At 42.5% G+C, this 288,358-nt stretch overlaps 11 protein-coding genes and 2 long non-coding RNA genes across 17 annotated transcripts; 6 read left to right on the top strand and 7 right to left on the bottom strand.

Moving 5' to 3' along the window:
- The first annotated feature begins 1,417 nt into the window (after positions 1–1,417).
- Positions 1,418–7,099, top strand: clic3 (chloride intracellular channel 3). The gene is made up of 7 exons (XM_056433239.1): positions 1,418–1,482; positions 1,631–1,710; positions 2,645–2,754; positions 5,394–5,519; positions 5,610–5,716; positions 5,829–6,004; positions 6,171–7,099. The coding sequence occupies exons 2-7, from the start codon at positions 1,675–1,677 to the stop codon at positions 6,333–6,335; spliced, it is 720 nt and encodes a 239-aa protein (XP_056289214.1). The 5' UTR covers positions 1,418–1,482; positions 1,631–1,674; the 3' UTR covers positions 6,336–7,099.
- Positions 7,100–7,755: 656 nt separating this feature from the next.
- pnpla7a (patatin-like phospholipase domain containing 7a) lies at positions 7,756–32,918 on the top strand. 3 transcript variants are annotated; one of them, XM_056432518.1, is made up of 36 exons: positions 7,756–7,840; positions 8,468–8,525; positions 8,631–8,705; positions 9,517–9,533; positions 9,706–9,788; positions 10,248–10,348; positions 10,841–10,981; positions 11,073–11,232; positions 11,826–11,906; positions 12,425–12,553; positions 12,717–12,797; positions 13,586–13,715; positions 13,816–13,887; positions 14,034–14,110; positions 14,251–14,406; positions 14,494–14,571; positions 15,223–15,428; positions 16,072–16,203; positions 16,379–16,502; positions 18,556–18,669; positions 18,965–19,031; positions 19,119–19,268; positions 19,822–19,885; positions 20,038–20,206; positions 21,840–22,022; positions 23,313–23,431; positions 23,658–23,814; positions 24,441–24,557; positions 24,694–24,763; positions 25,309–25,425; positions 25,581–25,729; positions 25,881–26,033; positions 26,147–26,266; positions 27,059–27,143; positions 29,758–29,873; positions 30,626–32,918. In XM_056432518.1, exons 3-36 carry the CDS (start codon positions 8,650–8,652, stop codon positions 30,734–30,736), a joined length of 3,885 nt encoding a protein of 1,294 aa, XP_056288493.1. In that variant the 5' UTR covers positions 7,756–7,840; positions 8,468–8,525; positions 8,631–8,649; the 3' UTR covers positions 30,737–32,918. The 3 variants fall into 3 exon arrangements, with proteins under 3 accessions (XP_056288493.1, XP_056288492.1, XP_056288495.1); XM_056432517.1 differs by having other exon boundaries at positions 7,762–7,840; positions 9,446–9,533; XM_056432520.1 differs by lacking the exons at positions 7,756–7,840; positions 8,468–8,525; positions 8,631–8,705; ... (1 more) ...; positions 9,706–9,788; positions 10,248–10,348 and having other exon boundaries at positions 10,932–10,976.
- Positions 32,919–58,270: 25,352 nt separating this feature from the next.
- Positions 58,271–101,634, top strand: nsmfa (NMDA receptor synaptonuclear signaling and neuronal migration factor a). Its single transcript, XM_056433017.1, is given in 15 exon segments — positions 58,271–58,451; positions 74,835–74,896; positions 75,168–76,085; positions 77,553–77,625; positions 81,029–81,097; positions 84,296–84,348; positions 85,878–85,967; positions 88,457–88,587; positions 89,279–89,362; positions 89,523–89,556; positions 94,134–94,204; positions 94,425–94,504; positions 95,652–95,754; positions 97,957–98,032; positions 98,783–101,634. Coding segments are annotated over 15 exon segments (2,013 nt in total). The 5' UTR covers positions 58,271–58,380; the 3' UTR covers positions 98,881–101,634.
- A 10,409-nt stretch (positions 101,635–112,043) lies between these two features.
- On the bottom strand, positions 112,044–119,074 carry LOC130205684 (bone morphogenetic protein 1-like). The gene is made up of 14 exons (XM_056433181.1): positions 119,059–119,074; positions 118,661–118,771; positions 118,424–118,567; positions 118,183–118,300; positions 117,213–117,391; positions 116,989–117,094; positions 115,896–116,020; positions 115,567–115,682; positions 115,127–115,229; positions 114,896–115,012; positions 114,584–114,729; positions 114,184–114,379; positions 113,969–114,094; positions 112,044–112,599 (listed from the first exon to the last, which is right to left on the bottom strand). The coding sequence occupies exons 1-14, from the start codon at positions 119,072–119,074 to the stop codon at positions 112,436–112,438; spliced, it is 1,767 nt and encodes a 588-aa protein (XP_056289156.1). The 3' UTR covers positions 112,044–112,435.
- A 2,825-nt stretch (positions 119,075–121,899) lies between these two features.
- LOC130205557 (calcium/calmodulin-dependent protein kinase kinase 2) lies at positions 121,900–138,103 on the bottom strand. Its single transcript, XM_056433014.1, is given in 18 exon segments — positions 121,900–124,375; positions 125,209–125,288; positions 126,721–126,852; positions 127,071–127,158; positions 127,306–127,379; positions 127,482–127,535; positions 127,757–127,956; positions 128,694–128,782; positions 128,881–128,902; positions 129,087–129,123; positions 129,530–129,603; positions 129,606–129,662; positions 129,783–129,834; positions 130,753–130,806; positions 131,611–131,658; positions 132,829–133,158; positions 133,683–134,022; positions 137,849–138,103. Coding segments are annotated over 17 exon segments (1,737 nt in total). The 5' UTR covers positions 133,956–134,022; positions 137,849–138,103; the 3' UTR covers positions 121,900–124,302.
- Positions 138,104–140,212: 2,109 nt separating this feature from the next.
- snrpd3l (small nuclear ribonucleoprotein D3 polypeptide, like) lies at positions 140,213–141,951 on the bottom strand. Its single transcript, XM_056433016.1, has 4 exons — positions 141,848–141,951; positions 141,109–141,248; positions 140,662–140,854; positions 140,213–140,432 (listed from the first exon to the last, which is right to left on the bottom strand). The coding sequence occupies exons 2-4, from the start codon at positions 141,232–141,234 to the stop codon at positions 140,368–140,370; spliced, it is 384 nt and encodes a 127-aa protein (XP_056288991.1). The 5' UTR covers positions 141,235–141,248; positions 141,848–141,951; the 3' UTR covers positions 140,213–140,367.
- A 2,533-nt stretch (positions 141,952–144,484) lies between these two features.
- On the bottom strand, positions 144,485–152,422 carry adora2ab (adenosine A2a receptor b). The gene is made up of 5 exons (XM_056433015.1): positions 152,233–152,422; positions 149,440–149,989; positions 149,130–149,261; positions 147,394–147,497; positions 144,485–147,077 (listed from the first exon to the last, which is right to left on the bottom strand). The coding sequence occupies exons 2-5, from the start codon at positions 149,637–149,639 to the stop codon at positions 146,095–146,097; spliced, it is 1,419 nt and encodes a 472-aa protein (XP_056288990.1). The 5' UTR covers positions 149,640–149,989; positions 152,233–152,422; the 3' UTR covers positions 144,485–146,094.
- A 2,169-nt stretch (positions 152,423–154,591) lies between these two features.
- bcr (BCR activator of RhoGEF and GTPase) lies at positions 154,592–228,173 on the bottom strand. Of its 2 annotated transcripts, XM_056433012.1 has the most exons (24): positions 227,814–228,173; positions 225,633–227,381; positions 187,169–187,353; positions 182,265–182,369; positions 181,502–181,687; positions 177,069–177,176; positions 175,240–175,300; positions 175,074–175,126; positions 174,485–174,625; positions 167,733–167,854; positions 167,025–167,190; positions 166,826–166,945; positions 166,369–166,444; positions 166,102–166,206; positions 165,472–165,546; positions 164,957–165,054; positions 164,088–164,219; positions 161,066–161,125; positions 160,734–160,843; positions 160,053–160,192; positions 159,646–159,780; positions 159,416–159,521; positions 158,562–158,724; positions 154,592–158,467 (listed from the first exon to the last, which is right to left on the bottom strand). In XM_056433012.1, the coding sequence occupies exons 2-24, from the start codon at positions 227,251–227,253 to the stop codon at positions 158,378–158,380; spliced, it is 4,158 nt and encodes a 1,385-aa protein (XP_056288987.1). In that variant the 5' UTR covers positions 227,254–227,381; positions 227,814–228,173; the 3' UTR covers positions 154,592–158,377. The 2 variants fall into 2 exon arrangements, with proteins under 2 accessions (XP_056288987.1, XP_056288988.1); XM_056433013.1 differs by having other exon boundaries at positions 225,633–228,173.
- On the top strand, positions 201,639–203,254 carry LOC130205562 (uncharacterized). Its single transcript, XR_008833943.1, has 3 exons — positions 201,639–202,015; positions 202,482–202,731; positions 202,872–203,254. It is a non-coding gene; the product is annotated as an uncharacterized LOC130205562 (long non-coding RNA).
- A 677-nt stretch (positions 228,174–228,850) lies between the features above and the next one.
- On the bottom strand, positions 228,851–251,350 carry atp2a2b (ATPase sarcoplasmic/endoplasmic reticulum Ca2+ transporting 2b). Of its 2 annotated transcripts, XR_008833876.1 has the most exons (24): positions 250,781–251,350; positions 250,430–250,447; positions 250,233–250,315; positions 248,641–248,745; positions 246,903–247,041; positions 240,176–240,256; positions 239,377–239,462; positions 238,747–238,902; positions 238,453–238,594; positions 238,047–238,213; positions 236,027–236,115; positions 235,686–235,788; positions 235,421–235,552; positions 235,164–235,283; positions 234,649–234,867; positions 234,386–234,509; positions 234,008–234,219; positions 233,617–233,837; positions 233,294–233,496; positions 232,964–233,049; positions 232,740–232,873; positions 232,278–232,395; positions 230,194–232,152; positions 228,851–229,835 (listed from the first exon to the last, which is right to left on the bottom strand). XR_008833876.1 is itself a non-coding variant. In XM_056432190.1 (23 exons), exons 1-23 carry the CDS (start codon positions 250,896–250,898, stop codon positions 231,880–231,882), a joined length of 3,129 nt encoding a protein of 1,042 aa, XP_056288165.1. In that variant the 5' UTR covers positions 250,899–251,350; the 3' UTR covers positions 228,851–231,879. The 2 variants fall into 2 exon arrangements, 1 of the variants encoding a protein (XP_056288165.1); XM_056432190.1 differs by having other exon boundaries at positions 228,851–232,152.
- A 2,802-nt stretch (positions 251,351–254,152) lies between these two features.
- Positions 254,153–256,559, top strand: pus1 (pseudouridine synthase 1). Its single transcript, XM_056432545.1, has 6 exons — positions 254,153–254,475; positions 254,708–254,985; positions 255,080–255,217; positions 255,361–255,463; positions 255,556–256,262; positions 256,364–256,559. The coding sequence occupies exons 1-6, from the start codon at positions 254,412–254,414 to the stop codon at positions 256,394–256,396; spliced, it is 1,323 nt and encodes a 440-aa protein (XP_056288520.1). The 5' UTR covers positions 254,153–254,411; the 3' UTR covers positions 256,397–256,559.
- Positions 256,560–257,322: 763 nt separating this feature from the next.
- noc4l (nucleolar complex associated 4 homolog) lies at positions 257,323–262,807 on the top strand. The gene is made up of 15 exons (XM_056432213.1): positions 257,323–257,549; positions 257,690–257,810; positions 257,976–258,082; positions 259,088–259,195; positions 259,332–259,481; positions 259,611–259,713; positions 259,839–259,873; positions 259,956–260,006; positions 260,109–260,220; positions 260,370–260,430; positions 260,915–261,025; positions 261,374–261,537; positions 261,719–261,801; positions 261,952–262,065; positions 262,215–262,807. The coding sequence occupies exons 1-15, from the start codon at positions 257,397–257,399 to the stop codon at positions 262,332–262,334; spliced, it is 1,593 nt and encodes a 530-aa protein (XP_056288188.1). The 5' UTR covers positions 257,323–257,396; the 3' UTR covers positions 262,335–262,807.
- A 1,446-nt stretch (positions 262,808–264,253) lies between these two features.
- Positions 264,254–287,209, bottom strand: LOC130205085 (uncharacterized). The gene is made up of 2 exons (XR_008833879.1): positions 287,048–287,209; positions 264,254–264,544 (listed from the first exon to the last, which is right to left on the bottom strand). It is a non-coding gene; the product is annotated as an uncharacterized LOC130205085 (long non-coding RNA).
- Between the last annotated feature and the right edge of the window lie 1,149 nt (positions 287,210–288,358).

Below are 288,358 nucleotides of genomic sequence, written 5' to 3'. Positions count from 1 at the left end.
TTTCTAACATGGCACTTAGAAATAGTAAATTACTTTAATTGACCTTGTACAATACTCTGACTTATGGATTCCACTGCACATAGTCATGCCATCACGCCCTCATGATTTCCTCTCTGGTGCATCCACGCTTATATAATGATATATATGACATGACATAGCTCCACCAATCTGTGTCATTCAATAATATGAGCTTTATCTCACTCCTCTCAACTTGCTACATTTTTGTTTCCCTTTAAATTTGCTTGAGGGCTGTTTTCTTCCTCCTCTCTCCAATCACTGAGACTTCCGTGAAATCTTTTGAATACCTGCGACATGAGAGCATTTTCTGACAGTCATGAATGCGGATCAACGACTGAAAGTAGGCTGCTGGGTGAAGCCAAAACAACACATACAACTAAGAGGAAGACAGGGGACAAGCAAGAGACACCAAACTACAAAAACACAATCGATAACTCTGAGAGAGAAAGACATATATGATATGAAGGCAGGTTTTTTATTTTCTTGTGAAACTTTAGACTTCTGACACAATAGCAAAATGCACTATATGGCCCAAAGTCTTAATATTTGATACAATATATATTTTAGATATAATATCATTTTGTGTTAGGAGTTTGTGGAAGGCGTATTCCTTTTTCAATATGACAATTCCTGCATGCTCAGAGCCAGGTCCATTAAGAGATGTTTATTTTCAGAGTTTGATGTGGAAGAGAAACTGACTGGCTTGCTCAGAGCTCAGACCTCAACCCCATCCAACACCTCTGGGGATGAAGAGTGCCGGCTGCTAGACAGGCTTCAGCGCCGATATCAGTGCCCGGCCGTATTGATGCTTTGAGGCTGAATGTAAGCAAATCCCTAAAGTCAGGCTACACACATCTTGTCAAAGAGGTTTTTGTAGCAGTATTTTAATTTAGTCATATATATTTGTCATGTTTACACATAGTTCTGTCCATATAGGGTGACCAGATTTAATGAAGAACTTAAAGGAAATACAATTAATTGTGTTATACAATCATTGTACATCCACATTTTATTTATACATTATTCTATATGCAGAAAGCCTTAAAGCAATCAATTTATTTGGCTTTATTCTCATTTGTTATTTGGAAAAAACTCAGATATGGCAGTCTCAATGATATGCTAATAATGCACTCACTTATTACAGTAGAGAGAAAGTGACAGAAAGTAAACAGGGGAACACAGAGATAGATAAAGACAAACGTGAGACAGTTAAAGATTGACAGTGGAACATTTCTTTCAGAGAATATGCTGGAAGGCAGACAGGGGAGAGATCCAGATCTACTGGTCTGACTGGAAAGGCCAGAGGGTGTGTGGCCTGCCTCCCACAGCATTATAGGTGTGGTGATAGACAAACAAAAAACAGAAACACACGCATAGAAGAGAGAGAAGAGAGGGAGAGGTGAAATACTGGAATAAAAAGTCATACGGTAAAGATAAAGCAGTGTTCCTGATTCCGTGCTGACTGTGAGTATAGACATGAATAATGCATCTTTCTACTCAAATTAAAACTGGAAAAGAGTGAAATAATGACATTGCTAACTAGTCATAATTACAAAGAAATGTAAAATTCACAGTCACATTTTTTTAATGACTTGTTTTTTCGCATTGACAGGGACTGAAGATAGAAGCTACCAGACAAAACTGAGAGAAATAAAGATGGCAGAGCCCCCCAAGATTGAACTCTTTGTTAAGGTAACAATTACTTAAAATAAATCCTGTGTAAACTCTACAGATGTGGATAAAACAGTTTAAATGCAGTACACCTTTTTTGTTATGTCTATATATTTTGAAGAGCAAACATCCACATTGCAGTTATTTAAACTAATATATAACTACATTGTAGGTTGTTAATCGTAACCCACTGCTCAGATATACATCTACAAAAAGAGGACAAAAAACAAAGAAAAAAAGAGTGTCTGCTTTAATAATGTTTTTCATTAATTGCGTTAAAGCTTAACTTCACTATATCCATCTCTTGTTATTCCTATAAAATATAAGAAAGAAAGAAGGAAATGTACATTTATATATTATTCCAGTGAGGAAATTCTTCTCTGCATTTGACACATTGAGTATTTAAGGAGCAGTGGGCTGCAGTGAAGCGCCCGGGGAGAGACTGGGGGTTCAGTGCCTTGCTCAAGGACACTTCAATATGCAACTATGGGGATTGGACACAGTACCTTGTTGTTACGGGACGACCATTCATCCCCATGAGCTACTGCCGACCAATGAGTAGATATAGTGAGCAGTGGAAACTAAAAAGAGGCCTTTTTAGTTGGAAAACCTGTGTCCTGCAGTTTCAAAATATATTTGCCTCCACGAATGCCTGTGACTCAACAACATTATCAGGCTGTATTCGAAAATGTATGAATACTGATAACTGGTTGTTTAATCTCGGTGTAAAGCGTCATCAACTCACCAGTGGAAATTCCTCAACGGTTGGTTTAAACTGTCGGAGCGGAGCAGGCTCGACAAGAACCTGTGCAGGTATTAATGATGTGGTCAGGTACTTTACAACCCTGATGCTGGATAACAATAAAAAAAAGATCCCTTCTGAAGTTTAAGCGTCACTATTTGCGAGCAATGAAAAGTGCAGGTGTTCATAATGTTATGTCTGTTTGTCTGTCAGGCCAGTGTTGATGCTGAGAGTGTGGGGAACTGCCCGTTCTCCCAGAGACTCTTCATGATTCTTTGGTTGAAAGGGGCCAACTTCACCCTCACCACTGTGGACATGAAGAGGTGGGAACATATCTTTTTTTCCTTCTTTTTTTAGAAGTGAAATTGGTCTTGTTTTTGAGTTTTATTTACAACTCACAATATAATGTGATAAAATACGACAAGAAACAGTCAACTCCCTTTGTAATGTGGTCTGAACAAAAATAAACAAGGGGATATCTTCACTAGTTACATTCATGTCAATTTCAGTGTAATGTATATTTTAGGTGCGTATTGTTTGCAACTACAATATTTCAGAGTAATTCTACATAAACAGTTGATGTGGGGCAAATGACTCACAAGACAAAGACAGGGCAGGGTTTGCAGAGGGAGTGCATCTTGTGTCACAATTAGGGGTACAATGGTAGCACGACAGACTAACATATAAAAAATATTAATACTTTTAGGGAGATTTTCAACTATAGGATGAAATAAACATACTTTGAGAACACCCACTCACACCAAGCAACATAAAAAACACACACAAAAATGCTCCAACCCAAAGAGATCAAACCCAGGATCTACTTTCCATCATCAATTCATTTTAAAATTAGGATTGGTAGTCTGTTTGTTGATATTATCTGAACATGCCAACACCAATCAATAAATAAAATGCTCTCACAAAAAGAAAGAAAGTAAGAAATCCGGTATCTGTATGTGTGGCTGTGACAGATTCATAATAAAGGTCAACTACCTGCTAATCTACGAACGTTTTGTGCGTGCACTCATTGCGTGTCACCGGAATCTTCCTAAATGTATAATTATGATTGTAAACATATGCCTGGTTAGTACTCACAGCTGCTTGACATTTTGAGTTAGTGCTGCTTGATATATAGAAAAAAGATAGAAAGAATATGATGATGTTCTTTTTTTTTTTCTTTATTGCAAAAAAAAAAAAAAAAAACATCATGCATGATTTCATTACAAATCAACTGAAATATTGCAAGCCTTTTATTCTGATTATATATATATATATATTAGTGCTGTGAAAAATAACGCGTTAACTCAGTTAATCCAATTACAGGTTTAACTAGTTTTTTTTATTTAACGCATTTAACGCATGCGCAGAATGAGCTTCCAATCCGTCTGTTGTTGGTCGTCGGGACGAAAAAAAGTCACTTGCAAAATGAGCTTCCAATACACCACTTCAATCTGAACTATGTCCGCTCTCATGCAGACGGTCTGTTCATCGGTAATGATCCTTCCGCAGGTTCACCTCCGGAAACCTTGTTACGACTTTTACTTCCTGTAGATCAGGGTCTCAACACGTCGATCGCGACCTGCCAGTCGATCGCGGCGTAGTGTTGGTAGATCGCATGACATTAAAAGATTGGCCCGCCCCTGACATGTTCTCTATAGCACGTCTTTGTTCTTTTATTAAACTAAACGTCTGTTGTTGATCGTATCTCCACAGCAGCATGTCATTTCTGTCTCTTCGCGTTGCGTTAACACTTATCGATCTCCGTCTGGCGCGCCACAGAGCTCCGTGCGCGCGCATCAGGACCGAGCAAAAAAAAGTCACTTGTCAATCTGTCCACCTTTAGATTGTATCATGGTGGAGTTAATGGTTGACAAACAAGAGAGAAATGCTCTGTTTAACCCTCCTGTTACCTTTACATTTACGAACATATTTTACCCTCGGGGTCAATTTGACCCCAGCAATTAAAACCTCCAGAAAATTATTAGAATTAATATTGCTTCCCAAGTTTAAGTGTGAGGTACTTTATGTTTGTTTGTTGACTACCTAAATAGCCCTTTAAATAAATACAAAAGTTGATATTTCTGATATGTTTGACACAGTGAAAAACAGCCTGGGGTCAAATTGACCCCAAAGAACACCGACATTAAACATTGAATGGGGTCAAATTGACCCGAAAGGTAACAGGAGGGTTAAACATTCTGTTTAGGATGAAGATGTATTAATGTTCCATATGGAAGAAAACTGCTAAATAACTGCTGAGTTGCAGCACCATTGTATAGAAGAATGTATAAATGTATATATCCGTCTTTTGTCATAAATCTCTATGTTCTCACAAAATATACCGAGAATATCGGTAATATGTGATTAATCATGATTAATCCACAAAAACCTGTGATTAATCCGATTAAAAATGTTAATCGTTTCACAGCCCTAATATATATATATATATATATATATATATATATATTTATATTTGTTATCTAGCAAACTAGTTTCTTTCAACTGTAGATTTACTGTTAGACCAACAGTATTGAAAAGGAATACTACTTCCACAACTACTACTACTACTACTACTACTACTACTACTACTACTACTACTACTACTACTACTACTACTACTACTACTACTACTACTACTACTACTACTACTACTACTACTACTACTACTACTACTACTACTACTTCCACAACTACTACTACTACTGCTACTACTTCCACAAGCACAACTACTACTACTACTACTACTACTACTACCAATGATAATCAATAGGAGTTTGAAGTTGAAATGTAATATTACAAATATTACAAATAGAGAGAGTAAGAATGAAACAATACGATCTTATTGGGAAATCTACCTTGAGTTAATTTTATGAAACCCGTAAAAGTGAGCTCATTATTGTGTTGTACTTTTTATCATTTGACCATCTTTGGTGAGCTTAACTTTTTAGCTGTTCTGTTGCAGAACACCTCAAGTGCTGAAGGCTCTGGCTCCAGGCTCTCAGCCTCCGTTCCTCCTCTACAATGATGAAGTCAAAACCGACATTAACAAAATTGAGGAGTTCCTGGAGGAGAATTTAGCCCAACCACAGTGAGTAGACTGTAGGTGGTTTTCTGTCCAGTATTTGTCTTGAGACACATTCATTATTGCACTGACACACATTCTTTCAACCAATGGCAGGTATACAAAGCTGTGCTGTCGCTTCAAAGAGTCCAACAATGCTGGAGAAGACATCTTCAGAAATTTCTCAGGATATATAAAAAATCCTAATCCCGCATTAAATGACAGTAAGGGCATTAGATGGATGACTCACAAATAAATGTACAATCATTTTCTGTTTGATACATAACTACATGATGGAGACCTGAAGGATACGAAAAGCCTTTTACACTGTTTCAGGGCTCGAGAAAAAATTTCTGTCAACTCTGGTGAAGCTGACCATGCAACTCGAGACTCCTCTCCCCGATGAGCTGGAACGGAACCCGAATGTCACTGAGTCTTCGCGCCTCTACCTGGATGGTGACACCTTCACCTTGGCAGACTGCAATTTGCTTCCCAAACTTAATATTGTCAAGGTAGGCCGATTATAATAACTTCCTTTCCATCGTATGGACAGAGATCTACAAAATGTTGTCTCCTGGAAAGAGATTAGTTCTAAGTCATAAGGAGCTGTTCCAGCACTTTAAGTTCTGCTGTTGTCTTTTTAAGAATAATACAATACCAAAACTCGTCGTTCCACAGGTGGTGTGCAAGCAGTACCGCAACTTTGACATCCCTAAAGAGCTGAAAGGTCTGACACGTTACCTGGAGAATGCCTACAAACAAGATGAGTTTCGTTATACATGCCCAAAAGACTCAGAGATCCTCATTGCCTACCAGTCCGTGGCGAAGTACCTGAACAAATAACACATTAAGAGGGAGGGATGAAGCTGCGTGAGTGAGAACAAAGAACAAGAGAGAGAGAGTAATGCAGAGAATAACTGAGACGGTGACAACATGTCTGAAGATTTTACATGTATCTTTTATTTGTGTCAAAATTAGAGTTTGGATAATGAAAAGTGTTGGTAGTGTGTACAACAATTGGCTTTAAACAAAACACATTATTGTTTTCATCAATTGGGTTTTTATTTGCCAACTGTTACTTTAAATTTGCTTACAATTTGTATTTGTATGTATGTACTGTTGCATACTCTGGTTGTACTGATGTATATTTCTTATTTAACGCCAGTAAGAGTACATAATCACTGTAAATCCCAGAGGATGTTTATGTTATGTCTTGTTTTGCATGTATATTTTCTGTCTAAGCAAATCCATGATGTTGATTGCAATTTATTAATGGCATGTTGACATTAAATCAGATGCATATTTAGATTAAATATCAAATTACAAGTGTAAAAAAAAAGGCAGATTTTCCTAAATGTTCTTTGCTCTCTAAGTCTTTTAATGGGATGGTTTTAGGCTAACTAGGAACACTGTTTCTTTTAATGAAAATGAGTTAACAATCATTTTTCACAGTCCGTCCCGTTAATTTGTTTTGTGCGTGTAATAAATTCATATATCTCAGTAGTAACTCAATTATGTTTAACTTTGACATATAATCCAACTGAATGAGGACAGAGTGAAGAGATGTATATTTTTCATGGTATATATTAAAGACTTTTTTAAAGTGCTGTGTTGGTTGTATGAATATGTAGTAAGTTTGCAATGTGAAAAAAAATGTATTCGTAAATGTCAGGAAATATATATGTAACACAGTATGTTGCCTGGAAGCTAATCACATATATTATAATAGTAATACAATTAAAGCTTACAATTAACCTATCGTATACACTCATTAGATTATCATTGAAGCAATTCATTAACATAGAGCAGCCTTTTAATGTTGTAACTGTTCAATGTCGTGTTACTTTGGACTACTTTATATACTGTTATGTAATTTACGATGCATAATTTTTTTTATGCACACGTATAACCAAATTTAAAAAAAGTAACTATTATCAGCTGCTATAGTAAATAATACTATAATTTACCATGTAAATATAGAAGAAAATAAGTATGGTGGGGATACTTCAGCATTGTACTTAAGCACAGTAGTTGAGTAAATGTATTTTACTACTTTACACCATTTTATTTATTAAATCCTTCCTCTTTTAGCTGAAATTGTTTGTTGTGTAACAAACAACACAGCGGTACAGAATCATGTGCTCGGTCCGTTCCTGATTGGACAAGAGCATTCCATGGTATTGAGGCAACAGCAGATATCAGAAACGCTATTGGTCGACGGACACACGTGGGCGGGGCTAAGCAAGTGACTCGCAGAATACAGAAAACTTTGAGCTACCTGCTAACTTTGCTTCATCGTCTGAGGAGATGTTACTGGCTAAACGCAGCATGTCAGAAACACTCGAGAAGTAAGTCTTGTCATTTATGTCCACTAAGAATGTCCTAATGCTTAGATGACGTTGACTTTGGTTATTTAGAATCACTGGCAAGACAGGTTAACCTAAGTCAGCCAGCTGCTAGCTAGTGTTGTTTTGCTAACGTCAGGCTCCAGCTACAATTGAAGCCACAGACTGCAATCAATTGAAATCAACTTCAGCCGCAATGTAGATCGTCCCAGGATCATCGTACTAGCTCATCGTGTAGCTGCTTGATAATGTCATGAAGTCCTATTTAAATGAAGACACGAAGCCAACTGATGTGCAGCTGGTGGAGCATACTGCTATTTCACAAATCCACCTTCCTCTTTCCATAGTTTCCCTTTTTCACTCCCGAACAATTAGTGAGCTTTCCATGAAAGATATCATGCTCACACACACAGCTATTTTATGTTTCGAGCATACCCACATGTCACCGTACGCAGGCGTAATGTAAATGAGCGGTCTTGTCTTTTTGCTTATGAATGCTTCTTGAACGTTTCACGAACTTACTTGCTTTTGTCGTATTTTCTCTGTTGTGCTCATAATGCACCAAACATCAACATCTCTTGTATGTGAACACCTACTTTGCTTTAAACCTCCATCTGATTCTGACTACAGCATGGCCTGCCAAGGGGATCATGAAGGAGAATTATGCAGACTGGCGAGGGCGAGTTTGGTAAGCGACACTGTTTATTTTCTCGACGTACAATAAACAGCTGACATAACAGGGTGGACCTCCTTTGAGCAATACTAAATTGTGCTAATCTTTCTTACGTTGTAGTTGCTGATGAACAGCAAGAATGAAATCAGCGCACGACTGCAACAGTTTGTGGAGGAAAGGATGCAGACCACCATGGTATGAAACGACAGTTCATTGTGACAGCCAGAGCACGGCCCTCCCTGCACACAGTGATGCCAGATTGGCATATTTTTGATTTAATCGGGCAGTACATAACAGTTGTGGGTGGGTTGTGGTCATCTGGATTATTTTTTCCCCCCGATTTTTAATGTTATACATATATTGGCCCCTCCACTCCTCATTTGCATAATTGCGATAATAATTTGTTCCTCTTCACATTATTATTTCATAGCTCAGTCAAATCGGGCAACACTGCATGCATACAGTGTGTGTCCATTTATCATGAGCTGTGTCCCAAGACCAAACAACATTGTGTTGGTTTTCACTATGCAACATAAATGCAAGTTCATCGTGTCCTGTTAATTCCAATTAGTATACAGTAAATCAATACTATACTGATTTGAACTAACAAACGATGACAATGGAAGGTTATTATCAGTTTCACCACAATCCACACTTTTTCCAGCTGTTAGCAGCTCCTGCTGTTTATTTTTTTCATTTCCATTATAGGACTCAATTACTCTGTTTACTGCGTACTTTTAGTCTCTTCTCCATTTTAAATGCACAATCTACTCAAAACCTGCTTTAAATGTGGTATTGAACTGGGGCACAGCTTTGGACTTTGACAGATAATGTCACTAAACCAGCAGATACATAACATCTTATTCGGTGGGAACATGACTACAACCTTTTCATGTGTCTGTACTGTTGTTACAATGCTCTTGTCTGTCTTCTAGCTCACAGGTGTACTGATTGGAGCTGTAGTCGCCATTTCACTGATCGGCATTGTGGTGCTTTTCCTTTACAGGAGATTCAAGCTTGCTCGTGAGTCACCCAAAAGTCACTCATCCTGACCTTCATACTTATTCTAATGCCATAATGCATATTTTTTTTGTCTGGCTCTAAAGAAAAGTCCATGTTTTGTCTTTTTACAGTTTTCTTCCGAATGTGGTCTTGACATGACTATCTGCATTTTGTTTTTTTATTCTGTGTCAAGGTCAAAAACAGTCCGGTGTACCTCATTATCGCTTCAGAAAACGAGATAAAGTGCTCTTCTATGGAAGGAAGATCATGCGAAAGGTGTTCTCTATTTCCATTTGTCTCGCACTCTTACAGACCTTTACAGGGGGGTAGACCCATCTCAGTGTTATAAATTGTGTAAATAGGCTTTTATATGTATTTGGGACATACATTTTGCTTTGCACATTTCAAATGTGTACATTTTCCATGCATGAAACTAAATGTTCTCCTTTGAGTGTTCCTATCTTGTTGCACTACTGCATGAAACCTTCTCCACTGGCAATATAAATGCTAATGCTCCAGTAGCTTATTGTAAGACAGAAAATTACTTTTGCATTTAGCGTAGATATGAATGCAGGTCCTCAATATTGGCTACCTACATTTAACCAAGAACGTTCTTATTTATTTTGTCTCTGTTTATTAGGTCTCCTCTTGTGTCATATCCATATAAATGCATGTTTCTGTCTGCAGGAAAGAAACTGCAAACATGAACATCTTGCATGTGTTTGTCTTTCTAAGGTCCAGACGCTGTCAGAGATTCCTTCTCCCAACTCTGCCTCAGTGATGAAGCAACCGCAGCGCATACGCAAACGAACCAAAGTCCTCAGTATAGCTCGCAAGTATGCTTAATTAATTAATTAATTAATTAATTAATTACATTTGGTGTGTGCGCAATTGAAACCTAATTGCATAACATTGTTGCCCCCCAACTTGTTTCAAACTGTCGAATAATGTTTGATTTGTTAGCGTGTTTGGTTGAGTTGCTAAAGTTGACATGCTTTCTAGCTTGTTTTGCTTGCAAAGGTTTCAGGATTGTGATTCACTCTCGCTCGGAGCAATGGTTTTAAATGTGTTGGGCATTGTTGAGAGAGTTGGATAATGATGAATTGGAAGCTGGGGTCCAAACAATGAATGGGGGTACAACTCTATGCAAGTCAACCAACGGCTAAATACTGGCAAACGTTACTTTTTACTGGGGTAGGGTTAACGCAAACTGGCTTGCATACCAGCGTGATCATGGCTGAAAATGGCCTAATCTTTGAAAATAATCTCTAAATACGACTCTGAACCCTGAATTTGATAAGTATTTTTGTTGTTGTATCGGTCATCAGAATCCTGAGGATCCGCAAAGATCCTCCCACCCTGCAGCCGAAGGAACCTCCGCCCTCCCTGCTGGAGGCTGACCTTACAGAGTTTGATGTGCAGAGCTCAAACATGCCCTCTGAGGTGCTCTATATGCTGAAGAATGTCAGGTTGATGAATTTACAACTTTTCCTCCCGATTTTTACTTTTCCCATTCTCCCATTAGTTTTCATAATGTTTGTGTTCTGCAACTTGTTGTAGAGTCTTGGGCCATTTTCAGAAGCCCCTGTTCCTCGAGCTGTGTCGCCACATGGTGTTTATCGAACTGCAGGAGGGTGAAAGTCTTTTCAGGCCGGGAGACGATGACGACAGCATTTACGTGGTCCAGGACGGACGACTCGAGCTCTGCATCCACGAGAACGTATGTGGATATCATATTAAGTTTTCAGCAGTTTTCTTTCCAGAAAAAAACTGAGTTTTGTTTTGTAGTGTTTCTTGGACACATGCTTATTTATTATACGACATGCGGATGTTTAATCTTTTTTTTTTTTAAATAAAAGAGAAGCCTTAAAATGTTATCTATACAACTCTTGAAAAAAAAACACACACTACTAAAACGAGCACAGGCACCATCGTGTCGCTGATCAACAACACATATAAATTGTTGTCTTAGGTGTGAAGCAAAGGCACACTTTACACTGCGTTAAAAACGGTTACAATGGCCCCCTCAACCTCACAATACTTATGAAAACATATGACCACCAGAGAGCAGTCATGCAACATTTATCTAGATGCAAAGAAAAAGTATTGCTCTCCACACCTTTTTTGTTTGTATTTAAATGTATTTTTGTGCTGCAACTTGCTTCTGTCAATATGTACCATTAAGGAGGAGCATCCCATCCTGTAGTTTAATCTCACTCAACTGTGGGGAGTATCTCACTGAAATCCTGCAGATTTGTTTGACGGGTGCAATATATATGTGGCTTCACAGTTTAAATAAAGACTGTTTTTTAGGATGGTACTGAACCAGTGGTGAAGGACGTGCTTCCAGGAGACAGTGTCCACAGCTTGCTCAGCATTCTGGACGTCATCACTGTGAGCTCCCTTTTTGTTTTCCTGCATCTGCACATACTTTGTTATTTCCTTTGTAATACTCCGTTTTGTTCAACCTTTTAGGGCGGTCTGTTGGTTGTATTTGATTAGTCAACTTCATTAATTTATGTATTTTTTAAATGGGGAAAAAGACACCCATAGTGTGTTCGGTCAGGTTGGATTTAATTAATCGGTTAGTGTTTCATACAAACACTGAAAAAATCAAGACCTTTTGAAGTCTGGAACAACTTGACAAATAAAGAAGTTTGATCACTAATTAAAGAAATTAGTGATCCAAACCTGTATAATACTAAGTTTATTTTAATAATGCTTCAGGTTTTAATGATGCATATACAAGTTTATTGAATGGAGGCCTAAAAGGTGCTTTGTCCAATTAATTATTGCAGACACGGTTCTAATTAGGTGGCCATCAACACTGCACTCAGATCTGTTTATTAGGTTCTAGTGATTACACCTTTTGTCTTTACTTCGTTCTTCCTGTTGTGTTCTTCCTTTTCCAGGGTTATCCAGCCCCATATAAGACTGTATGTGCACGGGCTGCAACTCGTTCAACCATCTTACGTTTACCTGCATCAGCCTTTGAGTCTGTGTTTAAGAAATACCCAGAGACGCTTGTTCGCGTCATTCAGGTAACATATTGTTTCACTACATATTTATACAGTTTATAGCATTTATTTTTCTTTGAGACATGTTCCTATTACTGGAAAACATCACATTGTAATGTAATTACAATCTGCTGTATTAAATGTTCTGCTCTGTTTACCGCTGTGTTTGATTCTGTGTGTGTTACAGATAATCATGGTGCGCCTCCAAAGAGTCACCTTCTTGGCGTTGCATAACTATCTGGGCCTAACAACTGAGCTCTTCAATCCGGTAGGAGGGAAATTAATTAGCTCACATGAATGTGTGTGGCTCGCATTGAATACCTAAACACCAATGTATATGAATGTGTACACAAACAAGCACTGAAATGCACATACACACTCTTTCACACATGCAAGTTAATTTCACACAACGTTAAGCATAGTATCAAAATGTGGTCCTTCATAAATCTCAATGAAAATGAGTAAAAAATATTACAACCCCAGTAAATAGGGAGGCAAGTAAACCTGGCCTGCCTCGCACTTTATGATGATGAACCCTAATAATAAATATATATAATGTATGTATGTATAAATATATATATATATAATTTTTTGGAGGAAATATGTGAAAGGTTTTTCACTTTGCCAATTCCTGATGTTTTAAAAGAAGGTTTTATGTATATTTTAATTAGTGCTGTGAAAAATAACGCGTTAACTCAGTTAATCCAATTTCAGGTTTAACTAGTTAATTTTTAGATCAGGGTCTCAACATGACATTAAAGAGATTGGCCCACCCATCTCCACAGCAGCATGTCATTTCTGTCTCTTTTAAACATTCTGTTTAGGATGAAGATGTATTAATGTTCCAGATGGAAGAAGAATGTATAAATGTATATGATTAAAAATTTTAATCGTTTCACAGCCCTAATTTTAATTAAGTATGAGTATAATGTGTTTATTTCCCTGTGCTTCAAATCCATTATGCATTAAATATTTCATGGTAATTCCAAATGTTACTGTAGTCCCGACTAATTTAAATGTGGACGGTTATTATTTGTTTTGTTGCCTAATTGACAGGAGAGTCGGGCGGTGCCCTTGTCCAACATAAACAGTGTGTTGGGAGATGCGACTTCCTGGAAGACGACTCGTCGTTTGTACTTCCAGGACGAGTTGCCCACTGGGACCCCGGAGAGCTCCACAGAGTCAGGTCAAACAAATAACTTTAAACCTACACTGAACACACATTTAAAAAACAAAACATGCTTTGTGTTGAGACTGATCCTGTGATGTCACTGTACCATAAGCAGACGGTGTAAAGGACAGTCCTTCAAGCAGCTACAGGAAGCTGCGAACCACGTCAATGGCCACCGACTGCGCAGGTTGGTCACTGACGGGGACAGAAGAGGTCACCAAATGGCACATGTCTGCACTGATTTCCTGCAGTCACTGATCTGAAAGGAGACACACACACACACACACACACACACCTAAAATCATAATCCGCCCCCTTTGTCCTGAGTTGCAGGTAATGACCTGAACATGGCTTTTGAACGAGCTCGAGTCACTATAGATGAGGCTCCATCCAGTCCAGTCACTCCCAAAGTAAGACTCTCTTGGCTCCTCTTCACATTGAATCCGTTCGGCTGTGTGGATTTAAAACCATATCCCAGCACCCACTGCAGCTTATGCTGCTGCCGTCTTGTTCATCCTCACGAATCCCTCTCTTTTGTCTGTCTTTGTAGTCCAGTCTGAAGAAGAGTGTGACAATGCAGCACACACCCTCCGAAGTGTTTCACTACACAGACAGTGGGGGGCACTCTGATGCCGTTCACCTCAGTAAGAGTTGCACAATCCTCCAGGCTGCTAAAAAGGACCTGCTGGGAATCATCCAGCTGCAGGTGACTGGCTTATCACAGAAAATAAACAAAAACATACCACTTATTCTGTATATTTCTTTCGTCAAACCTTTTTTGTTTGTGCTGCAGGACCCCAGTCTACTTGAGGGCAGAGTGACCCTCCATCAAGTCAAAGCTGGTTCTGTGGTGGCTCGTCAGGGAGACCAGGTTAGAAGAACAAACACTTAAAAACACTTATATCTTCCTTTCTGCTTTCTGACACGTACGATTCATTTAATTTAAGGGTTTTCCATTCGTATCCCTGCCTCCTTTTTACCAATGGAGGCTGTAAACACATTGTAGTGTGAAACTCGATTTGTGGTCCCATCAACAAAACACTTTATCGTATCGAAGCTTTCTCCTGTTAAACCTAATTTGGCAACATGTTCCACAAATGTTGTAAAACACATTTTAAACTCTCCTATTGGACCGAGGCCTTATCTGAGCCACACGTATATATTAAGTTTGATCTCTTTTCTTTTCAAGCTTCAGACAGTCGGGTCCATTGAGCTGTGATTGGCTTTCTGATGAATTGTAATGTGTGTTGTGTATTGTAAGAATTGGGAAGATTTTTACCAAATGATGTCACTGCATGAAACATTGAATATCTAAGAACATTTTGTTTTAGTGCAATACACAAAGAAATATTTGACTCATCAGTTATATTTTTTTTAAATAAGTCTTTTTCACAACAGTAATAGACTCATGCTCCAAACTCTAATGAACTCCTTAATCGGTGTGTCCCATTGGCACACCTGGATCTTGGCATTCACCTGCAGCATGTCAGACGTGTGCTCTGCTCTCCTCATGGTGCTTTAGGAGGTGAGCATCCAGTTTGTGATCTCTGGCCTCCTCCATGTTTACCAACGGATGATTGACCGCGAAGAAGAGACGCGTCTGTTTGTGACGCACCCTGGAGAGCTCGTCGGTCAACTTGCGGTCCTGACCGGAGAGCCCCTCATCTTCACTGTTCGAGCTCAGCGAGACTGCATCTTCCTTTCCATTTCCAAAACCCACTTCTACGAGTCAGTACAACTGCACACACCCATCTCAACAGAAATGTGTTCTCAAGATGTGAAGTGTTGCATATCAAAGGCAGAGAGCAGTAACTATAGATGGCGAAGTTCGAGTGTATAAGAGATTAATAAATTGTAACATTTTATTCTGATTAATAATAATCAGACCGACTCTAAAACATCAACTTTTGGATAAACTGCAGTATTTTTGGTCTGTCTACAAACTAAATGTGTTCTTTGGTTTCTACTTTAATATAATTTGAATAAAGAGCTACTTTAATAAATACATTAGGAATTAAATACATAAAAACATGTGATATTAAGATGGTTTACAACATATAATAATGTGAAACAAAAAACTGATGTGAACTCATGTGGAATGTTTTAAAACTAACTTTATAAAACTTGCTCTAAAGTTTGACTTCAACCCTGTTTTCCTGAATACATTTTAAATGTTAGTTTTACCCCCAAAAATGACACATTTTTATAGTATAATATTTGAATGGTAATATAAGGCATTAAAAAATCTGATTCTAGACCAGAAATCTAGTTTCTGTGTGTTGGGCTTTGTACTGCAGTGTGAAAAACACACTTGCATGATGTCAAATGTTTACAAAAGCAATGACTGGTCATATTCCCGTGTCCTCCTCAGGATAATGCGCGTGGAGCCCAAGGTTGTGCTGAACGTTGCTCACACGGTGGTGAGGAGGATGTCATCTTTTGTCAGGCAGATAGACTTTGCTCTGGACTGGATGGCTGTGGAAGCGGGCAGGGCGGTCTACAGGTACTCCACTCACAATCATAAAAAAGTCTTCAGAAAACAAAGTCAATGGATTTCGTCTAAAATGTATCGACATCTCCAGCATGAATGTATAAATGTCAACAAACAATTTAAAAAGTGGAGGTTTTGGTTTTACATGCATATTTGCAGTGATTTTTAAGTTGTGTATATTTTCCAGACAAGGAGAGAAGTCGGACAGCACCTTCATCGTGCTGAGCGGTCGACTGCGCTCCGTAATCATGAAGGAAGATGGAAAGAAGGAGCTCATAGGAGAGTACGGACGCGGCGACCTGATTGGAGTGGTAAGGACCACGACGGGGAGGGGGAAGACGGATGGTGGCTCGTAGTTGTTAAACTCTAGTATACTTTAGTATCTTCATAATAATGAATGACTGCATATCAAGTTTTTCTTCAGACACATAGTCGATCAAAAACATGCAGATTTAAATATGCATCAGGAAAACTGTTTGTCATTAACAGTAGTTAATCCCCACATAACATATTCAAGGTCTACTCTAAGGAATATTTAGGGAGACAAAGTGACTAAACACTAGCTGCAAGCCAGCTGGAATTGATTTTAAATGTATCTTTATTATCCATACCATACTGTTAGTTATAGTTTACATACAGGTCTATTCATTCATTCCACATACATTATGAAATTAAACTTCTTGGTGGCTTCAAACACATTTACACTAACAGACAGACGCCACTTCCCACGTAAAAGTTGTGATCTATAAAAACAAACTTGAAGTGAGACTGGTGCGCATCTGTACAGCCATAACGTTGAGCACATTTCAATTGTAAAATATACAAACCATATTAAACTAATATTAGATCAGCGCTGTCTGCTCTACTCAGCGTGGGGAGAGTGGTGAATGACCAGCGCTCCTGGTCAGCTGTATAGCAGCTGATGAGATGAGCTGTAAGATCAAAGGGCTGCAGAACGGCGCGACAATATATATATATATTTCTTTCTTTATTCCAGACTCATGGGTTCATAAAACAACAAACACATATACAACAACAATATATAAAATACAATACAATACGAGGACACCGGTCCAGCCATTGCAGCCAAAAAGTCACTCGGGATTAAAAAACATACAAACACCTGTTCCATTGCTTCCAGAAACAAGACAAATACCTGGTATCACTCAGTGCTGGGTCAGCCAAGGCTTAAATAACTACATTCTCTGAGACACTTAGTCGACATTTAAATTTATACATAAAATTCCTCAAAACAGCATGAAAAGTGGGAACATTCCGGCTCACAAACATCTGACTTGCGCTTGTCCATCTCTGAAGAGATCTTGAGCTTGAGAATAGTTTTTATTACTGCATATATCAACAAGTCGATCTTGGATTGCATAATGTGTTCGTGAATAGAGTTGCTGCAGTGAACACAACTTTATTTAGCAATTTATGGTTTATAGGTCCATGCATTGGATACATGTTTACAGTCTGTGTATAGTATGCTTTAATTATTCAAGCTCACTGGAGTTACCACGGTGACACATTCTGCCTCCTCTTGTCACCTCACCTGGCAAATCATCACCACCTGCACAATCACTCCATATCATCATACCATATGGAAACATATATATATATATATATATGTACCTATCAAACTCTTTAAAAAAATGAAAACCAGGGGAGAGTACTGAGTCTCGATCATTTTGTCTCATTCCTGGAAACATGAATACTGCGGTGACGTGTGATGCAGGCTCATGTCTAATGTCTTAACATTTCCATTGCCCATTTATGGTCGATTGTCGGCGTATATTTCAGGTTGAACCAGCTGCACACATTTACAGATCAATTTAGAATTTATAAGAGGAAGTTGAGCACTGACGGGCGTATGCGGGCCTATTTTTTGCTGTACGTGCATTTATTTCATTAAAATTACGCATACATTTAGTGTTGCTCCTATTTATTGTTTTATAAATGAGGACTGTTTGTGTTTTTCATTTTGATAAACTATGTGAAGCAAAGTCACTTTGTTACACTTCAGCCACTTTCCGATTGGCTGGTTTGGCGACTCTCTGCTTCTAATAATACCTTGATGGAGACTATGGTTACTGTTCCCCGGAGGTGGGAAGCTGTTGCAGCTCCTGTGGCGCAGGGAGTGAGATTGTTCTGAAGGTGGCAAACATTCTGAGCCGTATTTAGCACTGCAGTGCTGACGTCAACTCTGGATGAGATGGAGAGATCTTATTTATAGCTTTTCTTTTTTTTAACTTTGGAGCTCGTGGAACGAACAGTCATGGACTAAAATACAAACTTTAAACTGATTTGAACTTTTTGCCTTCTGACCAAGAAAACAATGTGATGTGTCCTTTTGTTTCTCTGCAGGTGGAGACCCTGACCCATCAGAACAGAGCCACCACAGTGCACGCTGTACGAGACTCTGAGCTGGCCAAGTTGCCAGAAGGAGCTCTCAGCTCCATCAAGAGAAAGTTCCCGCAGGTAAGTGAACCTCAATTGTTAAAATACATTTCAGCTAATGTGACAACACAATTCATTCAGAGCTGATTGCTTTAAAATTGGTTGATTAAACCCAACCTTTGATAATGAGAAGTTGATGACTTCATCGACTGGCCAGTTATGTGGTAAAGGTTTCCCTAACAAACATTTTTTATGTGAAATACTTACTTAATATAAATAAAAATGTTAAACATTGCTAAATACATGGTGAAGAAACTGCAGTTGTCAGTCAGTCTGATGGCTAACATGGAGCTTCTTTATAACATGTTCTTTTCAGGTGGTCACCAGGTTGATCCACTTACTGGGACAGAAGATCCTCCAGCAGGTCAATGGTCCTCTGACAGGTTTGTGCTTCTCCATGTCTTCTTGTGTTAATCTCCACTCACTGATGAAGCAGGGGGGGGGGTTTACCAGTATGTGCTTGTCCCCAGCTCGCAGTTTGGCCCTCCACACTCCTGGCAGTAAGTGGGATGCAGGGAACCAGGCCTCCAACCTTTCCACTGTGACGGTCCTGCCTGTATCCGAAGAAGTACCGCTCACTGCCTTCACCCTGGAGCTGCAGCATGCACTCATAGCTATAGGTAAGAAAATAAATCTATGAGCTCAATAATCCTACTTTGTATGTTTCACTGTCAACAGAGAGATCAGAGCGTAGCGTTGAGGACACTTCAGGTCCTGGATGGTCTTTGTACCACCTGGCCACAATGATCTCTACTGCTGCTGTCTGAGACGCACACAGGTTGTCAGATGCGTCGGGTCCTCTTGTGTTAAAGGTTTACTCCCTGCTACGGTGTAACTGCTCTAAGTATCGCCATGTTTTAGAGGACCCGTTTACTCCATAGGACAGCTGCTGTCCTCTCTGTGTGTGTGCGCTTTGGGTCAAGTGAGATGACCAGGGTCAGTTCATATTGAAGTAAGGAATTAGTTTTTATTACGGGAGCATTTACTGTTAGCTGGGAGTGACCATGAGAGGGCTGACGGTGTGTTACATTCCAAGTGCAGCTCTCTTGCTTGTTTTGTTGTAATATTTAGATTAAAAGCTCTTCATGAATTCGTGCCTCCTGTCTTAGTGTTGGGCCACTTATAGACTGATCACACTTATTGACCATAACCGCTGTGATTTTTCACATAAAGGTCCGACTCTTCTGCTGACCAGTGAGGTTATCAAACAGCAACTCGGAGCTGCGGCATTAGACAGGTATAACTCACTCCTACTTGTTGGCCTATTTCATTTTCTTTCTGACTTTGTCCTTAAATTCAGTTTGAGTATGCTTTATTGGCAAAAAAGGATCTAGCGTGCTGCCAACGAGGCAGCAGTGGCTGTCATTAATGGACTCTTATCCTCTTTAGTGTCCACGAGTATCGTCTGTCCAGCTGGCTGGGCCAACAAGAGGATCTCCATCGCATCGTTCTTTACCAGACGGACTACACACTGACCCCGTGGACACAGCGGTGCATTCGTCAGGCTGACTGCATCATTATTGTGGGACTAGGAGAGCAGGACCCTGTCGTTGGGGAGGTGAGGTGTTCGGGCTGGGTGACGGAAGAATCGGTGGCAACAGTAGCTTTAGGAATGTAGTTTTTGTTTGATGGTTTTATAGTTGCTTCACATTCGTTTGATCATTAGCTTGTTGTGAAAAATGCCCATCACAAGGTTCCGAAGTCCGAGGAGACGTCTTTAGATTGCTTTTTGTGTCTAATCAACAGTCCAAAACTCAAGTTATACATTATTTAATTTTCTTTAACATTGCTTAGAAATACAGTTCCTAACTGTCAAGTAAGATATTGTTGTATCCGTTCTGGACTAGACATGGAAAAGTCACGGAAATCCATTGGTCAACACGTGTATGAACCCTGGTTAAGAAAGAAGTGGTTAAAAGTTTACGTAATTACTTTGATTTTGATAGTAGCAATTACACATTAATTTGCATAATATGAAGAAATACAATCTAATATCCCATCCTATCAAGACAAATCACTATGCTCAATACATTTTCATTACTAGCTGCTTTGGCATAATTCGTAATTATTCATATAGTATAGGCTCTATAGTATATAACAGTTCACCGTAGGAGTGCTTTTTCTATTTAAACATAACACGACTCGGATCATTATCTCCACTCATTGAAAAGTTTTGATTTGTTGGTAAACTGATTGTATGCTTTTTAACTATCATTTAAAAAATATATTATCTCTGAAAACGGTTATTACAGCTACAGGTTTTTTTTGTCCAAAGGGGTTGGAAGCAACTTGTTAGATGTTCAATGAGGGCCGTGTCTTTTGGCTGCATATGTGTAAACACGTGTCCGAACCTTCATGTGTCCAACAGCTCGTTCATTCATAGGTTCATTGTGTCCGTGCATCACATACTGGATATGTCCCTTTTTTTCCTCCTTGTTATGCTACGTTATACGTCTACATTACTCTATTCATCTGACGGCTTTAGCTACTTAAAAAAACCTTTGTGTGGATGGGTGTTGGGAAAGCGAGGTGGGGCGCGGCCATCCAGATAATTAAGGGGAGGTAATTGCCTTCCGCGATAAAAATGGGCGCAGAGAATAGTAAGGAATGTGTCCCCGTTTAACAGGAGATGGTGAGAGAAATGGAAAGATAAATCAATATTTGCTCAGAATGAGTCATGGTGCTGTTTTGAAAAAAATAATCTTTCAGGGCTCACACACACACACACACACACACACACACGGCTTCCTGTCACCTTGCACATACACTAAACCTGTAGCAGTGGGCCTGTTGAAGGAGGAAGAGATCTGACCTTCCTCTGACTATATAGCTTTAGAAAATTGCACTTAGAAAAAATGTGAAGACTTTGATTAAACTTCAAATGATCTCCATTCTGTTCTGCACTTCCTGCTACCCAAAATGAAAGAGTAGCTCTTCACAAAATTGTAAATAAAAATATAAGAGCTTTGTCCCTTCTCAAAACAAAATCTGAAATGTTTCTCAAACCTAAATATGAAAGTACAACTGCATACCTGTACACATGCTGGTATTGTGCCAGTTCAGTCTCTAGAAGTCACGAGGTTTCACTTTATTTCTGGGCTAGCATTAAACATTCTGTTCAGGAGCCACACAGGTGCCTCTCTGAAACAAGAAATGTTGTAAAACATCTGTGCTCTCCGTCTTCCCTTCAGCTGGAGCGTATGTTGGAAGGAAGTGCAGTGCGTGCCCAGAAGCAGCTGGTGCTTCTGCACAGAGAAGACGGGCCCCCCCCCAAAGGAACTGTGGACTGGCTCAACATGCGGAGCTGGATCTCCAGACACCTCCACCTCTCTTGTCCCCGCAGGGTCTTCTCCAAGAGGAGCCTTCCCAAACTGGTAGCGTCTCATTGTTTTTCTTCCATTTCTCATCGGCTGATCAAAACCCATTTTGTTTTCCTTCCTATTTAATCCGAGTTAATTAACAAGGAGTTTCTCTCCGGCACGCTGGGCTGCGCAGTCTGTGGCGTCGGTACGATTCCATGGCAACGGCTCGCTCAGCTTCTCCTCTACGGTGTTCGCCCTCTCTGTCACCGACGCCTTCATCACCCACGTTTATTCAGGTCCCGTGCAGCTTCGTCGGCGCTTTCATAGATCCTCAGTCCGGCGTCCCAGTACACTCGTCTTGGGACAGGGCGTCTGGTACCGGATGGTACCGGATCCCTTTCGCCTTCAATTCCGCGTATGCTTTGCATCTTTCCGTTATGTCGGCCGCGTTACCTTTTTGTCGAAGAACAATCGTTTGACATTCAATTCAATCTTCTGCTGCCACACTTTCTTAAGCATCAGTTCTTTAACATTAAACTGTAGAAAGCTAACTATAATTGATCTCGGAGTTGAGGTCGTAGCCGACTTTGGGATTGGGGCTCTGAGAACTCGCTGAATTTGGAATTCAAAGCCGTCCGGGAGCGTAAGATTTGTTTTTAAACAACTCTGTTACAAATTCAATGACAAATCGCCCTTCCTTATTTTCTGGGACTCCGTAAATACGAAGATTGTTTCTCCTGGAACGGCTCTCCAGATCAACAAGTTTGTTGTGCACGCTCGAGTTTGATTTCACTCCAGTTAGCAGCGTGTCTTTCATCTCCAGGCAAGCTGATTCCAGGTCTGCTGTACGGGGTTTGCTTGAACGTTGACTTTGCATCAACTTTAAACTCATTAAAGTCCTTCTTTTATAGTTTTCTTGACATCTGTTCTAAATTCACCAAGGTCCCGCTCCACATCTGGTTTGAATCCTCTCAGTTCCTCTGACGGTGTGCGAGGCCCTCCAGCAGCACGTCTTGGTGAACTATGGTTGCCTCTTCACCTGCAGCCGATTCTGCGTCTTCCTGATTACCGACTTCGTTAACAACCGGGCTTTCCTGTTTTTTATTCATTTTCTTGTCAGACTTGCACTTCCTTTGCAATCTCCTCTCATATTCAACTTGGGATAATATATGTGCTGCTTTATATTAATAGGAGGTATATTGAATAACCGACTGAGGAGCTCAGCGCCACACGTCCATCGTGTTGTAGCGCTTCCCCAATATTTCCTTTCTTATTTAACATATTTTCTCTGACACATTCAAGCCTCTCAACATTTCCCTCCATCCTCTCTACTTTTGTTACAGTAATTTATCTGTTTTTCAGTTGGAGCTGTATCAACGTGTGTTTGAGAAGCCGGCAGACCGCCACTCAGACTTCTCACGCCTGGCTCGAGTCCTTACAGGCAACACCATTGCTCTCATTCTGGGAGGGGGAGGGGCCAGGTAAGGCCACCCGGCTGACTGTCTTACTAAATAGTTGTTCTAATCTAGGACACAAACTTTTAAATATCAAATATCGCATTTTAAATATGACTCCTCTGGGCTTAATGGATTTTATAATTCACAGTCTCAGAGTGTAATTATAAAGCTTTCTCTCTGCTCGCTGGTTATATGTGTCTTTTTCATCAAATTTCTCTGTCTTTGTTATTTTCTCAACCCTCCTGTTCAGGGGCTGCTCCCAGGTGGGGATAATGCGAGCTCTCTGCGAGGCCGGCATCCCAGTGGACCTGATTGGTGGCACCTCTATCGGTTCCCTGATGGGGGCACTATATGCTGAGGACCGTAGCCACAGCCGCATGAGAATGAGGGCCAAAGAATGGGCGATGGTGACTCAATGCAGCAATGACACTAAACATTTGGGTTGAGGCGGTTCAAATTAGATCCCTCTTATCATCAAAAGACCAATACAAGCCCCGTTTCCATACCTAGGTAGAGATACTATCAGCGTAAATGTTTGGTACATGTAGCTCATGGACAGCACTTTTTTAGTTGTGATATGAAGTTCATCCCCGTTTAACCCTTATCCATGACGCTTGACATGAGACATCTGCTCAGTCTCGAGGTCTGCAGGCGGAAGATTTGGCACGATTCGTCTTCCCACAGTGTTTCCAGCCCCTCCTCCCCGGGCTCTGTCCTTGGTTCTGAGTCATGTCTAGAAGCAGCTGGCTGTGTGGCTGCACCCTTCATATCGAACAAAAATAACTACTGTTGCAATAAAACATGTGTCCTTCGCAAAGTAAGAACAGGATAGTTGGCTCTGAATTTACTCTTTTTACGAAGTATGTGTCCTAAGAAGAACCTTCACATACACTACAGACTAAAACAATGAAAACAAATTTAGAAGATTTTGTTTTGATCAGATTATCCTGCTTTTTGTAATGAAGGAAACGTATTGTTGTGGGGAAAATAGGAGCCATATGACCTTTTTTTATTGTCTCTGTCTGATCTGCAGGAAATGACATCTGTGTTTAAGAAGGTTCTGGATCTGACCTACCCGGTCACCTCCATGTTCTCCGGCGCTGCGTTCAACACCAGCATCAGCAACGTCTTCAAGAGCAAACAGATTGAGGTGAGTTCGCTATAGAAGAGGGCACAGGGATAACAACGAATTACTTTCAGCTGATTTAAGATGGTGTAGGAGAAGAAAATGCATCATGTGAAGTTATTATGTTCATCTATGTGGACGGAACATTCTGTGTATGCAGGACCTCCGGATCCCGTATTTCAATATTACAACTGACATCACTGCCTCTGCCATGAGGGTACACACTGATGGTACGTACAGTGTTCTGTTTTTTTATTTATTTTTGTAATTTGACCCTTTAGGTCAGAAAACACTTCCTTTTTGCTTAACCCTCCTGTTGCCTTAGGGTCAATTTGACCCCATTCAATGTGTAACCCTCCTGTTACCTTTATATTTTCTGACATATTTTACCCTTGGGGTCAATTTGAATTAATATTGTTTTCCAAGTTTAAGTGTGATGTACTTTATGTTTGTTTGTTGACTGCCTAAATAGCCCTTTAAATATATAAAAAAGTTGATATTTCTTATATGTTTGACACAGTGAAAAACAGCCTGGGGTCAAATTGACCCGAAAGAACACCGACATTAAACATTGAATGGGGTCAAATTGACCCTAAAGGTAACAGGAGGGTTAAAGTATCATCTGACCATGGTTTTAGATCATTTCTGTTTGATCTGCCGCTGAGATTTCTGTCCCTGATTAGTGAACTGACCCTTTTAATTATTGTTAGTTCAGGTTTGTTGCTCTCAATGAAACACATGGTTCTAAATGGGCTTCCCGTGTTTGCTGTCTGAGGTTCTCTGTGGCGGTATATTCGTGCCAGCATGTCTCTGTCCGGGTATCTGCCTCCTCTCTGCGACCCAAAAGATGGACACCTGCTGATGGATGGAGGCTACATCAACAACTTGCCCGGTGTGTTACGCTCAGTCCTTTCGGTTGACTTCATTCCTCACTGGGCCGTCTTTCTCTCGGGGCCTTGACCATGTCGTAGTTTAACACTCATGTAGGATCGATTGTTTCTCTCTCGCCTGGCTCACCGTAGTTTCTGTTTCCTCCTCTTCCCCTAGCCGATGTGGCGCGCTCCATGGGGGCCAAAGTGGTGATCGCTATTGATGTGGGCAGCCGGGATGAAACCAACCTCACTAATTACGGCGACTCCCTCTCAGGCTGGTGGCTGCTATGGAAACGGCTCAACCCCTTAGCGGAGAAAGTAAAGGTAATTGGTTGATTTTGAAAATGAAGACGCAGACAACCGACTGTGCAAGATGAGTATTGAAACTAAATATGTCCTTTGAATAACAATGAGGATATGTGTGTTGGTGTTTTCTCGTGGTACTGTATGTTCATCTCTCAACTTGTGGTCTTAGGTGTTAAACATGGCAGAGATTCAGACTCGGCTGGCCTACGTGTGTTGCGTTAGGCAGCTGGAGTCTGTGAAGAGCAGCGACTACTGCGAGTACATCCGACCTCCAATCGACAGATACCGAACCCTGGAGTTCGGCAAGTTTGATGAGATTGCCGTAAGTTTGAGTAACAAATACCGAACAAGTTTACATAAAGTTTTCTGGTGAACCCGTTAATGATTTTGCAGTAGAAAAAGTAATAGTGACATGTGAGCGTGTGTGTAATGTAGGAGGTGGGATACCAGCACGGAAAGACTGTGTTTGACGTGTGGACTCGCAGTGGAGTGGTGGACAAGATGTTGAAAGACCGACACCAGGAGGAGTTCCACAACACCCAGAGAAAGAATAATGTAAGTCTGGAGGGAGGGGAAACGTAAAGGAATGCTGTAGCATATATGACAAGAGAGCCATTAGGCCACTTTAATGCAGAGCAACAGCCGAATATAACGATCAACACAGATTGTCATCGCAATTCTGATTCTTGTCTAATTTGAAGCAGCTGACGGGAGACATTTTCAACTCTAATGTCTTGCACTTGTGGTTTAAACAAATCTATTAAGCGTACAACTACAATGCAATCAAACTGATGAGGTCACGAACACATTACCTCAGTAACTGTTCTGCATTGGTACCCATCTGGGCTAAAACAAAGCAACATTCTCTCTTGACATTGGTCGATATCTGTAATCTCATTTGCAGTCCATACATGTTTATCAGCACCATGGGTGTACTATATTTTCTCATTGTATTCTCAATTCTACATTATATCGTAATTTCTTCTTCTGTCGTCAGCAGGCTCATGTTAGCCCTTGGTCTCCACTGCTGTTCAAGTAATAACATTAAAACGATGCATCCCACTGCTCTTAAAGCACAGAGGAAACGGATGTGTTCCACAGCAATGACAAATAAAGACAAAAGAACCAACTTAACAAGGATGGAGAGAGAGACTAAAACCAAATCAGCGTCCCTTCTGCATGCTGCTTATTATTAAGTTATTAAGCCTGGCAGCTAAAATAGTTAAAGCACAATTAGTTTGTTATCTTTTCCAAGATTATCGAGACCCATTGCATGACTGTTTGTTGGCTAAGTCTATTTGAGTATGACTTTCATTAAAATATGAATGTGTTTCCGTGTCTTTTCAGGTATTGTCATGTCCCAACGCTTCCTTTACGGACCTGGCAGAAATTGTGTCGCGCATCGAGCCCGTCAAACCTGCTCTGGTGGATGGTAAAACTACTCGCACACTTTCACGTTGAGCCACGATCATATGTTTATAGAACGCGTGGGCATAGGGCGACTGTGGCTCAGTGGTGAGCAGGGTCCTTTAATCAGAGGGTCGGTGGTTCGACCCCCGGCTCCGCTAGGCCATGTCGATGTGTCCTTGGGGAAGACACTTAACCCCAAAACTGCTGTGAATGTTAGTTACTGCTGATGCGCATGTAGAACTAAGCTCCTCCCATCACAGGGTAGGACATTTAAATATGTTTACCCCCACTGACTGAAATCCAGGAGCCAAAGAAATTGGGGGCACTTTTTTAAACTTGTTTTTTAACCTTTGTTCAAAAGTAATAAATATACTTATTTAGGCTTACAGTATATGAGCAGTTGTCATAGAAATGGCAATAATAAGACTATTATGCAGAAGTCTACAGATAATAAGACAATCATATTCAATGTTATTCTTATTTCTTTATGGTTATTTATAATTACATTTTTTTAAACCACGATTAACAATTATAACTTATTTCTTTGTTTTTTTATAATTCAAAATAATATTAGATTATTTGTGTGTACCTACCTAGTACAGGCAAGACAGATAGGAAACACAAAACAAAGAACAAACACAAAACATTATAACATTATTAGAGGAAATTATGGGGGCATTGTTTGCCCCTCCCCCCCCTCCCCCCTAGTGACTTCAGGGACATTATATTTCTTGGGGGCAGTGTTTCCCCTTTTCCCTCGTGTATTTCCGACGCTGTCCCATTAGTGTGTATGAATGGGTTAATGATGTCACGTAGTGTTGAAGTGTCTGAAAGGTTGGAAGACTAAAAATAATAAAAATAAATATACACTTTTATTAATCCCCAAGGGGAAATTAGTTCTCTGCATTTAACCCATCCTTAGTTATTAAGGAGCAGTGGGCTGCAGCGAGGCGCCCGGGAAGCAGCTGGGGGTTCAGTGCCTTGCTCAAGGACACTTCGACTTGCAACTAATGGGGAGAGCGGGGATCGAACCCACAACCATGCGGTTGCAGGATGGCCCTCTTACCCCACTGAGCTACAGCCTCCCTAAACTATAAAAGCGCTTTACAAGTTCAGGTCCATTTACTATTTACAGACGTGGAGGAGAAACGTTAATAACGGGCATTCTGCCGCTGTCGTTTGTTTTTCGATGCGTTTCCTCTTCCTGTCGTACTAAAAAGCACCTAAATGAGTTAATGAATACATTTTTATCAATTATGTGTTTGACTCAGGCTGGTCCCACGTGCTGGTCACAAAACCACTATGGGAACAAATCTGTGTGCATTCACACCTCAAACTGTGTGTACGCTAAACCACAGAAATATGCATTCCTTTTGTCACATTTCTGAAGACACATGTGCGGGCGCCTGCTTTTGATTAACGTATCTCACTCACGGTGGAGCTGGGTGCACATGAGCAAGTTTCCACTCCCACGGGTGGCTCTGAATCTAGAAAGACCCGTTAACAACCATTTGCATATAAATGGTTTTGTCGAATTCAGTCGCGCTAAGATAAATGTGGATTTATGTCAAAATCTCATTTTTGGGGCTTTTGATTTATTCTTATTGAACAAAGTCTTTTTTAGCTTGTAAAGGCATGATGACAAGCTTGCAGAGAACCGGTCTACCGTACTCTGATCATGCCCCCCACAGTGGGATTTTGTCTTATTTTAACAAAGTCTTGGCTTTCACAATATTAAACTAATCGGCATAAATTCCGAGGACCTGATCGCATATTTGACCGAATATTAGAGGATGACGATCGTCATTTACACTTTATTTTACAGTGGGGGGTTAACGTTAAACTGTTCCACAACATATGAATTATTCTCAACAAACTATACAGACTTTTTCCGACATACATTTTCTGAGATCCTAAATCATTGCACAAGTTGGACATTTTGTGATGTTCTGTAGCTTTGCTTGAGGACATTGTGTCTTACTGGACCTCATTTTAATTGATAACTTATTATAATATCCTTTGCTACGACTTTCTTAGACAAACCACATGACGACCTCATTTAACATACTGTACTAGGTCTTTCTATTACTTTGTTAAAGTACAATACTTTTTAACATACTATACCTTTACATAATTTTTTTAAATATACAATTACTTTTTGGGGATCTTTTATGGAGTTTTTATTAAATTTTGACATACAATAGTGTACGTTTTTATTACAGGGAACTCAAAGTGGCTTCAAATGGATGTTACGGGTCTTAAAAAGGAAATGCAGTGAACCTCAGGATTCCTTTTACATAGCGTGTTGTAAGATGCTGATGTAAAGTAGGAACTCTGCCAATTTCAAATCAAGCTTTGCAATAAAATAGAAGCAACTTTTACATTAAAGTCTTACTTGGCAACCATCTTTAAGTAATACAGCCACATGTGGTTCTCAGCTCTTGCCATCTCTCCTCTTCTGGATAACCTATCAGCATTCCTTCACTTGTCACACTGTCCTGTTTGACTTCTCACAATATTTCACATTTTTGCTTTTCTGAACTATTCACCTGCACACTCTCTACACCACGTATTCCAACTTATTTACTCACGATGTGCTCCTTTGCTTCCTGTTTTGCACTCCTTCCCTTCATCAGAGGAGTCAGACAACCAAACTGACTATGAAGAGGAGGCGATGGAGAGCGCTCAGTCGGACATGGAGCTATACAATCGCTATGGAGAGCACACTGAAGGGGAGGAGACTGCTGACACGGTGTGAACCACTGCATGCACCGCTTAGGGTGGACAGGACGGGCGTTGGTTTCAATAAGAACTTGCAACATATCCTGAAGTTAATTTGAAGACACTGCACAGCCACCTAATTAAACTAAAGCAACTTATTATTTGAATTAACGTGATTCAATCTTTTTTTTAAAGCACATTCCAGTCCAGACGAGATGCAGGTCTATTGGGATCTCTGAGTTTAACTGCTCAGTCCAGCTGTGTTTATATTCAGATGGTTAGATAGACGATACAGAAGAGAACGGGACCCGATTTAGGCTGAAGATTATGAAACGATAGAGACAAATGTCAGTGGTGGAGTAAAGAGATGATCATTTAGAATTAACTGGAGGTGTCCAGCCCATAACACTAAAGAAGAGGCAAGATAAGGAAAATATATTTGACTTCTACAATTACTCAATATGAACAGTCAGATTTGGTTAGGGTAATTGTTTCCAGAATAGGTAACAAATTCTGTAAAAAAAATTCAAGCAAGGGCCAATGATGCTTTATAAAAATACACAAAACAAAGGGAGCTAATTTCCATTCCCACTATTAAGCCGGTGCATTGGACATCGCTCGTGTATCATGGTAGCTGTGCTATTTCAGAAGTGGCCCATTCAGTGGACTCTTATGGATTTCTCATCATTCAATCGACAATCAAATTAGATTAGATGTAAACTATTATCCAAATGAATTTTGAGCTTTTCTTCACTGATGCATAACTTTACTTCTGATTCTCAGGATGAAGAGCTTGAAGGGAGACGTGCAGGCCACATTACCTCACTCTCCAGCAGCCACCCCCAAACTCCCACCATCTCCGACAGTCCATCAAACCAGGAAGTCCTCCCTTAACAGTCCATTAAGAGAAGAACAGTCTTGTGACCCCCCCGCCCCCCCCAGCTCGTATCGCAGCGTCCCCTCCGCTGTACATCCTATGCATCCATATTCTCGAAGAGCAGCTGCAAGTCTAATCATCTCTCACGTCGACAGTCAAGAGCGCTCTCTGCAACTTTACACCAATCACAACGGTCCAGTTGAAGATGGAAGGTTGGCTATACTATTTCCATGAAATATGTATGTGATGCAGCTGAAAGCTCTGACTTTTGGTTGATAACACTTCGACAGAGGCGGTTCATTTAAATTACAAAATAATTTCTCACTTTTCTGTCCTCTGAACGTGGGGATCATTTTGACACATCCAGAGTTCTGCCACACACAACTAATAAAGATTACAATGACACATTCAGAACATCTACATATGATCAAAGGGACAAGAAAAGAGAAGAACAACATTTATTTGTATTTATTTGTGCTAATTTAAACCCTTTTGAAATTCAGCTAAGAACACAGCGCCTCACAATCTCTAAAACTTGGAACAATAACACCAAAACTCTCCCTGACTATTACTTTCCTGTCGTGGTATCTAAACATGCCAGTGGCCACTCCACAGGTACCGTCTCATTCCGGCCAATACAGCAGATCATAATCTTCCCTTTTTGCTGACATTGTTGGAAATGTGTGAATTAAATAATGCGTTTGTTACTGTGGTCTCAAAGGTGTTGCGCTGGACTACATTATATTGAGGTGCATCGCTCTCAATATGATGTAGTCCAGTTCAACGCCATCACTAAATTATAGAGAGTTGAATCTTTTGAAACTGCCGTGAAGATTATCAGATGCATACATAATATATTTTAAAAAAAGTTAGTAAATGCATATTTTCATATTTAAGCCAATAATGTCTACGAGCTGAGCCCTAGATGATTTTATGCACACGCCCCACCAGCTGCACATTTATTCCAAAAAATGCAACGCAATGCAAAAATACTCTTAAACATTTCTTTGTTATATAACCTTATTTAACATGCCTCTTGTCACTTTACTGATTTTAGAGTTAACTTCTTAACCTCAATCGCACCTCGGGCTGCAACTAACGTTTACTTTCATTATTGATTAGTGTGGTATTGTATTAAGTGATTCATCTTTTGTTCTGTATTATGTAATTTCTTAGAGCCCATGGTGACATTTTTTAATCTTTTTTGTCTAACCAACGGTAAAATACCCAAAGATATTTAGTTTACTCAAAGTAATTCCAGGAAACAAATCCTCACTTATCTCAAACTGGCATTTTGCTTCAACAATTAATTGATAATCAGTTAGTAGTTTTCTGTTTAACTGTTTCAGCCCTAATCACTTTTTTACCCGAGCACTAGCGAGACTGCACAACAAATAATTTCGACGAGGATTACTTTATATTTTTTCTGAAAGAATAATGATCAAAATAAATATTGCGCAACACATTATTTTGAAAAACAAATGTCTGTTGTCTGGTCGATTAACTATGTAATAAGGATTGTTCTGCAATTTGTTGTTACTTAGCGGCCAACGCATGTCAAATACAAATATAGCTGCAACAAGTTGATATCAGCCGGCCAGTTTCTGGGTTAGGCTCTAATCATAAGAAAATCAATGCAAAACTTTTGATGTAATTATCTTCCCCCTTGATCGAGCACCGTGTGAGCCTCACCATGTGAGCTGTGATCTCCGCTAATACCGGTGCTACAAGCCTGCAGCCTTACACGTGTAACCGCAGAGACGCCCAGTGGAACCCAATATGGGGATGCCGAATGGCGCTGGTTCAATGGAGTCTCGAGATGTGGGAGCAAAGCAGGCGTTAGTACTTAACCGATGAGGTCATGGTGTTGGGTCGTACTTTTGGGTGGTTTCCAAAAACCAAGCACAATGAATTGATGTTGTCTGGCAGAACGAATGTTTCACTACTTTTATGAAATGAAGTGCTGATGTAATGTGTGTGTGTGTGTGTGTGTATGCCATAAAGTTAAAGTTTTAAAGCCTTAGATGACACATACAGGGCAGAAAACACGTGTGCCCTCATTTAGCATTAGTTTCCAATAATGAATGTTTACCACTAAGCCTGTACTGTATCACATCAGTCACTTGTCTATACTTGTGTTATTTGATAAATATTGTTTTTGATAATCGATTGTTACTAAATAAACTGTTTGTTGTTGTATTCTGTCCCTTTTCATTTTTATACTTCCTGGCTTTGTACTTTGCTGTAAAAGAGAAACGACTCTTTGAATGATGGACAATAGTCGCACAAGAAAACAAAACACAAACGATAATGCCTCTCAGAGCCCTGAGCGATAAGCAGAGCTAACTGACACGGATCAATATCGTATGTATTCTGAATACAAACGTCTGCATGGTGCTGTTCTCCGATGAGGTCAGGCTTCGGCTTTTACAACAACCTGCATCCTGAATCTTTACCAGCTTTAAACTTTCATAAAGCTCTTTTTATTTCAGAACTAGATTGTCAAAAATAATGTTCCTAAAGAGGACCGGTGGTTTGTGATGTCTCTTCTTAGTAAGAATCTGGGATTACATTTCTTGTGTGGTTACGTCTGTCTAGCTCAAACTAATACGGCCTAATTTAACAAAAGCCTGTAATAAATCCTATCTTCATCCGAGTTATGTCAAAAACTAAAAACTCATTAAAAAGTTGTCGTGTAGGATTTGAGTAAAAGTCATACGTCAGAGGTAAGTATGTCATTAAAAAAAAGGAAAAGTATGTCGGAGGTAGTAAAAAAAGTCAGTGTAAAACAAAAAGTAATGTTATAAAAAAGACGAATGTTCCATAAAGTCATAACAATTCATGATATAGCATGTCATAAAGTCATGATATAAAACGTCATGCAAAAGTAAATGTTACTCATTAAATCTCGTAGACCGTGGAGGATGCAACCAGTAACTGACTTTTAGAATCAGAGATACCGACTGGATTAAAGCAAACAGAGATTATCATGACGAAGAGCTTCACACCTGCAGGCCGGTTTGATGCAGGAGCACAAAATGTATGATTAATCCCAATCTATTGATGTGTCCTATAATGAGCTTTTTCAATCCCCACCCTCCCTGGGGAACTTCGACTTGCAGCAGCTAATTAATGAGCATGCAGGAGGGAATTTAGGTCACACGAAGGGAGGAGAGAAGGAGAAGGGATTAAGTGGCACTCTCCTCGATCAATACATCACGGGGAAGAAAGCAAAGAGACAACACATGGGGTGAACGAGTTCAGGCTCCCGGGATGTTCGAGGCCTTACAAGCGGCACCACGGGACGTTGACCCCACTCTGGACTGAATTACTGCGTCAGGCAGCAGGAGAATTTGGAGAACCATTTTGGAAAAATGAGGCCGGGGAAGAGCGGCAACGAGACGTTCCTGCCCTCAAATAGACCGACTTTGATTAATCGAAGCTCATGTGTAACGGTCCACAGCCACGTACTGAATATCTCTTTCCATACATACAGCGCCGCTCTTCTTCCTCCCTCTCTTCTTTCCCTGCAGACAAACTTCAGGGAATGGGGACAAAAATAAATTAAAACAGGTAAGTGAGTCACACTTTCTGTCGCTGTTGTGAAACAAAAAAAATTACTCTGTGACGTGAATACAAAAATAGTGTCGACATGCAGAAAGGTCCCCATCCCAAAATGTTTATAAGCATTACAGAACCTAACATGAGGTGAAGGTGAGCTGGAGACTCTCCGGCTTGGCAGCATTTTATAAATCTAACAATTAATCACTAATAAAACAATTACTTGCAGTCATCCACCAACCACTCTATAGAGAAAAAGATGATGCATTCTTTATTGATTTCCATCAACTAATTGCAATACATTTGATTTTCAATGCGTCTCACTGCAGCTGGTCGGTTCTCACCGTGCTGACGCATGAACGAGGCTCATATCTATTATTCATGAACGGCCACTGAGGAGCAATTCCACACACACATTAGAGAAAAAATAGCAGCTCATTGTATCGTTTCTCGTATCTTTGGCGGAAACATTATAATTTCCTTGTAGCTTAAAGGAGAATTTGAGGATGATGGCTGTGAGAATATACAGGACTGTCTCAGAAAATTAGAATATTGTGATGAAGTTCTTTATTTTCTGTCATGCAATTCAAAAAACAAAAATGTCATGCATTCTGGATTCATTACAAATCAACTGAAATATTAGCCTTTTATTCTTTTAATATTGCTGATTATGACACAGCTTAAAACTCTAAAATCCTATCTCATAAAATTTTTAATATTTCCTCAGACCAAAAAAAAAAGATTTATAACAGCTGAGTGTTTGTCAAGGCTCAGGAAACCCTTGCAGGTGTTTGAGTTAATTAGACAATTCAAGTGATTTGTTTAATACCCTACTAGTATACTTTTTCATGATATTCTAATATTTAGAGATAGGATATTTGAGTTTTCTTAAGCTGTAAGCCATAATCAGCAATATTAAAAGAATAAAAGGCTTGCAATATTTCAGTTGATTTGTAAAAAGAATGCATGACATTTTTGTTTTTTGAATTGCATGACAGAAAATAAAGAACTTCATCACAATATTCTAATTTTCTGAGACAGTCCTGTATTTTGAGACAGATGCAGTCCCAACAGAATAAAACTGATGTGGATTCAGGGAGGATTCACTTGGGATTGGTGAAAAGGACCTCGATAGATGACAATTTGAGGGAAACCAGTTAATTTCAGTGCTTTGTTGAATGGTGAACAATTTGAATTGCTATTCACTTGAATAAAGTCGCTGCAATGGGAGCATGAGAAGAGCACTAGATACTGAAGGACTTACGCACAAGATTTCCTCTGAATGTTAAAAACTATTTGGGGAATAATTCCTGCTGGGGGTGGTTTCAAATGTGCAGAAAGTATTTTAAAGCGGATCGCGTAATCGCTTTAATTTAAACTTCCTGTTTTTCTTGCCTCTGTCAAAACACTGCAAGTAAAAGTGTAACGAGAGCAAACCAGAGGAGACGGATCCAGAAGTCCAGTCGGCTATAACTAGAACAAAATCATGCTACAGCAATACTGCATGTTCATAAAGCAGATATCAAAGGTCATTTAGATAAACAAAAAGCAGTTTGAAGACCCTGGACTCTGAAACAATCTCCACTTCCCACTGTGTTTGAACACTTTACAGACCGAATGGTTCATCAATCATGAAAATAACCATCACTTGCAAACCTGGTTTCAATAGAACTAAAAATCACACAACATTTTAGGCTTTAGGCAGAAGTTCATCCTAAAAGAATTACAGGAGTAGAATTCTCTGATTTATTTGATAACAATAATTTAGGATAGGAATATATAAGCATTTTTTGCTTCTCTCTATACATTTTCAGTCTTTCTGTTTTGTATATTGTGGCAGCTGTGTCTGATTTGGCCTCGGCTGCTGGTGATTGGCAATCACTCAGCAGCCGAGGCCACCCTTATAAAAGCTCCCACTTGAGAGTGGAGAGGGAGAGGTGAGCAGAGGCACGTGATTTGCGGTCTGCTCGGTGTCGTGTGTGCGGAATAAAACATGTCTTTGAACAACACCTCTTGCTGTCTGGCGGATCCTTGGTGCTGGGGGGGGAAACCCACGGGTGGCGGCCTCAGGCGTGCTACATATATGTTATATATATCAATCAAACTTTTATTACAGACTCAAGGTCCAGATAGTACAAAACATTAAAATATAATAAAATACACAATCACAAGTAAAAAAACAAAGAACTACACGTGCTTTAGAAATAGACAGCTGTACCAGTGTCTCCACAGCTGGTAGCGTGTAGTGCTCTATTTTATGTTTGATAAAAACATAATGATCACATTTTCGGAGTCATCAACCCGGCAGATACATTTGTATATTAGATTTCTTAAAACCGCTATAGAATAATATTGTATTGCAATGATTGACTCAATAAAATACACAACAACAACAACAAGCTTTGTGGCAAAGCAATGACCAGAGCCCCGAGTGAATAAATAAGAGACTCCCACATTACTAACATCAGGGTTTGTTTGTTTTGAGTCAGAGCTGCAAGCGCCAAGAAGAGACAGTAGTCATTTAAAAAAACTCAAAGCATATCTGACACTTGCTCCATCGGCTCTGGGCTCTGGTCCAGTAATTTAAGGTTGTCTGTTATCTCGAGATCTTTCCCTTTTCTGTCTGTTTCAATCCGTCTCGGCGTGACTCAGTTGACGCTGCCGCCGCAGGTCTGCACAAGATGGAGCGATGAGAGAAGAAATGAGATTGCCTGTTGTTCCAGGAACATCAACATGCAGCTGTGGCCTCCCTGCACTCGAGTGACGCACATGTATCAGAATTAAATCGGTGCACGACTGAACTTCTCTCATTTACAGGACAGCACTTAAACATCTTCACGATAAACACTCATTTAGTCGACTCGCTCTGATTACCTGGTTTCCAATGGCAACACGTGGACGTATAGATGGAGCCTCCACGGTGCTGCTGTCTGGAATGGAATCAGCTAATATGCAACCAGGCAAACGGGACGCGAGGGTGGAGGAATAAGATGAAAGCCCTCGCCAAGAAGGAAGGATATACTGTCTGAAGCTAAATTGGAATAAAATCTAAAGTGAACGGAGGTCAAAATCACAATTTTAACACTTCAATTACAGAATTTCCCTAAAACGTATATACATTTTGTTAAGATAACTTCTGTTCTGTCTGATATATTATTCTGGTTTACTTCCTGGATCTTCTACACTCTCCAAAGAAATACAAGAAGATTTTCAGAATGCATTCGTGTAGTTTTTTTTGTTGCTATTTCAGAAGTCTTCTCATTTCCCTCCTCTCTAGAAATGAATTCTTTAAAGTCGTGGGAGGTACGATCTACTATTTTATACCCAAGTCAGTTTAAGTATAATCTCCATATTTATTCTTACAGGAGGGTATTAAGATAAATTCATCAGTTTACCCGTTATGTTTATGCAAATGCCTGTCAACAATTAAGTAGTAAACAATATGCAGCCTACATTTTCACACACAAATATTTATTTATCCATAGTGTCAGGAACAACCTCGACCAGCGCTATCCACAAACAGGTGAAACAAGCCCCATTAACACAAGAAAAGAAAACTATCTATTGAAGTGCAATTAGCAGGATGGATGGACCACTTCTTCTCATAATCCCACTACGAGAGCCCTGATAACAGAAGTACAACAGAAAGGAAGGGAAAAAAGCACATTTGAGTACGTTGCCAGCTAAAACTAGAATGGGCACTCGGTAGAGCGCATACCTTCGCATATCACAAGATTGGGCATTGAATTATGGACATTTTGGCATTATTTGCATGCCAATTGGATACAAATTGACCGTGCTATGGTAAAAAGAAGATGTTGACCTTTCCATGACCTTGACCTTGACCTTTGACCCGATTGATCCCAAAATCTAATCAAATGGTCCCCGGCTAATAACCAATCATCCCACCAAATTTCATGCGATTCAAGAAGATTTGGACCGTTTCATGACCTTTGACCTTGACCTTTGACCCAATCGATCCCAAAATCTAATCAAATGGTCCCCGGATAATAACCAATCATCCCACCAAATTTCATGCGGTTCGGTTTAAAACATTTTGTGTTATGCGAGGAACACGCATACAAATAAATAAATAAATACACGGCGATCAAAACATAACCTTCCGCATTTTCAATGCGAAGGTAATAAAAGCATGACTGACAGCATCTGTGGGTGTGGGTACGAGTCTGAGGAAACCCAGGAACAATATGGCTCCAGATTAGTGTGTGGGAGAGCGCAGTGTAAGACGCTCACAGACACTCGGCATCGGAGGTCGGGATGGAAACAAAGATGGAGTCACAGCTGCTGCTGGTCGATGCAGCATCATATTTGGGCCGAGCTGCTGCCTCTTCCAGCGCTCTGCCAGGCTAATAATATCCTGTGAACGCTGAAGATCGGGAACACGAGGTGAGAGCACCTCGCGGCCCGAGTGCATCACCGCCGTTTGCATCTGTGAGATTTTTCTTAAGATAGAAACAGGCTCACAGGTTTTTATAAATCCTCCCACAGAGTTGATCGAGATTATGGAGAGCAGACTACAATGATATTAATCATTTGCATCCGGCTCCTTTAGGTTCGGTCAGACGTACACTACCGTTCAAAAGTTTGGGATCACCCAGACAATTTCGTGTCTTCCATGAAAAATCACACTTTTATTTATCAAATGAATATAAAATATAGTCAAGACATTGACAAGGTTAGAAATAATGATTAATATTTGAAATATGAATTTTGTTCTACAAACTTCAAGCTCAAAGGAAGGCCAGTTGTATAGCTTATATCACCAGCATAACTGTTTTCAGCTGTGCTAACATAATTGCACAAGGGTTTTCTAATCAGACATTAGTCTTCTAAGGCGATTAGCAAACACAATGTACCATTAGAACACTGGAGTGATAGTTGATGGAAATGGGCCTCTATACACCTATGGAGATATTTCATTAGAAACCAGACGTTTCCACCTAGAATAGTCATTTACCACATTAACAATGTAGAGAGTGTATTTCTGATTAATTTAATGTTATCTTTATTGAAAAAACAATGCTTTTCTTTGAAAAATAAAGTCATTTCTAAGTGATCCCAAACTTTTGAACGGTCGTGTATATTTGAGGTTGTTTTTAAATAAATTATAAACTTTTAGTGTACCGGCAAACAGCTGGAGAGGTTGACATGCAGAGGTTTTCAGAAATCAATCGTCATTTTTTATTTGTATGCTTTTTGTACAGTACATTTCTCGTTTGACAGTTCCTTTAGCTCACTTCTTTTGAGCCGTGGGAAGTTGGATTCTCTCCAAGCTTGCATTGAATCAAAGAAATGCCAGATTTCCAGTCTGAGAAACATGTATTCTCCAATCTAGATCGATGTCGAGTGTCTCAACCACCTGGCGTGCTACCCTTTGAGAATAAACCCTCAGAAACATGGCCCTTGTGTGTGTGTGTGTATGTGTGTGTGTGTGTGTGTGCATGTGTGCGTGTGTGTGTGTGCGAAGGTCTAAGGGAGTGCACGGTCTGTCAGCACTCGGGTCTCCCACAGCTCACCCACTCAGCCTTCTGGAGACGCTCGTTTATCACTTTCGCCTCTCGCCTCTCGCCCGCCTGTCACGTGATCCGGGACTCGATGGTCTGCCAGCAGCAGCCCGCTTACATCCATGTTTCATTTCTGTATGTATTCACTCTGATCACCTTTATTTGTCCCCCCCCTGCTGTCCAAGAACTCATTCATAGGTTCATTCATAGTTTATAATCCTGGACTCCCCCCCCCCCCCCCTCCTTTCCATTCCACTCACTCTTCTCATTGCAGGAACAGTCGGCTTTCCACAGAGCATTTCCTCTCTGACATTTGTTGCCAACTCACAGAGGTCTGAGGCGTTTTGGCACAGCTGCTTTCAGAGGCATTCGGCCACAGTGAGTGTCAGAAGGTGATGAATTCATTTGATCGTAAACATGGGGGATCTCTTGTGGAACAGCACGATGTCTACACTACCATAACAATACTTTGGCTATTTCAAAATGTTTTTTTAATTTTATTGTCCAAAATAGAAATAAAGATGTTTGTGTGTGCATGCGCATACTGTGGCCGGGAGCTCCCATCAATTCTGCTGCATTATTTATTTCTTTTTAATTAGTTTTCATGTTTATCACTAATGGCCTCTGACAGAATCCATTCATTACCGTCTGAAAGGGAAGCGTGGGGATTGGATTATGTGCAGCAGACTTTGAGACGATCAAACCTGCCGGACCAAGTGCCACCGACCTGGAGGAGAGGGAGGAGATGGAGGAGAGGTAGGAGATGGAGTAGATGGAGTAGATGGAGGAGATGGAGGAGAGGGAGGAGATGGAGGAGAGGGAGGAGATGGAGGAGATGGAGGAGAGGGAGGAGATGTAGGAGATGGAGGAGAGGGAGGAGAGGGAGGAGAGGTAGGAGATGGAGTAGATGGAGGAGATGGAGGAGAGGAGGATGGAGGGAGAGGAGGAGAGAGGGAGGAGAGAAGGAGAGGGAGGAGGAGAGGAGAGGGAGGAGAGGGAGGAGAGGGAGGAGAGGAGGAGAGGGAGGAGGAGATGGAGGAGATGGAGGAGAGGGAGGAGATGGAGGAGATGGAGGAGAGGGAGGAGAGGGAGGAGATGGAGGAGAGGGAGGAGATGGAGGAGATGGAGGAGAGGGAGGAGAGGGAGGAGATGGAGGACAGGGAGGACAGGGAGGAGATGGAGGAGATGGAGGAGAGGGAGGAGATGGAGGAGAGGGAGGAGATGGAGGACAGGGAGGAGAGGGAGGAGATGGAGGAGAGGGAGGAGATGGAGGACAGGGAGGAGAGGGAGGAGATGGAGGAGAGGGAGGAGATGGAGTAGAGGGAGGAGAGGGAGGAGATGGAGGAGATGGAGGACAGGGAGGACAGGGAGGAGATGGAGGAGATGGAGGAGATGGAGGAGATGGAGGAGATGGAGGAGAGGGAGGAGATGGAGGAGAGGGAGGAGAGGGAGGAGATGGAGGAGATGGAGGAGATGGAGGAGATGGAGGAGATGGGAGGAGATGGAGGAGAGGGAGGAGATGGAGGAGATGGAGGAGAGGGAGGAGATGGAGGAGATGGAGGAGAGGGAGGAGATGGAGGAGATGGAGGAGAGGGAGGAGATGGAGTAGAGCCGTGATGGAAGCCCAGCTCACCCAGTGCCTCCTCAGGCGCCTCCTCCCCCAGCTCCTGCTGGTCGTCTGATTCCAGCTCCCAGGAGAACGAGACGGATGAAAGCAGCGAGAAGTCGGTGACCGTTGAGCCGACGTGAGACCCGACCCCGTCGGTCATCCCGTCAAGCTGCACATGACGAGCGGACAGCAGGACCGAGCGCAGGACTCCGGTGGGACGGAGGAGCTCGATGGATCATGTTTTCTTTGTTGATTTTATTATTTAAAATGTCGGCCATGTTATCCGCACAGAGAATCGTTGCTGCTGTTTCCCATGATGCACGGCAGCAACGCACGACTGTTGGTGTTTGGTTTGTCGTGTGTTACAAACCGGCTACAACTGGATTTCGTTGTCCGTCCCTGTCTTCAATAATGACAATAAACTATGCATATAATCAACTGATTTGTAGCAGGTTTCATATTTAGAATTTTCACCTTCTTATTTTTGTTTGTTTTTAGCGCGCTAACATTTGCTGATAGGAAGTAAACATAAAGTACAAACAAAGTACTATTTCTGACCTAATGATGCTGCTGCATAAGTTAAGAGAGTTGTCACAACTATTCCTGAGGGGAACACGAGTACAAGTCATAACATTTCACCTCAAATAAAAAAAATATTTACTTCCTGGTGGTGCTAGAAAATAAGTAATGGGATCACCAACGTCTTCAGGGTCCATCAACCATGAATTTACCAAATGTACCAAGCCATCGAGCAGATGAGATGAAAACTGCAAATGGCGCTTGAAGTAAATTCAGGGGACCACAGAAGTCAGTTCGCTTAATACGCTGAAGACATTGACATATTTAAACAATTTCACACCAACCATTAAATGGATTCCCTCCAAATGTTGTACAATCTGGACCAAAGTGGACTAACTACCATCCCCTTGAGCCATTCCACTCCATCATGGCTAAGAACTTTAAAGGGTTTCAGAGTGGTGGTGTTATCTAGAAGTGTCAGAGACCTTCTTTAACCCTCCTGTTACCTTTCGGGTCAATTTGACCCCATTCAATGTTTAACGTCGGTGTTCTTTGGGGTCAATTTGACCCCAGGCTGTTTTTCACTGTGTCAAACATAAGAAATATCAACTTTTTTATATATTTAAAGGGATATTTAGGTAGTCAACAAACAAACATAAAGTACCTCACACTTAAACTTGGGAAACAATATTAATTCTAATAATTTTCTGGAGGTTTTAATTGCTGGGGTCAAATTGACCCCGAGGGTAAAATATGTTAGTATATGTGAAGGTAACAGGAGGGTTAAGCATCTGTTTTTATAAACACTTTCCATCGGTTGAGTTAAATGCTCTTCTGGAATTGACAGTTAAAGCTACAACTCTACGAATGTTTCCAGTTGAAGGCGACAAAAAGTGATTCACACAGGGTCAAGTACATTCATGTTGTATGTGTTTTTCTTCGGGTCTTATCTTTTTGTTCCATCCATATCACACTTCACACACCACAGTCTGTGTGTGTGCCGTCTGCATCCCGGTGGTCAGCTGTTCTTTGTGTCCATCTGTCCGTATCGCCCTCCGGTCGTGGTTGTTGTGCAGGAGGAGAGCCGCAGTACACCGCGGAAACACACGAGAAGAGCGAATCAAGCACAGGTACATTTCTCTGAGTAAACAGAGTCAAACGGGCCTCCCTAATTCATCCGTCAGCCTCTGGGAGGACAGCCAGCCCTGGCCTCAGCCTCCCATTCATCTGCAGCGTAACGGCACTGAAGCCCCATTCACTCCGGGCAAGGCTCACATTTACCCAGTGGACATATTTCCAAGGAACCACTCAGATTAGTTTACCGTCTAATACCTGCTAACGCTGCAGGAACTACAATAGTTTCGCTGGATCTGCAAATAACACATTCATGCTGTTGTAGTCATAAATATTGACAAAATAATACGCCTTTTTTACGCTGTTACCCCGTTATTGTCTTGAGGTGATGCCATTGAACAGCGACCTTTTTAAAAAGATGTTCCTGTCCGTGAACACAAGAACAAGGATTTTAGATTTAGCTGCCAAACAAGTAACCATTTTAATGAGAGAAACAAATTCACATTCCTTTTCACAGCCTCCATGTTTACCTTCGCATTGAAAATGCAGAAGGTTATGTTTTGATCGCCGTGTATTTATTTATTTATTTATTTGTACGCGTGTTATTCGCATAACAAGAAAAGTTTTAAACCGAATAGCATGAAATTTGGTGGGATGATCGGTTATTATCCGGGGACCATTTGATTAGATTTTGGGATCGATCGGGTCAAAGGTCAAGGTCATGGAAAGGTCAAAATCTTCTTTTTACCATAGCACGGTCAATTTGTATCCAATTGGCAACTAATGCCAAAATGTTCATAATTCAATGCCCAATCTTTTGATATGCTAAGGTATGTGCTCTGCCGAGCGCCCATTCTAGTTGTTCAAGTTTTACAGGTTGATATCCCCAAAACTTTCCTCACCAAGGCGGTGGTTTTCGGCGTCTCACTTTCAAATGTCTGATGTCCATTTCAAGACAATTTGACAAACTAATCATGAAAATATGAATTAGTGAAAGCCTTATTTCAAAGTGACGCTTTAAAAAATGGCCAGCAACAAAGCATAATGTGATCTGCTGTCCAGATGAAACATCGACCTGTGCACAGGTTCCCTCTTTCTTCTCATCTATTCCATTTCCCCATCTCTTCTCACTCTACACATCAGCTCTTTAAACAGTCTCTCCTTCACCTCTCAGAGAATCAAACCACTGCTCTACAGCAGACCAGAGAGCGCAGGAATCTATTAAGCCCCATAGTGGAAATATGTCACCTGGGAGTCGATGTTACGAGCGATTTAGTATGGAGGGAAGAGGGTGGATGCAATGGAAGAAGGAGGTGTGCTGCAGTACCAAGGTGAGACAAGGTGGGGATAGACATGGGTGTCACGTACGGAGAAGGCCTTCCCTCTTCCTTTCTCACACACAGAGGGAGAGAGAGAGAGAGGGAAAGAGAGAGAGAGAGGAAATGTCATTAGTCTCAGAGGTGATTCAGGACCAGTAATGAGTTTGGAGGACTGCCCTGTTAGAGTTATATAACCCTGAACAACAACATCGTAAATCCTCCTGCTTACACAGCAGTGGACAGATATACATGGCATGTTCATTCTTTTTCAATTTCATTTGACGAGATGTTTATTGTTTTGCACCGGCTGGTTCATATCATGAAGAGCCACTGAATCAAAGTGTTGATTTGTTCATTTTAAGAACAAATATTTGGAGACAGCATGTTGACTTATATACTGTATGATTAAAAGACTTCTAACACTTCTAAAGTACAATTGAAACTATCAAATGTTGTACATGCCTCGTACATTAGAGGAAACGGTGAGTTAGTGCATTAGTACAGCTGTAGATATGAATTTGTTTCTTCTTTTCATTCAAATATACATTTGAGGTCATAACATGTGACACATTTATGGAGTTTAAAATTGAAATCTAATAGATTAGGCATTTTATTTGATATAAAGATTGTTGTTTTATAATCTGTAATTGATTTATCGAGGTTATTTAATCATAGTCTGGTTGTAATGGGTCTATGAGACACACTCACTCACCCAAAATATACAATATATATTTACTTTTTTAACCTGATTTTTTCTCAATCAGCTTCAAACAGCAGTGATATTCTACATTTATATATATTTTTTAGATTAAGATATTCAGTATTAGTATTTAACACATTATAAGCACATGAGTGTTTGTCTGCCGCGTTGACATTAAATTTAAAACATCAGCGAATGTTTAAAGTGCCGCAGGTTGGCCAGATACTCTCTTCACACACACACACACACACACACACACACACACACACACACACACACACACACACACACACACACACACACACACACACACACACACACACACACAAACACACACACACACACAAGCTCCCCGTGTTTTAATGAGGTGCTTCTGTATATTGGTTATGGCATCTCATTCATTTTGCAGTTTCTGCATCATTCAGTGAGACTGAATGGGTTTCTTTAATATTTTCTATAGAATGATTTGGGGGCATGCTGCGCTGCAGATAAAGCCAGCAGGGAGCAACAATAAGAGCAGATAGTATTCTGTCACATTACATTTCAGAACCATTTACAGAATCAATTGTGTTATATCCTCTCATTCTGAAATATATAAAATGGGACGCTGACTATTTGCAGACCATAGTTTCACATTAATGTTCAGCAGACCCAAATTAAGATGGTAGTAGTATAATAATACTAATAGTGATTATATGATGTACACGTACATATTATACTTGTACTATGTCATTTCTATGATATGGCTATTTCTTTCCTCCTGTTTAGCAACTTAACAATACATGTATCAGTTTGCCAAGCCTTGCATGTTGTATGTATTGATCCAACTCTCCCATTATTCCAGATTAAAGTATTGTGAAAAGTAGTTTCATGTGTAAATATATGCAAAGTGCGATGTGTGAGGAGGAGGTGACTGTCTGACCTTTTCGCTGAAGGGGCTCTTCTCTGCTTCACTGTTTGAAAAAGAGCCTTCCTTTGTTGAGCCGTCTGCGGATGACAGTGATGAGACAATCCTTTGCTCTACAGGCAGCTCTCCCCGTCAGCTGTGTCAACATGCAGAGAGTATCAAGTACTTACGGTGCTACTGAAGCATTTGTATTTGTGCAGCCAATATCAAGGTTTGAGTAAATGACATCTAAACTTTCTCCAAAAACTAATGAAAAATAATAATTAACTTATTATTCCTGAGACAATTGGTGCAAAATGCTTATTCCGACTGGTCTCAGGCGAACAGATTCATTTAAAACATTTATTTGATGAGGACTACATTATTCCAAGTGTCAGATGAGCAGGCCAGAGGAGCAGAGGATGATGACTGACCAGACAAACACCAGAAAGAAGGATGAACACCATGACGGATGTGATGGGGAGCGGACGCAGTGATATTTAAGCGTTGCCATTTCCTGTGTAGTGACATTCCAACGTCAAGCAAACAAATTAATCTTCCACATCATCTACAGGTTCCGATGGCTTATTTATAACACTGCTGTCTGAATGTCAAAGGTGCGTGGGTGGATTACGTGACCGCGGGGATTCCCGTTGACAATTACCATCCAGATACCTTTGTCCAGCAAGGAAGAGAACAGACATGGAGCGATGGCGGATGAGTCACGGGAGGAACCACCCTCTGATGAAGCTCATGTCTTCTGGTGATAAATAATGAGGGCTGCCCTAAGTCTCTGGGGGGGAGGAGGAAGTGCAGGTTCACTCTTTAAAACACAGGCGGACACTGACACCCCTTTTCAGGGGAGAGTTATTCTCTCTCCCTCTTTGTCGAACATTTTATTTTATGAGTCGGTTTCATTTCCCTCTGGCTCTCTTTACCCCTGCTATTAAGTTTGTGTTTCCCATCTGCCCACTTACCATCCTCTATTTTTAAGTATCTCTTCTCTCCTTTCTTTCCAGACATCTTTTGCCAAGACTCTGCCAAATGTTTTTTCTAGGTCACTGTCAACATTAGCATTCACGGGAGTCATTTGAGTGGTTCTCCTTCCAGTTCTGGAGAGTGTCTGGTTTCAGCACCATGGACAGCAATGCAGACTTTTACTTCCACAGGATTTTTATAACCTTATTTATGTAACTTTGGTAAAAAATCCTTGGAGTTCTGAGAACATTTCAATCACTTACTTAATGATGTCACGGCATTGCTAGAAAGTTTTCCACTAAGTCTGAAGTTTCCACATGAAGATGCTTGCACCAGACCTGCACTCCATTTGGATATTACATATAATCCTCAAACTGTAATTCTGACTCAGTGTCACAGTTCAGTTATTACATTCACATGCCCACCCTACTGCACTCGCTCTCTTCTGTATTACCTCGTCAGCACAATCACCCTCACCTGCCCAATCTGCTGCCCTCCCCATATCAGCTAATTCAGTGCACCTGGTAGTCACACCCACCTCGTCAGCTCTATTACTCTCACCTGTCCACTCTGCTGCTCCTACCTATCCCTCTAGTAGATAAGCACAAGGCCCGGCTTCACTCACACTCACTGCCAGATCCATCTCTGCAGACCGTCCAGCAATTACGTACTGGACTCTCCCGTTGCCAACCCTCCCCGTTAGATCTCCCTGCCTTGTCTCTGTCCCGGTACACCGCCATAGCCTTCTTTCCCCGACCACGAGAACTGCCTCAGCTCCCTATGTTCCCTCTGTTTCCTGTCGGCTTTCCGCCGTAAGCAGATCCTTGACTGTTTGTGTTGTGTAAAGTCTACCTGGATTAAAGCGTGTTGAAACGATTCACGGATCCTGTCGTTCTGCATCTGGATCCTTAACACCCCCGCTGTTAAACAGAGTTTGCAAATGTCTTCTCCACTTGTGGCTTTCTTCGGCTTTTTCCTTTCAGAGAACAGATGTGTCATAGGGCTGTGCAGGTGAAATAGGGATCTACTATGAAGAAAAAAAAACAATTTAACTGCAGATTTTGTAAACTATAAAAGAAGACCATCAATCACTGCTTTCATACAGTATGGAGTTTTCAAAGAAACAATGACAGTGATGGAGCTCAAAAGAGGCCACATGATTTGATACTGCAATTGGCAATTTAAAAGTCAGTCAACAAGCTATTTGAAAAAAACTGACAACAGCCAAACAAACTGTCAGCAAAGATGAATCATAAGATACGGTCTGGCTATTATTGTAAGGCTTTTGTTAGTTTAGTGTCCCATACCAAACAATTCCTATCTAAATTAACTCCATACAACCTCTGTCTGATCGTGACTATAAAATAATGTTAACATGACATTGTCATTTTAAATTGAGCAATTTGTTAAAAGCCACATTACCTTAATTCCTAAAGTAATTTATTGAGACAGACTAACAGCTTATTTAAGCGGCTGACCTTGTTCTTTGGTTTATTTGCCACAAGCTCAGTTGGCTCTGAAGAAAAAGTGTAGAAACAGCGAAAACAGAATTACTGCACCAAAAAGGATTTGTGGTTTGGACTTTTCAATCCTTATTTAATGGAGGAGCAATATATCAGAGTTCAATCAAGAATAGCCATCACTGTATTTTAGTATTTACAAGGACAAGTCCTGACAAAAACATTGTTTGGCTTTGGCAAACTGCAGGATGAAAACCAAAGCCACTCTTAACAGATTTAAATAATGTTTTCCCCTTTGTGGATAGATCTAATTGTTTTTTAGAAGCTGCAGTAATGGGACATAATATGTTTTTGATATGTGATATGTTCTGGTAGTTAATTTAAACTGAGACCCGAGTCCTCTCAGCCCCCGATTGTTGTTACCCTCACACCTACAAACACACTGGTTTCTAGTCTATCCTTATGGGGCTCTATACATCACATGACTTTGCATCATTTTAACAACACATTTCAGGCTCTAAACTGAAGTTATTACAGATTAAAGAGTGTTTTGAATGTGAAACAGTGCACCAGTCCTAATGTAAAGTATCACTCACGATTAGCAGGCTGGAGGCAATACTTTCGAAGGATGCAGCACACACAAATGTACTTATTTGTTCTATTTTTGCCTCGTAGTTGAAGTCAATATTTTTCCTTGTGTGGTGTTCATATTTTTTTTATTCAGCTGGTATTTGTGGCGAGGTGGATCTGATGCATTTTTGTTTTTTCAATTTAACACAATCAAACAATTTTATGTTAAAATACTCAACATATGTTAACTTCATCCCAATCACAGGCAACATGAACAGCATATATGGTTAATATTTGCCCTTTACTTTTGTGAGATCACTTTTTTTTAAATTTAATGTGCTTCTCGTGTTTTTTTAAATAAAATGTAATAAACAAGAAAATCTCCTATAATTAAGATAGGAGTGCTGCTCCTCGCCACAGATTCACCCACCCCTGTGTAGTATACTCATGAGTACCACATTATTGCCTTTCTTTGGCACATAGGATACAAAAATATGGAAGAACCGACAGGCCTGTTCTGTGTATCAGCATGGTGGGAGCTCAGACAGTATTTTTTTGTATTGTTCCCTCAGCTTCTTCTTTAGCAGCTCCTGTCCCAGCCTTTACAGGGTAAAATAAATGGTTGCATGTGATTTTGTGTCCACTGAGTCCCTGAGTCATGTCCAGGACAACTCTCATTCCTTGATTTATGAGTGGCTCCTCCAGCAGTCTTCCATTTTAGACTTGTAAATTTCAAGCATATGAGGAAGTGGCTTCACAGGCAGCCCATATCTTTATGAAAGAAGACCATTCAATTTCACAATTTTACATTCATATTTCTTCACTTGCTGGCTGATGCCGAGCGTGTTCTGGTCCGGGGTCTGGCTGCTGACAGGCTGGTCCTGGGTCTCGTCTTTGGAACTAGCTGCTGCTCAATCTCATCCTCTTCTTCAAAGTCACTGTCAGACTCTGAATTTTCATAAATGTGATCCTCACATTTTGAAACCTCTTCCTCATCATCAAAAGCTTATCACAAGGATTAAATATTTGTATAAACTCATTTCTGTACCAAAATGCCAGTATGCAAGAGGCACTGGGGTTGGAAGAAGAGGACATTGGGACATACCTGCAATAAGGTACCTCAAGGGTGCCTGCCCAAAACCAAAAGAAATCAGCAATAAAGAGGTGAACAGATTGATGGACTTTTGATTGCCGGCAATTCCGCTTGGCTCCAACTCGGCAGACCCACAGTCATTTCTGATTATCACGGCACAAGTGCCCGTACTCATAGAAGGCCATTCGACTCTGAGTGCCAGCCAAACCATTCCCTGACCTTTGGGCAACCTCATGTGGTCGTCCAAGTCCTGGTACCTGGCTAACGTCCCTACCGGTCTGTTGTATATCTCCGTAACGTAGGCTTCCGAGATCAGGCATAACGCCCCACCCTCGCAGAGTCTCGTCCAGGCTTGGCTCCCGATCTGTGGATGACAGAGAACTTAAACTCTTGCAACGAGATAAACCATCTCCCTAACTTTGCATTGGTTAATGTTGTATTGGCAATCCACTCCAGGGGAGCATGGCCGGTCACCAGTGAATTGGCGTCCCTAGAGGTAATAACGAAGGCGCTATCCTTGTTCCCTTGTGTTCAGCTTTTGACTGATGTAGATAATTGGGTGCGCCTCACCTTGAACTTCGTGGTAGAGTCCTGCCCCGATGCCCACCTTTGATGCATCTGTTTGAACAATCATCTCCCGGCTGAAGTCTGGGGTCAACAATACTGGCTGTGAACTGAGAGCCCCCTTTAGGCCCTGAAAGGCCTGTTCAGCTTTTTCTGTCCACTTAACCCTGAGTGGCTGGAAGGCTTTGGTTAAGTCTGAGAGGGGTTATTGTTATTATTTAGTGTGTGATGCTTCCTTAATAATTTCAAACTGTGTATGAGATGAAGTCAGAAGATCTTCTGATAGCGGATGAATAACGACTGAATTATATTCTTTTTGGTTAAGCCGCTTTAGATCTCCGACGCCATCGGTGTGAGACAGCCGCTCTCCATCTCCGTGTTTCACCACGGCTCATCGAACAGTGATGAAGACGAGCTGCTGCAAATAGTGCAGAAGAACTTCCACTGACCTCAAACTCCACGCAGAGAGAAAGGTGGAGGCTGATCTGAGCGATTGTGTCACCTTGCGTTTTTGGAAAAGTGTGGCGAGGGACTATTTGGGTTGACTTGAGTTGCTTATTAATATATAAGCAGTGTGTGCACTGTAACATTTAGAGGTGTCCAAACTTGTTTCACTCAGGGCCACATACTGAAAATATACAAAAGTCTGGCCACTAGAAGTGAGGTATATCGTTTCACCTCCATTAAAGTTAACAAAATGAATTAAATTAGGTAGATGATGCTTTTATATATTTTAATATGTTTAAAGAAAAATGTGACGCTGCGCTTTGGACTGAAGGATGCTGGCAGTCAGGAGTCAGTTTGGGGATTGAGATGCGAAGGACATCGCTGCCGGTCCTTTTGGTTCTCAGCCAGCTTTTGTTCAGAGTGAACAATAAATGTTTGCTAACAGACTCATCATTCGTTTTGCGTGATCAGAGGAAACTTGGCCTTTTCCAAGCTCTGGGAGAAGTCTTGTCGGGAGAGAAGCTGAGGCTGAATTTTCAGAGAATCATCACACTGCATTTCTGTCGGTTCTAATTGCAGACTCTTCCACTTCTGCATCCATCTGCCTTTTTAGCAGAAAGATTTACCTCTGGAAAAGCATATTGATTTCAGACAGCGTGGGCAAGAGTGCAACATTGAAGTTGCGTAGTCTCAAAGAGACGGAGCTTCGCACAGAATGCTTTCATGTGGTCGTAAAGTTGTGGTACAAGCTGGTGTTTGCAGCCTCTTGTTCAGTATGTTGAGATGATGAGCAAGATCAACTCGAAATTACAGGTCTGCCAACCATAGGGGGGTCACTCAGTTCATGAAGAGGTCCTTTTCCAGCGCAGCTCAGGATGATGGAGATGGTCCACATCCCCAAGCTGGACTGTCTTGGCACAGAGGGTTTCTCGGTGGATGATACAGTGCATTTTAACACCTTCACCTCCACTCTCTTGCACCTTAGCACACACCATAGAGGCCATTCCTCTGCGCTCGCCGGTCAAAGCTGGAGCCCCACACAGCTTGTCGCATTTACGTCCCATCCTGTCGATTGCATCCGACACGGTTTTAAACACGTCCTTCCCCGTTGTTGTGCCCTTGAGACTCCTCAGATCTAGCAGCTCCTGCGTAGTGCAAAAGTTATCGTCAATTCCCTACAAACAAATGTACAGCTGAGCGGTGTCTGTGCTCTCGTCACACACAACTGAGTACAAATCAAAAGAACAAGCAGCATCTGACACTTGATACTTAGCTGACAAGTCTTGGAGTTTCTGGGCATCTTTCTGCATATTTTCCTCGCACATTGTCCCTGCAACTTTAGTGAGGCACTGTTTTAGGATGTTTCAGTTGGATAAAGGTTTCCCGTGGCTTTGAGTATTTAGCTGCCATTTGCTTAACTTTCTCTTCTTGCTCGGGACCAGTGTAAGATGTGGAGGTCTGATGCTTGGTTTCGTAGTGTCATTGTATATTATAATCTTTTTTTTACAGCAACAGTTTCATTAGAAATCAAACAGACACACTTCCCCTTGACTTCTTAGAAAAAATATTAATTTTCCCTTCATGTCTGCCATATTTGGTCATCTGCGGCAACACCTTTTCTTCGATTTCTTTTGCAAACATTTCCAGTAATATTTTTAGTTGTATAAAACTATGTTGTACTATATTTCTAGGTCAGATCTCCGAACCATCTGCAGTGAAGAGCTATGTCGATTCAATTAAATTATTCCACTTTTCTGTAAATAAATGCTTCAATTTCACATCACATATTTTTCTCAAAAGAAGATTAAAAAGGTTCATTTCCATGACAAAATCGAGACAACACAAATATATCTTGGCTATGTTGAACTTGCTGTAAAGGCCCCTGGAGAACCTACAGGAAAACATGGCTGAGACCCCTTATGATTTAAAGCTGGGGTTCAGAGGAAGGGGCTTACTTGCACATTGTGTTATGCTATAAGCGCCATCTTGGATACAGGTGGTTGTTCCATTGACTACTCCGCGTACATCACAAATCCTTAAAAATATAAATAACTAATTGAAATTGGTTCACTAGTTATTGGAGAGGTTGTCTTCTCATGTTTGATACCTGTGCAATTGATTTTATAAAATGTTTTCACAGAGCCATGATGTTCAAAATAATGGGATTTGAGGTCTTGTATTTTACGCTGTTGTATTTCTCAGTACTATTCATTGACATACGCATGTAGAAATAACACATATTTAGGCTAGAAACAGATCAAACTGCCTTACACCATGTGGTTCTATTATCAACATGGGGATGTTTTCACATTGCTCCTCTGATGCAGCGTCTCAGTCAGGTTACTCATTGGGTTTTTTGATAGACTTCAGATTGAGGGATCATACGTAATCTGAAACACATAGCCATGCAGCCATAGAGCCAGTTAACTACACACACACGCCCACACACACAAACACACACAAAAACACTCAACCCACCTTCTCTCTCCCAGCCCACGGATTTCACTATCCATCATCTGCCCATGAACATCTCTCCTCACTAGCACACATTTCGGTGCCTCGCTTTTTGTCACTTTACTGCTGCCATCCATCTCCTCCAGACCCTCTCTGCCCTGTCAGGTGAATAGGGTCATCACTTACAATTAGATAAGTGGTAGATTTTTGATGCCCCTTCTTTGAAAAGAAAGGGTTATACTTAGTAAATTAACAAACATATGGATGTAGATGTCAACCTTTTCTTCTGTCCATTTTAATATTCGTAAAACTCTTCTTGCCATATTTTTAACCCTCAAGCTGTATTCCCCTTTGCTTTCTTCCAATCGCTGTCTTTCTTCCTCATCTTCAAAACAGCCTGCCTCAAGAGAATATGGTTTACTGCAAAGGTCCCTGATGGTATTATGAACTAGATAAACGTGTTCAACAAACATGCTGTAGGCTAAAGATTGCTGCACAAGTAACCTATTTGCACAAAGGGCCAGTAAAGCTTGTGATTGTTTTTCTTGACATATGAAAGCCATGGAAGTGGTAATGTAGTCGGTCTACTAGCAAGGTCAACGTGTCCATGATTGTCCTTTCTTCTCTCCGATAGCTTACTTGTTATTACTAAAAGAGACGAAGCGTCTACAGCCATGCGAGCAGCTCTGTGAGGCTGTACTGAGGAACAGTGGTGCTGTGAGCTTCATGTTATACTCAGCAAGCTAACATGCACACAATGACAATGCTAACATGCTGCTCTTTAGCAGCTGTAATGTTTATCATCCTAGATTAGCCTATTAGCATGCTATCATGTGCTAATTTGCACTAAACTCAAAGTAAAGCTGAGGCTGTTGGGAATATCAATATTTGATACACTAAGCACGTCATTATTGAAATTTAAAACCAATGATGGATGAAAATGTTTGCGATGACCGAAGTAAAAAATATGCATCATCTCCGAGCCATGAATATCTATAGCTACCAAATGTTGTGGCGATCCACAAGACTGTTGACCTGCTGGCAACGTTGGAGGCCAAGTCAAAGGATCGTTAAAGTCGAGAGGATTCATCGCCTGAGGATCTTGAATATCTCTAGCCTACCAAATCTGACAGTAGTCAAGATATCTCACTCAAACCCAAAACTGTTTAACTTATGATATCACTGGAAGATAAGTCAGAGGATTACGAAAGTCATAGGGGATCATCTTCAGGAGACCATGGATGTCTGTACAAACTTTCATGGCAATCGATCCCATACATTCTGAAATCAGTCCGGACCAGAGGGCTGGACTGACTGCGCTACGTGGCTAAAGCACTGCAATGTAATGATACAAGTGACACCCCACTAATCCAAATAGATAGACTGACCTACATTGTTGGATATTGAAAAATGCTTTCAACCCAACTACGGTTTGTTGTTTCTGTAGATGCTGCCCTTTTTCTCTACTTATGGATGAATTTTAATTTCTATTTTACATTACTAACTCTAGTTTCTCCCCGGAGTCCTTTTGACTTCACGTCTCATGGGGTCATCGGACCTTATGAGACGGCATAGATCCTATCTGCCTGATGGATCATCGAGGTCTGGATCGTGGAATATGCCTACTACCAACTATGCCATGGCCCTGCTGAGACTCCGCCCACTCCTCCTCTCTACCTCCATCTGCCTGATGGATCGTGGAGGTCTCGATCGTGGAATATGCCGACTACCAACTATTCATACACTCTGTCAAATTCATTGATTGTGTTGTTACTGTGTTTTAATTTGTGTATAATGATTCATTCTTTACACATTACATTTATTGCACCTGTCCATCCTGGAGAGGGATCCTCCTCTGTTGCTCTCCTGAAGGTTTCTTCCTTCTTTTTTTCTCCTGTGAAGGGTTGTTTGAGAGTTTTTCCTGATCCGATGTGAGGTTCTGGGACAGGGATGTCTATATGTACAGATTGTAAAGCACTCTGAGACAAATTTCTAATTTGTGAAAATGGGCTATACAAATAAACTGAATTGAATTGAATCGAATTGAATTGAATTGCACAACATCAGGAGAATACGTCCTCTTCTTACTCAGAAAGCGGCACAGGTTCTGGGCCACGCTACCTGCTGAGGCCATCCGACCTCTGCAGCTCATCCAGCCTGCAGCAGCTTGACTGGTCTTCAACCTCCTTTATTTCACCCACACAACTCCGCTCCTCCGCTCCCTTCACTTTATCGGTGGCTGCCCGCATCCACTTCAAAACATTGGTGTGTCCGAACCGTGCAGCGAATGGATCGGGTCCCGTCTACATCCAGGACATGGTCAAACCTCTCACCCCAGCACGGTCACTCCGCTTGGCATCTACCAAGAGGTTATCACTCGACAAAATCCAGACTGTTTGGTGTCCTGGCTCCTCAGTGGTAGAACGAGCTCCCCACTGACATCAGGACAGCAGAAAGTCTCTACGCCTTCAGTCTGAAACTAAAAACACATCTTTTCCAACTATACCTTGAATAAAAAGATTAGCACTACAGTGGCACTTGAATGGCATTTTTGTAGTTTGGCTTTCTTTAATACATGTTACTTTCTTGATTCTAGTTGTTTTGAGTTTATACTCAATGGTTGAATGCACTCATTGCAAGTCACTTTGGATAAAAGCGTCAGCTGAATAACATGTAATGTGTTTGTAATGCGTGTATTATAATGTTTGTTTCATCAGGAAGATGCCAGAAAAACAGCTGTTTTGCACGTATTTTCTCACGAATCGATTAAGTCTCATTTAAAATGTATGTGACAGCAAAATGTGTTTGTGTACAGGTTTGATTTGATCACTGTGATTCAGCAAAACAAAAACAAGACATTTTCTAGCTGCTCTGTGAGACTGCACAGGGTGGGTTTGTGCTAAATGCTAACATAAGCATCTCAACATGCTCACTCTAACCAGGCAGCCACCCAGTAGCACTTTGAAAATTGAACATTTTAAAAATATATGCGTGTTTTCATCCAGTCATTGGATCAACAAGATAAGCAGAGGGTAGGGCTAACTCGTGGGACAATTGTATGATTTCAGAAGAAGAAATAATGTGAAAAAAACTAAATATGGTATTTAAGTTGGTTTCAAATTTCCAAAGTTATCAAAAAGGCAAATACGTTGTTAGAAAATGACAACTTGGTTGTATTGTTCATTAATACGTAAATATTTTCTAAACAAAATCCGTATTTGAGAAAAAAGATCGAGTGCCCCCCTGCAGTTGTAACCGTTAGAGACTGAAATATCGATCTGTTTTGTCAGGGTCAAAGGAGACACTAATTGGGCAGATGTGGATTTATGGCCGCATACGTCTTTCTTGTCATCCCATTCTCACTACGCTATCGTTCCTTTCCACATCCCTTTTCAGCTTACACCACAGTGCTATCCCACCGTGTGATGGCAGACACATCACTGCAGTCCTTTTATAGAATGAAAGAATGAATCTCTTCTTTCATTCATCCTTTTGTCTCTCTCTTTCTCTCTCTCTCGCTCTCCCTCTCTCTCTCTCTCTCGCTGTCATTCCTTTGAATTCTCTTCTTCCCTGTTTGGGATTTCTGCTGTCCATTCGTGCATCCATTCATCCCTCCTTTCAATCATCCCTCTTCTTTTTTTTTGGCTTGCGTGAGGAGCTCCATCATCCCGTACTCTTCATTCATTCATCCCTCCATCTCTCGTGCTCATCTACAGTACATCCACACATAGCTCAGTCTCGTCAAAACTGCCTCGAATTATTGACTGCTTAATGGCCTCCAGCAGCACGCACCAGCCCAGCGGCGCTTTGCTTTATTTATTAATCTGCAATCCTTTTGTCTTGTATGCGTGAGTGCGTATGCTTGCAGGAGGAGCATGTATATATATATATATATATATATATATATATATATACCCATTTAAATTTATATCTTAAAAGATATAAAGCACATTCAGGCTGCTAGTGAAATTACCTGTGGGTTGAAAGATTGACTGATCGGATGTTTAAAGGCTAATCAACTGTCACTCTCTGCAACCCTGTGCATCTATATGATCAGATGTGCTAACTTGCAGCCATTGTTGTACTTTTTTGCCTTTTCTGGCTTGTGACCTCTTAAAAGAAAGCAGAGTGTACTGTGCTGCATGATGGGAGCGTTGTGGATCCCTGATCCAGGAAAGAAGCCTGTGCTTAACTGCACCTCTGCTCTATGCAAGGAGATACCTGCTATGATCTCTCTGTCTCCGGCACTCTTTTGAATCCTGATCACGTTTGCCTGAGAAAATGAAAAACATCACAGTCTAAAGCTATTGTTATCATGCTTTTTGAAGTAATGCTCACAGAGCACTGCAGTGTCTCAACCTCAATCCCTCTGTCTTTTCCTGTGGATGAGAACCATTTCGACGTGAGAGAGGGGGGGGGGGGGGGCAAAATGACCGTTTCCATAAAAGATACGCATAATAATCATAAGGCAGAGGTTCCTTTGCTTGAATGGCACCATGTGTCCCTTGCAGAGTACCTGCAGGCCCCACCCCCCTCCCCTGATGATGATGATGATGATGATGATATCACCACCCCAACCTTCTTGCCATTGCATTTTCAGATCAATGAGAGAGGCAAATAGGATCGTGTATTTTCAGTCACACGCTGACAGTTGTGCAGCTAACCCACGTGCTCATATCCAGAGAGCGAGAGCGCGAGAGAGAGAGAGAGAGCGAGAGGGAGAGAGAGATCTCATTTTCGTGCATCCTTGGCTCTGCAGACGCGTGCGTGACATGCTGTCTGCTCCCGGATTTTCAGTGAGCTTTTTTTGCGGGTTTTATACAGTTTTCATTGGCGCATTCCCTCCGTCCGCCGACTCTTTGGAATGAACCGTTTCCCCGTCGGCGTCGTGTCCATGTCAGCATGGGAGCTGCCGTGTCCAAAAGGAAGAATTTAAGAAACGATGCGATATCCTCTGTGGCGGCAAAAGTTAGGTGAGTATCACGCGGACGCTCTCCGCGTTTCTACCCATTGAACAGCAGCCGGGGGCCGGTGGGGGTGGGGGTGGGTGGGGGGACTCGAGTCGACAGCCTTCAGGCGCGACCCAAGCGAAGTTGCCATGTATGACAGATGAATCGCCACTGCGCTTTCCTGGGTACTGCTAGTCCCAAATTTGTAATGCGCGGCGAGGCTCGTTGAGCCTTTGGCACGTCTGCCGACCGTCCGGTCTGGCCCGGGCGTGCATCTGTGCAGATGTGTGCTTCCATGAGCCTCTATTCCCCCCAAACAGCACCTGTGGTGAGCAACATAAGTCACTAGAGAAGGTTATCCTTTTACTCCACGAGTCTGTGCTTTATTTGGACTAAATGAGCTCAGCCATGCAGCGTCAGAGGAGCGGGTGCTGATGTTGTGGATGAAGCATCATTGTGTAATGAAAGTCATGCAGAGGCAAAGCGAGGGCTGCTGTGACTCACAGCCGACTCACATAATCACATTGTCTGACTTTGGTGGGCTGTACCACCTGAAATATATTAGGTCGTTTGGACCTAGTCAGTCATTTAGTTATGTATGTGTAACATGTCTAATCTTTCAAATGATAAAGGATTTAAACGACTGTCTGGCCGCATCGACCCGAGCGCAGCGCGAAGCGCGCAGGATGCCGGCTTCACCCCGCCATGGCGCGCGCATGATCCAGTCGTGAATTAATAAATCGCCGCAATCGATTCGGTGGTTTCCATTGATCACCGATCACGATCAGTTATTGGACCGGTCACAGAGGGCGGTGCTGATAAGCGGCGTGTTAAATTATTCAGCCTGTAAGGGGGGATAAAGCAGTGAGACCCTTGACTGTTTGAGTCCACGCCGTTAATGCCGTTAACGACTCATTCGTTCACTGCATGGATTTTTATTGTGATGACCAAGTCTGCATCCAGCTGTTGTTAGCACAATGCAGGTAAAGTGATAGCTGCCCTATCTCTATCACGTCTGACTGAGGATGAGCTGAAGCTGCAGTTTGCCGAAAAGCACGTGCACCTGAGTTCATGCGTCCACACCGTGGAGCTGCGGGCGGAGATCAGAACGTGGTGTCACGAATTCCCCACCTTCCTAGTTAAATTCATCCTGCTTACACGTTTAATTAACTCCTGTCATTCCAGATCCTGTCATCCTCACCTGATTGTCCCTCACGCCCTTCTCACCTGCAGCCCATCCCCTCATTAGTCCCTCACTATTTAGCTCCCTCACTTCCACTATACTGTAAGGGTTACAGGTACTGGAACCCAAAAGCACGACAAACACAGGAATGCAGGTGGAGGCAGTTTACTGTATGTTTCAGGCAGGGTCAAAACCAGGTAGTCAGTCCAACAGGGCAACACATCCAAAAAAGGGGCAGGCAAAATCTTGAGTCGGGTTAACAGGCAAACAGGGTCGTAACAGGCAGGTCAGGAATAAACTCTAATAACGCTGGAAGGTTTGGCGGTGACACACAAGACAATCTGGCAGAGGACAAGTGGAAGTGAGGGAGCTAAATAGTGAGGGACTAATGAGGGGATGGGCTGCAGGTGAGAAGGGCGTGAGGACCAGGTGAAGGGAATGAGGGACAATCAGGTGAGGATGACAGGATCTGGAATGACAGGAGAGTTAATTAAACGTGTAAGCAGGATGAATTTAACTAGGAAGGTGGGGAATTCGTGACACGTGGGCTCTATGTGCTCCAGCTGTGGATTTTAAATAATCGATCAATGATTGACCTTGACTTGTGTAACGTCGTCCGACGTCCACAGATGAGGGCTGACGGGCTATTAAGTCATTATCTCCAATGTGAATGTGTCATCCTTAGAGTGCACAGCCCGTATATGATCCTTCTTTGCGTGCATGGCAGTGTGCCAGAGTATATGTGTGTGTGTGTTTTAAAAAAAATGGGCCACCCTGAGATGAGAATGTGATGCTCACACACAATGCCAAGTAACTACGGAGGGTGTCCTGCTGTAGTCTACTGTAAATGTGTGTGTGTGTGTGTAGGGAGTGAGAGAAAGTGAGAGTTAATCTCAAAGCTGAAAGAGTTTTTTCTTCTTCATGTCTCCATTGAAACTTCTGATATACAGTATTCAGGATTATTACTATGCGCACTAACACACTCATGCACTTTTGGGGTTATTCATACTCCCCCTTTCTGTCTGTCTCTCTCTCAAACACACACACACACACACTCATAATTCAGAGTTACATTTCTTCAGAGTTAATGGCAGCATGAGCCTTATTGTCTCGATGGGAAATGCAGCTGAATCACATCCAATATATATCATCCCTTCACGTGCACACAACCTCATTGATGTGAAAGGAAGCATTTACATGTGTTTTCTCTGCATCTCTCCACCTCACACATAAACATATCTATAAGCCAGGCCTGTGCATACACTGCTCTCTCCATTTCACCTATCTACTCGCTCCTGTTCATTCCATCTGAAGGGCAGGTTGGACTCTGAATCTTTAAATCTCTGTTTTAAGTGCTATAGTTTTGTCTGCAGTGGCAGATCAATGGACATATTAAATGCATTCTTTGATAGCAAAGTACATTTATATTAAAAGTAATTTACCATTTATATGACATGTTTAAGCTCATAGCCGAGTTCTGACTCATCAATGTATTATCTGTAGCTGCAGCTGGTGTCCTGTTGGAGATATTAGACTCAGCTCTCAAATCATATTAAAGAACATACTATAATATACAATGACTGCTGTTTGAGTAGCTAGACTCAGGTGCGCACACACAGCCTCAATATTTACTTCTTTAGCTTCTTTTGTCGATCCTGTAGCCAATTTATTCAAGTAGCTTAAAAACAACTTATTTTCTGTTTGTTTTTCTGCCTGGCCAACTTTGGTTTTGCAAATATTGACCTGGCCCAAAGCAAACAATAGACCACATGTGTTCACTCAATCAAGTTTCTTTACTATTCACATATATATATAGTATATATAAGTACATACACACATACATTAACTCAATATTTCTCCTCTGTTGGGGCTACAGGAAAAGTCATGGGATCACCAAAGTCAATAGGAATGATCCTCTGGGGAACACAAATATCTTTACCTATAGCTATAACATAATCATCAAGACATGCCACTAAAAAAATGAAAATCTCAACCTGATGGCCTTTGATCAGGACTTGTCATTTACTGTAACTCCCACGTGAAGCAAATCTCAAGGACTGCATCTTTTCATCTACGTAACATTTAAAAAATCAGACACATCTTGTCTCAAAAAGATGCAGAAAAGCTGGTTCACGTGTTCGTTACTTCTCGACTAGATTACTGCAACTCCTTATTATCAGGCTGCTCTAAAAAGTCTCTTCGGTCCCTCCAGAATGCTGCAGCTCGTGTCCTCACTAAAACCAAGAATATAAATGACATGACTCCTGTATTAGCTGCTCTGCACTTGCTCCCTGGAAAATCAACAATCACATTAGATAGTCTTATAGTTCGGGCTGAATCAGGTTCACCTGGTCCAGGCCCTAGAGATGCTGCGATAGGCTGCTGGGGACGTTTTAGGATACACTGAGCCCCTCTCTCCTCTTATGGATGACTTTTCATCTCTCCATTGCACATTATTAACTCTGCTTCCTCCCCGGAGTCCTTGTGACTTCACGTCTCATAGGGTCCATTGGACCTGGCTGGGTCTGATGCCATGGCCCTGCTGATGCTCCACCCACTTCTCCTCTCTACCTCCATCTGCCTGATGGATCATCGAGGTCTGGATCGTGGTCCATGCCTACTACCAACCATTCATACACTCTGTCATAATCATTGATTGATTGTATTTCTTGGGAGTTTTTCCTGATCCGATGTGACGTCCTGAGACAGGGATGTCGTATGTGTACAGATTGTAAAGCCCTCTGAGACAAATTAATAATTTGTTATATTGGGCTATATAAAATAAACTGAATTGAATTGGTGGCGAAGGTCAGAGTTCAGTGGATGCCCAAAGTCAGTAAGCTTCAACCTCGGGGGAACACTAATGTCTGGAGCACATTTAATGGTAATCAAACATTATAAACCCTTGAGCCATGCTGCCGGTACGATTTGGGGAATTAGTAATTCCTACCGATAGGTGTGCCAGATTAGAAAACTCTCATAAGAGAAATGTTGTAAAGCTCTGACAGATGACCCATTTAGTCATCTAGGTATGAGGCCGTGTCAGCATACGTCCCTCAAGAGTGGATGACAACATTCATATGAATACATACAAACAATACTCACAGGAAACACTAAAGAGACACTAAAGCTTCTGGTCCCAGGTGTCTGTGTCCCTGTCATCATATGCATGTTGTGGATTTCTGGTTATGAAACAGGTCACACTTTCTTTCCCCTCCAGCAGCTCATGAGAAATAGTGAGCGACTGAGAGGGGGAAGGATGAGATTAATTCCAATTTACACACCAGGATTCTGCGACATTGAGTGAAAATGTGAATGCTTTGATCTTAATATTGGCCAGAGAGGAGGGCCGTGCTGTGGTTTGGGTAAAGGGCGTCGGGCACCAGCGTTCACAGAGCGATGGGGGAGGGGGGTGAAAGACGGTATGGAAGATGAAAGGACTGTTTTTTACGACTGGGTGAAAATGAAACATCGTGTCTTAGTTTATTCAGGCCAATCGACAGGTGTGACTGTCATTGTTGCAGACCTGCAGTCACTCGTTCATGAGGGTCGTGAGCTGCTATGTAATTGTTCTTTGAAATGACAGTTATTCAGATTCGCTCAAGCACAACAAAGGGAGGCAGTGTTTCCTCTGAAGTTCTAAGAATCTGGTAATTCTTTGCTAAAATGTTGCTTCATTTTACTTCCTTATTTCCATTCTGTTCATGCATTTAATTATATATTCACACTGTGTATTTCAGATGTTTAGAAGCATCCACATTCAAGCAGTTTTATTACATCCCCTCTTCTGTTCAATCTGACAATGGAAGACTTTTCTATAAATAAATATGTACGAGGCAGATTGTTTTGGTTACAGTGTGAAGAATGATTAGCGCTCCAGCAGTGTGGCGTGATTGTCTGTCTGCTGTCGCGCACAATCGTTCTTCTTCTGATTTATTGTTTGACAAAACAATCTCAGCCCAGGTTGAAAAGGTTCCAAAACCTTCCACTATCCTGAGCACTTTTTCTTTGATTGATTTAATTGTTTAATCGGTCATTGAAAAACTTGTGATATGGTCGAAAGCTTTTCAAAAAAGCAAGTGGATCATGAGTGAAGATTGTTTTGATCAACTTTGAAGCTCAAACTGTACCGTGCACAATATTTCAGTATTTCGACATGTTTCTTCTTCTTTAACCTTTATTTCCTCTTTTTTTTTAACCTTTTCCGAGAATATTATACAAAATATCTCTTGTTAACTTTGTGTAGGCTGTATGCAGTACAGCTAACATATAGATGTTTAAAACCAGCTCTCAGATCAGGTGCTCTGTTACCACATGTCCCATAATGCACCACACTTTCAAGACTGGCAATTAACATTCTCAAGTCCCTTCGGCCCTCAGCACACACAGGGAGCAAGCCTCTCAACAGGGTCTCATCACCTCATGTATTAATGTGTGTGTGTGTGTGTGTGTGTGTGTGTGTGTGTGTGTGTGTGTGTGTGTGTGTGTGTGTGTGTAGTAAACCCAATTCAATTAGACCATCTGAGAGGAGAATTCGATCAAGAAGCATTAAGAGTGAGGAATCTCTTTGCTGGGCAGCCCATTGTTGACAGAGGAGAGACGCCCCGGGGAGACATCAGCTGGGATGATATTCAGACCAGCAGGAGCTCAGCCAGGGGAGTGATGGCCTGTCGCTTGTCCTCCAAAGATATATGGACACAGCTGTAAATGAGTATCGACAGGGAAAAGGAATGAGATTACATATGGGTCAATAGAAGATTTAAATAAATACATAATATTTATATTTAAGAGAGAATTATAATAATACAATAATAAATGTAGCAGCAGCATTCAAATACATGACTCAAAAAGTACCTGTTTGTTAGTTCCTTGATCAGATGAACCTGCGAGTCCACTTTGTGGCCATGGAGATAATGTGTTCGTCAAATTACAGTTGGAATTAAATGATGGTGCAAAAGAGCACTGCATTCTAACCCATTTTCATATAAAATGGTTAATACATATTTCTCCGTTCCAAATGACCCCTCTGATTATCTTATGAAAACTGGGCAATATTTTGCATTTAATTACATTGACTTTACCTTTATTCCACACCTTACATTACACTTACTTTAACTTGTGTCCTCTCGGAAGACAATGTCCCCTGATTCTTTGTAAACGACAGTGTGCCCCATGTGGGCTTCACCTGTCAGAGCAAACAGGAGCATGTTAGATTGATGAGCACGAAAAAGGGAGCCTAAAAAACAGGATGACTTGAGACAAAAAGTCAAAGAAGAGTAGAAAATAACACTAAAAAGTAATGAGTCATGTTTTAGCATCTGCACTAGTGAGCACACAATTGGAGAGACTGGAGATAATATAAGGTATAATGTTCCCATCTGCCAAGTATGTAGTGATGCATATTGTTCTGTCTAGACGACTCAGGTGTATCGTCCTGTTGTGCAGGAGACTTTTATCCAACTGTGAAGTGGTTTTGTGGAGTGTGTTATTGTGTCTGACTCCTTCAGCTTGTAAATGTTAAGTACGTTCTGGATTGTAGACCCAGACAAGGAGGAATAATAAACTCATACGGAATAATTTGTTCGCTCAGTGGGAGCTTCAGATTGCACGTTGCACCCACAGTAGTTTGTATAGCAAAATAAGTTACCCTAAGAGAGGAGCTCTGTTCAAGACGTTGTACCGTTAGCATCCTTGTTGCACGATGTAATCAGAGAGTGTCCTCCCAAGAACAACAGCATGGTGCCAAAAGCGGCAAATGCTTACGTTTAAGTGACAAAGCTATAAAAGCAATGATAAAACAAGAAATATCAATGTTTCACACAAGGAGAGGGATGTTTGTTTCTCTTTTTCTGGAGCTTTACCGTGTATTTATTTTTGTAACTGACAACGAAGGTCCCCTAACCTTTGATAGTTCAATCAGGTAAGACCCATTAAATGAAGAAAGGATGTTTATTGTTAACATGTGATGCGCAATGCTGAAGTCTCAGAGTCTTTGACGCTTGGACTCTACGGGGAGATTTGTAGTTGAGGGCTGACTGCCCTGCTCAGCAACGAGATCGATCCCCCCTGTGGAGTCCAGACCTGTTGGTGGCTGATGAGCTGATGGAATGATGAGTTGAAGCTGATGGATCCTTGAAGACTGGCTGGAGGTGGGGTGGTGGAGGGGTGCATGACGGCAACCTGAATGAACTGAAGGTAGAGAGACGGTCATATTTGAATGAGACAGCATGTTTTTCCAAACTGAACGATGTACTTATTTGACTCCAAACCAGGATCACCCGCCAACCTTGACTAAGTTGTTTGTGTGCCTAAACCACTGTGTTGTCACATGACAGATGGGGCCGTCAACAAGGTGTTTAGTCATTGAAGTTAGGGACCCGTTGGGTCGGTGAGAACTGTTCCCAAAAGCCCTGGTTGTCAAGGACATTGTGACAGCTGAACACATTACATTCACCTGTGGTGTTGTCCGGATATCTAACCTTCACCCATGTGAGACAACAAAGCATACATGGCCAACATTAACAATGTGTTGTTGTTTATTTGCACCACTTTAGAAAATATAATGGCTGATGCATGAAGCACATTACAGAGACCTGTGGTCAACTCCCTGTTATAAAAAATAATACAAGTACAAGACTTGGCAGAGTGTGTGTGTAGAGATTCCCTCTTTGGTTGCCAACTCCCATCTCCCAAAAGCTCATAAACTTGGAACACTAAAACGTGACACTTGTTTTAGTCTCTTCAAGTTAATGTTCATATGATTATGAAGAACATTTCTACTGTACCTTTATGGTTAATAAGTTCACTCTCAAGCAGCATATCTCATAATCAAAATACCCACTTTGATCTGAATCTAGGACCCTGAATTTGAACCCGTGCCATCGTCTTCACGGCTGTTTGACTGCAATATTTAACCAGAAACCGTGGATAAATGGCGATGTTCGCGCTGCACTCCGCACGCGTAACACCGCCTTTGACTCCGGGAATATGGCGGAATACAAAAGAGCCCGCTACGACCTCCGTAAGACCATCGGCTCTGCCAAGCGGGAGTTCAGGAACAAGGTGGAGGAAAAGCTCAAGAGCCATGACGTGAGAGGTGTGTGGAAGGGGCTACAGACAATCACGGACTTCAGAGGGAAAACCAGCGGTGAAGAGAACTCCTCTACCTCCCTCCCAGGCGAGCTAAATAGATTCTTTGCTCGGTTCGACGTGAACGGCAGCCCACAAGGCAGCGCCGCCGAGGAGACCAGCCTGCTGATCATCTCAGAGGCTGACGGCGCAGAGCCTTCAAGCGGGTGGACATCCGGAAGGCGGCAGGTCCCGACTCACATCCCGGGCGCGCCTCAGAGCATGTGCAGACCAGTTGGCAGGAGTCTTCGCAGACATCTTCAACCTCTCCCTGTCCCAGGCTGTTGTTCCTGAGAGCTTCAAGATGTCCACCATTGTGCCTGTCCCCAAACACCCCAAGGTAACCTGCCTGAATGACTGGAGACCCGTAGCCTCACCTCGATTGTCAGTAAATGCTTGAGAGGTTGGTCAAGGACTTCATTTGTTCCATGTTGCCTGCCACGCTGGACCCATGGCAATTTGCATATCGTCAAAACAGATCCACCGACGACGCAATTGCTATGGCACTTCACACCGCCCTTTCCCACCTGGAGGGGAGGAACTGTTGTGTGCGAATGCTGGGGGTGGACTACAGCTCAGCGTTCAACACTACTGTACCCGCCATGCTCGACACCAAGCTCAGAGGGTTCAGGCCTGCACCTACCATGTGCAGCTGGATACTGGACTTCCTGTCGGGGCCGCCAGGTGGTGAGGATGGGCGGTACCACCTCAGAGCCGCTGACCTCAACACGGGAGCCTCAGGGGATGCGGTTGAGCCCTCTCTCTACTCCTGTACACCCACGACTGCACGGCCATGCACAGCCCAACGTCATCATCAAGTTTGCTGACGACACAACAGTGTTGGGGCTGATCACCAACGACTTAGAGACAGCCTATAGGGAGGAGGTTGGATCACTGGTACAGTGGTGCCAGGAGAACAGCCTCGTCCTCAACGCCAAGAAGACCAAGGAGCTGATCGTGGACTACAGGAAGCGGAGAGGAGAGCACACCCCATCTCCATAGACGGAGTTGCAGTAGAGAGGTCAGCAGCTTCAAGTTCCTCGGCGTGCACATCTCCGAGACCTACATGGACCACGCACACCACTCACGTGGTGAAAAGGGCCAACAACGCCTGTATTTCCTTAGGCGACTGAGGAAATTCAACATGGCCCCGCATCCTCAGAACATTCTACACCAGTACCATCGAGAGTGTTCTGACAGGTTGCATCACCGTCTGGTACGGGAACTGCACCGCCCTGGGCGAGGGCACTACAGAGGGTGGCGGTCGGCCAGTACATCGTTGAGGTGAGCTTCCCTCCATCCTGACATATACACCAAGCGGTGCGTGGCCAGGGCCAAACGGATGATGAAAGACAATAACCACCCCGGCCACAAACTGTTCACCCTTCTACCGTCAGGCAGGCGATACCGCAGTATCAAGTGCCACACAAACAGACTGAGGGACAGCTTCTTCAGTCAGGCCATCAGGCTGCTGAACAAGGACTGAGACCCTCATTAACACTACACACCAGAACATATTCTGTGAATATCTATGGCCATGGTGTATATTTTATTACATTGTTTATATATATATATATTGTATATATATATTGTATGTATATACATATATATATATATATAGTCTCAAAAAAGTGTATATTTTATTACATTGTTTTATATATATATATTGCCATGATGTATATTCTATTACATTGTTTTATATATATATTGTTAATACTTTCTTCTTTTTTTTGTGGGGATATTGTATAGTTTATTCTCATTCTTATTCTTTTTTTAGTCTGCTACTGCTGTCGGGTGTTTTGCACATAAGAATTTCACGAACCGATTATACTTGTATAAAAGGGGATGTGACAATGAAAACTTGAAACTTGAAACTTGAAACTTGAAATATGTTATGACATATGTATCCATGGGCCTCTAGAAACCACTTAAGGGGTTAAAATAACCGGCGTTCAGGGTTGAGTTGATTTTCAAAGATGCAGTTGTCCTGAGGAAGGAAATAGACTCGGTTGTCAGTTTCATTTCTTTCTTCCTCATTGTCCTCACTGCTCTCTCCGTCTGCCTCAGCTTCCTCAAGTTTACTCCACCTTTTCATATTTAATATGCCCCCATTTTTCTGTATACTCCTCTTCCTCGCGGCTGTAATCCTGTTTCTCCTCCTGAGAACCTCCCTCCCTCCTCCTCGTTTCTTCCCAAACCCCCTGTCACGTGTCTGAGAGCATGCAGGACGAATCCCATTTCTGCCCGGCCAGGCTCTTCCTATTTTTCTCGGTCTCTAAATTCTCCGCTTTCATTTTTCCCCATGTGCGCCATTTTTTAAATGTTTAATCTCCCCTGCTGCCTCATGCACCTGTGTCCCTGACGTGTGGTGCTTACATATCATATATGGAGTAGGTGCAAAACAGTGATATGAGACAACACAGAGAGGGTTTGTTTAATGGAGGGATTGAGAGGTGCTTTTTTCCGGTCCTTTCCTTATTAAAATTTTTTACCTTTCCCTTTTTTCTATTTTATGGGCCCGGTGTTAAAAAAAAAGAAGGGGAAAAGCAGCTAGAGCCTGGAAACACCCCATTTCACACTTTTCCAACTGCTCCGGACTGGGCGTTTCATTTTTTTCATTCCACCAAAAAAAAAAACTCCCCCCCAGGGGCCACTATCCTTGCTTCCATTTTTTTCCCAATTTTTTGTATGAGGGCTATCAACCCGTGCTGATTCGAATTCAAGGGGGTTTAAAATTGAGAACCGAGTTTTTTTCCCCCTGGGTTATCAAACTTTTTTTTTCTTTTTTCATTTATATTTTTCTTGATAGTTTAAAAAATCGTTAAGTATTCATCATAAAATTTAGCCCCGGGGGTTTCACCAGGGGTAAGTAACGAGTTCCCCTGTATCTTTATTAAAAGAATATTGGGGGCCTGTGGGGTCCCCTTCCTGACTCTACGGTTCCCTTAAAAAAGTTAATAAGGGGGGGGAAATTCAAAACTTCGTTTCCCAATTACGGGATTCAAAAGATTAAAATTTTTAAAAACAAAATTTCCCAAAAGGAAAGCACTTTCTATTCCCCGCAGTAAAATAAATTGGGCGCATAGGGGTTTTAAAGTTAAAGTCGCCCTTCTGGAATTTAAGGGAAAATTAATTCAACCTTTTTTAAAAAAAAAGGAAAAATTTATCGCCGTTTCGTCTTAGGGAAGGCCCTGTTTAGAAGGTCCTTACCCCCCGTGGTCTGTGTTGGAAAGGTTTTTTAATTAAATCCCAGGGAATTTTCGTTCCCCATTCGGGATTTTTTGCTCAGTCCCTCAATTTACCTCGGGGAAAAAAAGGCCCCCCCTAATTCTAAGCATGTTTCAAGGGGTTACCCACTATGGGTTACCCGTTTTTAATGGGGGGGCCCCCTTTTTGGGGAAATAAAAAATTAAATTTAATTTTTTTTTTCCTTTGATTTTTTTTTTTAAATTTTTATCAGGGGGTGTTTTCTTAGGAGTTCATTTTAAATGTAGGTATAAAAAAATGGAATGGTGGGTTTTTGGGTATTCTTAAAAAATAATTAAAAAAGCTTTTTTATTGAAAAACCCCCAGTCTCTTTTTTCCCTCGGTTAAATTTCTTTAAATTTTTTGTAAACCAAAAGTTTTCGTTTTCCTCTGTGGGGTAAAAAAAAAGAATTTTTAAATTTAATCCTTTTTGCCATTTTTTTTTTCTTTTTTGTAAAAGGCCCCCCCGAAGTACCTTTTTTTTAAAAAGGTCAAAATTCATAAGTGTTTTTATTAAATTGGTTTTAAATGTAAAAAAGTTTTTTAAAAGGGTTGCTCGGGTAACTAAAAAAAGATTAGAGCAACGGAGAACTTGTGAAAAGCTACACATTTTTACTCAATTTTTCCCTTCCCCTTCCCCCCCCCCCATTTAATTTCTTGCACAATTGGGGTTTTCTTGCCATTCCTCTTGGTTAGAGACAAAACATTCTTTGAGTGATTCGCTTTCCCTAGTGTCTTTTCCCATTTTCCCCCCTTTACCCAGGAACTTGGGGGCCTGCTTCTTCCGGGGGGGTTCCTTAAAAAGGGGAAATTTTAAAATTTATTTTATTGTGTGGCAAAGGCCCGGGATTTTTTTTCTTATAAAAAAACGCCCATCCTTTTCATCCTCCACTATTTTTTTCCAAACATTTTTTGTCTTAATTTTTTGCTTTTCCACAAAAAACAGTTTAATCCGCCCCAAAACACTGAAAAAACCAAAAACCCCTCTTAGGCCCTGCATGCACCCCTACCTGGTTTCTGGGTTTTAAATCCTTCACCTGCTACTCCTCCGCCTTCACCCATGTGAGACAACAAAGCATACATGGCCAACATTAACAATGTGTTGTTGTTTATTTGCACCACTTTAGAAAATATAATGGCTGATGCATGAAGCACATTACAGAGACCTGTGGTCAACTCCCTGTTATAAAAAATAATACAAGTACAAGACTTGGCAGAGTGTGTGTAGAGATTCCCTCTTTGGTTGCCAACTCCCATCTCCCAAAAGCTCATAAACTTGGAACACTAAAACGTGACACTTGTTTTAGTCTCTTCAAGTTAATGTTCATATGATTATGAAGAACATTTCTACTGTACCTTTATGGTTAATAAGTTCACTCTCAAGCAGCATATCTCATAATCAAAATACCCACTTTGATCTGAATCTAGGACCCTGAATTTGAACCCGTGCCATCGTCTTCACGGCTGTTTGACTGCAATATGTTATGACATATGTATCCATGGGCCTCTAGAAACCACTTAAGGGGTTAAAATAACCGGCGTTCAGGGTTGAGTTGATTTTCAAAGATGCAGTTGTCCTGAGGAAGGAAATAGACTCGGTTGTCAGTTTCATTTCTTTCTTCCTCATTGTCCTCACTGCTCTCTCCGTCTGCCTCAGCTTCCTCAAGTTTACTCCACCTTTTCATATTTAATATGCCCCCATTTTTCTGTATACTCCTCTTCCTCGCGGCTGTAATCCCGTTTCTCCTCCTGAGAACCTCCCCTCCCTCCCTCCCTCGTTTCTCTCCCCAAACCCCCTGTCACGTGTCTGAGAGCATGCAGGACGAATCCCATTTCTGCCCGTCAGGCTCTTCCTATTTTTCTCGGTCTCTAAATTCTCCGCTTTCATTTTTCCCCATGTGCGCCATTTTTTAAATGTTTAATCTCCCCTGCTGCCTCATGCACCTGTGTCCCTGACGTGTGGTGCTTACATATCATATATGGAGTAGGTGCAAAACAGTGATATGAGACAACACAGAGAGGGTTTGTTTAATGGAGGGATTGAGAGGTGCTTTGCTCGGCCCGTTTCCGAGTCCGTTTCCTCTCATGTATAATGCATGATTCGAGTCTCTTGCACCATTGTTTGCTGATTCTCATCAGAGTGCCCGGCCTGTTGAATTATAAAACAGAAGGGCAACATGAACACGTCTCAGAGCCTGAGAGGAACACCTGCTGATTCGAGCGTACACTACATTTATCACAACTGTCCTCAACTGGACTGGTTGCTTGTTACATTTCTGCATTCACACACACACACACACACACACACACACACATACACACACACACGGACGCATACGCGGAAACAAACATCTCATCTCTTGCTTGCCTATTTTTTGCTCTTGAATTTATTGTATGACGGTTGACTCACTCACACAGCCGACTGCTGTATTCACAGACATCTCAAGGCGTGTAAATCTAAGATGACACCTGCATTCTTTGCTTTTCTTCAGGCCGTGTGTTGTTCAGTCAAATCTGTTTTTTACATCTTTAATTCAGTTTATATTGTGTTTACATGGTGCATAGTCATAGAAAAGCTGCTGTTACAGTATTACATCATAATAATGTTAGCCTCGCGGTTGGTTTCTGGGACTGCAGGCAGACTACAGAATGAAGCTGCTATGTGTCCCATCCAGTATCTTTGATGTGATAAAGAATATCTGGTGTTTTGGTTCTTTCTGATGGGGGTCCCACTATCCCTGAGCTCTCACAGAAAGTCTCCACTACAACCTACATCGTGATAATGAAGGCGGCGATAGTGTCAAAACTTACGTTATGCTCTGCAATTACTGATATGTATTCACAAAAGATTAATATTTGGGAAGAACAAGAGTTTCCCCAAATGGACGATATCGACACTTTCTACTTCCTCGTCAGTAACAATAAATAATGTGGCAGCTTTATGATGAGGGTTATTAACTCGAGTAGTAAAGTCATAGTCCCATTCATAGGACATCTTAAGGTCAAACATGTAGCATTACAACCGCGCTGTTAAAAGGTAACAGAGGTAAACATTGTATCTGTCTCAGTTTAAACAAGAAACTCAGTGTGAGAGAGAAGGAACGAGCCGTGTTTGGAGAAGGTCTGTCTTCACTGCACTCCTACTGCGTGTGCCTGCTGTGTTGGACAGGCTTTAATAATTGACAGAGCTCCCAGGAAGCTGGCGTTTACCCACAGATTCACCCGTATTCAGGGGATTATTTTGCTCAGTCACCTCCAACTTTAGCTGCATCGGGAAAGAGGCCACTTCCCTGAATGTGCTAGAGCAGTGATTCTCAACTGGTGGGTCGCGACCCACTAGTGGGTCGTGGACCCGTTTTAAGTGGGTCGCGGGCCTTTGCCTGGGCAAATAAAAATGTGAATATATATATTTTTTCCATCCTTTGATTTTATTTTGAAGGGACTTTTTTATGCAGCGGGGTGTCGTTTCTTATGCCGACTCGTCCCTCTATGTTTCCAGCAGAGTGTGCCAGGCTGGATCAAACCATCCGGACATGGGGGATACTTAGGTGGTTGTTAGGATGATTCAATTAAACATCCTACTGAATATAAAATTCAGCTTTTCCCATTCGAAATTCCTCCAGACTCAGGTCTGTCAGTGTTACACCTCAGGTTGAATTGAGTGCTGCTTAATTTTCTGTAAAGCACAATGTTTTTCAGTATTTACCTACTGATGAGGTAATAACAAGAAAAGTTAATTTTGTATATATGAATCCTTTGGAATTGCACATTTTATTTTATTTCTTTAGAGTTTGTGGAAAAGCTGCTCCTCAAGACAGTGACCTTTTTAGTAAATAGTTTGTCATAGATTCAGTGAGAGTGTTTTCTCAGTTAAAGTTAGGTCATTTAAACTGTAAAACTAGTTTAATAAAAGGTTAAAAGCTCTGAGAAGTAGACTGAAAACATTACGACTCTCATGATCCTTGCAACAGGAGTAACTTGTGAATAGCATACACTATTAGAGTTACTCACATGTTTCTCCTTCCCTCTCCTCCCTCCGCTCATTCCTAATTATCGTCATGTCGGTATTCCTAATGGTGATTATCGTTGCTCATTCCCTCTTGGTTCCAGATTGACATTGAAAGCATATCTTCAGAGTGATTCGTCTTTCTTCGTCTGCCCAGTGTCTCTTTGCTCATTTCCCTCTCCTGTCACACACAGGAACATTAGGAGGTCACTGTCATTCAATTGCGAGACTCGGGATGATTCCATTAAAAGGTGAAACCCTCTATGACATTGAGTTTTAGTTGTAAGTGGCTGAATGGAGGTCTGCTGCGTGTTTATCTTTATTTCTGTGAGTAAAAGAAAGAGCAAAGCCCCGGATGCAGCATTGTGGTCATGAAGCCTACAGCAGCTATTTTCATCTCCAAATCATTTTTCTTCAGTCGTTGACATTGTTTAGCATTTTCCTTGACACAAAAATACAGTTTACATCCGCACATACATCATGCGTGTATGAAGGAAGGACACACACACACACTCTTACGGTCGGCAGCTGCAGTGACACCCGCTGACAAAAACTAAAGGTTGTACTGAAGAAACAAAGTTTTACAATCCTTCACTCTGCAGTATCTCCTCCGACCGTCTCGTACGCCGTTTCTCTATCAGTCGGAGGCTGCCTGCAGTGTGGAGATAAAACAGCTGCATCTTTAATCTGTGGGTGGCACAAGCCCACAAAGAAGGCAATTAGATTCATATTTACAATTATCTTGCCCTTATCTCTTCTCTACCCTTCCATTTCCTCTCCTTTCAACTCACCCCTCCTGTCCACCCATGAATAATGTCTTTATGTGTGTCGTGTGTCCCCACAGAGCAGCGCGAGCATTTGGAGAGTACCTGTCCCACACACACCCTGAAAACCGAAACGGATCAGGTCAGCGTCTTAGACATCCTGCCATTTGTCCATCCCTCTATCCTGCTCTGCCTTTTCCTTTGTGGTCTTTAATACTTCCTCCACCTGCTTCACCTCATCCGCTATAAAAATGCCAGGTTGCGATCATGAGTGTTTGGATCACAACAGTAGCTGGTGACCGAAGAAAGATGATGATATTTTGGCATCCTCAGTTTGTCCTATCTCTCTCTCTCTCTCTCTCTTCTCCCTGCTATCTTTTTCCTCATATTTGTCTATTTTTCCATAATTCTAGCTCATCTTCTGTGTGAAACCTTGGTGGGTCCCGACCCGGAGTCGCCAAGTGACACGATTAGCCCCAACAACAACAACCACCTCCGTCCCTGTTCCAACACCACCAAGGGCTGTGAGGACAAACGGGAGGCCAGCCTGCTGAAACCCCCACTGGGCTTACTCCAGCCTCCGCCCCCTTGTATCACCATCTCGACCAAAGCATCGCGACTGTCCCTCGAGCGTAGCTTCTCAGCGGAGGAAGACCAGCAGAAGTGCGTTGAGTGCACCCTGCAGCCTGCTCGCGTGTACACCATCACCACCCAGCGCGGTATGCTGATGAGCAGCGGCCGGGGCAGCAAGGAGAGCCTCGAACTGGACGTCCTGAAGGAGAAGTCGGGGAGTGGCGGGCTGGGATCCAGAGGTGGCTTGATCCAGCCCTCCACGTCCCCTTCCTCCACCTCATCGTCTCCAACTCAGCACCACCACGCCAGCAGCGGTCGCGGCACCAGCCACCATCACAGAAACCACCACGACACTCACCACGGGAACCACCACCACCACGGCGCCCCGGGCACCAATGCACCCTCCGGTGGTGGAGGAGGGAGCGGAGCAAGCGGAAGCAGCAGCGGCGGCAACCTGCAGCAGTCTTTATCCGTCGCCGGATCCCACTCCCACCATGGAACACACCACCACGGCCACCACCACCACCTGTCTCAACCCCCGCTGCAGACCTCCGTCAGCGCCCACAACATCCGCGGCTGGGGCGAGGGCGGAAAAGGGGAGGCAGAGTGCAGCGGGCTGGCCTGTGAGTCATGCAGCGGCGCCCCCTCGCGAAGCCAAGGCTCCCTGGACCTGGAGAGCGCAAACCGAGAGGCAGGCAAGCAGCACCGGCGCCTAGAGCGGATGTGGAGTGTGGACCGGGTGACTGGGCTGGAGAGAGGTGAGAGGGCGGAGGACACAGAGCGAGGGAGAGGCGCTGAATTCCAAATGAGGGCGGGAGGGGGGTTTAGGGTTTGTTCTTAAGACCCTTTGGCGGGTTCAGTATTGGACCAGAGATGAAATAGCATTTGACTCATTTCAATCACTTGCCTGAATGACTTTTTTTGTTGTTGAAAATGAAAGATCCACTTAAACTTGATTCCCTATGAGTCCAATGTGTTATAGATATATATATATATATATATATATATATATATATATATAATTTATATTGAACCGAATCAATTTCTGGATTTATTGTCATGTTGCTTACTGTTGTTTTATTGAGTCTCATGAAACAAACAAATGAAATATAATGTCTTAAAAAATATTTTAATTTTAAGACATTATTAAAATATATATATATATATATATACAGGACTGTCTCAGAAAATTAGAATATTGTGATAAAGTTCTTTATTTTCTGTAATGCAATTAAAAAAACAAAAATGTCATGCATTCTGGATTCATTACAAATCAACTGAAATATTGCAAGCCTTTTATTCTTTTAATATTGCTGATTATGGCTTACAGCTTAAGAAAACTCAAATATCCTATCTCTAAATATTAGAATATCATGAAAAAGTATACTAGTAGGGTATTAAACAAATCACTTGAATCGTCTAATTAACTCGAAACACCTGGAAACACATTTTCAAATGTTTGATTTTGTTTTGCTGTTATAAATCTTTTTTTTTACTTGGTCTGAGGAAATATTCAAATTTTATGAGATAGGATTTTAGAGTTTTCTTAAGCTGTAAGCCATAATCAGCAATATTAAAAGAATAAAAGGCTTGCAATATTTGTTGATTTGTGATGAATCCAGAATGCATGACATTTTTGTTTTTTTAATTGCATTACAGAAAATAAAGAACTTTATCACAATATTCTAATTTTCTGAGACAGTCCTGTATATATATATAATGTATATTTGTTTCCAAGTAATAAATCTTGGCTTTGTAGAAGTTTAATGACAAATTGAGTGAAAACAAGCACACTTAATATTTAGTGAGCATTTTGTAAGTTGCAGTTAGTTTATAATTGTAAGTTATTTTACCATGTAATATCAGTCTGATGAAACAACCCAGTTTAGCCCGAAGTCTGGATGAATGAAAGTGAAACATCAGTTAAAAGTGAGTTAAATCTATTTCTTCTCAGCTCTGGTGGGGACTGAGGCTTTGATGTTGGTGTGACATGGTGGTCTGTATATCTGACTCTTCGTCTCCCCGTCTCTCTCCTCTGCTGTTTCCTTCTGTGTGTCTCCCTCTCTCCATTTGTGGAGTGGTGGATGTGAAGTGCTGGTGCTGTCGCTGGTTTTGTGCTTCCATATTTCTAATATATTTATTACAATGTTTGCCAATATGACACATAGATTATTCTCTTTTTTCCACTTAACCCTGGAATGATCATGTGTTCTCTCTAATTGCAGATGACACCAACTGGTTCCCAAAGGAAAATATGTTCAGCTTTCAAACTGCCACAACAACCATGCAGGCGTGAGTGTCCAACCTTCACACATACACAAATTACATGTACACAAACGCACATGCATGCACACACAGTGGTGGATGACGACACGCCAGGCTGGTGTGTGAGTTAACGGGCCGTCCTGGTGTGTTTGCACATCTGAGACCATTGACTTCAAACTTTACATTCCCACAAACCATTTTTCTTAAGTGTGCTATAGGATTTTTTATTGATTTCCACCCGTCCAGGTCGCCATTGATTTTCATTTCAGTAAGCTATAAAAACAGCTATCAGAACCTTACAGCTTGCTCAAAGAGGACAATCCATCATATTGAATACTTTGCCAATTCTTCTTTTTTGTTGTGATAAAGTGAAATAATTGATGCGTGGTATCCCAAAAGGCTGGCTGCTAGCATGGATAAAACATTTAGAAACATATTTAAATGGCAGTAATGTAACATTTATGCAGTTTGAAGTTCATGGGCTAAAGCCTGTGAGCATCTGTGTAAGTATGTTAGCAACCTGGTCCAAAGGATCACCTGCAGCTGTGAGAGGTATCTCAACTCACATCACATCAAAACATAGAATCTCCTGCATCTTCCAGCAATGCCTGTCTTTAAAAAAATTAAAAATCCTTTTAAATGCATCCTTTTGCAAGACTTGTTTGAACATATTCAGAATACAAAGGCGGACTCACTCAATATATAAAAATGGTTATTTATGCGCTCCATTAAATTAATTCAGACCAGTATTAATTATGTAGCACTACAAGTTTAGAGTTTATTCATGGTTGTCAATTATGACACACTGTGTGTCTCCGTCTCTCCCAGTTGTCCCTCTCTCTGCTCTTTGGACTCATTGGTCACTGGTGCCTAAAGTGTGTTGTTTTTTCCCCTTCTACTCTCTTCTTGCTTCCTAATTATTCATGGGACTCTCCAACAGGATATCGTGAGTATACTTCCCTGCCTGCTTCCTATTTTTCTTCTGAGCTAGCTTACCTCTTGATCTGAACAGCTGTTCCTTAACTTTGATGACAACCATTTCACTTTTTTATCCTTGGGTAGGGTGATTGAGATTCAGCTGAAAACAAACTGACCAGTACGATAAATAACTACGAATGTTAGAGTCGAGGTCTGTGTGTGTGTGTGTGTGAGTGTGAGAAAGAGAGAGAGAGAGAGAGAGTGAGTGTGTGAGAGAATGTGTGTGTGTGACATTCTGGCTTGGCAAAAACATTTTTTTTACGAATCATCAATCATAATCTGACAGTTATTGATTGTCAGTTAGAAGCCTAGTCAGCAAAAATACAAACAATGCATTTTAATTAAAGTTTGTAAAAAAATATTCAAAAAGGCCCAAAGGGGGGAAATTGCATTCCTGGGCTGTCATACGACAGCAGGGCTAAAGTCTGGTGTAATCCACTGCAGCTGAGATCATTCTACCGAGCTCAAATCGGGAAAATGTCCCTCTGAGCTTTGGCTGACCTAAACCCCGTCAGCTCTCATCCATCCAGCTGTTCGGTCAGTGTGGCCCAGACGACCGGCCCTCCGAAGGACACAGCGATAGGTGCTTTGGTCATTTAAGATCCCTGTGGCAGTCATGTTGAAGTCCTCTAATCCGACTCGACAGCCGTCGCCAATTAACACCGAATCTGTGCTGGCTGACTTCCAGCGTGTGTGGAATCGACTGTGGCAATTGGCTCTGGAGAGATTTGTTAATAACAAGTATTTATAGTGCTAACATGTGATCCCCGGGGCCTTCTGCTAAAACTCTCCCATTGGTTGAAGTTTGAAATGAAGTCAGTTATCATTCAGTTTTCAGCTATGTGTTAATCATGAAGCCATATTAAACCTTGTTATATGTTCAGTGTGACATTTGATGGGTGCAAATTGCAAACACCCGTGAAATATATCCTGATTGTATAGGCAAGCTTTGAGGTAGGTTAAGATAAATGTTAACGGTGATAAGAGGAATGTATTCTGCTTGAATCAGAACAAATCTCGACATTTCATATTGCGCAACCCCTGCTCTACCACATCTCACCGAGCTAAACCCAACTAACTCAAGCTGCTCATATGCGTTGATAAACTCTCTGTATGTAGACCCAGCTTAGCTCACCTCTGGCTGCTAGTTTACAGTAAATGGTAAGGGATTATTATAAATGATGATCAATGATAAAGCAGGTGGATATTCTATATTTTTCTTATTGTCAAAAAACTCCATGAAAAGACCTAAATCAAGTATTATTTGTGTAGCTGAAGGATTTTTTCCTCAGTGCTGTGTACCTTCAAAGGTCTACTGATATATAAGTTCTTAATTGAAGCTATACCGTAGATGTATTACTATATCTGGATACTGGAGTCCAAAATGGTGCCGAGCACAAAAGCTTGTTGTTGCTCACATTAAAATTGTCCCATTATTTCTTGTTTGAGTAAAGTTTTAAATGTTTAAATGAATATATATATATTTGTGACAGAAAATATTGAGCAACGGACGAATGCATAATTAGTTTGGGCATTTTTATGGGATTGGTTGACAGTAAGATTAATTCAGAATATCGCCATCTGTATGAAACCTTTAAAAGAACATAATGTTCTTTTAGGGATTTTAATACTTTCCACAACTTCCATTATGATGATTTTACTACTTTCCACAGAGTCAGTCAATTATGTTGAGCAGGGTTGGAGAATCTCTCTCTCTGTCTCTGCTATGGACGCATGTTAATCAGCTCCACGGGATTACTGGGTCACATCTTTGCTGGTTAGCAATAAGTAAGTCTCTTGAAGACATAATCACACATGGATAGTGAGGCATTTCTCACCAGATTTGTACTTTGACACATAAAGAGGTGTCACTTTCTGCAGGCCAGAATGGCCTCAAAAGTTGACTTCAATGAACGCATGCTTCCTCTACAATTTGGTTGTCGATGTCTTGCTTGTGAATGACATCTCCAAAATTCAAAATAATCCATCAAAATGAATAGGAAGTATGAAGCCAGAACATTGGAGAATGGGCACTATTTCAAGTGGCGTTGCTACTCTAGCCCAATGGCCTGCAGGTGCTAAATTACACCCACTGCACATACTAATGTATAACAGCTATCCATGACTGGTTCTGGGAAGGTATCAAGAATCATCAAATAATTATATCTGAAGTGGAACTACTAAAAAGACACATAGGGTCACACGATCAGTGTCTCTATTGTAAAATGGATTATACCACATGCTGACTGGCACATCTGTAACCGGGATGAATAGAGAATAAGGTTTGAGCTGGTGATGTGGTTCGACTTCCTGGTTTTTATACTCAAAGCTAACTGCTGTCTAGCTACCTCGGCCTCCCCCTAACAGCCAAATAAACCCTGCAGCTAAAAGCCCTGGACTCAGCCCCCCTGCACTGTCCTACCCTCATCCCTTGTAATACTGTGCCACGTCCCGGCAGGACTTTCTGGGGAATTGTGCTGATACAAAAGCGAGAGAGGGAGCGGGATTCGGTGGAAGTCATCCAGAGGTACGACGCTGCACCTACCAGGGTGTGCATTGCTTTTGTGCCGTTTGCACTCGTTTCTGGATCTGCAGTGACTCCGCTGTTGCTTATTTACAGCTGCGTCTAATCTGACAAAGACATAGAGTCCCAACGTGGCATTTGAAGGTGAGGGCTACAGTGCACCAATTTCAAGGCCGGATCTTTACTGCCAGCCACATTAAAAGGGATTTATATTCTCAGACAAAATTTATGAGATCAAAACGGGTACTTACTGAATGAGGGGTTTGAAAAACACTTGGATGAATCCCGTATTGTGGATTGTGCTCAGCCACACCTTGATTAACTGGTTTGCTCGAAACATTTATTTCAGCAGACGTATTCAAACCCCCGCAATACAAGTTGGTATGTTACTTTATCCTTCTGCTGCAAATGTTTCTGTACTAATCTTAAAACAGGGTGCATGTGTATTTCCATAAAAGGAAATAATTGACAGAAATACTGAGTCAGATTCTGTAACAGTTGCCGGAGGAATGGCATCAGTAACAAGTTCAGAAAGTGTCCCTCTCAGGGCCCAGATGCTCTGTCACACGAGGGCAGCTGGTGAATGTGACACCATGCATGCAGTACATCTCAATGTCTTTGACATCTCGGTGTCATCCATCTGTGTCAGAGTGATTTGAAAAAGAGGAAAAAATAGCTGAAGAAAAAGTTTGAGGAACATTTTGCCTCCTTGCACTAAAATCCTCAGGAAAGTGTATCCACCCGAAACCGTCCCGATTATATTATGTTATCACATTAAGGCAATGTCCACCCTAAGGCAGTCAGATGCTTCTGTTTTTATATTTCCACTCTTGCCTATATTATTCTCACTATTTCACCATTAAAACAGATCAAACAGGAAAACCAGATCAAAGAATAAAGAGACGATTACTCGTGAGTCTCTTGACGCATGTAGCCATATGTGTTGCATTCCTGACACTGTGAAAACGGAAAGATTTTGTTCCACATGTGGTGAATAGCTGCTGCCTCAAATTTGGAGCATTTCTGTAATATTAATATTTCCGACTGGGGGGCAAAAGTTGTAAAAGGCAATAAAACCCCAAAGTGGATGAAACACCTTCGACACGTAACCAGTGTTTTTGAATAGATCGGTCCTGAGCTACAAAGCAGAGTAGAAATCATTTCATACAGCAGCAGTTTGCAGGCAGTCCATCTGTCGACACCAGATCCTCCTCCCGACATAGACGACCATTCTAACCATTATGAACAACAGCGATCCACAAAAAAGACGAAAGGAGACATGTCAGCATTGCTCTTAATCACCAGAAAAGTAGATTTTACCCACTACTGCTTGTTTTTTGTCCTTTTCATAATTTTTTTCCTTTTCAGCATCAAAAGAGTTGACCTAGTTATTTTTGATTTTCTGGCGCCTGACTTTACTCAAGTACAACCGTTTAAGTGCTTTTGCTTTACCTGAGTATTTCGATACATTTGAATCTCCACTGTTTATCAAAATTCAAATACTGTACTGTTTACTACCCGACTTTTAGTTCAGAGCATTAGTTACTAGACGAGAATAAAAAGGTTAATCTTAAACCAGCTCACTCTTTTTCTAAAGCTAAGAATGCTCGGATGATTTATTTGTTCAGTATTTAGTTCCTGTCTCTTTTTCGGAATAATGCTATGTTAATATCATGTATTCATGACACAATAATGATGAACCAAATCATTTGAAGATCCAGATTATTACGAACTATATTCAACTAATAAAGCCTGTTGTAGAATACTCTCAGCAGTAAATTAGTTCGTAGTAATTAACATTAGCCCCACCATTCCCTGCTGAACTGTAATGTTCTCGCATTAATGCATCGATAATCAAACTCCAATCATATAATACATATTATTGAGAAATTTTGACATTCTGAGAATGAAGTTGGCTACTTTTACTTAGAAAAGGAACACAAACAATGTGTGAGAGAGAGCAGGCGTGATCATCTTTTCAAAAAGAGATGTAAATGAGTTATGGAGTTATTGAGCATCCCAGAAAGAGCAGAAGAAGAGAGGAGGGCGCACCTGTTGGATTGTCTTGAGTTGGAGGTGGAGGTGGCCATGGTTCTCTCACATCTCCTCTCCTCCTGACTAAAGCTCGTAAACTGTGCTCACACCTCTCCTACGCTGAGGTTTAAGCACAGGACATTCAGGTTATAACTGTGTGTAGTGTGTTAAGATATTATCTAAAGTACAAAGTAAGCAACGATGATGTTGCTCATCTGTAATCTGTTATTTGAAACCATGTTTTTGCATGATGTGTTGATCGTAAAATTCAGTGTTTGATGTTGCCAGTTGTTGTGCTGACATCTTTATGGGGTAAACCAAGGACAACGAATCCACAGTCTATTCTGTTTGTCCTTTTAGGTTGCTTCCATATCTATGTGCTTCTCCACCACCAGATAAAACATGCACCCACACACACACACACAGAGAAAAAACACATGCTGAGATCATTAATCATGAGTCGTTGCTTGCTATATACAGAAACGTTGTGTAGGTGAGACATGGGAGGGAGGCAGAAAGATAAAAGGATGTTTATCTGGGGCTCTTGCATCGAACATCATGCTGGGATCAGGCAGGAAGTCACAGAGAAGACCATGCGAGCCCCATTTCTTTGTTGCCATTAAACCCACCGAATGGATTTCAAGGGGAACATCGAAATGCAAAGCCTTGATGTGGAATTACGTTGTCTTTTTTTTTTGTCGCCAAGATGTTTCATTTTTGCTGGGAGACATGAAAACCGTGCAGACTTTTAGAAGGCTAATGCAAGAAGCAAACGCGTGCAAATTGAAAACAAAAAGATGAGCGACCTCAACGCGTTTGAGGTTTCCAGTCAGCTATAACGCCGTTTTATTCGATCGTTTGACATATGTTGTCGTTGAATGTTGTGACAACAGAAATGAGGGAGCTGTAATTTGTTGTTTGAACCTTTAATCAGCAGAAAACGCAAATATAGCTTGTACATATCTATAAAGAGTTATGGAGTCGACAAGCGGATATTAGCTCTTTTAGTAGAAATAGTAGCTTGACACTAAACTCTTCTATTTGTCTTCTCTTGCTTCGTTATTTCCCCTCCCTCCCTCCCTCCCTCCCTCTGTCCTCCTTCTCTTCTTTACGTTCCTCCCTCCGCCCCCTGTTATCCCACTTCTGCCTCGACTTCTCTACCCACAGGAACTTCCGGAAGCATCTCCGGATGGTGGGCAGCAGGAGGATGAAAGCACAGAGTGAGTCAGACGTGTGTGTGTGGTTCATATGTTTGCTCAAATGGACTGATGTAGTTCACCCCACCATCATCTGTGTTCTTCTTTATGTTTTCTGGTGCGTATTTTGCATGTTTGTGATTCACCAAACGCTGCTGTTTTATTGGGATTCGTATTGCTCTGTTGCATTTATTTGAGGATTATTATGTTCATCAGTGTGTGTGTGTGTGTGTGTTGATGAGCCATCAATATGAGTCTGTGAATGGGTAATGTACGAGTGTGTAGGTGGTCTATTCCTGTGACATCGCTTTAAATGTTCTGAGTTTTCTTGTTTTGTTTGGTTGGTTGTAAGGTTTGGAGACAAAAGACTAAATCATTTTAAAAAGCTGATTGAAGATGAAAAAAAGTTGATTGATAGTGATGGAGTGGCGAGTGTCTGTGTAAGGGTCACTGCAAATCTAAAAGAGAAGTTCTAGATGTGGGTCAGTGTGAGTGGGATTATCTTTTCATGCAACTGGTCTGTAACTTGTTTATTATTGTTGACCTGAAAGACGAACAAAGTAAGCTCAACAATAATCTGAATTAAAACGTTGGTTAAAAATGGGATTTGTGTCAAATTTAGAAGTTGTGTGAGCAGAAGGATGAAAAGATGATAATTGTTAAAGCCTTATGAACGGATTGCAAAACATATGTTTCTAGTCCAGTTCTTAGTGGCGTTTATGTAAAGTGTGAAAAATCAATATTTTGTGATTTAACAGTTTTGGCTGAATAAATATTGCACCAGAGCGGATCGACATATACTGAACCCCCAAATTTTCTTGATGCTGTGACGTCAAAGTTCTCCCACCGTTCGTGCTCTCCCCGCTGTGAGGAACAAGTGTTTATCTTGGAGCCAATTTCTGCAGAACAGATAAATCTCCAACTATAAAAATGTAAACGCTAGTCAAAAATCTTAGAATATGAGGGTTGTCGGATCACAGAATGGGACACGTGGTGTGTTTCATGACACGCTATTTCTAAAAGCAAACCTTGAAAAAGTCCTTTTGATCACAAGTAAAAATCAAATGAATGATTCGGCTAATAAAAGGGCTTTTTTAACAAGTTCATGTCAGCAGCAAAACGAACAGAGAAGCAACAGAATGAGGAACTCTGTTGATGAAGCACGTCAGTGAACAGAGATCACTCTACATAGCAGAGCTCATCCTCTCAAGGCCCAGTACATCTGTGAAACTAGCACAGCCCTTTGGATCCATCGATACTGACGAGAAGCAGCAGGATCTTTGACAATGATTCATATCTGATTGTTAGCTATGTGTTGTTGTTGTTGTTGTTGTTGTTTGGTTTGTTTGACAGTTTGTACATTCAGGCATTTGTTTGTGCAGAGGAGGGACGGCATCGTCTGAACACTGTGTGTGAGCCGCATTCGCCGTTTCATTTTGGTGTTTTGGGTGGCGAGTGGAGGAAAAGACCAACTTGTCGGCTTGTTGGTGTGTGTGTGGGGCGAGGCGGGGGGGGGGGGCGTGTGTGTGATTATCTCTCCCCACCTGCACTAGCATTCGCTGAACGTAGATCGCAGAGTTTCAGCCGTTCCTGGAGTGACCCCACCCCTGTCAAGGCTGACTCTCCTCATGACCCCAGAGACAGTGAGTTAACAGAGTCACGCACGCGCATCTACTGTACACACTCGCACACACACACACACACACACACACACACACACACACACACACACACACACACACTTTCTAACGGTTAAGAAACAAATGGTGCAATTAAGAAAAACATGGAAAGAGGCTTAAACTGTGAGGTAACCGAGTCACATTTACAAATGGTGTACATTTCTGTGTCATTTAAATTAACCCTAGCATGCCCCAAGAGAAGAAGAAAATAAAAACTAATCTGGATATGTTAGACCTCACCTTTTAAATCTACTTAAATTCACTGATATCACCATGACTGACTGATGAAAACATTTCCTTTTAAAGCAGTTCTCTAGTATTTATAATCTAAAAAAGAAGCAGTAAAAACTTGCGAGAGCACATGAACAATCTACTGCGTGTGCCGTTATAAAAAATAACCTGTGTGCCCTCACATCTTGACTGGCAGAATGATTACAGTTTAAATTTGCTTTATGCTCACTCAATGCTTTTGTCATTTCATTATTTCCCTACACAAACGGCTCGTCTGGAGTTGAAAGTCACTTAGCGGCATTTGTGAACTACACAAGCGGTCTGGTAATAAGCCCGTTGATATATACGAGTTACAGGACAGCTGGAATGAAGTCGGATCACCTGTCGTCTGCAACCAAGGTCAGCCAGTCAAAAATAATGCAAAGTGCACAATATAATGAGAAATACTGCCAACCATAGCAGTCTGAAGTACAACTAAGTGCTATAAAAAAAGTGTTATAATTCGCTCAGGAAGACTCCACCATAACTTTACATAGATAATACATGTTTGCTATTATATTAATGCTTTGAATGTTGTATATTGTATATTGCTCCTTTAACTTCTTAATAAATGGCCACCTGGAAGGCAGCCTAATATGACTCACATGTACTTGGAAGTTAAAGCCACTTCTCATCGAGTACGTACACATTGACACATGCCGAAGAGGACTCGTGAGTAAGGTGGCATTTTGTCATCACAGTTTTTCCAGCTTGAGTTCCAGTCGATTAAATAACATGCAAAAAACGAACAAATCTCAAGACATTTGCACTTCAAACACAGCATCACGCGAACAACCCGACTGCCTCTGCTGTTGACTCTGACCCTGTCCATCTGTCTCCCTATGACCGTGGGTCTGTCGTCAACGTTGTGATGCTCTCTCTTTCTGTGAGTATGTCTTCCCAAATGGAGTGTGCGTCTCAGTCCGAGTGTGTCCACTGGTCCCGATGTTAACGCGAGGAACGTGCGTCTCAATGACGGGTTTCAACCCACGCTGTTTGTTGCACGTGCCGTCTATGTTGACGTCTGAGTATCTGTGGTTTTATGTTTCTTCTCCACCTCCATCTTAAGCGTTTCTGTGTTTCAGAGTGCGATGAAAGATAAATGAACTGTTGATGACAGTCTAATGGTGTGGTTGATGCCTCATTCTTCCTCTTTCCTGAGGGAAAGGTATTGTTCTCTGGAGGTGTGACATAAATCGTCCGTCTTGCTCGTCATTTTCTCCTTTTTCACACTCTTTGTTCCCTTTCTCTTTTCAAACTGCTCTTTCACCTTGACTGATACTGGATTGTCAGGCCAATACCAACATGGATACTTGGATTTCATTTTAATATTGTCCTATAATGAGATATCGGTCAATAATTCTTTTTTATTTGCTGTTGGAAATTCTAAAAAATAACCAAATAAGAAACTCAATGACTCCAACACGTATGTAGGAAACATCATTTAGTCCACACATATGCCATAAGCTCACATTGTAATTAAACTACAATACTGGAACATGTAATGTAATGTAGCAGCACTGAAAGCGGTCGAGAATCAGCAACATAACATGATATTCTATTTAAACACTGTGACTTATGGTTTTTAATGTTTTAATCGTTTATAGGGTCAAAGTAAAAACTGCATCACATCCCTTAGATTTAAGAAACACAGCTAACAACCACCGGCCTGTCGTTAGGTCAAAGCACCATGAACAATATTGATCCATCCAATATTGATCCATCTTCTAACATCAAATGAGGTTTCATCAGTTGCACATGTTGAAATACAAATATAATGTGTGATATACATTGTGATTACATGTCAAATAAGCCCAATTGGATGGTACGCTTTACTTTCTTAGAACAGCTGCCCTCTGATCCCCCTTTGAGTTTCTTATCTGCGTGTTAGTTGTTGCCAGAAATGTTGCTGCTGTATTCTCTATCAGTCCGACTTATTTTTCCTCCTCCTGCAAGCTGTCTCTTCTGCTCCCTGTTCCATCTGTCACTTTTCTTGTGTCACCACCATTATTAACAACTCCATCCTTTTCCCTCTCCTCCACACTCACCTCTCTTCACTCTCTCGGACACCTCCCTCCTTCACTCCTAGATTTTCTCTTTCTGTGTCACCTTTCTTGCCTCCCACGAAACACTTCTGCCGACAAGGCTTTTTTTCTCACCGGTGTAATATATTTCTCTTCTAGGTGGAGACATGCAGGCCTCCTGTAGTACCTTGGATGAAGGGGGCCTGGATGATAATATAGACTGGGAGGAGGAGCGGGAGATGGAGAGGCTGGCCTGTGAAGGAGACGACTTTGTACCTCCCAAAATCATGGTATGTGATCAGTTTTGCAAGTCAAATTTTATATTACAATTAAAGTTGGCTGGTTTACAAGATTTTCTTTTTTAATGGTCAAAATTAAATCAGCTGAAGCCAAGATATCCTGACTTTTAATCTTATACAAGTCGACAAAACACTGTATCCTACTTTTCCAACGATACAACTAACAGGCATCTTTCTTTAGATCCTTCCGACCTTTAGATGCAAATTTCTTTAAAACTTTTTTAATGCAGGCTTTTTCTGCTAAAACATGTCCAAATCCCAGTGAAATTGGTGGATTGACCCGTTAAGAACGTAAACTCTGGATTTGTTGCAGCTAAAAATGATCACTGATAAACAACGCACTACAGAAATGATGACTTTAGGATTACACGCTGATGGCAGATTGAGGTTAAAATAGCTTCATGTCTGGAAGGTAAATGTAAATGCAGATACAGTATCATAAATGCACCTCGTGTATTATATACCGTCTCGCTGTGAATATTATATTGAGCTGTACGTTCCCTGCAGGCATGACGGTGTGATAGAGTTACTCTTTTAACCCTCCTGTTACCTTTAGGGTCAACTCTGCCCTTCTCTTCTTTTTCTCTCCACTTTGCTCCACTTTTCTCCCACTCTTTCATTTCCCACACATCCCATTAAATCCATCATTCCTCTCCTTCTACTGCTTCTCCTTCACCTTCAGCTGATCTCTTCTAAAGTCCCAAAGGCAGAGTACGTTCCCACTATAATTCGCAGGGATGACCCCTCCATCATCCCCATCCTCTACGTGAGTCAAACATCAATTGATAGTGTGCAAACAATCCTTCGACATACAAGCATACACATTGTTTCTTTAGAGGATGTTTTAGGATAAAGGGCGATTAAAATGGATATCAAAGTTTTTTTCGATCAATGATTATGTTTGATGTGAACATCTTTTTCCTCAGGACCATGAACACGCTACTTTTGATGATATTTTGGGTGAGTTAATGTTCCTTTTACATCTCTTTTGTAATTATATATTCAATGATTGTAATAAATAAGACCGGTGAATAAAATGTAGAAGAAAAATATTATATTTTAAAATTAAGAACAGATGATAAAATTCTAAAATCTGAAAGTAACCATTGAAAATGACTAACCGTGTCAAACCAATGGACGTTAGTTAACTAATTAATATAAAAAATAGAGCCTTTGATACATTTGTATCCACATTTATATGACCTCTTATCTCACAAATCCTTCACCTTTAGTTGTAAACCTGGACTGTGTCTAAACTTAGACTCATATCGTGTGAATTAAAAGGTCCGAAAAATAAATACAAGCTAAACCGTACAGGCAATTGAATCTCTAAAAAAAAATTTGCTTGGATTTGGCTTAATTATGCATTTCATATAGAACCAGTTAAAATGCTGCAAAATTACTTTTTTGTATTGGTTTCTACATTCTGAAAACGATGATCTGCTCCTCAAAAGAGAAGCGCTTCCTGTAAACAGACCCTGGAGCTCCTCCAGGTGAACTGCATTGAATAAAGCCAGTGAGAGGATTCCCATGAATAATTCATGGAGTTCAAGTTTCCATTTGACTTTTATTGGCCTGTTTTATTTTGCTGCGACACTTCCTGAAGCACACAATGTTAAGTTCAAATCAAACCACATCTAGAGTCTCTACTCTTTATTATTATTATTCAATTCAATTCAATTCAATTCAATTCAATTTATTTGTATAGCCCAATTTCACAAATTACAAATTTGTCTCGGAGTGCTTTACAATCTGTACACATAGACATCCCTGCCCCAAAACCTCACATCGGACCAGGAAAAACTCCCAAATAACCCTTCAGGGGGAAAAAAAGGGAAGAAACCTGCAGGAGAGCAACAGAGGAGGATCCCTCTCCTAGGATGGACAGAACAATAGATGTAATGTGTACAGAAGGACAGATTTAGAGTTAAAATACATTCAATGAATATGACAGAGTGTATGAATAGTTCATAGTAGGCATATTCCACGATGGAGACCTCCACGATCCATCAGGCAGATGGCGGTGGGGAGGAGGAGTGGACGGAGTCTCAACAGTGGGCGGAGTCTCAACAGGACAGTGGCGTAGTCATGAGCAGGAATTCCACGACCCAGACGATCCATCAGGCAGATAGGATCTATGCCGTCTCATAGGGTCCGATGACCCCCTGAGACGTGAAGTCAAAAGGACTCCGGGAGAAAGCAGAGTTAGTAACGTGTGATTGAGAGATGAAAATTCATCCTTAAGGAGAGAAAAAAGAGGAGATAGGTACTCAGTGCATCCTAAACGTCCCCCGGCAGCTATAAGCCTATAGCAGCATATCAAGGGGCTGGACCAGGTGAACCTGATCCAGCCCTAACTATAAGCTCTGTCAAAGAGGAAGGTCTTAAGTCTACTCTTAAACGAGGTGACTGTGTCTGCCTCCCGGACTGAAATTGGAAGCTGGTTCCATAAAAGAGGAGCTTTTTAAGACTCTAGGAACTACAAGTAGTCCCGCATTTAGTGAGCGTAGCTCTCTAGTGGGGCAATATGGTACGACAAGCTCCTTAAGATATGATGGAGCATCACCAATCAAGGCTTTGTAGGTTAAGAGAAGAATTTTAAAAGTGATTCTTGATTTTACTGGGAGCCAGTGCAGAGCAGCTAGTGCAGGAGTGATGTGATCTCTTGTCTTAGTTTTAGTGAGAACACGAGCTGCAGCATTCTGGATCAACTGGAGGGACCTAAGAGATTTATTAGAGCAGCCTGATAATAAGGAGTTGCAGTAATCCAGTCTCGTAGTAACGAACGTATGAATCAATCTTTCTGCATCTTTTTGTGACAAGATGTGCCTGATTTTGAAATATTACGTAGATGAAAGAATGCAGTCCTTGAGATTTGCTTTACGTGGGAGTTAAAGGACAAGTCCCGATCAAAGATAACGCCAAGATTCTTTACAGTGGTGTTGGATGCCAGGGCAATGCCGTCTACAGAATCCACATCACCAGATAATTGATCTCTGAGGTGCTCAGGGCCGATTAAAATTACTTCGGTTTTGTCTGAGTTTAACATCAAGAAGTTGCAGGTCATCCATGTTTTTATGTCTTTAAGACATGCTTGAATTTTACAGAGTTGGTTGCTCTCCTCTGGTTTTATCGATAAATATAGTTGAGTGTCATCTGCATAACAATGAAAGTTTATGGAGTGTTTCCTGATAATATTGCCCAAAGGAAGCATGTATAAGGTAAATAAAATTGGTCCAAGCACAGAACCTTGTGGAACTCCGTGATTAACGTTGGTGGTTATCGAGGCGTCATCGTTTACAAATACAAACTGAGATCGATCTGATAAATAGGATTTAAACCAAATTAGTGCCGTGCCTGAAATGCCAATCGACTGCTCCAGTCTCTGTAACAGGATGTCATGGTCAATGGTGTCGAATGCAGCACTAAGGTCTAACAAGACCAGGACAGAGAGGAGTCCTTTATCTGCTGCCATTAAGAGGTCATTTGTAATTTTCACCAGTGCCGTCTCGGTGCTGTGGTGTTTTCTAAATCCTGATTGAAATTTCTCAAATAAACTATTATGATGTAGAAAGTCGCACAACTGATTTGCGACCACTTTCTCAAGGATCTTGGAGAGGAAGAGGAGGTTAGAGATCGGTCTGTAGTTAGCCAATACCTCTGGATCCAGAGTGGGCTTCTTCAGGAGAGGTTTAATAACAGCCACCTTGAAGGAGTGTGGTACGTGGCCTGTTAGCAGAGACACATTGATAATATCTAATAGAGAGCCGCCAATTAAAGGCAAAACGTCTTTAAGCAGCCTCGTCGGGATGGGGTCCAAGAGACAGGTAGACGTGTTCGAAGTAGAAACCGTTGAAGATAATTGGTCACGGTTGATGGGAGAAAGCCCTCCAAATATACACCAGGGCATACAGCGGTTTCCAAGGCCATTCCACTTGAGGACAGATTGGCACTGGTTATGGGCAAGAGAATATTAATCTTGTCCCTAATAGTTAAAATCTTTTCATTAAAGAAGTTCATAAAGTCATTACCACTAAGGTTTATAGGAATGCTCGGCTCCACAGAGCTGTGACTCTCTGTCAGCCTGGCTACAGTGCTGAAGAGAAACCTGGGGTTGTTTTTATTTTTTTCTATTATTGATGAGTAATAGGCTGCTCTGGCATTACGGAGGGCCTTCTTATATGTTTTAAGACTATCTCGCCAAACTAAGCGGGATTCTTCGAGATTAGTTGAACGCCATATACGTTCAAGCTTTCGTGACGTTTGCTTCAGTTTGCGGGTCTGAGGGTTATACCAGGGAGCAAACCTCCTCTTCCTCACTGTCTTCTTCTTCAGAGGGGCTATCGAGTCCAGTGTCATTCTCAGAGAGCCTGTGGCACTGTCAACAAGATGATCAATCTGGGACGGACTAAAGTTAGACCAGGAGTCCTCTGTTATATTGAGACGTGGTATCGAATCAAATACAGAAGGAATCGCTTCTTTAAATTTAGCTACAGCACTATCAGTTAGACATCTGGTGTAGAAACTTTTGACTAACGGAGTACACTCCGGTAGTATAAATTCAAAAGTTATGAGGTTGTGGTCTGACAGAAGAGGATTCTGTGGGAAGACGTTCAAATGCTCAATGTCAACGCCATAAGTAAGAACAAGATCAAGCGTGTGGCCAAAGCTGTGAGTGGGTTTCTGTACTCTCTGACAGAAGCCAATCGAGTCCAACAAGGAGATGAATGCAGCACTAAGGCAATCATTATCAACATCCACATGGATATTAAAATCTCCAACAATAATAACTTTATCGGTTTTAAGAACCAAACTTGATATAAATTCTGAGAATTCAGATATAAACTCTGAATATGGACCTGGTGGCGGTACAGAATCACAAATCGAATTGGCTGTAGTGTTTTCCAGGTTGGATGTGAAAGACTAAGAACAAGGCTTTCAAATGAGGTGTAGTGTAATTTTGGTTGAGGATTAATTAATAGGCTCGATTCAAAGATGGCTGCTACTCCACCTCCTCGACCGGTGCCTCGAGGAATGTGAGTATTAATATGACTTGGAGGAGTCGATTCATTCAGGCAGACATATTCTTCATGGCTCAGCCAGGTTTCAGTTAGGCAACATAAATCAATGTGATTATCTGATATTAAATCATTTAGTAACACAGCTTTAGATGACAGAGATCGAATATTTAGGAGACCACATTTAATAGACCTATTTTGTTGCACTGCTGAAATAATGGTGTTAACTTGTATAAGGTTATTGTGTACGACTCCTCTTCTGCTTACTTTTGATTTATTTAATTGAAGTGGCCGTGGGACAGACACAGTCTCTACTCTAAAGTCAAGGGTGGGTAACTTCTCGAATGGAAGAGCAGAGAAGGGTTACGCCTGTACTTGAACTCAACCTCCAAAGTATTTATTTGTGTTCACAGTTCACATCTCTCCCTCTCTCCCTCTCTTCCTCTCTCCCTACATTCGATCTCGGTCTCTGAAGTTCACATCAATCACATCTATCGAACCCTTTTCTGTCCCCCACAGAGGAAATAGAGAAGAAGCTCACAGCTTACAGGAGAGGAAGCAAGTTCTGGAGGATGCTCATCTTTTGTCAGGTGAGGAACAAGGAGACAGAATAAAAGTGTATTTCCTGTCAAATTGTACGTTTTATTTGGTATATATGCCGGTTCTGTGTTCATGCACCGTAATAACAACTACCTGAGCTAGAATGTGTTCAGTTCCTTCCTTTGGGATCTAACCCCTGTCAAGATATTAATTAAGGAGAAGCAAATTATCAGTTGTGATAATGTGTTTAATCTTCTATGTGCTTCTTAGGGAGGCCCCGGTCACTTGTATTTTCTGAAGAATAAAGTGGCAACATTTGCTAAGGTGGAAAAGGAGGAGGACATGAGCCAGTAAGTCTCCCATCAGCTCCTAATGTTGAATACTGTGACGACTCACATGGCCCATGTCTTATAAAGCATCAACATGTGGTTACGCTTTACAAGTCATGACAGAGATGACTGAGAACCATCGGCTCGCTGTGGAAATAGAAGTATTTCGTCATTAAGATGCCTTCGCTGCTCTTTCATTCAAGTATTTATTCCACAATGAAGAAAAAAATCCTCTTTCAAACCAAATCTCAACCAAAGGAAACTGGCACATTCCCCAATAAATCTTAATGTGGTTTTAGACCATCAAAGGATTTCAATATTTGAAAACAAATGTGTCGTATACATTTTCTTTATGCTATTTTCACAATATGAAAACTATTTCTGTGAGTGCTCTCCGACTTGATTTAAATCAGAGATGTTCCACTTGAAGGATTCAACACAATGTTTTATTTATGAGCACAATCTACTTTTCAGAGTGATGCATCTCTCCCAAGGGGACCATGTTTGAATAGGTGGTGTTTACTTGTTTCAGAGATATCAAACATAAGTATATTTAAAGAATCTGTTCCTTTCGTGCATAAGAACAGTAGTTCAATCAGCAGAGACGGGTGTTTAGAGTTTAACAATAATTCATTTACAATTGCAAATTGAAATAGTGCAAAGTCTTTTTGGCGGTTGGACTCCATCCTGAATTAGGATTAGCTCTCAGGGTGGAGATGCTGATATCTGCCAAGGCAGATTCCCCCCCTGGTGGTGGTGTAGAAGAAGAGTTGCTGTTAAGCCGATTGGAGGAGCCCGGGGTGGAGGAGCCCTGGGTGGAGGAGGGTCCCATGACGCAAACTGACAGCAGCAGAGAGGAGAACATATTTAAAAGATTGCCAACGACGCTGTGATTGGCTTACAGAACTGCACTGCCTCTAATTGATTGGTTCATTCATTGTGCCCACCCCCAATCAGCTGATGGAATAATCGCTGCAATTAACTAAGAGACTGCTTATGAATGAACCAGCGTGTAAAGAGTGTCATCCTGACTGAACTTTAGCTTGAGCTACTTTAGTGATGAGTAACTGACTCGCACGTATCTTTTTTTCAAGTTACAATTTGTGTTTTTTAATTTCATGGGAACTGATAGATTGATTGTCTAACTGTGGCCTTTGTCTTTGTTCAGGTTCTGGAGGAGGCTGAGTCGCTTCATGAGTAAAGTCAACCCCGAACCCAACCTGATCCACATCATGGGCTGCTACGTCCTGGGCAACCCCAACGGAGAGAAGGTACTCAGACACACACGTACAACTGGAAAGAGCTCATCCAGACCACTCCGGTTCTTTCATAACAAAGTCTCCGTCAAGTTACTTGTTCAAAACTTACATTGATGAGCCACACAAACTGATGGAATAACATCGGACGCCAAAGCTATAGTCTTTTGGTTCCCTGTCTCTTATCATTAGGGGTCACTATCTCGTCCTTCCGGCTCATTTATATGTATCTTCCCACTGTTTCCAAATGTATTCTCACTGCGTCTCATATTCACCGTATGAGCTTCCTGGCCGTCTCAGCTGTCTCTTGTCTCCTATCCTCTCCCTCTGTGTGGTGGTGTAGCTGAAGAGCACACATGCTGCGTGATGCTACACAAGAACATACAATAAGACTCATAACCACACGAGTAAAAATAAAGATCTGAAAAACAGAAACAAGCTGGCAGACACACACACACACACACACACACACACACACAATATAGCCAGCGGTGTTTGTCTGACCTCACTGTTCCACTCATGTCTGCCAAAATGCTTTGTTTATGGATCTCTGCCGGGTTGACTGTCTCTGGCAGGCTGCACATCAGGGATATTTCCAATGCGGCCAAAAGTATGTGGACACGTACTTGTGGAACATTACACACAGGATACTCTAAGAACTTTCACTCGTCTGTAATGTCTTTCCACTAAATGAAGAACCTGTCTGCAGGGGTGTGCAGACGTTTATCCACGGGAGCATTAGTGTGCTCCAAACCATGAAACACAACCCCAGAACAATATGTGTCCACGTACTTGGGTACCCCCCCCCCCCTGATTAAAAAAGTAAAATTATAATGGATTAACTCATGATTAATAAAATCACTCACCAAATATCAAAAGGGGCTTGTGAAGAACAAGAAAAGCTTTTTATATATATATAATGATAGTTCTCTCTAATATTTTATTGTTCTGGGGTTGTTTTTATTGTGTAATATGTATGACTGTTGCTGCTCTTTGATGACTGGAACAACCCAGTTACATAACACTGCAATGTGTAATGAGGAGCCATGCAGGACCAAAAGGAATGTTGCGACACAATATTAGAGATCTGTTCCTTGCCTCGGCTCTCTTTGCACTACAGACGATGTCTCTTCTCTTCTCTACATCTGGCATGTAGCCATCTTCTTTTATCTTTTTCAAAGGACTGCAAACCAAGGATTGAAATCTTCTTTTTCTTCACCACCTCCATTTTAACATCATAAAGTGAAAAACAAAAGCTCACTTGGCCTTTGATTTCACTGACAGAGGCTATCAAGATCCCTCATGACTAAATTCTAGAGAAATCAGTGAGCTTCAATTTTTAATATGCACAGCACCACATCAGTGAGAAACTGCCGAGGAGACGACGGAAAAACCTCAACTCGCTTTAGGCTCAAAGTCTTTAGGACTGCAATGAATTATTATTTTCACTATCGATTGCGACATAGTTTTTTCTTACAACGAATTGAATGATGTTTAGTCTCAAATAAAAAAAGGCAATCACATGTTACCAGCGCCCAAAGTGATGCTGGCCCGATTATCGGCTGCCAACATTTTCACTATTATCAGAACCGTTATTTCATCTTTCTTTTCAAAGACGGAGTGAGATGAAGCGTGGACGAGTGACGAGAGATCATTATCGTGAATAAAAAAGTGATGATACAAAAATGTCATACACCTCCTGATTCACACCGCGTTAGATTAGATTAGATATTCCTTTATTAGTCCCACAGTGGAGATATTTCGGGATCACAGCAGCGGGTGCACATTAGAGCATTAATAAAAGATACAAATAAAACAGAAAAACAATACTAAATACTCATACTAAATATACAGATTTACAGATACATTTGATTGTAATCTCCTTTGTTTTAATTTCCTGAACATGGAACTCTGCTAGTAAAATGACTGGGATTGGGGTCCTACTCCACCTTTTTATAAGATCAGCTGTTTCATGGGAAGGCAGGGAGGTCATATGAAGACGAGCAGGAAAATGAACACCGTTGCAATTATACTCTCACCGCATGTACTGCCCTCCGTGTTACCTGCTGAGGACACATGTCCACATGTCTCTGGCAGCAACGAGCTGGATTCAGTGTCGTTCTCGGGTGTGGTTCCATGTTTGCGTGTCTGAAGACGCCGGCTCCCCTACTGCAGGAGGATGAATTGATGTTTGCTTTCTTATCTCGAACCCAACAGCTGTTCCAGAAACTGAAGAATCTGATGAGGCCTTATTCTGTCGAGTTTGAGTCGCCGCTGGAGCTGTCTGCTCAGGGTGAGTCCGAACAAACTCCCTCAAACATGCAGATCACACGGACGCATCATCACATAGGCCTACGTTACGGTTCAGGCATGCGTTTACACATGTCACATGTTGCATGAAGCTGTTCCCAAATTTTAACATATAATACTTTTTTACTGTGTGTCGCATGCCGTTCTCGATCACCATAACACCACCCTCCACACAGGAGAGAGTACGCACTTTACTCTGCACTCCTCTCGAGCTGCAGGTACAGTACGCTCTACTCCACCCAATAAATGATATTATAAAAGCCGGCTCCTGCAGAGACAACTGGAAACTGTTGTCTTCTAAACCCAGACTTCCTCTCCTTCAGCCCTTCACTTTCATTCAAAGTGTTCTCCTCCTGTTCTCTTTGTGCCCATGAGAGATGTAAACGTCTCCAGCCCTGATGACAGCTAACCACGCTGAACTTGTCTCATAAAAAGCATCCCTATCTTCTAGAAAGGATGTCTCTTTACGCATCATTTTCCACCATATGTCATGTCATTTGCCACCATATTTTGAGGTGTTTCTTATCAATATAGTGAAGAAATGCTCTTGCACATATTAAAGTTGCAAAATATGGCTGTCCTGCAAATATTTATTATACTGTAGCTCTTCCAAAAACATATCTGCTTTTAGTATCTCAAACATGGTTATTTTAAGGGTTAGATAAAAAGTAATGGTATATTTTGCTTCCTTAATACTTGATTAAAGTGTGTCCTCTCTCATTTACCAATCAAGGCAAAGAGGTGATTGAGATGTACTTCGACTTCCGCCTCTACCGGCTTTGGAAGACTCGGCAGCACTCCAAACTCTTGGAATATGAGGAATTCTTGTGACGAAAAAACACGGATAACGGGAGAAGCGGAGCGCTACAATGAAAATAGAACTGATCCGATAAGTGAACATTGTTCCACTATAGTGCTCGACCCACCAACTCAATACTACCAGTCATGCCTGCATTCATCCAGGAGAGGACAGGGAGGGGAGGAAGGAGGATGGCAGGCAGGACAAGGTGGCTGAAGACCAACTCAATGATGCTGTGTGCCTCCGCTCCTCCTCATTTTCAGAGTAAGGATCAAAGACTCACAAAAAGGGCAGAAAAAAAATACACATTAAAGAAAAAAATGAAGAAGAAGCAGAGACAACTGGACCGTCTTCATCTTAGTCACCGACTCCCTTTGCTTCTTGAGTTTGAAAGCAAAAGGAGGATAAAAAAAATTCCAATGTGTAAAAAAATATATAATTTTCATCACACCTCTGTTGCAAAAACACACTTTGAGGCTGCTGTGCTTCACTGAAACTCATTCTGCCATAATGTGGTTCTGTGTTTTCACTGGACCTCTCAGATGCTCCCAGACCCCAGAGACATACATATATATATACATCCATAAATAATATCATATGTCGATGTGTGTGTATATATCACATGAATATATTAGCATAGCTTCTGTCATGCAAATAATACATGAGGATAATAATAATGCATCATTTATTTTTGATGTGCATTGTTGTGCAGTTTCATATGAAAATACTTTGGAATAACTCAGGTTTTAGCCATGAAGTAAATAATCTGTGTGTCTATTCTATCAAGATATTGTAATCTTCATCGCCATCGCTTGGAATGAATGTATTCGCTCTCCAGAAATGTATCTTCGGTTTGAGAAATCCAGCTTCATGTTTTGGTTTTTTTTTAAAAGAAGAGACAAAAGTGCTGATTTTATGTGCGTGTGTGTGTGTGTGTATTCTCCATGTCAAAGAAATTATAATAATCATGCAAATGTGTGTATTTCTCTTTCTGCACCTGCAATGGGAGGGGGGGGGGGGGGTTATCACCTTTACACCCCCATTTTCTCCCTTTCCGTCAAACTCTCAAAGACAGTCTCGCGTGATTACTGATGTCAAGAGGGATGTAACAGCCATCCAAGTGCTCCTGCCACTCCAGTGAAGGAGTTGCCCTATTGATCCCGCCTCCTCTTTTGCAGAAGGTTCAGGCCACTTAGTCTCGGCCTTGTCACTGGCGCCAGCTGCTCTCACTTCCTGCCAAACACTCTTGGCTTCTCTTGATGGCAGCCAAACGAGCTTCCGCCACCGCTCACTTCACTGGGCTGGGATCCAGTCTGAAGGACCGGAGTTCTCCCAATGAAAGCGATCAGCCAGAGGTTTAAGCTGTTAACAGCTGCCCTGCCAGGTGTCAGGTCGTTAAAAGGACAGACATATTTAGACTGCAGTGCCAAACTACAAAGGTCAGCTCAGAGGCCGGTGATGAGTTGTGAGTGAGGAGTCAGTGGGTGACAGCAACCACTGGTCACCAGAAATAGAATGCAGTTTGCTGAATAGAATATCAGATGAACTGTGGCCAGACACAGAGCTGCACACTCACTCACTCACAAAGGGACGCAGACACTGATCACATAATCCTCCTTTAATAATAATTTAATTTGCTTTATGTAATGACAGCTAAAGTGGGAGAGGGACACTCAAAGCGCAAAAAAGTCTTCACAGTTGATTTCTCAGGTAAACCTAAGAAATTAGCTGATCCCACAGTATTGTTTTTGTGTGCTTTTGGAGTGCTGCAATCCCAAAAGTCTTTAAGGTTACATTCTACTTTTTTTAATGCTGAAATTTGAGCCGTAATCTTTTCAAATGTGGCAGCAATCCAAGGAGACATTGCTAAGTCCCGCCATGGCTCACTGCTCGGCCAATCACAGCAGTGTCCCACAATGACAACGGACCCTGAATGTCAGCGAAACATGCGGCCGATTGTGAGTTTAGAACCAGTCAGGTGATGTGTGTCCAGATAGTTTACAGGGAGCACGAGGAAAAACATTTTTAGGTTTTCATAGATTTCAGTGGCCCCAACATTATGCATTTCACACACAAACGTATAAAACACAGACAAGTGTTGATCCTCTCCACCTGTGTATGGTAAATACTTTTCCATTCATCATTATTTGTGAGGATGAGTTAATATTTGGAGCATTATGTGCAGGCTTTTTGTGTTTAAGTCAACCAGTCTCACTGGAAAGCTCTCCATCTCTTTGCGAGCAGAAGTCTGGTTGCCGTTGCCGTTGCCCTCTCTCTGACATTGCAGTGTTGGCCTTCAGTTGGTCTGGCACAGACGAGTACTCTCTCAGCCTGAGTCACGCACGGCTTGTTTTCACTCCAGATTTAAAATCCGGCAGTGTCATATCATAGAGCCATTTTGATTCCAGCAGAAGCATTAAACTGCCAAATTCTCAAAGAAGTTGCACTCAACAGCTGCGACGCTTCGTGGATTATGTGTTTCGGAACTTTACACCCTGGGTTAATTTTCAGATCAGAAACACGGAGACTGGTTTGTGATGTGATGGATTCAATTCATTCGAGAAAGTGTTTTTCTTGTGCCATAGAAAACATCACAACAAATATATCATATCCAGTCTATAAAGAACTTACTGGTAATTAAACCTCCGTTTGAATGGACTGGGCTGAACTGACTGTGTGAAGGGCACGCTGACTCAGGAGTTTGAGAGAGCTTTCTTGTTTTCTTTTTCAGCAGAAAAAAAGAATTACTGGAAATCTAATTAAAGATGCAAATGTGTCTACTCGTCTCTCCCAGTCTGTGTTGTATTATTTGACTTTTCATTTCACTCACTGGGAAACAAACAGAAAAGGAGCACGGCCTCTCAGATCTTTTGTTTTATTAAAAAGTGCGAAAAAAAAGGTCTTAAGCTTAAAGACATGGGAGACATAAATACTGCAAAGAAAAAGAGTGAATCTCATATCAATGAACCACACTTCAGCTATCCATAACAACGCAGATGAAACTCACCGCTCTTTGTTGCATAACTTTGCAACGTTGTGACCCTTCCCCGTTTCAAACATGAAGGAGGTCATTGTGGCCGCAGTCTAATAAAACCAAACAACTGCCCACAAGCGGGCACGTCTCCATTGTTCTGCATCACCACTTGATGTTTTAGTGAACTTCTTACACCTGGAGTAACAGCGACAAAGGGCTCCGGTCCAATTTTAAAATGCATGAATACGGTTCATTTCATGTTCATTTCCCTGTCGACGCCACAGCAGAGCTACACACGAGAATCTCACTGGTTGTACAGCGCGGCTCAACTTCCACTTGAAGTGAACTGCAGTCCGTACAGGGTCAGTGCACAGGTCAGATGAAAAGCTCGGAGACAAGTTAACCAACCTTTACCAAGTGGCTGTCTATGCTGCCTGTACTTGCTGAGCAGATTGAAGAAAGGTGGTAAAGAAGGAGAGTTCATAATGAGGTGAACACACACCTCCATTATGTAAAGAGGGGATTTAACTCACATGTTTATTTATGTCTCTTCAGTGCCAGAAATAATTTGTAAGCAGAGGGAGACAGAAAGAGAGATATGTAAACAAAAACAACACTTCTTTTCTTTTCGTGAAAAAATGCCGATAAGGCCGTCGTGAGACACGGGAAGTAGTGCAGCGCCTTATCTCCTCGCCCCAGAAACGCCTCGATCCCTAATCTCCATCCTCTTGCCTTTCATGCAGTCTGCCTTGTGTACACCGCTTTTCCGACTCCTTCTCTTCGCTCCACTCAAAATTTAAATTAGCATTTGCAAATATCACAGAGTTTGTTTAATATTCAACTGCAGTCCATTCAGAAGAGCCCACAGTCTGCATCGGTTGTCGAGAAGCTTCACAAAGGTCCCCTCCTTGTATGTGGAAGACACAAACATGACATGTTTTCATTCATACAGAGAAGAGCAAGTTGAGTAAAATACATAAGCATGTGTGTAAAGAGACAAGCGGTCAACTTTATGTAAACGCAGACAGCTTATGGAAGTGAGCATCTCACGAAGGAGGAGGACTCAAAGACGCTGTTCTCTGAAGCTGATCTCTGAAGCTGTTCTCTGAAGCTGTTCAGTGTTTCCAGGGCAGAAAGCATCTCTGCATCCCACCTCCTGAGGCTACAGACTGCAGGGTGCATGAAGAGGCAGTGATATTAGGGCGCGTGTTATTAGGTCATACAATTGATATTTGTGTCTGCGTTCCACAGTGGTGGAGGACGTGTTTTTACTTGAGGTAAGTCAACAATACATTCTGGCTTTGAGGCAAGGAGGTTCTGGATTCTTGTGGTCATCAGGTCAAAACATTCCCCTCTTCAAATACATTGGCTTATGACCTGAATACTTACAATACTACTTTAATTCAATTCAGTTTATTTTGTATAACCCAATTTAATTTTATAGTTCAGGCTGGACCAGGTGACCCTGATTCAGCCCGAACTATAAGACTATCAAAGAGGAAAGTCTTCAGTCTACTCTTCAACGAGGTGACTGTGTCTGCCTCCCGGACTGAAGGTGGAAGCTGGTTCCATAAAAGAGGAGCTTGATAACTAAAGGCTCTGGCTCCCATTCTACTTTTTAAGACTCCAGGAACCACAAGTAGCTCCACATTTAGTGAGCGCAGCTCTCGAGTGGGGCAATGTGGTAATAAAATATGGCTCAGTTAGGCAAACTGGCAGAGGACTTTACCATCTGCTATCAATATGTTCAGTAAGAGATGGTGTGTATTTCTGCTCTATGTGACTGAGCTTTGTGTGAGTCATTCCTCAAAAAAATCATTACACTTTTCCATAAAAGTGTAATGATTTTTTTTCCGCTATCAGTTTGAATATTTCCGTTAAAATATAAAGTCAGAGAGGTTATATATTTTAATAAAATAAGTTGTTTTGTGAAAAGAGGCCAAATCTCTTTCCTATCGAAAACTACTTAGTTATTCAAATGTGAGGTGAACAAAGAGATGGTGCTTCAAATGCTTCATTTTCTTTAGCAGAATTCACTCCTTTAATACGTCCACGTGCAGAAAGTCTATTGCTACTAATTGAAAGGTTCATTTGCTCATTATTTTACCTTCTTATTTGATAATCTTTCTTTTCGGAAGCCAGAGGTTGCAATCAGATTTAATTGGGCAGACTACAGATGCATGGAAACGGCTGAGTAATGGAAGAAAGGGGTCCCACTGAGCCAAAACATCTCACCTGCAGAAGTAGGCATGAGAGTGTGCAGCTTTACAGAATGCTGAGCACGCTTTTTGTCTTTGTTAGTTTCAGTGCATTTTACCTCTGGCAGTCTGCAGCAGGTAAACAATTAACTGAGCATGAAGTCAAGGCTCCGATTCGGTCACAATCAGCACTTCTCATGTGCTGATGCGGGCTTTTAGGCTCCCTTATGTACCCCAGCGGGGGCATAACACCACAGTGCACGACTCTAAATGGCCTCTGAACTGCATTTGCACCGTTTCTCACAGGACGAACGATGCGTCACTCTCAACCTCATTGGTGATCTTCAGCCCCAGAGGCTTTTTTCAACTTGCACTTAGGATGTCATGCTGAGAAATAACTACTGTATTTTATGGTAGAACATCGTATTCGTGATGTGTTTAATCTATAATAATAATAATATATTCATCTTTGCGTGAAACTCAATAGAACCTCGGATGAACTTTTGACCTCAAACCTTCAAGGATAATTTGGTCATTCAATTTCTTCAATTCATAAAGGAACATCACTGAGACCCTGAAATCAGGCAGCACAGAGGCCACCAGGGACAAATCAACATCATGACTGAACTATATTACACATATCAGCACTGAGGATCCACACATTAAGACAAACATCATAGGAAACTGGAGATCTAGGCATCACTAGCTGATAGGAGTTGGTCAAACTTGTCATTATTTGTCTATGAATTATGGATTCGGCAACTATTTCTACTATGTAACATATTGTGAATCCTTTGAAGACCAAATTAAATGATTTTCATATTAAAACATGTTCTTAATGGACATTGGTAACACTGAAATGCAATGTAAATATGTTGCACTATTGATTATATGTAAGAAAATATAAATACATTTCTGAGGAAATCCCATTTCAACAGCTTTTCTTTTATTTGAAACTGAAAGATATATTAATACTAAAATCTGACTGACCTATTAACATGGTCAAACCATTCTTATGTTTTATTGCACACAAATGTTGAATTCTTTCATCAGTTTACTTTACGTCAGCGTCTCGTGACATTTGGAGGAACTACTTCCGTCAAAAAGTATTAACACTTAAATGCCTGTTTCCTTTTGTGTAAACATACATTAAAAACTGAGTAAACTCAATGTAGCAGGTCTCGCGCCGCTACCCGTGGGTTTCCCCCAAAAGCTCCAAGGATCAGCCAGGCACCAAGAGGTTTCGTTGAACGACATATTTTATTTGTCAGCACACAACGCACAGCAGACCGCAGACCGCAGACCGCAACACTGCGCCTCTGCTCACTTGCCCTCTACCTCCAGCTCTGCTGCCCTTTTATATCAGCAGCCGAGGCCAGATTGGGGACAGCTGCCACACTCAACAAAAATATACCGAGCACATAAATACATTCTACACTAAATATATATATATATATATACATATATATATGTATATATATATTAATATATTCCAGTGGCGGGCCGTGCATTTTCTACCTAGGCCTTCAATGTCGTCTTACTACAGCTGAACAACCTGATGTAAGATTAGTTCACCATGTATTTATGTATGTACATGTGTATACATCACACATATATATATATATATACAGGCACGTGCACAGACATTTTAGGGGGCAGGTGCTCAAACCAAAAAAAAGGGCACCCATTGGCAAAATGATTTTTCTATTGATCGCTGTAACTTGAAGTGAGCAAGTAATTGGTTGTTACGAAACACCTGAAACACATTGTGTCGTGAGAGCTGAAGACATGAGCGCCGCGAAGCATGTCGAGGCAAAATTCTCACAAGAACTCAAATAAATGCCCCGACAGATATCTAAACACATTTGGGGGGAATTGATGACAGAGAGAGTAAGTGTTATTCTTAAATACTGATTAATGAAGAAAAAATGTGTCTACGTCCCTGGGAAATAAATCTTGAGCCGGACATGTGCCAGTTGTCGATTTACAATATCCTATTTCTGATGTTCAGTTGTGTCTATTCCCCAAGTCATGTGGTATAATAGGTTGCCCGAACTCAAAGAAGAAGAACAACTCATGTTGTCATTTAATTTCTGGATATATTGTACTTGTGTGATACTGGGTATTGACTCTGTGCAGGTGTAGATGTTCCAGATGTGTGTGTGTGTGTGTGTGTGTGTGTGTGTGTGTGTGTGTGTGTGTGTGTGTGTGTGTGTGTGTGTGTGTGTGTGTATACGTCTGGGTCGGCGAAATGAGGTGACCTCTTTGTATGTATTGTTTATGTATTTAATGTCCTGTACTCTAGTGTATACAGTGGGAGGGGTGGGGGAGTGGGTTTGTTATCTGATATTTCAACAAAAGGATGATAAACAATGGAAGTATCAGTTAATGTTTACTGTGTTATGAACCTGTTAATATTTCCAAATAAAAGAATATATTATTTGTTTAAAGAAGAAGAACAAATGGACTGAAGACTTTACGAAAAAGGTAATGGAAAGTAATCATTTGACCTCTCTAACAGTTTCAAGAAGTTGAGAGGGGAAACGTATAGCTGTCAAATAAATGTTAGTAAGTATAAATAAATAAAAGTTTAGTCGGAAGACCATACACCTGCAAGCCCGCGTCATCTATTTCTCATCCATCTGCCAAGTACAATCTGGTGCAGTGCATCAAATGGTGACATTTGTTTTAACTATGGTCCTTCTGAAATAATAAGATTATAATATATAATATAATATATTTCATCTAGCATACAGTTTGGCTTTACAGCTCATACAGCTACTGAATAGCAACAGATAACTGAGTAATAATAATATTATTATAATAATACTTAGAATAATACTACTACGAATAATAAAAAATAAAATAATAATAACTCGTATGAATCAAATATATATTTAAAAAATATGGGGGAAATAAATAATGCCTCTCTGTATTGCTCAATCGCACGCACGCACGCACGTGCGTCAATGCCATGGAAACCGGACCGAGGGTATTTAAGGCCGCGGACGTTCTGATTCTGCCCTTTGCACTTTGGACTTTGACACGAGCGGACCTCACCTGTGAACCCTCCTGTGAACCCAGACCTGTGAAGGAAACTCTGAGACTTTTGCACTGCTTGCGTCTTTTTGTTGGAAACAAAACTTGTTGTCTTACAGAACTACACGAGATCCGGACTACGAGAGACCGAGAACCGAGAACGAGCCCCTGCTGAAGCGACCGGGCTGTGATTTGGACCATAAGGTAAGACCATTTCTACATTTAATTTTGCTTTTTTATTGTTAACGTATCCCCTTGAATCCATAAAAGTGTTCTCAGTTTAGAAATCAGTGAAACCTTTTGAGTTTTAACGTTTATAATGTTGACAGGACATTTTGGGAAAACATATTTTGTGAAAAGTGACTCAGTCGATGATTCGTCGTGTAAAATGAGATTTGAGGTGCAGAATGTCTTGAAAATGTCAGGAGATGTGCGGAATGTGTTGACAATTAGTGCAACGCCTCGAAACCCCTTTTATTTTGGTTTTAAGGCATCAAAATGTCGAAATTTAACTTTGAAATTACAGAAAAAAGATGGCGCCTTTACCATTTCTATAGAATTCTCAAATGTACTCTGTAAAATGCATAAACTCGGCACCATGGTAACCATCGGGAACGCGCGGGCCGCCTGACCTGAGCTGCGCGTGACCCTGAGCTGCTCTGTTGTGACTGTTGAAACGGGCCTTATTGTACACACGTCTGCTCCTTTTACTTTATCATATGAAAGTGATTTATTTAACATTAAATGCTCTGTGCTCGTTGTCGCGGTTCTTTGTTTGTTAAGTAGAGTTAACTGATGGGGGTGCACGAGCGCGCGCTGCCTCCAGCATCTCGTCCTCGCGCTCTGAGACGCACCTCGTGAAGTGGAGAATAATGAGTGAGATCTGTAGCCGTATACCATAAAGTTCGCATGGACCTGTTTTTGGGGCCCTTAACTCAGAGCTATCGGTCCAAAACGTTTGAGCTTGAACCCTCTGGTTGACCGGAGCTGTGAGGCTAACTCCTCGAGCTGTTGACCGCTAGCTGAAAGTTATCCTTGAATCTCGTTCTAGCTCCTGACTTCCTCTTCCGCGGACCTCCGAGAAGCCGGAGAATGGAGGAGCACGCGTACGCGCTGCGCGGAGGTAAGTTTTATATTTATATTTAGCATTTTTGTTATTGATTCTTACCTTAAAACCATTTTAAACGTTCTCAGTTGAGAAATCAGTGAAACCTTTTGAGTTTATAGTTGAACAGTTCACAATGTCAAGGGGCCTGTTTGAAAAATACAGATGTGGTGGAGGTTTCTCCGTGTAAAATGATTATTTGAGGACCGGAATGTCTTAAAAGTCGCTGGATATCTGTGGTATGTGTTAACTATTAGTGTAGGGGATTTAAAACAGTGTTATTTTATTTAGAGGCTATCAAATATGACATATTTTACCTTGACATTTCTGAAAAAAGATATTCTTAATACTGAAATAGAATCATGCGTCAGTGTGACGTCATCGCACCAGGTGTGTTAGAGACACATCTGATTGTGAGAATGAGTTGGTTTGTTTTGACTGTTTGACTGAAACGTCACTTATTCAACAAACATCTGCCCCTTTTACTTAATACTATCCCATGAACTATTTATTTTACAATTAACCCTCCTGTCGTACAATTAAAGGTTTATAAAGGGGAAAGTGAGAAGATATGAAACATTGTTTAGTCTGGAAGGTGTGGCTCACGAGTCTAAACAGTTGTATATTGACCTGCTAACTGATAGATTAGCAGCTGGAATCTGAAACTATTATTGCTCAATGTAATCCAGAACTATTTTATTGAATGAAGAATCCTGTTTGAATGTTTCCCTGCAGCTGGTGGCGACTTCGTTGGAGCTCCACCGCCGCCGCCTCCGCCCTCCCCCCCGGCGGCAGCCCTGGGAATCGACTACGGTGGTAAGTTCAGAGCACGGCACAATTAAAAGATTATATAGAGGGAAAGTGAGAAGATATGAATCATTGTTTAGTCTGGAAGGTGTCGCTCACGAGTCTAAACGGTTGTACATTGACCTGCTAACTGATTGATTAGCAGCTGGAATCTGAATCTGTTATTGCTCAATGTAATCCTGAAATATTTCATGGCATGACGAATCCTTAAATGTTTCCCTCCAGCTGGTGGCGACTACGTTGGAGCTCCTGGCCCCCCTGTGGTCATCAGGTTTGTCGGGGAAGGTAACGGTGCACACTATCGGTTTGTCGATGCGTATGTGGATTCGTTGTGTGTCTTGAGCTTTTTATCCCCAGACGAGGTCCAGCTGAGACTCATCCGACTCCGACTCTGCCGACTCATGCGAATGAGGCTCCGACAGCGCCGGCGCCGACCGGGCCGCAGGTAAGTTATCAGGTAAGTAATACTTGTCCATGTAACACCCTGTTCTGTTTCTCCTGTGTTCCGTGTCTCCTATATCTCCTGTGTCTTCTCTGTCTTAATTGTTTAATTCCCTGCACCTGCCCTCAGCCACTCTTGTCTCGTTAGTCTGATGTCGTACACCTGTTTCCCCCCCTATATATTGTCAGTCTTTCCCTTGTCTGCTGTCTGATTGTCGTCTCTAGTTCCGTGTCCTTTTCCTGTCGTCCTGTCCGTTTTCCTGATCCTGCCTGCTTCGACCCTGCCTGCCTGCCTGCCTGCCTGCCTGCCTGCCTGCCTGCCTGCCTGCCCTGACCGATGATCCTCTGCCTGCCCCTTTTGGACCTTGTTTATTTTGCAACTGTTTTGCCTCATTAAAGAGTGCTTTTTGTTATTTATATTTCGTCCAGCCTGTCTCTCTGCGCCTGAGCCTCACCACATCACACTCCCCGTGACAGAACAATCGGACCATGATTGGCTCAGCAGAGGACAGTGTGCGCTCAGCTCTCCAGACGCAAGAGGAGCGTCTTTTAAGAATTGAGTAGTTAATCTCTGGGAAGTACAAGGAGCTCCACGACCAACAGAATTCTTTGACCGTACAGCTGTGGGATCTGCTCCTCTAAGCGAGCCGGTGCGGGCCGGCTGCGGTTCGCGGTCGCCTGATGGGTCGGCGCCGCCAGCCCTGTCTGGCTACCAGCCCAAGCCCCAGCAGCCCTCGCCGTGCCTGTCGGCGCCCCGGCCGTTCTCCACTGCCCCCTGGCAGCCGCCGGCGTTCCCTGTGTCCCGGCGGCTCCCGCTGTCGCCTCGGTGCCGCAGTCGCCACCGGTTCCCACTGCCGCCTCCGCCGTGCTGCAGTCCCGGCCGATCCGACCTCTCCATGCCCCGTCTCCGTCCCGGCCGGCCCCAGTTCTCCGGGCTCTATCTCCGTCAAGGCCGGTCCCAGTGCCCCGTCTTTGCCCCGGCCGGCTCTAGTCCCTCCTGTTCCTATTCCGTCCCCTTCCCGCCCGGTGGTAGTTCCCTGTGTCCCGGCTCGTCGTGTTCCACTGCCGTCCCGGCCGTTTCCCTCGTCCCGCTCTAGACTGTCCCGTCGCCGTCCCCCCCTTGCCCGCTTCCGGTTCCCAGTGTCCCGTCACATCCCAGCTGGCTCCAGAGCCCGGCCTCTCCTGTGCCCGGTACCCCAGCTACCCATCCCTGTACTCCGGCCCGCCCTCCGGCGCGCCTTTCGCCTGGTGATCGCCCGCCGGCCCACCCCCCAGACTGCTTCTGCCATGCCCTTGGTCCCTCCGCCGGCTCCCCTCCACCCACCTTTGTTGATCCTTTGGGACGTCTGGTATCCGTCCCTTAAGAAGGGGGTACTGTAACACCCTGTACCGTTTCTCCTGTGTTCCATGTCTCCTGTCTCCTGTCTCCTGTGTCTTCTCTGTCTTAATTGTTTAATTCCCTACACCTGCCCTCAGCCACTCTTGTCTCGTTAGTCTGATGTCGTACACCTGTTTCCCCCCTATATATTGTGTCAGTCTTTCCCTTGTCTGCTGTCCGATTGTTGTCTATGGTTCCGTGTCCTTTTCCTGTCCTGTCCGTGTTCCTGATCCTGCCTGCTTCGACCCTGCCTGCCTGCCCTGACCGATGATCCTCTGCCTGCCCCTTTTGGACCTTGTTTATTTTGCAACTGTTTTGCCTCATTAAAGAGTGCTTTTTGTTGTTTATATTTACTGTGGAACATCCTGAAGCAGCTCTGGCCCCAGTCCCCCAGAAACCAGAAGAGTCTACCAGGAGGAGCAGGAAGAGGAGAAGCCCGACTGCCCCGGCAGGACTGATAAAGTTCCAGACAGCCTTCCCTCGCGCCTGGCGGGGGAAGGCTGGTTGGCGTGGTTATACTTTTTTATTTAGGTATCGATTGCTGTGACACAGAAGAGTCTACCAGGATCTCCTTAACGACGACGAAGATGACGAGGGTGGACCACATTAGAAGGATGAAGGACTACAGGACCAGATGAAGAGCGGCGTGGCAGTTGTCTTTCTTTTAGTGGGCGTGAGTAAGTAATCCCTCACTCAGACGACAGAAGTATCAGTCATAGGATCCCATCATTGGAGGCCAGATCCAACACAACAATGTAAAGGTTGTGTAGTTCAGTTCAAACTTATTCATGTCTGGTGTTTGTGTCTCACAGGGCAGGACTCCTCTGTCTCTCTCCCAGCTGAGGGAGGACGTCAACCAACCCGTCACCATCAGCTGACCACTGAACAAGTACAATCAGGACCTGCCCATCCACCCAGCCCCCTGACACCGCCCGCCCCGCCCACACAGGAAGCAGCTGTGAAGAAGATGGACGCTTCAGCCGGAACAAGACATAATAATATTTCATTTGTCACATGGAATCCTGTACATTCATGTTAACTGTGTCCAGTATTTAGATTATCTCCTGATTTTAATAAATACATGTACAGCAACATCTAAATGTCTTTTTATTCAAAACTACTGGGTCAGCAAACACTGTTATGATGTTCATATTGGGTTATAAATCAACTTTAATGGTTGAGACTTATGCACTACAATGTTATAGTTTTTATATTTACTTATTGTGTTGATTCTTAATAATTAATGTCTCATATATTGTTAGTTTACGCCAGTGCTCATTTTTCATCTTCATAACGGATAAACGATTAGACGATTATACTTTTGTTTTGTGTTTTGCCAAACGTAGCTTAAATGACCAAAGATATTTTATCGTACAAAAAATCCAACATGGCAAAACGTGTCGTCAGTTGGCAACCATCAGTAACAAATACCAACATATATCGTCACTCTAAATAATCCAACTAAAGCAATACATTTATATTTACAAGATTTTCATTGACAAAAATAGAAAATAGGAGAGGAAGTAACAACCCGGCAGTATATGAAATGATGCTTTTATACCAAACTCCTAGCTGGATGGAGAACATTGAAACAAAACCAAAGAACAGACAACATGGAGGAGGACGTCTCCACAGCCGCTGGACCTCAGCAGCATGAATGACGTCCTCTGGAGGCTGAGGACAGGAGACATGAGCCGGCATCTCGTCCAGCAGCTCCTGGAGAGACCGTCTGGAAGCTCCTCGCCTCCCAGCAGCCGGACACAGGGCTCAGCCTTCTGGACTCGTTGAACGTGGCATGTCGGTTCCAACCTGTAGAAGGAATCAAACGGAGACTTTAATCGTAACGTTCATCTTTGGGCCGACAGGCTTTCTGGAAGAACAGCTCCCGTCTCACATCTAAAAAACAGAAAAAATAAACCGGAGCATGACGACCACAATAATGTGTATTTTACATGAATACAGAAAGGGCACTTTTCTCATCCAGGGCAAAGGGGCACGTGCTTGAGCACCACTAGGGCTCTACCTGTGCACGTGCCTATGTATATATATATATTTATAAATATACATATATATAGATATATATATATATCTATATATATACATATATATACACTACCGTTCAAAAGTTTGGGATCACTTAGAAATGACTTTATTTTTCAAAGAAAAGCAGTTTTTTCAATAAAGATAACATTAAATTAATCAGAAATACACTCTCTACATTGTTAATGTGGTAAATGACTATTCTAGGTGGAAACGTCTGGTTTCTAATGAAATATCTCCATAGGTGTATAGAGGCCCTTTTACAGCAACTATCACTCCAGTGTTCTAATGGTACATTGTGTTTGCTAATCGCCTTAGAAGACTAATGGATGATTAGAAAACCCGTGCAATTATGTTATATTAGAAGGGTTTGTGGGCACTGACTTAGTCAGAGCAGAGGACCCCCACCCCCCACCCCGTTGTCACCTTTTTCACCCCTCATGAGTTTGCAGGTATAGGCTGACGGGCTCATAAGGAAGATGCAGTGAGGGAGTACTGCCCTCTTGTGGTAGAGGAGGGAAAACCAGGGATTTGTGTCTCAACTGTGCAAAAAAAGACGAGATATTCATACCAAAGTGTTTGTTTGAGCACTTGCTCATGTTTTACAATCAGATTAACAGAAAAACTGTCATGACATTTATGATTTTCAGTTGGAATCTATCTCCCTTTGACTTTATTGTGTAAGTCAATACTTCCCAGCTGTAAATCTCAGGCCTGTCTGACGTTCACTTATTTTTGCAGGAACTCAATTCAACAAATTCAGAGCCTGCCGATTGGATCTCGTTCAGCTGCTTAATGGGCCTGAGGCTGAATAACCTGAGGTGAAAACAACTGGCAACTGTCATTAGTTTGCTTTGCTTAACACAAAGATGGTCATTAAAATGAATTACATGTGTACAGAGCCGTTGTTGCCTTGTTTCAAGTCTTTAAGCTGAGCTAACCGGTTAGAGGCTGTAACAGAAAGATACCAGGAGGTATTGACCTTCTCTATTTATTCTCCTCCAGGAAGTGAATAATTGTATTTCCAAAACTATTAAAGTACATACCTTGATTAAAAAAAGGTGCATTGTACATATGTCACAGTGACAGGAGGCTGCTCCACTGTGAAGACTGGAGTGAAGTCGTGCTCTATACTCACTCTCACAGCTGCGTCTGTCGGCAGCCAGCTCGTATCCGGGGTCACATGCACATCTGTAGCTGCCCAGTGTGTTCAGACAGCGCTGCTCGCAGTGGCCGTTGTTCGGTCCGGAACACTCATCCATCTCTGGCAGATGTAAAATCATAAATAAAACAAATGTAACCAGAAGTTCTTGTCATTGATGACCATTTCTAACCCCAAGTTGCTTTTCTGACCTTTAAAAAAGCTGGCTGCAAACCCAGCTTTGCTGACCGAGCTGTCAGACACAAACTTCAGCCGGAGCTGGTTGGAGCTGCTTTTGATGTCTTCGGGTTTCTCGTAGCCGCAGAAATGTCCGAGCAGCGGGCTGCTGTCCGAGCCGCCGTCCCTCACCTCCACGTAGTCGTAGGCGCAGCTGTCATGACGCTCAATCTGCAGGAGAAGTAACGACAATGAAGTGTGCAAAGCAGGTGAAAGTGGAGTCTTCCCACCTTCCAGGTGCTGGGCATTTGTAATCAAAGTAAGTAAGTAACTCAAATAAAGTTCCAATATATGGGAATATGCGGTTTGGGAAACATTCTCCCAGTTTTGGTCATTTTAACATTTTGTTAACAATCAAAATAAAAGCGATTTTACCTCAAACGACTGAAAGGAGAGGCCAACATCGAAACCTTCTGCTACTGTGATTTTCCACACACACACTTTGTTGGACTGGTAGTCATCGGGGTAATTGGGGGACTGGATCTGACCGCTGTCCCGCTTCACCTCCCCCCCACAGATGGCTGCACAGGAGGTGAGAAGGCATTTGTTTCATCCAGAGCCATCTTTAGTTTTACATTCAGCTGTCTATATTATACATCTAAAATGAAATTGTAGAACCTATGAAAAAGCTGAGAATGTAGCATCTGTGAAGAGCATATTCACATCCACACGTTATTAAAGTTGTACCTTCGTAGACAGCTGAGAAACCTTTTCCCAGCCAGCTGCTGCTGCTTCTGAATTCAATCCACAGTCGGCTGTCGGTTGAGATGATTGGGTCGGGAAGTGTGTCTCCACAAAAACGTCCTGCCATAGGACATGAAAAGACCAGACTTCATGACACAGGAATGACACGGCATCACGTCAATGGAGGACGCTCCGCACAGGGAGAGGAGGTCTGTTGTCGATCACATTAAAGACCTTTCAGAGGAGCTTTCCTCCCGAACCCGTCTCGGACCTCCACATGGTCGTACCAACACAAGTGGCTCCTGAAGAGGTCCATGGATGTAAAATTCAGAACAATCTGAGAGACAGAAGACACGCGAGGAGGGCAGAACGTCACAAGAAAAAAAGGGACATGGATTTAACATCCATCCCGTTCAGACACAGGGTTTTCCTGGTTGTGTTACTTCTTGATTTGAACAATGTGAGCTAGTCTCGTACTAAAAACTGAATTATTTAATTGATTCGGTGTAATTCATCATATAAAACAACTTAAATTGTCACATTGACTTTGAAAATTATTACTATAAATGGCCTAATTTGTAATACATATCTATGCATCATAGCCCTGCTGGTAATGAATTGTAGTTAAAGAGTCCTTATTGAAGGATTGTTTCCGCTTATTTACCATCACTCACCTTCTCTCCAGGAGTGACAGAAATCCTCCACACGCAGTGAGCGTAGGCTGAGTAGCCGTTTGGATAACCGGGAGAAGAGAAGTTTCCAGCACTTTCCTGCAGGCTGTCCCCACACCCTTAAACAACCACACGCCATGACACACATGGTTATATCACACTGGACCAGAGGAGTAACATTAAAGTCCCAGAATGATCGGTTTACATGAGCGTTAGTGCACATTCAGTCATGATGCGTCATATCTAATTTGGCTTTAATAGGTAGTAAAAGTCTACAATCAAGGTGTTGTTTTTTGGATTTATAAATTTTCAACACATTTAATGTAGCTTACTTGCACACTTGTAGAGTTTGCGGGCTTGCGCAATGTCGCCTTTGCTAAGCCGGGTCCTCTGTCCAATAGGTGGCCGGACTCCATTGACATCATAACGGGGCAAGATCGTGTCCAAGAAGATGCCTCTACAGACAGATCACAAATGTGATAAATTCATTCTCAGAGAATATTAAAAAATATATATCAAAACATCTACTACATCACACAAAGCTTGAGGAGAAACGTCGTCGAACGACAATGATGTGCAAGGAATCTGTGTTTTTTTAAAGTTCATCCAGAGACTTTTTTTTATGGTCTGACTCTCCTATTCAACACCTTGATGCTTTATTGATCGTGATAATCTCTCATGGGTTTGGAGCTCGCTCTTGCAATCGTTCCCATGGTGATGCACCCATGAATGACAGGCATGTGCAAACAGAGCACTCTGAATGGGGCCTTTCGCTGGTGCCAAGCTCAGTGGAGCCCGCTCCTGAATGCCAGAGAAAAAGGCCACTCTAGCCCAAATTGTTCAACAAAGCCTGAACTACCAGGCCTTTATTTAGCTTGGCTTGCCTCCATGACCCAGACCGGCAAAGCAGCGATGGAGGTAAAAAAAAAAAAAAAACGAAGCACAGAGAAAAGCAACAACATGCACGAGACAAAAAAAGAAAAGGAGACTAGCGTGAAACCATTTCTGTGACAAAAAAGGATCAAATCCCCTGAGGTTTCCTATGGAGTTGTTTAGCAGCTGAATGAAGGGACCAACTGCAGGTCGTTGTAGCTCAGCTGTTAATGCAGCATGATATTAGGGGCAGTTAGGGAAGCCTAATGACTATAAACCATGGGAAACATGTCATCCATTCAAACTGTGAACTTGAGTAATGTAAAGTGGTTTGATCACTGATTGTAAGATGTAAGGTAATGGCCAGAGTGAATCACCAAATGCTCAGCAGTTTGGCTCTTGAGCCAAGAGTTGACCCCAGTGAGGCCGTTTAATGGCCGATTAATGTGAACCAGGAACAAGCTGAAATCAGAGAACACCTGTGAAATCCTTGCAGTTGCATAAACAGAAACGTTAGGAAAGAAAAGCGTAAGAAAACACCAGAATGACAACCTGGAAAATGTATTCCTTGCGTAATGCATGATGCTGCCAAAGTCGTACACCTCCCCGAGAGAGTCGACCTCGCCCGGCTCCATCTTCAGGAAGTTATACTCCTGTCCTATTCACACACAGAATCAGCTGACTAAACGCAAGGAGAAACATCTGGAGCGTCTGTGAGCACGCACACACACACACACACACAGGCACACACACCTACACACACACAGTAACAGTACCTGGTTGGATGTTGTCTCTGATGATGCTTACATGCTCGTCTCGGTCCGTGCGTGTGTGTTCGTGCCAGAAGCCGATCACGTGGCCGAGTTCATGAACCACAATGCCAAACTTATCACAGTTCTTTCCGATGGAGATGGCCTGAGGGCCGCCACCTCTCCTCCCCACGTAGGAGCAACACCTGCAGGGGGCGACACTGTTCAGCTCCGAGCAAACAATGATTCTTTGCTGCTCGTGAACATTTAAGGGAAATATCACCAAATTCGAGTCGTTTAAACTATTAATTATAAGTCGTGTACATTTTGATTTTTGTGAACCTTTGGAGAATTTAGGTTTTACAGTTTTCGGCTCTTGGATAAAATGTTCCTACAGTCCGAGGCAGCCGCCGTCTTCCATTTAAATACTTCGATAGTCGATGAACCGACTCTTAAAACTTGCTTGAGTTTGGTTACCTTGAACATCTCACAGTGTGCACACACATGTTAGATAACAGTTGCTTTTTTGTACGTCTGGCACACACTGAGCAACGCCAGCCTTCGTTTGGAGATATCTGCCTAGCTGATGGTTTGGAGTTAAAGTTAAAGTTAGTTAGTTTGCTGTATTTTGCTCTCTACTATCTCCTGAGGGACGAATTGGGCTATTTCACTGCTACATTTTCGACTTTGATCACCAGCTAGTTGTTTGTCTACTGTGGTGCTGGGCAGGTTGGGCATGTTGTTTTTAGAGCTTTTTGGATAAAAACAGTTCCCGGCTGTGGCTGAAAATAACAGCGAGTGAATTTAACCATAAAAATGTGGGTCAAAAAAATAAATCAGCCGAAATGAGATAAAATGCTCAGTGTGAAAATGAATGGAAATGAAACGACGCTTTGCACAAACAAAAACAATCGAGATTTCTCAAACACAACAGTTTGGTTTCCTGTGATGTTAATTGAATAAATTATAAAGAAATGTTAATGAGCTCCAAACTCACCCACAAGGTCGGTAGGTGAACACAATGTAGCTTTCTTCAGTCGTCCTCTCAGTGAATGTTACGCAAGTGTGTTTCTCCCAGTGGCGCATCGCCTGACGGAAAATAGCTCTCTGACTGCCTGAAAGGAACAAGAGTTTGACAGTTTCACCACACAAGGCAACGGACACATGGTTGCTGCATATAGCAGACAACTCCCCTGTGAGGAGGCATGAATGATTTAGTGTTTCCAGTGAGAACTCACCAGTGAAATTCCCACTGATCACATACGGGATGATGCCATCCGGCCACACTCGCTCAGGTCTGGAGGTGGCGGCTCTCCTCCTGCGACGGAGACTCTGTCTGCCTGCAGCTCTCTCGTCCCTGACGCTTTCAATAGGAAGAAGAACTGTTCACTGTAAAGAAAATAGATAAAAAGTCCCTTCGTTTAAACTCAGTCATAATTATTCATAGATTAATAAACGTATTCCTGCTTTGATACCTGAGTCTGTGAGGTTGATGTGGACGCGGTGCTGTGCACCATCCCTGCTGTGGGCTTCTTTGAACATGCGGAGGTCATCTTCATCAAGGGCGATGTCTCCCATAAAGGCAGCTGGGGCAGACAGAAGAACACACAGATAGGCAACACATGCATAAAGATGACATGATGGTAAAGATGTACGATGAATACGCTTTAATATGAAGCTGCAGGCGGTTAGTTTAGTTTGAAGACTGGAAACCGCCCGCAGCTTCTCTAGAGCTCGCGAGTTAACACGTTATCTAACATGCTGCGGTTTTATCGGCAGTTACATTACGTGCAGAGCTGAAATAAATTAGATTAAAATGAAATGGAAATTAGTGAGCTTTGGGTGATTTTTTATGTTGTTTTCCTTTGTTGACCTTTGGGCAGAGCCATGCTCGCTGCTTACCCCCTGTGTCCAGTCTTTATGTTAAGCTAAGCTAACCATTTTCTGTCTGTCGCTTCGCATTTAATGAGACGGACATTGATCTTCTCTGCAAAAGATCAATTTCCTAATATGTCAGTCTCTGTCTTCAAGGAAAGTGTTCTGTAAGTTAAAACACTGAAAACTGTAAACCTGGAGCCACACTTTACACACATTAGCTCACCATGTCACACTCTCCATCTAACGTGCTGTTGGAGTTAAATCATTTGCTCCACAAAGACAAAACCAGATTAACTTATTTCTAAACTTGATTTTTAAAGTTCAGTTGTTGTTTTTTTCTCTCCTGCCAACAGGATCCAAAACTAACTGTGTGCTTCTCTGTGTGTGTAATTGCATATCTCTGTCCTGGAAAGAGCTCTGAGCAGGACTCCATGCGTCTGTTTGATCAGCAAACACAACTCCTGAGCACACACACCGAAACACGCTGAGGGCCGTCCAGCTCCTGTGTCCCTTTTGAGAAGGAAGACGTGGACTGAATACTTTACAGGGTTGTGATCACACGGTGCCAGACATTTCTACTCCAATGGCAAAAAAAGCATTAAGCACATAAAGAAGACTTGTTGGAGCTTCATAAAAATGTCATTCAGGTGATGTCTGCATAGCTGCGTGTTTCCGAATGTACACAACTGGTTTGTAGTAAAGTGCATTGGTCAAGCATCGGGGAAATGTTTTCATCTTCATATATATTCATATTCGAGTGTCGTCCTCCACATCGGAGCAAATACCTTCAAATGAAGAGTTGAAGAAATGCATCGTTTTACATGTTTTTCATAAACGTAAAATAAAACTTTGTTCACGTTTAATTCGTATTTACAGTGTTCTATGACGCAAACACATAGCAGGGTAACGTTAGAAGAATATTAATTCATAAATATAAATAATAATAAATAAACCTGGCTATGTTAGCGACAATGGTGACTACAGGAAGCTTAATATTCATATATATTAGTGCTGTGAAAAATAACGCGTTAACTCAGTTAATTCAATTACAGGTTTAACTAGTTTTTTTTTTACGCATTTAACGCATGCGCAGAATGAACTTCCAATCCGTCTGTTGTTGGTCGTCGGGACGAAAAAAAAGTCACTTGCAAAATGAGCTTCCAATACACCACTTCAATCTGAACTCTGTCCGCTCTCATGCAGACGGTCTGTTCATCGGTAATGATCCTTCCGCAGGTTCACCTCCGGAAACCTTGTTACGACTTTTACTTCCTGTAGATCAGGGTCTCAACACGTCGATCGCGACCTGCCAGTCGATCGCGGCGTAGTGTTGGTAGATCGCATGACATTAAAAGATTGGCCCGCCCCTGACATGTTCTCTATAGCACGTCTTTGTTCTTTTATTAAACTAAACGTCTGTTGTTGATCGTATCTCCACAGCAGCATGTCATTTCTGTCTCTTCACGTTGCGTTAACACTTATCGATCTCCGTCTCGCGCGCCACAGAGCTCCGTGCGCGCGCATCGGGACCGAGCAAAAAAAGTCACTTGTCAATCTGTCCCCGTGTCCGGGCCGGTGAGGTTTCAGCTCTGCAGCGGTGTCCCCGCCGTCCCTTTCATCACGGCCCAGTTCATGAAGAAAACCCACACAGTCAGTTTGCCTCAGCAGCTGCTAGAGGAAGACTAGAGGCCTTTAGATTGTATCATGGTGGAGTTAATGGTTGACAAACAAGAGAAAAATGCTCTGTTTAACCCTCCTGTTACCTTTACATTTACTAACATATTTTACCCTCGGGGTCAATTTGACCCCAGCAATTAAAACCTCCAGAAAATTATTAGAATTAATATTGCTTCCCAAGTTTAAGTGTGAGGTACTTTATGTTTGTTTGTTGACTACCTAAATAGCCCTTTAAATAAATAAAAAAGTTGATATTTCTTATATGTTTGACACAGTGAAAAACAGCCTGGGGTCAAATTGACCCCAAAGAACACCCACATTAAACATTGAATGGGGTCAAATTGACCCGAAAGGTAACAGGAGGGTTAAACATTCTGTTTAGGATGAAGATGTATTAATGTTCCATATGGAAGAAAACTGCTAAATAACTGCTGAGTTGCAGCACCATTGTATAGAAGAATGTATAAATGTATATATCCGTCTTTTGTCATAAATCTCTATGTTCTCACAAAATATACCGAGAATATCGGTAATATGTGATTAATCATGATTAATCCACAAAAACCTGTGATTAACCCGATTAAAATGTTTAATCGTTTCACAGCCCTAATATATATATATATATATTATATGTATATAATATATGTGTGTGTGTGTGTGTACACAGCAATAATCAACTTGTCATTTAATCGTTGCATTGTTTAATGCAACACAGTTCATACTATAGATTAATCAAAGAATGTGTCTGTGCAGAGTTGTTGCTGTTATCATATTTATATTTCCACCTCATTCTGCTGTTTCTTGGGCAAACACCGCAGAAGCTGCTGACCCACTGTCTCCCAGGTGGTTGCTTACTGCTGCCTTGTGATAATCCATAAATGTGTTACCTTCAAATGTGTTGATTGTCATATTCCTGGGCAACATACAAAGTTATTCACACATTCATCATGTTTTAAAGATCCGTCAGTTTTTTATAAGAGTGATGCTGCTTCGTCATAAAATATATATTTTCCTTTGATTCAACGAATATGGATAATAACCGTAGAAAGTGAACCCACATCATCTCAGTACCTATAGAAATATAAATGGGGTTTGCGTTAATTGTAGGACTGGTGGTTCAATCATTCGAGCAAATGAAACGGAAAATAAAACTCATGTATTAGAAGATGTATTACATTTATTTTTTTACTTTTTCTGAATGAAAAATGTGCTATCATCACAATTACCTGAAAGAAGCAAAAAGTGTTATTCAGGCTCTCAGTCTCAAGATGATCTTACAGCTTCTGAGATGCTGTGGCGCACAGCGCCATCTGGTGGTTTGTCTCTGGAACTGTGACCAGAGCTTAACAACATGCAGACCAAGGACATCACAGAAAGGCAATAATATTTTATCCAAAGATGAAGATACAGTATGTATAGAATAATTATTTGAAAGGTCCCGTTTTCGTTGCCACGGAGCTCTCATGCTGTGACAGTAGCGTGATCCGTATGTGGGCATGCATTTCAGGGGAAAGAGACCCTGAAGCTCTTAATTAAATACATTTACACTGCTGAGTGCATAACCATGAGAGCAATAAAGTTTCACCACTTAGCCGAGCCCGAGTAAAAATCATGGGAAAAGACTGAATGAAAACCAACCATTAATTTAAATATTGTATGTATAAAATATTAATCTCACAGCTTTTCTGTGGCTCGCACTGACACCCTGCGATCAGAATCAAACTGTCCGTCTGTTCATTCCTGTTGGTCGTTGAGGTCAAAATATTCACACCAAAGTGGAAGTACCTCCGTGGTTTTCCTCGAGGTTAGAACTTTATCTTCGAGGACAAAAGAGACTTACAGTCCGACCAAATGGGCCAAATCATGGGCAATAAAAGATCATTGCCTATCATCATGGAGTTATATCATTTAGAAGTATCGTACAATCATTTTATGTAAATGTAAAGCCAGAGTGCATGTCTCTATTGGCAGCACTTCACAATAAGGAGTACAACTTAATTACATCTTTCTGGTAAACATTTTGGGGAAGCATAAACAAAATGAGAATCAGTGACCCACACGTGTCCCCCTCTTCTAGCCGCTGTATGTGCCATTCAGAGACTCATCATATGCATAGTACAGGTCTTAGAAAACAGACACTCCAGAGAGACATGCAAGTAGTAATTTGAGATATTCGCACAGTGGCCTACTCGTTCCTTCAAAGATGACTTTCTAAAGTCAGCACCTCTACCGATATGGCATGCATAGATTTGTACAAACATTTTTGCAGCTGCACTATGCGTCCATCTGAAAACTTACTTCAGTCGGCAGCTCGACTAGTTCACTAAAGAACAGATGGTTTACGGTTTGTTTTCTTTAAGTTTAAGGTCCTACACTTCCAAATAATTAGACATAATTCATGTTTTTGGTGCTGCGAAATTTTTACATTTTACATTACAAAACAGAACATTAAAAAAAATTGTAACTTGAGGTTCAATAATCATATTTTCTTTTTCGGTCGACAAACATCCACTTAGAGAGGTGAAACAAATAAATGAATAAAAATAAAAATATTAAAAATATAATCTGTTAGTCAGAATTCCAACACACAACCTCGCTTGTCCGAATAATTGGGAGAGAAAAGAACAATGTCAAACAGAATAACTTTGCACCAACACATTCTATTGTTCTCATATGCATTTGGTGGATCAGGACCTTCATTACGATATAAACTGTAGCTCTATGAATTAAAAAAATACAAAGCAAACACCTAAAAATCAGATCGATAATCCCGCCTCTCTGCGATCTGGAATGCAGTCATGGTGGATGTGACTGTTCACAAAGCATTACATCACCATCTTTCTGATGATTGCAGTAAATGGTTCTTCATAATACGGGGAACAAATTGCATCAAACAACTGTGTCTGTGACGGTGCACAGAATTAGAAATAGCTTATTAATAGCCTTTGCATTGGGAACGTAAACACATGCATTCACTGAAGTAAACATTTTTTAACTCCCCTCTTTTCATCTTGGGAAAACTGTACAGATTCTTCACCCCAAAATATGTTACAAAACCGGGCGCTGCTACACCAAAGCAGAGCGAACCAGACAATCGTTGTCCAGAAACCGGCTCCACGAAAGAGAATGCGGCGGTGACGGTCAAGACAACCCCCTCATCAACCCCCCCCCCCCATCGCCTGTCGTCATGCCCTGTGTACCTGAAAGAAACACAAGTGGCTAACGACAATAAAACACAAAGCTGTACAAATGAAGCCTGAGACGACGCATGCGATGACAGTAAATGCATGAAGGGTAAGAGGAGAGTGGGCATTAAGAGCTGGAGACCGGCTCAATGTCCAACGTCCCACAGCCCCAAACTGAGTCACAGAAGAGAGAAAATAAATACAATTGTTACTTTGAGATCTTCATTTCTCTTTTCTTTCTGCGTGCGCCACTCTTGTCCACCTCCCAGTGAATGTACACAGGTGTCGGCTGCCAGTATAAAAACGGTGAGTAAAGGGGTGTTGTGCAGTGTGGTTCCAGGCGGGCCGATACCAGCGTGCATAATGAACCCGCTGCATCAGGAAAGAGCCTCGTCTTCTCCCACGTGGGGCAGGTCCATGCCCCTCATGCCATCACCGCTCTCCTGTTTCCTAAGTAACACACCAGAGACACACAGCGTCAGTGACAGCGCCGCTGCACGCCCGCCGCCCATCCTGCATCACAGAGGAAGGAGTCAGAGATCGAGAAGCTGAGCTGAGGAACTGAAACCGACCATCGCGTGTTCACACAATGCGAGGCAGCCAGCACGAAGGAGTTGCTGTGAGGCAAGTTTACACATCGTACACGAGGGGAAACTCAAGAAAATAAAGAAGAGGGAAGAAAATGGCGAGAGGAAGGGAACATTCTATGAAAGAAGATCATTTTTGTCAAGGAGCGACACAAAGAACTATGAATTTGCAGTTTCTCTGGATGCTTCATGCAAAGAGATCATCAAGATAGGAGGATGCTGTCTCATGATGAATGAACGACTGCTACTTAAAACGCTATTTTTTGAGTGTCAGACAGGCACTTACTTCATTTTCAAGTGTGGCACTGTTATATTTAGCCGCATGACACAGGAACACTTCTACACTTATGAAACACCAATCAACGCAACGCCACAAACCACAGCCTTGCTGCAAAGGTGCAGCAACGCCTCTCTGACACAGTGTCAGATAATACTGAATTGTAAATGAGTTCATGATATTTTGTCCGTCCACGTATTATTCTCAATTATTCCACAGATCAGGTGCTCAGAATGGAATAAGCTCTGCTCACTTGTCATGGCTTTGTTCATACAGAGTCGTCACATTTTGCTTTAAGATGTTCCAATAGTCATTTGTTAATATGAATATATATATATGAGTATAATATTTAATAATTTATTTAGCTATTTAAATAGCTTTAATGACTGTCATGTGTGATATCTCCAAACCATCCTTACCTGAGCGCTTGCCCCTCTTTACGACCACAATCGAAGGGGTTCCCGAAGGAGCGCTTCCTCAGCATCGTTCTCACCATGATCTGAAGAAGAATAGCCAACTATTATGCACCAATACAAAAACTAAGATCGGGAATTTAATTCTAAACCATGTGTTGTAAAACAATGGTGGGGTCATTGCAACATCAACACTTCTTTATTTCATTAGCTTCATAAGGAGCGTCGTTGTTTTACAAGGAGCTCTAAATCATTTTTTCATATCAAATGTGGATATTTCATCAGAAGCAACATTTTAAAATAACTCTATACTGAGTTTGACTTCCACTCGAGATGTTTTTGTGTCTTGAAATATGGAATTGCAGACGACTTCGGTGACCGAGTCAAAAGCCACACAGTAGAATTAAAGAGTACATTAACACTAAGCCAGTACACATGTGGTCCCTATCTACAGAGTGTTGAAGAGCCACTGTGGGTCAGTGGTTAGCAGGTCTGTCTTTCAAACACAGGGTTGGAGGTTCAATCCCCGCCCGAGTCAATGTGTCCTTGAGCGAGACACTTAACCCCGAGTTGCTCCTTGTATCTGTGTCTACGGTGTATGAATGAAACATGATTGTAAGTCACTTTGGATCAAAGTGTCAGCTCTGGTAAGAGTTAATATTCTGAGAAGTTTAGACATAACACTACAAGTGTTATTTAGATGTGACACTCGGACAAGTGTTAATCAAAATGAACACTTCTCAGTGTGGAGTAAAATAATAACTCTTACCAGAGTTGCGTTAACACTATGTTCAGTGTTACTTTAACATGACATTTAGCTGACACATGTATCCAAAGCGACTCACAATCATGTTTCATTCACACACCGTAGACACAGCTACAGGGAGCAAGATAAAGGACCACATGTTCACTGGCTGAGTGTTAAAATGTACTCTAAGTGTTAAATTGACATTGCCAATTCTACTCTGTATGTAGAAATCATAAAACATGCATTTGGGTGTAATGCCGTGACAATGAATGACAACAAATGTGGCGAATTTGGAGCGTTGATGAATTTCTACTTTGTACACACGGCGTTTTCATAATTCATGTTGTGTCTCACCTTTTATCTGAAGCGCTTCACTGATAGTTATAGAAAAGAAATAAAGCGCTGAGAGGCTTCGGATTCATCATTCAAAAACATTCAGGTCTTTGGGAGCATTTGGCTTTAACTAAGGAAAACTACTGAAAATAGATCAAAGCGACTACATGAGTCACCCAGCAGCACGAGCACCAAGTGCAGAGGGGGGGCAGTGGTGTGTGGGGGTGGTACAAAGTGACATATGAGAGCTTGAAACATTTATTTTCTACCATACGTACAGACAATCAATAATTAACTATCAATTAATCTGAAAAGCATTGATTCTCAGTTATGTCTCAATAGATGCAAATCTGACCGATTTATAAATGTAAAACACGGTGATATTGAACTATTTCACAAATCAGACGTGTAGTTCATTAACAAGTACATTAACTCACCACTGTAGCCAGGCTGGGGATGTGTTTAACAGAATTCTCCACCTCCTCTTCGGTCACCTCAATTAGCGTACTACAGTTGTCATCCTCAGGAGGAAGAGGCTCCGCACCGTGCCTCGTCACCCACGGGTGCACCTGAACGCAAATATGAGGAGAACACTGGCGTCATTCATGTTTTTCATTTTGGTTTCAGTTGGTTGCGATCTACAGCCTCACCACTAGATGTCACCAAATCCTACACACTGCCCACCCAGGAGCATTTAATCAGACGATTCTTCTCTTGTTGAAGTTGTGTCAGGTGGTTTACTAACATTTAAAATGTACTTAAATGCATCGTAATGGAAGGTCCTCACCTTAATCTGTGGGATTGATATTCTGGTCTCTGGATTCTTGTCCAGCATTTTCAGCAACAAATCTTTGAGATCATCTGAGATGTCAGCACTGTTGAGACAGAAAGAATCACAGCAACAGATTAAGTTGCATTTAAATCACATTTTGAAAAGTAAAGAGAAAATGAAAGCCATGAATTCAGATCAAAAACAGCGGCTGGGCAGTGATTTTGACAAATATTTGAGAAGCAGAACTCACCGCTCAGGTAACTCCACAGGCTGTGTCTTGATTTTTTGATGAAGACTAAGGATGCGCTCGTCCATAAATGGACACTGGGAATGAAAGACAGGCAAGCGGTCAATCAGGAGAATCTCCAAAACAACAAACACAAATCACAGTATCTCCTGTCTCTGTTTTTGCCAAAGCACACTCACCACTCCAAAGACAAAGCAGTAAAGCGTCACCCCCATGGCCCACACATCCAACGCCTTCATGGAGGAAAACAGAACAACATCATTATATGTTAAGAAATTGTTATTTCAGTGTATGATAGTTGAAATCCACCAAAATGTATTCTGTCCTCTAGGGTGGTACATTTTACACGAAGATAAATATATGATTCATATAGATTTAAGAACTAAAACAAAAGGGTTCATGCATTCCTGCAAATCATCTCCAGAGGGCACTAGTTAGCCGACCGGTCCTTCACCTTTCCAGAGAAGTTCTTTCTGGTCTCAGAGAGCATTTCAGGGGCGAGGAAAGCCGGCGTTCCCACTGTGCTGGTCAGGAGCGCATCAGCCCCCTCAAACTGGTTACTGACTCCGAAGTCTGCAATCTTGATGTGCCCGTCTTCTCCCACTAACAGGTTGGAGGGTTTGACGTCTCTGTGGATGATCCTCTGGTAATGTACTGTTGATATAGAAACAAAGCTTTACAAAATATTATAGCAACAATATAGCATTTGAGGAATTCTGCTTGTGTGAATATTCTCTTCCAGTGCAGCGGAGAGAGGGGGGTGTTAAAATAAAGTATTTTCTTATTTTAATATGTAAACAAATCAGTTGTTGGCTAATTGTGACAAATGCTGGCAGTACACTTCGGAAATATGTTGGATAACGTTTCAGCTAACTATCATAAACTAACTATCAAGACATGTTAACTTACAATTACTGCTAATGAAATAAAAATGAATATCCTGACAGCTCCAGTGTCCCTGGTGCAGAGCCCTACGCCTCCTTCCCTCGTCTCCTAGACGACACTGTGCCGACCCTCTTGCTGAGAGCTCCTGAGCTGATGTGAAATGAAACTTGTGGGTGCCAAGAACAGCACAGACGAAGGACTATAAATGTTGTGGAAGAACTGTAGGATGAGGGCAGATCTAGATACACATGAGCTTCATCTTCAGAGAAACTCATTGTGCCTTTTTTCTACCTTGTGGTTTATGGAATTACAAACTGTGTTTTACTGCACAAAATACATTATTGAATTCTATCGGCTTCTAGCTTATACCGTGCTGCCCTATAAAGGTGCAGGACTTTTAAATGTTGTAGTGGAAAGGCCACGTGTGAGTAAAATATCATAGGAGCCAATAACGCCCTGACATTTTTGGGGGTTGGGGAATGCAAAAGGAGGTTTGGAAGACTCACAATACTCGATTCCCCGGAGCAGATCTTGGAAGTAGAAGCGTGACTGGTCCTCACTGAAAGGTTTATCTGACGGCACCTCCATCACAGGACTTAATACACAAACACACACACACACAATTATCAATCATAACTAATGAGATGAGCTCATTCCAGTGACACTCGTTAACATAAAAGAGGTGCAGCTTACCCTTGCTTGACCAGCTCAAATACTGTGACAGAAACACAGATTTAGTTGGTGAGGAAAGATTTTCAGTTACAAGGAGACACACTAACTAAAGAACAACATCTTTTAAGATGAGATTAAATTATCTTTCTTGTATGCTTGCTAATCGTATGACTGTGTGTGTGTGTGTGTGTGTTGTTCTGAGGGCTGACTGTCTGGTCACAGCGTACCCATGTACAGATGGTCCTCACTGGGGTCATCCAAAACCTGGCACCAAATGACAGAGAATTGAAAATGAGTGTAAACACACACACACACACATGCACGAACACACACAATAGATCATCTTATGCATGCAGTACAAATAAATACACACACACAGTTTTGTTGTATTTGAGGCTCTTTAAAGGGCCGGGAGGTTTCAGTCATTGTTTGAATGAGCCAAATGAAAACATGAAACATGAAAACACGCCGGCTCCTGTCCTAGTTGTTCCATGAGTGAGTTGGCAACATGACGATGTTGCTCTTAAGAGAAAAGAGGTGCAATTAAACGGCGTACCGCAGGCAGTTTTAGCTTGAGTCGGCCATATTGCTTTTGTCACTCAAATACCTGCACAAAGCAAATTAAGTTACACATAAATCAAGATAGTCCAAATGTATTAACAGCACCTACTTCTACTAGTTTCACCACGTTAGAATGATCCAGCTTTTTCAGGATGGCAATCTCTTGATAGACCCGTTCCAGGGCCCTTTGGGCTGAGGGGGCCCCTCAGGGGCTGCCTTGGCTCCACGAGGGGGAGGTCTCCCTGGCGGAGGAGAGAGGGACAGGGTGGGATGAAGGACCTAGTTTCATACAGCGTTCACGTACCGGTGGAGCGTTACGAGAGATGTGCTCTCTGCTGTCCACCACCTGGCTCCAGACTTACGTGGGAACCCGGCCTGCCTCATCAGCCTCTTCTTGGACAACACCTTCATTGCCTGCAGGAGAGCACGGGAGATGGATTTGGACAGAGAGGGTGAGAGATCCACGGAACATATGAACAGAAAGATGGACAATAGAGAAGAGTAACACACAGCAGAGTAAATCCGACAGTGAACCCACTCACACCCCCACAGATGATATCCCAGCATTCTCTCCTCACCTTGAGCATCCTTTGTGTATTTGTGAATACTAACGCCCACCAGCACACACTATTTTAAAATCTCGATTTACAAAACAGCCCTGGGGGGAAATTATTCTATTGAAATGCAAACATGAGTGTAATGTACATTCCTTCATTATGAATAAAACAGCAAAGAAAAATAGTTCCTTTCGTGGAAAGTGGAAAAACAGCAATAAACACAAACGACAAGATGCTTTCGAAACTTCTCATTGAACAACTTATTTTTGACGGCTAGATATTAGAACATGAGCATGTGTTCCTGCCTCTGCCTTAAGTGTGTCCGTCTCCCGCGTGGGTCTTGAACAATTACCGAAGCTAAACCGCTAGACCATCAAGGCTGCGTTGAACAAAGAGCGCAATGTCTGACAGCTTTATTGTTCGGTGGATAGTTTCCCTCTTCTGAGGATTTAATAGTCTTAATGCCATCTGTTATTATGGCAATCATATAATCAGTGAATGTGACATGTTGTGTTTTGTCACTTGGGCTGGAATATTACAATAATCCCCGCGTCATTGCCTGTCAACATCATGCAGATTGATGTGACTTGCAGCAATAATCTCGAACAGCAACAATCTCGAGTGGATTGGTTGTCACACTTACCTGGAGAAATGTTCATGTCCTTTCAGATTCACATGAAATCTCATCAGTAAATGTCACAAAAGGGTTTGACAATAATGAGGTATTAGATAAACCGAAATGTCATGTGTATTTTGTGTGCGCGCGACAACTCACATAGTATGTGTTGTCATCCTCGTTGTAAGCCAGCTTGACAACGCCGTAGGAGCCCTGGTCCAATAGAACAGAGTGAGCAGCTGTCATTTATTCATGTGAAAAAGAATTGATCGAACTTTGCGTTCTAAATAACAAACGAAAATACACGAGACACGAGACATGCACACACAGAGGGGAAGTGTGTGGGCCGACAGTGGAAGAGTACCAGCTGCTTCAAAGGGAGAACAGAGAAATTCAAATCATCTCTCCCTTTCATTTCTCATTTCAGGCTAATTAAGGAAACTGGATCTGGTTTATGCAATCTTGCACACGCACACACACACCAATTAGTAGCCCGTGTGAATTCATTTCATGCCCAAAAACAGAGAGAGAGAGAGGGGGGGGGGGGATAAATTCCTGCTGGGGAAGCAGATTGGAGAGGCGGCACAGTGCTCGTCCTCCTGTCCCCGAGATGATCTGAGAACAGGAGCCTCTCCCACGGTGCTGAAGGGCTCCAACAGTCTCAGCTGGACACAAGACCGCACGCGCGTTAACACGTCGGTCTTCACGCACACACATTCGTCCCCCCACACCTGAAACGCACACAAGCACACAGTACTGGCACACCACCAATCTCGAGCGACAACACACCCGTCAGGCTATTCATACCAGCCTCTCGGCCATCTGCCAACTCTTCCACGGCCCTGGTTTACAGAGTAGAGTTTGAAAGTGGCCGATGAGGAGGCGGGAGAGGGGACTGGACACTGCATGTGATGATGTATGCGGCCGGCGGTGCCCGGCAGTCATGGGCGGCGGCAGGGAGAAGGGAATTCAAGCGTCAGTGGAAGGGTACACTCAGTGAGCTGTCCCTGATGGTACCTTTCCAATCTCATCTTTCAGCTTGTACTGGTTCAGTTGAACGCAATCCTTAAAGAGAGAGAGAAAGAGGAGAAAATGGTTTCTTTCGAATGTAATCACACCGGCTATTTCAGCAGTTAGATACCAGAGATGCATCAAAAGCATTCTTACAAAATATGCTCGGAACAAAAAATGCCAGACAAAATCCTGTCCATCAAATTTCCCTTCAATTCATTTTCACGTTTCCATTTTCAACCAAAACGCACAAGTGCAGCATTTTGCACATGAGTGATCCCACGATACGCCCGAGAGCTTCTAACTGGCGGCAGCTTTTCTGTTTTCAATCACTGTCCCAGGTTGGAGGGTTGAGAGGTGGGAAGTGCTTTGTAGCTTATGTTGTAGTCTTTAGGGGAACCTGAGCTGTGTTCTATTCTGGTGAAAAGCAAGTGTGGATTTGAAGCAATGCGTGATGGGAAGGAACACGTTCAGTGCTGAGAACAAACTGAACCCAGCCGGCAGAGAATGATTCATGTCAACACCCAACAATGCACCGAGGAACCAGCTCTTCATTCAGAAGACATGTCGAAATGAGATGTATCTGATCGTTGGTCTCTGAACTGGATGACTAAAAGACCAAGTTTAAAGTTTCACCGAAAGAGGATATTTAAAAAATATGCCCCCTTATCCATATCTAAATTTGGTGATTCCGTTTAAGCCAAACAAGGCCATGAATATAATAGATGACAACCTCTGCCGCCCTGAAGAGAGATCCGATCTACATTTACAGCTACTTGCATCGATGTGTAAGGACTCACAGCTACTGTCTACATCTACTGAGACCGTCGGACCTTACCTTTGCAGCCACAGAGCTCAGTCTTTACCAGTGTGCTGCTGCTTTTGAGACAAACGCACATGTAGTTCTGCTTACTTACAGTCGGGTCTGATATTTTTGATACCTAACAGATGATGAAGAGGAGCACGAGCCTGGCTCTGTGTGAACATTGGTCAGGTTGTTCATTCATGTGTAACGCTTTATGCAATGTAGTCCTTCAGGGAACTGGGCAGATGGTGCTGAGAGCATTATTATATAATCGCAATTATTATCACACTGGCCGCAGCCTCACATTAGCTCTCTTCCTGGGATTTCTTGACTGACTTGGTTTCATTGCAATTATAATATCTGGGACAGATTTTGAGCGGCAATATCAACTTCCCCTTACATTTCAAATTTGACCATACCTGGAGGTCTGTGATGGAAACACTGTGGGACTCCACAGTGGGCCGGCGGGGCAAGCGTGGAGAGGAGTGGGGTGATGCGATGGGAGAGTAGGTTAATGACGGGTAGATGTAACACCCGTTGAGACCCGGAGAGCCGCAGGGAGATGTTGCAGATTGCGAGCGCTCCTGCAGAGATGGCTTCCGGTCAGACATGTTGAGTCTTCCTCTCTCGGGTAGCAGAGCCTCGGACCGGCCAACTGTGTGGGACAGCAGGTCGCAGGAGGGGGGCCGGAATGCTGCCAGCAAAGAGGAAGCTGGCTCGGGCGTCTCAGAACTGTCCATTTCTTCCACCTGAGACGTGATACATTTAAATCCTATTAAATTTCCTTCTTTGCATGTTCACATATGTAAGGCTGTTAATGTTTTGGTATTAATATGATGTAGGATGTAGTTTGTTCCTACTTTCAAGCCGGTATTCTACATTTCCTTTATTATTATAATTAAATAAATGAATACATTGTTTACATCATATTTTTTGTTTTCTTTAACGAGTTACAATAACAGTAATACCTGTACACAATACAATAACACTTTAATAAAATGTACTTTTTGTTGCGGCTGTGTCAAAATGATGCTCATTATCCCTACATTTTGATTTATTTATGGGTGGAAAAAATAAAAAATAAATGCTTGGGTTATGTCAAAGTAAGAATGCCTACTTCCTACATGGTCTGAAAGACATAACATCAAAGAAATAACCTCATTAAAAAAATGACCATGTATCATCAAGTGCCGTGCAATTATTTCATTCTGCAGAAGTCCAAATATCCATATCTGAGACACATATAGTGTAACCCGGGCGTGTTTCATCTCACCTCCTCCTGCCCGGCCTCTCCAGGTGGCCTGCTGGGTTCATACTCCGTGACCACGATGAGGGACTCCATGGGGTCTGGGGAGGGCGTCTCAGAGTGGGCGTTCAGAGGTGGAGCAGGACAGCTGCACAGCAGGTCAGGCAGCGGCTGTGAGGGCTGTGCTGAGGGTGCTGAGGGTGCTGAGGGTGCTGAGGGTGCTGGGGGTGCTGGGGGTGCATGACCACAGGAAGCTGGCGGTTCAGCAGTGGGCCAGGGGCTGACATGACAGGGAAACATGTTGCCTCTTCACAAAGACTGACAACCACTGCTCCATCAGACGGGAGCCTCGGGGGGGAATTGGTGCCTGAGACACAAGAGCAAATTGCAGAAGAATAAAAAACACACGTGGCGAACAACTGCACAACAGCTACCCTAAAAGAGAAAATGCCCGTCTTGAATTTCAATTAATAATAGTACTATTACAAACCCCTGCCTCTGCCACCACCCCCTACACCAGCCTATGACTCTGCATCCTTCTTGAATGAGAGGGTGGAGGTCATCAGAGGCCAACTCACAGAACCAACAATGTTTGGATGTTTGTCACAACAGCATCTCCCTATCTCACCATGGAAGATGTCTCTGAACTTATGCTCTTGAGTGCAACACTTGTCCTCGAGGTCCTTTCCACCAAATCAAACACACATATGTATGTATGTATATATATTGGCTGTCAAGATGTCTGCCTTCTCTTTGGCACTTGGCTCTTGGTACTCAAAGCGTCAAAACAATAGAAATCAAAAACGTTATAGAGCATGCATTTTATTAACTCAGCAGACAATTATTTTGATCATCTTGAGAAAGTTGCAAGGTAACTATAGTGTCTGCAAAACATAAACAAATATAGATTAGTGACACCCTCTTTACGCCTGACGGATCAGAGTGCACCTGGCGATAAGGTTACTCGTTCAGCTTGGGATTTTTGCAAGTCCGTAAACCTGGAGATGATTTTCCGTAACCTGTAAGAATCGTAAATGTTCGCTTGTCCACAGATGGTATTTTCTGCACTAATCCAAAATCCAAATGGAAAAATCCCATTGGCTTTTTGTCAAGCGAGCCAGTGCGACGCCGTCTTTCAGGGTCGGCCTGCAAAAATCTGTCGACCCAAAAACCATATTCAACACCAACATCCTGCTTTAGTACATAAAACAAACACGTGGACGTTACTGAGGGAGACCTGAACAAACGAACACATGTTAAGGAAGTAGGAAGAACAATTATTTATAAACAAGCTGCTTCTTGAACTCAACCTTTACTGCCTTTACTTTCCTGATGCCCAGTGAATTTCCCTCTTCATTAATGCCGGAACGGACTTCAATCGACTGCAACATGACCGGCTTCACGACCTTTGCACACAGCTGGAGCAGAGCTTGACTGGGCAGCATGACCCACGTTGTGGGGAGACATCAGAGATGCTGCTCACTAGCTGGGGAACATAAGGAGACCACTCGTTCCACAGAAGCTGGACTTTTCCACACATTCTGGGAGGTGCTAATTAATTCAGGCAAACGAGTCTCGTATCACAAACTTCACCTCTTCGCTGGACAGATATGACGCGCCTATAAAAGCAACGCTTCATTCTGCTTTTGATGTCAGTGATGTAACATGGTTAGTTTTTATATATACAGAAGCTTACCAAAGCCTTTTTTGCATCATTTTAAGAGGGACATTTCCATCTCCATGTCCATTAAGCTTATCTGTGAGAGGAATGGAGAGAGATGGAAAGGAGGGATGGAAAGACAGAGAGACGATCTCCTGCTTTCTGTCATGGTTTTGACGGGATTGTGAGTAAATCTGAGCTGAGTAAATCTCACAGACACAGGAAAACAAAGGAAAGCGAAGCTCCTGCAAAGTTCAGAATGAGGACCATGTGTGGGAAGAGACACCCACTCTATGTGGGCTTATACCTTCATATCCAGCCTCTATATCGCATCGTAAACTCACAAAAAGGGAGAAAGAATCACCACACATCCTACTGAGCTTCACTGTTTCATGGCAGGAACTCACTTCCTGGTCTTCTTGACTGCTCGGTCTCTTTTGCTGTACAATTACATTACTAAAAGTACTCCATCATCATTACCAGGGGATGTTACGTCAATCCCAATTGTTACAATTGTTTTCAAAAAACGCACGATGGCCCATTTCTATTCACAGCGCAGTTTCTCCATTGATGATGGGGAAATGTCTTTTGCATATTAGCATTTATAGCGAGACACAAAATCACTGAAAATCTCATTCCCTGCCCAGTAGGGTTTGGATTATGCATGAATATCCATCTGACTGTGGTTTCTTTTGTCTTTGTTGATGTATTTTCTGCAGTCGCTGTCTGGACAGCAGGATTCGCAGTAGCTTGAGCTTTTAAGAAAAGGCCACTGAATACCAACTGAGTTTATGACTGCGTTTCAGTGTCAACAGCCCCTATTAGGGAAGTGATTTTCTGAAACTATGACTACTGTAGCCGAGCACTCGTTAAAATCCTTTTCCACGGAGCTGAGAAATCTGCTTTGACATCTCTGTTTTATAAGTCCCCCACCTCGCACCTCAATTTAGGACGACTGGACACAATCTAACACTTCAGAAAATCTTTCTGCTTGCTGGACATTCGTGGTTTAAAAAAAGCCTCTGATCTTGATGGCCCTAAACAGCTCTATATGTCTCTCTTGTTCCTAAACAGAGATGCTCTGTGTCGTGGATGGCTGAACTGCTGGCTAAAGCCCTAAATGGCCTTGATCCCCGGTGATCGCAACAGCTAGACGAAAAACAAGCAGTTAGATTTAAGCCTCGCGAAACGCCAACAGATGCCGCCGAGCTCCAGAGGCCTTACTGCGCCTCATATCGGAACAAAAGTCACATGAGCAGCTGACCTTCACGATCCGGGCAGGCAGGGAGGGGGAGGGGGAGAGGGGACTTATCAGAGCAAGAGGGGGTCCAAGCCATGTACAGCATTAATAACAACACAGACAAAGAAGTTATCACACAATCACAGCACATAGGATAAACTCTGATTCAACCACAAACATAATGTTGATATTAGCGCAAGATATTATTTCCTCAATAAATCGTCAAATATTGGGAAACGTGCAACACAACATCCAGGAAGCCGAGGGGGCATCTTCAACTTGATCATTTTGTCTGATGAATAATCCAAAAGCTGTGATATCTGACAACCTTTATATTTGAGAAGGACAATCTGTCAAATGTTTGGCATTTTTTATCAACTTGAAAATGCACTTGATTATAAGTAGTAGTGTTGTCAATCGACACATTGATTAATTGATCACTTCTTTCCTGAAAAATCTAAACTTATATTTAGTTGTTTTCACAATTGACAAAAAATGGAGCCACATTTGTCACTAAAGACCATCTGGTAAAACACAAAGTGCTTTCCATTCTCCCAGCTCAAAAATATCGGATTTACTATTTGATCACCAGCATAAATCTGGTGCATTTCAAGGCGGTCATCGTATGATGAACCAAGGTGCTGTGTCCTTCTGTTCAAATCAGCAGCTTAAGATGATGGATTGAAGGGTGATTTAAAAAACATCAAAATACTGACAAAGAAATAATGAAAAAACAACATTAGGGCCGATTTTTGATGCTATTCTGTATGAACGAATTGACAATGCAACATTGGAGTTATTGTCTTGGAGTCTAAACGAGCGACAGATATATTGTATTCTCAGATAATGAGAATACAATTGTTTACATGACATCATTAAGTCACTTTGAGGATGAGGTATCAACTCTCAATCAAACCACTGGACCGAGACGTGTTAACTCTCCAATTTCAGGAACACACACACACCGGTTCAGCCGTGTGTGTGTGTGTGTGTGAGTGATAACAATGGCTGTCTTTACACCCACAACTGGGAGTCATCACATCGACCATGAACATTAACACGAGTAAGATGCATATCACAAATCCTCGGGATGAAGAGAGTGTCCTCGTCGTCCGAGGTCCCGCGGAGCTAAACGGGGCTCGGAGCTTCAGAGGCAAAGCGCCCCGCTAACGTTAGCCGCTGCCTCATCTGTCAGGAGACAGATGTTGGCGAGCAGGAGGCTCGAGCGGTCCATTCACGCCCAGAGTCTGACAACAAACCCCAAATACTATCCGGAAACAAATCGATCCTTACCTTGACGCGTCAGTCGGGCGTAGTGAGGGTTCTTCTCCGGACTTCGGGTCTGTACTACGACCACTAGCTAGCGGACCGAGACCCCCGGTGATGCGATGGACCGAACCCGCTGAGCACGCAGGTCCCGCGCTTCCCCCGGAGGAGAGGTGGGACAACCGGTAGCGGGGCAATGTAACGGTGGTAGTTTCAGCGATATGCTTCACGAAGAGCCGCGGAGGAGGTCGCGGGCTTCCTTTTGTTCTCCTTTAGTGTAAACTCGCCACCTCAGAACACAACGTACTTCGTGGTTCTTTGCTCCAAGCACTTCTGTGGTCGATTGGCGCCCTCCTGTGGCGGACGGGAGAATCGCACTTTGGAATTGACAGCTAGTGGGTTTTTTAGTCCATATTTATTTTTGTTGGCTAGTAATACTATTAATGTTATGTTCGCTTTGGTGGTGATATATTTTGATAGTTATTAAGTGTGTCGTAGATAAAGGGAAGACAGTTAATTAAGGCTAGCGCCGTTTAGCTAGCGGATGCTAGCGTTTTAGCACCATTGTAGCGTCAGTAACCTGGCCTGAGAATTACATTGTTCCATCAAAGATTATGTAGTTACATGTTGTGTCCTGTGACAGATATAAACCGTAGTATGCACACACATAAGTACATATATACATACACAACATGTACACAGGGCTCTCAAGTCTCACGCATTTCGGTCTTAACTCACGCACTCCCGCCACACATCGTATTTCTCACGCTGAAAAAAACTCTCGGCTATTTAATGTTTGAATGCAGGGGTGCTCAATACGCCGATCGTGATCGATTGGTCGATCGCGGTCGCTGCAGAGCTCCGACGCCGGTCTGCGCGCATCGGGACGGAGCAAAGAAAAAGTCACTGGCACCCCCCCTGGAAATCAAGGAATAACAGAAATATCACACACTGGAACAATTTAATGTCAGAATATATTTCAATGGAAAAACTCACCTCACCTCTCATTTACAACACAACAGAACCCCACTACATCTGGTCATCATTCACTACATTTTTACAAACATGACCACTCATCTTCTTGATTTGTTAATTCATCTTAATTCTTTTTTTTTTCTTGCCTGGAAACCAATTCAATTCCACGTAGCCTACATGCATACGCTCATACATATACATCTGCCTTCATCTATGTATTTTGTTTCTTTAAATAAATAATAAAAAAGCTCACGCACATGTACACATGCATTTTTATTTATTTATTTTAATTGTTCTCAATAATAAAAAAAAGAGATTCATCCGTGGATCTCTTGTGAGTTGTGATTTTCTCCTGTTGAAACTAATCACACAACGGATGGTTTTATTACGCCACTTCCCTCTCACCTCTGTTCCTGTCTTTCTGTCCTGAGTCTATTAGGCTCTCTTATTATCCTCCTTGCGCTCTTTCACACACAAACCGTGGACAAGACAACATTGTTAAATATCCCAAGGTCAAGCTGGGCGACCAGAAGATAAAGCCAGGTTCCCAGGCGTGACCTCTGCCCACCCTATGAACTGTACACAAACAAAATAACACAAATGCAAAGCGTTCAATCTGCTGAACATTTATCCTGCATGCTTTGACTTTCTTCCTCACGTGTGTCAAACGTTGTGATGTCTCTTGCAGGTGAATGAGGAACTCATGACCGGCGTGTCCCACACCAAAGCAGTCACCACCATCGGTAAAGCTAAAGGCCCGGTGCATCTCATCGTGTCCAGACCGCCCGACCAGAACCCAAACACCTACCTGGCCTATCTGCCCATCAACTCGGACAAGTGCAATGGAAACACAGGCAAGAGACGCAGAACGTGGAATCTTGCATCTCATTTGCGAAGATGTCATTCTACTGTAACAAAATGCCCCCCCCCAAAACAAAAACACTTCGGATCTACACGATTCACGTAAGTCACCAATTTTGGTTTCAAAACGGCGAATTTTGCCGAAAGGTGGGGAATTTTCATGCCTGAACTTTTTTGACAACATAGCACGATTCCCAAGTTTAAAAATATGGGCCATATATTATCAGCCAAGCTTGTTTATTCAGCACGCAGTGACATACTTCACTCATGTTCAGTGTCAATTACACACTTATTATTTCACAAGCAAACCTGAGCAAAGATTTAAAAAAACATTGGGTTACTGCAGTTTGTCAAATAGTCAATATTTAATTTCTTAACTTATATTTTTTTTAAGCTGGCAAGAAATGTATCTATGATGCAAACTCCAACTCTGGCCAGTAGGAACTATTTGATCATATTAAAAAGTAGCAGTTATCAAACCAGGTACATCTGGTCTTTATCAAAACGGTTGCCGGTGCCAGGAACATCAAACTGAGTTAACGAGAGGACAGGAGACAAATTGAAATAGGTTTATTTTCAGAAAAAATGAAAGTAAAGCAATAAACTGCAAAGTACAGGATTGCAAAAAAACACCAAAGATATCCAATCGAAAGACAAAATTTAAAACATAAGACTATACAATGAAACAATCTTAACGCAGCTGGCAATAATCATCGCCTCTTCTGGAAGATGTTGCCTCGTCCCATTCCGCCACGGCCTCGACCCCTTGCGGCCACTAGATAAACAAAAGGGAAATAGACCAATTATACCAAAATTACGCAGTATTTCACCATAGAGATGATCTACAAAGTAGAGTTGAAAATATCAATAATAATAAGTAAAATATATACTCATGTTATTCATGAGGAAACACGCTGGGTACATCTCATTTGCAATATTAGGCGCTTAGAATATGTAGACGCATTGACTTTTGAAAGATATTGTTCCAAAACCTTTCAGCTTACCTTGCGCTTTGAGAATAGCCGCCTTGCCTCTTCCTGCACCGGAACCTTGGTTTTTGTTCTTCATACTCTTCAACATCGGAGCATTCTTTAACATGTCCGGTAAGATCAGGAAGCGGATCTTGCTGCCACGGATGTAGACTTGCTCCAACTGTGCCACCCGGCCATCACGGTAAGTCACCGTTATATTGGACATCTGTGGAGTCGGGTACAAATTATGATTAAAGATTTAAATATTCATGCGTGTCATTTTGCATTTTATTTCTGTATAGTTACTTATCACATTCAAAGGCATTTACTTATGAAAACTATCCAAACCGAGAGAGCTCACCACCCACAATGAGTTGTGCAAATAGAGCAGAGAGTACCTGAACTATTATGTGCCCAAATTGTACAGGAAAAAGTGAGATGCAACACTGAAAATAAGAGCTTTTATCGATAAAGACAAACCTGGCAGTTCATGTTGTCCTCGGCCTCGATCAACTTGCCCCTGTACACCTCCCCAGTGTTGGTCTCACAGGTCACAATGTGGCCCTCGGCCTCATGCAGAACTTTGATAGGTACTCCGATGGACATTTTCAACGGTCTTCCTGGAAAAACATGTATTGGAGAAAATGTTACTCTACATTCCCTTTCTTCTAGAAAAGTGGAATAACTTTTGGGAAACTACAAATTGGTCCAGTTTAGCGAATTATTATCTCAATGATTCCCTTTAACGTTAGCTGTGGTAGTGAAACTGTTACAATGGCTTATTCATTTATTATGAAGCGTAGCAAGTATCACAAAACATATTGCAACGAACTACTGAAAAGTAATTTCAAGCCTTCAGGAGAAAGAAAGTTCACCTTCTTTGTAAAAGAAGTAGCTAGCATATTAGCAACATTAGCCGACGCTAGCGCTCCAGGAACTATAATACAACACTACCATTGCGACGGAGAGGTAAGACCACACATTACTCTGAAGTAACGATGAAGCAGCTACGAAGCAAAGCCCGACGCAGCTTAAATACTTAACTAATTCAATATTAACATATAATTATCAACTGACGACAATGCGACTTCGGCTAACAGGCGGAACCATGTTAGCCGACTGAACGAACGAGCTCTTAGTGGACAACAAAGACAAACTACACTGTTGAACAAACAACGTAAAGACAATTCAGTTTCGTCCCATCTGATATGACAATTACCTTGATCTTGTCTTACGAACTGATTTCTGAGTCGCTGTTATTTCTTCTGGAGCGGCTCTGCAACGTGCGTCAGTCGCTTTTGCGTACCTTTTGGAGCCTTTTCCGCCTACCCACAATGCCACAGGGGTTCATTGAAGTACTTCCGGTGGCATCCCGCGCTGCATTGTGGGACTTGTATTTTGAGGTCATGAAGGGAATCCTGATTAGTCAATGAGGTTCTCGTGCCGATTTATTAAAATGTGTTTACGGTACGGTGCTAATGAAAAGCCAGAGGACTGAGGCTGTGTCTGCCTGACCTGTTGCTCATTCGTTTTATCATACAGCACGGTGTGTATCGATGTATCGAAAGAATACAATTAAAAGAGTTAACGCAGTCCAGTCTAAACGTGTTTCAAACCACACAGACCAAGGGGGTTTCACCTCAAAACACATCTGTAAAGTAACTCTATAATTGATCATACTGAAGGAACTATGTATCATCTGGTCAGATACTGGCAAAAAGCCACATAGCCGTGTATAATCAATGCTCTGATGGTCCCATTTATTTTTTAAATAATCCTCTAGAAGTGGAAGCCTTCAGAACGAGTGGTGGCATTGCATTGTGATTACATTCCTGTATTTGAATTGTATTGCTGTATCTCAATTCCTCAGATTCTTCGGTCTGCAGTTAATCTGCTCGCATGATTTACATCATCAAAGTTTTGGCTTCCAAGAGATGTTCCACACCACAGCACTCGTCCACAAATGAAAAGTAAAGTGAAGAAGGCAGATGTATGAAACGTCCTGACTGAGCTTCCACACTGAAGCGTCATACCTGCTACAAGCTCAGGTTAAAATGGTGTTTAGAATGATTTGATCTCCTAACTTGGTTGTCTCTGATTGTTTTTGACGATTTGCTTGTTTTTCATTGATGTCTTTTCCTGCTGTGTGATTATAGAGCTCAGACATTAGCTGTGTTTTTAAAAAAGAAGAGAAAAGGATATTATGGTTTCCTAGTTTGGAGACCCCAATAGTGCTCTCCAAGTATTTGTTAGTAGTTTTCCTATCTTTGGCGTATAAAGACTCATAAAGCCCCACCAGAAGTCCATTTGACTTTGTTAACTTTAATCAAAGGAGACATGTCCTGCTGCCTGTTTAGAATCACAAACACATGCTCCCTGGAAGGGATCTGATCATTTAAACCCATATGAAGGCCAAAATAGTGCTAAATTTAACCTTTGACCTTTTGTGATGTCAGGTCAAATGAATCAAATTTATACCAAAAGCAGGCTTCTTCATACCAGTGTTATTGGTATGACAACTTCATTTTTATGAGACAGTGCCATGCTGGTTTGTCCAACATGCTAAAGAGCTGGTAATCTGTTGCATTGGTTCCCAACCCAAGTCCAGAGGTCACTCTGAGGGGTCACGAGACAGGAAATATGGTAGCAAATAAGTAAATAGAACCAATTCATCTGGTCTGTGCTCTTGGATTTAAGTGGGACAAATCAATCACAGAGGTATGGTATACTGTCATCTAGTGGTAGAAAGGTGAACCCTTTACTCTGCCTCTCATTCTGCGGTGCAGGTCCTGATTCTACTTCACTGAGTCTGGCACTCTCTGGGTCTGGGTGCTGAGACTGGTTCAGTGGTCTTTTGAGGGTGACGGGTTGGTTGACGTCCCCCCTCAGCTGCCCCAGGAGTGAGACACAAACACCAGAGATGAATACGTTTGAACTGAACTACACAATCTTGACATTATTGTGTTGGATCTGGCCTCCGATGATGGGATCGTATTACTGATACTTCTGTAGTCTTAGTGAGGGATTACTTACTCCGCCCACTAAAAGAAAGGCAACCGCCACTCTTCATCTGGTCCTGTAGTCCTCCATCCTCGTCGTGGTCACAGCAATCGCAACCTAAATAAAAAACTTGGAGACTTTTCTTAACGTTAGTATTTATAACCACGCCAACCAGCCTTCCCCCGCCAGACGCGAGGGGAGAGCTGTCTGGCACTTTATCAGTCCTGCCGGGCAGTCGGGCGAGTCCTCTTCCCTGCTCCTCCTGGTAGACTCTTCTGGTTTCTGGGGGACTGGGGCCGGAGCTTCTTCAGGACGTTCCAAGCCAAAAGGGAGGGTGAGAGGATAGCCAGCGGGAAAGGAATAACCAGCAGATACGGGAGAACATTCCTGCCAACTGCTATGAGACTTTATAATAACAGATCCTCCTCAAATTGATCAATAAACCTTGCACCGCTTTCACTGTATATACACTGTATAGACTTCTTCATTATTTCATTTTCTTGAATTGAATATGTCCTGCCCTGCTATTCTATTGTGTATATTGTGTGTTTACTCTGTAACCTTGCTTGCTGCTTCTACAACCAAAGTTCCCCCTATGGATGAATAAAGTATCTGTTCATCTCTCTCTCTATCTATCTATCTCTATTGCCAAGTATGTTTTCACATACAAGGAATGTGTCATGGCAGGCGGTGCAACACAGTGCAAGAATTGTAACATATTACATTTACAGTAGAATATAAACAAAAGTGCACACACAAACAAATAACAGGACTTTAAGCCCTTCCATTATATCGTTTTTGGATTCAGACGACAGAAACGGAAAACAGAAGTGGTTTTCCCATCTGCTTACATATACATACACACTAACATCACATATGCAATATATTTAGGGTTTAATTAAAACATGTACACATTTGCATTAACTTTTTATTATTATTTTTTCCTCACTGAAACAACGTCTGTCCATTCGATATTAGCACCAAATGTCTTCTGTATGTCAAGTCCATGTCCTCCACTGCATCGGCCTGACAGAAGGCAAAGAGAATCCTCAAACAAACAAGGCTGTTGAAGCAAGCGTGTTATTGAGTTATAAAATGGCACACAGAAATGTTACCATGCAAATGTCAGAATTCCCAGATATATACATGTATTACTCAATGGCATATTATAAAGTACTGGATTGTTGTACCCAGCTGGAGCCTTGTCTGGGAGGTATATCTGGCGGCTGCTATGGCAAGTAACGTCAACAGTCCTTTGTGTCTTTGGGGTTTTGTTTCTTTTATTGTACTGAAATGACTCGGAACATATAGCCACATACTTTTCAGAAGCCTTATCTCATGATAATCAAAGTAGCACATAAAAAACAAAGCATTAAAATGAAATGGCTCCATCGGTTTTATTATCCCCGGGCATGACCACAAAGTATAATATACCACCACTATGCATAGTTTCTGAACACAAATACAACGAGCTAGATACATACCCATGTATGTTTTTTCCTGGAGTCATGTCTCTCGGATTGCCTCAAGGCACGTACATGTTGCTTAACGCAGGCCACGATGGAAGGGCTTTTTAATGAGGAAAGAGAAAGCGTAATGGCATAATAAAAGACATCGTCAAATGATCCTCCATTTGATTTCCATTGCATTAGGCTCATTGACTGGCGTCAGCAGGCAGGCCACTCTGTAAACACCTCTTGCTGAGTAGTCGGCGGTCATGTGTGTACTTTAAGTGTGTGTGTGTGTGTTTTGCATGCTGTCTGTGTGCAAGACTGACTCGCCACACTACAGGCATATGGAGTGATATTTGAATAGGTCAAACAAGCTCTTTGTTTTGGTTGGTTGGTAACTCACTTGTATATATTGGGTGCCTTTGACGCACGTGTCTCACTGTTGTTGAAACAACGGACATGTGTTGCCTGGCAGTTATCAGTTCACTGATCAAACTAGCAACAGCAAATGTTAATTATCTATCCAGCACTTTGAAAATGACTTTTTAACAGATCTTCACACAAGAGATGGTGCATGCCCTAATGCTCGACTTCAAAATGTGTCATTGTTTTCCACCAATTGTCTGTGAGGACTGTGGTTTATGAAATTCAGACCATTAATACCAGCTCTTATAAGGACATTGTTCTCTGTGGTACATATAGCTGGTTCATGGTAGATGCAACATTATCAAAAAAGCATTTCATGGGTTTAAATGTATCCTAAAAAGTTATTGCAAGATACAGTTCAGTTGATAAAGCATTGTTTTTATAAAATGCACGTATATGTTCTTATACTGCATGTCAATAACATTTTATTATCAGCCCATTTTAAACCCCATTTAAACACATTTTGGACACATTCTGGTGTGTGCAAAATATTCCCGGCAACCAGTTTATGTGACTTCAGAAAGAGATGCACATTTGCTGTTGATTTAATGAGGCTTTAATAATCCTTCTTCATGTTGTCTCATATGTTTTATGAGACTTCCGTAAGCTCTGTTGAACATGGAGAGTCGCTCTGTTTTAGAGAGAGAGCCTGAACATTCACAAAAGCAATGCACCTCCCCCTGTCGCTCACCCCCAAAACATTCATCGTTCCCCTCAGATCTGTGACCGACTCGACTCCATCCTGAACCGTGAAGCCCAAGATGCATTGATGCTGCTGCTGCTGCATTGCTAGAAGGGTGCTACCCTTTCTTTGGTGTCCATTGGGTATGTAGTTGCTTGGTGCAGCGTCTACCTTTGTTGTCCATTGGCAAGAGGCTTTGTTTGCCGCCTTTGGCGGAGTTCGTTCAGGACTGGGGTCCCGGGCGTAGTTATTCACTACTGTATCACACGATGAACCCTCTCTACTGGTACGGGAGGAAGACCGAATGATGCTGCAGCTCCCAACACTTTCATCAATACCACTCCCGATCCTAAACCCATGTTCATCCCTCTTCCCTAAGATGTGCTGGTACAGAATCCTCCGGAAGGTCTCCCTGAACTCCCGAACGTGATAAGCATAGATGAAGGGATTCACAACGGAGTTAGCATGGGAGAGAATGATTGCAATGTTCATCACCCAGATATGTGCACGGTCACAGTCCTGACACAGGTGGTTGAAACAGTTGATGATGTGCACTGGAAGCCAACACACAGCAAACAAACCCACAATGATGGCCAGCGATTTGGCAGCGTGCACCTCCTTCTGCAGGGTCGAACGAGATGGGGTCGACGGCGAGGCAATTTCTCCAGGAGCAGGCGTGTGAGCAACTTTGAGCCCCATCAGTCGGAGCTGGCGCCGAGCGGCCATGAAGATATTGGCATAGATGACCAGCATGACCAACAGGGGAACCAGCACACAGCCGAAAAAATTGAAATAGACCATGTAGTCCAAATGAACCACTTCTTCAAACAGGCACTCCGTCAAGCCTTCAGGGCAGATTGGGTTTCTGACTGCGGTGGTGCTGTTCCTTCCTGTGGAACACAATGATGGGCGATTCATTGTCAAACAAGTATGTATTTCCATGGCAAAAATGATGTTTTATGGTAAAACATTTGTCATGAAATGGTAAAGTTAATATGTGTGGATTGGTTCTCACCAATAATAAAGCCAACATAAAAATGCCACTTTCACTCCCTCTAATTGTCAGAATTGAAGTGAATCTGAGCACTTCTCTCTAGAAATACAATACACATTTTGGATTTAAAAAAAAAATGGTTGTAGTAATTGGATGTTTATTCTTAAAACAGGATGTGTTGACTATTCTATGTTTTAAAATAAATCTCTCACCTCTGTTCCAGCCCAGCATCGGTGTCAGGCCGATGCCTACTGAGAGAACCCAGCACAGTGTGATGACACTCTTCGCCCTCTGCCCCGTCACCAGGCTGTTGTACCTGAAAGGTGGAGCAGAGCACAATCATACATCAGTTGTTTTATCTATGCTCAGGGTGATCGTATCCCCGTGTGGCAAAGTGATTTAAAAGAGGATTCAAGACTCCATTATTTATTTAATAAGCCAAAGAGTTGTATATTTTTTGTATTATTGTTTCACTGCTGGATGTTAAAACCCCTGTAGCCACTCACCTAATATGTTCAAGTACTTTTGTCTGCTGATTAAAAACACACCACAAACCAAGTGTTTCTAATACCTGATTCCATTCAGATTTGCTGTTGACAACAGGCTTTGATGCCAGTATGTGTTCTTCCTTACTTCCACGATGTAAAACATAGGAATAGACACAGTGTGAAATGTTGCTGCAAAAAGTTGGGTGAGGAAAATAATATATATGCAATAATGGCATTTCCTTCCTAATTTAATGGCTCACTTTCTCATCTAAGTTCTGATGTTAAACCTCTGGAGAATTATTTATTTAATCTAGTCATAGAAGAGCTGTTGAGAAATGCAGTAAAATACACAAATGACAAACATTAATATCACATAATCTGCTCTAGGCTACTATCATGACATTCATGTAACAATGGAATCACTTAATAAGTAAATTGGATTAATTAAACAGTATTTTAAAGTTATGATATTTAAGTTTGATTTTTTCTTTGTGCTATGTCGACAAAACTGACACAAGGACATTACACAATATATTGATATCCAAATAACTGGACCTGTACATCTTGCTTGCAACATCTAAACTCCCTCTTTTCATAATCTTTGCAACATTCTCAAGTGTTGAGCTATTTTTTAAGACTGTATTGTCAGCGTTAATGTGCCAATGCTTTGCCTCATGCAGACATTAGGAATGCACACATTTGGCTGGAGGAATACAAATAGAAAATCTGCCGGAATAACTACAGCATTCTCGGAAACATTAACTCACTCCAGCCACTGTGCCGTGTGACAGATTGTTCATGGTCACAGTGGCAGCCAGAGGGCTATATTAAGCCTCCTGAAACTCGAATGAATTATTAGCTCTCCGGTCAGGGGTTGTAGCACCAGTGTGAGCGCGCGCACGCACACACACACAGACACACACACGCACACACACACACACACACACACACACACACACACACAGACCCACACAGCGCCTGTTATGCAACTGCTTATGCAAATGCATCACCTGCTGTGGCTTACATCCTCTCATGGCAGCAGTACAATTTGAATGGTGTTGATTTACGTGGATAAAAATGATCAAAGCTCAGGAGATTTTATTCCTTCAACAGCTCGCAAACAGTAACTCAATAAAGCCAGAGGAGGAGGAAACAGATCTACTCTGCCGACAGCCTGTCAGATTAGCCTTAATCGAATAAGATCTCGCAATGATGTCGTGTGTTTTGCGACACTAAATGTGTGCCTCTCACTCCTCTGACTTCTGTGTGAAAAGAGCGTTGTGTCTTAAATGAAAGTAAATTTGTTCAGGTCCAACAGCAAAAGAAAAACAATTCTGACAAAACATCATTTTCAAAACAAAACGCAGCTCTCTGAAAAGTCACGCTGGTTAAAGTGGCAGCGTGGGAAGCTCCGTTTCAGTTTCCAGCACAGCTGATGTGACCTTTATGTTTCTTCTCACCTGAGTGGGTTCTTGATGGCGATGTAGCGGTCTACAGCGATGGCCATCAGGCTGAAGATGGAGCTCTGGGTGAGGACGAGGACGAAGCAAGCGATGAACAGGCAGCCGAAGAAGTTGGCACAGAAGCCGGTACTGATGTTGGAAAGCGAGAAAACATTACAAGTGGTAAAAAAAAATTTAAAAAACATAAAAACCCACTCAAAACCAGGATTGTTAGTGTAATTTATAACACTTTTACTTAAGATTACACTGATTTTAAGTCCGATAAAAAAGACGATTGCGTTTAAAAAAAAAAAATTCATAATAATACCTGATAGTGATAGCGAAGGGAATTGCCAGCAGCCCAACAGCAATATCTGCCACCGCCAGTGACACCACGAAGAAGTTGGTGATGCTCTGCAGGTTGGAGTTGAGGCAAACAGCCCAGCAGACCAGGACATTCCCAGCCACGGACAGGAAAGCGATCACCAGCTCCAGGCCAATGTAGACTATCTGGTCATTCTTCTGCATGGTTATTTTTTCCTATTTTTTGCTTTCTTCGCGCTTTCATCCCACAGACTCGGCTGTTTGACTTGTTTTGAGACAAAACACCTGCTTGCCAAAGTACAACTTACGGAGAAGAGTGATTGTGCCACGTGAGGACAGCCGAGGCAGGAAGTTACCACCACAAACACCTGCCTGACTCAACGCTTAACTGTCAATTACACTCTCACAGTACGTCAGTCTTCCTCTTTGTCGCTGCAACCGCCTTCGCCTCTGTTGTGCGCAGCTCGGTAAACTTTGCCACAGACAGCAGCAGAATACTGAGGAGGAAGGCGCTGGGAGTTTAGCCGGACAGCTGCCAAATTAAGAGCAGTGGTCTGCCGAGAGAAAGAGAGAGAAAACAATCTCAGTACTCTTGCCTGTACAAACAGTTTGCAGGATACCACACAGGTAAAAAAATAACATCTATCTCTGGAAGACAGGCAGACACTTTCCATACACACAGCAAACAGGCCAACAATACACCTTTTATTTCAGGGGGAAAGTTTCCTACAACCCTTTCACACACAAATCATTCATGTTTTCCTTCAAAATCACTGATAATTACACAAGTTAAACAAACTATAAATTACAACGCCATTGTACCAGCACAAGAACACTTGGTTAAGCTATCTTGGCTGCGTTCTTTCAGGGTATTTAGCTAGATTCCTCTATATTGTAAGCCGATTAGGGCAATTTATTACAGCAGTACACCTGCTTTGGGGGAGAGAGGAAGACATACAGGTTTCCAGAAAATAATAACAAAAGCTGCAGTGATACTGTATATTAGTTATTGCATTATTATTAACTTTCACCCTATCAATTAGAATTAATTGAAATTATTTTTGAACAAAAGCTAGGAAGTCAAGTTGTGATGGAAGTTTGAGTGGAAGCCTGCTATGTATTAGAGTGAGAAATGTTCCTGTTAGCTTAGCTAAACAAAACTGGGCCATCAATGTATTTTTAACATGTATTCTAATTCTTAAAACCTCAATATACAGTAAAAGTCTGCCTGTAAATATGACCTAGTTCCTGCCAAGGTCTATATAAGTGAGTAAAATGTGAGCCGATAAGATTCAACAAATGATTCTGGAGGGTGAACTGGGTCACTATAGGAGCGATACTGGGAATATCCAACCCATTCTGGGTAGTCCGTCGGCATATCTCAGGGGAATTTACTATCCAATCAATCATTTGATCCCACTGTTTCCCATCCCAGCTTTTCTCCTACTGCTTCACACACATATCCATAGATTATTGTGACACTGACGTGATTATATAATGTATGAGTTATACTTGGAGCCCGTAAGGATGCTCACCCACCGCCTCCCTATTACTCAAACTAATGCCCATGTACTTGTACACATGTGGGTGTGTATCAGATAAGTTGTGATAATAAGTATTACATTGGCTAAGTTAAGTTTCAGTTTAGTTAAATTCGGTTATTGGGGAATTCTCCATTGAGTAACATCAAACCACAAACATTTCGGGGTATGGAAACTTATATTTACCCTCTGCTCTGCTAAAAAAATGATTTTTTTACTTGAGTATAGCCCCCTCCTGTCTGTCGGTTCAGGTTTGTATGATCAGAACGAGATATTGTTTTGCTCTTTACTTCTTTATTATTGAACTTCAGCAGTGATCCTGATTGGCAGTCCATCGGACCAGAGTTGGCTTTATACATTGTCTTTGGAAAAGTACAGCATGCAGCCATTACGTTTTTCTTTTTAGGATTTCAAGAGTCTGCAAATGTTTCTGAAGCTACACAAGAAAAATGATTCCTAAAATTTAAAGTAAAAACAATTGAACAATTGAAGCTCCACTTGTATAGCCCTTATATTTCCCCCATCATTGACATGTATAAGCTACAACATAAGCTATCATGTGGTGAGCCCTCTTGTTTAATCTTCCAGTTGGCTGCTTTGGCAAAAACGACTCCCCTTTATTATGATGGTGTCTGTATGTGCATAGCGGCCTTGGAGGAAGTGATAAGAAAAAGCACATCCTGCTGAAGGGGGATCTGTCACTGCCCCGTCAATCAATGTACCAGCCCAGCTTCACCAAAGCCAAAGGAAAACAAAAAGAAAAGCTGCTGTATTAACTCTGGCAAAATGACTTTGTTTTATGTCTCATGAGGGAGGCATGTTGTGAACCGCTGATAACAGGAACAGCGAAACATCAGCTGAGCCAATCAACCAAGGGAAGTTATGTGGGTGATGTAATAGATGGTGAGTGATGGTCTAAATGTTAATTACCATTCATCAGCCTGACAAACCGAGATCAATAAACACTTTTAAAATCACGTCTACTTACTTATCTTTATTATCGTGAGCTTTTGCACTATTATATAGACTACGTTTGACTTAAACCATCTCATTGCCATAAACAACTCCACATTCCTGAAACAGTGAAAGAATAACTAATGACTGATGAGGTTGGAGTTTGCTTTGGTTCCATTGATAAAACACAGTCGTCATGTCATTCATTATGGGAAAAAGCACCTTGTATCACAAGTCGTGATAACACGGTCCAAACATCAACTGATAATAAAGCTGACCAGCAGAAAAACAACAGTTCCTACCTTATTGTGAGATTGAAAATAATAAGTCCTTCCACCCAATCAACGTGTTCAGATGTAGGCGGTCAGCGCACACGAGGAAGTCAAACCACACAACGAGGAGATGCGTTCACGCCACACACTTGGTGAACGACCCTCTGGCACGACCCCGCTGCACATGTTCGCTTCGCCAGGAGAAGTTTGAAGGCGCGCACTGTCGCGCTGCAACAGGATGAAGCGCACTCACGCCGCCTCTCTCCATGCGTGTGCGTGTGCGCGTGCGCGTGTGCACGTGAGAGAGAGAGAGAGAGAGAGGGGGGGGGGGGTCTTCTGGTAAACCGTGACCTATGAACGACGGGAAAGAAGCGATGACAAGAGGATGAGCAGCAAATAAATAAAATAAATCAGAGTTTCACATTATGTTTATCAGCTATAAGAACGAGAGAAAGCTCCTTCTGACCCCATGTGCCCAACCTCCACCACGCACCTGGTTTGGTGCGTGTGAACGAGGCTGTGCTTAAAAGCAGTCAAATAGGAGGATTGTAAACTTGATGTTTGAAGGTTAAGTGCTTAAATGCTCTCTACGTCACTTCTGGTTGTTGCTTTTTGTGCATCAATGGAGCTAGACTCTACTGTCATGTAAACACTGCTGTTGGTGTCACTTTTTATGATATCACCATATTTTATATTGCATCATTAAAGTTCCGCTCACATAAAGTTCAACATCTCTCTTCCTTTTCATCCCTCCTTTCATCCCTCTCTTTGTCTCTGCTCGCTCCCAGAAAAAGGATGACGTAGCATTGCCATTATGAGGAACTGTCAGGTTTCAACAGTGGTCACAGAGCATGGCAGCATCCTAGAGAAGCCTTCCGTCATTCATCACTTCTAAATGAGATTCCCCAGTGACGAGCATAGATGCTCTGGATGTTTTCAAGGACGATATCAAAGCCCAGAGTCTGAGACAAAGGAACTAATAAAACTATCAAGCACAGATGGTGGAGATAACATATAACATAATATAACATAAGATAACATATGTCTGAATATTGGCTGGGATTATGTCTTGATGTCACATGAAGGACACCATTTCAAATAATAGTATAAACCTTCAAAGACATATGTATATTTTAAGGCATCAACACAACTGCACCATAAGAGAAACTGAACACATAGTGGACCACTTAATAACACTCCATCACAAATGAGACTGGACACCATTCGCTGTGTGGATAACAATCATATTCCCAATAAAAATGTCCTGCTCATTAACACAACTTAGCATTTATCCAGCCTGTCAGTACAAGTAGAGACTCAAGAATATTTGCCAAGGGTGACCACCGATGTCTCTCAGCACAGCCAAGCCCCCCGTGTCCGGTCAGATGGCCTCCAGGTTCTTCAGCTATATCAGATATTTCAAGCTAGGCCCCTCCACTTCCTGCTCCTTCTGTTCCACCTCCAGACCCGCTATTCACAACATGAGCACTGCGTTCTAAAGTACTTGCTTTAAAAAAAAACTTTTTGTATGTAATGTAGCTGTACTTACAAATATGTACTGTTGCATGCAGTATGGGTTCAATTGCATCTTGAACTTTGACCGTCTTACTCATTTATCTGCTACTGAAGGAAAGTAGTACAACCTGGCATTCAGGCATTGTGGCATACTGCAAGCCTTTTTCTGGTATACTTTATGGGTACGGATAGGCATTGAAACATAACCTGCCAGACCTAAGATCAACCAGTGGGAGTCACTCTTGTTCTCTTTGTCCCTGCTGTTGATGTATAAAAGTCTCAATTAGTGCCCTTTAAAAAAAAAACTAATTACTACAATTATGTCTCCCCACACTGCCCTCCCTGTTGATACTGGGCTGCATCACATCAAACCATCACAGCTTCCTCCAGACCTTATAATTAAGACTATCCTTCGATGTCTGCATGCTTTAATATATTGAAACATGCAAGAAAGAAAGCTGGTATAAGAAATGTTCCAGTTATGGTGATAACATTCAGACATTTTACATTTAAATGTGTCTAAAACAAGTGTTGCTACATTGTAAGTGAATTATTTCCTAAACAAAGAACACAGGGAGTCAACCTACAATTTAAGCATTTCCTTTCAAAAGTTTGCTTGTAAATTTACATATTTAGAATAATCTGAATTAGTAATTCCTATGATTATTCAGTCTTTCAAATGCATCATGAGTCTTGTTGCTGCTGATATAGTATAATTTATGCAGTAAATATTCATGAATATCAGGGAGAATTACATTCAGAATGTCTTGGATTCAAGCTCAGTCCATAATGCCATAAAGCTCAGTTATCTACATGCTACCAGGCTGCAGGCTAAGTGTCAAATATAAAATAAAAAACCAAAGACGTCATTCGATGTAGTTACAACGAGGTTTTATTGAACATTTTTGTGTACAAACAGGCTGCAAATGCCTTCCAAACATGTTTGCCCTCAGAATACGGTATTCCTTTTTACAGTTCTACAAGCAGAACATTGAATATTGAACAGGAACAAGAGCTAAAAAAATTGAGGAAGGTAAAAAGTGGTTGGCCAACAAGTCTCATCCTCAGCTTTATACGTTAAGTGTCGAAACAAAACTATCATGTTTCCAAAGGTTAAAGTAGTCAAATTTAGTCAGTTGATGTTGTGGAAGTGGCAGTAGAGGGTCATTTGATAGTATTAACTATAGCATGGACATGGCATAAATGTACAATAAATGGACGAGTTTTCTAACTTTCATGTAGAGCAATATGTTCCATATCCTCAAACTATTCCACAGAAAAATTTAACCTTTTCTACTTGATTTAATGTGTCCTGTACAGAGGGACTGAGGTTATGGAGGGTACATGCAGTTACACTGACAACCAACAGACCAAAAACAATGCAGATTTTAGAGCAATATAAGACTCTTGTCCTCTACCACATACCGACAGCTCGGCTTTTCAATAAGACGAGAGGCGTACCGGCTCAACCCGAGACGATAACGCGTCAGCGGACGCCACAATAAATAAAACGGAAACCAAATAATGTACTCTCTAGTATAATACATATTATACAACTCCGTGGAAAATTATCAAAGTTTGAGTTGCGTGAACTCGCAGAATGTACCTTTTTAAAATGGACAGGAACCTGCATCTGCCATTCAATCTAAACCAGATCGCTGGACAATCACAGGGGCCAGTCTGTTGTACAACACATCTTTAGAGTCCAAATGTGTTTGCAGTTGTACACAGTGGTTGTGATTCTTGGACAAAATAGTAACAAACAGTTGTAACTTTAACAGGATGTTCAATAAACAGACTGTAACATAAAACTTACATTTCCCCAAAGAAAGCACACCACATACAGACCATTTTCCGAACATTAATTTAGCTTTAGATGATATCATATCATAAATAAATAGATGCAGAAGACCTTCTTATACCGAACTGGGACGAAGCATAAATAAATTACAATAAAAGGCAATAAAAGGTGCGGAAATTTTAAGAGCCAAACAAGGAGAACGGCAAGGAAGTCGGTCTTTTGCCCAATTAAGACCGACTTTACAGTTTGAATTGCAGCATCACAGTAAGATGAAGGTGGCAAGTAGAGCGGGCATGTACAGTACGAGCTAAGACCATGCTTAAGGTTAAGGTCCTGTCTTAGTCTTTAAGAGATGAAAGGTGTGTGGCTGTCCTCAGCAAAGGCAACAGGAGACTGAACAACATTTCAGAGTACCACAGACGCGAAACAAAAACAGAAAAAGTGACGAGGCACGATAGGGTAGAATAGTGTAGGCAATCGGGATTTGTTGTATAGGTGACGCATGAATGGATGAATGAATGAATATATTCTCTGTCTCACATCCTAACATATTAGATGATGAAACATTGTGTGCATGCTACAGAAGGCCCAAATGAGTGAAAGCCCATAAAAAGGCGTGACGACTTTCAGAATAAAATCTCGACATTGTTGTTTCTTGGGTTGATACAATAATGACGTGTTAGTCTATTTTATGATGTGCATATGAATGTAAATGACTTAACATGTTTAAATGTGCTGATAATAACACTTACTCCAATACGCCCCTCCCTGGGTTATCTTAAACGTGGACACAACCACACACAACCTCTTATCAGATCCATTCAACGGGTGTTTGCGCTTCAACAAATGGTTCACATTTTTTGTGAACCTGTCTTTTAAATTGGCCAAAACGGGACATGCTGTAATAATGTAAACCAAGATCCTCATGGGCTACTAACATCCCAAAGTCTATGATGACACATTTGTGAACAAAACAGCAACAGCAAGAACAAAATGAAGAAAAAACAACAACAATAAAACATGCCTGCATGTTAAATCAAGGACAGCGAAATTAAAATGAGATATGGATCCTTTTAAAATCAACACAACATTATTTGAGCTTTTAAAATTTACTCAGAGTTGGATCCCTTCAGGCTTAATAGGATGAAGAAGAATTAAAGAACATATGCATGAGATAAATAAAAAAAAGATGTGAGGAGAAGATGAAAAAAACAATAATAATATTCCTTCATTATAACCAACAGATATGCTCCTTAATGGACATAAATGCAGAGTGCTCTCAGGTTAATCGAGTTGCAATACAGTAGTTCTAACATCGCGCGAGTGCACATCTGCAGCCACAGATAAAATGGTACAAAAAAGTCACTGTCATATGTGTGTGAGTGTGTGTGTGCTCGATTATGACATTGCATAATGTCTACACTAGACAGGCGACGGTCTCTGGATGTGAGCCTTTCTGCTGAGGAACACCCAGCAGTTAAAGAGCTTGTGCCTTTTCCACAGCAGCATACAGTCATGTAACTACAATGTGTGTGTTACCGTTAGAATAATATTTAAATGAATAATCGGTAGGCTGGACAGAACAGCTGAGTAAAATTCTATAAGAACAAGGCTAAATCCTGCTTATTTACTGCAGGACTTGAAGTCAAGGCTAAGACCTACCACTTTCTTAATCAAACAGAAATAAAGTTCACATAAAAAATTAAAAATAAATCCCCCCCTGGCCCCAAAAATAAATTACAATAACAGCAACAATGATCATACTGTTGAACAAAAAGAAGAAAAAAACAATACAACTTTAAGATTATGTACATACTGTATCTGTAAATACAACCACTTCCTTTTCTCCTAGAAACAAACCATCAACATATTCATTTGGCAAGATGTTCTATGTTACAATAACAAGGACCTTGTGTCTGCAAAGGTATGCACACAAACAACTCCTATGTTAGAAAATATATTGCTTCCTCAATATTCAAGCTGAAGACTATCTTGAGACACAAACAACACAAAAACAAGACATTTGCTTTTATGCTCTTGAAGAACGCAGGCAGTCAGATTGTGTATTATTAATCATCCTGTTACATTGTATGATGTCTTACAGTCTCTTCTCAAGCTGCAGTTAGGATTTGTTTACGTTGTAAACACTTTAACACACAGGTGCTTACACAAAGAAGAAAAGCCAGTACTGTGGCAGCTGTGGATGTTCGTTTTTAAACTCCTACAAACAGCACACGTGTTACCTCTCGCCTTTTCAGTAAGACAGTAGGTTATGTAAGACATGGTTAGAATGTTCTCCTGCAGGACATGAAGCAATGTTTGAGGTGGATCAACAGATTTTTTTCTTGAGAGTTGATGATTGTCCAAAATAAACACACATAGAGGATAATGCCCAAACAAAAAAAGATACGTGGAATTTCAGATTTGTTAGCAAAAGAAATCAAGAATCAAGAAAGATGTATTTCGTTCAAATATGGACTGATTTGGACAACTTTTTGTTGTTTGAACTACAACTGTCTACACGCTGTAGAGGTTCAATGTTGAGACCAACAAAGAGCACGGTGGAGACATGTAGAAGGCAGACATGCCAACATCATCACTGAAGGTAGAAGGAATCATATTAAATATCAGGAAACAGGAGATATGAACCTCAAGGACCTGCATCCACTGAGCTTCGAAGACTAATGGCGCCCTCCTGTGTTTGAGGGAGTCGGGGCAACGTCAAAGACGATCCTTCCCAGCTGCCTGACCCTAATGTGATCAGTTAATTCAAAAACACACTACTACAGGCTCACTTTGAGCCACGGTCCATTTCTATTTCACTCCTTCATTGTCCAAGTCTCAGAGTCAACGTTAGCTCTATACTTCAGTGGAGAAGAGGATGCTCTGTCGTTTACTGTCTGGGGTGGGGATCGTCTCAAGCTGGAGGAAATACAGCAACACTTGTACCTGCAATGGAAAAGAAAACGGAGGAAAGAGTATTTCAGTTACAAGAACAAAATACTACAAGACAAAATGCCAGATGGAGATTTCTATGGCGCACCTGTGCCATGACTTCCAGGGACCAGCTGTCCCCCATACTGATGGGCTGGGTGGGGTTCGTGGGGATCTTGCTGTCCTTCTCGGAAGGCCTCAGCAAGGTCGGCCCAAACACCGTTGCCAGGTTGTGGAGAGACATCTTGTTGATGCTTTCCTTCTCTGCCACCCTGAGGAGCAAATGACCAGTCCATTAGTGGTGTGGAGAGGTCACTGGAGCATGAAGGTGATGTTAATGTGCGGTGACTGAGCTGCTGCACATGCAAATACTAAAAGTCTGACAGCGGAAGAGAAAATATTATTTAAAAGGAACATTGTGACAAACAGTTTCCACTATTTTCAGTCATTTTAGTGTCTAAATTATTAATTGATGAATCAAAAAAATAATAAACAGATACACTGACATACTCATTTTACCCCTGGCAGCCACAGTCAAACAAACATTGAACTTTCCATAGTTTTGCCGATATACATAAGAGGTTGTTTCCTTGTGACTCGACAACTTCCAATCTCCTCCTTCCTTCACTATGTTGTATCTGCATTGTTAGTGCTCACATACTGTAATGTTTAAGCCATTTTAATTAAAACCACCGCCAGGAGACGTTCTGCTGCTGAAGGACATCCCACAAGAGTGACTGCATTTGCTTTAATAGTGTAAATGAAGTCCCCACAACCAAACTAAAGGACACCATCTTGAAAACAGTCACAGTAATTCTCCCATTTGCAAGTTATTTTTAAAATATTAAATAGACATTTAGATAACAATGATAAACAAAAGGACTTTGTTCACTCATCCGCTTATGTGGGCATTCCAACCTATATTTTATGCAAGAGTGTGTGTGTGTGTGTGTGTGTATTTACCTCTTCATGTGATCCAAAAGGAAGAGGAACGTGACGAGGTTGGGCTCAGGCAGTGACAGCAGGAGGTTCAACATACAGCTCTCTTTGGCAACACTATCAGACAGAGCTGCACAGGAGGAAGGGAGATCGTACATGAACTTGTCTCTGAACAAGCCACAGTCGACATATAGAAGTTGCAACTACTGATAAGTAACTATATGTTTGAGAAAGTCAATTGCCCAGAGACTTACAGATGCCGCCTGCAAAACTGGGGTAGAGGTCATCAGTGAAGAGCGGTTCTGGCAGCTCTCTGAAGTACAGCTTCAAGGTCCCAGCGATGGCATTGACGTCCATCTCACTCATCATCACTGACACGTCTTTATGATCTGCAGGAGAAAGACAAGAGCAACATGAAGACAGGAGGTCACGCCCCCCAATGCGAGGGGATAAGACGGGGAAAAACCTCGGCACAAGCAGCAGTCTCTGTGCGTCTTATTCTTCACACACACACACACGCACACACACACACACACAAAATGCAAATGCAAGGTCATACGTAATTAGTTCGTACACCTGGTTAATCGTTGGACATCAGAGAAAACAGCTCTTTTTTTCTTCACCTCCATACGTACTGTATGGAGATGAAGGGTTTACTCACTGGTGTCAAAGGCGGTCTTCAAGGCCTGAATGTCAGTGGCCACTCCGGATACTCTGTAGATGCCCACCTCCTCCAAACCCCGCCTTTCAATTTCCTCTAGGCACTGCCGGACAATGTAGGGAACCTTGGAGCGCTCTCTCCTAGACAGAGACAAGCATGAGCGGTCAACAACAAGCAGTTCATATGAAGTGAAACACTGCACAGCAGAAAGACTGAATCAACAAAGAGGCTTTTTTCCCTTCATTTTTTGGGAGAAAAAAGGTTAAAATGAACATGGCTGTGTTGTTATGACTACTTGAGGGGCTAGCTTTGTCTCTGGCTCTTTGCTTGTGTTGCTGTTAAAATATTCATCCGTAGCACTAATTGATTTTTGCTGGGTAAATAATGAAAATCCACTTGCTATCTCCAATTCTCATTTACACCACCCATCAGCAGCAACAACGGCCCAAAACACAACACATTGATGCTTCTACTACATGCTACATACTACACGTGAGGGCTTTAACATTTGCGTCACTCAAATTCCGGTAAAATAATATACCATGTTACTCTCAGCATGACATTGCAGGACGTGAGGAGAGAAACAAAAAGAGTAGCACATACAATGCATCGAAGAAGAGGAGGCCTGAGGAACGCCATTAACAAATACACATGTTTTGTGATGGATGAACGTCGACTCACCTGGTCACCGTGGAGATCTTGACACCAAACACACCCATGGGTTTCCGCGAGGGCATCCTCTTCAGGCTGAACTCTCGGCTGGTGAACTTCATGGAAAGTTTAACCTCGATCTGACACAGGAAAAAGGGGCTTCAAGTTAATCAGGTTTACAAGCCAGACATCCAACTGCAAAGGCTTTCCATGATCTTGAGGAAATCCTGCCATGTTGAAACCAGATGAAGACTTCAGAGGGATAACTGAGATACATTTATATTACTTAACTATAAATGTACGGCTGCATTGCAGCTACAAAACAGTGACACCCATTCCGAGTATTCTGAGAATCTACGCACCCCGTTCATGGGAATAACTGTTCTCTGCCAGTCTTTGCCTTGGAGAGTCGGAGGGTCGAGCTGGTGGAGATAACACAAAAGGACATGTTAGTATATGTTAATGAGAAGTATTTCATTTGAACTACAGATGTATTTCATGACATCCACACAGTTGATCCTTATAGATCATCACTCGTGATTGTTGAAACAATTCAAATGGTCTACAATCATGTTTGAGGTTTTTAATGCATCGCTTACATTTGTGATTGAGTTTTGCATCGGACATTTTACTTCTGCCTTGTGATGTTTATTCGCTTTGTTAAGATTGAATAGAGCATAACGTTAAAATTGCATCAACGGGACAAATCTTCCCTCTATCTTAGTGGAATGTTTTCAAAGGTGGTTTTGTTGTATTTTCATAAATATGATAAACAAATGTAACTTGTTTAAAGAGACTTCACGCCCAAACACTTTGATGTGAAGAGACATGCCATCTGGGACAATAAGACAGAGTACACACACAGATCTAACACAACCAAATAAACATACACACGGTCTACTCTGTATGTTCAGTGTTTACCGAAGCCTCTTCTGGGAGTGCGTAAAGCTGGATCATGTTTCTCATAACTGGATCTTTCACAGCTGAGCAGCTCTTTTAAGCCGTTTATCTACAAATAATTGCATTCCATGAAAAAAACAGCAACGCTCCTTTTTGCTTCCTGATAAAGTTTTTGGCCAAGAAATGTGATTCTATTTTCCACAGCCTTTATTGGTGGAACAATATTTCTAATAAATCACAGATCTGTAAAACTACACTGTGTTTAATGCTGACGTGAAGCAAACAGTATGAGTTTAGAAACACTGCGTTAAAAGATAAAAAAGATTTTTAGAGCACATTCAGATGGAGAAAGGCCTGTTTATACATGTTGTTGATCAGACGTATAATGTATACAGATACAAATACTATATCCTATTTGAGATTAATGTGCATGTTTCAAAATAAATAAATGCATTCATGAAGATTGAGAGAACACTGAAAATGTTGTATGTTGTTTAAGTTATAATGAACATTTAAAAATGTGTCTGATCCAAAATATAATTTGTTGACATTATGATAAGGATGTAGTAACTTTAGCTCACAGTGTCTGGAGACACTGAATAAATATAGTGTTGTCTGAAATAATCTCATAATATCAGCCTACAACTGTTTTTGTACCATTCTGTTTTGTGGGGAGTAATTAACCGTCTCTTGTCGGGCCTTAGTGTTGAGAGCCAAAAAGATTTAAAATTCCCCTCAGAGGTTAGAAAACATTGATGCAGTGCACTGTGGCTGAAAATGCATCGAGAACAAAGAGAAATAAACATGTATTAGAAACGCATTGAGGCAGTTAAATGTCAAACATACCATCCAGGTGTTGGTAATTTACCTGGATGGTATGTTTGGCCTCGTTAACAAGTTACGGGTTATTTTATTCTATTCTAAACATTCATTACGTTGGTTAATGACTAAAGCTGAACCGTAATCTGCGGGAAATAACAGCTGCTGCGGCTGTGGCGAAGGGATTCAGTTTCATGTCCTGGATTTACGAAAATCCTGCGGAGCAACGTTCTCACCACTGTGGGTGTCTTGTTTTGAATGACATCATCTGTCAAGACGTGGTCCTGCCACAGGAACCACTAGGTGGAGCATGTGACTCGAGAGAGGCTGCTGCAATGTGAACAAAGTCTTAAGGAATACAGGCTGCTCAAAATGAATACTGATAACATAACGTGAAGCCGATGTTGCATTTATCAATGACTGGTTAATTTAATCATTGCACATATAAAAGGGGACTGACATTCGTATTTTTCCCAAGGTTTTGTATTTTCTTAATTTTTTTCTTGCTTTTTGTTGGAGAAAAATACCAAATAAGATAAACATCTTTCAGAGCCCGAGACATATGATGTCATGCACAAAGACAAACATAAACACAAACACTGCCCTGCTGTGGGTGGAGGAGGAAGAGAAGGAGGTTTTTTGAGGGGGATGGGGGGGGGGGGGGGGATCAAAGACGAGACTTGTGTTTCCGACATATTCTCTCTCTCTCGTATCTTTCTCTCTCTCTCTCTATTGTATCTTTGCTTTCTCTCTGCTGATCTCCTGATTGACACCTGGCATTACCCTGTAGACTGGCGTTGTCTTGGCAACCTAATCACCTGCTATCTTGACCTGCTGTTAACCTGCAATCATCCGGTCCCACCATGGACGGATTAAGAAACCACGGGCCCTGAGTTTAGGGGCCCATGAGCTCAGGGGCCCCCTGAGCTCATGGGCCCCTGGTGCCGGTAGGCTCGTTCGGTAATCCATCCCTCAGTAGGACTATTGGGGCCTTGTTACTGACATGAATGACTTAAGCCTAGCATATACCGGCATACGGCGCATCATGTCATATCATCATATTCATATCAATACAATGTTAATCACAGCGACGTCACGCGCGGAGGCTCAGGCCCAGGGGCCCCCTGAGCTCATGGGCCCCTGGGCCTGGGCCCGGTAGGCCCGTTGGTTAATCCATCCCTAGGTCCCACTGCCAGACGGATGAGGACAGCATCTCTGTTGTTTAGGATTCTGGGGTTTCATCAGGATTTTGGGCACTTTTTACAAAACGGAGCACCTGATAATATTGACGTCATTTTCACACGTGCAGGATGGCATTGCTGTTACTCAATAGCCGTTGTAGACTCTGGAGTGTGAGTCATGTGGGGAACAGCTTCGCGTGGCAGCACAGTGAGTAATAGCTCATTGGCATGGAAATTATAGCTTTGCGTCAATTTATCAGGAATCCGGCACATCCTCAGAACAGCGATTTCTCTCCATAAAACCAATCGACCACCCATAAATATTAGGGTAATTAATTACAGTAATTAATCTAATCAGCAATTTTTACATCATGCTCAGTTCAAGTGGCTCACTGAGCAATAATATGGATTTCATGCTCCGTGGCAGTTGTGGTGACATAACTGCGTATCGGGGGGGGGGGGGGGGGGTGACATCATGTCATACCGGGATCTGTCCTTTCCCCATGATGCGGTCGGTGCCCTCCCCGTCCTCTTTGTTTGGCTTGGTCTTGTTGTAGCACTTCTCAAAGCAGAGCAGCCTCAGGGTCTGAGAGCCCTCCAGCTCAATCTCAAACTCCTTTGGGGGAAACAAAGAAAAGGTTGTATTATATTTCATTTGAGTAAAATTACACTAATGTAGACTGGAATAAGAACAAGAATGACAATATACCGTGAGAAAAGAAATCTGCATCCACCCTACATTTTAATTAAATTAAATACATCCCACCACACAGCTGACCAACATTTCCTCTAATTACGTACGGGGGCACACTGCATATGTTTCGCACATCGTTTTGAGGCCCATACTGTGTTGGTTCACTTAGCATTTGGAGAGATGCGAGTCATCAACAGCAGCTCCTCATTAGCTGATATTATTTCCACCTTGCTGAGCAAAGAGTCTTTGGGTTCACGATGGGAAAAAGAATTGTGCCACGCATGAACCGATCCACTGATTGTGCTTCGAAGCTCTCCTCTGTCCTGCTAACCTCCAGCTCCGCCATCGATGCAGTCGTGTATGTGTATGTCTGCGTGCGTACAGTATGCATTCACAGTCGGGCTTACTCGAAGATAGCCAGCCAGATTACAAGACCAGATGTCAGATACATGACAGGCAGCACACACTGTACCAGGAAGAAACTGTGCATGTCAAAATGCCATCATTAACTTTAGAAGGCCTTCAGGCGACGCAGACACTGCAGTGTATTCATTAACTGACCCCCATATTATCTACAAAGACTACGAAGACTCTGCCGGGACATTTCTTTCCAACTGGAACACGTGGAGTTGCATGCTTATATGGAGCCAGACTCTTACCTCGTTCCATTTGGGTTCAGTGGTGTATCGATACACTCTCGTCTTGGCTTTATTTGCAAAGAAGCCAAAGGAATCCACCTCCAATGTGCAGTAGAGATCTAATAGAGTATTGAAAACAGATGCCACTTATAAGGCTACTGAATTGTTCTTTGTGGATGCAAAGTTAGACATTATCCCCAGAAAGCAACTGGGGTATAAGTCACGTTAAATGTGTCCAATTGTTTTGATGCTGGTGTTTTGAGACTCAGTAAATATACAAAACGGAAATTACTACAATGTAAATCCCAACGAATTAAACAAAATCTAAGGAGTGAAACTTAAAAGATGCATCTCAACTGAAAGTAAAATCTGAGGGAAACATACTTCTAAAAGCCTCCACACGAAAAAAACCCCTGTAAAAGTCAGTTTTCCACTGCACTGTGGTCAAATTAAAGTTGAGCTTTCTCAGTAACTCATTTAGTCTGATTATATGTGCTCTCTGTTGTGTGCATGAAGGCTAAAGGTGCGTGACTCACTCAAACTCTGTTTGAGGCCGGAGGCAGAGTGGACGATTACATTCAGGAACCCGTGGAGACCGGGGGCTTCATCCTCTGGAAAAACAGTCAGGGAAGTAAAAAAGACAGCGAGAGGGGAGTTATTATAAAAGCATCCAGATCTCTTGTTTGTTCTGGAGCAGAATCAGACATGGAAGGAAGGAATAAAACAGCCTTCTACAGTAAGAAACACGTGGCTTAAACCTCTTAAAAGTGGCACTTTTTCTCCCCATATGAATCTAAATCATTTCTTTCGGGCAATCTTTGGAATCGGGCATTATTATCTATAATGCGTTTGAAACATACAATACATGATTATAGTGCATGTAGTTTATGCTTATAATGCATTTTGAACAGACAACTACTGCAACTATGGGAATATTAATACACTGTCTATGATCCTTGTCAATGACCAGCAATTCTCAAGTATTATGATACATGATCTATAAGTCGTTATGAAGCAATATGTATAAAGATCGTTGCTTATTTCGATAATTATACAGTGATAAAAGCAGATTATAATGCATTACAGTTGTGTTTATGATGCATAATAGACATAAGTCTCATAGAAAGTCCTCAAACAACTTTGAAAAGTAAAAAACGGTCCCTTACCTTCTTTGTTGATGCTGAGTGGAATATGGTGGACAGTCTGCAGCTTGACACAGGAGCTGGTCAACATTTGCAGCTCCATTGAAGTCAAGGAGGAAGTTTTCAAACCTTGAGAGAAGACAATAAATGTAGAGTGTAAATGATATTGTAGATTGGTCTTTCTCTCAAGGTTGTTGGATTATTAGTATCCACATTTAGCCTCAACATTTCGTGGTTTGTCTCTGGGATGTTGTTTGCAAATAAAAATAAGACATTTTACAGGACACCTACATTTCTTCTGCTGCTCCTTCATTATCTCCCTCCACTCTGCACGTTCAAAGTCGGACGCAATCAGGAAACTGTAACTCTGAACACAAACACACACACACACACAAAATGGCTGTTATTACCTCCACGACTAATGTGGGGAGAGGCAGATTAAAGGGATACGTGTCATCTGTGCTAACATGCAACATCATAACATTTAAACTGCACTTGTGAATTCTCGCCCAGCTGGCTTTACGAGATGGAAGATATCAGACAGAAACTGATACAAGAAAGTCCAAGTACGAGACAGATGAAGGGGAATGAATCGTAAGGAAGATAAGCTAGGGGATATAGTGCTTCATAGGAATGAAGCGAAGGACACCAACAATGCAAGAAAATGAGAAGAACAGATGAAATATGGAGAAGGAGAGCGTTTGGGGAGCAGCAGGAGGAGGACGACGAGGTCGGAGAGTGTCATCACCTTGCCGTTCTTGTTGTAGACCCTGATGGGCAAGCTCGGAGACGTTAACAGGAGCAGGGACTCCTGTTCAGAGAGCTTCTTCTTGAGCCGGTCGATGACCTTTGAACCCTTGTTGCCTTTCTGAAATCACAGAGGTGAAAACGTCAATGTCAAAACCAGACTTTTCTTTCTTCGTTCCTGAACAGATTTTCCACGCTACCTTCTCTCTCTGAATCTCGCTGCGGAGGTGTGAGATCTTGACCTTCATGGCGTCGAGCTCTTCGTCAGGGATCTGGGGGATGGTAAGGGGCTCGGCCTCCTCGGGGTCCTGGAAGGTCAGCTCAGTCAGGGGAATGTACCACTTGCTGTCGTACTGTTGGTTTTTACTGCATTGTGAAGAGGGGAGCATGGATGGTAAAGGGTGAGTAAGAAAGGAGGAGGCGAAAGAGGAGTGGATTGATAAGATGGATCAAAGATGTGGATGAATGGGGGGGGGGAGAGACAGTGGAAAAGGGAAGAACAAATTAAGTTGACAACAATTAAGAAGCAGGGTAACTGTGTTTATGAAAAAAAGTAAAAACGTTTTGTTTTGTTTGCAAAAAATAAGTAGTTACAGGTTTTTTTCTGGATAGAATAATACATTTTAAAATACACTGATACAAACATAAATGTTTCAGAAAATATATAACCAGAAATAGAACAGCACATTGAGTTGTAAATGGATAGCAAGAAGTCAGTGTGTTTACTTTTTCAAAAAAATTAAATAAATCTTGTGTAGCTCAACTCTTACAGATCTCATTAATAGTGAAATACATTTTAAACTGTAATAAAATACGATCTGAGGTATCCGAACATCTTCTGCATCACCAAGCTACGGCCATGTCGCTCATCTATAAGACACAAAACAGCCACTTGCAACGTTTCTTACCCTCCGATCTGTTTCTTCAGCTTGGCGCAGAGCAGCAGATCAGTGAAGAGGAAGACGTGCCGCAACTTCCTGGCGCCCTCCACCAGCTCCACCATGAAACTGTCCCTCAGCAGCTGACGGCTCTGTGACGACAACAAACGACAGCCGTCGGTTGGTAACGCTGCTCCAACTTGTGGACAGGAAGCAGTTAGTTTGCAGAGCTTTTATATTGGTGCTGCATTCCTCCTCCTTCTCCTCCTCCTCCTCTCTTTTACCAGCAAGACAAAGAACAGAGTGGAGGCGAGGAGGAAGCCAAGGAGACGAGAGTTAAGCTCCTCTTGCTGCTCCATCGTCAACATTTTTTGTTTTACTAATCATCCGTGACAATGCTCATGTGCAACCTACTAATGTTAATTGAATATTAACCAAATCATTCCCTCAAAAGTGTGGAGGGTCTTGCATTCATTTGCACTCGTTTCACTAATCACCCGGTAAATGCTTTTGTCATATTCTGGAATGATAATCCAGGTTGTGGAGGAATGAATGAGGTAAAGGCAGACAGGGAATCGCTGATGTCAGACTATATAATGAGATGTGTAATACTGTCATCTGCCAAAAGGGGACAGTGATGTCTTTTTCCACATATGAAAACACATTTGGACTTAACGGAACATGGAGCAAAGAAATGCCAAACCACAACTCGGTAGTAAATGACCCACTTCCACAAGCTCACAACCAGGTTTTACTGGTGGTGCAGAGTTTAAATGATGAGCCAGGAGAGGTGGAACTAACCCTAAAATAAAAGGTTGTGTTTTGACTAAGCACGCAAACAAAGCAAGGCGGATCTAGCGGGGAAGTGACCTTGTAAATACACAATGTAGCACATTGTTGCATTTGCGTTTGTTCTTTTGATTGCACAAATCTCAAATGGATTTCACCCACAATAACTTGATCTGAGCTGATGTTTTGCTTTAATTTCAAATGTATTTAGTTCGGTAAATACTTTTGCGAAGCTGTCATGATAACAACAAATTTAATTTAGCGTTAACCATTTTTAAAGTAGGCACTGCTAGTGGAAAACACTTTGAAATAGGAGCACCATTACCAACATGCAGAAATAAGGGTTTTACAGTCCATCTACTGCTGCTACAAACCAAATGAGAAACTACAGACGTCCACCAAGATTTGCTTACCACTTTTAATGCATGTACTAGCACTTCCTATTCACTTCCATGTTGTTCCAGGGGCCACAGCAGCACCCCAACTACCCAACCGCACATCAACGGCCTGACATCCCACTTGTTCAGAGACAATCACATCCCTATCGTCATCTTTGTGTGCCCTCCCTTCTCCCTTCTCCCGTCCCCTTCCTCCACCCCCCTCCATCATGACCACACAGCAGCGAGCACACTGAAGTGGAGCTGATGCCTGTGCCGGAAGGTTCATGTGCTCACAAACTCTGACTGGACATCTGCTGGAAAAGGATCACGCCGTGTCAGACGGCGTTAACGCTGGTGCATGATGGAGCGAGTGAAGGGAGGCTGGCAAAGACAGAGTGAGCTTGAAAGTATTTCAAAAGGAAAGCAAATGGCTCAAAGAGAACGCAGGACGAAGTAATGGGAGAAACAGAGTAGCGATGGAGTGCACGTCACAGTTTCTTACTGTACTGATACCCAACCATGTGACTGCCCCACTGCAGGATCTATTTTTAAGGTGTTTCTTCCTGCACATACACTTGCAAGCACACAAGAAGATGCTGCAGCAGATTACAATCAGGTTTGGATCCCCCAAGTAAGGATACAAGTCCAATTCCCAGTGGTGGATGTAATTGTTCATCACCATCTAGATAATGAAGTATGCAATGATGACGGCCAGTGATAGATGATTAAGCTTCTGTCTCGTTGGCACAGTTCTCGATTGTCGACTGGGATGCTAGGATTTGACAACATCTAATTTCCGGATCCAGTTTGTGTTGTAAAACAGAGATATGATAACATTTCTCTTTAAAAACTGTTTCTGGTAGGTATTCATCATTCAGTCTCCATCTGTGGGCTTTGGGACTTTGATACCACACAAATGGCACATCTATGAAATGATTCCACATGCAATGGACTCCCCTGAGGATATGTTCTCACTACTGTATAAAACAAGGCCCTGTCTTGTATTACTTATATTACTCTACATGATGTCAGGCTGGTCTATATTTAGGGTGAGTACAGTACAGTTGTTACAATGAAACATTGGGCACCCTCAGTTTTGGCATGTTATTTAAATAGGACATGAGGAGTTAGGCATACTGGAGCTTGTGCTATACTGTGAAGCTATACATGTATATGAAAGTGTTCAGCACATCATCACTCTGATCCAACTGGGTGCTGTAATATGATCACGGATTTGAGGTTTAAAGGGCATTTAATTCATTGGCAATTACATTTAGTGTATATATGGATTCGACTTACACATGTAATATGGAAATAGAAAAAAAGACTTGCACTACAGCCACACATCAGACTCTTGTTGTACAGTTCTGTGTTTAATATCTACCTATTTTCCTATTTGTGTAATTACTTCTTCCTTCTGTTTGTATTCTTCTCTTCTCACATTATTTTTTAACCTTTCAAAGAGTAACTGAGCCCAACTGTGTTTCTAATGATCCTGTTTTTCCAGCCAACTAGTGGCGGCAACATGCTCTTTCCAAACCCTGTACTGCTCTAGCATGGCACAATGGTGCTCCTCTACATCACCAGCTGGCTGTGGTCACAATTACACCAGACCACACCTGACCACACCTGACCACACTGAGCTGTGGTGTTGGGTGTGGCCAGAGGTTCAAGAGGCTTACAGTCTACACCTTTCATGCTACTGTGGCCAGTGAATATATGTTTATCCTCCTTCTAAAATGTAGTTTGTAGTTAATCTTAAATTATGATGTTTTCTTTGGATGGTAATCGGAGAAGACAAAATACAAATTCTGTTTATCGAAAAAGAAAGTAAGAAGGATTACTATACACAAAGCACCCTAACTGACACAGTTACAAACGCTGACTCACACTGATCACACAATAAAAGGAGGGATTACAGCTAGATTAGGGATGTGCAGGCTTCCATCTGTGGAAGTAAATGAGAATCATCTCAAGAGATAAAGCAAGACTGGGCATGAGACTACTGGGACACAAAAGCATCCTTTTAACCTGCACATCAATTATGGCATTGAAAACCCTTCACCAAATCAGAATCAATGGGTTATGAAAATAATTTGTTTATCAAAAAGAGCCTAAATAATGCTGTTCTCATGAATTATGTTATTTTAACACTGAATAAGACTTTGACTCGCTGAATGAACAAAGATACTTTTTACCTTCGCATTCGAGAATGCGGAAGGATATGTTTTGATCGCTGTGTATTTATTTATTTATTTGTATGTGTGTTATTCGCATAACTCAAAAAGTATTAAACCGAATCGCATGAAATTTGGTGGGATGATTGGTTATTATCCGGGGACCATTTGATTAGATTTTGGGATCGATCGGGTCAAAGGTCAAGGTCATGAGGTACCAAAAAAGTGACTGCGGCGAAGGTATGCGCTCTACCGAGTGCCCGTTCTAGTTTGTTCTTGTTTAATTAAGATTTATACTTTTATCTTCGAACGCAGACATATTGCAGTGCCTACATCAGTAATCTGATGAATTATAAAATGTGCTTTGCACTGCTCCAGGGGGGAAAGACATCCTTAACAAACCAGCTGTCTCAGCGCATCAGATGACATTTTCATAATATGAAAACAGCCAGTAGGAGAAATCAGACTATCTCTATTTCTCATAATAGCTGGCCGTAACATGAGCAACACCAACGTGGAAGGAGAGCGACGCGAGGCAGAGCTGACTGCAAGGAATGCAAATTAAATATTGACCATCTCTTGGAGGAGCCTTGCTGAGTGTGTGTGTGTGCACCAGTAATGGCACGGATTCACGAAAGATCCATGTTTATTTTTAGAAGACACGCTTGAAGGGGTTTCTCTGCTGCTTGTGTGTTTTTCTGTTGTGTACAGTGTGTGTAAAACAATGTGTGTGTATGGGGAGCGGCTTGCGTTATGATAGAGTGAAAGACAGACATACAAGTGGTTAGCATTATTGCTTGAAACACACACACATACACACACATACACAGACACACACGGGATCTAGGAATGTGCCACACCAAGCAACTGTCTGATGCAACCCAATAATTGGGATTGAACTGGTCTAAACTTGGTAGGTATAGACCAGATTTGTCATAACAATATAATAAACATCTGCTTCCATCTGTAGCTGGGTCTGCCATGTTGTAAACCTCACCAGACAAATACAGTGAGTCATAAGATGTGTCTGAGTTAATATTACGCTCACACACAACCCGCCACACACACACACACACACACACACACACACACACACACACACACACACACACACACACACACACACACACACACACACACACACACACACACACACACACACACACACACAAAGCCACAACAATGTGTTGTTATGCTGTTGATATGTTTAGGTGGAGATGATTATTTTCAAGGTTTAAGGATCATCTTTATTTCCCCTTTGACACTACACACAAACGCACACACACCGTTCCCACAGGACAAAAAGAGGAGCTAGGAGGTGAATGGAGATTTAGGCAGCGCCATCATTTGCATTTTAATTAAGCAGCTTCTGTTTGTCCCCTCTCCTCTGCTGGCTGGGCGATGGCCTCTGGGGGCCACTTGGACTGTTCTGCTCTCGCATGCCTCCACTAAACAAACCACAAGTTACTTACCACTGTGTACACGTGGAGGGTAAGCGTGACACTTCAGCGCTCCCTGAATCCTCTTAATTTCAGGTCAGATTATTTTAACGAGCGCGTTGGCCTCCTTCCTGTTTTCAACGCTGATGTTATCGGAACGTTGTAGTCGCTTCCAATCGGCACTGCAGCAACTAGATGTTGGTCATGTTGCCCACACCCTTAAACCATCAGTGTTAATTTAACTCTGAGAACGTAAGGTCAACACCATGCTGATGTCTCTTTGACATGTGTGATTGTTTGACCAGTGCACAGCGCTCTGGGCAGCCACGCCACTCGGTACCAATAATAAACCAGCAACCGAATAATAAATGAAATTGTGCCTGCACTTATCAAATGTGTGTCGACAAAACACGAGTACAAATGAGGGCAACTCCTTCACTAAGTTAAACCCCTCAAAATCAAAGGCCTCAGTTTCCCCTTGGACATCTGAAGGCACAACAAAAGAACTGTTATCAAAACTGTCAGGATGTTCAGGGACATCAGGGAGAGGTCAGAGAACAGGTTCAGAGGGCGAGGGTACGCTGACTTGGCAGATCAAATCATTTGATCGTTTTTACATTTACATCTTCTCTACTAGAATGAATTCAAGATTGACTGAATTTAAGCATTATCCTCTTTTTTAAATGCAAGACCTCCTCTCCTCAACCTTTTCAGGTAACGACAGACGTTTGAAGCGAGTTATATGTTGCAGCTCAGCAGCTGAAATGTAGAGAAAAAACCTCAGGCCGATTGTATACTCGAAAATACAATATAATGAGCTCCACTGATTTCCATGCGCTGCTTCCATGTATCCATAATACATATTTGATGACTGGTGTGGAGGTCTGGACGGACTGGGATGGAACTGGGGCCTGCGGGGATGGGAGGGGAAGTGTGTGTGTCCGTGTGTGTGTGTGCATGTTAAAAGACAAACAGGAGAAAGAAAGCGAGTAAATGGAACAGAGAGCAAGAATGTGTGTGTGTGTGTGTGTGTGTGTGTGGAGAGAGAGGGTGGGGTAATGACCCCACCGTGAGCACAGGGAGGAGCCGTCTCAGCCTTTTTCGCTCGTTCGCTCCCACCCTCCATTTATGAATAATTAACTTGTAATCTGCCAGTCAGAGCGGACCGATGGCTCATTACAAGGCATTATGTGCGGCAGTGTCACGCAAGCTATCAGTCAAAAGGCGTCCATTCAAGTGCGTCAAGTCATCTCCGGGGATGACAGAGACAGTGGGGGGTCGGCTGTGTGTGTTTGCGTTAGGGGAGCCGGAGGGATGGGAAGCCACAAGAGAGACGCAGCATCTCTCTCAACGAGGCAACCCTGGTATGACCAAATAAGGACATGGGCTCTGCTTTCGGCTGCAGATTGGCGGCTCCTGTACGCTCATTCGGCAAATACTTCATGATTGTTCAGAGGGCGGAGCTATGACATCATCATGCTCAACATCAGAGCTGGAATGAGTTGAACTGATGATAACAATGACTATTGTCTCCGCTTTACAATTACCTGTCTGTGGAGCGGGTTGTATCATTATTATGATAAAAACATCATTGTATCACTATTATGATAAAAACCCTTATTTTACCATTATTTTTGTGAAAACAGTTAATCAAATCGATTCAAACGGACGGTATGAATCAGATAATGATGCATTATTATTTGCTTTATTTCATAGACATGATTTCAGAGATGCATTAAAACAAAAATGTTTTATGCCATAACAAAACATGTAATAAATGCCATTGTAAATCACAACAACAGTTCATCACATTATATCTGCTGCTTAACTTTCCTGTCAGGTTTTCTATCAAAACCACTTTGTTTTAGTCCAGTAAATTAGTACGCAGTCCAGCCAAGTAGAATATCATATTGCCTATTCGCTGTTTGAAGAAGAGCATGCCAATCAGGTGTAAAACTAGAAAGCAGAATGGAGCTGGAGTGTTTGGTAAATCTCACCTCTCCCTTCTTGACCGTCATAGACTGCCGCCGGGGCGTCGTCTCCTCGTTGATGCTGGACAGGAAGTTCTGGGAGATCCGCAAGGCGTCCTGCAGAAGCGGGTGGTCCGGGTGGCTGGTGGGCGTGTGTTTGAGCAAGTCCTGGAGTACAGAGGTAGATGTAGAAATATTAATTTAGGTCATAATACTATTGGTAAATCAAGTAAGCTCCTTTTCTTCCTTTGTTTCTTGAATGCGAACAGGAAGCGGTCAAATAAAGTGAAAAGACTTGAAGAGTCAGAAACTCTTCCTGTAAAGCACGAGGTAGTCCAAACAAGGTTTGCGTTTAATAAACACAACTTTGGTTGAGTACTGATGGAGAAACTGTCATATAGATGCTGACAATGCAGATTTGAAAGAAATACCTGAAATAATCAAAAACTACAAATAATAAAATTACATGTTACATTCTGACAACGTTATGTTAATGTATAGTTCTCATTTGATTTAGGGTTCATTTTTTAGCAATAAAAGCAATAACTAAAGCATTTCTGACTCAATTGGTGATGCGAGATCATTAAGATGTGCTTCAGCGCTCACTCGTACTTACATGGAGCACCAATGTGCTGCGGGTCACTCGGTCCACCGGTTTATAGAGCAACGCTGTGCGGGAGAGAGGAGAGAATTTGAATTGTTTAATTGTCTGAATTTTACAGCATGCTTCATGGACATCATGTAAGAGATAGGATTGAGTAAAGACTCATGATGTGGCTGACCTTCTAGAGAGTTCTTGGCTGTCTGGTCCTTTGAGTCCTTTGGGCTTCTCACCTTCAGGTTCTGTTTGAAAACCAAAGATTTAGGTTGAGGAAAACCCTTTTAAAAAGTCCTTTAAAAATCAGTTCCGTACAGTTCGTCCATATGAAACCAAAGTGAGGTTATTATCCTTGCTCAAGCACCGAGGTCATCTATTTCCAAATGAATCATACCATCCTCAGCAGCATTTCCCCTCACCATCTTCACGCATCATTACTTAAGCCATGAACAACCCTCGGTGATGAATCCCCCATCCTGCATGTAGACACCAGCCTCGACTCTAACTGGTAGGCCTCATGAAACATAGACAAAGACTGATGCTAGTACTTGAAAACATTTACCAAAGAAAAAGCTCAAATATTTAGCCCGAGGTGTCCATTTGCTTCGTATGAATGAAAGTACTTTGGATAAATAAACCTCCTGCAGTGAGTAACATTTAAAGTGATGACACATTATTTTTTAAAGGCTGCATCTCAACCCGTTTCTGCTGCTGCTGGGCAAACAGAAAACATCCCAAATGGATACAGAGAGCTGGAATGTGACTTTCACAATTCTCAGTCTCATTACATTGGGTGAATATAACTAGGAATGTAGATATGTTTAAAACCAGAGTCCATAACAACAGCCTCCAAAACTAGATTTGAGATATGAGCATTAGTGTTTTAAAATCAAGTATGTCTCAGATAAAATTAATTTAGCTGAAGGCTTGAAGCTGTTGGAACTTTTTAGGTTTAGGGTAAATATACATATACAAATGTATTACGATGTCACTGCTCATGTACAATGTTCCTTTAACAGAGATGAGAATGAGACCAAGCAACCATCCTCTGCAATGTCCACCATTTAACTAATGCAAACACACACACACACACACACGCATACAGACACACACGCACACACAATCAGAAAAAACTGCCTCTGGCTGCATTTCTAGAGAAATATTCAGCAGAACATGCTAAATGAAATGAGGGGAAGTGCTAAAAGCTGCGTGGGTGAATAATGGCAGCGCGTTTTGCAAGTACAATGCATCAGAGACAAAACTGTTAGGCAGCTCTTAGAACGGCTCCTTTCCCTAATAACACATCATTTAACACTGTGCTGCCAGTCGGTTATCCTCTTTGTCATTTCTGTGTGACCAGACGACACTTCCTTTCTCTCGCTGTCCAGCTGCAACAAGTTTAACAAATAAATCAATTAATATACAGCTACACAAGACCAGGTGTTTAATGTTAGCATAATGGTGTTAACTGCAGCAGCCACACTACAGACCTCTTGTGCCAGACAGCTTTGTGAATGTCAGTATCACAACACACTATAGTGTGTAGTAGTTAGTAGAGAACACTATCAGTCACGTCTCTTATCAGCAATTTGGACAAAGACGTTGTGCATAAACAAAAACATTGTACAGAAAGAGGATATCTTATACGAGAGGCAGCAACTATGGGACTACATCAAGCAATCTAGTGTAATGTCACGATAAAATGAACACGCACCTACTGTATATCTAAATTAGACACAGCTTTGCTCCACTTATCATAAAAAGGAACAACTTGTAAAACTCAACAGGATGATTTGCTGGTATGAAGGAGGTTTGTACGATTGGAAAACGAGCCGATGACAGATCACAGAGTGAACTCCTGCAAGAGCTCCGAGGTCGGAGCTAAACCAGGAACACGGTGCTTTTTGTCTGATTCCTTCACCCACATCTACAGCCGAGCTTTAAATAAAAGAAACCCAGCTATTTCTCTCCCTGCTTGGTGTCGTTATCCATTCTTTCCTCTGTTCCTCTTACCTCAGAGATTTCAGCAAACTGTGTGTTCGCCTGGCAGCACTTCTCTGCGGTCTCCACAGCCAGCTCATAGTTGTCCACAAACGCTCGGTAGACTCCGAGCTGGCTGGCCTGATGGAGAGAGAGAGAGAGAGAGAAAGGAAACAGAAGTGTTTAATGAACATATTCAGTCATGTTAAAATGTTTGTCAGTGACCGTCATCTTGGAAGAGATTGTTTAAGCCTCTCCGTGTAACTGCTATATTTGCAATCTGTAAAATGTCACATCTGATACAGTCACACTGTATATGACAATAAAACAACCAACAGAGGCAAGAAACTCGATGCACCTCGCAGCCAGGCCCGTTGCCCCGGCAACCAGCAAGACCGGCACTGTGCAGGGGTGAGTAATTAATGATTGGTGTAACGGAGGCTACGAAAACACATTTAGGAAGCTGGATGACGGAATAAAACTCCAGCAAGCGCTGCGATCCATCTCGGTGGCGAGCAAAAGGACAATCAATTCAATAAAAGCCAAAGGAGGAGGAAAGAGTACAGGGGAGGTGGGTTTTGTGTGTAATGTTGATAGCCAGCCACACATACACATACACACTACCCACCAACACACACACACACACACACACACACACAAGGGAGAAAAGAGTACAGGGGAGGTGGGTTTTGTGGGTAATGTCGAGAGCCAGCCACACACACACATGCACACACGTTTACATACACATACACTCACACACACGCACACACACACACACACACCAAATCTCACCTGAGAGTACTGAACACAAGTGTATTAAATATGAATTGTTATACCTTTAAAGCTCATTAGGACCGATCGTCTTGCTATATTTCAGACCCTATAGCTCCATACAGGCCTGTGTGGAGCTTCAGTAATTGGGGCATATTACTTTTGACCTTTTCAGAAACCGAGCTCAAAGGTCGGTTGAGGTTTATAACATGGGTCTTACTTTCAAGGTTCTGGCCAACATGTCCATGTGTTATGTGTTATGATGGCACGGTGCTCATCGCTGAGATCTTGGGCCACGGTAACGCGGCTGAGAACAAAGCCAACAACTTAAGAAACGAGCAGTCAGATAATCAGACATGCTGTAAACAATGAAGCCAGATTATTAGTGTAGACAGTCGTTTACCACCCCGTGTGACTGTCGGCCCCATTACTGATGGGAATGATGGTAAAAAACAAAAACAATATGAACCTTTAAAACTAAGAGGGCGCAGAGACTTTACAGCCGTCAGCACTGGAGCTACCGGCAGCAGTCTGGCCCAGCCAGTGCTATTATTGGTGATTTTTTAAAAATGTGTGGCCATGTGTGAATAACTTTCTAATTAGATTAGAAGTAGTCTCCAAATAAAACTATTATTGTCTCAAACTCCACTTAGATCCTATTTTAAGGCCCGTTCCTGACCTTTCTAACATGCCCTGCTCTCTGCGGTCATGGGGGGGTTGTGAGATTCAATCCTGTCAGGAATGTGAAGTCCCAGGTTTTCAACACATTGTTTACACTCATGTTGTCACTGGCAGTTACTGTGTGTAACGTGAATGCTTAGATCTTTTTTTCAAAGCATACAAAATAGCAACCATAAAAGAATCTAACACATAACTGAAATGAGTACTTCCTTCATTAATAATAACAACAACAATAAACGTTCTTTATTTTAGTTTTTCAAAGACTCACTGACCAATTTCAGGCATCAAGCGAGCTACAACGCTCGCACATATACCCGCACTCGACAGTAGGGAGAAAGAAAAGTGGAGGAAGGCGAGGAGAAAAGCAATTTTCACAATCCTGCCATCCCGTGTCCTGCCCTGGGCCACACAATCTGCACCGCAGCGGAGGCCATTCAGAGCGTGACAGGTCGACTGTGGAGCGAGCAGAGAAGCCGAATGTCTGCCAGACGCCTCACCACGAAGGCTTATCGAGTGTGGGACTGCAGCGACGGTACCATCGCACAGGAAGGACTTTGGGCGATGAAAGAAACTGCTGGGGTGTTTGGATTTCTCAGTCGGGGATTTGTCCTGCGTGACAGTCGGTGTGTAAATCCACAGCGGAAAACAACATTAAGAAAACAGCCTCATGACGGACGACGGACATTACACGAGAAGGCCGGGCTTAGCCACTGGGTTTGTAACGGAGTTTTAACAGAATAGATGTTTTCTTACATGGGTGTTAAACGCTGTTTATTCAGCAATTATTTGAAAATATAGAGCATAAGACGCTTGCCTGTTGAAGTAATTATCCCACGCAACAGACACATCTTAATGGTCTTGCTGTAGGAATGAGTCCTAAAGCTCTGAAGAGAGCATTTTTGCTCTTAATTTTTTTAGTTCGATGCCTAAAATAAGGTCCGTGGTTGACACATTTTTTCATGACCTAAAATATCTAACTTGTGAATTCTAACTCTTTTACATGTCTCTAAATAGGCGGTTGTGGCAAAATGAGAGAACCAAAGCTCATGACTTTAGCTGAGTGGGAGTGATGTCAAGTCATGTGACCGGGGTGTAGTTTTCTTTATATCATCTTTACTTGCCGAATGCATTCACTCTTCAAAAATCATAAAAGTGGTGTTAATTTATGAAGATGACCTGTAAGTACCATAAACGTTTGTTTGCCACGGAGCCAACGATCTGCAATAATCCAATGGAAAGATCCCGCTGGCTTTATGTCGAGGGAACTAGTGCGACGCTAATAACTTCCTGGTTGACGACAAAAATACGTCCTGCCTTCAGCTCTCTGTTCCCCGACACATTGAATAAACCTTAGAGAAACGTCTTCACGCGGAAACAAAGAAAGAACATCTCCAACAGAGCAGAGAGCGATCTTTAGGTTGTCGTCTGAGGCCAAATATTGGATCATTCTTCTATAATGCAGAGCATCAGGCTTTCTGTGAGCCTCCATCTCTAAAGAGCAACTTTCAGTGTATGTGTCTGCCTTCATGGTGTCAAATCTTCAGTGGGATCTCGCCCTATTTTCAGCCTTCAGACACTTCTTCAGACACTCGTGCTCAGAACCTGTCAGTGACGCTTTGCCTCTTCCTCTTTTCTCTCGTCCTCCTTGTTCAGATGTTTTATGGTTCCTAATCCCGTCTGCTCCCCTCACAGACTTCAGAATCATGGTGAGACAGCTCGATCAGAGCAGCATAAATCAACTGACTCCCCGACTCTCATCCTCTCTCAACCCTTCCTCAGCTGTATCACCTCCTCTACTCTCATCTCATCGCCTCTTCCCTCCCTCTTCACCTCCTCTACTCTCATCTCATCTTCCCTCCCTCTTCACCTCCTCTACTCTCATTTCATCATCTCTTCCTTCCCTCTTCACCTCCTCATGAAACGGCTGTCATGTCATATGTTTCCCCTCTTGGAGACTCAGCGTCTTCTCCTCCTGACTTTTATTATCAGTGATGTCATGGTTATCACAACCATGACATCACTTCTTTGTGGGGCAGTATTGTTTGACAGAAATACTAATGTGACAGTGAAGCAGTTTTTAGGAGGGAAATATACAGACAAGCTTTTTAAGTACTTACAGGGAAAGGATTTTTAGGCGCATGAATCGTTGATGGTGAAACATAAAAATGAAATCCTAATTTCTTTGCAGAGTCCCAAGAGGAGCACCCTGGGATAAATTCACAAGAGTGCGCGTGTGTGTGCGAGACAGTGTGTGAGCGAGAGAGAGAGAGGAAGAAAGAGAAAGAGATCGAGAGATAGATAGAGAGAGAAAGAGAGCGAGAGTTAGAGAGAGACTCCTATTTATAGCAGCTTCTTCGGGACACAAAGCACACAGCGCCGTGATGGCCTCAGCTGCCTGAGGCAGAAAGGCGGCATTGTGAAACACGCTTGCACCTCTGCTGTGTGAGTGTGCATGTATCTATGTGTGTGTGTGTGTTGTGTGTGTGTGCGTGCGTGCGTGTTCAAGCATTCGAATGAGTCTGCGAGGGAGAGAGACTCAGGGAAAATTAGGAAGACTCTAGTGGGAGAGAGGAGCAGTATTTCGGAGAAAATTAATAAATGATTCATTGTGGGTTAATTGACCCATTGTGAAAACGATTAAATCGACTCAGTGTACATTTGGCCCAGACATCTTTGGCGGAAACTACTGGAGGGAAGAGAGACGAAGAGCGAGCAGCTGTTGAGGAGGAAATAGGAAGAAAAGGACAATCCCGATTTAATTTGTGAAAATTTAAAATGATAAAGAAGAGTATCTGTCGAAAAATCTAACGTACATTTCCATTATTGGTTTATTATTGAATTATGTTGTCAGATTCTGCCTCTGAAAGCCTCCCAATTCCTTCCTGTGAGTGATGTCACTCTGGTGGTTTTGGCTCTGCGTCCCCAGGGCAGGAAGCGCCGCTGTCGTACCCTGAATGTCTTTTCTAATACTGTCAACTGTTGCTGGGGCCCAATGTTGTCATTTAGATTCTCACCAGTTTCTGGAAGAGGTCTCCGACTCTCTGGTGGTGGCTCCACTGCTGAACGCGAGGGAAGAGTCCGTCGTAGAACTCCCTGTGGATCTCGTAAAGCTCAGGCACTTTGAAGAAGATGGTTTCTATCTGGGGCACGGTGAGCACCGGCTGCGACGTTGTAGCCGCGGCCTTCAGAGGCTTCATCGGCTGAGAGGAACAAACGGAAGAGAGGAAAGAGATGCTTTGTGCTCATTGTGAGACATTCCTGCAATCGTTTGTCGTCTTTTTGACTCTTTTCTAGTTGCGCAACAGTTCTAGCTTCTCAAATTAACATTTAAATCTAATAAAAAGTTGAATTCTTACGGAAAACGTGTTAGCAAACAGCAGAAACAGTATTATTATTCACTCTCGCTCCGTTTTGGTCTCCACAAACTGCTCATGGGACTCTTTAGCTGCACAGACCCTACTAACATCTACTTTCATTACACTTTACCATGAAACGTCTCATGTCTTCCTTAGTTGCAATAATAATAAAAAATCTATTTATTTGTTCTTTATTTTGTTTAGTTATTTCAAAACTTTGATGTAATTTGTAATATATTCTTGTTCCTTTCAAATGTTGCAGATGCATCTACTGGCACTAAATTCAATGAAGTACGTGAAGAGTTTTTCATGAAAATATTCCATAATTTATATTCAATTTGTCTGGCTGTACGTGTATTTAGAAAAGCACTATATAAGTTTGAATTATTATTGTTATTGTATGTGGGGTGTGTGTCCTCACCAGCAGCAGGGCCTCCAGGTGACTGAGGTATGTTTCCTCGGTGGCCAGGATCCCAGACAGGACCCACTTCCTCATCTCCAAACCTTTTTCCAGGTCACATTCAGTCTGTAACAAACACACAGACGCATATTAGTAAAGCTAAAACAATATGCAGCGGTACAATATTGTGCACAACAAATAATCCAATCCTGTGCTTTTGACTTACTCTTTATATATCAGTTTTTGTCTTTACTCTTTTGTTTTACTATTCTGTGCCTGAGGCATGGTGAACACTCAAAGTATCGTATCGTTCCTTATATCAGATGGTAAAAGGACTTCTTATATTGATAAATCTCAAATTGACGGGCTCTTAGTTCTGAGCTGAGCTTGGAAACTTTTGGAGCGCCTTGGAGAAATCCTCCCCGCCCACCACCCCACTCCCCTCGTCCCCGTCAAAGCTCACCGAGGACGACAGACATGAAAGAAAACAGAGAGACTGAGAGATTCCTCGGGCTGTCTTGTTTAACCATGAACTCTGAAATAACACAAACAGGCAGCGTCTCCCATGGGAGCAAGGTTGGCGGATAAGTGTGTGTCTGTGAGAGAATGTGCAAGTACACACACACACATCATATTATGTTCTAGGTTGCATGAAAATAACACAAAAACTGTTTCAATGGACACAGGTCAACAATTTAGAAAAGCAGAATATCCTGACATCAATTGACATTTTTGCTGAAATTAATTCTTAAAATTGCACTGCTTTGTTTATGTCTAATATGTACATTAACTCAGCTGTAAGCCACTTCTACAACTATATATCTGCACAGCAGAATTCATAATGAATAAATATGAATGCTATAACGATGTGTATTATTCCTGTGAGCTGCAGGAGTGGGTGTACATCCATTTATTTAAATGAAGGGATAGATAGGCCTGGAAGCTGTTTCCATGGCCACTCATTAGCTCAGTAAAAATAGCACCCAACATAATTTTTTTTACTGTATGTGGTTACAGTTCTGCCGTGTTTACGATCAATAAACTTTAATCCTCCTGAACTCAGCTTTAAAAAGGACAACAGGCGTGTCAAGACTGTAACACGCTCTCGCTTCTTACACCTCAGTCATTAACACAAAGGCTATTTAGGCTTTGCATTAGGAACAGATTATTTAAATCATTAATGAATCTGCCCAAGATGATGTCTTCATGAGTCCGTTTTTGTCCAACCAACAGTCCCAAAAACACAATTGGAAAATGTTTATGGACTAATCTATAAATCGTCTGATCGGTCCTGTCCTACTCTACTTATTAATATAGTTTGGAGAAATCAGGTGCAGGCCTCAAGTAGAATGGGACAGTAATTAACATAGAAGCATATTGGCCTCCTCTTCATCTGACGGTTTATCTCGTCTTCAAAAGTTATTACTTCTCCTGCACACTCTCTCTCTCTCTCTCTCTCTCTCTCTCTCTCTCTCTCTCTCTCTCTTTGTCTCTCTTCCTCAGGTGAAGCCGAAAGGAAATGATTGTGACAGTTATGTATTATGCATCAGACATGTCTGGGAAAGATCTGATTGCTCGTTACGTATAGACTCTAAGACGATCAAAATCCTTCCTGTTTTGGTATTAAGAGTTCAAAGAAAAGTCTTTAAAAGTAATAAGTAAAGTCATCAAGACGTATGAATGCTTTTAAAAGTATTACATGACATTGCAGCGGAATGAAAAGGGAGCGCTTGGGGAAGCGCCGGAGCTCCCCGAATGTTGGCAAGTTAATGAAAAATGAATGAATCATTGCTGAGCGTCAAGTACCGACGTGAGCTATCTGACTTTACCCTCACAGGATGGGCCCGACGGGAAAAGAGCGCGAGAAAAACATCCGCGTCCATTTGCAGCATCAAGAATATTTGAAGCCCGTCGCAAAGTGGAAACTTCAACATCTACAGCCGCATGTTACTCAACCAGACGAGACCAAAGTGTTTATTCATCGTTTCAGACCCCAGACGACTCCGCTAGGAAGTACCCACTTCTTCAGACGTATCATCTTTTATTCATCGCCGTAGCAACTAATGAGCCCATCTCTGGGTTCACACTAGAAAGTGGGGTGTCTGCCTGCCTTTTTTGGTTAAAAAATGAGACACTTTCCCGCTCGGGGGGGTATTTGGGTTGCTGTGTCTAGGTTTTCACGTCGGGTAAGTGCGACAGAGTCGGCGAACGCTAAAGCTTCACATTCGAGGGCACGCTTAGACGCTCGCAGCTCACACAACCCCCCGTAGAGGGGGCGGAGCCTAAAATGATTTCGGAATTCTGACTTGCTTCTGATTTGTTTATGGTTGATGTTCGTGGGAGATATACACGGGAATAAACACAAACAGTTTATTTGCAGAGCGAGCCGACACAGGCACAGATATAAAGTGAGCAGCAGCGGCTGTGATCACATTATTCTCCATCTCTCTCATCTCTCCATCTCTTTCTCATAAACTTTCAGAGCGAGGTAAGAGATGAAAAAAGTGAGCGGCAATGCACGCCCAGTTAAACACTTTTTTAATCCTTCTCATTTTTTATACTCTTATCTCTTTAGCTGCCATTCCTCGCTTTATCAACGGTCTAATGTGATTGGTTGCTATCTGCACATGTCTGCTAAGTAATGGGTTTGTTATTCAGTGCTGCAGGAGAAAGACTGGTTTTAACTGGTTATTTAAATTGCACAGCTGTGATAGATGTTGACAGAGTTGGTGTCTGCAGGTCTTTTCTGTTTGACAGGCAGCATCACACCGTGCCTTTAACTGCAAGGAGACAAGCTGTGCAGTGAGAGCATCTTCATTACAGATGTGATGCATCATAATAAAGGACATTTATATCTTTCCAAGCCTCAAATTCCACTCAGTCATGTAACGGTTTTGCGCCGGCCCAGTAGGAAATGACCTCCTCTTCAGGTCTTGGCATCGATGTGGGATGTCAGACCCAAATGAGGGAGCATTAGAGTATAATTATGATGCAATAGGTAGAGGAATATAAATCAGGAATCTACAGGAAGAGAGAAAACGGTTTACAGCTTACGAGGATTTCTAGGGGTGCACCGGTGGCCACTGGCCATGAAGTGCAAAAAAATTAAAAATTAAATTCCTCTTTCTCTCTCTCATTTCTTCTCATGTTCCTCCTGTTATATTTCTCGTAAAAAGCAATACATACCATTGTTAAAAACCCATTACCACATTAGAGCATATTTAACTATTGAGCTGACTTCTGTTCAGTTAACTCACTCGTTTCCTTCTTCAGCGTAAATGAAATCAGCAGTATTGCTGATGGTGATGACTCATCACAGTGACATCATTAAACCATCAGCCAATCGGATATTGTGCGGGCTGTGACTCATCGATTAGAGATTCAGACTGGGGGGATGTTCGGAGAGCAGCTGACCAAGGGCAAATCAAGGACGCTGGTTTTCACGGCAGTTATTGAAAGCATGACTGTCTGCGTGGAGCATCTGCTGAGGGATAATCGTTGCTTGGCTGTTTCGTATTTGATTGTTCATCCGATGCTGTTCCTGCCAACCCTAAACACACACAGCGTCCAGTTTCCTCCAGGGCTCTGCCCCTTACATGAGAGGTCACTCTGCAAATCATCTCTAGTGGGAATTTAACATTCTGCTCCGAGAAGAGGACGCGTGTATTCCTGTAAAAGAAGTCCTTTAGCTTGTGAAACCGAAAGCAGAGAGGACATGACGTGTGTATAAATTAAAATCCGCGAGAGCTCCAATCTCAGAGGTCAAAGGTTGGATGCAGTCAAGGGGCTCATCGTTTATTGGCAGATTCAAGCTATAGATCAGATTGATAGCGAAGTCAGTGAGCAAAGACTGAGGGGGCGGAGCAATACTGCTTCATGAACACTGATGCGATTACATTCTCCAAGGGCACAGTGGAGAGAGGCAGTGTTACCCGAATACATTCTCCCACAATGCCTCTCTCTCCTCATTAAACATGCGGCTCTCGCATGTTTATATGCTGCTACTCATGAAATGATTTGGTGCACGGAATAATGGGTAAAGCTTGAATAGATCTCGCGGTAGCATCCATGTTCATTTACATCGTTGCTGACACTACGGTGTTGTGTGTGTGTGTGTGTGTGTGTAGCATTTGTGTGTATCCTCTCCATGGTAACCTTCGATAGCAGCAGACGTCATAGATCACTGGTTTTCTCTTTGTCGACAAGAAAGCGTAAAAGGAGGGAGGGTTAAGAGGATGAAGACAGTGATGGGGTGATAGAGGTTATAGGTAATTCTGCCGAATACCCAGGATGAGATAAAACAGACTCTTAACCCTTGTGTCGCCTTCGGGTCAATATGACCCGATTCAATGTTTAACCCTCCTGTTACCTTTATATTTACTAACATATTTTACCCTTGAGGTCAATATGACCCCAGCTATTAAAATCTCCAGAAAATTATTAGAATTAATATTGTTTTCCAAGTTTAAGTGTAAGGTACTTTATGTTTGTTTGTTGACTGCCGAAAGAACACCGACATTAAACATTGAATCGGGTCAAATTGACCCGAAGGTGACAGGAGGGTTAAATATTGAATCGGGTCAAAATGACCCGAAGGCAACACAAGGGTTAAGGGGGATGAGTTTCGTCCCTGGATGACTGCTTCTGGGGTTACAGGCAGGCGATATTGTCCTTTCATAGATTTTTTTTCAGTATCGGGATTGCTTTACGAATAAATTAGCCCACTTCCTGCGCCGTATTGAGGTCAAACTACATAAGGATTGTACATTCGCATGGTAATATACTTTGTAACAATAATGAAAGAAAAACCTGGAATATTAAGCAGCTCCATTTTCAGTCAATTTCCGAAAAAGGAAACTGTCGAGTGAATGGTCCAGATGCAATGTGCAGCAGGAGGAGACGGTTGGATAGCACAGCCTACTTACCGACTTGGAGGACTCCAGCGATCCGGAGGAGAGGGTGTCCCGGCTGCTGCGGCTCTTGGAGCTGAGGTGCGGCGAAGATGACGGCGAGTCGTCGATGTACGGCAGGATGTCGTGGTGCCTCCGCTGCTCCTCTGCGCGGTCTGCATCGTAACCGTACGTGGGAGGCGTCCCGGGGAAATGACCATCTGAGACGGGGGAGAAAACAAAACCTTATGTTGGCACCTGAAACATTCTTTTAAACCACCTTTGACGCAGACATCTTTTGCAAATGATCAAATTAATGCAATTCAAGCTTTCTGCACTCATTTGGAGATGCAAACACCATCATCCCCGGAGTCCTTGTGACTTCACGTCTCATAGGGTCCATTGGACCTGGCTGGGTCTGATGCCATGGCCCTGATGATGCTCCGCCCACTCCTCTCTTCCTCCATCTGCCTGATGGATCATGGAGGTCTGGATCGTGGTCCATGCCTCCTACCAACTATTCATACACTCTGTCATACTCATTGAATGTGTTGTAACTCTGTAATGATTCCTTCTGTACACATGACACATATTGCTTCTGTCCATCCTGGAGAGGGATCCTCCTCTGTTGAAAGAGTATTTCCAACACTAATTAATGCGATTCTAGAAACTGGGGCACACAAAATGAGTTCCCCCTGCATCTTTGTTCATGCACTCGTATAAAAACACAAAGCTCTGAGAGAAAGCATTCGAAGAGACCGACTACAAACTGGGTCAGGGTTCAAATAATTTGAACACCGAGTGCAGCATCCCCAGGGAAATTTTCAACAACCTCGCTCTGACCTGCTTCTGCGGTGGCCGCTATCACTTTCTCTGTGGGAGAACAGCTACGCCAGCACAATGTGGCTCTGCGTATAATTACCCGTGCTGCCCGTTACGAGGAGAGGTGGGAGAGAAAGAACTCGAAACAAAATGTCAGTGAACTACAATTCGACTGCAAATACCTTGCTTTACAACGTCCCACTCAGTGAGGCGATGCGTTCAAGCTCAGGCTTCCACCACGTTTTTGTGAGTTCAAACTGTTCAGCTTCCAGGGGGGAGAGAGTACAGTCAGTGGTTCGGGGAATCTGGTGTGTAACAGCTGAGGGGAAGACATCATCAAGCATCTCTGAATGACACAGAAGACCTTTTGCTCATCTCCTCCCACTCCTACATTCAACAGAGCTGAACTTCTCAGAGAGCCGGCCTCCTCTGTGCTGACTAATAACCTCCAACCGCTTTCTAGTCAAACAATACGACATGCAGAAAACACGCCTGTTCAAATCACTTAGAGGCATTCTGCAGCTCACGTCTCGTTAGCACGAATGCTTTTTAGTATTTCACCGTGTTTGATGAATATTGGTCTTACGCCAGCACGTACACAGACATATGGTCTTAAAGTCACAGGTCATAGTGTCAAGAAAGAAGAAAGAGAGAAAGAGATCAAAAAAGAACAATGCTGGTGTGTCCGGGGCCCGTCTGACCTTCAGCCCACCCACCGCTCGCTCTGTGTACGTGCTACTGCCTGTGGGCGGGTGCTGCCCACTGTGCCTGCTTCGACCAGCGGCATCCTGCCAGGCAAAGACCAACATAGAGGCTCTGTGTGTGTGTCTCTGTGTGTGTGTGTTACACATTCTTCATTCATTTTTAGTCTCAGTGTGTGTCACTGCTGTTGCATATTGCAACCCCATGCACATATGCTGTTAGTTATGAATGTGATATTGTTGTGTTCCTTAACATTCATCTGAATCTCACTTAAACCTGTGCGATGACTAAATTACACTGTGGTCTGACTTTAGGTAAGATTTGATGTGTAAGCTGGCTGCAGCTATCTGTATTTATACATTAAGCATCACGGAGTCATGCAAACAATAAGACAATGCACGTGGAACGGTCCGATTCACTGCTCGTCTTAAAATACCGACGTGAAAAACACAGAGTGGCACCCTGGCATGTTTTTCATTTCTTGTTTGCCAACCCCACCTCTGTGTATTCATGTTGGCAGCACAACATCTCCAGCCGACTTAATCTTCCTGCCACCTTGTTATGGAAAAATGCTGTCACTAGAAACGCACTGAGGTTGTGTGTGTGTGTGTGCATGCGTGTGTGTGTGTGATGCCTACATAACCCTGAGGCCAGAAATATTGAGCATCCAAACAACATTCCTCAGACTGTAACCACCTCTTGGTTACAAGGGGGGCACAGAACGAAAACCATAGTCGTGAATAATAATGATGAACTGGGGATAAAATATACAAAATGCCAAATGAAACACTGCAGGCCTGAATCTAACTACACTCTGTGTATCCTGGGGAATCCAGACAATCCAACGTTGTTGTTTTTACCTGTTAACTAATTACTAAACGATTCATAAAGGAATTACCGCGACATTAAACCGGTTCAGACCCGTACTGGTCGCCTTGCCTGCTGGTGTGTCTTTAAACCAGCGGTTTCCAGTGGGGGAGGGACTGAGCTTTACAAGTCGGTTAATGGGTCACTACGGCCTGTGGTCTTCAAACACTGGGCTTCATTCTGTCCACGTCTGACCTCATCTCGGCCCAGACGCCGCTCCTAACGCTGCCCAGTCAGTTTCTCTCCCTCTCACGCTCTTTGTTTGTTTGGCCCTGCATCTCCGCACATGTCTCACTGCTCTATTTATCTTTCACCGTCTCTTCCTTCTATCCGGCTCGCGAACAGATCACTTGTGTTTCCGCCGATTTGTGGCGTCTTTATCCTCATGCTGCTCACAGATCTTCCTCTTTCTGCCTCACTCCCCTTGTCTCCATAAATGAATCCTCATCAGGAAAAGAGAAAGCTGCAAAAAGGCACATTCCTGTAAAATGTTGACATGGAAACAGTGGGAGGGGAACAGGTCTCTTTCCTGCTGCAGGTGGAAAACTACAATCAAACTGGGAACAGCTGGCGCTCTGCTGCCATGGCAACACATGGGTCTTTCCAAAACAATATCACAAGCAGGACAGGTATCAGGGTATCAGGGTGTCATGTGACACTAACCCGCTGACAGGGCCTCCTATATAATAAAAGACTTGTCTTCAACTTCTGTACATGGCCGTGTTAAACCATTTAAAACCATTTAAACTTCTGTACATGGCCGTGTTAAACCATTTAAACTTCTGTACATGGCCGTGTTAAACCATTTAAAATCATTTAAACTTCTGTAATTGGCCTTGTTAAACCATTTAAACTTCTGCGTGCGACACACACTTTTTGGGGGCTTGATACACTCTCAAAAGATTGGATTGTGCATCTGGTTGGTAGAAAACTAGTGCTTGGTGAAGTGCTCTGGTGCAGACAAAATGTGCCTGAATCAGAATATCAAAACCTGACTGACTATAGGATTAAATTAATAATCCTGTTTACTAACATTTGACTGGATCATATGTGTTTTCAAGGAATGGCTCAACATTTTGGGAAATATGTATATTTGCCTTCTTGAGATGATCGATGCTACTTTCATGTCTATCGTGTAATACGGAGCTCGACCCAGATGCTTCACCTACATAACATTTCATTTAATCCAAAGCGATTTACAATCATGTTACATTCATACACCGTAGACACAGTGACAGGGAGCAATTGTGGGTAAACTGTCGAAGTGGTGCCCAGCGAATAATGTGGGCTACGTAGACAACTGGAAGACTTTCTGGGGAAAACCTGATCTGATGAGGAGAGACGGCATTCATCCCACGTTGGACGGAGCGCGTCTCATTTCTGCGAATATGACCAAGTTGATCACCGGACTTAATCTATGACAACCCAGGGTTCAGATCAGGAACCGGGAGCAGAGTTGTAGTTTAACACCCTTCTCTGCTCTTCCATTCGAGCAGTTACCCACCCTTGACTTTAGAGTAGAGACTGTGTCTGTCCCACGGCCACTTCAATTAAATAAATCAAAAGTAAGCAGAAGAGGAGTCGTACACAATAACCTTATACAAGTTAACACAATTATTTCAGCAGTGCAACAAAATAGGTCTATTAAATGTGGTCTCCTAAATATTCGATCTCTGTCATCTAAAGCTGTGTTACTGAATGATTTAATATCAGATAATCACATTGATTTATGTTGCCTAACTGAAACCTGGCTGAGCCATGAAGAATATGTCTGCCTGAATGAATCGACTCCTCCAAGTCATATTAATACTCACATTCCTCGAGGCACCGGTCGAGGAGGTGGAGTAGCAGCCATCTTTGAATCGAGCCTATTAATTAATCCTCAACCAAAATTACACTACACCTCATTTGAAAGCCTTGTTCTTAGTCTTTCACATCCAACCTGGAAAACACTACAGCCAATTCGATTTGTGATTCTGTACCGCCCACCAGGTCCATATTCAGAGTTTATATCTGAATTCTCAGAATTTATATCAAGTTTGGTTCTTAAAACCGATAAAGTTATTATTGTTGGAGATTTTAATATCCATGTGGATGTTGATAATGATTGCCTTAGTGCTGCATTCATCTCCTTGTTGGACTCGATTGGCTTCTGTCAGAGAGTACAGAAACCCACTCACAGCTTTGGCCACACGCTTGATCTTGTTCTTACTTATGGCGTTGACATTGAGCATTTGAACGTCTTCCCACAGAATCCTCTTCTGTCAGACCACAACCTCATAACTTTTGAATTTATACTACCGGTGCGTACTCCGTTAGTCAAAAGTGTCTCCACTGGATGTCTAACTGCTAGTGCTGTAGCTAAATTTAAAGCGATTCCTTCTGTATTTGATTCGATACCACGTCTAATATAACAGAGGACTCCTGGTCTAACTTTAGTCCGTCCCAGATTGATCATCTTGTTGACAGTGCCATAGGCTCTCTGAGAATGACACTGGACTCGATAGCCCTCTGAAGAAGAAGACAGTGAGGAAGAGGAGGTTTGCTCCTGGTATAACCCTCAGACCCGCAAACTGAAGCAAGCGTCACGAAAGCTTGAGCATATGGCGTTCAACTAATCTCGAAGAATCCCGCTTAGTTTGGCGAGATAGTCTTAAAACATATAAGAAGGCCCTCCGTAATGCCAGAGCAGCCTATTACTCATCAATAATAGAAAAATAAAAACAACCCCAGGTTTCTCTTCAGCACTGTAGCCAGGCTGACAGAGAGTCACAGCTCTGTGGAGCCGAGCATTCCTATAAACCTTAGTGGTAATGACTTTATGAACTTCTTTAATGAAAAGATTTTAACTATTAGGGACAAGATTAATAATCTCTTGCCCATAACCAGTGCCAATCTGTCCTCAAGTGGAATGGCCTTGGAAACCGCTGTATGCCCTGGTGTATATTTGGAGGCATTTTCTCCTATCACCCGTGACCAACTATTTTCAACGGTTTCTACTTCGAACACGTCTACCTGTCTCTTGGACCCCATCCCGACGAGGCTGCTTAAAGACGTTTTGCCTTTAATTGGCGGCTCTCTATTAGATATTATCAATGTGTCTCTGCTAACAGGCCACGTACCACACTCCTTCAAGGTGGCTGTTATTAAACCTCTCCTGAAGAAGCCCACTCTGGATCCAGAGGTATTGGCTAACTACAGACCGATCTCTAACCTCCTCTTCCTCTCCAAGATCCTTGAGAAAGTGGTCGCAAATCAGTTGTGCGACTTTCTACATCATAATAGTTTATTTGAGAAATTTCAATCAGGATTTAGAAAACACCACAGCACCGAGCGGCACTGGTGAAAATTACAAATGACCTCTTAATGGCAGCAGATAAAGGACTCCTCTCTGTCCTGGTCTTGTTAGACCTTAGTGCTGCATTCGACACCATTGACCATGACATCCTGTTACAGAGACTGGAGCAGTCGATTGGCATTTCAGGCACGGCACTAATTTGGTTTAAATCCTATTTATCAGATCGATCTCAGTTTGTATTTGTAAACGATGACGCCTCGATAACCACCAACGTTAATCACGGAGTTCCACAAGGTTCTGTGCTTGGACCAATTTTATTTACCTTATACATGCTTCCTTTGGGCAATATTATCAGGAAACACTCCATAAACTTTCATTGTTATGCAGATGACACTCAACTATATTTATCGATAAAACCAGAGGAGAGCAACCAACTCTGTAAAATTCAAGCATGTCTTAAAGACATAAAAACATGGATGACCTGCAACTTCTTGATGTTAAACTCAGACAAAACCGAAGTAATTTTAATCGGCCCTGAGCACCTCAGAGATCAATTATCTGGTGATGTGGATTCTGTAGACGGCATTGCCCTGGCATCCAACACCACTGTAAAGAATCTTGGCGTTATCTTTGATCGGGACTTGTCCTTTAACTCCCACGTAAAGCAAATCTCAAGGACTGCATTCTTTCATCTACGTAATATTTCAAAAATCAGGCACATCTTGTCTCAAAAGATGCAGAAAAATTGGTTCACGCGTTTGTTACTTGAGACTGGATTACTGCAACTCCTTATTAGCAGGCTGCTCTAATAAATCTCTTAGGTCCCTCAGTTGATCCAGAATGCTGCAGCTCGTGTTCTCACTAAAACTAAGAAAAGAGATCACATCACTCCTGCACTAGCTGCTCTGCACTGGCTCCCAGTAAAATCAAGAATCACTTTTAAAATTCTTCTCTTAACCTACAAAGCCTTGATTGGTGATGCTCCATCATATCTTAAGGAGCTTGTCGTACCATATTGCCCCACTAGAGAGCTACGCTCACTAAATGCGGGACTACTTGTAGTTCCTAGAGTCTTAAAAAGTAGAATGGGAGCCAGAGCCTTTAGTTATCAAGCTCCTCTTTTATGGAACCAGCTTCCAATTTCAGTCCGGGAGGCAGACACAGTCACCTCGTTTAAGAGTAGACTTAAGACCTTCCTCTTTGACAGAGCTTATAGTTAGGGCTGAATCAGGTTTGCCCTGGTCCAGCCCCTTGATATGCTGCTATAGGCTTATAGCTGCCGGGGGACGTTTTAGGATGCACTGAGTACCTATCTCCTTTTTTTTCTCTCCTTAAGGATGAATTTTCATCTCTCAATCACACGTTACTAACTCTGCTTTCTCCCCGGAAGTCCTTTTGACTTTACCGTCTCATGGGGTCATCGGACCCTATGAGACGGCATAGATCCTATCTGCCTGATGGATCGTCTGGGTCGTGGAATTCCTGCTCATGACTACGCCACTGTCCTGTTGAGACTCCGCCCACTCCTCCTCCCCACCGCCATCTGCCTGATGGATCGTGGAGGTCTCCATCGTGGAATATGCCTACTATGAACTATTCATACACTCTGTCATATTCATTGAATGTATTTTAACTCTAAATCTGTCCTTCTGTACACATTACATCTATTGCATCTGTCCATCCTAGGAGAGGGATCCTCCTCTGTTGCTCTCCTCCAGGTTTCTTCCTTTTTTCCCCTGAAGGGTTATTTGGGAGTTTTTCCTGGTCCGATGTGAGGTTTTGGGGCAGGGATGTCTATGTGTACAGATTGTAAAGCACTCCGAGACAAATTTGTAATTTGTGAAATTGGGCTATACAAATAAACTGAATTGAATTGAATTGCCCAAGGACACATTGACTAGGGCGGGGATTGAACCGCCAACCCCCTGATTGAAAGACCTGCTAACCACTGACACACAGCCTCCCTGAGCATAAAGACTGGAAGCGGGGGGAAACTGCTCGCCTGGTTATCCCCAAATCTAACTTCTAAACAAACCATTTAACACGTTAAAACACATTTTGCCAACAGGATGTAAAGGTTCTTTTAGTGGGCGCCAGGAAGGCCGAACAGAGCAGGTTGGGCTGCTTCCAGTCTTTATGCGAAGCTAATTGGCTCAGAAATGAGAGTGGTACCAATCTTTTTGTTTCACAAATAAAAGCGAATCAGCAACTCTTTTTTAATGACAGATTTGTAGGAAACAATTTTCATATTAACTTTAAAAGCCATTATAAAGTTATCATTCTTTGGCGTGTAATTAGCAATCATTTAAAACCATTTCAAACCTGTGAAAAGAGTCTCACAAGCTGTTTTATCTAATAATAATAATGCTCATAATAAATACATATTGTGTCTTATTGTCATGAGACTCTCTATCTCTATTCATTCTTCGCTTCATGCAACCTCTTTTCAGTGTCTCCGTTTTGCTCTCAGCCATAATGGATACAGCATTGAATCAGACTGTAACAGAGCTAAAGTGCAATAGCTTAAAAAGATGAAACGCGCTGCCCCTCACTTATTCTCACACACAGGGAATTAAAAGACTCCGAGTTGAGATAAAGAGAGACGTGGCCGACAGACGGAAGGAAACAATTATTGCCTAAAACCCTGCAAATGGTTAAGAAAGAAAAGAGTGATAGTAAAAAAAAAAGAAGAGGAATAAATGATACACTATTAAGACAAAAATGATTCTGAAAACAAACTACAATAATAACATAGAAAACAATCAAATACAATAGCAATAAAAGAAAGACAATGTAACAGACTGAGAGCCATGAAATTGGAGAGAGAGAGGGAGTGACTCTCAAAGGAGGCATACGATATCCTCGATAGCGAGCGCTGCCTCTCCATCCCCCATCACGCTTTTCACTCAGCATGGCCGTCATAAATCTGCTCTGGCTGCTGACGCCTTTATAAGAGGAGGCCTGCCATCCTAACACTGCCGATATAACCCCACCTCTGGCTCTTTCTCTCTCTCTCTCACACACACACACACACACACACAGAGTTATAAATGCATTCACACCCTTACCTCAAAGCTCCACCCAGCCCCAGAGGATCCTAATGCTACAACACTCTCTCTTATTCATGACATTTAATGAGAGGCGAATGTGATTCATATACAGTGTGCTGGATTTAGGAAGGCTAAGCTGATTGAAGAGGCCAAGTTTGGATACTTGAGATAAATAAGATGCACCCGTCTCTCAAATAATGCTTCGCTTTTCATTACTGCCCCTCAAAATGTAAAAATACATATATGTAGTAATGCAAACTATGCTGGGGAGGGAAGTGGGGTGAGAGTTTCTGCAAGGAGAGTAAAAGAAAGAGTTCCTAAGTCCCCTTAAATATCCAATTTAGAGAAAATTTAACACAGAGGAGAGGGGACTGGGAGGTGAAAAGCTGTGGAAATTAAAGTGAAGGCTCAGCTACAGCATCGCGGCGGGGGGGGGGACACAGCCACGCCGTCTAATGAACTTGAACGCAGCGCTTCACTCATAATCCTCCTGTGACTGCACGGCCACTTGACAGAAGTTAATTTGAATGTCCCTATATCTTGTCAGGCGCAGAGTGTCTGAATGGGCGACTCTATTTTTGACGTCCTGCATTTTAGGGATGAAAAACTTGGAGGCGTGGCTCTGTGCCGCTACTCAGAGGATGTGACTACGGGAGAGGACTCTCCATTCACTTGAGGTCTCAGTGGGCACTTTGCATCCCTCGTAGAAACCATTCAGTGGAACTAGATTGGGACTCTCACAAAGTGAAGACATTCTTCTAAAAAATTGCTGTAAAACACACGACTGCCTTGGAGGACGAGTAATAAGCAGAGTGTGTATGTGGCGACACAAATCAGAGAAGGCAGCACCTTTCCTCATCTCGTTTTCCAACTGTAGTCAATTTATCATGAATACTGCTGAGTAGTTCACCCAGCAAACACAGACGCATGACGTCTATCTGCTTGTGAATTCCTTGCTCCCGCCTCCTGGCGTCGTCAACATCACTCGAGTTAGGAAATCATAATAAACCAATTTGTTTCCTCGGGGTTATCTCTCTGCCTCAGCGTCGATAATCTTTTTTGGAAACGACCAGGCAGCAGCAGCAGCAGCCCGTTTCACTTATAAAGCTAAGAGGACGGCTAAGATGCTGACCCTTTTAAAAAAAAGCAGCGCCGCCCGCGCAGGATGGACCAATGAGAGGCAGAACACTGATGAAAGGAAAAGGGCATGGCCTGAAATCACAACACTGGAGGAAGATAGATGAGTAGAGGAATGTAAGTGTGTGTGTGTGTGTGTGTGTGTTCTCATGGGTACAGGTGTTTGGACATGTTCCCTGTGTAATAGATATCTGCCACAGGGATATAAACAATGTCGCATAGCCTTCTACTGACGATGTGATGAAGTTGTATAAATCCCTCTGCGGGAGCCGTGCGAATTCTGATCCGTTGTGATGTCACTTGCGTTGACGTCGGTCGAGGCTGAAGACCGTCTAACCCTAATTATTGTCAAAGGAGCATCAGCAAGGTCTCATAAATCCTTCGTGAAAGCATGGCGCCACGATGATTATTAATCAACTACAAATAACTTTCAATTAATACCTGAATTACCCACTTGACAAAATGTAATTAAATTGTGAGAAAATAAGCACAACAATGTTCCAGAGACACGAAGACATCTTCAAATGCTTTATCAGACCAACAGTCTAAATCTCAAAGTTATTACATTTACGTTGACATAATACCGAGGAAATAACTAATTCTGTGTTTCCCGAGTCTCCAGCTTTTCAGGCGTCTGCTGCCAGGGGGCCAGTGCCTCACTGTCATGAGTCGGGTATAAAATATGAGAGCGTAGACAAACAATAGAACACAAAACTGATTTGATCATAAGGAAGACGGATGAAAAGAGACAGCGAGGAGAAGAGGAACGTTGACGGGCAGGTCGGCGGGTGGCAGGTAGATACAGGAGAAAATAACCCCAAAACAATTACAGTAGAATACATGGACACAAAGATAATTACACAACCAATCACACACGCGCTGCTACGTGACGTGTGTTTTACGTTGTGTCAGCTTCCCTCGGCGATGCGTGTTTTACTTCTCTCCCCGTCTCGTCTTTTATATTCTCTTTCTCCTTCACGCCACCGCCTCCTCCTTTGATCACACAAGACTTTCAAGGAGAGTGTTCTCCTGTTTTGGTGGACACACACACACACACACACACCCTGACAGACAGACAGACCTTTGATTCATCAAGCGCCTGTCGTGTCTTCTCTGTCAACTGTTAGACTCATTAGTGAAGAGACCCCCAAAGCATCATGGGTGAAAATAAGCGTTAAAATTGCTGCAAACTCACGCAGAGACTGTGATTAATAATACAGCGTGCTAAATTACCGTCTCCGCTCGGAAACGTGGACGGCGTTCATTAGAAAGCGGTTTCTAGAGGCAGAGATGGTAATGTGTGATGAAAAGAGGAAGATGCTTCGCTTTTAGGCTGTTAAGTTAGCAAATGGAGGGTATTTAGTATTTAGTGGTATTGACAGAATGTGTCTTGAAGGTAAACACAATAATAACACATTCCTATCGACTCTCTGCTCTGTCCTTTCCATGTCCATGATGCAACAGGAGCTTTATTTCCCTAAATCTCTTTTTAAATACTAACTTTCCACCGGATTGCTCGTCCTTTGTTGCGTCTCTCTGCTTTCCTTCCACGTCGGCCTTTGCAGGAGGAACTCTGCGATGTCACCGCGGCGATAAATCTTGAGGGCAGACCTCAACCCTCTGACACTCTCTTTAATGCATCATGAGCGGCGTGTGGGCAGAGAGCAGCCGCGTTCATTTATTTACACTTAAAGCTGCGCGGCTATCTGCGGCACATCATAAGTAATGTGTGGGTTATCATTGCTCTAATGTGCCGGATACAAATAGAATACATGGGACCGAGAGGAATGCGATTTCTTTCTCTGTGCAACATTTAAGTTGGTGAAAATCGGGTACATTTTGCATCAGAAAGCAGTTGTTTAAAAATGCTCGCATGATAACATTTGCTAATTAGCGCTAAATACAAAGCACAGCTGTGGCTGATGATTAGATAAAACATGAGAGGATCAAAGCCATCAGATTCATCCTCTGGGGATTATGAATATATGGACACAATGTCCATGAAAATACATTCAGTTGTTGTTGAGATATTTCAGTGTGGATCAACAATGCATCTCCAGAGCCGCGCCGCTAGTGTGGCTACTAAAATGACCACATATGAATATCCGGCATAACAACATAGTATCACACAATCACAGGTGTGAAGTGTTTTCATGTGTCTGTTGCTGGAGGGTGGAGACACTCAAGGCCCCTAGCAGAGCAAAGGTCGGAGGTTGGAGGTTAACGCTTTGGAGGAGTGGGGACAAAGGTCACATGGGTTTTCTGTTACTATGTGTGCGCTTGTGTATTCACGTATGCCTCGAGCAGGGGAGCCAAAATCACATTAACAAACAGTATTACTACTTCAATCAATACACTCACTGGCTAGGGAATGGACCCTGATCCTTATCAGCACACATACCTCCCCTTAAACATACTATCATGTCTTGCCATCCTAAAAGCTGGAGAGTGTGTTACAATGTGGGTGTCGTGCTGCCGAGGAGGTATCATGATACACACCGTGACGTGAAGATCAAGCTGGGGGCTGGGGGTATATTCGATTTCCATAAGTGCTTCCAGACATCCAAAAATAAAAGTCAGCTACTTCGTTTATAAACAGTAGTCTTTAATTAAAAAGCGCACAACGTTCCACTAAATCTCATCCGTCTATTGATCTCACCCTAAAGCTGACGTCAAGATAACTTTCCTCCACATTTCATTTGGCTGTGTTGTAGTCGAATGAAGAGAGGAACGGCCATCAAGTATCGCTCCTGTTTCATTTCATCCAGTCTGACAGAACTCTGATGGGAAAACAAGTAGAACTAGTTCCACAGTGTCTGCAGTGACACTTTAAAGCTCTCGTTGATGAGTGATGAGTGCACCATCACCACCACCACCACCACCATCACCACCACCACCAGCAGCCCTTTAAATCTGATTGGAGACACTTTGCTCATAGTTGGCAAAGATGAACGATTGAGCAATAATCTATGACGGGCCACATATTCCGCAAATAAAGATAAATTATCTGTGACAGACTGAGGTTCCATAGGGGTTTGACTACCTCAACACATCTTTCAGTTTATTTGTACCGCAGCATTTTCAGATCCACACAAACCAGTAATATTAAATAAACTACTGTGCTATCCAATTTCATTTGGTTACTCAGAAAATAACACTCAACAATAACCAATACAATGTGATTATATAACAAACCTATTGACTGCATCCTATAATAGTAAACATCATCACCACATTGACCAGCTGCAACATTTAAGTAATGTATTGCTTCATGCATAAATAATTATAATCCTCTGTTCTCTCCTGTAGAATTTGTATAGTTACTTTTGGTACCGTTTATAGATGTTGATGCCAATATATGAACTTTTACTTGAGTACAAACTGTAATGCATGGCTTTTACTTGTAACAGAGTATTTCTACACTGTGGTATTGCTACTTTTACTTCAAGTGAAATATATGAGTACTTTCTCCACCACTTGCTGACCAGGTCTTTACAAGGTGTTGTTCTTCAGGAGAAGCAATTCTAAAAGAGCTGGGTTGGTTTTGTGTGCTCATGTGTACCACGTCCTATTACTTACTACATTCATGTGCAACGGTTGTGAGTTTTATGGTTATGGTTATGTTATATGTAGCAGAGCTGCAAGAATCCTGTAAAATGGGAATATAGGCTCGCAAACTAGCATCAGCCAGCTGGAGGGAGTGGCTTCTTCCACATAATGTGAGCAGCTTGGTGCGTAAATGTAAAGTAATGTAAAAAAAATGGCTTCATCACTTGGTATTTTTTCTTGTTTTGAGGAGTGTGCTACTAAAGCATGTGCGGTGTGAACACATTGAGTTTCAGAAATGTGTAAAATCCCACCAACAAACTGCTGTTGATCCAGTTTTGTGAAAAGTGTAAATGACTCGTATGTTCTTCCAACTCCGCTGCTCCAAACCGCATCCAATCATCTCATGCACTTCATACAGAAGGTTGACGTTCAATGAGTGTGTGTTCCTGCCATTACTTCATCTCTGAAGCTAACACCATCCCCATTACATTCCCCAGGGTCATGCAACGCAGGTACGTTGCACTTCTGCTGCCGTTGCTGCTCAGATTGTCTCGGGGCAACCGAGTCAAACCCTCAGAGCTGCTGCTCAACCTGTCTGCCAAACAACTGAACCTCTATAACATACTGCCGTTAGCTTCATACAGCCCATACAACCGGCTTGTAGGCATTCCCATGTGTCAGTTTCAATATGACAGTGTGAAGCTACCTACATGGTCTGATGCAAGCTGCTGATTTAATTTGTTCATTTGAGATACAGCAGAATATTATTTAGAAAAAACAATTAACGAAAAAAGCGTACTTCTTCAGACGAACGTTTTTCCTGTCCAACCAGCATGTGACATTTGTGTGTTGGCTCCACTCAGTTTACCTCAACGCTGTCTTCTTCTCTCCCGCGGCTCCGATTCAGACATTACGGCCTGCAGCGGCGCTTATCGCCAGCACACAGCAGAACGAGCACAAAGGGCCCCAATCTGCCTAATCTCTGGTCAAACACAAGCTGCAGCATCATCGCTGCTCAGGGCAATAAACTGCTGCTTTATGCCGGAGCCGTTCAGGGGACACGCGTTAGGACTTTGCTAAACGGACCGTAAAGGTTTGCCAGAGCAAATCTCCAGGGGAACTGTTTCCTTGGTTACCACAGCCAACAGGAAGAGCATTTCATTTCTGATTAGGTATCCTGTCAAGATGCCGAGGACGCTTTCATAAATACTTGTTAGGAAATTTAACCAGAAGGGATTAAGTATCCCAAGTGAATCCCTTTTGAGTCAATGTTTTTTCTTCAAATTAAGAAACTGTGCAAACAGTGAACCCCCGAAAGGCCGGTGTTTTGCTCATGGACACTTCAAGAGCATATAAGCTTATGCACACACGCATTCCAACCTACGTCTGTTTTCCTGTCATTTGTTTCTTGACGTCCACCCAAGCAGCTCTCCGAAGAACAAGCACGCGACATTCCAGGTAAACTTTAAGCATTCTTTTCATGAATTTCTCACGCGATCCGATGGTTGCCATGGAATTTCTTCTGCTCTAATCTTCTCCTCCTTCCCCCCCCCTTTTTAAACTGGCACTGGGCCAGTATGACTGTCTGCCAGTTTCACGCATCCCAGCATCAATTACCTGATCCCAGCACTCACATATTCCCATAATGGCTCTAAAACCCACACACACAAACGCTTACAACATACACGCCTCGCCCCCGCACAACGCCTGATCAAACACACACGCACAAGATAAAAGAACATATTCACACGACCGAGACTCTTGGCCTTTCTCTGTTCATGTACACACATGCACACACACACACACACACACATTTTCCCGAAATGAGGACACTGAACAACTAGGGGAATGAAAAAAAAAAAAGTCAAGATAGTCATTTCAATTATCTCTATTCCTCTGTCTGTCTGTCTGCTGTCTCTGCAAGGTTATGGCCTCAGCTCACCAGTCTCCTCTGGGACGTAGTCATGAGGAACCAGTTTGCTATGCGAGTCCCCTCCATGCAGCGTCCCAGACTCGATCTCATCGCCGCGCTGAAGGACCGATGCGTCTTCATCCCACCGCTCCCGCTATATGTGACGGCTGCCTGGACCAGGCAACACCATTTATACTATGAAACATTCATCCTCTGCTCGTTATGAAAGATATTTGACAGATTCCACCGTACACTTGTGATGGTAAGACCAGCAAAGGCAAGCAGCCGAGCCAACTGCATGGCCCTTCTTGTCTCTTTACGGCGTGCAATGTGTTAAACAGGGATGTTTGAATGAACCAAACCTTCCCTCCATCCCTTTCTCCCACTCCTCAATCCTCCCAGGTATTTACTGAATGCGTTCAGCGCAGGCCCGGTCTCCGTGGCAACAGGACGTAGCTGGGAGACACAGGAAGCTCTGGGTAGACCTGTGTGTGTGTGTGTGTTTTTTAAATCTAATTCCATCTGGAAAAGCATGCATGCGCACAGTTCTCCATGGCTCTGCTTCAAGGACACGACTCATAATACCCAATGTCACACTGACAGTTAACACCTACACATGAATGCAAAGCGGCATCGGAAATATGTTCAAAATAGGAACATTTGCACGCATAGATAGAAGCGTACGGCATGAAGCTCTTCATGGCAGGTATATTCATATATGCATGGTCACGTTAAATAAAGTAGCAGTAACACCGAACTGGAATAGCACAGTGTCTTATGTAATAAATGTGTGGATCCAAAAACTCTTCCCGAATTTTTTTTTCAAGTTAACATTACAGCAGGGAATCCTAGAATTCCCGTCAGTCAATCGGACCATCAACTCCCCACCCATCCATGGCACTCAATCAAGAGATTATTATGGACTGGAATCAATTAATACACAACATATAGATACATTACTCTGCCAGCAATTACATTCTTGAAACCACAGTTTCATATCTAGGTGAATAAGGAAAAACCATCGAATGCTCCAGAGAATCTTGGGTGAAGCATGAAGTGTGAAGTATGCGAAAGCATCATTTCCATTAGGAATGGGGCGGACATGTCCCACCTTTTGAAAATCCCCCACACAGGTTGATTTTCTTAATGTTGATATACTCACTGGTGTTCTTCAATTATGATCATTTGCAATGGGTTACCATGACGCTGAAGTCATCATTTGTTGTACTACCATTATCAGTTCTTGTAATTTGTGAATTGCTAGACCGCTAGATATGTTTAAATATGCAGGATATGTATGTTGATGCATGGTGCTTTTTTTAGAAGTGACAAAGAATCTGCTTTAGTGCAATTACCTGAAATATCAGTGAGTGAGTATGAGGGGGAGTGACCTTTCGCCATGCAGAGAGTACGCCTTGTTCTTGTTACTCATTGAGGCTTTTTCTGACACACATACCTCTCTAAACATATGCAGTTTGAGCTTCTCCGACACCTACCTGTCCACAAAGACAGCGGGAGAGAGTGCCAGTGTGTCAAAAGGTTAGAAACTGCAGAAGGGGGTTGAAAGTTGAATTAATTTGAACTCTTCCACCACAGAGTGGTATGTGTTGCCTGTACGAGAGGGAAAAGAAAAAGTCCCAAATCAACCTTTCTGCAGAGATATCGACGGTAGGATTGCTCGTAAATCTGCCTCATCCTAAATTGCGAGTGCAACTCGAGACGGAAGATGTGACGAGGCAAACCAAGGAATGGGAGACATACTGAGAGAAAAACTGAGAGTAGACGAGATAGGAGCCTCTCAGAAGCATTACCTACTTAGAGAGAGACGGTGAGGGAGGCAACGTGAATTAAGAGTCTTTCTTCACTGGCGCCTCCAGAGAGGAACGATATATTCAATTTGGGTTAAAAGAATGTGTTTAGAAAGGAAACACGATGACGGGCCCCGGGTGCATGCAAGGCTCGCAGTGGAGGATTAAGTTCTTCTCTGTGTTTCTCTGCTGGATGGCAATCGAGAGATTCAGGAGAGGAGCCCGATCAAGGCGTCAATGAAAACTACAAACATGGCCACGAAGGCAGCTGTCACTCAAAACTGCAAACAAGTTTTTAAAAAATCTCTATCCTACTCAAGAGCATAGGAGACCAGGTTTAGTGTTTGGCTTCTTCTTCTGCATCTGTTTTTTTCCTCAATCACTTTTCATTCAATCAGATCTCTCCGTTTCTCAGACCTCCTTTTCCCAATATCCGAAAACCTTCTCCTAATCATTTCAATAGCTATTCTCTACCGCTCTCCTCTCGATCTCTTTCGGGGTGATGGCTGACTGAGGTGCCAGTTACATGGCTTTCTGGGGTAAGGTTAGCCTGCTTATGTAACAAGACCCTATAGCAGGGGAGGCATGGCCCTGCAGCTCATGTGTGTGCATGGGCGTACGCCCACGGGTGTCATTTAAATTAGGAGAGAGCAATCGAGCATAGAAACACTTTTAAAGCTTCAATTCCTACATGGTAATACCAAATCTATACATTTCGCTCACTGGCTACAAATTATTTGCGTCAAATACTTAAAAAAGACAATGTACAAAACACTTATTTGTGATAAGAAGTAACTCTAAACTCTATTGGATTCGTTGCAACTAGAGAGCTGAAGTGAAGTTTTACAACGCGAAAATAAATATTACATCACTTTGCTCAACAATATGTTTAGCCGGGATTGGTGAATTAAAAAACAAAGATGTAATACTGTCAGATTTCAGTTTTTAGCAGCATTCAAGGTCAACAATATGTGAGGTTAGACATTGGTGACTAATGGGAATGAAATGGTAGATGAGATTACAAAATAAAAGAGTATGGTTGGGCATCATGGATAAAAGAGAAACAGTTACTACGTGTTATGTGCACTGCTGTGCTGGATACTTTTAATCGTACTTTTGTTCAATGCTTAGTGCTTACTCATTAATTGTTGTGTGAAAATTCAACTTCTACCATTCAAGTTGATGCTTTATACTTTTGTAAACCGGAGCAATGTTTCTTTTAAAGACCGACTGATAAAAGAAGCGAGTGGAACCAAGAAGGACTTCAGGTTTCATACACGACTCCTCATTCATCAAGCCTGTCCTCGCGACCCAGGAACCTGACTGAAAGTCTGCTTCGGACCGAGTGAGGTGAAGTACTCGCTAATAATACATACATCAGGAGTGCATGACGCAGTTAGGGGGAACATGATGAAAGCACAGCAGGGCCTTGCACTCATTCAGCCAAAGGGAGATTTCCCTGTGGAGTTTGGGCGTCCTTAAACTCTGTGGAAACGACCTCCTTTGATGTGTGTGTGTGTGTGTGTGTGTGTGTGTGTGTGTGTACAGTACAAAGTGACTGGGAGGGCAGAGCAGGTGGGGGGTGGGGCAGCTGCTGGTGTAAATGGTGCACAGCAGCACTGCATGGCTTCTCGGCCACGAGACAGATGTGCAAAAAGCCGCAGTCCCACATGCTTATTACCTACCAAGGACAAGGCAGGGGAGCCACACACATAGATACAGACACAGACACACAAACACACACACACACAAACACAACCTCATATAGAACAAAATACACCACAAGGACACACAAAGCCGTCCGTCCCACTGAACAACTGTACCACACACGCAGTCCGGCCAGATGTGCGTGTTTTGTACGAGCAAAAAAAGAAGGAAAAAAATTCAAATGGCGTCTCCGTCATCAACACACGGCCATTAAACTCCACATGACCCCACACAAGGAGGCAGACGGAGACTCACCGAGCATGTTGAACTACAGTGGGAGAACAAAAGAGTCACTTTTGTCATCAACCCTGAGAGGCAGGTGTGTGACAATGAATCAAGCTTATCTCACCAATCCATGAGTGTGTGTGTGTGTGTGTGTGTGTTTGAGACACGTGATGTGTTCCCGTAGTGGTGTATCCTACAGCAATGTGGTGGAGCAAACTGAAACCAAGCCCCAACGTCCTGCTGCCCTTGAATTCAAACACTTTGTCTGAGAACCTTTGATTTAGCTTTAGCCCCCAAAACCACAAATTCAGGCCGTGTAATAAAAAAAGAAATATGACATTCCATAATAATGTATGCAGCGCTGTTGTATGAGACTAAATTCATTTAAGCAAGGTGTACCTAATAAACGGTGTATTTGGTACTGTTTGTTCTTTGGAGCGCTTTAATCTCATTTCAAGAAATGAAATGCGACTTTTCTGTTATTCCCTGAGAGCGAGTAAACACTTGTTTTCTATTTGATCCCCGCTGAGCCGTCTGTCCCCGTGTACACCAGGAGAACAAAGACTTACAGAGATGGAGTGGTAGAGCACGAAAACCTAACCACCACCTCTAAGTACAGGCTTTTCCTGCAGCGTCTGCTGTGTGTGGATGCGCACATGAATGCAGAGTGAGTGACGACGATGATGAAAATGATGATGAAAGTCAACAGCGTCGCATTACTTTGACGAGACAGCTGTTACTTAAAGAGAAGCTGGACTCAGCAGCAGTGGAGCAAGAGGGAGAAATGTACAAAGCCAAAAAGTGCCGAATGGGTAGATGCGACACGGAATGAAGACACAGTTGATTTGTGAATGAAAGGTGTGAAAATAGTTTCTTATCAAAATCTTAAGAGTCCAGTCACGCCGGAATGTAGCACGATGAAATTCAACGGCCTTCTTTACAACATGTGTGGTACTTGAAGCTCAGTGACGTGGATACACGTTAGCCGGCTGTTTTTGGGGTCCCGTCATTGATTGAATTTTACATAAAAGTTAGTTAACCTTGAACTCCTTGTGTTTTGTATGTGAAATCACAGGTATGTTGAAGTATAGTTAAAAAGGGATAACTGTATTTCCTCTCTTCCTTTCATAGGGTTACTATGGTAACGATAACACAGGTTACTGTAACTCAAAGTGCTATGATAACACTCGTAGCAGTGAGCTAGGATGAGTTCCAAACACACAGGCACACATTTAAAAATACATGATGAGACAGAGGCGAACAGGCACACATCAACACGGGCTGATGCACAAAGGTAAACAAAACAAGAAACAGGAAGTGGACACAACACTAATATATAACAGGCGCAGCAAGTCACCAAATATAGTTTGTCATTTATAATATCACACTCACACACAGACACGCACGCACGCACGCACACGCACACACAAAACAAGAACCACTACTGAAGCCACAACAATGTTGTTATGCTGTTGATATGTTGTTGATATGTTAAAGTAGAGATCATTATTTTCAAGGTTTAAGGATCATCTTTATTTCCTCTTTGACTTCTATGTCACGGTGCAATGTGACCACATGTGGATCTGTAACCTGTCCCTACATGTGCATCACGGGACACCCAAGCCAGTGTAGGACCATGTCACCATGTAATGCCCTGTACACAGAGAAGAGGAGCAGACGGACACAAGCCTCTGTCTCTGGACAGGAATCATTTTAAGATGGGAAGCCAGAAGACACAAAAGGATGTTGCAGTCATTTTGCAGGTAAGTAGAAATCCAGAAAGCAGGCTCGTGAACCGAAAACCACACACACCGATTCCTCAGCGTGTCACTTGCGTGTTTGCTCCTTTCACAAGCTTTTGTATGCTTTTGTCTGCCAACAAAAGCAGCCTTCAAATAACACTCAAAGGCCTGTCTCACAGACGTTAAGCAGAAACAGATAGCACCGAGCTACTGTTGGGATATGTCTGTGTGTGTGTGTGTGTGTGTGTGTGTGTGTGTGTGTGTGTGTGTGTGTGTGTGTTAGACGTGTCAGGAAAAATGCAAGGAAGTACGACTTTCTTATTTTCACACGTTACATGAATGCATCCAGTGTCCTACCTTTGTATTTTTACATGTGACCCTTTTTCCAGTCAACCGTGAATCTACATTACCCAGTAAATGGAGATCCTTGTCAGTAGCAGTGAAAATGAAAATACTCCATTACTCCAAGTACGATATAGAAAACATTAACATTGATAAGTGTTGAATGGCACCCGTCAGAATGTTACATTAGTGCATTTGCATGATTTATTACATATGCATTACAATGTAATTGTAAAGTGGTTAACATAAAGTATGTTTACTGTAAGTATATTACTGTTAAATATGGATGGTTAGTCACTATATCTGATAAATGTAGTCGAGTAGTATAAGGTTGGGGAAATAATCAAGTACAAGTGGCTCAAAACTGAATCCAAGTAAAGTATTGAGTACTCCACCTACAACTACTTGGAACTAAAATTGGAAAACAAACATAAGTTGATCACCATGCAGGCAAGCAAACACACACATACACACACACACACACACACACACACACACACTGTCAGTGCACACACCTTCTTTGGCTGCGCTGGCTAAAGTAAGTAACCTTTTAGCACGGAGTTGGAGCCCTTAGCAATACTGTGTCAACCAGTGGTCAAGGACAGACAGCGAGAGAGAGAGAAAGAGGTGGAGAGGAGAAGAGAGGGAGGGAAACCATTATCCATTGAGACGAGAGACAAAGGACGTTGGGGCCTCGTCACACTTGAGTGAGAAAAAATAATAGCACCCAAAAGAAATGGGACAAGAACCTCGAGTGACCCACTTTTTCACTCTTAGTCGACTGGTGAACCTCCGACTGCAAGTCACCCATAGCTGTGTGAGGCTGTGTGTGTGTGTGTGCGAGGAGAGAAAGATGTGTGTGTGTCGGCAAAGATAGGGAGGGGCGTGGGAAAGCAGCGTGTGCAGTATAGTTCTTCTCCACCTCTCTCTTGATCTCCGTCAGCTGTGTTTTCTCCTTCATATTTCTCCAATCGCTGCAACATGACTCGTAAACGACCTGCAGCTGCAATTTATGGATTATTTTCGACAAGCCAGCTTTATATTTTTGGGATTTATAAAATATGTTGATTGTTTCCTCCGTAAAATTGACAGGAGACATAAAAATAAAAAAACAGTCCTGTCAGCAAATTCAAGTCCGGTTGGTTTTGTGCCTTCTCAGCAACATTTATCACGATTATCTGTGCTCCCTGACAGAAAGATGAGATTACCCAGAGAAAGGTGTAGAGAAATAATATAAAAAGGTACAGTATGGGTGAGAGTATCTTAACGGGGTGATTTATTCTCTAATTGAAGCATTAATTACAGGTTTCATTCAGTAATATTATGACAATTCAGCACGAGAGGTATTATCTGTTTACCAACTGAGTTTGAGCCTTTTAATTTGGACTCAAGAGACTCTAAAAAGAGGAGATATATTTGTTTTCTCTTTTATATCGGCCAGGTACTTCTTTTATTTACATACTGACACTCTTGTTCATTGTTTTGATAATTGCACTTTTGTGGCATTATTATTTGTCAATGGTCTCCTGGTCCTGAACCGCTAATATTTTAAAGTCAGCGCAGCAACATTTTGAATAGGGATTAAACTCTACAAAAATAATGTTCAAAAGGTCGACCATTTGCCCTCCAACAGATGGGACAGAGATACAAATTAGTACCTGCATTATCCAGACTGTGTCTTTAACAGCCATGTGGGACAAAGGCTTGTTTTTGCTTGAGTCACCAAATGGCACAAGTCTTAAATATGCTGTAACGGTCTTTGCCTCCACAGAAAAATTAACTACGCTTTCGTTGCCTCCCAGTCTGAAAATACTTCACAGCATTCGTCCTTGCGGCGGTCGCTCTTATGCCTGCAAGCCTTTAATGGCTCCTTTCTTCGTTACTCATCCGAAGAGTTTATTTAAAAATCAGTTTTGCCCTCTTTTCCTGTCACTCGATGCTCCACGCCTTAAAAAACATTACCCCAGCTGAACCAAAATAGACTTGTTCTGGTTCAAGCCACGGAGGAAGACGACATGCGCGACCAGACGAATACACAAACACACGTATTTATATGTGCTGTTCCACCCTTGCTGTCAGATGTTCCGCCTGAGATCCATGAATCAGTCTCCAACAGACGAGAGGAGTGACGGTGACATCAGGGTCACACGATAGCAACGCTGACTGTCGTTGGGCCTTGACCACAAATAAACATGTCAAAAATATCCACATAATGCAGAAAGTGAGCACTGGCCAGACAGAAGCTATAAGTCATTAAATCCTCTGGATGAAGGAGGGTATAGGATAAGCACTTTGGAAAAATATGTTCTAGAGGTTTAATTGTTGCAAACAATTTTACAAATATAGTGCAATTTGAAAAGTATTCGTTTCCCTCATATTTTCTACTAATCTTCTCACCAGGGATGCATTTAAAAATGTCTGTTCATCATCTGCCATCAAATCAATCCTGCCCTGTTTTCACTTTAAAATGAGTTAAAAACAAGTTGAAGGAGTACAAATTACATTCATTTTCTCCATGAGATAAGGGCTTTTTACCAGCTTCTTTTTCTCAAGAGGTTTGGCCCTGAGACTAAAACCATCAATACCAATGATAACACCCTTTACCCTGGATACTGCTACTAACACATTCGATCTATCTTCGGATGCTCGGAGTGTTTACATTGACCTTGTGAGAAGTGCTGCTATCAGAGTATTGTCCTTCTGACTTTTAGCAAAAACTTAAATGTGTCTCGAGTCCATGAGCATTCATCCGACTGAATTACAGTATCAAAGCATTAGCACAGTGAAAATGCAGGAGGACAACATTAGTCCGTATGGTCACGGTCTGTGGGCCCCTTTGTGGAGAGACATACAGTATTTAAAAATAATTAAGAAGGAACACATGAGTTTGTCTTGGAGGAAAAAAAGACACCAAAGATGAACTGGTTTATATCCCCTAAAGTGCATTATTTGGACTCATTTTTAGAGACATTGCACATATGGGATTATTGAACGTCTCATATTAAGGTTGGAAAATACATATTTACAGTAGGTATACGACAGAAGAAAGTAAAGTAAGACAGGCTTGCAGATTCATGGCAGTTGGTTTCATGTTTAAATCCCCTCCGCTAGAGACAGATGACATAAGCCAGCAAGTCCCTCATTGCCAACGCAGCACATGAAAAATGAAACGCTACTTTGCCAGCTAATTCACTTACATAAGAGCCTCAACCGAGATGTGAATTTTAAAGTAGAGTGACAAAGAGGGAAAAACGAAGGATAAGCACAGAGAAGCATCGAGGCGGGACACAGAGAAAGCGAGACACAATGTCCCCATTTTATTGTCTTTTACAGGCCTGCACATTTTAAAAACAGTCCTTTGTATAATACAGAACATCAACATGGCATGAAACATAAACCCCACCGCAATTATTCTCATATATACTCCGAGCTTCGGGACGTTCTTTTTTTACATCGCAGCGAATTTCTCCCACACCCTGTAAAGATGTCTTCTCTCGCAAATCATCTCGCAGTCTTTAACCCAAACAGACGCACTCACGGGCGGCGGGGATTTAGTAACTATGATCAACACTCCAGCCGACGGAGGGAGGAGGGGTGGAATTCTCCTGCATTATTTCTGGAAACATGCCACTTTAGTTTGGGTCGCGACAGAGCCAGGCGGTTTTGCACTTCCTCTTCACGTGCATCCCAATTGTTTCCAGTGTGTGTGTGTGTGTGTGTGTGTGTATCCAGAATGACATTGGAGTCGCACACATGTTTTCTCTGACAGTTAACTCACGAGCATCGCTTTCATGTGGCCTTTTACCCGACTGACCAGACGGCATCGACCGGAGGCCGCTACACGCTGATCACAGCTAACCAGAACCGTTCCTTTCCTGTGACGTGCTCATGGCGGAGAGCGTTATTTTCCCAGTGGCTTACCACTGGGAAACAACCTGATTTTGGAGGGGGTTAGAATTATTGACTGGTAAACACGTCTGACTACACGATTTGCCAACAATCTTTAGGTTACATTCAGACATGATGTTATGGCCACACACACATGCACATTACTTGAGCCCTCATCCACACACACTTCTATAAAACTAACACATCTGTTCGTGAAAGAACAGAGGCCTTGAAGTGCGATGCCACAATGTGTCTGCCAGAGGAGAATCGGATTCTCTCCCCGCGTCGTGTTTTTCACTGAAGCCATCTTTACCTCGGCGGGCCAATTCAATTCATTACAGCTAATTGCGTCGGTGTAAAACACTGGAAGTTTCCACGATGTGGAGCTAATCGTCTCCCCACACAGTCGAGCCATCTGTTTGGTTTTCTGGAGACGGAAACAATATGGCAGGTAGCTGGATGCTTTATTTTATGTGCTTGTGCTAAACAACCAGCCACAGAACCTGCATAAAGACTCTAATGGCACTATAAGCCCAGGAGGCAATGAGTGGATCTTTTTATTTTTCATTTCCAACAGCCAAAACAAACAGAAACGGCCTAGTTGGTTGCAAGTGTGCTTACGGGCGTGCTTTTGTTTTCTGCTGCAGAAAGTCGGAGCGTGAAGATAAGACGTCAGGAAGGTGAAAGCTAAGTAAGCACATGACTGCCACAGATTGTGAGTCAGGCCTCTCACACAGACAAGGGCGCAGCCATCTTCTGCCGAACGATTTATAGAGGTCTTCTGATGGGCACCCTCACCATGGATTCACTTAAGCAATCGATAGAGTTATGAAAATCTCTTGGCGTGGTACAACAGTAATACAATTATTCCACTTTGCTCCGGCCTGGAGAGCAGACTGTGGGCACCACAGGGCCTCGTATAGATCGCTCTCTGTTTTCAATACAAGGTCACACTCAAGGCACACACACACACACACACAATTACAAGAACATATTGTCCCCACACTTTAACAGACACACATCGACAGCAGGGAGTGGCATCCCTCCGTGGCCAGTAGCTCTGTGCACAGGAGAGCAGAAGCTTTCAAAGAAACAGCCTTTCCACCGAGGGACCGGTGCGTTCCTGCTACTAGGGAACAGGCCAAGTGGGTTTCAGACAAGGTCCCATGACAAGGCCGAAGGAGGAAGTGTGTGCCTTGAGTAAACAGAACTGGGTGTGAGGTTGTCTGCAGCGTGTGTGTGTGTGTGTGTGTGTGTGTGTGTGTGTGTGTGTGTGTGTGTGTGCCAAAGCTCCTCTGGTGACACAGGGATTCCTTGAGACACTTCGTCCTCTGGCCACCGTCCAGTCCACTGCAGAGAGGAGGCAACACCACATCGATCACATTTCACTGCGTCTGCTATTCATCCCACTGAGGACGTTCAAACAGTGACTGTGGCGCTCCCAAAATCCAATCCGACTTTTCCCCCTATGTTTAATTTGAATGAAAGAATGTCCAATCAGAAATTGAGCTCACACTGTGGGTGTCCGATAAAAAAATTGAATCGTAAACCATCCATTAAATCCAGAAAGAAACGTCTCCATCACTGGAATATATATATATTTTAAAGGTGTTGAATGTACAAAACCCTCCATTTCCTATAGCTTATGGTGAATTAGATATCAGCCCTCTGTTCCACATGATGGGTGACGAACCTGAATGTGTTCTGGCAGTTGGAGCCACATGACCGAGCGTATGGCCAAGTGTTTTTTACGCCACGGCACCGAGTGGAGCTACAAGGGTTTTCACAGATTTAAGTCAGGGCAGACAGGCCTTGTCCATCTAAGTACAACGTGAACCCGCGGGAGGTTATTCAATGATAATGGTCATTACCGAGGTAAAGCAGAGCCCCCGGCGGTGGGAAAGTCATCGTGTTTCACGGAGGCATCATTAGTGATTATGTGTCTCTCGGTAGCTGCAGCGGGACTTTTATTCTAATCTCGTCTAGCGCTGCGTTTGGAGCCGCCTGCGACAGTTTGCCTCGATCCTCAAATTGTAAATGTCAATTTCTTAAGACAACACTGGAAGAACAAGATCTCTTGTTTGAAGGGTAAACATCCCATTTTTGCAATCTGTTAACATAAGACATTGTGGAGATGAGAAGTTAGACAGATCTGTTATGTAGGACAAGGTGTAAATATCCCTTTCTGCATACTCGAGACTCCGTGGGCTGGTCGAATGATTGATGGCATCCTATGGGTTATCAAGTGGGCGCCCTCCTTCGAAGTTTCGCTGATTGACCCACGACATCTCCAGAGGGTTCAGCAGTGAGATCCGGCGTCCCGGGCTCACTCCCTAGATGTCATCACTCATCCGACAGCCCAGGTGGAGTCCTTCCTCTTAATCCACAGCCACTGACTTCGCTTTTCAGCAGCCAAGGAAAGGTCTTTGACTGCTTGCCTGTGGGCCTTCCCCCGCACTCCCATCTCTCGAAGAAGCCTGGATGTTGAGGTGGCTACAAATCCTCTGCAGCCTACTTCAACTGGACAGACCCTATCTTTCCAGCCTCGTTGATGTGCATCTGCTGCAAGGTCTGCATACCTTATCTTCTTGCGCTCGTAGGCCTCCTCCACCGCACTCTCCCAGGGCACCGTGAGCTCGATGATATAAACTTGCTTGAGTGAGGCCGACCAAAGCACAAGGTCTGGTCGCAGATTTGTTAATACTATTTCTGCTGGAAAGCGGAGCTTCTGGCCTAGGTCTGCCAGCATCTTCCAGCCCCGTGCCCCACTTAGCTGTCCAGTTTCTGGTCTTGAAGTGGTGAGAGTGGCCTGGCCCCCGCCCTCCCGGACAAATGTTGTTGCCGGCCTACGAGATGGTGGAGGAAGGGCATTGACGCTCATCCGTCGACTCTCCAGCACTGCCGCAAGACATTGTAGCACCTGGTTGTGCCGCCAGGTGTACCGGCCTTGAGCGAGGCCGGTCTTGCAGCCCACCAGGATGTGCTTTAGTGTAGCTGGAGTCGGGCAGAGGGAGCATGTGGGGTCTTCTCCGTACCACTGGCTAAGATTCTTGGGAGACGGCAGTACATCATAAGCGGCCCTGATGGTGAAGCTAGCCTTAAATGCCTCCATCTCCCACAGCTCCCAGGAGATCTTCCTCTTCTCCACTCCCTCCCAATTCATCCACTGCCCCTGCCTTGCCTGTGACACAGCTTTTGCACACCTTGCTGCCTCCTCTTGCTGACGTACCTCCTGGACCACCAGCTTGCGTCTCTGGAACGGAGTAGCCTTGTTCCAGGCCGGTGTACTGGCTCCGGCTCCAAGATCACTCCTCCCGTGCTGCACTCGGCCCACAATGTCCCTGTACTAGAGTGCTGCCTTTGCCTGCTTGGTTGCTTCCAGTGGGGTCCACTTCCTCCCAGTAGCCAGGATGGGTGCAGCTTGGGCTACAAATGGATCACTCGAATCCAATAGCATCATTTCCAGTCTAACTTTGGCACATTTATACTCCTCTGCTAGACTGGAAATGGGCAGTTCTAATACTCCTTTGCCATAGAGCCCTATACTGCAGAGGCACCTGGGAAGCCCAAGCCACTTCCTTGCATATGTGCTGATCAGCCTCTCCAGCTTTTCCACGTTCGAGATCGGGACTTCGTACATGGTAAGTGGCCATAAGAGGCGTGGAAGGAGCCCGAACTGCATACACCAGAGCTTCAACTTGCCAGGTAGTGCGGTTCTGTCGATGTTCCCCAGTCCGCTAGCTACATCCTTCCTGAGCTGATCTACTTGCTCTTTGTGCTTAAGGGAGGCATCATACCATCGGCCAATAACATTCCACACAAACACTGGAGCATCTTGCACTATCTCTGTGTTGCGTGATGTCTGGCTGAGCTCACTTCTCCATAAAGTGTGTTTTTAGGCCATGGACGTTTGAGTCTCATCGTTCCCCTGAGCTTTGGTTAATGGCTTTGTGTTGAAAACACTTTCAGTCTTTATTACACGTAGGATGTATTTGGAAACTAACATGTGTTTTTGTATGTATTATTTCTTCCTTTAAAAATGAAGACATCGATAATGGATGATGGAGAAAGGGATTAGGAGGGGAGGCAGAGAGGTGTGGAATAGTTCCCTTTTATTAAGCTCCAGCAATCAATTGTATTCTCACATGTGTATGAGACGGCGAGTTTGCTTCTCAATATCTGTATTTGCATTTCTGTGTATTCATGTCCTTACACTGGATTTATACTGTAGGACAGCAGACACACACACACACACACAGGCTGAATTCAGCAAGGAGACCTACTGTACGGTCTCCTTGCTGTGACTGAGAAAATACTTCTCGAGTTGTCACTCAGAGCCAATCAGAAGCGCTTCGCCCCGAGCCCGCTCTGCCATTTATCGGTCTACAAAGTGGGCCGAATGAGAGCTACAATGACACATGAAGATTTGTAGAAACTGGAGCGAGAGAAGAAGAAAAAACAACACAGAGAAATATAGAACAAAGAGCTGACAAGGAATAAGAGAAAGAAGAAGAAGACCGGAGGGAAAAAAAAATGTCGTTACATGAGACGGCTTTGACCACGTGGACGCCATGTGGACGCCACAGAGGAAGCTCCGGATCCCACGCCAGAGCAGCACGTGAGGAATCCCTTCATCTTCTCTCCCTCCTTCATTCACAGGCAGCTCCGTCACTCAGCGTTATTCTTTTAACACGGACGCATCAAGTCAGCGTTGAGCTTTTTTGGGGCCTTTTACACACCCGTGTCCAACCTTTTGATGCGTTAAATAGCATAACCGCTTATGTTTGAGTCAAAGTGCCCATTTGGCTTTTGGCCATCTCAGCAAAGAGTTACACGCCTTCGTTACAGCCTCGTTATCTCGCAGTCAAGGTTGTTTGCACAAGGTTTCTGTCGAGGACTTACAGATTGCATAACTCGGAGAGAAAGAGACTATCCAGAGGACTTGAAGACCAGTTGTCAGGACCAAATTGGGCTTAAAAGCAGCCTTTATATATTGTATAGTGTGCTCCAGGCTGAAAGGCACTGAGTGAAAGAGAGAGAGAGAGAGAGGGAGAGGGGGAGAGAGTGTAATGGTCAGGGGGATAGAGAAAGGGATATCAAGTGACATAAAAGAGATATCACAGAAGGAGGGATGTTACCGAAGGGCATTTATTGAAGAGATGGAGGAAAGGGGAGGAAAGCAGATCATGACATGAAATATGATCTTCCCCAGGAGGCTCCGGTCATCCAGTCCCTCTGCAACCGGCGGCCGAACAAACACACATTATTAAAAAAAGGAGCCAGAGTCAGAGAAAGCGTAATGGGACTCAAACGTGTCCTCACATCTGGTGAAGTTATTTTGAGTTTGTCAAGTTTCTTGACATTTAACAAATGTCTGTTCAGACAGGATTTCTGCTCCTCCCTCAAAATCGATCGGACCACAGCACCGTCAGTTTCTTTCTCTTCCACTTCCGATGCGCCCTCCCTCCATCTGTCCACCCGTCCTCCAAACAGCATCGACACCATCTACTCTGAATCCATACGCATCCATTGATGCCTTCATATGTCTATGAGAAGAGTCCCCTTCAATCACTGATGGCATTAATGTCACCACTCTGGAAGAGGAAATCTGGGAACAGCAAGTAGTGATGTGACAACATTTAGAAATGACCGAGTCATATTTTGTTGTCATCTTAACATGTCTTGTTCCTATTATGAAACATCTGTCATAAAGCAGTGGTGTCTACATGACTCTGATGCCATAAAACAACTTTGTAGACATGGCTTACTGGTCCGGTCCACGCATATTCCCTGAAACCAGACGAAGCTACATGGCCATCACTGTCATTGAGCCCTTGCCTCCATTCTCACGAACACATCTGTGTTTCTATGTCCAGGACAATGCATCCTTCAACCGAAGACAATGTGATTACGCAAATAGACAAACCAAATAAAAAGTTGTTTTTTTGTTGAAGTGTGGTTCTTCTCAACACGACACGAGTGTCCGGCAGCAACGCAGATCAACAGCCAGTTCCTTTGCTCATTTCATTAGATAATGTGGTATTTTTTATAGTATAGCTACCTCATTTTGCAGTCTCTCTCTCTCTCTCTACTTCTCTCCCTCTGTGTCTCTCTCTAACTCACACAGAAAGTTCCCCCCCCCCCCCCGAACCACACACGCCTGCAAACGCGCTCACACACACACACATACACACACACACACCACTGCCTCTAATAGCCTGGCAGCCTGAAACCAGCGCCATTTATTGCGCAAACCCATCCAGCTGCCCAGTGCAAATAGTCCAATAACAAAAAGCCTGAGGGCAAGAGAGAGACACACACTGATAGAGAGAGTAGGTTGAGAGAGAGAGAGGGGGGGAGAGAGAGAGAGAGTTGAAGGGCTCAAAGGAGGCAAGATGCCCAGAGCTTTTATTTAGCGAGCTGCAAATATGTTTCATTTCTGTCGATTCAGTAACTGAGTCTGAATGACTATTTTTCAATTTTTCAGCCGCTTACAAACGTTGAAAGCAAAGTGGATGTGTTTTCAAAAGGATTCGGGTTTGAAAAAGTTGATTCCATACCGGATCTAAACCCAAACTGTGATCCAAGCAACATGTCTGCACAGACATGAATGGTTTGTCTGCGTTGTGTTACTGAGTAAGAGACACATGGCGAGAGAGAGAGAGAGAGAGAGAACGTGCATGCGTGCGTGCATCCTGTCTAGCAGAGAGGAAGAGGACAAGGTGTCTCATCTTCATCATCTAAAGCTACAAAAAGCTAATACGGTTTGACGGGCTTCCTCCCTCGTCTCTGGCCTTTCAGCTTCGCGACTTCAGGACAACTCCCGTGCTCCACAAAGGAGAAAGAGAAGTCGTCCCCACACTCGATAGTACGACCGCCCGAGTACCCAATGAGGCAATGTTCTGACCATCAAGGGCTTATGAAATGAATGTTAACATTCACTACACAATCTGCTGGACAGAGTATGACGAGAAAGTAAGTATTCATTTGATAGTTCTTTACTGTACCAAATAACCAGGCGTGCGTGCGGACAGGTGCACGCTGCTCCTTATTCTTTGCACTCACGTCGCGCTCGATATCAAGAAGCCGAGGACGGTAACCGCTCCATCCTACGCAATGCACGGAAAGCCAGGCCAACTCCATCAAAGTCAACTGAACCCATTTAACGGAGAATCAGAAGCTCTTAACTGCGTGACAACACAAGCACTCGCTTAAGACACACAGATTGAACGTACCAGGGCCAGCAGTGCATGGAGGACAGAAATGTAGACATAAAAGAACTAAGTGGAGGAGAAGAGAGAAAAGTCAAACGTCTCTATGAGCGTCGGCGTGCAGACGCAGGGGAACCGACTCGGCGGTCTCTGGAACAAGGAGGCCGGCTGCTGACATTTGGCATTGATTGTGTTGTTTTATAGGCATTCGTCAGTTAAACCCCTATTGGACAATTACAGAGAGAGCCTGCTTGCTCCTGCAGGGGGGGGGGGGGGGGGGGTCGTGACTTTGATCTCTCCGTGCCCTCTTCCCCCCCCCCACTCGCTCGGTGGAAAACCCGCGGAAAACAAAGACGGAAAGGTGATGCGCCTCTAATTGGCTCCGAGCAAAAGGAAAGTAGAAGCAGCTGGTTGAATGGAGGGAAAGAAAGAAGGGGATATGGGAGAAGCTAGGTTGGGATGGAGAGAAGAGGTTCAGGGGAGGTGGAAAAATAAGAGAGAGAGATACGCGTGCATTTTCTACAAAGCCAGGATTATCTATTCGCTGTCGATGTAGAAGTGCAGGGACACATTATCATAAACTTAGAATAAAACATTACCAGTGTATCCATTTGTTTGGGTGTTTTTCAGCCATCATGTCTCTGTACCCCGTCGTGCTTCCATACCAGTTCTGGTTTGTGAGTGATGATAATCCCCTCATATATAGGACATGGTGCATTAATGCGGTGTGAGCCGTGTTGTCTGAGGGACAAATGGTTAATCTGATTGTTAGCCAGTTTCAAATTCCCAGACTGAAGAGCGGAGATGCCGTGTTCCATGTTTGCATGACTCGACGGGTTTCTGTTGCCCTCTGACCCGGAGAAGAGGATCACTTGGCTTTTCAATTGCTCATGTGTGGGACAAGTTTGCTTTATGTTCTACACTCATGCCTCTAAATAACCCTTTGATGCATTTCTGAAGGATGTGTCTTCATGATTTCCCACCCACCCCGAAGACTCAGATCCTGTCTGAATATGCATCCGCCAAAAGACTTTCATGTCTTGTTGTGTTCGACATACGTTGTGACGAAGTTGGGGGACTCGGGGGTAAAGAGACAAGGAGCAGATCTAATCTGAACTTTAGTCGCCTACGTAGGGGTCAAGAGCCCAAAACGCTGGATTCTACTCTTCCCATAATGAATGAAAGATGGTTAAACATCCATGTCTATTAAACTCACGCCCAGTTTGAAACCCAGTATGTAGATAGTCGAGTGGCACGAGTGCTTGAGTCACAAAGAATGGACCTGAAAAATAAGTATAAAATGCTCCTTCAATGGCTATTCTCGAGCACGGACACAGCTGGACAAATTCCTCTGAAGACCATTTGGGTCATTCTTATATTAACCTTCATGGACGCCACATTGCCTTGGGGTCTCAACCAGAGACTATAAACAAGTTATTTCTTTCCATTACACCCCCCAACCTTAACCCAGTCTCTGAGAGAGATGGCTGTGATTAACAGCTCATGCAGCTAAGCTCGAGTATACGTGGAAAAGCAGGAAAAAAACACCCCAGCAAGCACCCACATTACGATGCCTGTGGTGAGTGGTTAGCGGCGGACGCTAACTAGCACAGTTTCCCTGCATTGTGGCCGATCCAGATGACGAGCTCGGGGACTGCAACGACGTGGGCCACGCTCCAGAGAGCCAAGATGGCCGATGCTCAAAAGAAGGGGCAACAGCTACACTTGGGGAGAAAAGAGTCACCGGGATTTATGGAAGGGATTTTCCCTATTTTGTAATTTATTATTATTTTATTTTTTACAAGAGCGGTTGGTCACCAGAGGAAAGATTGTGGCTGGGTGCTCGGCAAAGGAAGTATACAAGCGCCGACGAAAAAAGGAGAAGAAATAAACAGAAGCAGGGAAAAGCGGGTTTATTTTTTTGTCGGGCTGCGAGTTTATGTTTAGCTTGAGTGTCCGAAACTCCCCCCCCCCATAACAACATTTTTCCAAACACACACACACACACACACACATCGAGACTTGTGTTTGGGTGTAGGGCTGAAGCGGGCAGGTCCAGCCATACGAACCAAGCCAGGCAGTTTGACTCTCTCTCTCTCTCTCTTCTCCCCCCCCCCCCCCCCCCCTCCGTGTCAAGCTGGACTCCTACTTCAGAAACGTGGGATGACCACACCACCACACGTGATTGCTATATACATAGGAGAGTTTGCATCTTGTGTTTTTCTTTTTTTAATCGTTAAAGTTATTACATGATGTCATATCTTACAGGCAACTAGATTGCTTCTTTTTTTTTATTTTTTAAAGAAGGAAGTTTTCTTCCTCCGTAACTGATCCCAGCGAAAAGGCAACAAAGGGGCCGCTTTGTGCCGGCATACTGGGTCCGAGCAGGTTGCAACAGTCCACTGAAGGGCCGAGGGGAGCACCCATCTGGCACGAGAAGCAGATCCGCTCCACCCCTCCCTCCACCTCTCCTTCTGCTTCTCTCCTCTCCTTGCTGACGCTCTCCTTCTCTTGACAGTGAGCCTGCAGCTCCTGTGTGCGGGCTGAGGTAACTGAGGCTTTTACTGCCAAGCTCTCTCTCAACAGCACAAACTAAATAAGCCTTTTTAAACGCTCCACCCCCCCTCCACCCCCACCCCTCTCAGTGTGAAGAGGGGGTCACTGTGCCACGTCAGACGACTGTAAAGCTTGAGAGTTTGGCCGAAGGTCACACCAAATCTCTCGGTGTCTCGTGAGCCGTGTCGACCAATCATTGCCTTTCATCATTCGATCCCCGCTGATCGCCGGCTTGCTGTTGAGACCACGCACACACTCGACACACTCGACACACTCGACTATCCAGAGAAATAAGTGAGAGTGTATGTAACACAGTGAGATGTTAAGCAACAATATAATATTTAGAAAAAACCTCAATGGAAACACACAGAAAGCGGCACAACAACGTCAGATTTGATCTGCCAATGTCTATCAGATACACCGAGCCCATATTTTGGTGGTCCTTTCCAACACACACACACAAACACACACGTTTTGCTGGTCCGTGGAGGTATATGTTCCAACATGGCTGAATATAGTTAAAAAGTAAAAGTCTTTTATTCGACTTTTAAGTCACCTTTAGTTATTGTATCAACAGCTCCCTGCAGTTCCTTTGTAAATGTATGGAGGAATATATCAGATGATGTTGACCTATTTTAGCCTTTGACCTCATTTTGTCAAATGGTATGAGCAACAAGTTACTTTTGTGAAATGTAATACAGTCAAGTAAAACAAAGTGATAAATAACCAGAGCGGTTGAAGAGAGAGCTGGAGGCCGGGCCGGGCCTCTGACAGGACCCAGCTGAGGGAGCTGGAGGTTGTGGACAATACAGCCATTGAGGCTTTTTCAGGTCTGTCCTGCTCTGGCATTCCCGCCCTCAGAGACACAAAGCCACAGGTATTCCCTGGTTTAGAGGACTATTTCCCTTCAAATGAATCAATGGAAACAGCCAATGAAGGAAAAATGACATTTTGGTCACCACCCATTCCATTAGTGGAGGTAGTGAGAGCTCCTTTTCTTCAATGAACTGACCTCATGAAAACCTGCGGCTGGTAACACATGTGGGGTTTGATCTTAATCCACCTCACATTTCACTTCAGTCGTGTGTGTTTGAGGAACAATTGGATTGCGCAGTTGGTTTTTCATTAACATGTTCTTCATTTAATGAACACTTTCTTGCTTTCGGTGTGCGTGTGTGTGTGTGTGTGTGAGGGATATCTCTATTTTAATCTTTAATTCATTTAGTCATTTCTGACCTGCTCGTCTCTGCTCGGCATGGAAACCTTTCATCCCAAAGGCCCCCTTCAATAAATAAACAAAACACACCGTGAGGCAATTACTTCTGTTGGAGGCATACAGAGAAAGAAAAAAAGAGAAGAGCAGAGAAGTCATCGCTGCATCAGAACATGGAGCGCCTCCTCCGCAGGAACAGAGCCACATCTCCAGACTCCCGTCAACCCCTGGCAGGAAACATCCTTCCCCTTCGACCCAGTCTCAACAACACACCTATTGCTGAAAGCAACGCAGCCTGAAGGTACACAAGTAAACATCGAGCGTGTGCGTCTTTGTGTGCAAGTGTGTGTGTGTGTGTGTGTATATATGTGTGTTTCTGTTAAGCAACGGGAGAGTTCTTCCCATCTGCGCCTCTCTGCAGCCCCCGCATCCCTGACCAGTGAAGCGAGAAACGACAGCTCTGCCTCCCTCAACTCTTCCTCACAACACCGTCCCACTCTTCATCACCATCATCATCATCATCATCCCACTAAAAACAGTCTTCTTTTCTTACTATCTTCTCTGCGTTCCGGTCGGCTGACACCACGCGCTCCGTGGGCCCCAAAGTGATGCGATATTCATCGTTATCATCACCGTTCCCGTCAACATCACCATCGGCCCTCAGCTTGAACCCCAACTCGGAAACAAAACCCCTCTGTGGGGCGTCTAACAATCATCGTTTTTCAAAAGTGCAGATTATCCCACTAAATGACGACCTCCCTGACCCCCAACCTCCACCCTCCACCCTCCACCTCCGTCCCTGCTCTTCCGGCTCGCCAAACTCCCCACATTGCTCACTGTTGTGGAAAAGATGTTAAAACAAAGAGAGCAGACAGTGCCGAGATAATCCTAAACATGGCAGCTGGCGAATTAGCCAGCCATTTGTCGGGGACTCACCATCTCCCAACCACGCACAATGTGAATGGCTGTTCGAGCTCCGGGTGTTAGCGTTGCACTTAAATGTCAACGCTGTTGGCCTCTAGTTTGAGGGAGGGAATGGTAATGAAAAGGAAAGATGTCTAATACTTTCGCTGCAGCGATGTCTCCGGTGGTTCATCTTGGAAAGGATGCCGCACTTTTTAGTTTGATGAATGCATTCCCGTCTGGAGAAAACATTTTAGCCAATTCCACCAGGACCAGCGTGTCAGTGGTTCTATTCAAATAAATGAATTATAGATGCACAGAGACCACTTCTCTGTTCAGGATATTTAGGCAATGAGCGGCATCGGGTTTCAGGCAGCAATGCCGCCCCAGAGATGACGGCAACATCTTCAGTCCTGCATCTGACGGCAACGTCTTGGTATTGAGCCGTTGTGTAACTTCGATCAGCTACAGTCGACTGCACAGGTACATCTCTATCCCTCTGCGTTCCCAGTCCTTCTTCATCTCTCTATTCCACTCCCTCTCTGACAACCTCTTCCCCTCTGAACTGTCCTCTGCACCGTGCGTGTGACGCCGGCACCGCGCTGCCAGTCTGTTACAACACAGCGGGCACTAAAACACAGACGACAAGCTAAATGATCTGCACAACTGCAGCTTAAACGTACATCGGTGAACGCCACTCAACGACTAAAAATCATGTCAAATATTTGAACTACCCGAGCAGTGTTTGGTTGGCAGTGGAACAATTACTGTGTAATTGCAGTAAACTAAGTCCTACTAATGTACTTCTTTGAGCTGACGCGGGCCACCATTGTTGGGCTTGAACTGCAAAGTTAGCTCCAGGCTGCACATTTATCTGCTCGCTGCTTTTCTTTTTAATTACAGGTGCCATGGCTCAACGGCTGCGACTAAGCGGTTCGGGATACGGCACACGATTGTTTGGAGAGTGGATTTCTTTTGTCCTGCTCTGTGTTAAAAGCGGGTGTAGAGTTTAAGCTTGGAGGCTCAGGGAATTGTCTTCTCCTCCGTCTCGTTTCAGGCAGACAGACAGGCAGACAGACAGACAGACAGACACAGACAGGCAGACACCTGTGAATGAAATTTCATTCTCAGAGCTGCAGGAGAGGTCTGAGGAAGAATTAGACATGCAGCTTCAACCCAGACTGACCGCAGTTATTGTTCACCCACCCGACTGACATTCCTGGAATAAGCAGGAGGTGCATCTTTCATCCGTCTCCCACGCGAGGCCGTCCAAAGCGGTCACGCACGCACGCGCACGCACGCACGCACGCACGCACGCACGCACACGCACACGCGTCATCGTCTGGCTGCTTTGTGGTTTGAACAGGAAAGACGAATTACGTGAGGAACAGGATAAAAAATCTCAAAGAATAGATGCCAAAACATGACTAAGTTACACTCATTCACTCAGAGTTTCATTCATTTGCCATTCCTCCGCGCACACAACCAGACATCCTCAGTTTCTCCCCGGGGTCCAGCCCACCTGCTTTCCATCACAACAACGATTAGAGACAGCAGCCACCACTCACCTAGTTGGTCTCCGTGGAAACTGTTGTCATGGGGTGTTCGACCGTGGGGCACGAGGTCATGATGGGCACCAGGTGGCCAGATTTGACCGGTCTTGCGAACGCTCACAATAGTGGCTTCAGACATGACCACGTGGCCCCCCTGCTGCCGGTGGGGGCGCTTCTGGGACTGCGGCGTCGGAGGGCTGCTGCTGTCAAACGAGTGCTGGGAGTTCTGGGAGTTCTGGGACGGCGAGCGGCTCTTCTCCCTGAAGGGCCGGCGGAAGGCGGTGGTGGGACTGGGGGAGACGTGGCTGGACTGCCCGGAGGAGAAGTCCTCCTCGCTGGACGTCAGGTTCTCGTTGGAGCTGCAGTCCGGTGTGTAGCCACCGCCTCCACCGACATCCTCAAAGCTCCCCGGGGAGTAGGAGCGGCGCGGCCAGGTCAGGAGGTGGTCATCGCCTACCCCGAGCTCTCTCATTGGGACGCCACTGCCACTCCCGCCGCCACCTCTCCCGTCCCCACCGCCGCCTTCGCCCATCATTACCCCACCAACATAGACGCTGGAGTAGGCCTGGAACTCGGAGGGCTGCCATGGCGGGGGTGGAGGTTTGCCGCCATTGGCCCTCACTGCATTTCTCTGGTTGGGTTCCCCGTCCTCATATTCTGCGTCGTAGCCGCAGGTGCTCTCGGAGGACCGGCCTCTGTACACTGGCCTGGCGCGGAGCTCCCCCGCCACCGTTGCCAGGTTACCCGGGAGGGAGTGAAGAGATCTCTTTCGCTCCATCTGCATGGCCTGGCTGCCCAGGGAGCTGATCTTGTCAGAGACGTCACGGTCGTTGACCCTGATCAGACCCCTCTCGTGGTGAAATTCCATGTTAGAGTAGAATGGCGGCGGCGGCGGCGGCTGCTGCTGCTGCTGCTGCTTCTCCTGGCCCTTTGCTACATCCCCCGCAGAATGAGAGTTGGCCCGTTTGATCCTCTCAAAGTTGGACCGTAAGGCCGCCACCCCAAGTCCCATCCCCAGCTTGTCCTTGGGGTCAGAGGGCAGGTCCTTGTCTGTTGGCGGAACGTTGAGCCTGCGGGGGGAGACCGAGATGCCGCCTCTCTGCTTGGACGGCGAGAGGCCATCGAGGTTGTCGCAGGACGTGGACTCGGCCTGCTGGGGTACCTCAAAGGCCGACTCCAGCCCGTCTCCGTGGGAGGCCGACTTCCTGGCTGGCGGAGGCCTGGGTTTGGACCGTCCATCTCCGAGAGGCTGATAGCGGCTCCTCTCCATACTGCCACCGCCATACCCTCCACCAACGACTCCTATTCCGACTCCACCGGTCTCCTGCATGTGCGGCTGCTGGGACGGGCACTCGGCGCCCTGCGTGGTCTCGGGGTCCATGCCCTCGTTCAGTGGCGTCTTCCTGAAGCCCCACCGCTGCTTGTCGTAGCTCTTCCTCTCCTTGGCCAGGAGGGTCTGCAGGTAGATCATGCGGAAGCGCTCCTTGTTCACCTCCTGCTCCAGGCGCCTGATGGAAGCTTTGCACTTCTCCAGTTCCTGCTCGATGCCACCGACTGATCGCAGCTCCATTTTGGGGGGTTCGGATTCCGGGAATTGAGCATTCCACGCCTCGGTAAATCCCACAGGCTCCACCATGTTGTGCCGAATTCCTCTCTGCGACTGACCCTGGCTCACACACACCTGGGTGAATGAAGCCGAGGGCGCACCGTCTGTCCTGTTATGGTCCAGTTTGCCACAGAGTCCTTATCGACAACAATGGCCACCTGCAGTCAGAAAGCGGGGTTTAAAAACAGGCCTTCAGGGGTAACCGGTTCAGAAACACACAGTGCAATCGCTGACACTTGTCGTGGGCTGCGCAGAGGCGACAATACATCCCATTCTGAACAAGAAAGACCGGCTGGTCAGGCAGAGGGATAGCCGGGGACGTGTGAGGCAGGACAGGGGACACAAAGCGGCAATCTCATGCAGCTCGTCTGTCTCATGCATTATTCCAGAATAGGACACATTAAAAAAAAGAAGAGTTCTTGTTTTTCTTTTTTTCCCCCTTTCAAAAATCTCAGCCTTGACACAATGACAGCATCTATCCTCGCGGGGTGACACGGGAGGGGGGGGGGGTCTCGCTCTCCGGGAGAGAGAGAGAGAGAAGAAGAACAAAATTATTAATAAAGTGTTTTAATCCTGAGAGGTTTACTCACTGTCTGTGTCTACCATTCCGTGTGTGTCCGTGATAGCAGCTTCACATGGCAGTAATCCCAGGTGCTGCTGCGGCTCCAGACCGAGCGCCTTTGTACCAGCAGCGCTCAAGGAGAAAGGATAAAAAGCGCAAAACACAAGCGACGACAACATCGGAGTTTCTCAGAGAACGCGATCAAGCGGTGGGATCCGGTTGAATCAATTGTTTCGTTGTGCCATTGTTCCTCCTTCCCTCCGCGCCGCCGTACCTATGTGGTATTGTTGTGCGGATGGGTTCTTTTCCAGGTTTATCCCGTTTCTCCGGCCGTGATGGTGCCGCTGTGTGCGCTCCCATCTCAGGCCAGCAGCACTGGAGGGCTGCAGGAGTGGGAGGGGCCAGAGCAGCCTGCTGGTTAAAGAGACAGAGCCCTCCGCCCCCGCGGATAGCAAATGATAACCGTTTACGCTTATCTTTTATGTTTTTAGAAGAACAATAAACGGTCTGCACGAGCAACCGTAGACTTTTGTTCTGTTGCTCTTTTTCTTTATTCTACTGCATGTGTGTGCTCGCGCACCCCCGGCAGCTACTTGAAGCCTACAAATCACATATTACTCCAGACCGCGGTCACGTGGGCCGGCATCCGCGGATACAGATGCATGTTTTTACATATATCTTTCACAATTTTTACATGTTGAGGAACCAGTAAGCTACCACTTGTCCCAATATTGCAGTGCTGCAGCGGATAATGTCCCGGATATTAGCCTCCTCCTCCTGGGTTCCTTTAAAGCTCGTGGTCGTACCTGTCAATGCAGGTGTTAAGAAAACGGCTGCTGTCGCCATCTTTACCTCAACGCTGCCACCTAGCGGTGAAATGTCACGTGTCCGACCTTTATAAATATTTTTCAAGAAGCTCCATCTTGACTCCGGGTTCCCAACTTTTATTTTAAATTCTCAGTGCAGAACTTCCCAAAACTATTAAACCAGTGGCATTGGTGTTTTAATCGTAGATACATGACGAACACGTTGGAATAACAGAGGCTATGCAAGAATGCAAAAGGATACAATTCAAATACGTTGTTTTATTTACCTGAAACCGCAACCTTAGTAATGCATGTACAACCATTATTAGTCATCAATAATGATCGGCTTTTTACATGTTATTGTTGTCCGATTAGGTGTCGCTGAGGGGGCCGGCACAGATCCCCTCACTTTAAATCACAGTTTTACAGCAATTGATAAAGATACATAAACATAATAATAATAATGCAGAGGCAATAAGACAACTGTTGTATTGCAGGATTACCTATGAATCAAAGTGTTTGTTGTCCTTATTGCAAAGGACTGCTTCATGAAAAAGTAAATGATCAGAGTTCAGCCTACAGTAGTTGTCAAAAGGGGAAATAAAAAAACTCAAGTGGAGCAGTTAAGTTCAGCATGAGTCATCTCGCCATGTCCAATATTGTGCTAATTACTCAAACTGTTACAATTAAAAACAGTGATTTACATATCTACGATATAGCCGTCTTAAAACCATCTTAATGTCATTTGAGTATTATACATTAGAATCTATAAATACAAATTGCAAAGCCTACATACAGCTGAAACGCATGCATGAATGTTTTGTACACTAAGAGCGTTCAACCCCGTTGCTAAAGAAGTCTCTACGTGATGAGCTACCATGGAAGTTGGAAACAAGATCTTCATGCAAGGACCGTTGAGGGCACACACAAAAACTGGAATAGTGTCATAACAATATAGCATTTGTACAGAGGTATAAGTGTGATAAGTGTGCGTGTGTGTGGTGCACCAAGAGTGTATTTCCAGCCCAACCACTTTCAAGAACACCCTTATGTATTTGGTCTCATTACTGTGAAAATAATGTCCTTTTTTGTCTGTGCAAGTGTGGGTACACAAACACACACACTCCTGGTCATTGTGTGTCACCGCTATGCAGAATTAAGAGTGCGCACACATGCTGGACAGTGGGCTACTCCAGCCTCTGAGCCCACTCTTTACAATTCAGGAAGCTTTTATGAGAGCCAACCTAAAACAGAGGGGAAAAAACATTAGTACCAAAGACTGTAAACTGTTACATTTGTCAACCACACTACCAATATAGATTATATTTGTTGGGGATTAACGGCAAGTGTCAGAGCGGTGAAAAGAACAGCAGTGACATTCACAATAGCGAACGTGGTCAACACCAACCCCTAATCAATGTTCATTTGTATAGCTCAGCAACACAAGATCCCTCCCTCACTGTGTTTACGACTCCTTTCAGTGACTTCGGACATTTCCCAAAAAGCTTCCCTATTTAACGGTGGAATGTTTCTCTGCTGTGGAGTTTCGTTAGTCTAATGAAGTGATTTAGTAGAGTGTGAACACAGCAAATGGATACTCACTCTAGTGACAGGGAGCCAATGGAAGGCATTGAGGAAGGAAAGCACACAGTTGTTAAGTGGAACACACGCACACGCCCAGGCTTATACCCAAAGAAACACGCTTATATTTCACACGCAACATAATTAAGCTCAAGTGGTCTGAGATGAGTGCAGCTGACGTTATGGACTCCGTTTCAACATGTACAACTAAACACGCCAACTACTAAAGCCCGTCAGACACCAGTTCTTTGTGGTGGGAGATCTCCTGCTCGTCATGTTGTGCCAAGGACACTGAAGCATTCATGGGTCTGACATTATTTCTATTCAAGTATTATATGCTCACACACAAAACATTAGTTATGAATAATGTTGACAGCCATAGGCCTCAATCATATTAAATAAAGACAGAAAACACTTTGATTCAAAGGTTTATGGGTGTATTTTTCCTTGAAGTAAAAAAACAACATTTTGGGTTCTTATTTGCAATCCAAGTTCATTTGGATTACGTTCAGCATTAGTATTGTTTTCTTAGGATTTGAATATTACCGTCCTTTGAATCAAACGCTATGGAGATGGTTATTAATATACATCATCCCCACTCGGTTCCGTCTCCAAAGCAAAGTACAAATATTAAAGAAAGTCAAAAATCAACACAAACAAAATATATCCTTAATAGTGTTAAAGGGAAATGTTGTTCTTGTTTTCTGCACAAGTAAATAGGGGCACACCTCAGATGTTACGCTTTAGCAAGACTGTCGAGGAAACCATCTAGAGATGAGCAAAGAAATATCTTGTTGTATCACATTGAGGTAGCTGTGCTCTGCCCAGTGCAGAAAACCTGGCTTGTTTTCAAATTATAGTAAAAAAAACACATCCATGAAGTTAATGTATACTTAACATTGGGGGGTGGGGGAGACAATCACAATTAAATTAGGAATGAGAAACCACACACAGTTCATGCTTGGTCACAGGACATGCGGCTTTTGATTTTACTTTTTTTTGTTTTTATTTGTTTAAGCGGAGCATTCAAACGTTCACTCCCAAACCTTTCCTCGTCCGCCACACGGAGCTCGTCCTCTCTGAGAGAGTTCTGAGTTCATACTGAAGACACAATGGTAAACATGAGAACATAAATGAAGGCGGTATGTCTCAGACACACGAGTCAAACAAGTGACGAAGCCATTCAAAAAAATAAAAGGTTGCATAAAATTCTATCTTTGTACAGATCAATGGGTTTCTGATATCTTAATGATCTCTTCATGAAGAGGGAAGCGAAGACAAAATAATTTGCTGTCGTTACTGTAGTGACTTAAGACAACCGATATTCCCCAAATCATAAAAAATATAAACCTTAAAAGGCAATATTAACAATAATACAAAGAAAATAACTGTCAACAGTATATATTTTTTCAAACCAGCAACAAAGTCCACAGCTACAGGAGTGATGGTCTTCTAACACTCACCCATCCAGGAATGCCATCCCAACTCAAAACAGGTGACTTCTCAGTGTTAACATCTTATACCATTTGTTCCATTCATGAGTTAAAGTTGGTCCTTCTTGTACACACACACAAGTACACACACACTAACTCTACAAACAAGCACACTCGCAAGCTATGCACACAAAGGAAGCCAGAGAGGACAGAGGGAGGTGATGGCGGTGGGGGCGAGGAGGAAATGGAAAAGTCGAAGTTGTGCTCAAGTCAATCAGGACCAGAACATGTCGGACATGTTAGTGTCGGTGCTGTAGATCCAAAGGACCAAGGGGAGGGACACGGCTACGAAGGGCCAGGAGATGCCCTCCATACATGCAGACAGGCAGCAGCCTTTGCATCCGTCAGGCTTCTCCTGTTTTTTACCGAACTCCAGGTAGTGCCTGGAGGCAAACTTTAGAATCTCGTCAAGTAGAATCACGGGCAGTGACATCTTGAGCACCGTCAGCCATTGTGTCAGATTCAGTGGGGTGATCTGGAAGATGATCTAAAAAGAAGCACACGAGACAAAGATCAAGGTTCAGTCTGCGTGGCACACGCGTTACAACACCGCTTCCGTGACTCATCTCAGCATCATCAACTGTTTGGCAAAGTAAAAGAAATGCGCCTCACTGGGAGAGGCTCCACATAGAGGATGAGGAAGTGAAGGCTCATGGAGAGGCAGATGGCTCCCAGCAGCCACACGTTCTCCCAGGGAGGCATCCTCAGCAACGACTGGTTCTCTGACACACTGAGCAAAAAAGACAAATTGACATGTTTGTTAAAAACACACTTATTGACATCGGAGCCGTCGCTTACGAATACTGCATTGTATGTTCATTCATTCATGTAAAACAGAGGGTCTGTGTGTGGAATGAAATCCAGGAAGTTGTCACAGAGACATTGAACAACACAAGTAAAATGACAGTGAGGCTTGCAGAAAAAAAAATATAGGAACATTTTAAGATTAAAAACAAAGTAGTTGGTCACATCGAGCATCATCTGGGGGGACGACATATATAAACTAAAAACAATAAATGGTGGCTGCTAATTTATTGGTAATAACAGATGGGAGGATGCCTTGCTCAAACTAACCTGTTTAGGGCATTGCACATCTCAATGGTGACCAGCACAGACAAGGCCATGGTCATCGGGTAAGGGGACTCAAACACCTTACAGTCCAGATTTGCGAAGTCCGGGTTCTCTGGGCTGCACTGCAGGAAGTGGCTCTATGAACAGATTAAAGCCACCGGCAGATTAACTTTGTGTTGAAGTGTGCATGATTAGCATGACTGTAGTTATTTGACTGTGATTCATACCAGCTGGTAAAATGTGATCCTTGGGCCATCCTCAGCAGCAACAAACCACCAGGAAGCAGCACCAACGGTGGCAGCACCAACATAAACTGGTGATCAAACCAAAGAAGAAGTCATTCACACACTTCGATGTCTGGCTACATAAATACAAGACAAAGTCAAACTGTGGGTAGATAAATACTGTCCTAGTGTACAGTGGCCTGTGATGGTTGACACTCACCAGCCCTTTAAACTAAACAATAGCAGCAGGCATTGCACTGAGGACGAGCTCATATTTGGTGACCCGAATTATTTGCTTTCGAGTCGATGCGGCAAAGAACGGAAACCACTTACATCCGATGGCTAGGTATCTGAAGAAGAGCCATCCGGAGATGAGGGGCTCGCGAGCGTTGCGTGGTGGCTTGCTCATGATGTCCAGGTCTGGTGGGTTGAAGCCCAAAGCAGTGGCGGGCAAACCATCGGTCACCAGGTTGACCCAGAGCAGCTGAACAGGGATCAGGGCTTCGGGGAAGCCCAGCGCTGCAGTCAGGAAGATGCTACACACAAAAGCAGCATGTTATGACAAAGTGTGTGATGTTAGAGTATAATGTATGTCAGGGTGTATTTTACTTCTAGAGGAAATAGTGGGTGTCTTTGTATATGGCAGTCATCCTTACCAGACAACTTCTCCCACATTGGAAGAGATGAGGTATCTGATGAACTGCTTCATGTTGTTATAAATGGCTCGGCCTTCCTCAACTGCAGCTACGATGGTGGAAAAGTTGTCATCAGCCAGAACCATCTCGGAGGCACTCTTGGCCACAGCGGTGCCTGAGCCCATCGCGATACCAATTTCAGCCTTCTTGAGAGCAGGAGCATCGTTAACTCCATCACCAGTCTGAAAGGAGGGAAAACAAGAAGTTATGAAAAACTATTTTACATAAAACATCCCGCGAGGCAAGCATTGATCTTATCTGGCTTATCAAATAGATGGTAGATAGTACATGTTGTATCAGCAGTCAGAGGTCTAAACACACTTTGAGTGGGGGAATATGTGAATTGGCTTACCATGGCTGTAATCTCATCATGGGACTGCAGATACTCAATAATCTTGGATTTATGCGACGGCTCAACACGGGCATAGCAGCGGACCGTGACCACAGCTTCTCTTTGTGCAGCAGGTGACAGATCATCAAACTCCCGGCCAGTGAATGCCATGCTGGAAACATCATCGTTCTCGCCAAAGATTCCAATACGTCTGCAGATGGCCACTGCCGTCCCTAGGATACGAAAATTTAAAAAAGCACATTTACTTCTTGCGGCAAGTGTGCAGAACTATATGTGACCATTTTACTGGGTGTAGTAGTTCAATGTTGCTCTGCCCGTTAGAATTAACCTTTCACGAAGGGGTTAACATTCTCTCGAAGCAGATGTGACTCTACGTACCCTTGTTGTCCCCAGTAATCATAATTACTCTGATGCCTGCAAGGCGGCAGAGTCTAATTGAGGCTGCCACCTCTGCCCTGGGAGGATCCAGCATGCCCACACAGCCAACAAATGTCATGTCAGTCTGGAGGATGAAGAAAAATAGATGCAACATTCAGATTATTTCGCTTATTCACACATAGACCAGTCAGACGCCGACAGCCAACGATGTCACACCTGAAGAGGTGAAACCACCCACCATATTAATCTGTGCCGGCTCTCACCTCATATTCAACAAAGCGGGCGGTGTCCTCCAACTTCAGCTCGTCCTTGCTCATGCGCTGGTCTCGTGTGGCAAGAGCCAGGCAGCGCAGCGTGTCCCTGCCAGTCCCATATTCCCTGATCATAGACAGGAGCTTCTCCTTAATGCCAGGGGTCATGGGCAGCTTGCTACTGCCGACACGGATGTGTGAGCACCTGTCAATCACTCCCTCAGGGGCACCCTATGAGCAGGCATTGACAGAGGATGAGAATACAAAAAGGTGCAAGCTACTTTCAATAAAGGAAAACGTCATATTTTGTAACATTTTTAGCAAAAAAATATTTAAAATGCCCCAACACTAACAGGAATTTAGAAAAGCTTTTCTTTATCAAAATAATGAGAAGCATTCATTTTAATACAATAGATGGCTTTCCCGGGGGGGGAAAACTGCTCGACACTAACTCCGTCAATATCACCAGTTGTGCACGTCGCCACCTTGGACAATTCAAATCCGAACAGTTATTCTCCATTTCATACCTTTACAAACATCTTGCCCACAGAGGAGCGGGCCTTATTAGCAGTGCAGTACACAGACATGGACTTCCTGTCTCTTGTAAATTCCAGAGTAAACTCTTTCTTCATCAGCTGCTTGATCACCTAAAGTTTAGATAAAACACGATGGCAGTTAGTTTTTCTGCATTTGGGTCGTTTTATCTTTTTTGATCAAAGTACAAAACAAAAACACTAACATTATATTGCAAGGAAATTACTATGAAAAATAGAGGGTTACGTACAGAATTACAGGCGTTGGCTCGCTCAATCTTGGTCAGGCCTTTAACATCTGTATCAAACACGTTCATCTTCTCCACCAGGCATGTGAGAGCCGTCTCTGTGGCCTCACCCACCTTCTCAAACACACCTTTGGACTAGACACACACAGAAAAGCAAAAGGCATTTGGTCAATCTTTATCTGAAATTGTCAAACAAAACATGTAAACCATTGTCGGAGCCACATAAAGGTTCGGTGCCAGTTAACAAGCAAAAGGATTCATTACAAACCTCATTATAGTCCAATGAGGAATCATTACAGAGGGCACAGATGGAGGCCAGCTCCACCAAAGCATCATACTGGGAACATTTCACTGGTTTGTCATCATGGAACCTAAACAAAAACAGATTTAGACAGTGACTAACTAAAGAGATAATTGTGCAGTTTCCATTCAAAACCAGGTGGGCAAGAGGCGTGTATGTGCAACATGTCGAGACCCACATGGAATAAATCAAAGCATTGCAAAAAGAATTAGTCACCGCAGAAAATAACCTTTAGATTAGTGTGATTTTATATCATTCTGCATGCATCATTTCCATATTGTAGATCGCTTATGAGACTAAATACTCACACTTGTCCATCTGGTGCATATGTGGAGCCAGAAATAGTGAAGTCCTTTAATGAACAATGATCGCCCTCTGCCTGATCAATGATGAACATCTGGAAACAAACATTGTAGAAACTATTAGTACTTAACACTCACACAAAACAACGAGGGCGGCAACAATATGCGTTGCCACATTTAAAGTGCTGCATCTATTCCATCGTATACTTAGGACTACATGCACAAAATGAGACAGGAAAGAAGAGCAGAGCTTCTGCCTCCAGCAGGTGGCAGCAGACCACCACCCAGAGGAAAGAAAGCTTCATAGCGCAGTCCGCTGGAGCATCGAGGAAGAGTACAATAATGAAATGCTGAGGAAAAGCAGACACCAAGTGCTTTGGTGGGAAGGGTCCATAAATGTCATCTTACACAAGGCAGACACAGAATTTCTCTTCGTGCAGTCACACCGCATATACACAGTGTCTGAAGGTGAATGACTCAGGCGGAAATAGTTTGATCTTGAGTATTCAAACCTTTGAGTAAGGAGGCTGGTTTATTTAAGATTTTCATAAAATTAATTCTGTTTTTCAATTGAAAGTGCAAAGGAATAATTTGATTACCCACAATGATGAATATCATTAAATTATAATTTTGCTCCCTATCCAAATTTAAGACACTCAAACAGTCGATGTCAAGCGTACGCATTCTCTTTTACATAAAAAGCAATGCAGTCGCCCAAAATTGAAGGGAGCAGGACAGAACAAGGATGTAAATAGAAATATTTGAATAAAATGAGCTGGCATTATGGCTACACTGCCCTCAGGCACCAGCAAGACACACAAAAAAACAGTGATGTCAGTAGCGGTCCTAAAAAACAGTCACTCAGGGCACCAACGAGTTGGCACTGCTCTAGTCGGACAAAAAACATTTAGACAAGGCAAGCACACACTTATCCGTCAGTGACTTTCAAATAGCCAAGAAAAAAAACATCCTCTGGTTTTAAAAAATGAGGTCTTTGACAATGAGAAAATAATATTTCAACACAAGGTCAGTTATGCAACTCAACTGCAAGTGACTAACAACTGCATACTGATGAGCATGCTGTCTGAACAAAAAGGGGAAGGAGGGTGGAATAAGGTGGGAAGAAGGGGGGGCAGAAGACCAACGAGATAACGGGCTGAGGAGTAGCACCAAGAAAGATGGAGGGATGAGCAGGAAGGGAAAATATAATGTCAGAAAATTAACTGGGTGCAACCAATCTTGCAAGACTAAACGATACCGTAAATAGACACCAGTTCATATAGCCTCAAGCCGTTCATACACTTAAGGGAACATTTATACACAAAACATTTGATCTGATTTCCTTTCTTATTGAGCTGACCTACATTCTTCACCATCATTCTAGTTATTCACTGCGTTTAGTGCTCAACAAATCCGAACATGGGGTTCTTTATTTTAGAAATTAAAATGTTACACTTAAAAGGTTCTCAGACGTCAGGCAAATGGCCAGCGCCGGCTACTTATACGTATTGCAAATGTGTTCATGTTTTACGTATTTTTAAAAGTTACACCAACACAGCATGGAAAACGAGATGTGGGCAATGTTTGCATAGCAGGAGGCACATTTTGTTCAAGGTAAATCAAAATAAATTGTCGTGTTGCATAGGTGTCGTGGTGTACACACGTTTTGCAGAATACTTTTATCTTTGTTTAGTACACATGCCCACAAAATCCAACCATAATATTGTTTTTCCATGAAAACCAAAATAATGATATTTTAAAAATTAAGTCATATTGCAGTTGCAACATCAGTCCAAACAAGGCTGTAAATTCTTGTTTCACATCTTACTCCGACAGAAGATTTCTAACTCTTTAACCCACAGACAGATAGCCAAAGCACGCTGGCTAAGTTGGCCAATACAATTATTTCTATATCTAGGTTGTGTAACGTGATTTTTAAACGCATGAATAAATAAAAGTACATGAATGTGCACATAGGTTGCAGGTTTCTACGCTCATTCTCTGCCACCGTTTACTTTTCTCTTACCCTGCACACAGACATCTGATTGGTGGTCAGCGTGCCAGTCTTGTCAGAGCAGATGACAGATGTACAGCCAAGGGTCTCCACCGACGGCAAACTGCGGACAATGGCATTCTTCTTGGCCATGCGCCGTGTTCCTAAGGCCAGGCAAGTAGTGATGACGGCAGGCAGTCCTGGTGAGAAATAACAGAGGATTAAAACACAGGAAAGGAGCTCAGCAGTGACAGAAAGAAACTGAGAAATCCATTTATATGCATTAATTTAAAGAGGATAACAATATTCGTTGTCCCTGCACTGGAAGTACACAGGAAGCAACTATCCTGCAGTCAGAATAAAGGCACAGCATAGGAACCTCAGGGCATCAAGCATGTCAAGGGCAAGGCTTTATGTGTGCTGTAGCGCTCCAGCTTACCCTCAGGAATAGCAGCGACTGCCAGAGCCACAGCAATCTTAAAGTAGTAGACGGCACCTCGGATCCAGGAGCCTCCGTGGACAGGATCATTGAAATGTCCAATGTTGATCAACCACACAGCAATGCAGATCAGTGTAATAACCTTAAATGATACAATAGTTTAAATTGAAAGACCGTATTCACAGCAAACAATTAACCATAACTAAAATCAATGTTATAAATTAGGATTGATCATGATTTAATGTAGTAAAAGCAAAAGGAAACCAAGGGAGAGAACAGTGTAACCTAAATGACCTTGGATAGTTGCTGTCCGAACTCATCCAGCTTCTTCTGCAGTGGTGTTCGCTCCTGCTCCGTCGCGGCCATCTCATCCCGGATTTTGCCAATCTCTGTATTGCCACCTGTAGCCACGACGACACCGATGGCTTTACCAGCTGCAATGTTGGTGCCCTGTGGAGGGAGAGGTGAAAAGCAGAACAGCATGACCCATTGAGCTTCTGGGCATAGGGGTAAAACTAGTTGGACAACTATTTCGAGACATGTCACAAAAACACAGATGAGATTCAAGTAACATGCAGAAAGTCAATATATTACATTACTAAATAAAGTTTGGAAACTGTAGTAGCTGCCATGGAAGAAATTTTGTAGACGAGTGGACCCTCGGCCATATACATTTATTGGAATGGACACACATGCTATTGTATGTTGTCTTGCATGAACAAGCAGAGACATGAAATACTATCTCATTACTTTCCAAATGTGATGCAACTCTTAAATAGACAAACGGATATAAAAAAGTATGATGGGATGAAAAAATAAAGACGAGTAAGAAGAGCCTGAGCAAAATAAAAATAGCTTTATAGGTGTAGACAGACACAAGTGTAAATAATAATGAAAAGACTTAAATGGTGTTGAGTTACTCACAGAAAAGATCATGTTCTTCTTGTCCTGGTTGACAGCACGCGGGTCGGGCACAGGGTCAGTGTGTTTAATTACAGACACAGACTCTCCTGCAGGAAGCGGAAACAAAGGACATGAGAAGGAATCAGTGAGAGTTTCTACACGGCTAAGAGGAAAGTGGTCGTTGTGATTCTTGGTTGACACTTTAGGCAGATGTGTGGAGGAGGCAACTGATGGAGCAGGCCTGACAATTATCAAATACAGCATTGCCACTGCCTTTTAACCCCCATATGTGATGCACTGTTTGTGTGCGTGTCTATGCATCTAATCAACTGTGCATGGTCTGCACACATTGAGTACGGCAGTGAGCAATTGATGAGTGCCATGACCGTGAATGGGGAAGGGAAAACAGCTGAAACACTAAAACATCCCATGGAACTTGCTACCAATTAAGGCAGCAAAGGAAGACGAGACTTAAGGACTTCACATAAACCTCTTCTCTCATGCATACATCATGCAATATACTCTCCTCCATCTAAACCGATGTCCAACAGATGCATCCATTTACTTTCTCATTTTGTTTTGCTATTAACTAAACAGCCATGACAACAGGGAGTATTGAGGACATGTGCGAAGAGGAAATTGCATATTCGTGGTCCGTGTCTCTGGTTTGATTAAATGGCAGGCTGAGAAATGAAGTCTATATATTGTGTTGTACGCTATATAAGGGGAACATACACACTGTATAACCATGTGTAAGAGACTCAAACATGAAGAGATAGCTCACACAAAAAGAGGCTAAACAATAATGAAATGGCTTTACCTGTGAGAATAGATTGGTCGACCCTCAGTGTTGTTGACGTAATAGAAGACAGTCTGATGTCTGCTGGCACCTTATCACCGACTGGACAGAAACAAGGCAGAAGACACTTAAATACCTCTTTACATGTTAAAAGCATTGTTTATAGCACGACTACAGGTGGATGTTACGTTGCACAATACCAGCGATAACAGTGGATGAGTGATGTTCAGATTGATCAAATACTGTAAAGGGAGACCTTTGTAATTAAAGAAAAAAGATGCAATACTTGCATAGAGATAAGACGAGCACTACAAACAAGCCGGTTCACACACACAAATCTTTTTAAAAATCAAATCGATGCTGTATTAACTCATGCTCCTTGGGAGTGATAAAATAAGCAATCTAATAACAAGTTATCCGTTGGTAAGAGGCTAAATGAAAGTACTGCATTAAGAAATATATTAATGTTCCACTCTTCTCCTAAACAGGACGCAAATAGATTGCTGCTCATTCTTTCCACTAACACAGGGTTTATCAATCCCCAGTAAAACAAATGTCCAACGTAAATATACTAAAAATTCCAAACGAGTGTCTCCTCTTCAGAGAGCCGAGGAGTACCGTTAAACCCCGTAGCGTTTATTAACTTTGCTTAAAAGGGTATCAAACTGCTTTAATCTGGCTCCGATCTGGGCTGATAAAAAGAAAATTACCCTCTCAGCGCTGCGTTTTGATAAAAGAAAAAAAGTATTTTAACATTGGACCATGTTTGACATTCAATTGCACATTCGTTTTAAGTTATATTATTCCTTCAGTTATATAATTTGAAAGCCCTTTTATGGGATCATGGGACTGGAAAAAAACACATCAATGAAACATCAGATTAAAGAATATATCTGGCAAGAATGTTTTGAAGAGGAATCTGTAAAAGTACATTCAAGTCTTGAAGCTTTCATGTTCCTGTATAACACTGCACTGTCAGTGAAGACTGAGCCGGCGTAGGGTGCCCGTAGCACCCGCCTTAGACGGCTGACATTTTAATGAAATTCTAAAAGCTTGATAGAAAATGCCACTGTTGTACTAAAGTGAAATATTACTTTCAGATTCAGTAAGAGATCGCAAAGGTTGAAGGGGTGAAGCTAAACGCAATATGGAGCAATGACCCAGAGGCTCTAATGAGATCCTCTGGACAGTGCAGAGTGATGACAGACGTAAACCAACCCGTGGGCCTCTGCAGTGCCCTTTCTGAGCAGAGAAGGGGGGGAAAGAAAATGGGAAGGGGGATTAGAGGAGTCCTGCAAAATACTGGTCCAAAAATGGGAATTATTTTGATAATTTGCAAACATGCTGCTGGATTTTGGGGAGGGGGAATTATGAAAAAGAAATTCAGTTTGAAGCCAGGAGAATCCGCTATACGTAATAGGAGTTGAGAATAAATAGGGTGAAAAGCTGTTCATTCAATCACAACACTCATGAGTTTGTGACAGAGACCGGAGTATATTCTCCCAAATATAGTTTAAACTAATGTAACCCAAAGATCTACGTTATTACTGTAACATGTGGGAATGCCGAGTTTATGGCGAGTAATAATTCTCCTGGACTGCACCAGCTGCACTACCAAATGCGGTCCTCCACTTGACTAGAGGCCGTCAAAGCCACTTCATCGTCGCCGCCCTGACAACCAACTCGATCCCTCTCAGACAGGTGACAATGAAGATGAAGCATAGCATGAGGGAAGAAGACGAGGAACTGCAGTCGCAGGAACCAGAGGCGGACTAGGGGGAAAAAGTGGCCCAGGAGTTACTGTCAGACCGGCCCACTCAATACACGGCGCGCTGCCCGCTCAATGCATCGCACGTATCGACCATACACTCCACATTATTCTGGACGATTTGAAATCACATCATATTTGTTTTGTTATAACATTTAGAGCTACCAATTTGCCTGGATGGACACATGAAATAAAGTGATACTGCTTTTGTAACACTACAAAAGGTAGGTAGTTTGCTAGATGAATATACTTAACAAAAAAAAGAAACTTAAATGTACGTTTCAACTCTGCCGAAGTGCCGGCGTCCTGGATTAGAATCAAGGCCGAATATCCTAAAAATCACCAAAAAGCTCTGAAAACCTGCAACATCCACACCATGAGTGTGAATATACACATCGTGATCAGTAGTGTTGCATTCTGGGTGTGGAAACCATGTGTGAATACAGATAATGAGTATAAATCTTGGTCAGTGAAGATTGATTTTTCTGCATTAGTCAATTTGACGCGTTCTGTGAAGCATAGGATGTAGTTGAGGCCGGCGATGTCAGACGGAGGGCCGGTTGGTGGTAGAGGCGGGCCGGCCCAAACCCGTCGGCCTACCGGGGATTACCCCGGTATCCCCTAGAGCCAGTCTGCCCCGGCTGGAACTATTTAGGACTCAACGCCCCTTGGGAAGGTTCCTACAAATAGTCACCAATTAGAAAACGTCAAAGTAATACTGACCCTCCTTACCACTCATTGGTGTAGGGAATAAGGGCGCAGCAAGCAGAATAATCCACTTTCACAGGCAGTGCGAATAGTGTGAGACATAACTAGGGCTGCAACACCGAATCGATAATCATATCTGTGCTTTAGAAATCGGTTGATCGAACTGATACTCGTGTTTGATTAGTAACTGTGGAAGAGACTGGGATCTTTAGTTTATGCGTAAGGCAGCATCAGGCTCGACTTGAACGTCGCTCTCCTAACTTTGTGAAACTAAAAAAAAATTTAAACAAAGACATAAAATTAATTACCTTCACATTGAAAATGCGGAAGGTTATGTTTTAATCGCCGTGTATTTATTTATATGCGTGTTCCTCGAATAACAAAAAAAGTTTTAAACCGAATCGCATGAAATTTGGTGGGATGATTGGTTATTATCCGGGGACCATTTGATTAGATTTTGGGATCAATCGGGTCAACGGTCAAGGAAAGGTCAAAATCTTCTTTACCATAGCACGGTCAATTTTTATCCAATTGGCATGGAACGAATGCCAAAATGTTCATAATTCAATGCCCAATCTTGTGACATGCGAAGGTATGCGCTCTACCGAGTGCCCATTCTAGTTTATTATGTTTTAGGACAATAATAAATTGCACACCAGCAACTTGGTAAAATGTCTTAAAAAATAAGGTGTAAACCTTTGCAATTTAAATAAAAAATACTGTAAATAATATATAATATACAAGCATAGAATGTGCACTCCCCCAAAACTAGCAGCTGTCTCGACTTAAGAGTGACATCTTTCCTTTCATGTTTCCTTCACATGCTTATTTTCTCTGTGCGCATGGACAGCCTCGGGGATAGCGACCTCTTTCTCCCAAGTGAACAGAGGGATTTTTATGTTTCTACGTTCCCTAGAGTGAGGCTCAAAAGTCAGTCCATTTTCACATCCTATCCAATGTCAGCATCTCTACTGTTCCTTCCTCATACTATGGTCAAAGCCCCTGCTCCATGTCAAGAGTAGTATACACTTCGATTCTTGTGGCGAGTCAAGAAAATTTAGCAAAGACAACCATACCAATATAAGTCCTTTGGATTTGAATTATAGCGCAGGTGACAGAACATAACTATTCATCATGGGGTCTAGTGAATCTTAAGCGTATATTTTCTCTTGCCGTGACTGGGGCTCACAGATGTGCTCGCACGTGGTCTTCAGCCCTCTGGGACCTTTCATGTGTTTCTCCAGGCCTCAACGGGCTCTTCCACTCTTATGAAGGGAAAAAATAAAAATCAGATCAAACACACGACACTGTGCATTACATATCCTCTCTGCTTGTTCCTTTGCCAATGTAAAAGCTTCATTATTTGAACACAGAGAGGGTGGACAAGTGGAATAGACAGTCGGCCGAGGTAGGGCAGAGACGAATGGCCTGGGTGATGACAAAAGACAGATTACAAGAGAGGAAACCTGGCCATGTGGACATCTGGAGCACAAATTATTTATCAAATTGAATCCGTCCCCTTTCTAAACATTACATCCCATCATGCCGTCTCCGTCAACATTAATGGTTAAAATAAGACCAAAAGTCAAAAGAACAGAGGGGATCCATCTTACATATATATATATATATACACACACACACAGGTTCCATAGAGCCAGACAGCATTAAATCATGGGACGAGAAAAAGTGGGAAGGAAATTTAACTTGTTTATTTCTTTAGCGCAGGATGTTGTTGCTACGAGGGTCAAGGCTGTCACTTTGGCAACAGACTTGTATAACATCTTGTCCAATAAAGTATTGCACAGTAAAACAAAAGCGACCCGAAAGCAAAGAATTGGTTCTGCTTCTTCAGAGTGCTGGCAGTAATAAAAAACAGTTAACTCACTTTGGGTTTTTAATGAAACCGTGCCATACTCGGGAGACCAAAACAGTGTCTGAACGGCTCAACTGAGGGGACAGAGTCACTATGGAGTGGGAAGCACAAGCCTGACACTGAGAACACAACTGCAGATAATCAGGAAAACCAAGTAAAACTAGGTTTTATGTGAAACACTTTTAAATCTAAAATTGAAAAATATATATTGTTGGCTTTTGAAAGCAGCTTCAGTACACATGGACATTGATGCCCTAGTCATTTCACCCATACTTCCTACTCAGAATCAGAATCAGAAACAGGTTTATTGCCAAAGAATGAATGTTTTCACAAACAAACGAGGTGCTCAATGGTGCCAATAAAGATGTGATTCTCTTGATGTGGACATCACCTTGATTTAGAAGTAGCCCACTTCCACTTTAAGAAGAAATATCTTTTTTTACTGCTAGTGTTTTATGGCAATGCCCATTTCATACTACACGACTTCTGCCTTTATTTTCCACTTTTGGAGATCCGACGAAAGCCCCAGATCAGAGGCAAAGCCTTGTTGGCTCAGTGCTAACAAATGTGTGAACCGTTAGAGAAGTGAGGCAAGAGACTCGCCGACACATCGCAGACACCTTCGAGATATCTAGCATGCTAAATATCTGGACCCGTCAGGGAGTCTGGAAGGGAGCTTCTGCCAATTAGAGCGCAAGACGCAGGTTCAGGGGAAACCTGGTGGAGGAGTTTCCTGGACCAACAGGAACAATGAGCCAAAGTTGTCTTTACACCTGAGTTGTTGGCTGTTTGCAAGCATAAACATAACAAATAATAACGGTGTGGCAACAAGATCATCTACAAGCACCACTAGGCCCATGTCACTCAACTCATGCGTGTTTTCATGACACTGGTTAGGAGACCTCCTCAGGGAACGCAAAGAAGTGAATGATCTGACAGTGTGTGACCCTCTGTTGAGGGCAAGAATTATGCCACAAATGCATACGGGGTCAGGGGTGTCATTTGTGCCCGATAACACCAGAAAAAGCTAAATTGTGGTTAATGATACACAATTCATAGGACTGCAGAAAAAAACATCTATGAAACGCAGCAAAAACCCTGAATTGTGACAAGTAAGCACTCAATGCCGAAAAACATTTGAGAAGGAAATAGTTGGTCGATGCAAAAATCCTTACGGTGTATCCAGAAAATGCTCTGAAAGAGCAATATTATCAGAACAAAGCGGGACACACAGACAGTAAATCACTCAGGACACCACTTACAATAATTGCTCAGACGGAGCTTCTGAACTTGTGATGGCTAAATCATTGCAGCTCTACATCTAAAAGTAGTAACATAGTTGATTATTTAAGTTAAGCCACAGAGAGTTGACTCATTGGGGCAGATCCACAACCCTTTCTTTTAGCATCTGACAAGTTAATCACAATAAAGATCTCTTTCCCTCTTCCCCTACTTCACGAACCTTTGCTTTGGGACAAAGACAATACAACATCTATGGGAAGCTACATAATTACCAGAGAAAGAAAAACATCCAAAGATAGACAACAAGATAGATAAGACAGAAAGAGGCCCACTGAGAAGGACCGATCGGTAAGAAAACAAGAGAAACGACGAGCAGTGACGCAAGAGCCAAAAAAACATGTGGCACTCTTCAAGTTGAGCTTCGGACAGGAACAAAATATTTTGGGAAAACGATTGGACCTCTGCTCTTGTATTGCATAACTGCTGTACTACGACCATTACTCTGAAACTGTCAAGAGGGATGAACAGGATGAAGGATCAGCCATGTGCGCGTTTAAAACTGTGTGTCATAACACTGTTCATGGTGTTTACAGAGCGGATGACCAATGTCATCAGTACATTTCTTACAGTCACTAAAAGCATCAGTGTGTTGAAGTATAGCCATGAATTAATCAGCTCTCCTTTTTTTCTTTAGAGCACCCAAAGATATGTTTAAATAATAAAAAGACGCTGCACGTGCAGTGGGCACGTGCCTGAGACCGCACAGAGGCGCCACTTTTGACAAAACGTTGATCATAAACAACTCTCAAAGGCATAGTTTGTATATTTTGTAGTGATGTGATGTGAGGTCCTTTGAATAGATGGTGGTTTGCACACCCCTAGTTTGGAGAGACGGGCAGGAATGCCAACACGGGAGCAAAGCAATGTGCCGCTGTGGACAAGGTCAGCAGCAAAATATATTTAGAAAATGGGTCTTGCTGCTGCCCCCGTCCACAGCAGTACATTACTTTGCTCCTGTATTGGTACTCAAGTCTTCAAAACTTCTCCACGCCAGAGGCATGCTGACCGCCATTGACTAAAGGTAATTCACAGATAAGTGCCTCGTACAAACCAACTTCAAATAATCCAAACTATCCCGTTAATACTTAGAACCATACCTGCCACCTCCACGATGTCGCCAGGCATAATGTCCCTGGCCTTGATTCTCTGGACGCTTTTCCTGTCCTGCCGGTACACCTTGCCCATCTCTGGCTCATACTCCTTGAGCGCTTCAATGGCATTTTCTGCATTTCGCTCCTGAGCAATGGAAATAGAAGGGAAACACATTTAACACAGGACATGTTGGAAACAGCTGGGATTTTTTTTTGCCTTGGGTTAATAAAATGACCACAGCTTGGCTGGCAGGCAGCGCTCAACGAGACATGGCACCCAACCCAAGGACGTTAAAGTCTTTTGTAAGGAATAGCAAGAGGGACGGTCATTAAAATGGTTGTCGGTAAAGGTCTACACGGTTAAAGAAAGCTTGAAAAAGCATCACATTCGACTACTGTGTACAGAGGGAAACTATCCAAAGCAGCACTTGCAGACTCGGCCTCCTCCACATCCTTCACAGAGGCGTTGTTTACATAAACCAAGTCAGACAACCAAACAGTAACAATTCCACATTTACACACTCAGCAGGACCTTCAACAAGTATTTTATTTACAAGAAAAACCAGCAGAGAGCCACCAGACCTAACAGGTGTCTTTTTTGGCCTAATGTGGTGTCACTCACAATCATAGGGATTGTTCTTCAAAGAAGTGTATCCAAATAGACATATGCAACAATGGAAACACTTTTGATCGATGATAAGATAAAGAAAATTAACCTTACCCTACAGCTAATGATATTCCACACAAGCCACCAGGATAAAGTTTGTCATTTGTAGATTACCAGCAATTATGAGTCACTTGTTATCTATAAATCATGAGACATGATTATGAGTCACTTGTTATGTATAAATCCGTATGAGACATGCAAGTTCCTTCCTTCTTCTAAGTAAGAAACAAGCATGAATCTAGCGAAGAAATCCAAGGGCTGAGCCGGTATTCTTACATTTTAAATCCAGCAACATTGACAGATGAGGGAAAACGTGGGAATAATTAATACAGGACATGCCACTGACCTAAAGGAGATTTCATTCAATAATTGTATTGAATACCGTGTCAATCTGTTCAACCGTTTCTGGGTTGCTTTTATCCAACACTTTTATCCACAAGCAGGTGCAAGGAGTCAGTTTATTTATCCATCATAATTGACTCCAGGTTAATATGCCATATTCAAAAAGGTGTCAGTAAAAAAAAAAAAAAAAAAAAATTAAGGAAAATACGTTATTTTCTGTTTGCCCCAATGACCATTGCTGCCTTTGCCTCCTGCCTATAATTCAGAGGCATGTTGACAAATAAAAACTGTTTCTTAATCCTGGAGAAAGCCAAGCCTCTGCTCATATAAATATAGAGGTCAAAAAATACCTTCTCACAAGCACCATTTAGAATAATCAATTTGTTTCGTCTTGAAGACTAAATGTTGTCCTGCTTAAAAGGACATGTTAATTAATATGGACCAGAATATATCAAGTGAGTAGGAAGTGGGGCAGGCCAAGTTTGGGAAGGGCAAAGTCAGGTAACAAATCCCACATCTCATCTTTTCAGCATTAAAGTGACACCCCACCTACCACCAACCAGCAAAGGTACTTCTTAAGCAAAGCTCATCATACTAACCACTGGTACGTGATTATTTTAAATTTGCAAAAAGAAGCTACCATTTTAGGGGCCACTATTTATGAGAGTTCTTAACAATGGCTCAAAAATAATAATTTGATTTAATGAAACTTAGCAGTAAATGCAACCCGTTTACCTGCCAAACTCCGACAATGGCATTTGCTATGAGAATTAGCAGGATAACAAAAGGCTCCACAAAGGCTGTAATGGTTTCTTCTCCATCGTCAAACCAGGCCAGCACCTAACACACAAAAGAGAAACACATTATTAAACAGCAAGTAAATATATTAAAACAGTTAATACTGAAGTGTGTGAGACACAGAAACCATTAAATCATGACGGGATAATAGTAGCTGTACCTCTAAAGAACAAACAGAAATAAACACTGGACATGGTAAATATGAGGATTGTTTAAGGATGTCCTCCCAGGGTCTTTTCCACGCACCTTCCGAGTAATTGAAGTCTGTGCCAGAACCTCACTTTGACATATGTGGCCCAATTATTAGAAAATATCTAACAACCATTCAATAATTCATAATAAATACCACGCCAGCTTCTGCCAGTATTGCAGAAACTGGGCCACTGAGGTAGAAACCAGTGTAGTAACCACTTTCTCCTCTTTTAGAATCTGTGCCAGGAGTAAAGTGTGTCAAACGAAATCACAATAGCCTCCCCATGTTCTACTCCCAACCCATTTAAGCATGGCCAATCAAACAGCAGATGAAATTCTAAATGTTGGCACGCTAAAATAAATGTAAATGTATCTGCATGTGCTTCTGTGATTGAGAGCGAGTCTTGTACTACAGCTGGTGATTTATAAGCCTTGTAACCACAGCTGGCTGTCGTCACCATGCCTTGGTGACTGATGATATTCTCAGCCAGGAGGCCAACAGCCAAGCCTAGAACGAATAGGGCCATATGATAGTTAACCCAACCATGTCACACACAAACTACAGTTGAGACAAACTGCAGTCCCTCACTGGTGACACCACAAGCATCCCCTGTTATTCATGTTCATTTATGGAACCGTCATCCTGTATTTACAATGGCAACAAGAAAACAGACATTGTGCATTGTCAGAGTTTGTCATTGTGTTGTGGGTTGTCAACAATAAATAAATAAATCATTCACTCTTTAACAGCCAAATACAAAGCATGTTGGATGGTCCAACAATGAACCACATCGGCCAATCAAATGACAGCTAACGGTTTCAAGGTCGGAATCAGAACTGTTCATTGACAAATACATTAAGATAGTCATGTCTTTAATTACAGAATTCTTTATAATTGATGCATTAACATAATCTCTATCAAACAGGCTAAAAAATACTGCGATGACTTGATTTGGTACGAGACATAATACCAGACAGAATCATGAAAGCTATCTGGGTAGTGTCAGCAGATACATTCTGGGCACCTATTCTTTCCACTTTAAACAATATTCTTGCTTAATTTATTGAACGGATAAATCAGAACGGGTCTGTATACACTGGAAGATGACATAACACCTAAAATGCCCAATCTATGGTCAATTTATCTCGAGTTGACCGTTGAAAGAACCCCTTTAAAATGAGGGAGTTTTACTACAAGTATCTTGATAACATACAAAAAGAAGACTGGACAAGTTACATGGGAGCTTTTGTATTTGTTTTACTCCAACTGGACCATATTAATTTGTCAACACTGCACAAATCACCTGTATGGTTAACAAAACATGTGTTGTACTTACAAAGGATATGCAGGCAGCAAGTAAAAGGATCCTGACAAGCAAATCTTCAAACTGCTCAACCACTAGTGACCAAAGGGATTTACCTAGAAAACAAAACATTTTTTTAAACAATTGAATGGGAATATTTTGCTTTCATAAACAAAATCGTAATGATAGACAGTTAGCATACAGAATTACAGGTTATTGGTTGCACTCACCTTCCTCAGCCGGCAATTCTGCAGATCATCCCATCCAGACAGCAGGCAAACGAGAGACGGAGAACCGGTTATTTAAATTGCAGTAACGGTAGATTAAACATAACAAATCAATACCTATTGCCGTGTCATTGGTGATGCAACATAAACACAGCTATACATAGTATAATGGAGCGAGTCAAAGAAGAGATGCGTGCCAATTGTTTCCACATGCAGATCGTGACGTCGACGAGCTTCCTTTCCGTTCGGCTGGTCGACCGTGACTAATCGCCGGGCGATAACGTTACGCGACAGCGGGACGGTGCGGCTAACGTCACTGTTTTTTAAACAAACGGGCATGAACCAGCTCCTTACCGTTTGGTCCATATCGTTCCCGTTGTTTCTTCACCTGCTCTGAACTCAGACCGGTGCTCTCATTCACGTTAAAAAAGCTGTAAACTTCTTCGACCGTCTTCGTGTGTCCGTTGTCCATGGTGAACGGCCACCGATTGTGTCGTATGCTGGTCCCCAAACCCTCTCGCGGTCCTCTTTTTGGCGTCACTACGGTGACTTAAAATTAATAATTGAAGAACCAGAGGAGGAACCCACGGCGTTGACTAGTACCGAGTAATTAGTTAGAATAACGGGCAGCAAAGGCGTGCAGGTGCCGGTCGAGAGAGCACGAAATAGCGGCTCCGGGGCTATCAGCCAGCTAACAGGCTAACGCGAGCTAACTGTTAGACTTCAATTATCCGTGTGCACTCCGCTAGGTTTCTTGTGATGCCCTGTACGAATAACTCATATGAACGTAACGGCCTCAGCTCGGCGTTACAATATCTCCCTCTTCGTTTAAATTGGTTTAAACATGTGTCTCTGTTGCAGTAAGGCTCCCTTCAATCCGCTCTATCTGCGTGTTGCGGAGTCACCAGCGTCTTCGTCAGCACCAACCGCGTTTGTCCGCTGCAGCTCTCTCGTGCGTCGAATGCGGTGTTCGGTGTCCGCATGTGGAATCAGCTGATTGGCTGGATATACCGGAAATCCGACTGTCTCCCCGCTCTGCTCCACCCCCACGACAACGGCGCTTGGGATAGAAAGCAGTGGAACCTACATTTGGGTTTTTTATATTTTCCGCGAAATTTTCCAAATATCAGCCCAGCTGGTTTCTGAACAGCCGAGTGTATTTGGGGGCAGGTTAACACTATAATAAAATACACCATTTGCTCTGTTGGTTTTATCATAGTGTCAGAAATAATGTATAGTCATCCTAAAAGGGTCTTTGAAATGATACCATGGAGTCACATTGGGGAGTGACGTGTGCATTTTCCTCCCAGGACATTGTATGGTTTCAAGAAGAATAAACACATTATGTCTTTTGCAGCCAACAGTATCTGCTTTCTATTTGAAAGGCAAGTTATCTTAAGACTGTGTGCTTCACATTTCACAATTAATGTGTGCTACCACAATCATACTCCTGCTCAATGGCAACGAAAGAAACATTGTAGCAGCCACAGTGACAGTTGTTCACAGTTGGGAGAGCCTAATACAACATTAAATACAATTAACCCTAATCTGTTTGATAAGGTTAAATTGAGACAGCATGAGTGAAAAATGAAAACAATGCAGTGAATGAGAACTAGGCTGTCTCAGATTTTTGGATTGATAATACCAATAACGAACGATTTACTGTAAAACATATATATATATATTATTACAGTAGTAATATCAGTTATAATATCAGTTATAATGCTTTAAAAAATGTAATACTGACGACTTATAAGAATGCAGAACACTTTTCCAAAAGGTACAAATACAATCAAATATGTCATATTTAATTTCTCAATGCATTGATATATGATTGAAACACATGCTATAAATCCAAAACAACATCATATCTCATTAGCTGTGACATTAATTAAGAATCCACTGTATTGCATTGTGCAAAATATACTCAAGACATGGGGGAAATGTTCAGACTTCACTATAAAAAAAATAGAGTCCGATTTGTTTCCGTTTGGAGAGCTTAGTGGCTCACTGTAAAGCCAGTTCACTCTCTTTGGAGGAGGGAGACTCTTTCTTTTTTGTCACATTCCTGTCTGTCAGACTTGACAGATGAGACATCTCAGGACACTGAGTTTAACATATAGTTTCTGCTCATTTGCAAAAGAAACGCTTCACACAAGGTTTCATGGTCATCATGAAAATACAAAAAAAGAAAATAAATGCTTTTTATCCATGAAGTTGTGACAATTTTGTAATTCGAACCTTATATTTGGGATTATTTTAAGACATCTGGGTTGCCACATGAAAAAGGTTCTTGGTGAGTTCAGTGCAGCGATTTTACATTTTTGGGACTTGACACTAACCCATGCCCTTAAGGCTACAATATGTAAAGCAATGATAACTCAACTAAAATATACATACACTGTGCTTTTGATCCAACAAAGCCCTATTAGCTGCATTGCCAGTCTTGAAAAATCACTGTTTAACATACAGAATTATTAGGAAGTAGCTTCAGTATTTTTGTGAGAAAATGTGGCACATGCCGTGTGAGTTGGGTCTGTGTTAAACAGGGTCCTTTTCCCATTGCATTATGTGTTCCTTTTGGTTTTCAGCAGAAAAATATGTGACTGCATAAGGTGCTTTGAAAAAGTGGACATTAAATGGACATCCTAAAATGAAAGGGTTGAATGTGAACCTCTTGACAACCACAATCCCTCATTGTAGTGCTGTCCTTGGAAAAGCCACAAACACTCTCTCCTCAGGGAATGCTGAATCCCATTGCAACTATAATTTGCTTTTAGCGTTTACTCACAGACATTATGAGTCATAGCAAATTAAGATGATTCGCTAATGTAAATCAATATTGACTCAGACTTCTTTATATGGATAATGTTTTGCATCATGTAGTTGGTTAATACAATAAACTCAAATATATCAATGATTAAGTTATGTTATTATAGTGATATGAGGAAAGGTGAGAGGGAGTCCTCTTAAACCTGACACAAGCAGCCAGTCTGAACAGAAAGGCAGTGAGTATTACCCTATAACAAGATACGTTGTCGTCTCCCCTACATGAAACATACAAAGATTATTCATTCTAAAGCTCAGTTGATGTTTGGCTCTGATTATGCATTCATTCAAGAAATCCCATTGTCTATATTGACTTTTTTTCAATTTCTTTTTAATTTTCTATATCTCATGTTGTTTTTAACAACATGAGATTTGCTAGGAGAGTTACACAATTGCAAACCATAACCTAAAAAAACAACTTGGTGGCATTTTAATATATATTTTCTCATACAGCTGGAATACTCCTCCACTCATGGGATTTTGCTGCACTCAAGTGGACACAAATATAAGTACATGTGGATTTATGTCTGAATTCTCTGTGAGCTATATTTGGCTCTGGTGTTCTTTTTCCTTTGTTCTCTTCCAAACGTAAATACATAAAAAACATTATTATTACATTTAAAAACATTATAAAAGCGGTCCAGAAGTTAGACTTAAGTGGATGTAAAAATGTAAATGTCTCTGTATATCATATGGTTAAAAAATAAACTGAGATAATAACAATCAAAGAGGATCATTACATTTTCTCTTACGAGATGCTACATGTAATTACTTTTTTTGTTTTGCTATTATGTTATTACAAAATATATATATGTTAAATAAATGTCTTAAAGTGCTAATATGACGTTTTCAAAAGCGAGAATCAGGCGAATCTCGCGATATTTACCTCAAGGGTCAAAGTTTACATTGTCCATGTGTTTATGTTGCCGCATCTACTACAACTACAGCACTCTTAGATACAGCTACAGTTTGCATTATATTAACATATATTTAGATTTATTTATGAACTCTGCAGTAAACATACGTCTTTAGGATACTTTATATTTCGTCAACGGAAGTTTCTGAAGATTCAACTCTGCTCTGCTCCGCGTTAGCTTCCGGAGTTAAGCTGGCGAGCCAGTCTGCATCCTTTAGCTGCGCGATGGCTTAGCGTGACATGTTTAAAACCCGATCGCTGTTCAGTGCCTTACTTCACAACAGACTGACTTTAGGAAGAAACGGTAAGCAAACGTGCCTGAGACAACGTGCCGGTTGAATGTATTCAGTGGGCAACCTGTGAGTGTGTGTGCTCCTGTTTTGATAACATTTCCCTGTCTGTTCGCAGGGCTTGTTTCCTTACTTTGTTTATATTTGTGCAACATGTAATGGCGTCCTTCGTCACAGAACATGAGCTGAATGTGGATAGCTTTCCAGGGCATCCTTATCACGGATTATGTTCTGCTGTCTCCCCAGGTGGCCCTCGTGAGGTGTTCAGCACGATGAGTGAAGCGTCCAGAGATGAGCAGACAGCCAAGCTGCTGAAAAGAGCCAATGAGGAAAATGAGGACTCGGCTGAGAAGGAGGAGGTGCAGGCTACAAAAAAGTTAAAAGCGGAAGGGGAACATCCTGACGTCCAGGCTACAACAAAGTTAAAAGTGGAAGTAGAACATGCTGACGATGAAAAGAAATATCCCAAAAAGAAAGTGGCCCTCCTCGTGGCATACTCTGGAAAGGGATACTACGGCATGCAGGTTGGTACTGAGGCTGATTCTCCTCTCCAGGCTCTTTATCTGTTCATGTCTTGAATGTTTGTTTGTGTGTGTATGTGTGTTTTCTGTGTTATAGAGAAATCCCGGAACCTCTCAGTTTAGGACCATCGAAGATGAGCTGGTCAATGCACTCGTTAAATCAACTTGCATTCCTGAAAACCATGGCGATGAGATGAAAAAGATGTCTTTCCAAAGATGTGCCAGAACAGATAAGGTACGAGTATGTGCAGGTATTGTATTGCAGATGGAGTACTTGTCACAGCATGAGGCAAACAAGACGATTATAAATGAAATATTCACTTTAATACACCCCACGATATGAGTTTGCATACTTCATTATTATCGGTGTTCGTTTAGGGCGTGTCTGCTGCTGGCCAAGTTGTGTCTCTAAAGCTGCGGTTGATCGAAGACACCGTTGAAAAAATCAATGAGCATCTGCCACCACAGGTCAAAATTCTTGGTGAGACATCCCTTTTTTATTATTATTGTATCATTGAGTTTGAGATTCTTTTAATATTCCGTCGTTTAATTTTGTTTTGTTTCCTCCAACAGGACTTAAACGGGTGACCCAAGGTTTCAATTCCAAAAACAACTGTGATGCTCGTACATACGCTTATATGCTTCCAACAGTGGCCTTCTCCCTAAAAGACTATGACACTGGCGCTGTAGCAGCCTTCCGCCTCGAGCCAGAGACCCTTCAGAAGGTGAACTGTCTGTTTTCTCTCTACAAAGGCACCCATAACTTCCACAACTTCACTTCTCAGAAGGCTCCAAGTGACCCCAGTGCCCGCCGCTATATCACAGAGATGTCTTGTGGAGAGCCTTTCATGAACGGCAATATACAGTTTGCGGTGATCACCGTACGGGGCCAGAGCTTTATGCTGCACCAAATCCGGAAGATGATCGGCCTGGTGATTGCAGTGACAAAGGGCTACGCCGAGGAGGAAGTGATCGAGCGCAGCTGGGGGCAAGATAAGGTGGACGTTCCCAAAGCTCCAGGGCTGGGCTTGGTCCTGGAACGGGTTCACTTTGACCGGTACAACAAGCGATTCGGAGGGGATGGGCTGCACGAGCGGCTGGATTGGGACAGCGAGGAGGAGACCATCAAGGCCTTCAAAGAGGCTCACATCTACCCGACCATTGTTGAGACGGAGTGTCAGGAGGGCTCCATGGTCAGCTGGATGTCCACACTTCCTATCCATGACTTTAAAGCTACAGCCACAGCTGCCGAAACACAAGACAATAAGGACCAGAAAGAGGTATCTAGAAGCCGTCGGAGTAATAATATTTACTTAAAACTACGATGTTTGATGTTTAAAATAAATAATTTTGTTCATTGCGTGTTGTCCGTTTCTCCCAGGACACTGCCGATTTAGGAAATGACTCGGATTAGGTCACCTGCCAGCGGAAAGAAGAGATGTTTTCAGAACAAAGTATTCTCTCTCTCTCTTTTATTGTGAATCAGCTTTTTTTTTGGAAGATTACATTTTTTTTGGTCCTTTAATACAAATATTATTCAACAAACAAGACAATAAAAGCCTCTGTTCTTTATTTTACCCTGAGTGTTTCCTGATGTTCATGTATCCCTGGATCAAATGCTAATGCCCTCTGCTTGTGTCTCAGCTCTTTGTCTAGTAAGAAGACCCTTAAGGATAGGTTTGGATTTATTTGCATTGCAATAGGCTAAATTAAGTGTCTAAAAATATATGTCTCTATAAGAGATCTTAGTCATCGGTTATTTATCTTGCTCAGTGTCTTTAAATTTGTAAAGCCAGTTAATGCTTTCTGTGGAAAATAACCTACCAATTAGCATTGGTAAGAATCCCTTCACACAAACCTTAGATTGTGCTGATTCAACATATAGCTATTATTTCAAAGCTGCAGGACCAGTGCAGATGTTTACACATGGGACACCACATATTTCATTACAGTTACTGTATTATATATATTTTAAATCATGTCTTGATTGTGAAAGTAACGTGTCCACAGAACTTAGTTGAGTCTGAGTCTTGAGTTGATGTGTCATGAGTTGTGATTATATTAGTTTGTGTACAAAACTTAACCCTCCAGCCACTAGGAGGCGACACAACAGTTGAGTGTTCAGGACTGATGATGCATTCAGTAACCTTTAGAAAATGAAGGAAAGTAGAACTCCCTTCTCAAATATGTTGGCCGCCTGTCCATGCCTGACAGTCGTGAAAGATTGAAAACTACAAAAAATATGTGTATAGTACGTCAATCCTTATGTGATTATATCTAATATACGTTAGTTTACTTTTTAAATAATTCATGAAAGAAATGTCTAGGATGTTTCCGGGGAAGTGCCAGGATCTTTATGGTCATAGTTTTTTTTATATTCTTAAAGTAACTTGAACGTAGCATCACCGGTAATCATGGCGCCGGCAAAAAAACGCAACGTGATTGCTGCGAAAACACCAGAACAAAGTGGAAAAAGGGCTAAAATTGACCTAAATACCAAAGTTGAAAATGTACTCGAGAGCAGAAAAAATGCCAACGACGTTTTCGACATCCTCGAGATCCTTGAGGTAAATATCCGGAACTAAGTTACTCTGTTTTAGGACCCAACCATGCTGGTTAGCCAGCTGTATTGACACCAAGAAGCACGTGAGCGTGCTCCTCCTGGTTACTAACAGCAGATGTTTGTATTCTCCATGTCCGTTTGCAGTCAAGAAAAGAGAAAGATGTTGTCAATGCGGTCAATGCTTGCAGCAAACTGTTCAGCACTTTGTTGGAGAAAAAGGAGCTGTTTTTGGGGAAACTGCCCAAAGAGGAGGAAGCGTTGAGTGGTAAGCGTTACACGTGTTAATGATAATAGTACACCACAATTATTATTATTCATTTGTATTATTATCATCAAATGAAACTGGCTCAAACGTGTTTAAACAGACATACATTTGTATAAACGTATCAACGAAAAGTATTAATGTTTGTCTGTTTATTTCCTGGTTCAGGAGGGCTGAGTGCTGAAGAGAAGTACCGCATGTTCATGCGACACCGATACAACAGCTGTGTGGAGATGCTGCTTGAGCACCTCAACCACGAGCTTCATTGTGTGAAGGTGAGTGGACTGGAAGCCTCGATGGAAATGGTGCACACACACACTTGACAAAGAACCATGCTTCTCTTAATGTAAAGTCATGCTTTCTATTAATTCCTTCAGTCTTTGTAAGTGAGTATGCATGATTAGACGTGTGCAGGAAGCTTTATTTCTCTTAACCCTCCTATTACCTTCACATTTAGTAACATCTTTTATCCTTGAGGTCAATTTGACCCCAGCAATGAAAAACTCCAGAAAATAATTAGAATCAATATTGTTTCCCATTTTTAATTGTCACGTACTTTGTTTGTTTGTACCTAAATAGCCCTTTTAGGTAGTCTACCTAAGTAGCCCTTTAAATATCCCCCCAACTGGCCGGCCAGTTCAATCTTTATGAGATTGGAGTGTGACATGGAGAAAATATAATGTGGTGATCTTCACAATAAAACATCTTTTATGGAACGTGTCGAGTCTTGGCCAATCAGAGTTAAGATGTCTACAGCGTTTGGGGGTCCGGGTTAGCTTGAATGTCAGCCGCTACATCTACTGCTGTCATGTTGCACGGTGTATCGACAGGCTCATGGAACAGACTCATGGAACAGACTCATGGAACAGACTCACGGAACAGAATCACGGAACAGACTCACGGAACAGACTCACGGAACAGAATCACGGAACAGACTCAAAGCTCAGCACAGAACACAAGTCAAAAAAAAGGAAGTTGGTTCATGAATGAGTTTAACCATATTATATATAATGACAATGTCAAGTTGTTATTACTATTATTAGGGCCCGATCACTGAATTATTCAACGGACCTTTTTTCTTAAAATGTTTGCTGTTATTTAGATTTGCGGTCAGAACAATCAAAAGTCCGTAGTTATAAAAGCTTTGAGGTGTCATCAAACAACATAGATGTAGTGTGGTGACACAAAATTAATAAATCACCTGCATTTATTTTTTTATCTTTCCGATGTTGCATCGTCTTTGTGTTTGAAAAAATAAAATAATGACTGTCTGAATACAGGAGAGTGCCCTGTGCTGCCTCATGAAGTTTGCAGCGGGAGAAGGAGAGCATCCCCTCGAGGACTTGGACTGGAATGAACACTTCAGCTTCCCAAGAGAACTCATCCAGGTACGATTGTGTGCCAAACAACCGGGTTGTCTGTGGTGGGAATATAAATATATGTTATCTGGTCTTCTGTGACTTCAATTATTTTGTTATATAGTGGCACAGGCGCCTTCTGATGTTTCTATTATTTCATCATCAGGCAGTGGTGGACAGACTGCTGAGCAAAACAACCGACAACTCCCTGCTGATCTCCAGGTTCCAGGAGTTCCTTGAGATGGAAGATGTTCGCTATTACGTCATGAGTTCCATCCGTGAGAATGTGGGAAAAGTCATGGACAAAAACAAAGGGGTAGGGGTTCAGTGCTTAGTCCATCTGCTGTTGTTGAGCTTGTTTATTACTTTCCTTGTCACACTTTCTTTTATTTAGTAAATATGACGTGGTGTTCTGAATGCTGTGGGTCCATCTTCTTCCTCTCAGGCGCTGCTGCCTGTATATCAGAACAACGTGTTCACCCTCATGTCCAACATCAGTGTTCCGAGCGAAGAGTCTGAGCTCACCAACTTTATGATCAAACAGGAAGGTGAGACCTGCTGATTGTCAATGCTGCAATGTTGTCAACTTTCTTCTGTGGGGAGAAGAGGCTGATTTTGTTTGTTTTATGCCGTTTTGTACAAGTCTGATGTTAAACTGATGTTTTTTTTCTAGACAAGCATGAAGACTGGAAAGCTACTAAACTGAATGTAAGTACAATATTTAGAATCAGATATTCACATTTCTAGATAATTCCTGAATACGATTTTAAAAGGTTGTACTTTGTAACAGGAACACAAGCGTACCTTTGAGAGGATGTGGCTGGGCTTTCTCAAGTATAAGGTATTTTAAAATATTGACTGCACAATCATCTAAATGTTCTTTATTAAATTGTATTCTCTGTACACATCGATAACACGGTGCCATCTCGTCTCTTTGTTGTAGTTACCAAGCAACATGTATAAAAAGATCCTGGTGATCCTCCATGACTCCATTTTGCCCAACATGAGTAAACCCACTCTGATGATTGACTTCTTGACTGCTGCCTATGAAGTCGGTAAGTCATGCGTGTGGCTCAGTAGGGACAAAACTCTTAATCTTATCGTCATACGAACTGACAATGGCTGCTTCAAAATAACCACAGTGGTGTTTTTACATATGCTGGTAATCATGATTTGGTATTTTGTTCATGTTTTTGTTAAACAGGTGGAGCTATCAGCCTGCTGGCCCTCAATGGACTTTTTGTCCTCATACATCAACACAACTTGTGAGTATTACATGAATACAATTATATACAGTCACATTAATGACAGTAATAGATAGATAGATAGATAAATACTTTATTAATCCCCAAGGGGAAATTTGTCGTAGCAGTAGCAGCACCAATAAACTAAACACGAGAATAAAAAATAAAATATAAAAAACAGGGATGAAAGATATAGATGTAGAAGTAGTATACAAAGTAAAATATAAAATAAAATATGTATGTATATATACAACACATATGCATACACAATACACTACTAATGACAAATTAAATTAAATATAAAAATATTAAATATAGGCAGTGTGCAAAATGCAAAGTATGTGTATGTGTGTAGTGTAAATGAAAATGAAATGTGTGAATGTGTGTAATATGTTGAAGAAACATGAGGCTCCATTCTGATTCTATAAAGGACAACAGTAGACTGAACAGTGTGTTTGTATTGCATAAATACTATACTATAATGTTGTCCGCTTGCTTTTTGCAGAGATTACCCAGATTTCTACAAGAAGTTGTATAATCTGCTTGAGCCTTCTGTTTTCCATGTGAAGTACAGAGCACGCTTTTTCCACCTCGCTAACCTCTTCCTTAGCTCCAGGTAAGAACATTCATGCTTTACATAAACTTTAAATTTTTTCACCCTCACTTTATCCAGTTACAGTTGTATGCCTATGTCCTTGTGGAGCACAGGACAGGCGTCAGTTGTAGTTAATACTATGTTTAGTTGACCTGCAGATCCTGCATTACTGATTGACAGCTACATCTTTCAGGTTAACCACACCTTTTAAATGTTGGCCAGTGTTGTGCCTCACTTTAATTAAATTATGTTTCTAAGGAGAATATAATTATCTTATAAATATTATATTATATTCTTAAAAAGAAGAAGAAAAAGGCAGATATATGCATTCATAACATTTGCTGCATGTATGTTTCTGCCTTCCTCCAGTCACTTGCCAGTGTACCTCGTGGCCGCGTTTGCCAAACGCCTGGCTCGCTTGGCTCTCACAGCGCCACCGACAGCCCTGCTTTTAGTGCTGCCGTTCATCTACAACCTGATCCGCCGCCACCCGTCCTGCAGGATCCTGGTTCACAAGCCCAGCACAGAGGATGGTGAGCGTCAGTCACTCCCCTGTTTATGGTTGTAATTTCATTAGTTTAAAAATGTCAGGGGTTTTAGATTGCCGGCCGGTCCGATTCATTATACTTAACACAGCTTGTAAGAATTTCCCTGCGATGCACCATCCAATGAAGCATTGTTTTAGGATATATCGTTTGTTGTTTCTAATGACAGAGTCTGTGGAGGACCCATATCTAATGGATGAAGAGGATCCTGCCCAGTGCCGTGCCTTAGAGAGCAGCTTGTGGGAGATTAAGGTGTGTACCGCATGTGATGGTTTTGGATTCACAAATACAGCGTGACATCGAGATAAGACTTTGTTTTAATTGAAAAACGAGATGAAGGAATATCATATACCTTTTGCCATCTAACTTACTTTTCAATTATTTTCTTCTCTTTTCCTACAGACATTGCAGAAGCATTACCATCCAGATGTGGCCAAGGCTGCTGTGTCCATCAACACACCTCTGTCCAAACAAGAGCAGGACATCAGCGAGGTGCTGGACATAACAACATATGAGGTAATGTGAAACGCCCACAGTTACTCAATATTATCTAATAGTGCATCTATAAACTAAATGGAAGCTAACTGATGAATGTTATTACTCCTCTTATTCTCATACAATAATTTGATAAGTATGAATAATGTGTCCCATGTTCTTATCCCCAGCTGATGGAAAAAGACCTAAAGAAGTCTCGGACCAAGATTGTCCCACTGGAGTTTGAAATTGCCACACAATTACTAAACGGAAGGGGAGATGTTTTAGGACAGCACTTCTGTCTGGAGTAAAACAAGGAAAAATGAGCAAACTGCAATTTTAGGGTGTTATACAATTCTGGGACCAGTTTATATTTTCAAGGTGACTGTTTGTAGCCGTTTGACCTGGACCGGAAAGTGAGGACAGACGTCTCTTTGAGACCAGCCGCAGCAGCAAGAACAACGGAAATGCATAACACCTGGAAATGTGTTATTTTGTCTTTCGCTGACTCTTGATGTGTAACTATTGTGCATCAGTAAAACAACTTTTCCATAACTTGTGGTGAATAAATCTCTAGGTTTGCATTTGGCACATTTTTGGAACTGATAAAAGAAAATGATTTAGCCTACAAATGAATGGGAAGCTGAAGGTTTATCTCCCAATTTTAATGTCTGTACAAATTTGAATATTGTATGGCCAGTTTTTCCGTAATTTTTTATTTTTTTCTATACCAAAAGATGGCGAGCATATTCACTGCATATTGTATAAAGCCCCTTGAGACTGATTTATGACTTGTTGTGGTTATTTAAATACAATTAACTTGACTCACAAACTGCAGCGCTACAGTGCTTCATAACCATTTTTTCTTTTTATGTGATAGTACTTTTACTGTAGATTTGAGTCCCTCCTTGCTTTAGCAGCAAAAACGAAGACTGAGGTGCAGGAATGTGCACAGACATTTTGGGGGGGGAAATTCTGAAAGAGTTGAAGCATAAGCAGCATTACACTGATGATGCTGTCCTCGACCTGCGTTTCCTCTGGGCAGGATTAGACAGCTAGCTTACATTTTCTTTATGAATAAAGATGAATTATTATATGGCAACAACAGTACAGGCATTCTGATTGGCGTATGGGTCGTCATGCCAGCCAGTGAGGAGCCAAGAAAATAAATGTAATGCTGCGTTAAAGGCCTGCACAGTCCCACAGGTGTTTCCACTTATACAGGTTGATTGCACTCCGGTAGAGCGTGTGTTTGTGAAGTATCGGGGTCATGCTGACGTCACACTTTTACTGCGAAAGTACACTACCACGTGGTGCGAATGTGAGAGTGTTATCCTGAAATGCTCTTTCCCATCTCCAGTTGATATTTCATTTTCTTAAGTGTGCCATATGGTCAAACAGCAGGCCGTCCATGGCTACGAGCACACCGTGAGAGAAAACCCTGAATCATAACTGACTTGTGTATGAAAAGAGCAAGTCATATCGGAGAGCGCTGTCCCAAACACGGAGCCTCGCACGCAGACAAGCCAAACACGTTTGAGGAATGAGGACACGCTGTTTTGTTTCAGCGATACACGGCGTCCATGCATGTTTTATTTAAAAACAATTCAATGTGATGTTTGACTTTTTGGAAATTGTATATCTTTTTCTTCTTCTTTGAAGCGTATTGTTTTTGAGGATTATAAAGCAAACGCATGCCACTGAGGATGGGAGCAACCGACGAGCTCACTTGGATGGGTAAAGCACAACCTTTCAAAGTTATTACTGAGAATAAAGTCCCCCCTATATTATAGATATACGTTGTCCTTTTTTAAAGGATATGCTATCTGCAATTGTTCTTTAGTTGCACACATATGCTTCAGATACAAGCAGATCTTGGAACATCCAAAACTATTTAACCTACAAGCCCATATATATATATATATAAATATATATATATAATTCAGTAACCTCATAACTGAACTCCACTTTTCCAACTAATGTTTTTCTACTTCTAATTGGGTTTGCGCTAAAGTGTTAAAAGCACGACAATAATGATCATAATCGTGCTGAGTTAACTACTTTACCTCAAAATAGTAATGCTCTGCTGTCTTCTTCAAAGGGAGGGGACATACTAAAAAAAATCAGCACTTGCAGGAAATCAATCATCATAGTGGGCTGAGAGAATAAGTAATAGGGAGATGGTAAATTAAAACCCTCATTCAGGCCTGGATAATGAGGCACGCACAGCACCTTCCTCCTCTTACTTTAATTCAATTTCAATTCAGTTTATTTTATATAGCCCAACATCACACATTACAAATTTGCCTCAAAGGGCTTTACAATCTGTACATATACGACATCCCAGTCCCAGGACCTCACATCGGATACATCTGCGAGACGCTTACCACTGCAGGTTCAGAGATGGCTTGGTGGGATGGAACATTTCTGCATAAATCTGCAAGACTCCTGAGCGTTGTGTGTTGTTGTTGTTGTGGTTGTGTGTGTCCTCCTCCTCCAGTCCCCTGCAAGGAAATAGAAGCTGTCCAAGGTGAGTCAGCAAGGAGAGAAGCTGTTTGAGCAGTTGGCTGAGGCTTTAAGGGAGACGAGGGAGGAGGGAGATGATACATTTTGATAGTATTTGTTTTTATATTCCCTCTAAGAAAAAACTGGTTGCAAACAAATCACCCGTAATTCTTCTTTGTCCATTTATTGTTGGTAGTTTCTGAAAAAAACAACACTTTGACTATCACCATTTTTTAAAGACTGTGATCGTGTCCTGCAGTTGTTTTTGTTTATTAGAAACGACATGCACTCGTCTAAAAGAGAGAACACAGATGACTGAAATCAGCTGTTTGAGTATTTATTATGATGCAGCGGTCAGTCAGATAATTCAAATCTCCTGAAGCAGCATTAACCTTCTTAACCTTCCATGTGTCACTGTATGGTAGATTCTGTGAATACAGTGCGTGTGTGTGTGTTTGTGTGTGTGAGTGTGCATGTGTTTTTGTGCAAAGGTACACAACGGGGTACATATATGGGGCTTTAGCACTGACTGATATAATCGTATGTTTTTTCCATGCTCCCCCCTATCATTGTGTTGCTGTGATACAGTAATCCTCTCTTATGTAACTGAGTCTCTCTCTCTCTCTCTCTCACTCTAACTCAATGATGACACTCGTACACATGCACATGGGCACTCACACATTTGTGTATCAACCACACCAGTCAGCACCTACAAATGCATGTAGACGTATTGATGCAGGGGGCAGCACTGTTTAATTGGACATGGGATTGACTGTATACTTGCATTAACATGCAAGTTATGTGTTTTTAAATGGAAGATGAAGAACTTGTACAGTAAGTGTCAAGAAATTCCTTGCTAGATTCGTTGGTGCAATATGTCATGCACTCTTTTCTGTGTTTATGTTTGTATACGTTCAGTCTCACATTTCTGTTTGCTACATTAAAATAATTTTTATTTTAAGGTCAACTTGTTTTGGGGAGAATTTGTAAAGATGATGTAATGACGATGAGTTGTCTAGCTATTTACTTGAAGCTGCACACAAGTAACAAAGTACGTGCACAAGTTCAGTACTAAAGTCCAAATCTTAACCAGAGACAAGCAAATACAAAAGGTCTTCGGTAAGCTGTCAAAATGCACTTGATATGAAACTATGCATGTTCTTCTGTGTGTACATCTGCTTGCAGTATATTTTTTATGTACACATTTACTTGTATGTTTTGGTTGTGTGTGTGTGTGATTCAGTAAGTGAATGCTTGTATGAAGGCGTGAGGTTTGCAGTGTGGCTCCAGCGTGTTTAATCTCTGGTTGTGTGGGTCTTGCAGGCGATAATGCGGGATCACACGTCCGGCGCTGACATGGAGGAGCTACTGAGGCGCTCTCAGGTGGAGTTACAGTGGATCCAAAGACAGCTGGTCATGATAGCTGCCAGAAACATACAGCATCACCACCTGCACACCAAGGGCAAGGTGGGTCTACTGTGATACCACATACTGAAGGCCAGTGTTGCTACTCGTCCAACATGAAAACACTACTGGAGGAGAACTCTGCCCACCAATATAAATGTATTCTCCTAGTCAAGATTCAATTATCCTCTTATCAACATGAAACAGACCTCCTTAAGGAGGAAATCTGGGGATAAAGCATCACTTTTATGGACTGTCCCTAGAAAAAAGGAACATCTGCTCAACCTAATCTGACAGAACTTCATTACACGTTATTATGACGCAGCATTTGATGATGCTTTCAGGCTTTCCTCTTGATGATGGACTTTCTGTTGGAGTTTGACACCCACCTTCTCCAATACACATAATACACAGATGTGTAGGTCTTTGCAATGACAATAATTGTGATGTATAATATTTTTTTTCAACAACTCAAACTTTGACTTACTATTTAGCCCTACATATGAAGTAAAAACTTCAAATGTTTCAAGTTAAAATAATTCAAAAGCTTATCACTGGGCAGGCTTATTCTCTGCTCTGTAGAGCACAGAACAAGAAACTTGTGATGTTTCCAAATCATGCTATGACAAGTGCAACAAACATATGAAGTGATCTCAACGTCTATTTTTGTTCTTCAGCACGATTACCATTGTTATTGACGAATGGTATTCAATCTCATTCCAGCTCCTTCAGTCTTACACTTTTAAAGTTGAGAGTTTTGTGTTTTTGACCAAAAATCTGTTGCTTTCAATAATGTTTTCCATTATTTGACTGCAAAGCCTCCATTCGAAGAACTTAGGCCTTGATGTGAAATCTCAAATAACATATTTTTGTACATTTTCCATTTTAAATATCAAACAATACATCCCCGTACAACATCTATTTTGTTAGTTTCGTGGGAAAACATACCATGTGACGTGTCACCAGGTGTAGAGAAAGTCTTCAACCAATAACTCCATCCCACATGTATGTATTTTTCCTTTTATTCCATATGGCAGGAGGAGGACGGCATACTGCTTGAAAACACACGTCAAACATTCAAAGTTGAGGCCAGGCCACAATATGCTCTAATGGCAGCTTGTTGGGTCATTAAATGACACGTCGCCTTCAGCTATTTTCATATTCAAAGGGGTCATTGCATATTTCTGCCCCATCCAGTTTCCATCTGTTCCTGAACCCCGGTCTCTTTCAGGCCTTCATGTCATGCGCAAAAAACTATTCACTACGAGAGCAATGCGTCTACAGTAAGGATGGAAAGAGACTGTGAGCAAGCGTTGCTGGGCAACAGAGTGGAACAAAGAGTACCTTCTGCTTTCTCCTCTCACTCATGCACACTAGTGTCTCTTTCTTTCGGTCCTCTCCTCTGTCCTGTGCCTCCGTTCCAGTGGTAAACGGAGGACACCTGTCGACATAATACATTGAGTGCCTGCCGCTGATTGAACCTCAGTAAAACCACCACGCTGATTCAATTTGAGTCCTCTGATCGGGGATTTAGAAGATTTGATCTGATGCGAGAGGAAAGTTTAAAGTAGTAAAGGCCTACCGAGCTAATGCTAAATATAGTGAGATATACATGGAGTGATGCATGCTTTGCTGCTTCAGAGGAAACAGGGATGCTGGACCTTGATGTATACTCCGCTTGAGAAATATATTCAGAGAGGATGCTCATCTATGATGTAATGATTTACACATCACTGCTCAACAGATTTGCATAGTCCATTTAAATGAAAGCTGCCCTGCATGTCATGTTTTGTGTTGCCTGTGTGACGTTTTGGGGTGTGCACATGTCTGCGGATGAGCGAGACAGAGCAAAAGAGTCAGGGAGGGGGGATTTGAAAGCACGACTGGGGGAAGAAGCAGAGAGCGCGAGAGGAAGCGTTAGCACATTCAGGGGCGGGACTCAGGGAGTGTGCGCGCGTGTGCCAAGCCACTGTAGCTTATTTTTTGCTTTCACTGTTAGGGTGAGACCTCCAGCTCCAAGCTAGTGGAGCTGCAGATCTGGACCGCTCTTTCCAAAACGCACACGCGGGCACTCATGCAGCGGCAAACACGCGCACATGCGCGGACGCGTCACTGCCAGCCGGTAACGTGACGGGAGGAGATCTCGAGTCATTCTGGGACAGCACCGGTGCTGCTTTTAAGGTAGGGACATTGTCAATGTTTATATGAGCAAAAGCATCCCTGTATGTCCACGCTGCTGTCTCATCCCCCTTTTTAGACTATTCACTGTTGATTTTCTTAAATTCAAAACACACACACAGCATGCAGCACAGGATGACGCTGTAGCTGCTTCTGAGAGGTGTAACACCTGCTGGGAAACACAGGACAACATATATGCTCTTCATGAGGAGCAGCGATGAGTGTTTGTAAATGATGCTGAACTGTTGACGCTAGATTTATAACAGTCTGAATCCAAATCCAAGTGAAACACATTCATAACCACGCGTATGCTGGAGAAGAGTAGCTCGATGGGTTTGAAAAGACCAATTTTCTGTTTGCGAAAATCTGTTTTAATGGCAGGTCAATAACTGTACATCCATGGCGGACTGCATCAGGCAGCACGGATGCAATTATTTCACTCACACACCAGATGGCGATATGGCAATCCTTTTAAATCACACCCCAGTCCAAATAAGATTACCGTGGTATCCTGGTGGGTCGGTTGGCTGAGCACACGCCACTTAACCACAATGCCCTTGGTTTAAAGCCAGCCACCACATGCTGCTTTACTAATCTATTCTCCGGTGTCCCTTCACCATAAGTCATCCAGGTCCTGGGACAGGGAGGTCACATGTGTACAGACAGTAAAGCCCTTTGAGGTTCATTTGTAATTTGTGATATTGGGCTATACAAAATAAACTAAATTGAAAACATTTAATAGAATTGAATCCAACAAAGCAAAAATGCCACAAAATCATCCAAAAAATAAGTGATTTATCGGGTGACTATACTCACAGCATTTCCTGGCGTCCATGAAGATTTCAAATCGGTAGCTATTAATTACTGCAAAAGTGGAGGGAAGCTTAATTATGCACAGCATAACGTACTAAAAAGCCCCTATTACATAATTATATGCTCTAACATCTTAATTGCTACCCACATTATCTGCCTTGCTTAATAAACAGTCGCCCAGCCTCCAGTTGTTTACAGTGTACCCATCATTGTTGTTGTCTACGGTGCGGTGCAGTTCAGGCGATATACAGGAATTGAAGTTTTAGTTTTTCAAAGAACGTGTCCATGAACTTCTCATTGAGTCATGACATAAAGTGTGCAGCGTCGGTATAAGTTAACGTTAACCTCCCTTTTTAACCTCAAGTTCCTGCTTCCCTCTGCCCTTTGAGCTGTTCACTGACTTTGACCTTTTGCATTCTGATTAGTAAACACAAAAGGATTTTTTTTCTTTTGAAGAAGGAACAAAAAAAAAGTGGTTAAAACTTATTCTATTGTGTGTCCTGAAATCAACAAAGACCGACGCAATCTACATATCAACCAAGCGACTAAACCAAGGTGAAGTGCACTGATCGATCATTAAATGATGCTGGTAAATACAGACATTACCATCACTAGTCGCCTATTTATTCCTGTCAATGGGTTTATTGAGCAACACGTGGTTACATCTCCATTATCGCACACGTCCTCTGAGCACTCCATGCCTGAACTTTGAGATGTGACAGAAGGGGCATATCCGGTTGGGTAAAGGCGACCTCGGATATTTTTCACATATCTTTTGTGAGCACTCGTAATGCTTGGGGGTCTTCATATATTGCTCAGGTAATCTTTGACTGACCTATTGGCATTCAATGGATTAAAAGACTTTCTTTGTGTCTGTTATTCACTGTGATGAATACACAAAGGAAGATGCATTTAGTTATTGCCCAGCAGTCTTCTGAAGGACGGTGTCGCATCCTCCCACATTGTCAACTTACTTATTTCTACACTATTTATATTGGTATCTTATCGTGTGGTCCTCCTCTATGGAAGACCAACAGAAAATGTTCCATCATAATGAATGAATGAATGCCAAAAGTTGGATGTAATTATAACAATGCATGTGATGCAGTGTGCCATTTGCTCATCCACACTGAATCCAAAGGCTGGCTTCAGAATGTGTGTGAAACAGCACACCTTTGGGAGTGAAGGCACGACCCTGAATGGGTTTCTGTACCTTCCACTTTGTCGCTTTTGAATTCCTCCCCTCCTGGCTCACATTTAGCAGAAGATTGTTGTCAGTGTTTCTCGTGGCCCCAGAGCGTACAAGTGCGTCATGATTCCCAACTCTGACGCAGCTCCTGTCAGAGCAGCTTTGGCAGCTCCCTCGGCACAAGGTCTCCCAAGTGGACGGGCAATTGGGCGCTGTCCGACTCGGGACTGGGACTCGTCACAAGCTCCTTTCTCTGCATGCCTGACTGATTTGGGGACGTAACTAATCATGTCTCAATTATATGTCTCAACCTGGCATTGATAAGTGTTGATGAGTACCATGAATCTGCTCCAGTTCCCAGCCAGCAATTCATTTTGTAATGTTATAATAACCACATGTTGTCAAGTCACCAACATGATAACCTGTTTTTTTTTTTTTTTTGAGAGAACACAATCAGTTTTTGCACCAACGGTTTTCTGGTCTAAATGACTCATGCATCAGTTCTCACAAGAATGTCCATATGGTCTAATATCTCACTCTAAATAGGCCGACTGAATGTGTTAGTCAGTCTGTCTGTTTGGAAAACCCACAGTACTGGTTGGCATCTGTCTGTCGGTTCTTGGAAAGTCCATCACATTACACTGCAGGCTATCTGCAGGCTTGTCTGCTTGGCAGCTCTGCTGTAGTAGCAGGTGTATCTGGCTGTCTTTCTGTCTGCTTGGCAGGTCCATCATACTGGCTTTGGCTGTCTGTGTTAACTGACATATTGCCTGCAACTTTGTTGCTTGTCTTTGTGGAGGATAATAGTCGGGGGAACTTGTTGCTATTTTTGAGTGAGTTCTTTTGTGTGCCTGAGAAGATGCCAAATGCTCTGCTAGCACACTAATTGATATATTAGAGTAATATAAACCGATATTAGAACCATCTGTTGGTTGGTCTGTTCTGTGGGTTACTACAAGGGGAAAAGGGTTAGAGCTTGAAGAGAACAATTGGCATACACTTTCAATTCTTCTTTAATTATCCTCCAAGTGGTCATTTACATTTTAGTGGGAGAAAGCAGAGAAAAATGAACAGACTTCAGAGTAATGCAGCACATATTTCTTTTGTCTAGGGTGGTAATTTCTCCACTTTTTAAAGCTCTGGTATTATTGGAGTGGCTGGTCTGGCTAAGTGTGCTTTTTCAGAAGGCAAATGGGAAGACAACACCCCATTTGGGGTTTAATGATTGCAGCTCTCCAAAATGTTCCCATTTCATATTTTTACATTCCTCAAAGTAGATATTTTGGAGCAGAGCATCAAATCTGTTTTTAGATTCACTCATCGGGAAGAGTTCCTTCATCTGACACAACATGGAGCAAAAGGCATCCTCACATCCTTGGAGTGTGTTTAACATCAGGAGGCATGGGCAGAGTTTACATGCACTTCAGAATCAGAATCAGAATCAGAATCAGAAATCAGAATCAGAAACAGTTTTATTGCCAGGAATGTTTTCACAAACAAACGAGGAATTTTTTTTGGTGGAAGGTGCAACATTCAACAAAAGTGTTTGGGTGTGTGCTGCATGTTAAAGTGACGTGTGTGGAGGAGGAGAAGGAGGAGGGAGGAGAGGAGGGAGGAGGAAGAGGAAGGAGGGAAGAAGGAGAGAGGAAGGTGGAAGAAGAGGTGGTAGTCCTGGGGGTGACAGTCAGTCAGTCCCGGGGTCCATTGATGAGCCCGACCGCCGTCGGGAAAAAGCTTCTAAATCATCTTCCCCCTTACCTCGGCCAAACAGCTGCTCAGCTTTTATATTATCTGCAGCTCCTCTGGTGGCCTCAAAGTCATTGGACAATTTAAAAAGTACAAGATTGGCAGCAGAGCAGTTCTGTTCCAAAACAAGACAATTGCTAACTTTAAAAATGCACTATCAAATTGTACACATGGATGTCTGGCACGAAGGAAAGCTGAGCAATACGAGAAACTATTCACCACTCCAATCTGCTTATTACAGATATGTAGTTTACTTCCATGGAAGGGCCGAGCGTCGGAGTGAAAATTCACTTTCAAAGGCCATTCTAATCCATCAAGAAAACTTCTAAGGAGAAAAACACTGACTAGCAAATCCTGCTGATGCTCAAAACCTGTTGCAGTAGCAGCTTCATTTTCAGGCCTGGTAATCCTTTTCCTGTGACTGACCCCACGGGATGCAACTAAAGCCTGAGTACGTCGCTGTAAGCAAGATTGACAGGAGCCGTATGTCCTCCTCCATAACTTATATTAATCAAGTGCTCACTTCCTCCTCATGAATATTGTTTATACCGACTCAGCGGCCTGTCTGTTGTTCAGGTGGACGGCCTGCCACTTTGGTCTAGACTTCTCAACAACTACTGGATGGATGGCCATGTTGGATGGACGGCCATGTGATTTGGTACAGATATGCATCATGATTTTTTAAATCCTCTGACTTTTTCTTAAGTTCCACCAGCAGGTCAACTTTTAATTTTTCTTGTGAAATATCGCAATTTATAACCTCTATAATCCCTTCTTTCACATTTTGGTTTTGAGTGAAATTGATTTCCCTGAAATGTTGTACAAAAAATTCACGTTAGGCTACCCTCTGGATGATCTTTCATAATGTTGGTGATCCACTGACTTCGTCTTGCTTCATCATCAGCTTTTAACTTTGATTTGTCTCGTATTTTGGTCTGTGAAGAAATATTTGCACAACAATCACATTCACTTATATATACAGTATATCTTATATACTAGTTAGCAGGTGTTATGCTAACAAGCTAAACTCTGTTGATGAACATTATACTGCGCATCAGCATTCTAGCTTCGTCATTATGGGCTTGTTAGTAAGTTTAGATTAGCATTTAGCTCAAAGCTCTCCTGTGCCTAATGCTACATTCACACAAAATGTTTTTTGGTGTGAGCGTAGCAGTGGTGTGTCGTCTCACATCGTCGCTACACAGGCTGTGGACTCTTGTCTTGTTCATGTATATTTACGTAAGTTAGTCATGTTAGATTTTTATATGGTATAGTACAGTGGCGGGCCGTGGGCCTGGGGCCTGGGCCTTCAGTGAGGTCCTACACAGTCCCACTCAAATTAATCCACCTCTTATTACTATCATTATGATGCCATGGCTCTAGACCAGGGCTCAATACGTCGATCGCGACCTACCGGTCGATCGTGGCGTAGTATTGGTAGATCGCTTGACATTAAAAAAAATTAGCCCGCCCCCGTCATTTTCTCTATAGCACTTCTTTGTTCATTTATTAAACTAAACAGCCGTCTGATGTTGATCGTATCTACACAACAGCATGTCATTTCTCTCGGCTCTCCGTCTCGCGCGCTGCAGAATGCGCGCATCGGGACGGAGAAAAAGAAGAAGAAAAAAGTCACTTGCACTCGTTTGTTCACTAAACAGGGCATTGTCGCACCCAAAGCAGATTTCAAGTATATGCTCGACCAAATCGACATCTTCTCCTCCTTCCGCCATTGTGGGTTGAAAAAACAGCTTTGTAGTCCGCAAATTAATTCCTTTATCAAATTCAGTTTCCTAGTTCTGAGGTTTTGCATCTACCTGCCCATAGGACCCGCCTCTCAATATTGGTAATCCAATCAAAAGACGTGCACGCCCTCCGCCTGCTCGCTGCTCCTGTGCCGGTTCCGGGGCCTTCTAGAAGGCCTACAGGAGCCAACTCTAAAGCTGATTGGTTGACACAACATCGTCATTCCCATTCACTTGAAGCTACCAGCGCCCGCAATGTTGATTCTGAAGGCCTAAGGGCAGATTTTAGCCCCCTGGCAACACACGATGGCTGAATATGATTGGATAAAAGATCTAACATAAAGACCAGCCCTCCAAATCTCAACCTGGCGCTGGCAGCAGCGCAACCAAGAGGAACGCTATGAAATTAAGAGAATAACTCTTACTCTGGGAAATAATTGAATACATATTTGTGGGGAAATATATTTAGAAAAAAATATATATTCTGATGATGTTTAGGCCAGCAGAGAAGGCCTTGCTGGCCCTGACGGCCCGCCACTGGTATAGTATAACAATTACAACTAATAATAATCATAGTAATGACAGCTCGTACTGTATAGGTGATCTTTTCTCATCTTTTTGTCTTGCAGACAAGATATGAAGTTTCATCCCAGCAACCTACCGGACACTCGGCCCACAATGTGAACCGCTATCGATTTCTGGAGGAGAGAAACCGAACTCTGAAGCTTGAGGTAACTACGCTTCGCCAGGAGAAACATCAGTGTAGGAAAAAGGTAAATGTCCCACTCCCACCACCCTGCTTTTGACTTTTTTTCTTCCTTCCACACATACAGTACATGCACATATTCACCTTTCTCACCCACATTTTTTTAGATTAGCTTTATTTGCCTACATATGAACACATTATACATATTTACTTTTACACTCCTCTGGAATTGAAACTATTAAGATATAATTATTGTGGCACCGTATGCATGTAGAGAGTGTTAGTGAGTCACTCTATTCAAGTCGCTGTGGCAGCTTTTATTCCTCAAGGACGCAGCAGTGTATAGCGAGGTGACTCGCATGACTCTGTGCACATATACTCCCTCTGATCGGTCTTGGCTATGCAGACATGTGGGCATGTGTAATGTGGTGTAAAATAGATAAGGAGGGGCTATTGGTTTGGTGTGTTGTGCATTAGAGTGTATGTGTGCGTATTTAGTTTGCACTGTATGCTTATGCATGCATTTATGTATTTAGTCCTTTGGAGGCCTCCCCCAGGTGGTCTCGGATGGCAAGGTGTGTGAGCTGTTGTCTTGGCAACATGCCTATTTGCAGAAGTGTGGACAGACTGGCCGAGGGGAACTGACATAACATAATGGCTGGTTCTGCTATAAGCCTCAATGGGTTGAAATTAGTGTCAGTAAAATAGAGCGAAACCTGCATGCTTCAGTCTGCATTTAAATATGGTTTACTGGCTTTTTCAGTTCAGGCTAGTTCTCAGGCTAAACTATTTTGTCACACTACTCATTCGGTCTGTGAATGACAGCATCGTTGCCTTCTCCTCATTTATGTTGTAATGAAGCATACCTCAGTACAAAACAGACAAGAACCAAAATAATTACTTAAAGTCTATCAATTGTTGCCATATATGGAAACTAGATAGAAAAAATAACCAAGGAGAAGAACCATCATGTCTATAACCTTCCCAAGAACTGCTGGGTACTCTCCTTTTACTCTAGAGAAAGAGCTGAGAAATCACTTCTAAGACAGCAATTCCGACTTTTATATGAACACATTAACACCTTTCTGATCGAAGAGCAAAATGTATGGCAACCTGCCCAGTGGGAGATTTTCTCTATGTTCACAGCCAAAAACCTTGGCACAAGCCATGTCTGTCACCGTAGCTTACATGCAGTAGTCAGCAACATAACTCAATAATTCCATGTAATTATGTATGTGTTCGTGTTTATGTGTTTTTTATATGTGGGTAGATACTGTTGGAGTTAGTGGGTGCCTGGCAATCGCTTTGCTGTCACTGCTGACAGCTACGCTATCACAAACTACATCATGGTCATTCATGCAAAGATAGACTCAGTTATGGATCAGTTGGACTAAGAGAAGCTCAGTCATGAGAGTGGGTTTGCTCATGCAGATAGACTCTTTTTTTACTCTTCAAAAAATAGAGAAGTTGGCGGGGTATCACATCCATCAATTTTAACTTTAATGCTTACTTTTTAAGTAAAGGAAAATATGGCCATATGACATTTAGAATCACAGCTAAAGGATTAAATGTAGAGTGCAAAGGTCAAAAGATGTCGCATATTAGATCCAGACAAAACACTCACTAGAATGTAGATAACAGATTAAAAGATATGTTGATACAAAACACATGCCACACGTCCGATTAGCCAGCTAGTTATTTCTGGTTTACAGGGAAGGCGTGTTTAATGTCAACTCAATTCTACACAAGAAATCAGTTGTTATTATAAAATAAATCCTATATTTCGTCATATGTTAGCAGCATCTCTTGCTTTGTTGCACACAGTGATGATGGGTGCATAAACTGCAGTTATTTATAAATGTTTTTAAATGTAGCAGCCATCTATGCTCAAATACACCATGGAATTAGAATACCTTTATAAAATTGTTGGCATAGGTTTTTATCTGTCGAAGAAATTACGAGACAAGTAATAACTCTACTAATTACATATCTAATGTTATATAATAAAGTGCCTATACTATTAAAAAATGGATCACATGACTACTGATTGTATATATTTATGATGAAGCTGGAGCTATCGGAGCATTCTCAAGGTGGCGCCGATAACAGCACAAAATGAATGCTCATCGACTGAATGTTAAAACGGCTGTTTGTTAACATGTTCTCCATGTCAACTTAAAAGATGATAAGATGTCAGTGGTGTGTCTTAAGCATGTTTGTGCTGCCCCAATGGTAAGAAATATTAGATATTGCAGATTTAGATAATCTTACAATTCATAACAAACTAAAATCGTAATATCCCAGATTGAACATTGTTCTCAACCTAGCACAGACAGCGATGTTGAGTATATATACTGAGAGAGGGACCACACCCAGATCAAAGCAACTTGGTCCTCCTTTCTACTTTATTCCTCTTTTGTATAGCTAGGCTAGGGTGCTAGATCAGGCGGTTGGCTACAGTCAATCCACTGTTTTTTGCTCTTGCATTTAATCCTTGTTTTATTGTTGAGAATGAGGCACTTCAGCTAGATTCTCACATCTCTTATCTGTTCTTCCATTTAATTTGTTATTTTGCTTCAGAGTTTGGACTGCTTCCTCGAAAAACAAACAAACAAAGGGCTTTAGAAAGGTTGCCTGGAAACAATCTGTGACGGACAGTCGGAGAAAGGTACCTTAGGTGAGGAATGACCTTCTGTGTGCAGTGTGGCTGCTGCTAAAAGGCCACAGCTGTCTCCCTGGACACCATCCCTATGGCAACAATTGTGTACTGCTAGCAGCTGGCCCCCTCAGATGATCGTCCTTGTGACGATATGGGCTGTCCCGCTGCAAAACGGAACGTCTAATCAATAATCACGAATAGCCGTGTTGTCTCAGCTGACCCAGTCATCTCCAATTGAACTCCGTCTAATCAAAGATGCACAGACAAATTAGGATTAATAATAGTCAAAACATTATGGAACAAAACGACTGCAAACAAGCCAAAATATTGTTCGTTGCATGCAGGATGCATTCATATGCAGGCATCTGTTTGTAGACAACATTGTAACAGCTCACACAGCCAGCAGTGAAAAGATGCTAGCAGATTATCTTGCTGGTAGTAGCACTATTTAATCCCTCACCCCTCCTCTGTTCTCTCCCGCTTCACTTTGTCTTCCATACTTTCCACTCCCCCCCCCCCCCCCCCCAACTTCCTGTCTAAACAGGGTGCCACTAATCTGGCCTGTGCAGCGTCATGCCTGCATTCATTGAAGTGGATTTGATGGCCATGCCAGCCTATGATCACATTTTACAAGCATTTTCTGAGAGTTATTTCCAGACACACATTTTGAAATGAATTATGCATTATTTCTGTTTGTCAGAGGATAATACTTCAATAAAATAGAAACAATGCCATTTAAATTTCCCTTAACGTCCAAACTCACAGCCACAAAAAGGAGCTGCTACTGTATTATCTACTTTATGTTCCTTACTGACGACGGTCGGTCCTTGGTAGTATTTCTGTCTTTCAATAATCCCAATCCAAAGTGCTTCATGGAGTGTTTTCCATAACGGTACATTTAACTTTTAATTCCAACAGAGCGGGATAAGACATTATCACCTTATTAGGTAATTTACAGTCTATATATTCATAAAGATCGATCGTGACTCATAATCTGCATAACCACAATTATTAATGCGTCCCATAGTGCTGCTTCCTAGGCAACTGCTGCTTTCATCCTTCTTTGTGTTGGAGTTTGCTGTAGAAATGGCAACAAAACAAATCTGTGAATAATGGCTATCGAGACAGATAGTTACATAAAAGTCCAGCTTTGGCTTGATCTTAGAGCGTACACTGATGAAAGTGTCTGAAACAAATTTGTCGTCCACTGAATCATAAAAGCTTTAAAACTGCAGGGGAAAATAAATAATGTTGCATAAGTAGGAAAATATGCAAAAAATATGGCACTGTCAAAATGTAGGGCTCTCCTGGATTAATTGAAAATCCCCTTAACCGGATTAAATCATTTTAGGGGCTAACTGGTATACCCACACTCTCAATCACACAAACACATGCATGGACACGCTTGAGCCCCCACACATAAACTGATGTCAATATGATATAATTACTCATTGTGACAAGGAAGTGTAGGCAGTGTGACTGCAAGTGTGTTTTGTGTTGTAGTTAAAGGCTAAAAGCTGTGAAACTGTGAGGATTAGATTTGGAACAGACTGAAAATGGAATAATTGGTCGCATGGGAATGAAATGAAATTGAGGTCCCACCATTAATGCATGTAGACTTTCAATTTGGGTCGTGTTTTCAGAAAACTTTATAATATAGCAGCTCAATACAATAGGAGTATATCAGCATGGTTCCCGAACCCTAAACGTGTGGAGTAAAATGACATAGATTGTGCAAGTAATTCCCCCCCATTTAGCCTTGAAAAGGGGCTGTAAAAGGTTTGCAATGTGCTCGACAGGGGTTACAAAAAGCGTGTTATAGTCACAGGGCTCTCAAGTCTCACGCATTGAGCGTGAGACTCACGCATTTCGGTCTTAACTCACGCACTCCCGCCACACATCGTATTTCTCATGCTGAAAAAAACTCTTGGCTATTTAATGCTTGAATGCAGGGGTGCTCAATACGCCGATCGATAGGTCGATCGCAGTCGCTGCAGAGCTCCGACGCCGGTCTGCGTGCATCGGGACGGAGCAAAAAAAATAGTCACTAGCACCCCCCCCCCCCCACTTATATTCATTTAAGTAAGTTAATGAAAGTGTTGAAACCCAAATTTCAGTAGAATACGCTTCTTACTATTATCTATATATTCTGACACCATTCACAGTATACACAAAGTTGCCATGCAATAACCTCATTGCCACAGTGATTGACACAACGTACCATCTTAAGCTGTACCCTGTTTATTAATACCATTACAACATCATTACCAGATGTTTGTATGTTAGTAAAAACGTGGCATCAATCAAGGCCCTGTTCAATTAGTGTCACAGCTTAAGACAGGGAGCAGAGGAGGGGAGGAGGAGGAGCATTATGCAGGCTGCTGTTATTTCAGTCAATTTGGCAGACAGACAGGAAGGTCCAGACTGTGTGGTACAGGGCAGCTCTCCAATAAACCATCCTTATTTGTCTCCTAGACTCCACGATGCCGGTTTCCTATTGCCAACGATACCTCTTCCGATGTAGCCGACGGTTGTAGCAGTGGAGCTGGCTGATTAATTCAACAGAGTAGATTTCCGCAGCTCGCTGCACTCACATACAGAGACAGAGAGAGACAGAGAGAAAGCCAGAGCGAGAGCCAGAGAGAGAGAGAGAGAGAGAGAGAGGGGGAAATTGAGCAGAGGAAGAGAATGCGTAAGAGAAAAGGAGAAAATGATGGAGGAAGGGTGTTAAGGAGGAGGGTCTTCGGTGGTAGGGAGAGAGTGAGAGGAAAGGAATAGGAAAGAGAGAGTGTGTGCAGAGGGGGCGGAGGAAAGTAAGAGAGAGAGAGAGAGAGACACACAGACACACACACGCACGCAGGCCCCGGAGCTGCTACTGATGCTGCTGCTGATGCTGCTGCAGCCGTTTGACAATTCCCCACCCAGAGAGAGCAGGGAAGAAGGGAGGAGATCAGAGCAAGGAGGAAGAAGGAGTAAGCGACACCTCTGTCAAGATGCTCCTATGCTAGCCAACACTCACGGTAAATACCAACCCTTTATCACCACTCTGCTTCCCCTTTACTGCCGCTGTATGTCTCATTGGCCCGGGTGTGTTTTGTTTGGTTTAGCTTTGTTGAGTTCCATATATAGTGCACAGGGTTAGCATAGCCAAGCAGCTGGGGAACAGCGGTCTGTGCAGCTGCGGCAGGAGGAGACAGACTTCCACGGAGAGCTGGAAATGAGAGGATGATTTGTACATTTTGGCTTTTCAAGGACTCAATGAGGGGAAAACAACCTCTAGCTTTCTCTGTTTCGTGACTGTAGCAGGGCCACCTGTTTGGAGATGTGTGGGTGTGCGGTGTGTGCTGAAGGGTGGGGGGTGGGGTTACGGTGTGCTGGTCTGATGGTGTGTTTGTGGTTTAGGGTTAGTATGTGATTGTGTGCCCATGTGTTTGTTTGCACATGGACTTTTTTAAGTGCAGGATAGCGCTGCCTTATAACTGCTGTTAAATTATTGTGCGTAAAATAGCATTTGTAAACACATGTTTACAAGAGCCCTTAGACACACTGTGTGTGTGTGTGTGTGTGTGTGTGTGCATATGGGAAGATGCTGGCTTCTATACACTCATTTACCAGTTTATTAGATGCACCTATGGTAGCTGAAGCTAGTGCAGTCTAATACGACCACCATTCATTTCCCTCCTTTTTTGTTTAGAGGTATTGATTCAACGTTAGGGCATTATAGAGACTATAGTTTATGGTGCTGTTGAATTGTATTTCATTTGATTAAAGGAGCATTGTTTAGGTTTTAGTGACTTCTAGCGGTGAGATTGCAACACCCTTCCGCTCACCCCTCCCGTTTCTATTGTGTCGGAGAACTACGGTGGCCTTCAGGTAACGTAAACACGTGAAAGGTTCTTTGTAAAGTCAGAGTTTGGTTTGCCCTGGAGAAACATGACAGTGCCGCATGGTGCACTGCATGAAGAGGACCTGCCCCAGGTATAAAGGACTCCTTCTTAGCAAAATGAGTTTAATAAAGATAGTTACAGGTAAGATGAAAACATAGTCATGAATATTTTATTTTATTCCATTAACGGATTCCCCTAAATCCTACACACCGGTCGGAAAAACCAGAGGTATTTCGTCAACATTTTCATTTTGATAATAAATACAGCCAATATCCCATTTTCTGTTATAAGGATCCTTCCCTCACATATTGCTGCACATATGCTGTTTTATAAAAAATATCAATGCCTGCTTTGTAAAAAAAATAAGACGCATCGGTTCCTATGTCCCAAAGGATTTTTTTCGTGGGAGCCAGGTGTGCTAACCAGGTGTTCACAGCAGTGAACAAAAAGTTTGATAAGAAATGTATTACAACTGGGAAAGGTTCTGCTTATGTTTTGGGAGCAGTTAGGTATAAAACATTAAGCAATATAAGAAAACTTCAACAATGTTTCTTCTCATGTCTCACTGTAGTCCTTTCATGCGAAGAAAACATCACGTTTTGAATGAATGAATGAATGAATGAATGAATGAATGAATGATCTACAATATAAAAACAACAAGACAATATAAACAAGACAATATAAAAACCAGAATGAATCATATGAACTATACATAAGTGTAAACCTAAGTTTTTTTTTTTTTTTATTGCACGATTCCTCATATTGAACGGGGATGCGGCATTTGACTCTCTAGAAACTTAGCAGCATGGCCCTCGGAAAGAAGCTGAACTTGAGTCTGCTGGTCGGGGTATACATAGTCTGGGTGAGATGGATCCTTGAGGATCTTGACTGCCTTCTTAAGGCAGCGAGAGCTGTACAGTTCTTGCAGGGAGGGGAGGGGGCACCCGATGATCTTCTGGGCCCTCTCTGCGGCTGTGCAGCTGAGGAACCACACGCAGTATGTGTTCAGAGACGTTGAGATGGAAGAATAGAAGTTTGGTTTTATCTGGTCAGTTGTTCAGCAACTGCTTTCTATTGGATGTGGTTCTGTCACTGTAAATGCTTAGAATGTGTGTGTGTGTGTGTATTAGAATATACATTCATAACCCTGCACTATGCATATGTTTGAATATATGTCTGTGTGGGTGGGTGAGAGACTGAAGGAGAAATACAACAGAGGAGAGAGAAAGTCTTGGTGCTTACAGTCTCTTTTTGCAGTGTTTTGCTTCATGTGAGCGGTGTATCTTTCTCTTTCTCGTTCCCTTTTTTGTCTCTCCCTTTCCTTATTTTTTACCACACGAAGGTGTAAAAATCAGATTTTACGAATAGATGGGGAAACATCTTATATACTCCCGTAACTACGCTCATCTTGCACCATTCTCCCATTTCTTCTTCTACTTCTTCATCTCCATGCGGCAGACTGGTTGGCTGTGCCAGCTGCCGTTCAGTTGGATGCTAGGAGGTGAGAAGGAGAGAGGGGAGGAAAGAAGAGGAAACTTGTGGTTTCAGTCTCATGGCTGATTGCCTTGCTCCTCTCCTGAGATTATCAGTGAGTCTGGCAGCCCAAAGACCGCCTCCTTGACGAATCACAATGTTCCTCAGGACACACAGACGCCTATAATCCCTGAACAGAAACAGCCTCGTAGGGGTGTGGCCGCACATGTCAATAAACACATATGTACTCATGCACTAACATGTGGAGACATTGAGAGTTGCACATCAGCGAACCTTTTCTGTACTTTACACACCGACGATCACTCGTTTCCACAGTTCTGTATTATTAACTGTGTATCCATGCGCGCTGTATTACACATGCACATCATATCGAGTCGACTCTGTATCGCTTTAAGACTCTACTGCTTACTCGTGTGCACTCTCACTGTGCATCTTTGGTTTGCTAACTGTTCATTCATCCTGCACGTTCAAATAGAAAATAAATTAGACAGCTTTTGTTTGCGGTACTTTCATGCCGGCTCACATTCAGACAATTCAAAGGGCATCAGATATGTTGGATGTGGTACTTCGTTGCTACTTTTTTATCATGCTGGCACACCATACCTGAAAGAGAACAGTTTCTATAGCAACCCCATCATCCCCGCCCCTCGCCACTCCTGTTGTGTGTGTGTGTGTGTGTGTGTGTGCGTGCAGTGTGTGTGTGTTCACAATGTGTCTATCTCTGAATGCGAACACATGCCTGAATATGAGTGAGTGCCGTATTGATTGCTAGCATACACGTGTTGATGTCATCTAGCCAGCGGGGGAAGCAGAGAGGGAAACAATAAAGGAACATTTCCTCTGCACATTTCCTGGCAGCTTTTCAAGATACACAGAAGTTGTGTTCAAGGAAAGAGACAGAGCACTGCAGAGGGGGAACGCTAAAAGAACAGGGTGTGGCAAACTAGGAAAGTGAGAGGTGGAAAGGAGGGAGTGTAGTTAGGAAAAGAACATATGGTCGAAGTCTAAATACAAATACAGTTTCAAATGAATGGGTGCAGAGGGGCATTTCTGCATTGATTGACCACGCTCATTAATCAGATACAAATAATTTATTTTTATTCATTGAATGTACAACAAATTAGTTTGAGTATGTGTTTCCTGTGTGACTGTCAGGCCTTACCGCATGTATTTCTTCTTCATTGCTTCACTGAGTATCAGGTGCACCGAGCCCTCTGGATGACATCACTTAAAGCCTCTATATGACCCTGACCCAGGTTTAGGTTGTATTTGTTTTAAAACGTGTGGCATACGTCTAGGATAGGACAGCAGACCAAAGTGCCTTTTCAAAAGCCTATATTTGTGACCTATTTGATTTTGTTTCGCTCCACCACGGCACGGCGAGGTGAGCCCTTGAGCAAAGACACATGCTGGTTAAAGGCCTGTTTATTCCGCAGCACTAATTGTCTCCCACTGTCGCCTGTCCTTTTTTTAGGTTGACTTGTCTCCTTTCTGTTGAGATCACACTTTCCTCTCAGCCTCTGCTCCTCTAAATAACTACTTGATTACCTACATTACACATGTCGTGCGCCTCAGTCTTTCTCTACATTTCCCTTCACTCAACACTTTCATGCTCTTCCTTCTTCCTCCCAGCCCCCAGTGATTTGTGTCTGGATGGGCTTGAATGATTAAACATAGGACAGGAGCCTTTGGTGGAGTGAACACCAAGGGCGACTGGATGGAGGGTGAGAGGGAGAGAGGATGGAGAGAGAGAGAGAGAGACTGTCAAACACACCAGCCTGTTTGGATGACATGACAGGACCTGTGCTCTTGTAACTGTCCCCTATTGCTCGGTGCCACAGAGTCCTGCTCACTTGAGACCTAAAACTCGGTCACATGCATTTTGCCGCGCACTGTTACATGACCCATTATAGAATTATCTATATTGTTCTTGTCATTGCATTCTGAGCTGAATTTTGAGCACAGATATAAGTTTAAAATAGCAGAGAAAAATGGATCTGTTGTTTTCTACAGTGAGACTTGTTTTGAGCCCAGATGATGGCAACTGTCCGTCGCCTGTAAGTGATCGTTTCTAAAGGTCTCATTATCCCACTTTTTCTTTTTTGAAGGAACATTCTCCAGATATCTGTTAGCTTGATGAGACAGAAGTCTGTGAGGGATTACAGGTGATTTTCCTGTTTTGTTTGATGTACATGTCGTCATGGTAGCAGTCCCGATTCCTTTTTGCTTTGTTGCTCTGCTCATAAGAGGAACCATTTGGTAGCGTGTGCAATACTAATGAAGAATAAATAGGAGGTATATATTTAAGGTAAGCAATGATATATTTATGTAAGTGCCCCACAATAAGTAATAAGTGCAAAATGTCAAATGGGAAAGATCGAAACAAATGCAAGAGCAACACAACTGAATTAATACAACTGAAATGACCTCAACAAAAGAGCAATATATCCGTTGAGGAATACAAATGAAGAATATTCATGATCCACTTTGATATTGAGAGCAACAACTATTCCAAACTTTAGCAAATGCTCGTTCTTCATTTTATGCAAAGCAGAGTAAAAACATCCAGCAGTCCCTGGTTAGTCGACCTGAGTGACTTAAAGAGGACGATCATAAACAAACTCACTCGTTCAGTGCTTGTGCACATGCATATCTGTAGTTCTGACCAACCCACACACTGTGCAATACAATGCACTTTGAGAACACAGCCACCTATAGTGAGCCGCAGGGTGAAGTTCGCAGACGACACAACGGTCATCGGCCTCATCAGGAACGGTGACGAGTCTGCGTACAGACGGGAGGTTGAACGGCTGGTCCTCTGGTGTGGACAGAACCACCTGGAGCTGAACAAGCTCAAGACTGTGGAGATGACAGTGGACTTCAGGAGGAGCCCCCCAACACTATCCCCGCTCACCATTCAAAATAGCACTGTTCCTGCGGTGGAGACCTTCAAGTTTCTGGGATCCACAATCTCCCGGGACCTGAAGTGGGCCTCCAACATTAACACCATCCGCAAAAGGCCCAGCAGAGGCTGTACTTTCTGCGCCAGCTCAGGAAGTTCAACCTGCCTCAGGAGCTGCTGATCCTTTTTTACTCCGCCATCATCCAGTCTGTCCTCTGCTCTTCCATCACTGTGTGGTTTGGATCGGCCACCAAACAGGACAGAGTCAGACTACAGCGGATCGTCAGGTCTGCAGAAAGAACCATTGGTTCCAGCCTCCCTCCATTCTGGACTTGTACACCGCCAGAGTCAGGAAGCGGGCAGGAAAGATCACTGCAGACCCTTCACACCCTGGACACAAGCTGTTCCAACTCCTGCCCTCTGGTAGGCGCTACAGAGCACTGTACGCCAAAACCACCAGACACAGAAATAGCTTCTTTCCACTGGCCGTCACCATGATGAACAATTAATCAGACTCTTCCATCTGCACTATCTGCACTTTTTGACTACTGTCTTTAATGTCTTTTTTATATTTATCCCGCTTATTGTATATTGTGTGTGTGTATAAGTACGGAAGAGCAAAGTGTAACCGGAGTCAAATTCCATGTATGTGCAAACCTACATGGCCATTAAAGCTGATTCTATTCTATTCTATTCTATTCTATTCTATATTCAGGATATGATGTCCAAAACAGAGGGATGAACCTAAAAATGACCATACACCTCCTGTAAGTCAAATAAGAAATGTACTTGGGGGACTTCAATGTCGACTGCCTGGTAAATGTAAACAAAAACTAAAATGATGAATTCTAAAATCTCTTGGCAGCTGATGCGAAGAGGCCAACGCTGCGTAACCTTCTCCCAGTGCTTTGTCTTTGTTAAAAGACTGTTTGCTTCTTTGTGAAGCATCTGCTGATGAGTATAAAATGCAAATGTTGTACCGTTGGCTCGTTTTGTAATAGGATATACGTACGGAAGGCATTGGTCTGGAAACCAGTGGTGAGGAAACCTCTGCTCAGGCTCTGTCAGTGTGTTCCTATTAGCGTACTTTACATTTGAGCAACTGTGCAATGGGGTCAGATGTAAATTATTTAGCACCTTGTGCAGTATGTTTAGCTGCAGATTGGGGTCACGCATGTGTGTGGTTTTTTGTGTGGGTATTGTGTGTGGGTCTGTGTGTACAAAGACCTGTGTGTGCATCCCTGTCCGGATGTGGTTTGTGTGTGTGTGTGTGTGTGGGTGGGAGAGAGTTTAATGGATTTGCTTGGGCTGGAGTGTTTATATGCCAGCTTCTGTGTGTTTTGTGTGTGTATTCTGAGCATGGAGTTCCATCCAAGCATTATGTGAGCACGAAGGTCCATCGAAGCACACGTAATCCCAATCCAGCTCTTGGGCTTCTCATTAGCATTACACTGATCTTCCTCATAACTTATTTTCCTGGCCTCTGATATTCTCTGTGGCCTGAGGGAACAATAGGTCCTGTTCACATCAAGTGGGTTATGTCATCAATGTGACTGGAAGCTTTGCTTCTCACGTCATTGGAGCCCTATTTCACTCTCACCGCTTGCTCGCTCAGTATGTACATACAGGGCGTGCACTCACGACAATGTGCACGTTCCCTCGCCCTAATGCTCCCCGTGGGGCATGTGTATTCCCAAGAGAGGCCAGCGATTCTCCCGGAGGGCCTTCCTTACACAGTACGGCTGGAGCAACTCTACACATCATATATAGAACGGAGTCAGAGTTAATATGCTCACCTCTCTCTTTCTCCCAGGTTCTGTTCAGACCACTTTCAGATCGGATTTAGATCCATTTGGGACAAATTTCAGTTCATGTCTTTGATCAAATTGTGCTTTAGAAGTAAATTGTTTTCTTCCGTTTAATGAAAGAAACATGGTGACATCTGTGGATGTCAATAAAAAAACGGTGTTCTTGCATCGTATTGTGCGTCCAGTCAGTGATCAAAGACGAGCTCAGAGACCAAAGTCCAACAATGTGTCAACAACTATGACCCACGTCTGCAAACCAACCAATGAGAAGGTGACACTGAGTACACCGATGAACCAGCGTGATGCTACTGCTCAAAACATGGACCGGAAAGTCACTTTGCAAATGTGGCTTTTCATGTTGCCTTTTTTCCCTGGCCGCTTCATTATTTCCTCCTCTCCATTAATTGTTCTTGGTTTTCTTGATTTGTAAACGTGTGCTGTGGGTAAAGCATGTTTATTTCATTTTCAGAGCGTCAGAGTAGCGCAGGAGGAAGGCTAAACGCTCTGATTCACGAGGCATTCAATGTACAATTTGACACAGGTTGTGCAATAACAAGCTTATGAGGCCATTGCATGACACCCTATGCGAGAAGGGTCTAATAGTCTGGATTGCTGTCTACAGACATCTTAAGGCTGCATCTCACATGGTTTTTCCTTATTGCTTATTATGCCAATTATTATTTTTATTTATTTAAAATTTTATGTACATAAGCTGATCGAAAATTGTGGTAGCATCATATTTTAGAAACAATTGTCTCTTGCAAGTTGCAGATGTTTTTTTTCGATCCGACAGGGCTCTCACTTGCTCATGGATTGCTCTCATTTATCCTGTTTGTGTTGATTAGTGAAAAGTGTCAAACTTAAGAGAAGGAAAATGGTCCAATAATGAAAATTGCAGCTTGCATGTTGCACATTTGGGGAAATGGGCTTGTTGCACATTTGGGGAAATGGGCTATTACTTGAGAACATGGAAACCCTAGCGATTTGGTACCTTGCCCCAGATGTTACCCACTGCCATCTGTGTCCACAGTGTACACCACAGAAATAGAATAAGAGCAGAATAGATATTGAACTGTCATTTGACGTACACAATAAAATGCAGAGGTTTGTGAGTTGTTGTGATGACAACGCGTCTGTGGGGCCATTACAAAAAAATGGGAGGAAGGTGTTATTCCGGCTGTCCGGCTAATTTTCTGTAACCAGTGTGGCATTAAAGCAAAGCAGAATGAGCAAGCTAGCTATCTAGCCTGCTGTCCCCTAGTTAACCAGGTAGCTTGTTAATTCCACTATGATTTTATG

This window comes from Pseudoliparis swirei, chromosome 15 (assembly GCF_029220125.1).
Source record: "Pseudoliparis swirei isolate HS2019 ecotype Mariana Trench chromosome 15, NWPU_hadal_v1, whole genome shotgun sequence".
NCBI lineage: Eukaryota > Metazoa > Chordata > Actinopteri > Perciformes > Liparidae > Pseudoliparis > Pseudoliparis swirei.
The sequence above is the reverse complement of the archived record's forward strand: the minus strand, read 5'-3'. Positions and strand labels throughout refer to the sequence as shown.

What these genes read in the sequence shown, in the direction of transcription:
- snrpd3l (XM_056433016.1), bottom strand. Translation starts at nt 141,234, where the DNA reads ATGTCCATCGGAGTACCTATCAAAGTTCTGCATGAGGCCGAGGGCCAC. An exon ending in AGGACAACATGAACTGCCAG is followed by an intron (nt 140,855 to 141,108) that starts GTTTGTCTTTAT and finishes CCGACTCCACAG; the next exon opens with ATGTCCAATATAACGGTGAC. An exon ending in GGCTATTCTCAAAGCGCAAG is followed by an intron (nt 140,433 to 140,661) that starts GTAAGCTGAAAG and finishes TTGTTTATCTAG; the next exon opens with TGGCCGCAAGGGGTCGAGGC.
- LOC130205684 (XM_056433181.1), bottom strand. An exon ending in GATCAGTGGGAATTTCACTG is followed by an intron (nt 118,301 to 118,423) that starts GTGAGTTCTCAC and finishes TGTTCCTTTCAG; the next exon opens with GCAGTCAGAGAGCTATTTTC. An exon ending in CGACAGACGCAGCTGTGAGA is followed by an intron (nt 112,600 to 113,968) that starts GTGAGTATAGAG and finishes TTCCTTCTACAG; the next exon opens with GTTGGAACCGACATGCCACG.
- pnpla7a (XM_056432517.1), top strand. Translation starts at nt 7,800, where the DNA reads ATGTTACTGGCTAAACGCAGCATGTCAGAAACACTCGAGAA. An exon ending in TGGGAATCATCCAGCTGCAG is followed by an intron (nt 14,407 to 14,493) that starts GTGACTGGCTTA and finishes TTTGTGCTGCAG; the next exon opens with GACCCCAGTCTACTTGAGGG. An exon ending in GGGAGGAGACTGCTGACACG is followed by an intron (nt 29,874 to 30,625) that starts GTGTGAACCACT and finishes TCTGATTCTCAG; the next exon opens with GATGAAGAGCTTGAAGGGAG.
- noc4l (XM_056432213.1), top strand. Translation starts at nt 257,397, where the DNA reads ATGGCGCCGGCAAAAAAACGCAACGTGATTGCTGCGAAAACACCAGAA. An exon ending in TCCCAAGAGAACTCATCCAG is followed by an intron (nt 259,196 to 259,331) that starts GTACGATTGTGT and finishes TTTCATCATCAG; the next exon opens with GCAGTGGTGGACAGACTGCT. An exon ending in CTCATACATCAACACAACTT is followed by an intron (nt 260,431 to 260,914) that starts GTGAGTATTACA and finishes TGCTTTTTGCAG; the next exon opens with AGATTACCCAGATTTCTACA.
- bcr (XM_056433013.1), bottom strand. Translation starts at nt 227,253, where the DNA reads ATGGTGGAGCCTGTGGGATTTACCGAGGCGTGGAATGCTCAATTCCCG. An exon ending in CAGTTATTCCCATGAACGGG is followed by an intron (nt 160,844 to 161,065) that starts GTGCGTAGATTC and finishes TTCCTGTGTCAG; the next exon opens with ATCGAGGTTAAACTTTCCAT. An exon ending in GAAGACCGCCTTTGACACCA is followed by an intron (nt 159,781 to 160,052) that starts GTGAGTAAACCC and finishes TTTCTCCTGCAG; the next exon opens with ATCATAAAGACGTGTCAGTG.
- pus1 (XM_056432545.1), top strand. Translation starts at nt 254,412, where the DNA reads ATGTTTAAAACCCGATCGCTGTTCAGTGCCTTACTTCACAACAGACTG. An exon ending in ACCACAGGTCAAAATTCTTG is followed by an intron (nt 255,464 to 255,555) that starts GTGAGACATCCC and finishes TTCCTCCAACAG; the next exon opens with GACTTAAACGGGTGACCCAA. An exon ending in ACAATAAGGACCAGAAAGAG is followed by an intron (nt 256,263 to 256,363) that starts GTATCTAGAAGC and finishes CGTTTCTCCCAG; the next exon opens with GACACTGCCGATTTAGGAAA.
- clic3 (XM_056433239.1), top strand. Translation starts at nt 1,675, where the DNA reads ATGGCAGAGCCCCCCAAGATTGAACTCTTTGTTAAG. An exon ending in GAGAATTTAGCCCAACCACA is followed by an intron (nt 5,520 to 5,609) that starts GTGAGTAGACTG and finishes AACCAATGGCAG; the next exon opens with GTATACAAAGCTGTGCTGTC. An exon ending in CCAAACTTAATATTGTCAAG is followed by an intron (nt 6,005 to 6,170) that starts GTAGGCCGATTA and finishes GTCGTTCCACAG; the next exon opens with GTGGTGTGCAAGCAGTACCG.
- atp2a2b (XM_056432190.1), bottom strand. Translation starts at nt 250,898, where the DNA reads ATGGACAACGGACACACGAAGACGGTCGAAGAAGTTTACAGCTTTTTT. An exon ending in CGACATCGTGGAGGTGGCAG is followed by an intron (nt 240,257 to 246,902) that starts GTATGGTTCTAA and finishes GTTTCTGTCCAG; the next exon opens with TCGGTGATAAGGTGCCAGCA. An exon ending in CAGATACCTAGCCATCGGAT is followed by an intron (nt 233,050 to 233,293) that starts GTAAGTGGTTTC and finishes TTTGATCACCAG; the next exon opens with TTTATGTTGGTGCTGCCACC.
- adora2ab (XM_056433015.1), bottom strand. Translation starts at nt 149,639, where the DNA reads ATGCAGAAGAATGACCAGATAGTCTACATTGGCCTGGAGCTGGTGATC. An exon ending in CCCTTCGCTATCACTATCAG is followed by an intron (nt 149,262 to 149,439) that starts GTATTATTATGA and finishes TTCCAACATCAG; the next exon opens with TACCGGCTTCTGTGCCAACT. An exon ending in GCCATCAAGAACCCACTCAG is followed by an intron (nt 147,498 to 149,129) that starts GTGAGAAGAAAC and finishes TCCACCTTTCAG; the next exon opens with GTACAACAGCCTGGTGACGG.